This window comes from Eumetopias jubatus, unplaced genomic scaffold, assembly GCF_037043125.1.
Source record: "Eumetopias jubatus isolate StellerSeaLion01/CBP00866 unplaced genomic scaffold, mEumJub1_p1.0 scaffold_5, whole genome shotgun sequence".
Taxonomy (NCBI): domain Eukaryota; kingdom Metazoa; phylum Chordata; class Mammalia; order Carnivora; family Otariidae; genus Eumetopias; species Eumetopias jubatus.
The window spans coordinates 108,584,007-108,872,364 of NW_028274811.1; the positions used below are offsets into that span (position 1 = coordinate 108,584,007).

The 288,358-nt window shown below is 46.4% G+C and overlaps 2 protein-coding genes across 5 annotated transcripts in view; both read right to left on the reverse strand.

The window, feature by feature from the left end:
* The window catches only part of SAP30L (SAP30 like), a 13,889-nt gene extending 10,742 nt beyond the window's left edge, over positions 1-3,147 (reverse strand). Inside the window, exon 1 of the mRNA XM_028106588.2 lies at positions 2,389-3,147. Coding sequence (XP_027962389.1) covers positions 2,389-2,586 — 198 coding nt within the window. The 5' untranslated portion in view covers positions 2,587-3,147. The remainder of the gene's footprint in view (positions 1-2,388) is intronic.
* Positions 3,148-16,999: 13,852 nt separating this feature from the next.
* GALNT10 (polypeptide N-acetylgalactosaminyltransferase 10) lies at positions 17,000-240,616 on the reverse strand. Of its 4 annotated transcripts, none has more exons than XM_028106585.2 (12): positions 240,350-240,615; positions 141,232-141,334; positions 138,036-138,174; positions 106,725-106,891; positions 59,675-59,860; positions 55,599-55,782; positions 50,026-50,143; positions 35,406-35,513; positions 30,431-30,652; positions 27,178-27,294; positions 21,473-21,622; positions 17,000-21,000 (listed from the first exon to the last, which is right to left on the reverse strand). In XM_028106585.2, exons 1-12 carry the CDS (start codon positions 240,506-240,508, stop codon positions 20,842-20,844), a joined length of 1,812 nt encoding a protein of 603 aa, XP_027962386.1. In that variant the 5' UTR covers positions 240,509-240,615; the 3' UTR covers positions 17,000-20,841. The 4 variants fall into 4 exon arrangements, with proteins under 4 accessions (XP_027962386.1, XP_087879616.1, XP_027962388.1 ...); XM_088023490.1 differs by lacking the exon at positions 240,350-240,615 and adding an exon at positions 161,196-161,380; XM_028106587.2 differs by lacking the exon at positions 240,350-240,615 and adding an exon at positions 153,035-153,108.
* Between the last annotated feature and the right edge of the window lie 47,742 nt (positions 240,617-288,358).

Consider the following 288,358-nt stretch of genomic DNA (forward strand, 5'->3'; position numbering starts at 1 on the left):
ACTTAGCAATCACCAGTGTAACCCCACTGGCCCCAATCTCATTTTCTACGGAGATAAACAGAAGCCACACAGATGGGGTTATGATCTGGTCAGTCACCCAGGCCTTCTGACCCCTTGTGCATGTCCTTTCCTACCCCAGCATTTTCTTTATACTATTTTCAACTTCCACTTTTCTCCAGAATAAAGCAGAAATATGTCAATTGGAGGAATGTTTGAAAGCATGTTATATATTAATAACTCATAGCACATGGCCAATGTCTACATGAAATGAGTTTAAGCTGCCTGAGCTGGATTTCTGGTGCTATTATTTAAAAAGGTTCTCTGCTAGGCCCTTTTCCAAGATAAATAGTCATTATTTCTTCTTAACCATTTTCAAGTACGTACTGGTTTTCAGAAATTTCAGAGCTCAGTGGCCTTTGGGGGCTACAGGTGGAGGAAGGAGGATGGTAGCAAAGGTTCCAGTGTTTTTCTTTTCTGTTTTAACTTTCTGCAACAGCTAAAAATTCCTGTAACATGGCAGTTACTCAGAATTGAATTCCTGCCCAAGCCTGTGAGAATGAAGTAGAATCCCGTTCAGAAATGATTCTGCGCCACCACCTTGAAACATACTGCGTGATCCCACCTTGAGACACTCCTCCTCCAGAAGCACTATGTTTGGGGAACTCCAGGGCGAGGCTCCTGCTGCCTCTCTTGTAGACAGTGTGTGTGAAACCACCAACACAGCTCAGCACAGGTTCTCCAGTGGGGTCACTGGGTAAATGGTGCCCCAGTGGCAGCGACACAATTGTTCACATGTCATGGCATCCAAGGCTTTAAAAGAACTGGAAATTCCTTCCCTCCTTCCTTTTTTTTTTTTAAGGACAGGAAAATATTATAAGCTGCTCAAGTAAAGGCTCCCAACCACCTACACGAAAGGTAGGCAGTGTTTCCAAGCGGAGGAATTCACTGCTGTTAGAATTAGGCATTTCGCTTCAACACGTGTCCTAATCTGGACGTTAGTGTCTAGCCAGTTGTTTGCTCTCTGATGAAATCTTTTCATTCATTCGTTGATAGAGATTTGTAGTAAGAAAGCCATTAACTCACCCCCAGCCATTTTAAAAAATAGCATCTTTCAAGAGTGGCAAAGGTACTGCAATTGTTAACGTAAAAAAATAAATAAAAAAATTGGGGGTGGGAGGGAAGAGCCTGGAAGAAGAGGTGGGAAGACTTTATTTATTAGGACTTCATCAAAGCTTATGCATGGGGCTTGGAAGTAAGTCAGATAATGGGTTTAAGAAATTAACCAGCCTCTTAGTCACTGTGTGACTTTGGCTCTGTCACTTCTTATCTCTGGGCCTCAGTTTCAACTGTAAGATCCAAAGTAGAAAAGTGCGTGTCCTTTCAGTTTAACAAGCAATCTCTAATTTCCCCCAACAGTGGAATTTTGGTCCTAAAAGAGAATGGATGTTAACCACCTGAGCTTTTAGCAGTTCTACCTGAATATTAAATACCCCCTTAACTCATTTCCAATTCCTAATCACAAGGCAGCCACTTAAGGCTTGCAGCAACAGATGTCAAACTAAAAAGTTCTTAATTGGTTGACAATAGGCACATCTTTAGAATTGTTAACTAGAAGTGGTGAAATATAACAGGAAAAGTTTTACTATAATTAGGCACAAAACACAGGGCTATTCTATTCAAATTTAAAGCCCCCTCCCCCAACGCCTTTCTACAGAAGCTACCCCTAAGAAAATTGATTTTCTTCCTCCCCGTCACCTGGGTTGCAAAGAGCCTCCACCCAAGACCTGGCCTTGGCCTTATTTCTGCCACATCCTTCAAAATCCTATTTCCCCCACAGCTGCATGCGAAGCAGCGAGCTCGGTGACCCTCTGCAGAAGCCCAGAAGCCGAGGCCGCGGCAGGGGTGGTGGGGGGTGGGGGTGGTGGGGGGAGTGGGAAGTAACTGCCACCTTTCCTTTTCTGAAGGAATAACAGGGTTCCGAGAAGGAGAGAAAAGTTGAAGAAGAGCCGGGTCCCTTCATCACCCTCTCCCCAACACTTGCTTCTTCGTGGGCCAACAGAATCAACCCAGGTCTCCGGGCCCCAATATCTAAACCAATACAACAAGCCCTAAACTGTTGTCAAATCTTCCCAGGCAGGAAAGGTCCTCGGAAGCCCCCCTCCTCCCGCCCCCAACCTCCCGGATTTGGTCAGAATCCCAGTCCGAGCCTGTCTGCGCTGAAGCGGCCTTTGAAATCCCGAGTGCAACTCCCCAGTTTGCAGAGAAAGGGCGGCGAGGCCCAGGGCAGGGAGGGCCCCGGGGTCCGGCCCGCAGCCGGGGACAGCGGCCGGAGGGCGGCGGCGCGCGGGGACCCAAAGGGGGCAGGGGAAGGGGCGGGGGCGGACTCACGCTCTTGTCGATGTCCAGCTTGAGTTTCTTCTGCGAGATGCTCTTCTGGACCCTCTTGCTGAAGGAGGCGTTGCCCGCGGGCCGGACGCAGCGCTCGCCGTCCTCGATGAGGCAGCAGCTCTGGCCGTAGCCCGGGGCGGCGGCGGGGGCGGCGGGGGGCCCTTCGCGGCTGTCCTCCTCAGTGCTAAAGCCGTTCATCTCCCCGCCCCGGGCCGGCCCCTCTGCGGGAGGATCCCCTGTAGGCCACTCCGCGGCCGCGCGCCCCGAGGGGCAGGTCGCCGAGGCCCCCGCACCCGAGGGTCCCGGAGTCCGTCCCCAGACCAGGCGCTGCCCTGCCCCGCGCCCGGGAGGCCCGGCTCCGCTCCGCCGCGCTCCGGCTCCTTCGGCCCCCGGCTCCGCGCGTTTGGAAAGCCCTTTCCTCCCCGCTCGAGGCCCCGGGGTTGGCTCCCGCGGCTCGCAGGGCCCCGCCGGGGGTCACCCGGAGGCGCCTTCTGCCGGGGGCCCAGAACCGTTACCCTTCGGCGGGGGCGTCCGGGAGGGCGTCCCAGGAAGCAGCCGCTCCCCGGGGACTCCGGGCCCGGCTTGCCAGGGGGTTTCGAGGGCCCCCGCCGGCTCCCGCCTTCTTTCGGCTGCGGGGCAAACTCGCCGCCGGGCAGCTCTCCCGGGGTGGCGCGGCCTCCCCGCGCGGGGCCCGGCCTCGAACCCGCGGCGCCCGGGCGCGGGGGCGCGTCAGGCTCGCCCCACCCCTGCAGCCGCTCGGCTGCGCCCCGAGTCCCGTGGCAGCCCCTGGGCCGCCCGGCCGCCGCCCGCCCAACGCTCCGCACCACAACAGTTCGCTCCCCCGCCCTCCGCGGGACAGCGGAAGTCCCGCCTCCGCACGGCCATTGGCCGCGTTCGCTCTCTGGGCGGGGTCGCTGCCGCCGCTGGCGTGCCCCATTGGGGGCCTCCGCCGCCAGTCCCCGGCGCCTGGCTACTTCCTGGACTCTGCTGGGATGGGTTCAAAGTAGAGAAAGTGGAAGAGGGAAGAGTTACCAGGGTGCGGGCGGGGAACGGGGCCGCACACTCTTCAGGCTGGGGGAGGGTTGGTGAGCAGGGGCCTGGCTGGACCGAGGGCCAGACTCCGGGAACAGAGGAGCACATTAGGGGGCGTACAGAAGTACAGACGTGGGCGGGGGTGCGGAGGGACAAACGTAGGGAGGGGTATTTGAGGGGGGAACCTTTCGGGGATAGAAGTTCTGTCATGAGAAGGGCAGACAGGATAAAACCGAAGAACCAGGGCCAGAGGACCCGTAGACCGGTGGGAGGTAGGATGGTTGAAATAGGACAGAAAGCCAGACAAGGCGGGAAAGACTGAGGGACAACCCGGTACAGATACGTGGAAAGACGTGCAGAGGAGATGATGAGGGTCTGATGGCGGGTATTGCAAGGTAGTCGGATGCTTGAGGGTGGCGGAGACCTCAGACTGTGGAGGCTGGGACTGGCTTGGTCGGCGCGGAAAGAGAAGGAGAGGGAGGAAGAAGACCCCTGGGGGCTTGGGTGACCCCTCGGCTGGGAAGAATCGGAAGTCAATATAAGGTCTGGCGGGTGGACTCGGTGAACCCCGGGGAAGAGGAGAGGCTGCGGAGGACGCGGAGAAAAGGTTGGGGGTGGAGGATCAAGGGCCAATCTCGGCATGGGGAAGGACTTGCCGTGTCTTGAGCCCTCCCTGGAGCTCTGGAAGCTGTAGCTTCTGTTGCTTTAAGCCTCCCGGTGTATCTCCGAGGTGACGGTGACCTACCAACTCCCTGAGCTTGGGGTTCGGCGCCAGGGCATCACACACACACACCTAGAAAGGCCTTAGGGAAATCTAGTCTAGCACCCCTAGTCAGGCCACCGCTGGGTAGCTTGGTGATAAAGGAGGGCCTTTGGCCCGTAGGGACTAGCCCAGGGTCATTCTGTCGTACAATCATTTACGGATGGGTAGCACTGACGGGGGTAGGGGCTTGGGGGTAGGGTCGGGTGGGGAGGGGGCGCGGAGGGCGAAGGTTAGGTGTGCACGTGTACCTATTAGGTAGTACTAGCTGGCTTGGCATTGGAGAGGCTTTTGGTTTGTGTCCTGATGAAAAAGGGAAAGTAACCGCTTCCCATGTTTAGAAGAAGATGCCCTGTGATCTTAAATTTTCTTCAGTGACCTTAAACGTATTTGTACCCTCTAGCCTAGTAATTTCACATGTGGGACAGCCATTTCAGGAAATTGGCCTACCAGAGAAAATATTAAACAACGATGTTCATTGTAGGATTATTTATAATAGAAAACGAACCTCAAGTTCCACAAGAGAAGTGGTTAAGTAAACATCTTCAGAATGAGATATTTTGTGATGTTTTCCACATTTAAGGTAGTTTCAACAGCAATGTAAATTTTTTCTATATATAATATTCATCATTGACTCTTCAACAAAGAATTGATGATAAGTTGGAGAAGTGCTCTATTCATGTTAAGTTAAAAATGCAGGATATAAAATTGAATATAGGATATGATGTGTGTACATTTAAGTTAAAAAACGAAAAAGCAACTATTTGTGCATAAAATATACACCAAAGTACTAATAGTAATTATTCCTGGGTAGTGGAACTATGGTTGATATTTTTCTCCTTTTGGTCTACTTTGCATTTTCCCCAATAAGCATTTATTGCTTTTATAGTAGGCAAAATAGAATGAAAATTAATGGAAAAAAAAGGCACAGTTTAATAGAATTCCTCACTCAGAGTTCATGCATTCGGGATAAATTATTGAGCATATTATGTACACTCATTTCAGGGCTGGCCACAGGAGAAGGATAAAACATAATCTTTGTCCTAAAAGAGAATATCTTCTAGTAGGGGAGCTCAGATACATAAGCAAAAAACAGTTGGGTATCTGTACAAGTCAGTGTGTGATGTTGGTTCCAAAGTTGACTGGTACGGATGAGAGCTCTACATTTCCCACATATATTTATTGCCCTTAGATATTTTTTTCAAAACACTGCTTGCATCCAGCGCCAGGCTACTACAATACACACAGCTTCCTTAGCTCCAGCTCCCCCTCCCCACGAGAGGAGGATGGGTGCCTTTTCCTCCGGTGCTCTATCTCAGCACCCTGGGTATTGGCTGCTCCTTATCTGCTATTCCTGTATTCTTTAGAGTTCTCTTTACTCCTTTACTATGGTTCCCCTGTTATAATTAATAACTTTATATTAATTTTCCTCCGTTCAAATTGCTGTGTGGTTTGTCTTCTAATTGGACCCAGACTGATAACCCCAGCCTCCGTGTAATTTTTTGAGGAGGGGGGACATATGCTTTTAACTACCCTTTATATACAATCCTATAGTCTTTCTTCTAGGAATATTTGATCGTAAGTTCTCCCCCCATGTTATTATGTAGTTCAGTTCCAAATAGCAATATTTGGAAAAAAAATTCTGATTCCTTTGGGAGTAAATCTGTTAATATTCATTACTTCCAGAAAGGAAATATAAATAAATATTCAGATAATGAAGAAATGAATACCGAGAGGCGCTTCTGTGATCCTTGCCTTGCTTTGTGTAGGATTTGAGATTCTTTGAAACGGCCAGGAGAATCTGCTTTGCTACATTTATAACTTTATAGGTAATTAATTTACAACAGCTGCTTAAGTGCTTAGACAGATCTTGCTTTTTAGATTTGTAAGTCTGCTCTGTTGGGCATTTAAAGTGTTTGAGAAAATCAGGCATGTTAAATTTGTAGTCTGAAATGTCTAAGGAAATTTGGTTAATTAAAGCTGTAAGTCTGTTAAATGTTTAAGGAGGATTGAATGTACTAAACTTAAGAATTAATTCAACAGTAATCAGAGAACAAGTGAAAGTGATTGTTCTTATCTTTACATGAAAAATCACTAGATTTATAATGTAATAACAAGATTTGTAAATTGAACATAAAGCCTTTAATAAAAGCTAGGTTTTATAATGGGCAACTTGAGTCTGTAATTGTAACATTCTTTTCCATGCCCGAATCTACCTCTAGATATTTAAAATTGCGTGTAGATTACCCCCAACTTTACAGTTCTAGCTGAGGTTTCTCCTCTGAGCTGCAGAAAGCAGCATTCAGTTCTTTGCTTGGATGCTCCAGAGGCATCGCAGACCTAGATGTTCAAGTAAGAAACTTCTCTGATACCCGAATCCATCAACTGTGCCGCCTGTACCCCCTTGTTTCTCCCTTCCTTTCACCCCACTCAAAGCCCACCCATCATGGAGGCACTTTCTTCTCCTTCCAATGGATATTTAGATTCGGTCCCCTTTGCCTCATGTCCTATGGCCAGCAGCAGTGCCAGCTCAGGCCCCCATCATCTTGTGCCTGCAGTGCATCACTGGCCTCTGAGCTGGTCCCTAAACACTCTTTCCTGATGTAGCCTCCATACAAACCAGACCGTGCTCCACCCTTCTTAAGGCCCCTCACCAGCTTTCCAGTGCATTCTGACAGTGCCTGCTGCCATCTCTTGGCTGTTCCCCTGCCTCAGCTCTGTTATTCTGCCTTAAGTTCCTCAAATAAGCCACACTCCTCCCTACCCCGAGGTCTTTGCATTCGCAGTTCCCTCCACCTGGAATGCTGTTCTGCCTGCTCCTCCTCACCCACAGCAGGCTCCATCCTTCAAGTCTTAGTTTATCTTTTTTTTTTTTTTTTGAGAGAGAGAGAGAGAGAGAGAGAGAGATGGGGGAGGGACAGAAGGAAAGAGAGAGAGAGAGAGAAAGAGGGAATTTTAAGTAGGCTCAGTCCGGAACCTGATGCGGGGCTCGATCTCATAACCCTGAGATCATGACCAGAGCTAAAATCAAGAGTTGCATGCTTAACCGATGGAGCCACTAAAGTGCTCCCTTTAAGTCTAATTTAAATGTCATCTCTGCAGAGAGTCTTCCCTGATTAAAAGGATTTTTTCCCCCATTGTCCATTGCTATTCTCCATTCAGTGTCTTTTCTTATTAGCACTCATCACAATGTGCAATTGTCCCTGTTTCAATATAAGCTCCATGAAGGCAAGGAGCATGTCTGTCCTGCTTGTTGTAGCTCCAGTGCATCTAACACTAATTCTCCCATTCTGGTGGCTAAGAAGAGTAGGACTCAGTAAGCATTTTTTCAATAAATCACTTTATTTTTTAAAAAAAGATTTTGTTTATTTATTTGACAGAGAGAGCGAGCACAAGCAGGGAGAGGGGCAGAGGGAGAGGGAGAAGCAGACTCCCCACTGAGCTGGGTGCCTGACACAGGGCTCAATCCCAGGACCCTGGGATCATGACGTGAACCGAAGGCAGCCACTTAATGGGCTGAACCACCCAGGGGCCCCAAGGACAGTCATTTAAATGGAATAGATGTAGCTTTATGAAAACCCCACAACATTGTCCTTGTCTTCCTCATCTCGCTGAGGACCTATGAAAGCTTGCCCTGGCTCTGGCTCTGGTCTGCAGCCTGGCACTTGACAGACATTGCTGTTGGCCAATGGTAGCTATTGGTGCAGTGGGTGAGAGCAAAGGCCCTGGCTGGAATTCCAGCTCTGCCCCTTCATTGGCTGTAGGACCGTGGACAACATACATGAACTAGATGAGTCTCCGTTTTCTTCGTCTGTAAAATGGGATGATAAAAGTACTTCTCTGATGGGGCGATTGTGAGGATCACATGTGATATTGTAAAGCACTTGGCACAGTGTCTCGCACACAGTAAAGGTTCATCCATTACATGCTGACACCCCTAAGCTTCCCATTGTACCCAAGTTCAGATTGCTGCCTGTTAGGGAAGGAGACATCGTCTTGCAGGATGGCAAGTCGCTCAGTTTCCGCACAGGCAGTCTCCATATCCATCAGCGTAGCAATGATTGGGAAAGTACTTGATTATTTTATTGCATCTTTTTTAAAAATTTTATTTTATTATGTTATGTTAATCACCATATATTACATCATTAGTTTTAGATGTGGTGTTCCATGATTCATTGTTTGCGTATAACTACGTGCCCTCCTTAATACCCATCACCAGGCTAAACCATCCCCCCACCCCCTCCCCTCTAAGAACCCTCAGTTTGTTTCCTGGAGTCCATAGTCTCTCATGGTTCGTCTCCCCCTCCGACTTCCCCCCTTCATTTTTCCCTTCCTACTATCTTCTTTTTCTTTTTTAACATATAATATATTATTTGTTTCAGAGGTATTTTATTGCATCTTAATCTCATCTTAAAAAATTCTGTGAATGGAAAAATGAAAGTACCAATAGTAGTGATAAGAACTGTGTATCAAGAAAGTGAAGAGACAACTGACAGAATGGGAGAAAATGTTTGCAAAGATAAGGGACTTGTATTCAGAATATATAATGAACTCCTATAATTCAAGAATAAAAAAGACAAATAAATCAATTAAAAAGTGGGTAAAGGGGTTTCGGTTTGTTTGTGTTTAAGCACCAGAGTCCACTAAAGCATTTTATTTGCAAGTATGTATTACATCCCTAAAATTCCAGGATTTTCCTTCCTGTGTGCTTTCGTCTTGCTTCTTCATGGTCCATGATGCCCGCTGAGGTTGTCAGTACAATGAAACCAAACTGGCAGGTCAGGAACAGATTATTCTGCCATTTTTCTAGATCTTTGAGTTATACATCAAATCTGGGGCTGATCACTCCACACTTGTTTAACCTGAGCGGTTCACAGTTCTCCCAGCTCTGTGATCATCAATGATTTTTTTTTTTAAGATTTTATTTGTTTATTTGACAGAGACACAGCGAGAGAGGGAACACAAGCAGGGGGAGTGGGGGAGGAAGAAGCAGTCTTCCCACTGAATAGGAAGCCTGATGCAGGGCTTGATCCCAGGACCCCGAGATCATGACCTGAGCTGAAGGTAGACGCTTAACTACTGAACCACCCAGGTGCCCTGATCATCAATGATTTCTAATTCACCAATGTAACCATGCTTCTTCATCACAGAAACTGGATGGTGACCTTGGTGAATGGCCTAATAAGAACCTGGTATTTGCCCCTTTTTTTGGAATTGTTAATGCTCTTGAGAGCATCTGCCAGGACATTCACGTGTATCATTATGGTAGCACGGAAAGCTGGCGGAAAGGGGTGGAGATTTTGAGAGACATTTCTCCAAAGAAGATATACAGATGGCCAAAAAGCACATGAAAAGATGCTCAACATCACTAATCATTAGGGAAATGTAAAGCAAAATCACAATGAGATATTACTTCACACCTACTAGGATAGCTATAGTACATAAGACAGATAATAGCAAGTATTGCTGAGGATGTGGAGAAGTTGAAACCTGCGTACCACTGGTAGGAATGCAAAAATGGTGCATCCATCTTCGAAAAACAGTTTACCATTCTAACTGGTGTAAGGTGGTATCTCAATGTGGTTTTGATTTGAATTTTCCTGATGGCTAATGATGATGAACATTTTTTCATGTGTCTGTTAGCCATTTGTGTGTCTTCTTTGGAGAAGTGTCTGTTCATGTCTTCTGCCCATTTTTTGACTTATTTGTTTTTTGGGTGTTGAGTTTGAGAAGTTCGTTATAGATCTTGGATATCAGCCCTTTATCTGTAGTGTTATTTGCAAATATCTTCTCCCATTCCATGGGTTGCTTCTTTGTTTTGTTCACTGTTTCCTTTGCTGTGCAGAAGCTTTTTATCTTGATGAAGTCCCAAAAGTTAATTTTCACTTTTGTTTCCCTTGCCTTTGGAGATGTGTCTTGAAAGAAGTTGCTGTGGCTGATGTTGAAGAGGTTACTGCCTATGTTCTCCTCTAGGACTTTGATGGATTCCTGTCTCACCTTTAGGTCTTTCGTCTATTTAGAGTTTATCTTTGTGTATGGTGTAAGCGAATGGTCGTTTCATTCTTCTGTATATAGCTGTCCAATTTTCCCAGCACCATTTATTGAACAAGGCAAGAAACAACAAATGTTGGAGAGGTTGTGGAGAAAGGGGAACCCTTTTACACTGTTGGTGGGAATGCAAGGTGGTACAGCCACTTTGGAAAACAGTGTGGATGTTCCTCAGAAAGTTAAAAATAGAGCTACCCTATGACCCAGCAATTGCACTACTGGGTATTTACCTCAAAGACACAGATGTAGTGAAAAGAAGGGCCACATGTTTCCCAATGTTCATAGCAGCAATGTCCACAAGAGCCAAACTGTGGAAAGAGCTGAGATACCCTTCAACAGATGAATGGATAAAGAAGATGTAGTTCATATATATAATAGAATATTACTCGGCCATCAGAAAGGAAAAATACCCAACTTTTACATCAACATGGATGGAACCGGAGGAGATGATGCTAAGTGAAATAAGTCAAGCAGAGAAAGTCAATGATCATATGGTTTCACTTACTTGTGGAGCATGAGGAATAGCATGGAGGACATTAGGAGAAGGAAGGGAAAAAATGAAGGGGGGGAAATTGGAGGGAGAGATGAACCATGAGAGACTATGGACTCTGGGAAACAAACTGAGGGTTTCAGAGGGGAGGGGGTTGGGGGGATGGGTTAGCCTGGTGATGGGTATTAAGGAGGGCACAAACTGCATGGAGCACTGGGTGTTATATGCAACACTACATGGAACACTACATCAAAAACTAATGAGGTTCTGTATGGTGACTAATAAAAAAAAAAACAGTTTAGCAGTTCCTCAAAGGGTTAAAGGTAGACTTACATATGACCCAGCCATTCTACTTTTAGGTAGCTACCCAAGAGAGATGAAAACATAGGTCCACACAAAAACTTGTACCTGAATGCTTATGCAGCATTTTTCATAATAGCTGAAAGGTGGAAACAACTTTAACCTCTTTCAACTGATGAATGGATAAACAAAACGTAGTATTTCCGGATACATTATTATTCTGCAATAAAAAGGAATGAAGGACTGACACATGCTACAGTACAGATGAATCTTGAAAATATTATGCTAAGTGAAAACCTGACATGAAAGGCCACATAAGCATGATTCCATTCATGGGAAATATCCAGAAAAGACAGATCCATAGAGATCAGCGGTTACCAATGGCTAAGGGATTGGGTAGTTGGGGTGGGAAGTGACTGCTAATGGTTATGGGGTTTCTTTTTTGGGGGAAAAATATTCTGGAATTTGGGGCATTTGGGTGGCTCAGTCGTTTGGGTGACCAACTCTTGGTTTTGGATCAGATCATGATCTCACGGGTTGTGAGATGGGGCTTTGCACTCAGCGGGGAGTCTGCTTGAAGATTCTCTCCCTCTGCCCCTCCCCCCACCTACATGGGGCGCCTGGGTGGCTCAGTTGTTAAACGTCTGCCTTTGGCTCAGGTCATGATCCCGGGATCCTGGGATCGAGCCCCATATGGGGCTCCCTGCTCAGCGGGGAGTCTGCTTCTCCTTCTCCCACTCCCCCTGCTTGTGTTCCCTCTCTCGCTGTCTGTCTCTGTCAAATAAATAAATAAAATCTTAAAAAAATATTTATTTATTTATTTGAGAGAGAGAGCACCATGCACGTGAGCACAGGAGGGCAGAGGGGCAGAAGGAAAGGGAAGGAGAGAATCCCAAGCAGACTCCTCACCTAGCATAGAGCCCAGCGTGGGTCTCCATCTCATAACCCTGAAATCATGACTTGAGCTGAAAGGAAGAGTTAGATGCTCAACCAACTGAGCCACCCAGGCGCCCCAAGCATTTTTTTTTTTTTTTTAAGTAAGCTCTAGGCCTATTGTGGGGCTTGAACTCATGACCCTGAGATCAAGAGTCACATGTTCCACTGGCTGAGCCAGCCAGGCACCCCCTTACGCATATTTTTTGATTAGTGAAGAAAAATAATCAAATTGGGGATATAGTAGGAAAAGCAGGAACTATATCATGAAAGATTGTGTCCAAAAATGCAGGTGTAATTGCAACTGATATACCCTTTTTATTCCCTAGGAACAAATGTGCCCTGTTGACAGTATAAATTTTTTGTTTGACTTTTTACTTTCGACGTTAGTCACATTTTCAGAAACCAATTATGTATGGAAGTGGGGGTGTATGTGCCTTCATGGGACGGCAGAAGATCCCTTTGCCCTCTCTGATTCTCCTTCCTTTAATGCTAGATTACCAAGCAAACTTCTCCTAAGGAATAATTCAGCCGATACTAGGAGGTTGCACATAATTACTTGGGTTCCTGGGTATTTGGGTCACTGGGTCTAATGCCCATAAAAAAATGAACAACAACTTTTGATTCATATATCAGTCTTTTGTGAGTTCAGTCAGGAAAAGTCAGCCCCAGAAAGCTGTTTAGTTTTGGCCTTAACTAAATATGTAGCTAATGGTGACATAAGTAGTAAGGGTTATTAGTCAGTGTCACAAAACGAAAATTTCTCTCCTTTTTTTAAAGATATTTATTTATTTGAGAGAGAGAGCGAGAGCGCCCACAAGCAAGGGGGAGGGGCAGAGGAAGAGGGAGAAGCAGGCTCCTCACTGAGCAGGGAGCCTGACTCAGGGCTGGATTCCAGGCCTCAGTTCATGACCTGAACCGAAGGCAGACCCTTAACCAACTGCGCCACCTAGGCGCCCCAGACCCTGATTTTGTATTTGCAAATGTACCTACTCACCAAAATACATTTGTAATCTCAAAGCCAATACTCAAGGCACCTCTGAGGTCACTTGCAGACATGTGCATGTGTGGAGTGGAGAAGAATTTGAGTCACTCAATATGCACGTTCCCAGCGGAGGTCGATTTAGTGCTCATGCTTTAAACAATTATCCTTTTCGTGGGCTATGTAGTGTCACCTTTTACATATTTTTGTGCTTTTTGTTGGTGATTGTGGTTGAAAATGCCCCCAGGCATAGTGCTGAGGTGCTGTATAGTGTTCCTAAGCACTAAGATGTGCCTACGGAGAACGTTATGTGTGTTAGATAAGTTTCATTGAGACATTAGTTCTAGTGTTGGCCCTGAGTTCGATATTGACAAATTAATGACCTATATTAAATAAGGTGTCTTTAAACAGAAATACACATGTGCATTTCTGTTTATTGTGTGAAAATGTTGTGAGCGGAGGCTCGCAGGAGCTCACCCGTGTACTTGCCCTAGGGGTGTGGTTTAATATTTGCTAATTCAGTGTTCGCGGTGACACGATAGAACATAACTACTATGAACAATGGGAATGGACTGTATATCAGGATAAGTGCCATCAAGGAGGCTACAGAGGTGCTCAGCATGATGGAGAATGATGTGTGTGGGAGGTCTATTCTTGACAGGGTGGGCTGGAAGTTTCTTGGGGGAGAAGACAGCTAAGCTAGGACTCCAAGTCTGGAAAGAGGCTGCCAAGTGGACAGAGAACACTCCAAGTGGAGGGACCAGCAGGGGTCTGGAGGTGAGAAGGACTTGGCCTGTGGGGACCTGAGCCCTGTGGGGGAGGTGATGGAGAAGCAGGCAGGGGCAAGTCTGGAAGGACTGTTAGGACCTGGCTAAGAAGTTTCTGTTTTATCCTAGAGGCCTGAGGTAAAGTTACAAGCAGTGCAGCAGTAATCAGGCGTCACTGGGCCCTAATTTGTTCTCATCACTAGGCTAAAGAGGTCACCGATTTTCCCTTACTCACCTCTGTGTTTCCAGGGCTGAGGACAGAGCTGGGGCCAACTACTGTGGCACAGAGCGTGGACTGCCAGGGGCCCACAGTATATATTTCCATATGCATTTGTCATCTGAATGACCAAGCCCTGGGATTTTGCAGCTGTAGCTGTGAAGAAACTGTCGCAGGGACTTTTCCCAGAATGTGGACATGCCCAGGATTCAGGCCTCAGCTTCCCAGGCTGAGAGGCCAGTGGTGGGGGAGCTTAGCGCTCAGCTCAGCTCTGGTGAAGGCAGATTGGGTCATCCCCTCCCTCCCGTCCCCAGGCAGGAGCCGGTAGGAGATCAGATGCTACTTCAATTCCAAGTGGCTCACAAACAAAAGCTGGGAAGTTGCTAAGAAACCTGCTTTTCTGAGGGTTCACCAGGTTTTCCTTTGTTTCTATGGCCTGGTGTGTGTGAGTGTGCGTGAGCACACGGAGGGCCATCACCCTGCCAGGCCTGCAGCAAGCCGGACCGGCAGGTGAGAGCTGCAGGCTGCCCTGGGACACTATCACGGCCCCCCGGGGATCACCAAGCCAGGCAGCCAAGGCGTTGAGGGGGAACAAAAGGGAGCCTGCAGCCAGTGGTGGACAGAGCTGTGAGCAGCTGCTGGAAGGAAGCTTTGGATACCGAATCCCCGACCCGCTTCAGCAATAGCCCCGAAGCCCTCGGGTGGGAGATACCAACAACAGAACCTAGAGGGGATCCCACTCCCATCCCTTCGTTGAGCTTGGAAAATAAATTCTTGACGAGATCAGGGTCACTGCAAAATATAATGTAAGATTTAAGATTTATAGGACTATACCAAGCCTGGCTGACCATTATCTAATTTGCTCCCCATTGTCATATGGGAAATCTGAGGCCTGGGAAGGGGAAGGCACTTTCTCAAGAACACATACTGTAGGGGCGCCTGGTAGGGGCGCACCTGGGTGGCTCAGTTGTTAAGCGCCTGCCTTCGGCTCAGGTCATGATCCCAGGGTCCTGGGATCGAGCACCGCATTGGTCTTCCTGCTTGGTCAGAAGCCTGCTTCTCCTTCTCCCACTCCCCCTGCTTGTGTTCCTTCTCTTGCTGTCTCTCTCTGTCAAATAAATAAATAAAATATTAAAAAAAAAAAAAGAACACATAGTGTATCACAGATGTTAAGAGCACTCTCTCTCTCAGGAGGTCTATGGGCTGTGAGTGGAGGGAAAAAGCCTAAAGTAGGGGCGCCTGGGTGGCTCAGTCACTGGGCATCTGACTTCGGTTCAGGTCATGATCCCAGGATCCTGGGATTGAGCCCCGCATTGGGCTCCCTGTTCGGCGAGAAGCCTGCTTCTCCCTCACCCACTTCCCCTGCTTGTGTTCCCTCTCTCACTGTCTCTCTCTGTCAGATAAATAAAATCTTAAAAAAAAAAAAAAGCCTGAAGTATGAGCTGGAACTCTATTATTCATCCATTTGTCCCTTCTTCAAATACTTATTGAGCACTTACTTGGTGCCAGGAGCCCCAAAGCCCCAATCCCAACTAAACACAGAGAAAAAGAGAATCCAAAACTTTGGGCAAATTGCCAAGTTGCCTGCATCTGTTTCTGAAGGAGCGTGCCACCAGAGCTCGCACTCTGTGTTCAGCTAAGTGCTTTAGATCCTTGCCTTCTACTCTTGCTTGTGGGCTTGGGAGGACAGGGAGCTAAAATGGATGAGAAATGTAATTTCCCCCTGTCCTCCCGCCTGCTCCAGGGAGGAAGGACCTGAACCTTGAGAATCCAGCTGCCTTGGATTTTTCACTCTCTAGGCCCTGTGTGCCTACTATATGCCCAGCACCTTGAGCAAGTCATTACTGGCTATACACATCAGCCATGGAAGGGCACATCTGATGCTCTCACCCTGCCCAGTTAAAAATCCTCTAATGGTTCCCACTGCTTTAAAAATGAAGCTCAGAGACTCCTTCACATGGCTCACAAGGCCCTGCAGGGTCTGGCTTCTGCCCACCCCCTCTTTCTTTTCTTTCTCCCCCACTCTGCTCACTGACCATCATACCTGTCATGCTCCACCCGCCCCCCCCCAGGTCTTTGCACCTGCTGACCCTACATATGGAATATTCTTCCCTCTCTTCCTTTCTTCCTAGTAAAAGAATTTAATCTTTTTAAAAGAAGCCATTGACATTTTAGAAGAAAATTAATTTAATACCGACCTCTGGTTCCAGTGCTCAAAACCCGCCACTGTGGCTGGTGAACTGGTTCTTCCCTCCTGTTCATCAGCCTTCTCCAAGCTGTGGGTCCACAGCGCCCTCTGGTGGGCTCTGGGTGACAGCACCAGCAGGCAGCTTCCGCTCATGGTCACTGGCAGTCCCACGCCAAGTCTCAACCACAGAACCACAGGTGGAGTTGGAAGCATCATCCAAAAACTTCCCATTTTATGGCAGAAAACTGAGGCCTAGATAGGGGGCAGCATTTGCCTGAGACCTTACAGTCCGTTGCAGGGCCAGGCCAGCCAGTGCTCTTTCTAGCACACGGTATTACATACATCTAATATTCAAAGCATCAGTGTTTTGGTAGGTAGGAACTTGTGGCTGATGGGTGAGCATCAGAAATGAACTATTTCATGTTGCTCTACCCTCCCGAAATCTTCAGTTCCTGGCTGTGGTCTGTAGGACCCTTTGTGGGTTACTCCACCTAAACTTGGGAGCTCACCTCCTTCTGTGCCTCCCACATGGGAACTCTTTCCTGCCTCAGGGCCTTTGCACTAGCTGTTCCCTTTGCCCAGAACTCTCCTCCCCAAACTGCCTCTTGGCTCACACCTCTAATGTCTTCTAGCTCTCACAGAGAGGCACTCTCTCACCGGCCAACCTAATGTTGATCCCCACTCCAGTCTCTCAAACATCTTGTTTCGTATCCTTCATCACCCTGTTCACATCTAGAATCATCTTGGTTAGTTGTTGGAGGTCTGCTTTCTTCTCTAGAACGATGGCTGTTGGGAACTTGCTCAGTATCCTGGGTCCTGAGCAGACACTCTCTGAATACGTGGGGAATGATGGGGTGGAAGTTGGCGTGTGACAAGAACAAGGCAGACAGCATGTTACAGAAAGTCTGGCGGTTTATTCAACAAGTCACAATCACAATTGTACACGGTAAGTCAGTTCTTCACAAAGGCTCACTTTTCCAGGCAGGAGAAGAGAGGTTGGTGGTCTTGAGCTTTCTGTATGGAATACCCAGTCTGCCATCTCAATATTCCCTGCCTGTAGTCCCTTTGGGATCCCAGTCTTCAAGCCAAAAATGGGGCAGAAGCCCAACCCTGTTATCTGACATGGCAGAATCGAAGCCATGTGGGGAGCAGGTGTTAAGAGGGCCTTGTCACTGGGGATGTAGGTCCAACTCTGGCAGTGCACCTTGGCTCAAGATCAAGTTTGGACTGAAATATGACTTGGACTTTCACAAAGTAGAAAAGAATTCCAGAATAGGACTGCACTCCTTGCCCCTCTCCCACACTTAAAAGTCTTCAGAAAACACTAAAAATGCACTGCCTCCCAGGAATTATAAAAGATCACCCAACCTGTACAAACTAGGATTGCTGAAGCAAGGAATCCAGGTTTCTCAGTTACTACCGTAAAGTGCTTTGCCACTCTTTTGAGACTCCAGAGACAGGAAAATGAAGACGCACGGAAAGAAACATGGAGTCATTTTAAAGGGTACCATGTCTTTCTTCAGGAGAAAAAGAAATTCAACAGGTAGGTTTGCAAAGTGAAGATAATGTGGACTTTGGGGATCTGCTGCATCAGCAGCGAGAGGTGCTCCTTCTTCCTTAGGCCTGTGGGAGTTCCCCTCTCTGCCTCTGAACTAGTTCTTCCTCAAGGGGAGGATGGCTAGTTCTCGGATGGTTTTCAAAGTTGAAACCACCAGGCAGAGGCACACAGTGGGATGGCTTTTTACACATGTGCCTGCACACTTGGCCACCTCCCGAGGCCTTGTATTTCTAGCAAAGATGCTCTCTGCATTGCAAAATGCTTCTGGAGGCCCCCTGTGGAAAGGCAGCTGGTGGGCCCCATGGTCATGATACTTTCCAGCCACACCGTTTTGTGACCGTCTGCCAGAATAGAGAGAGGAAAAGGGGCCCACACCGTCACCCATTACCCAGAGGAGAGCACCCCCCAGACTCCTGGCTGCTTTACTGAGCAACAGGGGGCAGTGTGAGCAGGAACTGCAACCTTTGAGACAGGTCGTTTTCAAAAATGAGCCCAAAACAATGAGTGGTCAGTATTTGTTATCTGTCCGATGGTCAGCTAAGCCATGAACTTCTCTCTTTCCTTCCCCTATTACACACTCTGGCCAGTCCCAGCACCTCCGGATAAGGGCTCAGCAAGACCTGCTCAGGGGAACTACCCCTCCCTTGCTGAGGGGGTCAAGCCAGACTTGAAAGGAGAACCAAAGGCTGGGAAAGAGGAAGGTTGTGGCCCGCTTGCTGCTCCTGCTGTCCACACGGGTCCTGGTCTTGCCAAGGACATGGCCACCCGCTTGGAGGGGGACCACTTGGGAATCTAGCGAGTGCTCGGCACTCTGTCTGCAGGCTGGGATGGGGGACTACAGGCATGGCCTCCAAACACGGCCCTCTCCCCGGGGGCTGCTGAGGCCCTTCCAGGCCATGGACTAAGCGAGTTGTCCAGCTGCTCTTTTAATTTGGAGTGTTTCTTCCACGAATTGGAACAACTCTCGCCTCTGGCCCTCGAGGGACTTCTCCGTCTCAGATCCTGCTCTAGGCCCCATGTCTCCTGCTTGAAACTAGAAGTTCAGAAACACACACTCATCCAATAGAAACGGCACACACCACCACCAATGTTTCCCCTCCCCCCAACCCTGCCCCTGGAGGTTTGTCTAGCAAGGCACTAGGAAATTGTTCAAGTTTAGGGATTTGCTGTACATTTGCATTTTCTCTTTTTAAAAGGCACAGTTTTTATTTTAATGATGCTGCATTGCTTTCTGAGGATGACCCCTAATTCAGCTCTCCAAACTGCCACACTCCTGTTCTCCTAGATCCTGGAAGGGGCCTCCTCTTCGGACTCCTTCCTACCGAGGACCACTATGAAAGATAGAGCACTCATCTGGAAAAGACACGAGGGATCAACAAGCAAGCTTCCTCGAGCACAGAGGCCATGTCGACAGGTGGCCAGGACGGGGCTCGTGCGGGGGCAGAAGTGGAGGAAGTGATGCTTTGCCAGCTCTATGCTTAATCAGGGTGGTGGTGGTGATTGGGAGTTTATCCCCCCACCCCCAAGATAAATGATGGCCTTGAGATCAGCCAGCATCTCAAAGGCAGATTCGTGGCTCTGTTCTGAGATTTATGTTGCATTTAATCGCTAAATGACACAATCGAGAGATCCAACTCTAATTGGAATACTGATTTCCAGTATTTCCCGGACTAGCTGGTGGAAGCCATCGGCTGTGGCATGCGATTTCCATCTCTAAATCAGTGGGTGGCAGGCTGGTTACAGCAATGATTCCTATTAGTTTGGGAGCCCTCTGGGAGTCTGACACGTAATTAACAAAGCAAAAGGTAAACACGAGGGACTGGCATGGAGCTGGGTGTACAGCTGCTTGTGGGGTGCTTTACTCCACTGCAACTGGGAGGGTGGGGGAAGGTTGCAGGGCTTCGGGACTGCGCTGAGGACCATGTCATGCCAAGGTCTCCGGTGCGAGCTGACAGACACAGGTCCCCGCCCCCCCTCCCCTGACACCATCAACCTCGGATTTCAAAGATTGTCTCAGGCTGGGGGGCTGCCTTGGCTGTACTACACTTGGCTGGCTCTTTTAAATCACAATATTCCGGAAATCCATACTGGGTGCTAGAATACCAGAATCCCAGGTAGCATTCTAGGTTGTGATCCAATGATAGAGTTCTTGAAAAATTCTAGAGTTCTATATGAGAACTAGAGCCATGATGAGGTCAGAGGCTGGGCATCTTGCCCACGGTCCACCCTGGAGGCCTCCAGATGTTTTGAGGTAAGCACCTCACATGTCTGCTCCTCTCTTAGGGCAGGTAATTGCCCAAGACAGAAAGAGGAAAACAGAAGCACGGCTCAGGGGAATTCCGCCAGCATATCTAGTTCGGGGGTCTTCTAACGAGGCCCTTTCCACGGGCACGAGGCCAGGTGAAACACAGCTCTGAGTAGCTGGTGGCTGAGCTGTCCTATGCCTGCAGAGCACTATGTGGACATTTCCAGTGCCCAGAGAGCAAGGAGAGACATCCCATGCGTCGTGGCAGCAAAGGAATGTCTGGGGGTCCCACTTCTGACCCCAGGCCTGGCAGTTGGCCAGCGCTCAGTATTGAACACCACGAGGGTCCAGGTGAGGCCTTCCATCACATCAGCTGGGGCTGTGACAGAGCACGGAAGCTGGGCGGTGACTGCAGTTAGCCCACGACAGGCAGACACTGAACGACTGGCACCAGTGGCCCCGAGACCTTCCCCCCGGCCTTCTGGTGCAGATGAGGGCACTGCTGCTACAAGCTGCCCACACAGGCAAACGTTGCCCTTTTCCTAGAGGACCGTCATGTATGAGCCATCTGAAGGCTAGGCAACCTTGTGGGACCCGTTTTGGGGTGGCCTAGGGCTGCCCTGCCATTCCTCCCACATGACGCTCAAGGGACCGCGGGGACAAAGTTGAAAAAGCCCCCCTGGATTTCCATGATGCCATCGGGGGTTAAAGCAGGCGCTGCTCTCTGTGGGGCCTCTTGTGGGGTCTGTTCTCCACCCCACCTCCAGCCCTGGGCTTCAGGGAGCAGGCGGACACCCTGCTCCTGCTTTAAAAGCCCTGCGTGCCCCGGACCGGCGGGCCAGCACCTCTCACATCACGGCGCCCACAGAAGCCCTGCCTCCCTCGGAGAGGACGTCTGCGGCGGGGCCAGGCCTGCTGAGGACACGTGAGGGCTCAGTTCCGGTTGAATTTTTCCAAGACTGTCGAGTTGGTGTGTTCGAACAGCCACTGCTGGGTGAGAGAAGAGGGGTTACAGGTGTTCATGAAGATCCGGTGGTCACTCTCACTGCAGTCCATGCAACTGCCGCTGACCGGGTGGTACAGGGTCTTGTCCTAGAAAACAGGGAGGCAATCAGCCGGGCGGCGCTGGGGATACGCCCAACAGCAGCACCAGTACCGGCAATGCGGCCCTGAGTGAGCGCGGGGTTGGCCGGCCAGCCACCCCCGCACCGCCAGGCTTCCCTGCTCGGGTGGGATGCGGGCGGAAGTGATGCGCCACTTCCGGCCCGCGCCCTACGCATGCTCGGCTCCCGCCAAATTTCCCTGGTTCTCATGGTGTCTTTTGTTTTGTTTTATAATGGACTCAGTTGCCAACATTTAAGATCCTAGAGGTTTCACACAAAAATCTTGGATTTCTGGCTGCTCGCGAATGACTGAGAAGTCGGGCATGGCGGGTTTGTGGAACAAACGCGTGAGTGAGTGGGCTGGGGGGGTTGTAAGGAGGGAGGCACAGCGGCGTGTTTATCTGCTTGTCTTTTTCTAAATCAAGCCGATTGCCCTGTCTCGCCCACGCAAACTGCCTTACTTGGCGGTACTTCCACAGCTGGTTGCCCTTCATGCTGTGGCAGTCATAGAGGGTGACTGGGCTGGTGTGGGAGATGGCGTCAAAGCAGAACTTCTTGGTGTGCTGGGGGTCTCCGGGCCGGATGTCCTCTCTCCAGGTGAAGGTGAACACCTGTGCATACAGGGACATCGTCACGGGGACAGCCAAACCAGGGGACTTTCTCCTTTTTGGAGTGATAGTTAGAGATTCAGAAAACACTATTGACCACACGTGTTCCAATCACCCAGCTTCAACAGTTCCCAACTCGCGGTGGATCTTGTTCCAGCTTTACCCCCACCACGAACCCCCACCCCCACATTATTCTGAAGCAAATCAGAGACCTCACACCATATCAGGTGTAAAGACTTCACGAAAGTGCCATTATAGCAATAAAAAGTTACCACGAAGTCCTTAGTGTCATCAGGTAGCTCCACAATGTCATCAGGTAGCTAGAGTTCAAGTGCTCTTGCCTTGTAAGTTTCTTTTCATAGGTTGAATCAGGATCGAGACCAGGTTCACATACTGCATTTGGCTGAGAAGCGTTTTTTGTTTGTTTTTTCCAGCAGCTTCATTTAAGACTAACTGGCGTACAATAGACTGCACACATCGGAAGTGCACAATTTGATATATCTGACTTGTTTACAGCTGTGAAACCACCACCATCGTCAAGGTCATGAATATATCTGTCACCCCCAAAGTATCCTCACAACCCCTATGGTCTCTTCCTCCTGTCCCTCCTCATTCCCCATGCCTCTGGGCAACCACTCCTCTGTTTTCCATCACTAGAGATTAGTTTGCAAGTTCTAGAATTTTAAATAAAAGGAATCCTACAGTATGTATTTTTTTTGTCTGATTTTTTTCCACTCAACATCATTTTGTTAGGACAGCATTTATCAATAGTCCGTTCCTTGCCATTGCTAAGTAGTATTTCACTGCAACGTACTCCTTTTACCTGTTCTTAGACATTTGGATGGCTCTCAGTTTTTGGTTATTACAAATACAGCAGCTAAGAACATTTGTGTACAAGTCATTATATAGACATATACCTTCTTTTCCTTAGACAAATAGCTCAGAGTGGTATGGCTGGATCATACGATAGATGAATGTTTAAGAAATTGCCAAACTTTTCCAAAGTGCTTGTACCATTTACATTCTGATCAGCAGTGTATTCTTCCAGTTCCCCTACATTCTTGCCAACCTTTGGTATGGTCAGTCTTCTGAATTTTAATTTCCATTTTTCCAAGAGTTAAGCATTTTTAATGTGTTTATTTGCCACTAATATACCTTCTTTGCTAAAGTGTCTGTACAAATCTTTTGCCCATTTTTTTTAAAAAGAATTTATTTATTTGACAGAGAGAGATACAGTGAGAGCAGGAACACAAGCAGGGGGAGTGGGAGAGGGAGAAGCAGGCCTCCCGCTGAGCAGGGCTGGCTTGATCCCAAGACCCTGGGTTCAGGACCTGAGCCAAAGGCAGACACTTAACGACTGAGCCACCCAGGCGCCCTGCCCATTTTTAAATTGGATTGTTTTCTTATTATTGAGTTTGAGAGTTTTATATATTTTGGATCCAAGTCCTTTATCAGATACAGTTTTTGTAGACATTTCCTCCCAGTCTGTGGCTTGCCTATTTTCTCAACAGTGTCTTTTAGAGAACAGAAGTTTTTTTTTTTTTTTTAAAGAAGTCCAATTTATCGTGTTTTTCTTTTATGGATTGTGCTTTTGGTGTTTTATCTAAGAAATCATTGCTTTATCCAAGGTCACAAACAGTTTTGCCTACGTTTTCTTCTGAAAGGTTTTAGGTTTTAAGTCAATACACCATTTTGAGTTAATTTTTTGCATATAATATAAGGTATGTATTGAACAGTTTTGGGGGGCATATGGATATCCAATTGTTCCAGCACCATTGCTTGGAAAAGACTATCTTTTCTCCACCAAACTGCCTTTCAACACTGGCAAAAACTGATTGTCCATATACATGTGGGTCTATTTTTGGTCTCTTGATTCTGTTCCATTGATCTTTCTTTATGTCAGTACCACACTGTCTTGAATGCTGAGTTTATAATGTATCTTGAAACCAGGCAGTGTGCGTCCTTTAACTCTGGCCTTCTTTTTGCAAGTTCTTTTGGCTATTCTAGGTCCTGTCCATTTCTGTGTGAATTTTACAATCAGCTTTTCACTTTCTGTAAGAAAAGCCTGCTAAGATGTTAGGGTTGTGATGAATTTACACAGTGGTCTGGAAAGAACTGACACCAATGCTGAGTCTTCCAATCTCTGGACATGGTCTTAGGACTCTACTTACTTAGGACTTCTCTCATGTCTACCAAAAATGGTTTGTAGTTTTCAGTGTATAGGTCTTTTGTCAGTGACAGACCTGAGGATTATATTTTTCGGGGGTTATAATATAAGTGCTTGTTTTTAATTTTAATTTCTGATTCTTCATTATTCATATATAGAAATACAGTTGATTTTTGTATCTTAGAACTTTGATAAGTTCATTTATTAGTTCTGGTAGTTTCTCTGTAGACTCAGTTGAATTTTCCACAAAGATGATCATAGAGTCTTCAAATAAAGATTGTTTTCCTTCTTTGTCCACCTGCAGGACTTTTCTTTTTCTTGCCACAGGTTAGAACCTTTAGTACAGTGTCAAATAGAAATGGTAAAGTCGGAATCCCTGTCTTGTTCCTGATCTCAGGGGTAAAGCATTCAGACTTTCACCATTAAGTATGATGTTAGCTGCAGGCTTTTTATAGATGACCTTGATCAAGTGGAGGAAGTTTCCTTTTATTCTTGGTTTGCTGAGAGTTTTTATCAGGAATGAATGTTGGATTTTGTCAAATGCTTTTTTTCTGGGTAAAGGTGATTATATGGGGGGGGGGCAGTGCCTGGGTCGCTCAGTCAGTTAAGCGTCTGCCTTCGGCTCAGGTCATGATCCCAGGGTCCTGGGATCGAGTCCCGCATTGGGCTCCTTGCTCAGCGGGGAGTCTACTTCTCCCAGTTGTGCTCTCCCCCTGCTAGTGCTTGCTCTCACACACTCTCTCTCTCAAATAAATAAATAAAATCTTTTAAAAAAGGTGATTATATGGTCTTTCTTTTTCAATTTGTTAACATGGTGAACCTATTGATTAATTTTCTAATATTAAACTCACCATCCAGGGGGCGCCTGGGTGGCTCAGTCGGTTGGGCGACTGCTTTCGGCTCAGGTCATGATCCCGGGGTCCTGGGATCGAGCCCCGCATCGGGCTCCTTGCTCTGCAGGGAGCCTGCTTCTCCCTCCTCCCCACTTGTGCTGTCTCTCACTATCTCTGTCTCTCTCTCTCTCTCTCAAATAAATAAATAAAATCTAAAAAGAAAAAAAAATTTAAACTCACCATCCATTCCTGGGATAAATTAAACTTAGTCATAATGGATTATCCTTTTTACATATTGCTGGATAGGATTTTCTAAAATTCTGTTCAGAATTTTTGCATCTATGTGCACGAGGGATACTGGTCTACAATTTTCTTGTAATATCTTAGTCTGGTTTTGCTACTAAAGTAATGCTGGCCTCAGAATAAGTTGGGAAGTATTCCTTCCTTTTCTGGAAAAGTTTCTGTGGACTTGGTAACATTTCTTCTTTAAGTGTTTGGTAGAATTCACCAATGAATCCATGTGGGCCTGGATTTTTCTTTGAGGGAAGGTTTTCAACTGCAATGTCAGTCTCTTGAATAGAATTTTGTTCTTTTCCAGTCAGGCTGGTGAGAGTGGGTACCATCCCTGGCCCTGTGTGAGCACTGGGTACAGCTCCCTCTCATCCTCTCAGGATTTTTCCAGCCCAGGAAACTCCCTCACACCCATGCATGGATCAGCACTCTACCAAATGTACCAGGGGGACTCAGTAAATCCCACAAGTTCTCTCTGTGTCTGGCGCTCTCCTCACTTGTATTCTATTTTGTGAATTCTAGCCACATTGGTCTCCAACACTGTCAGCTCTGTCTCTCCAGCTTGGGAGTCTGCTTGGCTTCCCTGGGTCCTCCTCCTTGACCTGTGGCCTGGAGACTCTCTCAAGGAAGGACTGGGACAGCATAGGGCTTACCTTGTTTGCTTGCTATCCCTCAAGGATTACTGTCCTCCACTGGTTGATTCTGCTCTCTTGAAGACAGTTTTCTACATATTTTGTTGGTTTTTCAGTTGTTTCTGGCAGGAGGGTAAGTCTAGTCCTCATTACTCCACTCCGTCTTGGCCAGAAGCAGACATGATGGTGACCAAGGTACTGGCAGCTCCTGTCTCCTGATGGTTTGTTCCCCAGGCCTCTGTAACTTAGGGGCTGCATTTTAGATTCACATTTCTCCCTTTACAGGCTCACTACAGCTCTCTGCTCAGGGTGGTTGAGAGCCCTGGGGGATCTAGATTCCATTGGGGCAACTGGGCTGCCATGCTTCCCATTTCAGATGGGGGAGGCTGGCACAGCCAAGCACCCAGGCGCCATTTTGTTGCTTGTTTGAGGGAATCCTCAGGCATTTAATGTGGACTCTCTGCCACACAGTGAGGCTCTTCTAGGCTGAGCAACTTGGGCACATTCTATCCAGGCCCTGTGCTGTTCCTGGTCTCTCTCAGGGTCCTAGGGTGGGGTGGGTGTGGGGAGCAGTCACATGCTGCCTTGGAGAACTCAGGAGAATCAGTGACGGAGAGCCACTTCTAATAAGAATTGTTATCAAGAAAGGAGGGGGGAGAGCAACAAGGATTTCTGAGGGAGGAGCAGACACTGCCAGGCTAGGCACTGTGCCCATCGGAGAGGCGGTGCTCTTCCTTCTCAGCACGCATGCCACAGACCCCTCCTGAGTTCTGTTTTTGCGGAGGACCCACAATGTAGGCTTCTATCTGTGTGCACTTCCAAAATGCCAAAAACCTATAGTAAGGAGACTATAAAAATGTACCCTTGAACCAAGATTCAGTGGATGTGGTGTGGTTTGGGGGTTATTGCTTAGAGGAGGGTACCACGGAAAGCTAAATGCAGTTTCTTCAGAGTGGTGCCTTTCCTGCACTGCTGGCTTGCACTCTTCATTCTTCAGATAACACCCCTAGGGCATGATCTCCTGGGGAAGCCACCCTCTCCACTCTTCTCCCCATCCTTCGGTGAGGCTGAGCACACCCCGGGCTCCAGGAGTGGGCATGTGACCTGGGCCTAATCAATAAGAGGACTCTATCACATCCCTATTGCAACAGGCTCAGGAAAGTCAATACGTGAGTGCCCCAGGGCTTTTCTAGAACCCTGGAAAGGGACCTGCCTTTTCATGGAGGGATTGGAAGCCTTTGTTGCTGGCGGTCCCATTTGCCACCACATGGGAAGAGCCTGGTGAAGGACGAAGCCCACAGAGAGGAGGCAGAGTTGAGACCCTGGAGGGATCCCATTGAACATCATTTAAGCTTTTCAGCAACATGAGCCAGTATGTTCTCCTTTTTGTTGAAGGCCATTTAGGCTGAGTGTCTGTCATGTGCAACTAACAGACCAGATTGGTGATTTCATTGCAATGTGAAGGATTCCTCTTTCTAAGGTGTTCAGGAAGCTCTTATAACTCATCCCCTGGGCTAACTTTTGTCAGTCATCATTGACCTGTGGCCTCTCTCTCCCAGCCCTGACCATGTGAGCATTCCAGGCTGCATACGACACAGGGGAGCTGGCTGCTGGTCCCCGAGGAGTGGCCCTTACCTGCATGTTGTTCCAGGCAGCCTCCCCGCGGCCCCGGACACAGCTCTCCAGCCTCAGCGGGGAGCCCAGGGCCCCATGTTTCGTGTCGGCACACAGCCCTGTGCCCACATTGTGGATCTGAAAGAGACAGAAGGGAAGAAGTGACCAGTGAGCACCTTGAGATATCCCCCTGGGACCATGCTGGGGTGGGAGGAGGGAACCCAACAGAGACATCAGATGGGGAAAGCTCTGCATGGTCTTAAAAAAGCTTGGCCTGGGCTGAGGGAAGTGCTCTGTGCCTCTCAATAAAGGAATACTCAGTCCACAGAGAAGAACTCTTCCAGAGCCTACTTTGTCTTAGAGCATGCAGAGTCACAGGGTGCTGGGGGTGGTGGGAGGCCTAAAGCTGTGGGGGGCTGGTATTCAAAGGACCCCCTGGCTCCCCTCCCAGAGAATTTGATCCACTAGGTCCAGGAATTGAATTTTATTTCCATTCCAAGTGATCCAGGGACCATACCTTGAAAACCACTCTAGAAAAGGACATGACATCTTTGCTGTAGGGTCTTGGACTCTCTCTGCCTTCTAGAGCAGGTGAATGGCAAAAGGTTCTCAATCCCAAGAACAAGAGGAGTTGCAGTGAGACAGGTGTGGTGTGGTGGGAGGAGCACCAGGCTGGGAGCCGAAGGCCTAGCTGCTCCCCGTTAGCCATCATCACTAGCTGATGGCCGCCGTGAAGGTGCCATATCCTGGTGTTCCTGCCCCATCGTGGAGTTCCTGCCTCATAGAAGCACTTGATTTTGACAGAGGGTTTGGAGGTGTGGTGGTCGTGAGTTATCCTGTGGTGGCCACCCAGTTATCCTGTTGCAGGGAGTCTGACTGCCCAGCGGCTGTGTTCTGAACCCACTGTGTCTGAGTGGAGGCCATGCTCCCCGTGCGCTGCTTCCAGCCAGCATCTGAAGGTGGCAGGGCCACTGCAGCAGGCCCGTTCCTGGGAGATGCCAGACTCCTCTCATCTGGCTTAGTTACTTGGCTCAAGCTTCCTCAGAGCATCTTTGCAGTGTGGGACTCCTCCTACCCCAGCTCTTCTCCCTCCCCTCTCCCCCTTCCAGAGGGCAGACCAGCCCCACAGGGAATCTCCCAGCCTCTCCTGGCTCCCTTCTTATTTCTTCTCTCAGGTGTTCCCCCAACAAGTCTTTTGGTGTCTGTTTCTCAGAGAACTGGACCTAATACAGGGGAGAAAGCCCATAAAATGGCAAAGAAATGAAGAGCTTCATGAGGGAGGTCAACATGACACGTCCTCGTGCAGGTGTTGGGTAGGGCTGGCCAGACAGCTTAGTTAGTTAAGGTCCCTCTGACTTGCTGTGTGAAGTTGAACAAGTCATACCTGCTGTTTCTGCTGGCCCAAATGCATCTGTCCTTCCTCTGGTAACAACACCCTGATTTTCTTCCCTTTTTTCTTTTTTTTAAAAGATTTTATTTATTTGACAGAGAGAGAGACAGCGAGAGAGGGAACACAAGCAGGGGGAGTGGGAGAGGGAGAAGCAGGCTTCCCGCCGAGCAGGGAGCCCGACGCGGGGCTCGATCCCAGGACCCAAGCTGAAGGCAGACACTTAACAACTGAGCCACCGAGGCGCCCAACACCCCGATCTTCTATGGGGCTACCACTCCTTGTCCACCCTGTGGCCTGTCGGAGTATCCGTCCTACCCCTCCTTGTCCTGTGGATTGCTGCAGACCCGAGAATAAGACCTTTGCTGGCTTTACTGGGAAGGAGGCATATACTTTCTGCTGACTGGCCAAGCTGACGGTTTGTCAACCATCTTGCTACCCTCAGCATGAGGCTAACACAAAAGGAAGCAGAGGTAAACAGAAGGAAAAGAAACTGACATCATCTGAGTCCCTGGATCCAGGTGTGTCCGAAGCAACAGCTACCCAAAATTTCTATGAGAATTAATACATTTCTCTTTTCACTTTAAATTGGACTTCTGCCGCCTACAAGTAAAGGAGATCCAACTCTTATGCTCGTTGTCCCCAAGCCTCAATATATCCATCTATAAGGGAGTGGGTCCTCTCAGCTCAGAGACCCAGGAGCCAGAATCTGGTGACGGAGTGCTTCTCCCCCTGGAAGACGGCCTGTGTCCCCCAGCAGGACTGGCTTCATGAGTGTATGACATGGGCAGTGGCCCAGAGCCCCTCAGCCAGAAGGGCCTGCCATTGGCATAAAGTTCTGCTATCACTGCCTTAAATTTTTTTTTAAAGATTTATTTATTTGTTTCAGAGAGGGGGTGCAGAGCGAGAGCGAGAATCTCAAGCACACTCCCCGCTGAGCACAGAGCCCAACTCGGGGCTCTATCCCACAACCCCGAGATCACGACCTGAGCCAAAGCCCAGAGTCAGACACTCAACCGACTGAGCCACCCAGGCGTCCCATCATTGTTTGATTTTTAGTAATCTGATTTTTGAATTTGTAAGTGAAATCTGATAGGACAACGGAGCATGAGTGTAAGCAGAGCTGATGACACACTACACGTGCACCCGCTGTACCTTTCTTCTGTGTTTGCATACAGCATCTGTGATGCCCCACAAGCACAGCTTCCCGGGGGTCCCACATGCACGGGAGTTGGGCAAGACTCAAGTTACGGCTATGACTAAGTGGGGTGCTGGCAGGTCTGAAGGCCACCCTTTCCTTTCCAACCAGGACTAGACTGCACAAAGGAGGGCCATGGCATTCTGGGCCGATGAGCTCTAGCGTATCCTCTTACTTGTGTTACTGCCCTGGACCAGCCACAGCTCCCCTCACCAGCAGCAGATAACCGCACAGAAGGAAGAATACGACAGCCCACAGTTTGCTTGCCTTCCACCCTTCCTCACTCATCAGCAAGCTGCAGGGAGAGCGTCTTGGTAAAAAGTAGGCATTATCAACAAGTGAAATAAGATCAGCTGAGTCAGTTCTGTGCAGGGTTTGCACTGTTCTGGTAAGAAATACATATGCATGCACAAGGGTTGAAATACAGATTGTGAAATTTCACCCATCTGGTATATGAGTTTAATGCACTTCTGTTTGCATTTAAAACTGGCACTGCAGAATATGAAGATGAATGGTAAGATTTCTGCTAATAATTGAAGGTTTTAATTTTTCCCTACTTAGAACATTAAATAACAACAACAACAACAAAAAAAACAAACCCACCACCACAAGGCTAGAATCAGGAGAGCTGCAACTGCATTTTGCACTGGGCCCTACTTTTGTAGCCGCCCAGGGCCCTGCGCACTCACCTCCCCCCAAGCTGCGGCGGGGGGCTCCACGGGCGGGTAGAATTTGGGCAGGTCCCAGGCAATCTTGGTCATAAACCACTTGAAACTCTTGCAGTTAAGGGAGCTGCGCAGCTTCTTCTGGGCGGCGACGTCCCCAGCAGAGAGGTGGCGGTACTCGGGCCGGCGCTGGTAAATGTGCTCGGCATACTCGTCCATCCACACTTCCGCCACTCTCTTCAGGTTCTGGAGGGCGACAGGCAGGTGGAAGGGTCAGGCCCTCTGAGGGGCCGAGGCCAGGGAGTGTGTGTGGGGGGGAGCGAGGGTTCTGGAAGTTGAAGTTAATCCTTCTTTATTTATGTTGCATCAAAGACCCTAGCCCCACCGTGTTTTTAAAGCCTTCTATACTTATGCATGGTTTTAGGACTCTACGACTACTGGCTGAATAAAAGATGGCTGGTGTTTTACCCGCTCATCTTCCACCCCCTTTTTCGGTCTCCTCTGCCTCACTGTCCTCTCTCAGGTGGCTTCGGGAAAAGGTACATGAACCCCCTGACGAACGGGAACAGGCACGGGCATAGGGATTGGCCAGCAGCGAGCACGTGACCCAAGCCGAGCCAATCAGAATCAAGAGGTGTCAGCCTTGGCAATTTTACTGGAGCTATAGGGAAGAATTGCTCTGTTTCTTCTCGGATTGCTGGGTAAGACCTGATGCGTGAGATGGAGGCCGGAGCTGCTGGGCCATAGGGAAACCCTGACCAACGGTGAATGAATGAAGCAGGGCTGAGGCCTAGACGAGGAACACACTCCTCCTTTTAGTACCTGAACCCGGCCGTGCCTGAAGTGAGCACTATCCCGTGACCTTCCGTTCACTGAAGTTGGTAAATTCCCTTTCTGCTTATGCCAATGTGAGTTGGGTTTCTGTCATTTTCTACTGAGTGCTGACCAAGTTGCCTGGTGAAAACAAATGATAATCTGCAACCAAAAGGTGGCAGCAGCTGGAATTTTAAATAATCCTTTGAGGTGCAAAAGTTGCTGCTACTTTTGTTATGAAACACAAGGATAATCAATAAAAAAAGGACAACCACATTATTGGCAAGTAGGGGCAGCAGGCAGGAAAACCACCTGTTTGTGGGTAGTTTTGGAGATACAGGAAAAGTGAATTCTTCCATGTAACCAGGAGGAAGATTCCTCCCTCCATCTGTAGGTGTACATACCACCTGCTGAGGACCACAGACGCCTGGTCTGGAAGAGCACAGCTTCAGGGTTCAGGCGAAATTCTCTGTTCCAAAACATCTTCCTACAATCCCTGGCTGTTGTCAGAAATCTGCCCTTCAACTCAACATTCAACTCTCCCAGCTTTATCTCTATCGTAAAGGTCGCTCCCCCCCCCCCCCCCCCCCCCCGCGCCCCGGCCACTCCCACTGCAATCCAAATTTTCTTCTGAAGGGTAAAAGGGAGTTAGCATTTTAAGCTGTATCAGTCATTCACACCTCAGTGTAAATGACTGCTCCAGAAGCAGAAGGTAAGGCAGGGGTCGACAAGCATTTTTTGTAAAGGGTGAGATTGTAAATATTTGAGGCTTTGTGGACCATTTGGTCTCAACTCTGAGGTAGCTATAAAGGAGCTCGACACATTATGTAAATGAATGGGTGTGGTGGTATTCCAATAAAACTTTATGGACATTGAAATTTGATTTTCACGTATCACAAAATATTCTTCTTTCATCTTTTCACCCTATTTGAAAATGTAAAAGTCATCCTTAAGCTCATGGGCCACACAAAGCAATTTGCTGATTCCTGAGCAAAGAGGAAGGAAGCCAGCAGGAGGGGGAGCTCCATGCCAAAGGCAAAATTCACCAACTCCTCCATTGTGCTGACTCTTGAGTTTGGGACAAGGAAACCATGAAATTTCCTTGCCAATGACTCATTCTTTCTGAGCGCTGAAGAGGTTGACAGTGGGTTAGAAGTAATTAAGGAACAGTGTCATACCTGCCAGGCTCCGACATGGCAAAGGCTGGGCTTAATTTAAAATTGTGCCCCAAGGAAGCTGAAAGCCTAAAAAAGCCTGCACACCTGAAGACTCTCCTTTTTCCAGTCTGCCCACCCAGGTCCTTTGGCACACTAATTTGCTCATGCCACAGGGATGCGGAGGAACTGCTACAGTTTTCTCTCCAACGACAGGCTAAAGTGGCCAATCTGACCAAATTCACCAGTGCAATGATAAAAGGATCAAATCACACAATATTTTAATTGATCCTTAAATGACTATTTTAATGAATATTGCACTTTTTAGACATGCCTCTCCCAGATTTTGAACTTTTGTACAGTTGACTGTTTTGACCAAAGTAAAGGACTTTACATTTACTTCTATTACATCTCCCCTTGCTAGAGTCACACAAAGGACTCTGGGATTTTAGGAGGCTGCGTGCTCCTCTCATCCCTCCCCCAACACCTCCCTAGTTCCAGGTCCCAGTCCTGTTGGAAGCTGCTCTGCTCTCCTTGTGCTTGCATTACAGAGATTTGCCCAGATCCTCGGAATAAGAGGCCATTTTTTATTTATTTTTTTTTGGCGAGTTTGAATGGGTTTCTGTTACTTCTTTCTCTAAGATCCCTTTCCCAGGGGCAGAGACAAGAAGGATTTTTAATAAATTTAGTAAACAAACTAAGACTGGCCTTGTTCTTGAGGTAGGCGAACTGCTGGTTAGCTCATCTCTCTTGAATTGCCACTTCACTGCTCTCTAGCTGTTTGTCCTGGAATCTGACAACTTTAGTAAGACTGAGGTTTTTCTCTTTATGTGGCTCTCTTAGGACTTTTAGACAACCTCTCCTCAAATCTATTAAAATGATCTTCTAGGAGATTATGTTCTAGAAGAATTTGGCTGTTAAAACAAGAAGCAAACATTTACAATGTGATCTGCAACTCAATGAGGGTAGTTAGATACTATGATAAAAATTCAGGGGAGCTTGATTCAGGCCTTGTGGTCCTGTAAACCTACGTGGGGTGCCCCTCTGATTGTTAACTGGTTTAAAGTCACCAGGAGACTGATAAGATATAGACAGTTGAAAAAGAAGTTAAAATGTTTAAACACAGAATTAAGAGAAGACATTGAAATAAACTTCCCAGTCTTGTTAATAGATGGTGACATTAACGCTAACAACAGCAACCACTGTTTAAGGGACAATTGCTCTGTGCCAGGCACTGGTCAGGCCTAAGTGGGTTTGAATTCTAGTTAGTTAATGTCTCCACATTTCCCTTTCCTCATCTCTCAGACGGGGATTAAAAGCATATGAGAATTAAGTTCGATAAATATGTAAGATGCTTTGCATGAAGTCTAGCTCACAGGAAGTTTTTATGTGTTACTACAGTGAGCTATTATCCATTGAATTCATCTGTGGTTCAATAAACAGGAGGTCGTGGTGCCTTTTAACCAGGTGGGTCTTATAAATGACCAGAGAAGAAAAGGCTGCTTTGGAAATGATCCTGCTGAGGGGTCAGAGGTGTCCCCACGGTCCCACCACTCCCAGTAGCTGAGAGTCGCGTGCGCGCTCTTGGGCTTACTGAGCGACTTTGCGCTGTTGTCCTGTCTGGCGTCTTTCTCGGGGCTTGCCAACAGGATCTCAGAAGAAACCTGATTCCTACCTCTCTTGCTGAGTCTAGAACCGGCCGCGCCCCCGCGTCGGACGGGCTGTCCGAAGCGCCGAGGGCCCGTGCCTGGTTGTCGTTGGAATCCTCTACCACTAGAGGGCGCTGCTGGCTCTCTTTTTCTTCAACGCGGGCCCCAGAGCAGCTCCTGCCGCCTCCCGAGTTCAGCTCCCACCCATGGATGGAGCACGGGCTTCCGCTGCCTGGTGGAGCCGCCCAGTCTTCGTGTAACTTGCAGGACCGGGGCTCTTCCTGACCCCGGGCCTACAGTTCTGCATGGCATCCACTGTCAGGTGATACGGGACGGGGAGGCGGCGGCCGGGCCGAAGGAGGTGTCTGGACGGATGCCAAACAGGCTCCCACGGGGGTCTCTGTCGGGAGGGGTCTCCACCAGGCACAGCTGTGCCGGTTACCTGGTTACCTTTCCAGCTTCCCACAAACCTCTCTGCGGCCCTCTTTACCTTCTGGGGCCCTCCCCCGCCCCATTTTTCTCTTGTGGTCACCTTGATTTTTTTTTTTTTCCTCAAGACACTTAATATTTTAAAATTTAAGGTTTAGGGGAAGATCATTAATACAAATAACAAAACCAACCCCCAAACAAGCCTCTGGCTAACAGAGTTCTGTGTGTAGCCAGTGGCCAATTTAATTCAAGTAATGATTAATACAAACCATCTTAAGGTAATGTAATAGTTTGACCCAGAGAATTTTTGGCTGTGTAAGTGGGGGAGGGGGCGGGGGGGGGAAGAGAAAGACACTGACATTTATTAGCCACCCTCCTGCCAGGAACTTTTAAGTGCCTTGCCTCAGGCTTTCCCCAACACATCGCTCCACCTGTATTAATATTTATCTAACAGCTTTCTTTAAATCACTCCTGGTCTAACTTTGCACCTACTTCAGCTTTATCCTAAGTAATCAGATCTAGAAAATCACAAGTTAGCTACACTAATACATATTAATTTCTAATGCACATTAATTTAAACCCATGTAAATAAAAATGTTCCTATGTCTGGCACCTAAAATCATCTTGTCTGTCACACTTGGGGAAACTGTGCCATCTCCTTAATTCTCTGGCAATGCTAAGAGTTGTGAAAAATTAGCTTCCTTTGAACAAAAGAGGAAACACAGGCTCAGAGGAGTTAAGCAACCCTCTTAAGGTCACAGGGAATGAGTGGTTAAGCAGGGCTTTAAGTAAGTTATTTTAAATTGGATTTCACCTAGAGAGTTGGGGGGGTGGCATGCACACTGTCACACCTGAGTCACTTGGCGTGGAGTCCCAGGTATCTCAGGAGGTCTCTGCTGTGCTGATGGGCCCAGCCCCCTCCCGCCTCCCCGTCCAGGAGAGCCATCACCTTACCCGGGCCAGGCTGACTCCGGCGGGAACCTTGTAGGGTACGTACTTCCTGTAGATATGGCCCACCCTGGAGCAGGGGATGTCCTCCATGCGGCCCCCACACATCCAGACCTGCAGGGCGGGAAGGGAGAGAGAAGATGATATTTCTGCCTCTCATTCACCATTGCCCCCAAAGGTCACCGTCGCCTCCTTCCATGCATTCACTGAAAGCATCAGCTTGGACTGTCTGCTAAAGCCCCCATTCACAGAGCGAGGAGGAAAACACAGTAGTAACAACAGTGCTTTTAAATAGCTGACAGCGTTGAGTGCTTACTCATTGCCAAACGCTATGGTACAAGCTCCCCACGCACAACTGCATCTAAGCCTCATCAGAAACCCTATAAAGCGGGTAGTAATGGAGCTCCACTTTACAGAAGAAACCGAGGCTCAGAGAAGCTAAGAGGCTTGTCTAAGGTCGCAGGGTTAGTGACTGGCAGAGCCAGAATTTAAACCCCGCTTCAGCTGACTCCAGCTGAGCAAGTGCAAGTGTGCAGACAGCTGTGTTGCAAACTCTAAGGCGGCAATGGGGGCTCTGTGGGAAAGACCGCAGGGATTGCTTAGTGATGTCTGCCACAGGTATGAGAGGGGAAGAGATGGCACACAGGCTCTGTATATTTACTGACTGTGGCCTCAGGTTCTGGAGTTTCCTCCGAGATCTCTAAGCCTCCTGCTGGGTCACCCTGAGCAGAGACAGCAGCCTCCCTGCCCCGACTTCTCTGCAGTCTGGCTCCCTAAGCCCTGCAGCTGCTATCACTGCGGAGGGGAATCCCAAGTTTCTCCTTGTGTTTCCCTACAGAGCTGGCATCACAAAGAGCTCCTGAGCTTGATGCATGTTGGTCTGATGGCAATTTGGGAATTCTTCCTAAGTATGCTGACTCACACCCACTGCGGGGCCAAGGCTAAACGGACCCTCCTCAGCAGTCCTGGCTTCAAATCCTAGCTCAGCCACTTACCAGGTTTGTGACTTTGATCAAGGTACTTAACTTCTCTGAGACTCAGTTTCCTCATCTGTGGAGGATTACATGAAGCGGGCCTTGGGGATGAGATATCGCATGTGAGGCGCTTACTTAGCACAAGGCTTGGCACACAGTCACAGCAGTGACACACGCCACAATGATTCATTCAGACATTTGACTAATATGTATGGAGTATCCGCTACATGCTAACCATTGTCCTGGGCACATAGAGTGGTGAGTCTGCCAAGGCCCTTGCCCTCATGGACGGTGAGTATGGTGCCCAGCTCCAGGATGGCCCCCAGTGAGCCTGGCCTTCTGGTATTTGCACCTTTAGGCAGTTCCCTCCCAAATGTGTCCTGTGAGGATGGACCCGTGTAACCAACAGAAAAGTGCAGAAATGAAGGTTATAAAAGACACCGTGGCTTCTGCCTTCCTTCCTGAGACCACTTGCTTTGGGGTCCCCAGCTGCCGTGCCTTGAGGACACTCAGGCAGCTCTGTGGAGAGGTCGGGTGGTGAGGAGCTGAGGCCTCCTGCTTATCGTGTAAATGGGCCAGCCACGTGAGCGAGCCTCTGAGAAAGGGATCCTCCAGTGCCGGTCTAGCCCTCAGATGCCGGTGGTCCTGGCTGACACCTTGACTGCAGCCTCATGACAGACCCGAGCAGAACTGTCCGGTTAAATCACTACTAACTCCCTGAGCCACACAAATCTTGCGATACTTTTACTGCGGCTTTAGGAGGGTATATTGGAGGTATGGGGTATTCTTTTCCTGTGGCAGTAGATAACTAACACAAAGGCAGTTTCAGATAGTGATATGTGCTATAAGGGAGCCAAAGCAAGGCCAGACTCACTGTATGCATCTATGGATCTATGAGAGGTTCCTTTACGTCGGTGAGGGAAATCCTCACTTCAAAGGGAATATTAGATACGAGACTTAAATAATGAGAAGGTAAAAGTAACATAAAGATCCGAGGGGTGAGAGAACAGGTGGAGAGAGGAGCAAGTGAAAAGGCCCTGAGGTAGGGCGAGGCTTGTCTTAATCACTGAACAGAGAAAGCCAGAGGCCTGGAGCAGGAGCAGAGATCGGAGGGGAGGTCAGAGAGGTGAGCAGGGACAATCATGAGAGTCTCACAGCGCAAAGCAAAGAGTCTTCAGCAAAAGTGTTTAGTGAGGGTGACAATATAATCCAATTTCTATTTTACCAAGATGACTCTGCCTGTAGGGTGGAGAATGGGCTAGGGCGCAGCGAGGGCCTGGGAGGCTCTTGCAGATAGAGGCAGTCATGCTTTGGTTTTGTGGACGCTGTGGTGATGTAGGACTCAACTGTACTTGGGCCGTTACATATATATATATTTTTAAAATAGGCTCCATGCCCAGTGCGGAGCCCAATGCAGGGCTTGAACTCATGACCCTGAGATCAAGAGTCGGTTGCTCAACCGACTGGGCCCCCCAGGCGCCTCTCGGGCATTATTATTAATGTTATTCCCGTTTCCTCGTTTATGAATGAGGAGCAGGAGTGGGAATATCTGCAACCCTGATTCTGTGCAAAAGAGTATTTTCCAGCTTGAATGGCTCAATGGGATAGTGGGTATCTGGCTTCATGTCTTAATTATTTCACAGGCTCTAGAAGGGAGGCTTTTCCACCTCATGCACCTGGGTGTCCTCAGTCCCTCATTACCCTCCGCCAGCCACTGTCTCCAACCACCCCGGATGTACTGCATCCCAGGCTTCCTGCAAGGGGATATGTATGCATGGGGTGGCAATTAGTAGAAGTGCTGCCTGGAGAAATGCAATTATAGTCTGATCTTGGGGGAGAAAAAAAAATTGAGCAAGTCAATAGAACAGAACATTGGTCTTGAGATAATAGGCTCCTGATGGTAGATTAATGTCAAGGCCAAGCCAAGAAGTTTATTTTCAAAGCAGGAGATATTGATCAGGCGCCAGCATCCCATAACAATAACTCTTCCTTTATACAAAATGACTGATGTGGAAGTGATGCTTTTGTCTGGCGGATATCACCCAGCTCGGCGCTGGGCTGCCCCTGCCTTACGGAAGGCAGAGTGGCGCTGAGCAGGTGGGGGATACCTTACCCCGCTCTATTTTTGACTGTCTCCTGGGCAGTTGACTAGGCCGGCGTCCAGCTCCCCGGACTCCATATTAAGCTCACATTAGCTAACGAGGATGAGTCTCCAGCTCTGCCTGGCAGGGAATCTTCCTTTATGTAGACGACAATCAATCTCCAAATCTTTCTCTTCACTGTGACCTCTGGTTTCTTTGGCCCTGACCACACTGGCCATCAGCCTGAAGGTTCCTGAGGGGCCAGGATGCCCTTGATCTGCTGAGAGGTTTGAGGCATCCAAAACATCCTCAGATTTCCAGGACGTCCGGAGCCCAGAAGGAGTCCTGGTTTGGGATGACGGGTTTACTCCTCAGCTTCCCTGCCCTGAACATGATCCACTGACAGCCGACTCAGAATGGGAACTGCCTTCAGACACCCAGATACCTGTTCAGCTGAAGCTGCTGCCAACTCCCAAGTCCTCTGGGAGCACCTGAACAGCCTGGAAAGGGCCCAATGCAGGGCACACCCAACTCTTCACAAACCCTCTAGCGTCTTCCACAGCGGTCAGCACCTCTGTGGTGCTCACTGGTTATCTGGGAGGATCCCAAGACTGGAAGGGACTCTCCCTCCAGGAACAGGACAGAAGCTGGAGGCACAGAACGGGGTCCTGACTTGCCCCCGGCTGGGGTGTGGCCAGAGGGGGTCTTGATCCCAGGTCCCATGGTTCTGCTCACGGCCCTGGTCCCCTGTCTGTGTACTGTTAGGGCCCTCTCCCGCCTTCCTTCACAGCCGAGGCAGCTGCCCTCGAGACCCAGGACAGCCACGGCACGGGGGCTCTGAGCACACCCCCCCATTCCCAATGCCACCTCGTGTGGCCCTGTGGCTACGATGCCCTCACCCCGGGAGCCTCAGTCTCCTGTGACCTGGGCATGACGGCTCACCACTACCTCGCAAGGCCGCTCACGTGGCATGAGACAGTCGTGAAAAGCATGTAGCTTGATGCCTGGCCATAGCAGACTTGACCACGTTCGTCATTTCTGTTTGCAGAAGAACGGGAAACACCACCAGCTTGAAATGATACAGCATCTGCCCCATCATGGTTTTTATCCTATGGCCTGATTTCTGAAACGGAGAAACTGAGGCTCAGAGACATGAAGTGGTTTTTCTGACTTGGTGGCAGACCTGCAGCTGACAGGAATGACAGGGCCAGGTGGGGCTGGCACAGGCATGGGGCACCACTGGGGGCCCAGCTGCCTGCCCCAGGTGCTCGTCTCTCCCCTAGGTAACATACTGGCAGGACACTCCAGCTGGTGGCAAAGAGAAGGGGGGGGCGCAGCCAGCAACAGCCACCCCACGTGTGGCTGGGACCCCCTCCTAGTTGGATGTGGACACACACAGACCACCGAAATGAGGTATTTGCAACCCCTCTCTGCCGTCGGCTTCCTTCCCTCCCTCCCTGTGCAGCCCCTTGCCAATCTCCACAACCATGGGGCATGTGGCTGCCTGCTCTACATGAGGAGTGTGCAACCCCCTCCACCGCCCCATCAGCTTGTTTCTTGGTGCCTTTCTCCCCTGCAGAACAGCCTTCTCACTTCTCGTGGAAGCACCATGCCACTAGACAAGTACAAATCTAATTGCAAAAGCTTGCTCCCCATTCATTTTCATTGCTGCTTTGATTTATTTTATTAGCAAACTTCTTTTGTGTGATGACAGGCTTCATTACAGTGTCTATAAAAGACAATTACTTGCTCTTATCTCCTAAACTGAGGGGAGAAGAAACAAGTGATGATGTGCATCAGGAAGACACACGGGGGCCCAGAGAGCACGTGGCAGAAGGGCCCGTCCTGTTGAGGGAGCCTCCCTCTGTCAAGGACACGACTGCCTGGGTGCCACCGAGCCTGGGCGGCCATCCAACTGCCAATGGCCGGGAGAAGGTGACAGCCAGCCACAGCTTCTGCTCTTGGAACCTCGGCTGAGGACCCCTGTGGAGTTCAAACCCTATTTAGTTGCACTTGGGGGAAATAATAATAATTACCACCAGTTCTTCTGCATTGTCTGTGTGCTCAGGAGGTACCCGGGGTTGCTGTTAGGAGCTTGGTTCTGGAGTAAGGACTGAGGTCTAATCCAGGCTCTTAAGCAAGCTTTGGGAGTCTCAAAGCCTCAGTCTTCCCCGTCTGCACAATGGGATGAATTCTTGTGTTTGCCTCCTGGGGTTGTGATGAGGCTGAAAAGAGGTAATCCCAAAGCAGAGAGGGCTGGGAGCAATGTGTACGGTGCTATGTGGGTGCACGGCAGCTGAGGGTACTTCCCCTCAGAAAAGAAGAAATGGTGTGACATCCTTGTTTTCCGAGGCTCATGTTGTTTTGAATATATTAGTTTGCTTTAAACAACAAGATGCTCTTTCATGGAGTCTTACCAGCATGAAAGGACCTCACTCATGCTAGTTTTAGATGTTGATAATGGTTACCGGATGCAGCTGGTAAAGAGTAGGAAAAAAAGTTTTACTTGATTTTTAAAAACCATTTGAATTTACTTCTAAGTTAATATTTTTTTATTCTAATTTTATTTATTTTCCCCCCGATTTAAGCATTTTTAAATTTTTATTGTTATGTTAATCACCATACATTACATCATTAGTTTTTGATGTAGCGTTCCATGATTCATTGTTTGCGTATAACACCCAGTGCTCTATGCAGAACGTGTCTAATTTTATGTAATATAGTTTTAAGCATATGTGAGTCTAAATTAAGAAATTATTTGACTAATTCAACCATTTCCTTAGGTGTTTATAGACAAGTTGGCCAAAAAAAAAAAATGGGGGATGGTTGCCTTACATTAGGGTTTTGTTTCTTAAACTAATAAATAAATTCAGTCAAGAGGCAGGGTCCCTGAGGTTTGACTCATACTTTGAATAGAGCACTCTCATAACCACCCAGTGAGGGAGGTGCTATCATACCTTCTATATGTGAGGAACCCAAGGCCTGGTGAGGCCAAGAGACCAAGTGCCTTCTCCAAGGTCCCTCTGCTCATAAATGGCAGAGCCCAGGGTGGAATCTGGGGTTGGGTCCCCCAGAACCAGGCAGCTCTGAGACCTCCAGGGAGACCACACCTTCCTGGTTTAATCTTTCTAAAGTCTGGTCCTGACCCTATTATGGTCTTCTGCCACACCCCTATCAGCACCTGTCTTGTCTGCAGAACGAACAGGCACCCCTGGCTTGTACACAAGGCTCTCCACCACCCGTTCCTCCACTCTTGGTCACTTCCGGCCCTCTCCACAACCCTGCACTCAGGTTGTGGATGCTGCTGGGAACCCGCAGCCGTCCGTTCACTTTTCTGCTCTGTGGGGCACCTTGCTTTTCTTTCCATCAATAACACAGCCCATACAAACTTTCTTAGTTTCATTCATTCATTCATTCATTCACACATTGCCTAGTCACTGGACAGCCTTGCTCTAAAACCCTGTCGAAAGAAATGGAATAGAAACTCGCTGCCAAGGGTGGACCCAATGACCCAAGGATATAGCTGGGTGAAGGTGCTGGGACGTACTGGCCAACCTGCCAAGCGGCCTCCCCGTTTGCTCTGTCCTTCTACCCCCAAGCCTGAGCACTCTCTCTGTACAAGACCCCACGTATTCAACACAGCCACAGTTTTCACCCTTGGGAACCTCAGAATGGCCTGGAAAACTGGTTAAAATACAGACTGCCGGGCCCCACCCTTAGGGTGTCTAACTCAGCAGGTCTGGGGTGGAGCCTGAGAATTTGCATTTCTAACAAGTTCTCAGACGCTTTGGATACTGCTGGTCTGGGGCCCACACTCTAAGTACCAGTACATACTGGAACAGTGACAGCCTCCCTCAGGATAATGGTACTAGTGAGTTCACACAGACAGCCCTGTGAGTTTGGGGTTATTAGTGCCCTCGTAGGTGAGAAGATACAGCTTCAGCAGAAAGGGCAAGGGAGGGGCGCCTGGGTGGCTCAGTTGGTTGGGTGACTGCCTTCGGCTTGGGTCGGGATCCTGGAGTCCCAGGATCGAGCCCCGCATCGGGGTCCCTGCTCGGCAGGGAGTCTGCTTCTCCCTCTGACCCTCCCCCCTCTCATGCTCTCTCTCTCTCAAATAAATAAATAAATAAATAATCTTAAAAAACAGAAAAAAAAGAAAGGGCAAGGGAGCCATCCAAGGTCTCACTGAGAGTTCGCCCCAAAGCTGGGCCTGGACCCAAGGTCCTCAGCCTGTGTCTCGTCAGCCCCAAAGCTCTTTCCGCTCCCGTCTTCCTGTGGCTGCAGCCCGATTCATATCGGCGGCAACAGTGCCAACACTGACAGCCACTGTTTATTGAGCACTTATTATATGCCAAGCCCCGAGCTAAGGTTTTAACATGGTTCGACTGACATTATGTTCACATCCACACTATGAAGTAAGGATTATTCTATCCCCATCTGATAGCTGTGAAGTTACGTCCAGAGAGGTTAGGTCACTTCCCCAAGGCCACACAGTGACTAGCTGATCACGCCTGCACCAGAACCCAGGGGGTTTGACTCTGTGGGCCATGTACTTAATCCCGTGATGTTGTACACGAGGCTTCTGATCAGAACAGCTACCACTTATTGACTGCCTCCTTTTTGCCTGGCTCGAGGCCAGATAAATGTTTCAGGCCATTCAGTTCTTACAGAAAAACTCTGAAGAAGTTACTCTCGCCATTTTTTAGTGATGAAAAGACTGAGGCACGGAGAGACGGGTGTGTGCTGGCCGAGAAGCCATGTATGACAGACGGCCCTTGGACCTCTGAGCCACCTTCCTGGAGGAATGTGGGAGACACAGGCTCCCGCAGACAGAGATGTTCATGGAATTTCAAAGGGCTTGCTCAGAGCGTCACAAGCAGAATGCCTTCCCTGCTCCTAGCAGGCGGCTCTTGGAAAGGCTGGGCACCTGTAGCCGGTGGGGGGGAGGTGGGGGAGGATGTTGCACGCAGCAGAGCAAGTTCCTGGAGTCCTTCCCAGCGAGGGAAGGCGCTAGCACGAGGGGACCGGCAGCGACACCGCAGCTAGTCTGAGTCAGAGGGGCTGGAAGCGGGAGGGGAGAGAGATGGGGAAAAGTGTTGGCATGCAGGTGCTTGGATGGCGGTCCCGGATAGCCTTCTGCCTCTTGGGCCGGTCTCCGGAAATCATTTCTCCCTCCCGTGCGGCACCCTAACTCCCCTCGGGGCTGGTTTGGACTTCCAGGCCCTGCCTCTAACAGTGGTCTCTCTCTAGGCGGGGCCGCCCTTTCCTCCACCTCTCCTACGGTGAGGAATGAGATGAGCATGGGGCTGTTTAGCATCAGGACATCTGGGATCTAGCCAAGGGACCCTGGCCCAGTCACCAGACCCACTAAAGGTGTCACATCGTCTGTAACCGGTGTCTGGGGGCGCTCCTACCTTCTTTCTACACTCTTCCATTTAATCCTCATGATGCTGCTGTGAGTTTTACAGGAGGAAAACCTGAGCATTTTCTTTTTTAAAATCGGCCCCAAATCTGCAGCCTGGGACAGGCTTGCGCTTTGGCAGCTGTATCAAACAAAGCGAACCCAGGCCCCCTGACACCTCCAGCCTCTACTCATATGTGCTGGGTTTCCCTCTCCAACAAGGCTGTCGCCCATCTCCTCAGGTGGCCTCCCGTTACTCCCCTGCTTACAGGAGCCTGCCCCAGGGGAGCCTCAGGCTGGCACTGTGTCTCCCTCCGAGGGCAGGGGCTGTTGCACTCAGTCCTTCCCTGGGGTCTCCTCACTGCCACTGCCTTTTCTGGAGGACTGCCTTGCGGGGGGAGTCCCTCATCCCTGAACTTGCAAATGGCCCAAACACAGCATTGGGATGTTTATGGTGAGGGCGCACTGGGAGGGCTGAAAAACCAACATTTTTTCCTTCTTAGTTAAAAAAAAAAAATCTTAATTTTTTCCCGACTATAGAAGTGATATGTACTTACGATGAACATATTCACTGTTACAGAAACACATTAGTGGAAGGGGACGGCTGCATCTGGGGCCCTCCCACCCCCGCTGCCTCGAGGGACAGGAAGCTTTCCTGGTGCTGTGGGTCAGAGCCAGGCTCAGTCTGAGTCCGACACGCAGGGCTGACATCCCCGTTGCAGCTGTGTGATTCGTGGAAGTGACTTAACCCGAGCCTCAGTATCCTCATCTACAAAAGGAGAAAATCGAGCACCTCCTTGGGTGCATCATGAAGGCTAAATGACAGTGAGTGAACAGTGCCGTGCACAGAGCCCCACACGTTTCTAGGGTGTGGGCCCAGGAAACATTAGCTGGCCTGAGGAGAGTCTCGGGGTTTTTGGTTGCTGGTTTGCCTTCATCATATTTTTAAACATTAAACACGAGATCATATTACATATATACTATTTTTCACTTCTGTTTAAACTTGATTTTGGAGGCATCTAACTTTTTCTTAATATAATATTCCATTGTTTAGATGTGTTCTAACTTATTTTTCCCCACAGGATGTACATTTGGGTCATTCTCAATCTTTCCCTGTTGTAAGTAAGGCCTCAATAAATAGCTTCTACCTAAATCTTCGCTCATCCTTGCAGCTGTCTCTCTTGGATAAACTCCTGGGTGTGGAATTTTAGGTCAAAGAAGGGCTTGCTTTGGCATGGAACAGATTTTGCCAAATTGCTATTAACAAGAGCTATCCACCTATACTGTTGCAAAGCCCACCTTTCTCATGCAAGCTCATCCACATTGTCCTGTGGAAACTTTCTCTCTCCTGGATCTCAGAGTTGGAAGATACCCTAACCTTGGCCTCCCGGGGACACTGTGCAGTCCTCCTTCTGGCTCGTCCTATTGCTACCACCTCTAATCCAAACCACCCTTGCATTAAGTCAAAGGGCTTTCCCCACAGCACCTTATTTGATTCTATCCTGTGGGATAGGAAGGAAAGTTGTAACAGCACTGTTTGGGATGTGAGGGCCAGAGAGGTCAAGCAGTTGGTCTAGGGCCCTCAGACGGATGGATGGAGAGCTGAGATGAGAAGCCAGTACCCTGCCTTCTTGCTGAGTACCCTTCCCACCACACCCAAAGATGGTGATGTTAAGTCTGGGAAGGGCAGGGCGAAGGAAGTTTTATCAGATAGGAACTGATGCCACTAAGTTATTTAAAACACCTACTATGGGCCAGACACTGGGTCTAGAGATAGCTTCTAGGGAGTTCACAGTCCAGTGGGGAAGACAGGCCACCCCTTGGGTCATGTTAACATGAGGAATCCAGAGCCAAAGCCAGGAGTGGCGTTGGGGTGGACCCTACCTAGCACAGGGAGCTCAGGTAAGGCTGAATGTGGGCTGGCCAGACTAAGGAAAGGCATTTTAAGAGAAGTGAACAGTGTGTGCTTCCAAAGATGACATGGCACATGAGCCTAGGGCTTGTGAACAGTTCCATATGGCTGCGCACACACGTCTGCGTGGACATCTGTGGTTTGCTCTGCCCCACATCCATTCTCCTTCTAGATACAGTGCCTGGAATTTCCTTTGGGGAACCAGCCCAACCCCACTTTCCTGTCTCCAGGATGGGCAAGGAAGCAGCAGGTCAGTGAGACTCAACTTGGGGACTTCTACAGGACTGATGGGGAAAGACAAACACTCTTTCCAGTTGGATGCTGAGTATTTCCACAAGAGAAAGCCTGCCCTGAGCAGGGAGCCAACCTGGGTGAAAGCAGAGTCAAGGGACTGAGAGAGATGAAGACCAGAGATGGGTTAGTCCCGGATCCAGCCAGGCCTAAAAGGTCTGCCCTGGAATTTCAACTGTGTGAGCCAACTGATTCTGATTTTTCACTTAAATCAGATTGACTAGGATTTGGGTCATCTGTAACCAAGAGGGCAGACTAATGCAATGGGGTGAGAGGACGGCGGGGTGAGGGGCGGTGGAGAGACAAGCAGGGGTCAGCTCACGGAGGCAGGTACAGGCAGGCCACGGAGTTCAAGATTTAACCAGCCACTAGAACTGGGAAGATTCTAACTGCCAACCCGGAGAACTTTGATAGTGTGACTGTGGAAACAAAATCTCTCCTGAGACAGAGAGAAAGAGAGAGGGAAAAAAAAACCCAATGACTCTTCCAGAAATTTCAGAACCTTCAGAATACCTCTTCTAGGGTTTTCCCATCAGGATAGATGGCCTACTCTGGAATTGGAGCCAAAGTATTAATTCATCAGTCCTGATGGCACATATCAATTTATCTTAATTACTGAAAATACACTCGAGCCTTTCAGACCAGTCTCTTTTCTCTGTCACCAAGAAGAAAAGGGGTCTCAGCAGAGAGGGAACATGGCCCTTTCAAAATGCTCCCCTCTGGCTGAAATGAAACACTGAAATGAAACCTTGAAGGGAGGCATCTCTAGCAGATGGATGGGCTTTCCTGTCCCCTCAGCACCGTGAGCAGGCCTTCCACGGGGGCTGGGGAGACAACGCACTGGCAGATAAGCTGTCACGGGTTCTGGGAACTCATGCTTTCCAAACCAGGAGAGAGAAAACTGAGGGAGGAAAGTCTCCCTTCCAGACCTGGGAGCCTCCTCATTACACAGACCCCTTTCCCCTTGAGAGTGAAGGACAGTAATTGGATCAAATGAAACAGGGGCCAGCCTCCTTCCCCCTCCCGGGTGAGAGACTTCCAATATGGCTTCATTACCAAGTCTTTTGTAAACAAACTGTGTGGAGAAAAATGCCATTTGTTCTGCTGTAATTGCCTGATGCACATCATTAGATGGGTCTTTGAAACACACAGAATGAAATCATTTTGGGTTTAGGAATTCCTTTGTGCAAAGCCTTCTCCATTCACTATTCTCTAGAGAGGGTGTCTCTGAAAGGGGAATTCTTGACTATGGAGGCTGGTTTCTGGCCAGTGACACACCAACCCATATTTATTCGGTGCCTCCTCCATGTCAGGCAATCCTTTAGGTACCTGGAATACAGCGGTGAGTGAAACACACAGACATTCCTGCCCTCCTGAAGTTTCCATTCTGGTGAGCACTCAGAACACAGGTGTGCCCATTTCTGGGTACACACTTGGTAGAAAACTCTGTAAATCAAGTTTGTTTGACTGCTGGATTGACGAAGTGTGAGGTTACAACTCTTTTGATCCCGTGCGTGTGATTTCACTGTACCCATAAGGATGTGACATTTGGAAAACGAGATTGCATGGGCTAGGGATATGAAATAAATGACATGTGTGCCATCACTTGCCACACCTGCACCCATGGTAGACATCACTAATCAATCACCACTTTTTCTCATTAGCTTGGATGCAGCTTCAGAATGCATAGCAACACAGCGCCGGGTAGCCCCTATCCCTGAGCAGATCAGAGTTGGCTGCGAGAGGAAACCTATTTGCTATTTCTCACTTAGACTGTCATTAATTCACTTCACTGAGAGGCTGTACAATATCCCAGTAAATTAAGAATAACCCCAGGAAGGTGCAAAAACCGAAGAAAGGGGGAAAGACTGCAGCCAACTTCTCAGGCTCATTTTCCTCTCACGTGTCTTCTTTCCCTCTCCTGTCCCTATAGAAGCCTAGGAAACGTTGGCAGGTCAGAGTGCGGGCTCTGCAGTCAGGCACACCTGGGGCCAGGTCCTGGTTCCATTACTCCACCTGTGTGGGGCCTTGGTCTGAGCCCCACTGGCCTCCCTGTGAAATGGGTATAATGATGACATCACTCTGCTAGGGATGCTGGGAGGATTAAACAAGCCAACATGTGTGAAGGGCTTGGCACAGTGTCCCATCAGCTCCGAGCAGGGCTGAAATCCAGCTGCTGCACCTCAGAGGGGACACAGACTTGTCTGCAGCTGGTGTCTGCTCTGACTGGTTGGTGCCTGGGCCCTCATCGCCCTTAAATACTTCGAATATCACTCCTGGACATGAGGGTTAGTTCAGGGGCCAGTCCCTTTATGGGAGACAGCTTCAGAACTCTGGAGGTAAAACAGACACAGATGGCCCTTCAAACCAAAATAGTGTTGTGGCAGAATGCCAGGTTGTTGTTTTCTTGCTGATCAAGTATTTATGTTCCCTGGTTCTGAATGGCTCAACCAGTGGTGCACACGGGGACAACAATGATGTTGAGAATGAAAACAAACTTTGGGATGTTGTTAAGGAGCACCCAACCAGCATGGTCGCATTTAATCCTCTGCATGACCCGTGAGGATTCAAGTATCATTAAGCCCATTTCGTGGAAGCAGAAACCGAGGCTCGGTGAGGTGAGCCTTCCTTATCCAAGATCACGTAGCTGGTCAGAAGTGGCAGCAGCACCAAAGTCTCAATCACTGTGTGAGACAATGGTCTCTTGCATAAAAAGTTGGTGCTCAGTTTGGGGGGCGGCGCATCAGGGTTGTGTATTCCCAGCAATGTGCCACTGGCCATCCCTCGTGGGCGGGGTTATGCCCTACCACGGGCCCTGGGGATGTCAGAAGCAGGCCCTGGCCCACCTCCCCTCAGAGGAACCAAGCCTCTCTTCTTCACCTGACTCAAAATGGAATCCCACAACTGAAGGGGAGAAAGTGGCCCCAGAAGTTTGGGTGGCTAACTAGTAACCAACATTTCCCTACTACCATTGTCGAAGCTTCTATAGCACATGGGTTAGTGTAAATATTTATTCACTGGATCTTTTTTTTTTAAAGATTTTTTTGTTTATTTATTTTAGAGCGAGTGCATGTGCCTGCCCCATGCAAGGGAGCAGGGGGAGGAGCAGAAGGGGAGGGGGTGAGGGGAGGGAGGGGGAAAGAATCTCAAGCCGACTCCCTGCTGAGCACAGAGCCAGATGCGGGGCTCGATCGCTGGACACTGAGGTCATGACCTGAGCTGAAACCAACGGCCGGATGCTTAACCAACTGAGCCACCCAGGCGCCCCTTCACTGGATCTTTAATAAATTTTACCAATTATTAATTGCTGATTGTGTGCCCAGGTTGCATGTTAAGCACTTCTATTACCTCATTCAAACTTCACAAGAGCTTGTAAGGTAGGTAGTATCATTGCTATCTTATCTCAGACAAGGAAAGAAAGCCAATCAAACTTGCCCCAAATCACCAAGCTCCTGAAAAGCGGAGTTGGGATTTGAACCCACACTTTTCTGAGTCCACAACTTGAGTTCCTGACCACTGGTCTCTATGGCAAACTCCAGCAGTGGTAGATACAAAAAGGAAAACTGGAGAGGGGTGGCCAGGAAGCACTCAGGCTACCTCGGAATCTGGGAGGCCGGGGGCCAGCCCCGGAGCATAGCATTCCCCTAGGCCTGTGTACCCTCCTCGTCCTGGTTTCTCTTCCCTGCTGCTGGTCTGCTGCACGTCTCATTGGGAGACACGGCACCATCTTGACTGGAAGTGAGACCTGTCTTATTCTAACTCGGCCATCCTAAGAAGCGGATGATGTAAGAGCTGTGGTTAAGGCTTTCGCAGCCTGAGGAGACACCCCACGTCCACTATCATGCACCACGAGGAGTGGCCCACGGCCCCTGACTTCTCTACCTGAGCAACAGGAGCTGCAGAACCCTCAGGACAGGTGCCAAGGGGGTGTGGCAAGGAGAAGGGGGCTTCCAAAAAGCTGGCTCACCTTGAATGAGATTTCATACTGCTCCCCTCCCCAGATCTCCAGGCCTGGGTCGTACCCGCCCAGCTCCCAGAACCATTTCCGATCCACAGCGAACAGTCCACCAGCCATCACGGGAGACCTGTCAGGGGAGAAGAGTGCAGTGTGAAGACCAAACGCCCCGGCTGCGTGCTCTGGGTGTCAGCCGACATTGTTGTTCCCCCGGGGATGGTGCTGCACGATGCCCCGTGAGCACAGCCCACATGTCTAGCGGGGACTCCGAGGCCCTTCCAAGGGAGGGGGCTGTCTTCTATCTTGGCCATAACCTTCCTTCTTAAATGCTACATTTTAACCAAACCGATCCAAAGCTCCTTTCAACCGTTACTTGTGAGAGGAAATCACAGGAACGTGTGTGCCTTGCAGCTGCGTTGGCCAGGCCTCTCTGGTCCTCCCACGGGTTACATGCTCTGAATCAGGTCCCTTCGAGCCTGTCTGGGCTGTGGAATCTCTTAGAGAGAAGACAAAACACAGCTTGCTGGGCCCTACCCCAGATCTATGAAGCAGTCCCTGGGGGATGGAGCCTAGGAATGTGTGTTTTCAAACAGGTTCCTTGGATGATTCTCAGTCAGCCCAGCATTGGACATCTGTTCTGCTGAGAGTTTGCAGAAGAAGACACAGCCTCTGTTCTTTCTGTTAAACTGGGATACGATTCACTGCACACATTCACTGTCTCATTGCTCTAGTCACTGAGTACCAGCTGAGCCGTAGATGCTGGGAGACTGTGGAGGTAAATCAGAGTTGGCCTGGGATTTCAGGGGAAGCTAGTGTGCGAGGGCAGCCACCTCAGGACAGAAGGGTCCAGAAGACAGGCAACAAGGGCCTCTGGCAGGTGCAGGCAGCGCTATAGGAACACGAAAGGAGGGAGTATCTGCCTCCAGGTTTTGGAGGCGAGGAGGGAGGCTGGGGCAAGAGTCCAGGAAGGGTGCTCGGGGGGTGGCCTTCGAGGTAGGTTTGGACAAGTGGGAAATGAGGGGAGAGGAAGGAACCCCGCAGAGGAAAACCCCAGGAGCAAGAGCACAGAGATGGTGAAGCGGGGGCACCATGGGCAACAAGACGTCAGCATGGCGTTGTGCCAAGCCCAAGGGGATGCCATGCAGCAGCCTGCCTGCATCCCCACGGTGCCTCACACAGGCCTGGCACCCAGAGGGGCCACCAGTATTTGCTGAGGGAAGATCTCTCAGAGTGGCCGTGTCCTTATCCGGCTCCACTGGAAAACTCCAAACCCTCAGACCAAATAACATTCCAGCAGCAAACTTCATGCCACCTCCCGGCCTTGGGAACTGCAAGCTCATGGAAACTGGGCTGATTTAAAAAGAACGTAGCTAACCCACATGCCTCCTAAGCTTCCTGGAGCAGATGAGCCTTGAAAGCATAGGAGGGACTCCTTTAAAAGAAGATCCCCTTGAATATTCACTGAGGGCTCAAATGTGGCAGGTGCTTGCCTGAACTAATTTTTTAATAAGATGACTACTCCTTGCGTTGACCTCATGAGATGGGCCTCATCCTTATCACCCCACTGATGCATGTAGAAACCAGAGCACAGAGAGGTAACTTGCTCAAGGCTTCACAGCTACTTAAAGCAGGTTTTGAATCTCTAATCTTTGCCAGAGCTCACACCCCTCAGGGCCACAGAACAATTCCTCCTGTCAGGAAGGAGCAATCAAGAGGCAGGTGATGCGTGAACAGGACAGGGGATCAGGGATGGGGAAGCCATCCCTCCAGCTTCCTCTCTCCTTTACCTTTGGTGTGATCCAAGACAAAGTGTTTAACCATTTAACCCTGTGTCACCCGGTACCGCAGCCATGGGCCACATGCGGCTACTGAACACCTGGAATGTGACTACTCTGAATTGAGATGTGTCGGAAGTGTAAGATACACCCTGGAACCCCAAGACTTAGTGTGGAAAAAAAGAATGGAAAAGGCCTCATTAATAATTTCAGGGGCACCTGTCTGGCTCAGTCGGTGGGTCATGCAACTCTTGACCTTGGGGTTGAGAGTTTGAGCCCTATGTTGGTGTGAGATGACTTAAAAAGAAAATCTTAAAAAAAATAATTTCAAAGTGTTGGTTACATGTTAAAATGAGACTATTTTAGGTATGCTGGGTTACACAGAGTATTTTACAAAAATGAATCTTAGCTGCTTCTCTTTACCTTTTTTTATGTGGCCGCTAGGAAATTTAAAAGCACTTATGTAGCTTGTATTATATTTCTACTGGACAGTCTGATTTAACACCTCTGAGCTGGTCTCCCCATCTACAGGATGAACGTATAGCTGTGTTTCCTAGCTCACACTGCTGTTATATTTCTGAGAGTACCCAGTAGTATGAAAAATAAGGTGTCTCGTATCAACTTTCCTTTGTCTCCTGAAGGTTGTGGGGTTTGGGTTTTTTGGCTGGAGCCGCAAATACCCTGCTTGGAGAGGCCAGGGAGTGTTTCTGCACCCATGCTTCATGGGAAATCAAACCCAAGACTCTGCACACGGACATCAGCCTGGGTGGAAGCCAGAGGCAAGGGCTGCGGAGCTGCTGTGGAACTGGGAGGATATTAGCCTTAAGCATTTTGGATGCTCGAGGCTTGCCTCCAGAGGGAAGCCTCTCCTCCGGCCCAGTCTATTTTCTGCTGTGTTCCGCAATAATAACAACAACTATTCGGAGTGTCTAGCGTCTACCACTCACTTCACTGACATCATCTTCAGCTCTTACAAAGCTCCATTCCTAGCCCCCTTTTCGGATGGAGAAATCTGAAATCCAGAAATGCTACACACCCTGCTCAAGGACATACACTGAGTAAGTGGATGATCTGCAGTTCCAGTGGGGGGGGGGGTTGCCACCAAAGCCCGTGCCCTTCAAACATCATTCTGCTGCCCTGTGCCTGCAGACTGCCCGCTTGCTGGCACCGTGAAGTGCGCAGAAAATAACCAGGATTTTTCTAGTGGCCTCTCCCCTGGGTTTTGTCCAAGTACAGTGCAGAAAAGATACTTCTGGAAAGAAGATCAGAGGATACAACAGATGGAGAGTCCCTCAGGAAGCATCTAGGCCAGTGGCTCTCAACCATGGCCACACATCGGCATCTCCTGGGAGCTTTAAAGAACACGAATACCTGGATCCCAGCCCCAGTTACACTCTGGTGTAACTGGTCTCCCGGGTGGCCTGGTGGGTTTGTTTGTTTGTTTTGACAGACTCCCCAGGTGATGCCAGTGTGCAGGGTTGAGAACCACTGCTCTAGGGCAGGCCCGACCCCTTCCAGGTGAGACAAGGGAGAGAGACCCCAGAGGAAACCAGCGGGGCCTCTGCCACTAAGCAGCTGCGACCCCTGGACTTACCCTTTCCTCATCCTGCAATGAGAAGATGATGTACGAGACCCATCCTTTTGCACATTTCAAATGTAGGGCCCACAAGTCTGCTTACAGTACTGGTTCAAACCAAAAGGGGTACTGGTTACCCTGAAAAGTCTGCTCTCTGGAGTAATCCATTCTGACCTCAGCTGCTGCTACATGTCTTCTTAGGCAAGTCTCACGTCCTCTCTGAGCCTCAGGGTCTGCATCAGGCAGAGGTGGAGAACTGTACCCACCCCTGGGGCGCCCTGGTGAGGACCGTGTGTGGCCAAGTAATGTCCCCTGTGACTGCTCTACCAGCTCAGGTCAGATGTTAGGGACTCGTCTTAGTAGTAGTACTCTCGAGAACTCAGGGTGACTGTGGATTGCCTCGGGTGTGTGAGGGCTGCCGACTGCATGATGTGGGCTTGCGTTCCAACAGTAGTGCTTGACTGTGCTTAGGACACTGGAGGACAGGAGAAGAACCCAAACGTCTGACCTGCTCAAGAGGCACGGGGCTCCTCCCATGCTCTCAGCTCACACTGCTCCATTGCCCAGCCACCTTTTACTTCCCCAAACAAGCTTGTCTCTTCCTCCCTCTGAGCCTTTCCTTGGGCCCACAGCAATAGTGCCTCCCCTCAGGAACTCTGGTGTTCCCTGTGCCCATGAAGATGGCCGAGCTGCTGACAGACCCCTTTCTCAGATGGGGAGCATGAGGTGCAGGGAAGCTGGGGTTCACTGGGGTTAAACTGCTTAGGCAGGTGTGGTGGACAGGGTAATGGCCCCCCAAAGAAGCCAATGCCTAATTCCTGGAACCTGGGAATAGGCCATCTTACATAGCAAAGGGACTCTGTACATAAAATTAAGTGAAGGATCTGAGATGGGGAGATTGTCCAGGTGGTCCCATGCAATCACAGGGGTCCTTGTACGTGAAAGGAGGAGGCAGGAGGGTCAGAGTGAGAGAAGGGGGTATGATGATGAAAGACAGATAGGGGAGGGAGAAGGAGGGGGCAGGGGGAAAGGGAGCGAGCGGGAGGGAAGGGGGGAAGGCAAGGGGGAAAGAGAGGGAGACTTGGAGATGTTATGCTGCTGGCTTTGAAGGTGGAGGAAGGAGCCATGACCCAAAGAATGTGGGCAGCCTCTAGAAACTAGAGAGTGCAAGCAAACAGATTCCTCCCTCGAGCCTCCAAAGGGGACACAGCCCTGCCGATATGGTGACTTTAGCTCAGTAAGACTCCTTTTCAGACATCTGACTTCCAGAACTTTAAGAGAATAAATATGTGTTGTTTTAATAAGCTAGTAAATTTGTGCAAACTTATAATTAGGAGACTAATACAGCAGGAAGCTGGGTGTCGGCTTTGTACCCAAGGGTCTTTCCAGACCTCCAGCAGGGGAGCCAAAGTGGCCCACAGGACAGCACAGGATGGGCGCCAGATGGGCCCTGGCTCTAATCCTGGCCTGGACACTAACTCACTGTATAAGTCAGCCACCTCCCTGCTCCTTCCCCTGCCAAGTCCTGGGGCCTCAGTCTCCCCATCTGCAAGGGGTTGGAGTCCATTACCTGTAGGTCCCCCTGGCTTTCACATTCTAGGATGTTATGGGTCCAGTCCACACCTCCCCAAACTTCTACCATGGGACAAGCTGCTACTTCCCTAATATCTCCCTAATCTTTCCGAGAGGGTGTTAACTGAATGATGGGAAAACTGGCTCCAGAGGCAGACAGACCTGCGTGTGCATCTGGCCTTCACCCCTTCCGAGTTGTGTGACCTAGAAAAGCTGCCTCACCCCACGGGACTTGGTGTCCCCACTTGGAAAATATGGATAATTCTGACTACATATGGCTGTGGGGGGTTAAAGAGGATCTGCGTGCGATGTGCCCAGCACTGTGCCTGGCATTTAGCAAGGGTGCGGCATGTGGTGGCGGGGCTGGTGCTGCTGGTGGTGACCGCGACTGTGCACCAGGCTTGAGGGACAGAGCCACTGTGCTCACGGCCCTGTGGGCAGTCCGGCCAACCAAAGACATGGACAAAGAAGAGATGGCCAGCCGGGAGGTCCCTGAGCCGAGGCTCTGTGACAAGCTGGGAGGGGCTGTACTTCTGGTTGGGGATGTCGGCCCTGGTCCCCTTGCATTGCACTCCTGGGGGCGGGGGTGATCCTGAGTTGGGTATGTTGGGGAGGGGTCCCCGGGTCAGCCACTGGGATCAGCCTGGGTCGCTTGTACTTACTCAAATGGGTCGCTGGGGTCAGCTTTCTGCAGTTCTGGAGGAATCGGGATCCGCTTATAGTACATCTCCCAGTCAAAGGCGCCCCGCATGGCATCCCCCGCCTGTGTTTCATACCGAAAGTCATCGTGGTCAATCACGTCAATCATCGGGCACACGATGGTCTTGCGGTTCCGAGCAATGCGGTCTGAAGAAGCCAAGAGATGCCCATTAGGGAGGCAGGATGGGGGAGCAGCTAAGTGCACCACCCTGCTCTGCAGCTTACTCACATTTTTAACGTGTGCCCTGAGTGAATTCTCTGAACACTCGAGTTTTACAATCCCAAGAAGAAGGGAGAGCGTGGGCTTTAAGAAAGATGGGCCAGGGCTCCCATCCCAGCCCTGCTACCTGTGAACTACATAAACCATGTCTCTGAGCCCCAGTGTTCTCCTTCGTGAAAGGGGAGAAGAGGCTCTGTGTCCCAGGTTATGAGTACCGGATACCGTGAGGTTGGAGGTGCTGAGCACAGTTGCCTGTAATGGTCAGCACTATTGTGGAAAGAGGCTCATTGCCTCCTGGGAGGGCTCCTGTCCTGGCCTGTCAGGCTCCACATTCCAGGTCCGAACCTTGACTTGTGGCCCAAAGTAGCCAGGCATCCCGGCACTTGCTGCTGACAGCTCCTCAAAACTTCCTAGCTGTAGTCAGTGGCCGGATAGCCCTCCCTGCTGCGAGTTCAGCTCACTTCTCCCAGCAGCAGTAACTACTGAAGAGGGGTAGACTGTCCCATGAGTCCCTCACGACGGGACGTGTGCAAGCGAGCAGGGCCTGGCAGACCTCTACCGTGCAGGAATGCTATAGGCTAGGTGATTCAAGATGGCAAATGGGGTCCCTAACCAGATGGCTTTTTATGGTCCCCTTTAAGCCAGGGAGGAGCTGATTCTATAAAATTCACTCTGCCCAACCTACCAGCCAGAATTTTAAGCTTTGGTTGGCTCTGTTCTTCAATGTTCCTTCCACGAAGAAGCTGTGACTGTAGCTTGGGGGGTGTCAGTGATTGGGGAAGATGATCTACCATAAGGGGCAAGTGGGCTGTGCCTGTCTGCTTGGGCCAGCAGTCAAGTTCAAGGCTTGGAAAGTGGAACATGGTAGGGCCAGTGGAGGCTGGCAGCTGCCTAGGGCTCAGACTTCAACAAACAGAGTTTTCTTCCGGGAGAGAAAGCAGCAATTTTGCCTTTTTCTAAGCTGCAGGACATGATCCATAGGTGGGTCATGAAATTGATTGAGTGTGTGTTTGTGTGTGTGTGTGTGTTTGTATAATGAACCAAAAAAGAATGCTGAACGTCAGGGTGCATTCCAAGTGATAAGAAAAAGTACTTCTTCAGGAAATGTGTTTCAGTCCTACTGCATGGGTGTGTGTGTTTGTGTACTGGATTGAGATGTCCAATGTATTTCTGTGGCACATGGTCAAAACAGTTTGAGAAATGCTGCTTTCGGCAGTGTGTCCTCTGGCCGCCAGTGCCAATGCACCCACAGTGTCTTTACAAACCCACCAGGGCTGCCCCTGGCCCAGCTGCACGGAATCAGAATCTCTGGGGGTGGAGCTTGGATCTGCCTGGTGACCGGGCTCCCTCGGGATGCTTAATAAAGTCGAAGAAACTTCTCCAAGGGAAGATCTAGAGAAGCGCTTCCCTTCCCAATTATTCAGGGCCATGCAGGGTATTTCACTTCTACGGAGGCTCTGGGCCCAGGACACAGAGCTCTGCTGGAGGCTGGCTGATTGTGGGAGGTTGGAAGTTAAGGGGTAGCATCAGACGGACAGCATTCTGGGGTGCTGTACTCACTGGGGGACAGAATGCCCAGGTCCAGACCCTGGTGTTGTCACCTACGAGCAGTGGAACCTTGACAAAGGTTATCTGATGCCTCTGGACTTTGGTTTCTGTGCCGACAAAATGGAGGAAGACAACACCAGTCTCATGGGGTCCCTGTGAAGACCGAGTGGGACAGCGGGGCCAAGATGCTCAGCCCAGCCTCTCGCACATCCGCACATCCCATCAGCAAATGCCGACATGGTCTGTGACCAGGCTCGCTGAAAGAAGCTCAGAAGCTGAGCATCTTCCTCGTTTTCTTGGTGCTTTAGTTTTCTCATTTGTTGTATGTGGATAATAATGCCTGGCCTGTCTGCTTTACCCCATAACCATCAAATTCCAATGTGGCTGTGTCGTAAAAAGCTAAGGGACTAGCAGAGCCATGATGATGATGATGATGATGATGATGATGATGATGATGGGAGAAATGAGGATCAACATTTGCTTTCCTTTGCGGGGGGATGCATCCTTCTCGGGGTCAGGAATGCCTCATCGCCACAGAAGGTGGAGTGAGCTGTGCAAGGAGGCATTACTGGTTTCGAGACAAAAGCCCTGATGTGCGCTGTCAGCTGCTCGTATGAACAGGGACAGACTTTTACATCTACACCACCCGTTCACATTTCTATCCGAAAAATAAAAAATACAAAGAGGGAACATGTTTCTTCCATGTATCCTGCAGATTATGAAAATTACCCTCATATATTTCCATAGAAACAGAGTTAAGGGCTATTTAGGCTCCCAGCTCAGCTTCATGCCCCACCACTTCGTTCTCTTTATGAGTCACTGGATGACCCCAAAAATGGGTTGTTCCTTCAGCACCATAAATTAGGTGATTTATGGTGAGGCTTTTTTCTTTCTCTTTTCCTTTTTCTCTTTCAGTAATGAGAGGCAGATGCAGAGACCTCTTGGCTTAATTAAATAAACAGTTTACCAGAAAATCTGTATTATATCCTTTTCCTAACCCAGTGGGATCCTGGACCCTTGGGGTCAGAAGCATATAATCTAATACTGAGGTTCCATGCCGATATGTGTCAGAAAACAGATTTGCTGGATTATCCCATTAAACTGTGTGGGTTTTGCTTTCTGTTCTCACCTCTGTTTGGTGGCCTAACCAGTGCTCCTCAAAGTGTGGTTCCTGGACCAACAGCACTGGCACCACCTGGGAGATGGTTAGAAATGCAGCTTCTCAGGCCCTACCCCTAGATCTCCTCAATCAGAAACTCTGGGGTGGGGTCCAGCACTCTGTGTTTTAATGAGTCTTCCAGGTGATTCTGATGCAGGCCCAAGTTGGCCCTAAACTTCAGTCCCCTTTGCTCCCCAGCTTTCTGTTTATGGAGAGCATACCCACCCATGTGTGAGGAGTTCATTTTCTCTCTAGATTGACAACTCTTCTCCGATCTGCTTCTGTCCCTGTCCCTCACCTGATTCCTGGTCTCAATGGGCCATTTCCTCGATGTTCACCTGTTAGCACCAGCTCCGTGCATTCAATGAATCTGAGCTCAGCAGAACTCAGACCTCCTTCCTTAGCCAGCTATGAGGCACCTCACTGCCCAGAATTGAATCCTCATGCCTCCCTTCTGTCTGCAAGGCTATGGTGGATGGCTGCTGGATCGTGTTGCCCTGTCCACAGCCCTTTCCTGATAGCTGTCAGAAACTCTCCAGAGAGGAAAGGAGTTTCGGGAAGGCAGTGTGGTGTTGTGAGAGTGACAGAATTTGGGGCCAGATAGATGGTGACTTTGACACTTACGACCCAAGGGAACAATATTGAGTCACTCAGTGAAACTCAATTTCTTCTACCAGAAGATGGGGACACTTTTGACCTGGCATGGTTTTATGAGGGCTGGAGATAACCCTTACAAGTTTCCTGGCTCAGGAGCAGTGCAGCGAATGTTAACTATTCTAAGTTGCTAGGATAATGTCCCTCCACAGGTTGGCTCCTACCAGTAGACAGCCTTGGCTTGCTTTCCAATAAAACTTGAAGTAATCTGGGGGAAGCAATCATGTAAGTAGATATTAGTGTGCTGTAGGACTTTGGGTAAGTCACTTCCCCTCTTGGCTTCCTTCTCTGTAAAATGAGGGGATAGGGCTTGAGTGGATTTTTAAGGTTTCTTTGAGCATTCCTGAGTCCCCCGTGGCACGTGGTACTGGCTGGCTGCATCTTAAGCAGTCAAGGAACCCGTGTGGATGATCCCTGCAGAAGACTGGGGCCTACCTAGCCTTGGGAAGGTCCCTTACCGAGCAAGGGGGGGAGCCAGTTGACATTGGCTTCACAGTGCGAGTCTAAGAATGTGATGACATCCCCAGTTGCTGCTGAGGCCCCCAGCATCCGGGTCCTTATCAGCCCCTCCCGTTTCTTGGTTCGAAGAATCCTCACACTGGGGAAAAGGGCCATGTAGTCTTCGAGTGGCTTCTTCAGGTGCTCTGTGAGAGAGACAGAAGAGGACAGATGGACAGATGGGTAAGAACATCTGCTTACTAACCATTCTTGTCACCCCTCCCTTGCGTGTGCACTGTACTTTATAGTTGAGACACAGCTTTCCTGTAGGATGCCTCATTGGACCTTTCAGGTGGGATCACCACCTGCATGCCCTAAATGGGAAAACTGAAGCTCAAAGTCGTGCAGGAATCGTGCCAGGCCTGGAACACACGAGAGCGTCTGTATGAGAGTGTGGGCAGCTGTGGTTAAGGCTTGGCTGAGACCTATTCCCTCTTTTCCTGGAAACAATACTCTGATTTTGCTTTGTGGAACCGGCCCTCCCCCTTCTTAGGTGGGGCTCACCGCGTCCCCCGGAACCGAGGGACAGGGGCCCATGGCATGGGCCCAACCAATCCGGGCATGCTTCCGTTTCCTTGCCTACAGTGATTGGTTCAGGAATGGCCATGTGACTCCAGTAGCTTCAAATAATGAATCCTGAGGTTTTTTTTTTTTTTTAGAACTATTGAAAAACGAGACAAAATGAGACCCTTTTGTTTTACCAGACTTGGTAAGTCGGTTGGCCATAAATCTGGAGGTGCTGGTGACATCTTTGGCCAATGAGGTGATGAGAGGTGGGAAGGGGGGTTTCTGCTGGACCTGAAGTAACGTGTAAAAAGAGTCGAGATGGAAATGATCCTGATGGCATTTTGATTCTCCAGATCCCCTTGTGCCTGAGGCAGACAGACTCCCAGATGTTCTTACTACACATGAAACAAATGCCTCTTTTTGCTTATTCTAATGTGGGCTGGGTCTTTTGCCCTGTGCCTGGTAAAGTTGTTCTGAATAGATTTCGAAGATAATCTCTTTTTACTAAAAGTCCCAACCTTAACACTGGTGTCTCTTGGTTTTAATCAGGGTTACGGCCCTTTATGAAAACTCTAGTATGGAAAACAAAAAACAAAAAACCTCTCTAGTATGGCTACAAAAACCCCCTAAAGTTTGTATCACGCTTAATGATGAAATACTAAATGCTCTTATCCCATGATCAGGATAAAGACTGTACACTCTCTCACCACTTCCATTCAACACTGTACTAGAATTCCTAGCCAATGCAACTAGCAAGACAAAGAAATAAAAGGCATAAAGATTGGGAAGAAAAAGGAAACACTATCTTTAATTGTAGATGAAAGGATTGTTTACATAGAAAAGTCCTAGGAAATCTACAAAGAAATTAGAACTAATAGGTCCACTTAGCAAAATATCAGGATACAGGTCAACTCTTAAAAATTAATTGTGTTTCTATGTACTGGCAGATAAAAAAGCAAATGGAAAATGCAATTAAAAATGGTAAAAACACCATTTGCAATTTAACAAAAAGAAGTAAAAAGTGTATGCTTTGGAAACTGCAAAACACTGTTGGAAGATATTAAAGACTAAAATAAATGGAGATAGTCCATGGTCATGGATTGGATGACTTAACATTGTTAAGATGGCAATACCTCCTATATTGATCTAAAGATTCAGTGAACTCAAAATCACAGTTGAACTCTTTGCAAAAACGGACAATTGACAAGCTGATCCTAAAATTTATGGAAGAGATCAAGGGATCCAGGATGGCCAAAGCAATCTTTTGATTACTTATACATGAATGTTCAAAGCAACACTATTCACAACAGCCAACTGGTGGAAAGAACCCAAGCTTCCATCACCTCATGAATGGATAAACAACTATGAAATATATCCATATAGTGGAATATTACTCAACCGTAAAAAGGAATGAAGTACTGATACAGGGTACAACGCAGACGGACCTCAAAGCATAACACCAAGTAACGGATGCCAGACACAAAAGGTCACATATTATATCATTCCAGTTGTATGAAATTCCAGAATAGATAAATCCACAGAGACACCAAGCAGATTAGTGATTACCAGAGACTGCGGTAGAGGGACAAATGGGGAGTGACTACCTAATGGGTATGGGGTTTCCTTTTGATCAAACATATTGGAACTAGGTGATGGTTGCACAACACAGTGAATGTACTAAATGCTAATACTTTTCATCCTTTAACATGGTTAATTTTATGTTATGTGAATTTTACCTCAATTAAAAAGAATGGGTAAAAGATTTGAATAGTCACTTCTCCAAAGATGATATACAAACAGCCAAAAATCACATGAAAGGAAGTTCAATGTCCTTAGTCATCAGGAAAATGAAATTCAAAACTACAACGAGATCCTACTTCACATCCATTAGGATAGCGCTAGTGAAAATGTCAGATGCTGCTGACAAGGATGCTGAGAACAAGAATCCTCATACACTGCTGCTGGGGACGTAAAATGGGGCAGCCACTTTGGAAAACAGTCTAGTCTGGCAGCTCCTCAAGCAGTTAAGCACAGTAACCATTTTACCCAGCAATTCTACTCCAAGAGAAATGAAAACACATGCCCACCCAAAACTTGTACACTGATGTTCACAGAAGCTATATTCAAAACAGCCCCAAAGTGAAAACTAGCCAAACATCTATCAATTGATGAATGGACAAACAAACGTAGGATATCCATACAATGGAATACTATTCAGCAATAGAAAAGGAAAGAGCTATTGCAACAATACAGATGAACCTTAAAAAAATAGTATGCTGGGTTAAAGCAGTCAGACACATAAGCCTAGGTATTATATGATTCTATTTATATGAAATTTCTAGAAAGGCAAAATTATAGGGACAGAAAGAAAGTCATCAGTTGTCTGGGGCTGGGTTGGGAGTGGGGACTGATTGCAAACAGACACAAGGGAGCTTTTTGGAGTGATGGAAATATTTAAAACTGGATTATGGTGATAGTTTCACAACCGTGTAAGTTCACCTAAGAATACGCTGAATTGCAGACTTAAAATGGGTGATTTTTACATAATGTAAATTATATCTGAATAAGGCTGTTAAATAAAAAAAAAATTGTATTTCTATGTACTGGCAAAGAACAATTGGAAAGTACAATAAAAATACCCTTCATAAAACAGCTTCATATAGTTAAATACCCAAATAAATGGAGAGATAAATCATATGTGTAGATTGGAAGACTCCATAATGTTAAGAGTTGATTCTCTTCAAATTTGTCTATAGATTCAATGCAATCCCAATAAAATCACAGCAGGTTTTGAAATTGACAACTTGCAAAGAACCTAGAATAGTGAAAGCAATCTTGAAAAAGAACAAAGCTGAAGGACTCACACTGATTTCAAAACTTAATATAAAGTCAAAATAATCAAAACAGTGTAGTACTGGCAAGGAATAAACAAAAGCATCAATAGAAGAGAATAGAGAGGCCAGAAGTGTACCTCCTACATATATGTCGTTGACTGATTTTTGACAAGGCCACCAAGGCAAATTCAATGAGAATATAAAAGAATTTTCAAAAACGTGAAACAAAACAGATGAGCAAAGGAAAAAAGAAAGAGAAAGACAAACCAAGAAACAGACTTAACTGTAGAGAACAAACTGCTGGTTACCAGAGGGAAGGTGGGCAGGGGGACGGGTGAAATAGGTGATGGGGATGAAGAGTCCACTTATGATGAGCGCTGAGTCATGTACAGAGTTGTTAATCACTATATTGTACACCTGGAACTCATATAACACTGTATGTTAACTATACTGGAGGGGAATAAAAAACTTAAAAAAAAAAAAAAACATGTGCTAGCATAACTGGATAAACACATGAAAAAAGACAAACCTCAACCCCTACCCTCATACCATGCACAAAATTTAATTTGAGATGGATTGCAGATTTAAATATAAAGGCTAAAGCTATAATGCTTCTTGAAGAAAACATAGGAGAATATCATTGTGAACTTGGGGTAGGGAAAGATTTCTTAGGACATAAAAAGCACTAACCCATAAAAGAAAAAACTAAGAAATTGGGCTTGATTAAGAACTTGATCTTCAAAAGACATCAGCAACAAAATGACAAGGCAGGCAACAGACTGGGAGAAAATATTCACAATACACCTATCTGACAAAGGACTTGTATCCAGAATACGTAATGAATTCTGACAAAGTCAATCACAAAAAGATGACAAATGTGAAACTGGGTGAAAAACTCTGAAACATTTTCACTAAAATACATTTCACAAAAGAACTGATAAACAAATGGCCAATAAGCGTATGAAAAGGCATGACCCAAATTAAAAGCTTGAGATGCCATTCACTATACATTCCCCAGCATGACAAAGAGGAAACACAGAAACAATATCAGGTACTGGAGAAGAGGTGAGCACCTGGAACTCACTCCTTGCTGGAAGAAATGTAAAATGTACAACTACTTTGAAGAGCTGTTTGATTGCTTCTTATAAAGGTAAATGGACAAGTGTCCTATATCCGGCAATTCTACTCATAGTTATTTACCCCAGAGAAACAAAAACATACACCAATGAAAGAATGAGAGTGTTTCACAATAGTTCTATTCATAGTAGTACCAACTAGAAACAACCTAAATGTCACCAACAGGGGAAGGGATAAACAAATCGAGGTAGGGTCATACAATAGATTCTCTACTCAGCAATAAAGGGAGCAAACTTTTGATATATCCAACCACATGGATGAATTTCAGAATTATTATGTTGAACCAAAGAAGCCAGACACAAAAAGTTAACTTCGTGTATGATTCATTTGAAGTTCACCAATAGCCAAAATAATCTTCAAGGATGGAATTAAGAACAGTATTTGCCCTTGGGGTGTGGGGACTGGCTAGAAGGAGCATGGGGGAACTCTCTGGGGTGAGACAATTTCTGTATCTTGACTGGGGTGTTGGCTTCCCAGGTGTATACACCTGTGAAACCTCATGGAATTGTATACTTAACATAGCTGTGCATTTTTTCACTGTTTGCAATTTTTATCTCAATTAAAAAAAATACTGGTCTATCAAACTCAACACCCAGAAAAACAAATAATCCAGTTAAGCAAGGGGCTGAAGCCATGAATAGACATATTTCCAAAGAAGACATAGAGATGGCCAACAGACACATGAAAAGGTGCTCAACATCAGTCATCATCAGGGAAATACAAATCAAAACCACAATAAGCTACCACATCACACCTGTCAGAATGGCTAGAATTAGCAACACAAGAAACAAGAGGTGTTGCTGAGGATGTGGAGAAAGGGAAACCCTCTTGCACTGCTGGTGGGAATGCAAATTGGTACAGCCACTCTGGAAAACAGTATGGAGGTTCCTCATAAAGTTAAAAATAGAACTACCCTATAATCCAGTAATTGTACTCTAGGTATTTATCCAAAGGATACACAAATACAGATTCGAAGGGGTACATGCACCCCAATGTTTATAGCAGCATTATCAACAGCCAAACTATGGAGAGAGCTCAACTGTCCATCGACAGATGAATGGATAAAGAAGATGTGGTATATATATGTACAATGGAATATTACTCAGCCATCAAAATGAATGAAATATTGCCATTTGCTGTGATATGGATGGAGCTAGACGGTATTATGCTAAGCAAATTAAGTCAGTCAGGGAAAGACGAATACCCTATGATTTCACTCATATGTGGAACTTAAGAAACAAAACAGATGAACATATGGGAGGGGGAAAAGAAGAGAGAGGGAAACAAACCACAAGACTCTTAAAGATAGAGAACAAACTGAGGGTTGACGGAGGGAGGTGGGTGGGAGATGAGCTAGATGGGTGATGGGTAGGAAGGAGGGCACTTGTTATGATGAGCACTGGGTGTTGTATGTAAGTGATGACTCATTAAATTCTACTCCTGAAACCAATATTGCACTGTGCGTTGACTAATTAGAATTTAAATAAAAATCTGAAGAAAAACAATACTGGTCAAAACACACATTCATTGTCTCTCTGTCTCAGCTGGGAAGGTTGGAGCTGACTGGAATCAGGAGCACTGGGCTGCGCTCCCAGGTCTGGCACAGTGGGCCCAATCCTTGATTTCCTCTGGGCCTGAATCAGGGTTTGCACCAGAAGGTCTTCCCGGGCCCTGGACCCAGACCTCACAGAAGCCCAGTTAGCACTGACCAGAGCTATTGGGTGATCACCTTCCTTAACCCAGGCCCAAATCCTGCTCTGAATTCACTCCATCCCGGGTTAGAGCTGGAAGGGCCCTTGTAAGTCAGGGGGTGCATCTGAATCACATGGTGGGCTGGCTGTAAGTAAATACAGCTGTATTGAGCATCATCCCAGAGGGCTGTGACTTGCTAAGCCTGGGGCAGCAACCAGCATCTTTTGTTTCACTTGACCTGTAAGTGATTCTGATACACAGCCAGGCCTGGAAACCACTAGAGTAGTTTGGTCTCTCTCTCTTTTTAAGATTTTATTTATTTGAGAGAGAGAGAGAGCACGGGCAGGGGCAGAGGGAGAAGCAGAGTCCAGAGTCCCCTGGCTGCCAGAACCCAATGACCCTTTTATTCTTCTAACCCCATATAGAAATGAATCACTTCCACTGTTATGTAAGGCAGATTATAATCTGCAAAGGAGCTTCACACATTTGATCCCCCCTTGCTTCATAAAATCATACTCTGCATCGTGCTTCTCTCCCCTTGACAGGGTGAGAAAACGGATGCTCAGAAAAGCTAAGAAACTCGCCTGAGGTTGTACAGCCAGTAAATCGCTGGTTTTTCTATAGAAACATGGTGCTTTCCCCCTTCTTGTGTTTCCCCAAGCTCTCACAATCACATATTACGATTTTTGCCAGTTCCGCTACCCTACTACAATTTACTTAGTTTTAAAATCAACTCACCTTTTTATTTTTTAATTTTTAAAAAGATTTTATTTATTTATTTGAGAGTGAGACTGAGAGAGAGCGATTGAGAGAATGAGTGGGGGGAGGGGCAGAAGGAGAAGCAGACTCCCTGCAGAGCAGGGAGCCCGACATGGGACTTGATCCCAGGACCCTGGGGTCATGACCTGAGCTGAAGGCAGACACTTAACCGACGGAGCCACTCAGGCGCCCTCAACTCACCTTTTTAAATTAAAGATTTTTATCGAGTTACATTTATTTTAAAGGGAAACAAACACCATGAAAGGAAAATTGGTACCATTTGTGATAAAGAGCTAATAAATAAAAAACCCAAATAAAAATAAAACCATATGACTCGATTTTAGCCAAAGCTTCCTGCCTCCTCACAACTAGGAGCTTAAATTACGGTCTGTGCTCTCTCTCTGTCAAGAAGGGAGATACGGGCAACCAACCGAGACTCTCCATCTGAGGTAATCAGAAGAAATGGATGAGCGCTGGAAAGAGAAAACGTTCTCTCCACATGATTCAACATGGCCTAATGCAAAGTCTCTGAGCCAACTGAGATCATCTCAGGCGCCACTTAAAACCACTCTGGCCCTGAACACTCAGGACACTGCTCTGGTCCCTTGATATAAGTCTCCTAAACTTGCATGACCAGAAGTGTGTTTTGTGTTGTATTGCCTGGTGTCTTGCAGGTTGGAGCAATTAAAAGATATACAGAGAAAAGATTATCTACACATATACAAGCGTGCTGGAAGGCTGAGAAATATTCCAGGTCGCCTTCTTGCTTGCTTGCCAAGATGAATATGGCGCCTCCTGCCCTTTACCACTTCACTTTGGAACAGTGACTCTGTAAGAAAGCAGAAATCAATTTGCCCTAATTGAGGGACTAAATCTTTCCAAAAGAGAATTTCTTGGGCAGTGAAACAAGACAGCAAGAGGCATGATCACGCTCCAGATACGTATGTTGCTGTTCGGGCAGGAACACTATCTTCAAAAAAAAAAAAAAAGAAAAAGAAAAAATCCATAGTCATTGTCTGTGACCAGCGCTGCTTCTTGGCTAGGTTCAACTGGTACGTCGTTAAAGCGAGGATGAGATAATCTCCTTCACCCACACACCACTACTCCCATCAGAGGGTGAAATATCACCCTGTCCGGCTCTAATGATCGAGGCCCCGGCTTGGGCAGAGCCCCGTTGCTAAATCACCCCGAACGCAGATGGCCACAGTCATTACAGATCGACCAATTAGGGCCTTTTGACAGCTTGTGGTGAAATCGGAGCAATTATTTAGGGGCAATTATGCTCCTCCTGTCCTTATCAGAAAATGCATTTACACAAAATCAGGACTGTTGCCTTATTTTATCGCACTGTCTTCTTGGATGAGCACATTCCCTAAAGTCACAGAATTTTTGAGCTAGAAGGGACTTTGGATGAAGACGATGATGGTTATGATGATGACAATTATAGGGAACAATTCCTGAGCCCTTGCTCACACATGGCACCACAGTTCCTTTTAGAGAAGATATCACAGGGCTCAGAGTGGGAGATGTAACTTGCCCAAAGAACACAGCTGATAAATGATGAAGCAAAGGTCTAAAACCCAGCCCCACCTGACCATGAAAGGGCTGGCTCTTCCTCCTGCACCAAACGTCACCTCTGCCTCATGGCATTCAGGCCCTTCGTTCCACCCAGGGGGGAATGGGGAGGGCCTGAGAAGTTAACTGTCTTCTTGCCCAGAATCCTACAGCGACGCGGTGTTTTCCATCCTGGGATTTCTCCCAGCTTCATAAGCACTAAGACAGGAATGGAAAACACACTTCACTGAAGTGCCTAAGCTAATGGTTGTAATGGATACCTAAAGCTGTGTTAAGAAAGGCTCTGAGGCTATATCCTGGGTCAGCATAAAACAGGGCTGAGGGGAGATGTCTGCCCTGAGGCAGCAGCCCTGGTGGCACATCCTCATCATTCCTCTTCCAGGGGCTGCTCGGATTGAAAAGCAATACAGAATTGCTTTTGCTCTCATTACCCTTATTTAATGATGAGTCAGGGCTGTCCATCAAGGAGTGAGGTTGATTCTGAAGGTGAGCCCCATCATGGTAAGGCTTTAGGCAGATGTCAGAAGAGCAGTTAAGAGTGCTCCCAGGTGGAGTCTGTGTGTCTACACCTCCTTGGCATCTGTTTTCCTCCCGGCTACCGGCCTGCTAGCACCTGCCTTGGCCGGGGGCTCTCTGCGCCCCTGAGGGTGGACCTCAGTCAAAGGCTGTGGTGTGGGCAGGTAGCCGCCCTGGCTCCCTTGGCCCTGCGGTGGGATAACCCCAACCACGTGCTCCGTGCCGACCCCCAGGGCTACCGTGGGGATTGTGCGCAGTGGTGCCCTCACAGGCCTTCCGTTCCATTCTCACCTCCTTACTCTCTTGATGGTGTTTCTCGAAATCTCCTCCCAAATAAACTACTTGCGCTCAAATCCTGTGTCAGTTTGCAGGAAACCCCAACTAAGACAAAACCAAGTAGCAGGTATGACTTAGAGCAACTGCAAGGTTGGCCATATGGTTCTGTGAGGCTGCCAGGGATGACTTCCCCTCCATCACACCTTGTTCCGTGGCACCCGGTTTCTGTCGATCGCAGTTATTGTGTGTTCTGTACTCAGCCGCACCAGGCACATTCACTCATCGAATCTTGACACACACTCCCTGAGGCAGCTCGTGATTAGTATCCCTGTTTTACCGATGAGGAAACTGGGACCCAGAGAGGTTAAGTCACTTCCCCCAGGTCCACACAGTTAGTAAGTGGGAGGTTTTGGATTTCAATCCAGGCAGTCTGGCTCCAGAGGCTGTTGTCTTTGTGACACTTTTGAAAAAAAAAAAATTAAGTATCATTTCAAACATATTAAAGTGGAACAGAATAAAGGCCCCTCTGCTTTCAACCTATCACTCAGCTTCAGGAATTATCGTATGGATACTCCTGCCCCCGCCACTGGATGATACTGGAGCTACCGGAGTCTGTGCTCATAACCATTCATGCCGTTAGAGGAGAAAAGTCTGGGGAATTAACGTGGGAGGATATGGAAGCTCCCATGGGAAGAGGCCAGCCCTTTCTGAAGGACTCTCCCCATGAGTTACCTCAAGGTCAGGCACATGGTATCTTCTCAGGAAATACTTGCTGATTACCCTGTGGACTCCCCCCAAAAGCCACTACAAGGGGCGGGGGGGACAGGTATCAATTCTGGCATAACTAGGAAGGAAACAGGCCTAGAGAAGAAAAGGTCTGGTCCCAAGTCTTTCAGCCGGTGGGGTCTGAGTGAGGACCAGACCTTAGGGCCTGGGCTTCCCAGGGCCCTCCCTGTATACCTGTCTGTGTCACGCTGTGTGTGTGCGCGCGCGCGGGCTTCTCTGGGGCCTGGGGCCTGTCCTTCCTACCTGGTCTCTAGGGCAGCAGGACTGTGAGGGTGGTTCTGCCTGGTGGGCTGTGGCACAGGGAGGAACTGCAGTCAGGGGAGCGGCTCTGAGATGAACTGTGTCCCCCCCCACCCCCCACCCCCCGCAAAGATATGTTGAAGTCCTAGCCCCTAGGACCTGTGAATGTGACCTTCCTTGGAAATTGGGTCTTTGCGGATGTCATCAAGTTACGAAGGGGTCATACTGGTTTAGGGTGGGCCCGAATGCAATGACTGGTACCCTTTATAAGAAGAGGGAAATCTGGACACACAAGGAGAGGGCCAAGTGACCACGGGGGCAGAAATAAGCCAAGACACACCAAGGACGGCCAGCAACACCCGAAGCCTGGAAGAGGCAAGGAAGGATCCTTCTGTAGAGCCTTCTGAGGGAGCATGGCCCAGCTGACAACTTGATTTCAGACTTCCAGCTTCCAGAACCATCAGAGAACAAAGTTCTGTTGCTTTAAGCCCCCCGGTGTGTGTACCTTGTTAAGGCAGCCCTAGGACACTAAGACAGAAGGGTGAGTCTTTCACCTGGGCATCATAACACTTGGTGACACAGGAGGAATATGGTCTCAGTCCAGCCACTGCTATCCCTTGTCTGAGGCACTGCAATCTCTGGGCAAGTGCAGTGACCGTGACGGCTGTCCCTGCTCCTCTCTGTCCCTCTTTGATCTAGTCTGCATGCAGCAGTTCAGATGGTCTCTAAAAAGAGAAGTAAATTGCATCTTGTCACTCTTCCACTGCGTTGCATAAACCCTTCAATGGCTTCCCATGGCTCTTGGAAGAAGGTCCAAAATCCTTATCAGGGATGACAAGGCTGTGTGTGCATGGTTGGTCCCCTCCCTTCTTGCTGCCCCCCACCATGCCTTCTTCCTTCAGGCATCCCAACGCCCCATGATGACCCCTTCTGCCTCCAGTTGTCTGTCCATGCTGGTCCTTTGGCCTGGGTTGCCAAGTTCCTAGGCACCCCCCCCCCACCGCCCACTCTCCCCAGTGAACTCCTGCTCAGCCTTCAGCTTTGACTCAAGACTTCAACTCCTCGCTAACGCCTTCCTGATGACCTCCTGGACCACAGCAGGTCCCTGGGGCAGATCGTCACCGAGCCCTGGAAATGTCCTTTATGTCCCTCAGCTTGGGTCATCTATTGTTCTGCATTCAGGGAATTACCGTGTCTCCCTTCCACTTTGAGCTCCCAGAGGGTGAGCCCTGCAAACACTCTGCTTGCCGTGTGCCTCACGCAGAGCCGGAGACCCACACACCTTCCTCCTCCATCCTTTCATTTGGTTTGATTTGATTTGATCTGATTTCCCTGTGAAGGAAGAAGGTCATGGTTCATCATCCTCATTTCGTGACGAGGGAAGTCAAGTTCAGGAGATGTTGTTTCTGTTCCAAGGTTACACAGCCAGCAAGGTAAGTGGTGAAGACAGGACTCAAATCCAGTTCAGGATGTTCAGGAATATTTACTCCAGGGCTGTGTGCAATCAAATCAATTCCCAGGTGGAATACCAGAGCTTCAATCTCTGGTGCCATCGAACCTTGCAGAGACACCTGCTGAGAGCACCCAAAATTAAGGAGATCTGTGTGTCCCACACTCTGGCAGAGCACAGAGCATGTGGGAGAGGGGCCCAGGGATGGGCCCTTGAAGGAAGAGGAGAAGAAGGGAAGTAGGGATCAAGTCACAGACCAGACAAATCAGCATCGTCTCTGTGTCACTTCTCCGGGCCTCCAGGGGGTGTTGTTAATAATGCAGACGCTGCGGTGGGAGAGGCTACCTTCCACACATGCGGGCTGGCTTCTGGGAGCTGTAGGTGTTCTGGGTCTTGTCACATCTCAGCTCCGCTGGGCTTCTGGCTATGATAGTGTCATAGCTCATCTGTTCCTAGGACTGACTTATTCACTTGTAAGTCTTAGTGTATTCCAAGGCACTGCCAATCCATTTGGAAGAGGGAGGGCTCACAGCAGTCAAAAGTGTGCTGTTAATGACACTTAGGTGTTTCAAGCCAAAGGAAAATTGTTAAGATGAGGTGAACCCTCATCTTTATTATCATTGTCATTGTCATGATTTCTGTCGTGTGCTCACCGTGTGCCTGGGCCCACTGTCTCATTTCATTCCCGCAACAACTCTACTAGGCAGGCACTGTTAACTACCTTAGATGGGGAAACTGAGACTTAGAAAAATTTTATGCTGATGAGGAAGGTGACAGCCAGAGAGTCATGCCAGGTGTTTCTGATCCCAAAGCTGGCGTAATTAACGAAACTACATTACCCCGAGGCCCCGGTCTCTCCATTCTGCCTGGTGGGTACGTTTCCGATCCCACACCTCTATCCTATCTCCCACTCCCTGGGATGTCCAGGGCTTTCACTTGCTTAAAAAACTTACAGACAGCTGACTACGGACAGCAGGAAAATTAAAAAGACAGGTCGGGAAGGAAAGCTATGATGGCTCCAGGATGGGTTTTGGCAGGTGAAATGCACAGGCGTTTAAGCATCATTTACTGTTTAGAAAAGGTAAACAGACCAGTCCTTCAGGAGAGACATACTGTTCTGGCCCTGAATTCCGGGAGAATTTCAGAGTGGCAGAGCTGAAAGGGGCCTTGGAGTTCAGCTCGAAGCTCTTTCTCCTTTTCCTTTGATGTGGGTCCTCTCCTAAGACGGTCTAAAGTGTAATAGACATTCTTGATGGCTGGTTCTGAAAACCCAGCCATTTCTTTCCCCCCTTCCTCCCCCGTGCCCTCCTCTTCTTGATAACAGCTTTACTGAGATATAATTCACATCCCATACAATTCACCCATTTCAAGCCTACAGTTCAATGTCCACTGGCCAGTTCTGTACTACTGAAAGTAGCAAACCAGCTGGACCTTAGCAAAGGCATTTCTGCAGAGAGAACTTGCGTCCGTTTCATCAGGAAAGCATGTACTGCACTCCTGCTGGGTGCCAGGATCTATGCTGGGCATGTTCCTTTCTGTTGATCTAACACGGCGATTTTCAAAGTGCAGACCCCAGACCAGGTGCACCAGCATCATCTAGGAACTTATGAGAAATGCCAATTCTGAGGCCTTTCCCCAAACCCACTGAATCAGAGGAGTGGGGCCCACTGACCTGGATTTTAACAAGTTCTCCAAGTGATGCTTGCGCATGTTAGTGTTTGAGAAAAAAACCGATCTGACAATGCAGAAGGTGAGATCAGAGAAATGAATCAGGCCAACATGATCATATCAGGATTTCTAAATGATTAGAAACAGAACCTCAGTTTTCCTGCTAGAATAATAGAAAAACTGAAGTTCTCCAAGGAACACAAGACTATTTGCTGGCCTCCAGCCAAACTGAAGGGCATGGGTCCTGGCTCGGGTACCCTCCACCCTCGTCCTCAGACACATGGTGGTCCCCACCTGGCCTGGCCTCTCCTTCACCTCCGCGACCCTGCTCTTGCCTTCAAGCAAGAGAAGATCTGACAAACCAATGTTCCTCCTGATAGGCTCGCAGCAAGGGTTCTCAAACCTTAGCCCTAAGAATCCCTGGGGGAGCCGGTTTTCACAGACATTCTCTATGTCGGGGAACAGTGACTTTCAAACCTTTTGACTGTGACCATAAAAAAATACACTTTACATCACGACCTGGTACCCAGACACATAACTGAGATACAAGGTATGATGCACTTCTATTCTAGCTTCTTGTGTTTCATTTTTGTTGAAAACCTGGCCATGATCCTTGCAACTGGTGTCATGACCTTCCAATGAATCTGCTGCTACAATCCAAAAAACCCTGCCCTGGCGCACAGCCTGGAACTCAGTGTTAAAAAAGACCCGTAGGTCCCTGGTCATGGCCACTGACCATAGGCCATGCTTCCTACCCAAAGCCCATTGTTGTCACCGTTATTATTGCCAGGATTCCAAGAAATTGTACCCAAGGTCCAGTTCGGTACCCACGACTGCCCCTGCACTGCTGACCACTAATTGAGGCCGTTACTAGAACACCTGTGTGTTGATTTGAGATCTCTGGAGTACCACATGGGTGCAGAAACTTATTATGCCCAAGTGGTCAATTTTCTTCTGCCAGAGACTCTAAAGAGCGTATTTTAGGTGTCCTTCCTCTTACCGCGAGAGCTGCCAGGAAAATGTGTTTATCGGGGCTTTTGCATCTATGGGTCCTATTGTCTCTGCAGCTGGAAAATATAAAGGACATAGTAGATCTGAGGGAAGTGGGCCTAAGCTCTTTGTCAGAAGCCAACACAGCTTCAACATCTGGCTGGCTCACCTTCTGATTCAGGGGTTTCCACCCTATCTTACTCAATGTCCCTTTATGTTATAGTTATCTTGTATGGTCCCCTTTAATATCCTAAAGTAAAATTCATAAATAACACAACCTGTTTAATACCCAATTTGAAACAACTCTATTATCATGCCTCAGCTGTGATACAAAGGAGACGTAATAAAATAACACGTATTTCAATATGTAAATGCTTGGGACGACGACCAGAAGACAGAGAAGTAGCCAAATGCTTGTACTTACAGCGTCCTATACTGGGTTACATTTTAGTTCAGCTAACAGATCAGTGCGGGTGTGTGGGTTGGCAACTCAAGTCCCAAGAGCAGCACTGCTGTCGATGATGTCATTTCCTAAAACAGGGAACAACTTCTAGAACAAGTACAATCTTCCCTTGATATCCATGTATTCCTGGAAAAGTGAGCACATGCCTGGCGTCGGGGGGAAGCTCACCTGGGGGGGGTACTGCCCGTGTCTGTAAGCTGCTCTGAGTGGTAGCTGGCAATAGGGGAGGAGCGAGAGGAAGAGCAGGTTGGGTGAAATGCTCATGGGCATGTCCCAGTGACAAAATACATTTCTGGGGGGAAACTGAGGGAGGAGGAGAGGGGGCCAGCAAGGCTGGGCACTGGGTGGCCCGGGGACCCTGGGAGAATAGGAAGGAATGTCTAGTGAAAGCTGGAAGTGGGTTGCTATGGAGTATGTGATGTGAAACCCCTCCTCTGCCTCTTCCCATCAAGTGTTCAAGAGTTGGAAGTCCTCCCTGATACCCGTGCACACACGGATTCTTTCGGGAGGGGGGGGGGGTCTCTGTCCAGGGTGGAAACAGAGTGAGTCCCTGGACCAGAAGCCAGAAGCCAAGGGCAGCCAACTTGGGCATACACCTGCTGGGCACCAGGCACTGGGCTGGCGCCAGTCCGCACACATCCTTCACTGCCACCCTCTGAGGGTTACCCCTACTTTACAGACGTGGAAACAGACCCACAAAGGGTCTGTCACTGCCCGTGGTTACACAGCTGGTAGTGATTTCCCTGGAGCTCAAGCCCAAGTCTGTCTGTCTCCACCATCCCTCTCAGTCCGTGGCCCGCTGGTTGGAGGGCTTAGACGCACGTGTGAAGTTTACTGCTCTAGTGCGTTTCTGAGAACGAACGGGAAGTGGACCTCCAAGTTAAAGACAAATTGTACATCTTCCCCAAACATTTGCTTTGAAACCGCAAGCCCCTCTGTTCTTTGGCATCCCATTACAAATCACCCCACTCCTCGGGGCACAGGTATGACGCTTGAACATGCCTTTGGTGATTTTAAGAATGAATTATGCTCCTTCCTCAAGCAATCACATCCACCAGCTAGCTCCCAGAAATAGAAAGCACTTCATCACACAAATTAACTCCTCTCCCCGATTTCACAGAAGATGAGTAATCTATGAAAAAAGAGATGCTATTATCTAAACAGGCAGCCTTATCTGCACTTTTAATTTCAACTAAATGCCTTGGTTCCTTTTCATAGGGTGGGCAGGGCCATAAATCTGTTTAATAATCAGATGACGAATAAAAACACTCCAGAAAACACCCCTATCAAGTTAATTACAGCCTCCCCTGTTTTCTGAAAGCGACTCCCCACCGATCAGCTATAAATGAGAAGAGAAGGTAGGGTCCCTTGGACTTGGCCCATCCCGCTTTTTCACCCAGTTGGAGCCCGTCCAGGGGAGCAGATTCATGGGCAGTTGGAGCTGTGGGCCCTTGGTACCTGCTCTTAAATTATGGCAGGCTGTCAGGTGTTGGAGAGCAACACGTGTTTCATTTAGGATGCCGGCTTCCATGCCTATCCTTTAAGGTGTTATTAAAAAAGGAAAAAAAAATTCTCCACTTCAGCAGCAGTGTCAACCTGTCAGTTTCATATTTGTTAAAGGGCAAAAGTATTCTCCCGGGGGAGATTTTCCTGCTCAGTGCACAGGAAGAGAGAGTTGAACATATGTCAGAGCATTTCCTTACCACCCCTCTAACTACTGCCACCCCCTCTCCCCCAGATTCCCCAACCCAACCGTAGCTTTTTGGAAACCTCTGCTCTGCAGACTCCTGCAGACTTCTCATCCGGCCCCTCCCCTCCCTGCTTCCTCGCGGCTCCATGCCAGGGCAGGCACCGTGGGATCTTCTGCTATCTATACAAACTCCTGTGGCAGAAATTAATCTGGGTACACAGGTCTCTGGCCCTTGATCCTTCGTCTTTCATCCCATCCACACTCCTGCTATAGCACAGGCCTACTGACGTTCTCTGGTGATATCCCAGGCCTCTCGGTGATGTCCAAAGCCCACCTTCCCAGGCCAACCTCCCAACCTCAAGCCGGCACTTGAGCCTCTCTGCAGACACCACTTGACTACTTTCTTGCCTTCGTTCCTTTACTCTTGCAAATCCTTCAGCTCAGAGCACCCTTCTTGGCTTCTCTGTGCCGGGGAATCCTATTCTTCCCTCTGGGCTCAGCTCACAGTGCTCCTGGATTACTGTCTGCATTCTCCTCTGATGCCCCCTGACTCTAGCGAATGCTCTGAGCACAGCTCTGCATTCCATGCGTGTTTCTGGTCAGGACTTGTGTCGATCTGTCTGACAGCAAGCTTCCTGGGGGCAGGACCAAGGCGGATTTATTCCCTGTCCCTCATAGCACCTGTAATTCTGTAGGTGCTAACAGGTATCTGGGGAATGATCCCAACTGGGTTAGTTTTCCTTGTCATTTGCTGCTTTTATTTTTTAAAATCTGTACACACAACATGCTTCCAGAGGACTCAACCTGTCACCCAGGGGAAGATGTCAAGCATGTTTGGGGGTTCCTGACATCCAGATATTTACTTGTGGGTTTTTAAAAATAGGAGGTAGCCAAGGGAAGTAAAAGTCATCTTCACAGCAGGATGTTTATTGAAGAACTGGCCACTCACGAAGTTCACACTCAAACATCACTCCCCACTTACCAAAAGGGTATCTCTGCCTAAAACAACCATATCTGTTTGTGAGATGGCTGTGTTGTGGATGTGACCACCGGCAAAGCAACACAAACTGATTATAAGCTGCTGCAGAGAGTGCAGCAAATGCAAAGGCCCTGAGGCGGGGCTGGGGTGGGGCAGGACCTAAAGGAGTCACTGATTTTTCTGGTTCATGTTTAAGGCCATTTCTTGTAGGCAGACACTTGCACTGAGTCCTGTTAGGGCGTGCCTCAAAGATTCAGACAGCCTGCAGGGAAAGAAACACAACTGACAGAGAGGGACTCCATTCTTGGATATGAGGTGTTCTGGATATTTCACCTTTTTCTTTCAAAAATGGAAAAATCTTTACTATTTTTTGTGATTCTAAACGTGATCCATTTGCTGTAAAAAAAAAAAAAAAAACAACAACCCTTTTTTGACCATCAGGAAGCAAAGTCACATCTGAACAACAACCCAGTCTAGTCTCATCCACCAGCGACGGCCACTCAATAGTTTGGCGTACTTCTCAGCCAGTTTCCCGAGGTTTTTGTGCTTATTTATTTTTCCTGAAACCTGCTGTTTTTCTTTTCAATTTTACTATGTTATGTTAGTCACCATACATCATTAGTTTTTGATGTGGTGATCCACGATCCATTGTTTTCATATAACACGCAGTGCTCCACGCAGAACGTGCCCTCTTTAATACCCATCACCGGGCTAACCCATCCCCCCACCCCCCTCCCCTCTAGAACCCTCAGTTTGTTTCTCAGAGTCCATCGTCTCTCATGGTTCGTCTCCCCCTCCGATCTCCCCCCTTCATCTTTCCCTTCCTTCTCCTAATGTCCTCCATGCCATTCCTTATGTTCCACAGATAAGTGAAACCATATGATAATTGACTTTCTCTGCTTGACTTATTTCACTTAGCATCATCTCCACCAGTCCCATCCGTGTTGATGTAAAAGTTGGGTATTCATCCTTTCTGATGGCTGAGTAATATTCCGTTGTATATATGGGCCACATCTTCTTTATCCATTCATCTGTTGAAGGGCACCTCGGCTCCTTCCACAGTTTGGCTATTGCGGACATTGCTGCTATGAACATTGGGGTACATGTGGCCCTTCTTTTCACGACATCTGTGTCTTTGGGGTAAATACCCAGTAGTGCAATTGCTGGGTCATAGGGTAGCTCTATTTTTAATTTTTGAGGAACCTGCACACTGTTTTCCAAAGTGGCTGTACCGCCTTGCATTCCCACCAACAGTGTAAGAGGGTTCCCCTTTCTCCACAACCTCTCCAACATTTGTTGCTTCTTGCGTTGTCAATTTTTGCCATTCTAACTGGTGTAAGGTGGTATCTCAGTGTGGTTTTGATTTGAATTTCCCTGATGGCTAATGGTGATGAACATTTTTTCATGTGTCTGTAACCTGCTTTTTTTCATTTAACAGTGCATCACAGTCATCTTTCTATATCAGTACATGCAGATCTCACCCATCTTTTCCCCCACTATCTCACTCAGTCCTCCAGTTAACCCAAGTGAGGGAAGTAGCCCCATTCTCCCTGACACAGCGACTAAGGTGGGAGAGGTGGAGTATTTTGCCCAAAGTCAACAACCCATAGATTAGCCGCAGATGGGGCTGTCTCACTCTATAGCTCACGCCCTGTCTCTGACACCAGGCTGTGTGCCTTCAGAAGAAAGGACCAGGACCAGGAGACAAAATCTGCAGAGTTACAGTTCAGCTCGACACAAAGAAAAAACATTTTAACAGTGAGAGCTGCCCAGTAAGGGGTATCTCATCAGACAGTGAGTTGTCCACCACGGGAAGAATTCGATCAGAGGCTCAACTCATTATACACACAACAGAAAAGACTCAAACGTGGGGGAAGGACGATGTGGCCTTGAAGGCCCCCTGCAAGCACTGGGATCGGGTGATTCTCTGGTTACAAGATGAGATGCCTGTCCATATACCACGAACTCTAAAATGGTGAAAATCCAGCTCTGAGGACCTAATCCTTTAACTTGATGACTCCTTCTGAGACGCACTTAGTAATTTGCATGGAGAACATGGTTTTCTTTTCATAAAGTCTAGCCTATTTTATCTACCCCTGTAATTTCCTCCCTGCCCCAGCTGTGAGCAAATTTTACTTTCAAGGTTGTATTTGTTTTATTTGTCAAGGGCCAGAAAGCACACGGAATGCTGCCTCCAACGGAACTCCATGGGGTGGGTCTGTGTCAGGCAACGTGGGCTGGGAGTTCCATGCATTCTGAACACAGAGCAGTGCCACACAGAAGAGTTTTCCAGTCCTCTGGTTGTGCATGAGTCACTTGATGCCCATGTGGTCTGATTTGTTAACTCGTGCTCAAATGCACATAGCCCTCTAATGCCTATCGCCAAGGTGCCCTGGAGAGGCATCTCGTTCCCATGCAGGGGCCCAGGTGGCTGGCTGAGTTGCAGGGCCATAGGGGATTGGCATCACCCAGAAAACAAGCAGAAAGACCTTGGCATGCCAGCAATGCCCCCTGGCTCCTCAGTACCTTTTCTACTTGGGTCTGTCACAGTGCCTGACTTTTCCCCATTTGTGACCCCGTTCCTGTAGGTTACCACATCTTCCCTCTTGGGAGTGGGGCATTTAAAAATTGAAGTAATATGTGCTCATTTTGAAAATCAGATATGCAAAAATCCATGAAATATCACCAATTAACGCACTGTCGGGTGGCCTCTTTTAATACTTTGTGGTCTATTGGGGCTTTTATGTCCCCTTAGTAGAAAATCCCCCTGATCCAGAAGGTCATCCTTTCATACTTCTTATTGTACACTAAACTGAGCCTCCTATCTGACAGGAACAGGGCAAGCTGTTCACAAACCAGGATGACCAAGCCCAGGCCCCAGGTGTACCGAGGAAGGTATTTCTGCTGCCAGAATGCCAGGAACAGCTGTCCCACAGTGAGAGTGACCCGCGCCAGGCATGGTGTTCCACCTCCTTGCAAGTATTATCTCATTTCATGTCCCCCTGATCCTATGAGGTGGGACTGTCGTCTCCATTTTAGGGATGAGAAAACTGAGGCCTGGAGAGCTGGAGCGTTTTCTCTACCTCCAGTAAGTAGCAAAGCAGGGACTTACTTGATCGGGGCGGGGCAGGAGGGGGTTGTTGGCTTCTGAGCCAGTGCTCCTTTCCCAGTGGAGGCACGTGTGAAGATCAGCAGAAGCGAGCTAGGAACAGATTAACTTTGGGGAGGGGATGAAGGGGAGCAGAGTTCTCCCAAGCAGAGTTTCAGTGGAATCCTCAGTGGGGTCAGGTGGGGAAGGATGTTTTAGGCAGAGCAACCCTGGAAAGAAAACACAGCCCTGAGGCAGTCAAGTTTCCAGGGAACTGGACAGAGTCCAGTGACCTCACCACGATAAATCTTAATAAACAAGGAAGAAATCATTCATGATTTCTTCTAATTAAAAGGGGGTATTTCCTAAGATTGTATGAGTATCAAACAGAAACAAAAATTTAGGCTATAGAGGATCAAGACACAAACCCTCCCCAACCCCTCCAGAAAGGGAACATGCTAAATCTCTAAAACCTTGAAGGAAATTAATTAAATAAATAAACCATCTCCTTCTCTTCAAGGCAGTATTATTTTTTAATTAAGTGAGAAATAATACAAATATTCTCCTTGTAAAACAAAAACAAACCAAAAAACAAAAATCCTACAAGTACAAGAGAGGGTCAAATGTCTTTTCGCCTGGACAGACCTTGGGTCCTGACTTCCTGAGGGCTTACTCCTAAGTCACCGCTGCTATAGCAGTGTGGAGCATGCGTGCCCACGCACTTTCCTATATGCCTGTACACACATACGCATGCGTGTCGAAAACATATAGAACGGCTTCTGTTTTTGCGTGTGCGTTTACATAAACAGTTCTATAGCTTGCTTTGTTGTTGTTGTTGTTTCTTACTTTATAATACATCTTAGTGCTCTGTTCAGGTCATTTAGATCCAGTCCCTTGTTTTCAATGGCTGCATCATATGCCATATTAGGGATTCGTCATAGTTTATGCCCCATCCCCTGTGGATGGGCACTCAGGTCATCTCTAATTTGGTATGATTATGAACAGTGTTGCAGTGAGCAACCTTATTTATGCCTCACAGCACACATGCTGCATAGTTCTCTGGGATAGACCCTGAGAAATGTTATTCCTGGATTTTAGGATATGCACATTAACATTTTTTGATACTGCCAACTTGCCTTCCAAAGTGGAATTCCCAATTTTTAGTCCCCCCAGTAGTTTCTGTTTAGAATGGTGAGAAGCTTGGGAAGGAAGGTGCGGTGGAATGAGGGGAGAGATATTTAAAATGGCATATTTGATATCAGAATAAAATAATTATTTAGAAAAATAGCTACTGTGTTCATATTATACACTAGATAAAGTAGTGCGGGACAAAATCTTGGCATGGGGTGATACACAAAAGAAAGGCTCTCAAAGAGGGGGCCAGGCCCTGTCCTCCCGAGAATCTCGGGTGAGATGGGCATGTTTCTCAAAGGGAAGTAAATGGTGGAAAACCCTCCCCCCAGAGCCCTGTTAGGATTTGGGTGAGGGCCACTGGCTAGGGACTGGGAAGAGGATGGGGTAGGCAGACTACGCTCTCCTTCCCCAGGCCTGCTCCTGGCCTCTGGGGCCACCTGTTTTAGGTGGCAAATCTGGTCACCATCAAAACCACAGCACGGGGCATAAATTCCCTGGGGCCGAAGGCAGGACTGCTTCTCTGACCTCACAAATCGCTCCTAGCGTCAAAATACTCCCGCCCAGCCGGTCTGAGTGAAGAAGGTCTGTCTAACCTGGATGGCTCAGAATTTCAGGGAAAAATGCAGCTCCTTGGTAACTTAGTAAAGCTGCCTCTGTGGACAATGGTGGTTAGAAAGGCACATTTACTGTGGCTTTTAACGCGTTAATGGTATACGAAGGAGACAACCCTTCAGAACACAGCCCCGCTCTGCTCCCAAGTGTGCACCAATTAAGATGATTACTGGTTTCCTTACAACACAAATACTAATGGCCTGTCACGCTCTGGCATATTTTTCTTGGTAACCTTCAACTTGGAATGATTAATATGGCTCCGGTGGCAAGGCTCATACACACAAAGGCAGAAAACAGGGGTTGGAGGGGGGCAGCCAGCTCTGATGACGGCACACCCAGGGAGGCAGATGTCTGTGAAAACAAGTTCTGAAGGGCTGTGACTGTAGGCAGGGTCACGATCAGCTAGGGAGAATGTCCTGGGAATGCTCTGAGGAGTCAGAATCAGGGTGAGCTGTGTGATCCTGTTGGGGTCCCTGTCCCTCTCTGGGCCTCAGTTCCCCACTTTTAAATGGGGATCATGATCCCTTTCCTGCTTGCCAGGCAGGGTGTTTGTGTGGGAGGGGGCACTTCCTTATTATGGGTACTAGTTAAAACGAAAGCGCTGGGGAGGCACACAGATGGGAAAGGGGTGCACGGCACAGAACAGCGACAGCTAAGACTTACGGCGGCACCTCGCCTTTCTACATTCCGTCTCTGTAAGTCTCAGTTTGCTCATCTGAAAAATGGCGATAATATAGAACAGCCCCTCCTTAGGGTGCTGGGATGGAATGAGATGATGCGTGCCGAGTGCTCGGCAAGGCCGGTGTCTGAGACAGACTGAGCATCAATATTGTGACCATAGTTACTACTCCTGTTGTTGTTACACCAAGCTAGGGAAACCGGCATCAGCCTTGAAGCTCCCAAGGAAACCCCACCTCCCCAACTTACATTGTCTAGAAACCGTTCCCCCCATAAAGAACGCTTCAAATTCTCCTTCTATGTCATCGAGGCCAGGGAAGGCACCCAACTGCCCTAGACAGAACTCCTTCCCAGTGTTCCATGCATTTCATTCAGGGAGAAAAATGCTAAAGACTGTCTCCATCTGGTCTTTTCAGAAATATGAACTGCTAGGTAGAGGTACCAACACCTCACTGAGGCTTTTGGTCTAATATTCAGTAATTAATGAGGCTCCCCTAACCATTCCTCCCCCGGTCTATTCATCTTATGTAAAGCAGAGTGCAAACAGAGTCTCAAAGCCTTCTCTCTCAACTCAGTCATCACCCCTAAATCCTACATTTTGGAGCACCCTGGACATCATGTCAGTCTCTATCTCAGCTCATAGGGGAGCAGACGTTATGGGATGCTTAAAGGGCCCTAGGATGGAGAGCAGAGGGGGCCTCACATGCTTCCAGGGCCCGGCAGCTGAGAGAAGTATACGAAATGGGCCAGATGGAAACCCACAGACCCAACTGGGGTCACATGGGGCTGTGGGTCCAGAGATGGTATCAGGAGAACCAGAGGGCCAGATTTTTATGGGAATACCTCCCAACTTCCAACTACTGACAATTCAATCAGATTTTAAAATTACTTTGAAGGCCTAGTAAGCAGGTCTATGGGGATGTATCCAGCACCTTGAAAGGAACATAAACTCTTCAAAGCCAGAAATTTATGACCTAGAGCAAAGGAGGAGTAATTTACCAAATGGAGTTCTCTAAACCAAAGGAGTTTAACGGATCAGAAAAGACAATAAAAACCACCTGTATTTCCAAACCACTCCTAGCATTTTATGCTTCCAAGCATTTAAAAATATATGCATGTTTGCAGATGTTTTGCCTGGTTTTTATATTTCATAGGAAGGGCCCACATGTGGAAGCATACCAATGTGTCCTCTTTCTTTTCCTGCTCTCACCTCTACATTGCAATCATCTTTGCATGCTGCCCTCTTCAGGCAGCTCCATACAGCAAACCCTCTTCTTGTCAAATGTGCTTACTGGGTCCTTTCTCAGGAATGCACCGAGCCAAAGTTTCTCAAATCAAAGTCATGGACGGTACCCCTTAAAAGAAGCAAACTACTGTGGGCTCCTCCATTAACACACCCAGGGATTTACCTGAGAAATATTAGCCAAAGAAGCCAAGGTTTCTGACTTCCAAGTGTGAATTTTCACTGCAAAGAGAAGCATCTTCATAGTTGCTAAAATAATTTTTTTAAAGATTAAAACTCAAAATGAAAAGGCAAATTAAAAAACTCCTGGCTAACTCTTGGATCCACTGAACCCCAGTGGAGAAACACTGGTGTAAGGCACAGGGACCCAAGGACCTTGTGAGCTGAGCCTCTGAAGCTTCTCTTTGTCTGGGAGCCTCCCCCCTGCCTCCCACCCCATGGGGCCTTCTTCCCTGCAAGTCCCAGGGCTTAGAAACCACAGAGGCCACTGGTTTTCACCCATGCACTCTGCGGCCCTGGAGTGGAACTTCGATTCTCCTCCCACCTTTGGAGGGCTGGGGCGGGTGGTGGGGGGCGGGGGGGCGAATACTTTAAATTATTTTCTACATTGGGCTCTTGGGCAAGATTTCTTTTAAAAAAACTTTTCACTATTGAAAAAAGGAAAAAAAAGTTGGCAAAGCACAGATGTAGGCCATTCTCATTTCACAGATGGGGAGATGATAATCCGGACAGGGGCAGGGCTCTCAACAGATGGGCCTGAGGACGCAGGTTTTTTAATGGCCTGGTGCTCCCTCCCTTAGCCCCGCCACCGGCCTGCCTCAGATTCCTCCCCCAGATTCCTCCTGCCTTTTTCCTCCCAAACCCTTCAGCTTTCCCCCCCGTGCACCGTGTCCTCCCTGAAAGAAGCACCAGCTCCTTCAGTTTTCAAGGCTTCCCTACGTGTTTCCTCTGATGTGTACATGGGAAGACACCAAGGGCCAGGGGTGATCTGTGCAACATGGGGGAACCTCCCATTGAACCTGGCATCATGTCAGATGTGTGCAGCCGATGGTCTCTAGCATATTCGAGGGAGGGGGTTGGCCCAGTTTGCAGCTCTGTAAACACAGACATAATCTTCTTAGGTGGAGACACCTTTATGATTCTACAGAAAGAAGAAATGAATTCAACCTCAGAATCCGTTCCCGTTCTAAACGTTAGAACAGAGGCTTTCAGGAAATGGAGGCTCCGAGTCTTGCAGTCAAACATCTATCTGATGGTGGCACTAAAGTGCTAGGCCTGTGACCCAGAGGAAGAAGGGGCTGTGGGGTGGGGGTGGTCCTTGGTGTGGACCTGGGTTCTAGACCTGAGTGAGGCTGGCCTCACTGTGTGACCTTAACTCATTTATCCTTTCTGGGCCTCAAGTTCCTCATCCCTGAAATGTGGCCACTACCACATAGCTAACTTCGCTGGGTTCCAGTAAGAATGGAAACACGGGATGGTCTGGAGTCAGTATGGCAGGTTTGTCACTTAACCCCTGCATTTCAGTCACCTCATCCTGCAAAATGGGGGCAAACCCACTGACTCATGCTGGGAGGCATACAGAGCTATCAGAGAGTCTCACTAAAAAAGAAAGTTAGGATGCCAAAACATCAATTCTTTGACACACAGGGGCAGTGGTTGCCTCAAACACAGCATTTTTAGCAAGTGCTCACATAGCCAGCAAGCTTTCAAGGCAGGCCCACTCCCTGTGCCTTTGCCCTTCAACTGCTCACTCTCCAGCTGGAGAGGCGAGTGCCAGGCCTGGAAGCACACAGACCAAACAGTGAGGGTCCACCCTGCAGGCTCAGCACCCAAGATTCAGGGCCCCCCCCAGGAAAGGGAGACCAGCATGGGCTGGAGCATCAAAGAAGCCTTCTCAGAGGACCTGATCAACTTGGGCCTTGGAGGGTGATGAGGTGTGTGAGGGGGAAAGTGGGAGGTACTGGGGGCTGAGGTGGGCCAAGCAGGCTGGACTCTGTGCCCCGTGAGGGCAGACACCTGACTCGGACCCTTCATCTGCCCCATCTCGGCCCTACAGAGCACTGGAGAGGTCCTATGTGGCCAGTACATCTTAAGGAGCATCCTACATCTATCCACTAACAGTACCACAACTTGACAATCTGGCTGGGGAGACGAGAATGAAGCAAGCAAAAACAATGCCTAACAATGCCAAGCGGGGACTTGGCAACACACTACTGGCAATGCTCACGAAGTGACAGGGTCACGTGGACATACTGGGGTCCTGTGGCACCCTGTGCCCGGAGCTCCAAGAGCCACAGTGCCATTGCGTGTTTCTCCCATTCAGGGCACAGCAAATGTGTGTCATCATGATAAGGACAGACTAGACACAAAGCTGCGGTTGTTCTCAGAGGTGGAGGCAGAGGGCATCCCATCCACATCCAGTCATGTGGACACTTAGAAAACACCATAAATCACGGCAGGGGATGGAATCTGGCTTTCTGAGTGGCCACCAAGGGGCTGGGAAGGAGTTTGAGCTTTGCCCAACAGGAAATCGATGAGAGAATGCCAGGTAGAAAAATGTCCCCTTCTCTCTCCCGTCCATGTGCAGGGACTACCCCAGATGCTGTTCCTTCTTGCACCTATGGAGGGAGCCCCCCACCCCCACTGAGAGCACCTGCCTGCCAACACTGGAGCTTACTGTGCAGTGGGAGCCTCTGCTGGAATTGCCTCTGGTTTCTTGCTCCTCCCATTTTACCCCTACTCTCACTGTTCTGGGCTCCTCCCAAGCAGTGTCAAAGCCTTAATCATTGCTTAGGGCCTGTTTTTGAGAGGTCATAGGTTAAGTAAGACAAAGAAGAACCATACATTTGCTCTCATTTGTAAAATAAAAGTAAGTCATTCATAAGCACTGGTGCTTCAAGAGTTGTCAGGAACCAAATGACTTGCCTGGGGCGCCTGGGTGGCTCAGTTGGTTAAGCGGGGACTCGTGATTTCTGCTCCAGTCTTAACCTTAGGGTCCTGGGATCCGCACTCAGTGGGGAGTCTGTTTGAGGATTCTCTCTCTTCCTCCCCTGCCCCCCCACCCTCACTTGCATGCACGTGTGCGCACACACACACTCATTCTAAAATAAATAAATCTTTAAAAAAAATGACTTGCATGCAGCACACCTTATAACACATCCCCACCCACAGTGTCCTGCCACTATAGAAGAGAATGAGAGACGAGAAGGCAGCCTCAGGTGGGCTTTGATGCAAGTACCCCAAGGTGCTCTTGTATCTGTTCATTAATTCAACAGACATTTAATGATGCCGCTATGCGCCTGGCATTGTGTGGGGTGCCAGGGATGCTGAGGTAACTAAGACATAGTCCACATGCTCAGGGAACATGGAAATGCCGGGGTGGGCACTACACGGGAGCTGGGTATTTCAGGAGGAGGGAAGGATCCTCGCTGTCCTCATTGAGGACGAGAGTGGGGGGAAGAGATGGCTTCACTGAGCTTGGTCCAGAAAGGTGGACCAGAGTTTGCCAAGGGACAAGGGCTTTGTTCCACTCCTCTGGGTGAGGTGGAGAGGGCTTCCCCTGTAAGCACCTTTGCCAGGGACCCGGTGAAGGATTAACTCAAACGTGGGGGATAATACTGAAATAAACCCTGGGGAGTGGCAGTGGGGGTTATCACTGTTGTTTTTGCTCGCAACTGCCGCTTCACTCCCTTTACTGTCCACCCCCCAAAACCCAAACAAAACCACCATACCCCTGGAGACAGAAGCCATAACCAACATCAGAAAACAGAAACAAAAGTTGCTGGCAAAGCCAAGGTGCTGGCAGAAACAATACCTTTGGAAGCACACGTCCTGCGTAAGCGTCCAGCCCTCACCATGACTCAGAGCCAGGCAGAGCTGGGCTCTGGGAGTGCATAGTAATCAGAGAGCAGGGGGGGGGGTCAGAGTGGGTGAGGTGCCTGGATCCAAGTGTCACTTTCAGATGACAGAGTTTGAGACAGGAAATCCCGTTTTTAAAAAAAGTTTACAGTTTTGCCCGCCTGAGTGAAATTTCTTCCTTGCGATACTTATACCCTGATGTAAGACTTCGGAGAGAGCAAAGCTTTCTAAAACCCGAAAATGTGAAGAAAATGTCCTGAGCAGCTGCTCTAGGCGTTTGGCCCCTTGAGATATGAAGAAAATAGTCAATGGGAATGCAGCTATCACTTGGTGGCTGTGTTCAGGCACTTGGCAGGGCTCAGAGCTCCTCATCACCTTACCGAAGTTGGTCAACCCGCATTCACATGCCTGCCAGTGTCTCTGCCACTCAACTCGGGCTTTACCCAATTAACACTATTTACAAGGCTTCATAGCATTAAGTGCCACCAAACAGGCTTCTGCACGAACAGATATGTAACTGGCATAATCTGAAAAATGGCAGGTGACAGTGTCAGGTCCAAGGCCAATTCCCTTCTGCTGCCTGACTGATGGGTAAGGTCTCTGGGGGCAGGGACCAGAGAAATGGTAGAAAGGAGTGGGGTGGACTTGGGGCCCACTCATCTCAGGGAGGCTCCAGGCCCTACCACTAACTAGCTGTGTGACCTTTGCCAAGTCACTTCACTCTCCAGCCTCAGGGTCTGCAAATGCAAGATGGGGATCACACTACCCCCATGTCACAGGGTGGCTATGAAGAAGTACTGAGACATGAGTACAAACCACTTAGTACTGAGCCTGGTAAACAGTAAGCACTCAATCAAAGGCCAGGAGACCCCAATTAACAGGTGAACTTTATGTCCACCTGGGGAAGGGTGGTCCACACTCACAGAGTTACTGCCATCAGAGTGGGCTGCATTGAATTTGCAGGCATCTGTGCCACGGATTGAGCCACATGGATGTGGTTAAAGTGCAATGATGCTGTGAGAACCTGACTCATTTCTACGACTGAAAACAGCTGAGACCTTTCGTGCTGCATGCATGCTTGAGGAACTCAGACGATAAAGTAATATTCCTACAAACGTGTTCTCAGGTTCTGGTGTCTTGTCTCCTCCCCCCGAAGGATGTTATCTATAAAGCTGGCAGAAACTCTTTCAACAGAAGTCTGGAAGCCAGCAGTGGAGTTACTTAGTAGCCCAGATTGCATTAAGCAGATGCTACTTTGCCCAGCTGGAGCACAGAGAACAGATGAATGAACATCGCAGGAGAGCCTACAGCTAGCTCCTTCTGAGGAGCTCAGCGAACTTGTTAGCAGTAGCTCTGATGTTCTTGAAGCAACTAAAGTATTTGGTATTCAATTACAGTGTGAGCATAGCTGCTAATTATCATCCTCTGCCTAGTTAGGTAAAGAAAAATGTGTTTGTCAGGGAAGTGAAAATAAAAGAAGTCCATCAATCTTAAAAAATAAAGGGAGAGGGGCCTGGGTGGCTTAGTCGGTTAAGTATCCAACTCTTGATTTCAGCTCAGGTCATGAACTCAGGGCCGAGAGATGGAGTCCCACGTTGGGCTCTGTGCTGGGCGTGGAGCCTGCTTAAAATGATTCACTCTCTCTCTCCCTCCCTCTCCCTCTGCCCTGCCCACAAGCTCACTTTCTCTAAAATAAACAAACAAACAAACAAACAAACAAACAAATAAATAAAATAAAGGGAGGGGGTAGTTAATACCACAGAAATCAGCAAATGTTTCAAATCAGGGCTCCCCACCTTCACTCCACCTGTTGTTACTTTTTAACAGCACATCATTGGCTATTTCCATTGGTTTTGGCTGTTATAGATAACACTACAGTAAACATCCATGTCCAGACATCTATTCGCTCATCTTTGATTGTTTCCTCTAGAGGTGGAATTGCTAGATCAAAGGCTATTTTTAGGGAGTTCTGATACACATGCCGTCACCTTATACTCCTGCTAGCAGGGCAGGCTGAGTTTATTTCCCTGTATTGGTTAGGGCAGATATTTGAGCTGTGGACTGTAGAACCATGATCCTGCACCTGGCCCCTGCCATGCTGAAGATAACAGAGCAAGTCCGGACATTATACACCAAGCACCACCTCCTGCTCTCCTCTCCCTTATCTCCTGCTCTGTGGGGGCCGCACGTCACTGCTGTTTCCCACTTGGCCTTCTGGAGTAGCACTAAGAGAATTTTCTGTGATGCTCTGGCTCTGTCCTGACCTACGTGGTAGCCACTCGTCATGTGAGGCTACTTAACACATGGAATGTGTCTTGTGTGACGGGGAACCTGAATTTTTAACTTTATTGGTTTTAACTTAAATTTCAATAGCCACATGTAGCTGGTGGCTACTATATCAGAAAACACAGCTCTAGGGGTTTGGGAAGGACTGTGTCTTATGGTTCTTCTGTAACTGATAATCATGGTGATGAGAGATCCTGCATTATTTACACCAGCTCTAGTTCAAATATTTTGTTCCCACTGACTCATAAACATTGACATTCTGGAATTTCTTAAATGTCTGGAAATTCTGATATTTCAGAATTTAAATTACACTCTCTCAGACTACATTTCCCACCTAGAAACTTCTGTCAGATTATGTCCCCTTAGGGACTGGGAAATATTGGGTTCCCAGCTCAGAAGAGAAGCAGAGGTCTGTCACTCAAGGGGGATAGTCTCTCAACAATCACTATTGCTATCGCAATATGCCATCTATTGCTGATACACCATCCTGCCTCTGTGCTTTTGCTTATGCTGCTCTCTTTAGGCCAGGGAACCCCCTTCACTAGGCAGTGACATCTCCTCTGGGAAGCCCTCCCTGATCATTCCCTTTCAGAATTAAAGGCTGAACCCTCTTTGTGACCACTAAACATGGCTCATGGCTCAGGTGAGAGCCTTGAGTCACCACTTGGGACCTATTTAGCTCCTATTTTATTTATTTATTCAACATTTTTATTTTTTTTATTTATCTATTTATTTATTTATTTTACAGAGAGAGAGAGAGAGAGAAAGAGAGCACATGCAAGGGAGGGGTTGAGGGAGAAGGAGAGAGAGAATCTTAAGCAGGCTCCATGCCTGGCATGGAGCCCGACGCGGGGCTCAATCCCACAACCCTGAGATCATGACCGGAGCCGAAATCAAGAAGCTTAACCAACTGAGCCACCCAGGCGCCCCGAACCCCTATTTCAGATAAAATCTGAGTAACTTTAATTCTGGATTTCTTACTCCAAAGCTTATTTGAAAGCAAATTAGGAGGGAAAAAGGCTCACAGGGACAGAGCCACTGGAGGTGACAAGAAGTAAAAATCATCTAAGAGTCATGCAGTAAGGGAGAAGAGTTAGACAAATGTATAAATACCAAACCTGGGTTTCTGAAAACTGAGACATTGGGTCATCTTGTTCAAGGGCAAATACTTTTCCAGACTTCAGTAGTTCTTGAGGGTAGGGCTATAATGGATAACTGATACTCATTAAGAAAACTATGAGGCATCAAATGCTAACTCTAAACACTGGTGAGGAAAGTCATCCTAAAGTTCTAGGATTTAAAGCTTGACGGGACTTTAGAAGTCATTCATACTCTATAGATGCAGACACTGAAAACCAAAGAGAAGATGTAATTTGTTCAAGGTCACAAAGCTATTTACTGGCAGGGCTGGAACCAAAGCTGGTCTACTTGTTCTCATACCAATACCTGGAAAAGTCACTTGATGAACTGTTTTACTCCATGATGCCACTGGATTGATGAGGAACTAATAGAGGAAAACATAATGTATCTTCTTGACCCCGTTACACAAAGATATTTTCTCTCGTCACTAATGATAAATACTGGAAAAGGAGATCTCTTCGTATGGAGACAGGTGTCAAAAGGAAGAATGAAACAGGAACTGGCATTTGATCTTTATGATGAACATGGTGTGAATAGCATGACTTGGGGTTGATATAATATTTGAAAGAGCATTCTCTAATTGGGGTGATTAATATCCAAACTGGCATTACACATGGGCAATACATTCAGTCTGTAATGAAAATGAGATCCCCCAAACACACGACTGTCCATCACGATGCAAATGGCAGAAGAGAAGTAAGTGGCTGATGATACACAAATGATTTCAATGCTCTGTGCATCACCAGCCATTTATTTGGGGGCTTTGGCCGTGGAGAAAGAATAACAGGATTGATCTAAGGCAGTTATAAACCACCATTGATAGATAAATATCCATCTTCTCGCTCTATGCAGGAGCAGGTATTCAGAACAAGGTGGTTCATGCAGAGAGCTCTTTAAATGATACCTTGCAATTACACTGCAGCCTTCCAGCAGATAATAAACCTTCAATGTCTTGAATAATTTAAAATTTTCCAGCAGCATGAAGGTTGAAGGGAAAGAAAATCACACTCTGCTTTGGAGGGAGAAAAAAAAAATCCTCAGCAGATCAACTGTGGGAATTCTGGCAGAAAAATGCCCAGTTTTTCATTCGTTTTCCTGATAGGCGGATATACTCGTCCCAGCCCAACCTGGTCCCTGATTTTCAAAGTCAAAGAGAAGAATGAATGGATCTATCAGAAACAAAATCGGAAAATATAAGGTATTAAATCTTTACATGTTATCACTACCATCACAAAGATGCTACTACGTAAAAGTGTATTATTCTGGATCCAAATAAACTTGAGCTTGGATCCCAACTCCACCACTCATTTGTGGTGTAAACTTGATCTTTCTGATTCTGTTTCATCACCTGTAATATTCAGGACAATAATGCCAATCATAGGATTCAGTGAGATTATGAATTAACAGTTCCTGGCATATATTAAATATTAATAAACAATGGCATTAATTATTAGTTTTATAAATTATTACTAATAATGATATTTTAAGTTTTGGGGGTCTTCAAGGTATAGCTAAAACATGTGGATGAAGGAAAAAATAGGGACAGATGAATAGAATTTCATATCAAGGAACATTATGGTGTCTACGTTAATGCTCATGGTGTGGTTAAGCCATGGTTACTCTGGGCCAGCCACTGCTCTGATCCCTCTACAAGCAACATCTCAATTCAACTCTCTTTATGGAAGTAGCCTAATTTTACTCATTGAGGCACACAGAGATTAAATGCTAGTTCAATGTCACCTATTGCCTGATTCTAGAGCAAGGGTCCTTAGAACCCAAGAATTCAAAGCCCAAACTACTTAAGGTTTAAGTTTTGCATTTCATTTTTTAAAAATAATTTGCACAAGCACAATTTTATGCCATTATTAAAACAACAGTATCTCTAGGGGAGTTGATGGTCACAAAAGTTGATCCCTGGTACTGTCAAGGTGGGCTTTTGTAGTTACTGTCATGAGAGCAAATGCCTTCGCGAGAAGACTAAGAATGCTGTTCAGTCCTGTTGCAAGTCTGTACTGTATGTGCTGTGTTAGCAGCTAGCTCAAATGTTAAAATGGGGTGGATACTCGACAGGTTGGGAAATGTATTCAAGGATGAGCTTTGGTGCGTATCTGGCTCACACGGTAAGTCAGTGAAGGGGAAAATGAAAGGACATGACCAGGGTGTCTATACCTGCTGCTGTAGCCTTGCCCTTTCAGCATTGAAACGGGAGCAGGACTTGGTCACAAACCTGCCCTACGACTGAAGTGCCCAGGGGGCCTGCACTTCTCATCTCGGAAATGTGCAGGCTGGCTAGAGATTCCTGAAAGTAGAGCAGAAATTCCCTAAACTCTCAAGTCGTGCTGCCTGCAAACACTAGGCTCCTTACCATCGGCGGAAAGCCTTGATTTATTCCAGATTTAAAAATAGATTTTGCATGTGGGTAACTTGCAAATGCCTGAACTTGAGGTTTTGCATGTGGAGAGCTCGCTAAGAGATAGGATCCGTGGGAGTGTGGAAGAAATATTTAAAAATAAAGGTTGAAATGTGAATAGAACCAGAGTGTCTGTTCTTGAATGTACTCTACCACCATATTTTTAAGAAATTTATCTTGCAGTGGAAGGAACTTGGGGGTGGAGATACAAACAGGGTCTTCTGAAACCTGGAGGGAACCGTGGGAAGATCAAGGCAGAAATAAACCCAGCTGACGGATGTTGCAGGGTGGCATGATTTTAATTCAAGATGAGGACATGCTTTCCCAAGAGCCGCCCGGGTCATCGTGATGCAGGACAGACATGGTGCAGGCACGCAGAGGTGGCCATCAGCATCGCTGACCTAGCCTCGAGAGGCAAGACACCTGCAGCAAACCTTGGCAGATGAGTATGCAGAGCTGAAAGAACTGAAACCCGGGGTACCCTGGCTTGAGCTTTTCTATTTCCAAAGTCATGAACGTGGTTAGAAGTGGGCTCATGTGGAGGAAGCCCACTGGGGGCAAAGATGTTCACGGATGAGTCTTAAATGTCTCAGGAAAGGGACAGAAATGCATGTGCCAGAAAAGAGGACTTTGAAGTCAGGGGCCCCCAGATTAGAGGAGATGTCGGTCTATCCCAGAAAAGACAAGACCAGTAACAGAAAAGGCAGGGAGCTTTTGACGGAGGACCAGGCAGGGACCCAAGCACATTCTCACATCAAGAGAAATTTTTTTTTACTGGATGTTTCGGAAGGAATTTCTTCCACGCCTGCTGAACTTGGAGTTATGAGCTTGGTTGGGGCCCAAACAGGTGATTATGGTAATTTAGAGAGAAAGTACCAAGCCGCTTCTGTCACAAGGCCATTCCAGCTTGAAAATAACAGTGCCTCCTTGTATTTATAGAGTGCTGAATACTTTCCAAAGCCCTTTCTCATCTATTATCTCATTTGATCCTTACAACAGGGCCAGAGACGTGGGTTGTGGCTCTGCTGCAGGGCTGGGAATGAGAGCTTTCTCATCTCGGGACTTCAGTCTCCCCACGGGGGTCCTGGGACCACCTGCGTCAGAATTCCTAGAAAGAGGGGCAGAGTGCAGATTCCTGGGCTCCCCCCAGACTAAGAACCTGGGTGTCTGCTGGGGTGGGGCCTGGGAATCTGCATGTTAAACATACCTCCCAGCTGATTCTTACACACACCACAATTTGAGAACCCCTGCTCTAGGATTTCATACCTCCTCAGCAGTGAGGTCTTCTCATATGAAACACACACACTCGGCAACAAAAAAACCCTGAAAAAGTACAAAATTCCGATGAGTGGGGAGAAAACAGTCTGGTGTTGGCTGAGTGTATGTGATCATCCAGATAATAACAGCCTCTCGAGGATATAATTAGTGCCCTCGGAATTGGAATATGACTGTTTTAATAATTTAAGTGAGATCATCAGGATTAATGAATAGCAGTTGAAATTAAATGTGGGACCATAAATCCACACGGCCTGTTCCAGGCCAGCACTTATTTATGACAAGGCATCCTGGACAACAGGGGTCTGGCTGAAGCTGAACTTGTCTCTTCCTGCAATGGCCGTGTGTGTTTGCACCTCAGGCAGCCCAGACTACACACACGTTCAAAGAGATTACCATCCCACTATATCACGTAGCATCTGTCTGTGATCTATGTTCTGCCATTCCTGGAATCCAGCGTTTCCCAAGTCTAAACATTGTTTCAACACTATCAAACTAGGATGAGATGCTGGTGAAGAATGCGGATCACCACTGATTCAGAATCTCTGTGGGTGGGCCTTGCTAGTCCGCATTTGAACAAGCTCCTCAGTTGACGCTGACACAGAAGAGTCACGGATCACAGCTTGAACCCCGATGGGAACTGGAGGCCACGGGGGACATACTCCAGGTGCGGGCTGTCTGCCTTTGAGGTCACTTTCTCCTTGTCCAGCAGGCTGGTGATTCCTTGGGATTCTTTCCTTCCATGGAAATCGGCATCCTCTTCAATGTCCTTATTGAGTTTTTAGCTCATGAGGCTCTTACACGTTTCTGATTTCATCTAAGCCCTAGAACAGACCTTTGAGGCAGATGGGGTAGCTCAGCACCCATCACCCCACATTCCAGTTAACAGTAATAACCACCGCCACCACCATCATAGCGTCATTAACAAGGACAGTTTACTGAATGCCGACATGTGCTGGGCCCTGCCGAATGCGTCGGCTCATGAGATGGGAAAGGACGGGGGTCGGACTGGTTGGGCTCAGGCGGCACCCCAGGCCAACCCCCCTGGATGAATCACCATGGCCACGGGGAAGGGACATCACTGGTCAGACGGGGCAGAGCCATCCCCACGGCTGGGTGCTATTACCGTCCGGCTGTCCCTGCAGGAGCAGAGGAACAAACTGGGGGCAAGGAGTAGTTCACCAAGGGACTCTGTCCTTCATTGTCCCTCAGCCGGAAGGCAGGAAGAAAACAGGGTTTTGTGTCTCCTACGAAGAATATGTAGAGTCGACTCTGCTCAGGAGCAAGGTCTATTTATAGGTCATTTTTCTTCACTCATGAGTTCAAGCAATGCTTCTTCTGTCTTACGGCAGCAGGGACATGTTTTCGGGGAAAGGTCAGGCCTAGTCTTCCCTCCCACCCGGTTGAAACAAATCTGCTGTCTGTCGTGGCGGGTTCTGGGAAGGTAATGGTTAGTTTGAATTTTACATTAATAGAGATTGGAATGCAGTTATTATTTAGAATATTCTAGACCAGATATTCTGACAGCACACAGAAAATAAAAACAACCCCTAACAGTTTCTAACAAGACTGGGTACAAAGCATAGCTTTATAATTCGTCCTATATTTACCCTCACTGCAGATTATTAGCAATGCCCAATAAATCCCATGCATTAATAAGCACAGGAGTGGAAGACACACAGTTGATGGTGGGAGTTATTGGTTATTTTGAGATTCTTGGATGCTCATAAATAATGTGGGCATCTTTGAAGAGGTCTGCATTTATGAAGCAAACAAATAAAATTAATTTTTTTTTATTATTCTGGGAAGAATGAGCGCTTTGGTCTTTCAAGAGAACGAAGTGAGTATACACAAGGATCTAGAAAGGTTGGAAAAGGCAGTCTGAATCTGTTAATACTTTACAGGAACCGACATCACTAAGCCACACGAGAAGAAGGGATGTTACGATGGCCTTCATACATGCCTATTTCTTTGTTCTAGAGAATGATGCAAAAATGGCATTTTCAGGAGATTTTTCTATTTGAGATAGTAAATCTAAAGATTGAAGAGAGAGAGAAGAGAAATTAAACTTTCAATGCCCATGAACACTAGATTGACTGGCAGGACTGCAATGCTCTCCTTTCAATTTTTAGAATAAATAAATAACATGTAAGTGTGTGGATTGGGCCTTCTTGATCTTCAGAGCTGTCAAGTATTGCCTATTTTGGCCATGAAAATTGGTTACATTTTAAGTTGCTGATGTTTACAGCTCTGAAGGTGCCTCTGGATTCAACTTAAACCAAAATTGGCTCTGGAGTTGGGGGTTGTCCGATAAAGACGTGATGGAGCCTTTCGGGAGCTGGATGTTCTGCAGGGAAATTGGGAAGAATCCCTGAAGTATCTTTTTGCAGTAGGTTCTTTACGCTGCTTGTGTGTCAGGCGTCCAGCGGTAGGTTAGAGCTAATGCTTACTTTTTGGCCAATGTGCTTTGTGAACAGGCTAGAACCTGTATTATTTAGAGAATTGGGCTGATATTTATAGTGAATGAAAACAGCAGGACCTATAGATTAGACATAAGCATTTCTTACCTAAAAGCTTTTTGTTGTTTTTACCTAAAAGTTGTTTTCCTTAGGAGGTGGGGTAGGGAGAGGAAGAGAATTTCTTGAACTTTGGTTTGTACTTTCTCCTAAACGTGAATTTTCCCTTCAGGTAAATGTTGGCGACTAAGAGGCTTGCTATGAAATCAGATATGACATGTTTGAATCACTTACAAGAGTGCCTGGTTCAGTGTAAGTGTTACACAGGTACCATACCACATTGTTGTTACTGCTGGTAGTGCCTGATCCTTGCTGGGATGTAGACAAAATCAGCCCTTTCGGCTCCCCACCTAACAAGCTAAGCGCAAGAGATGTAAAAAGACTTGGTTGGTTTGAGCCAAATCAAGTTAGGTACTAAGGAACCTCTTCCTTTCATTTCAGCCTCAAATTTCCTCTCCCTCAAGATCCTGAGTAAATAACAAATGTCAACCCTAAGCCGAGGGCTTTCTGTGGTCCTGCTTCTGGGGGCCTTATTCCAAGGACCTCCAATAATAACCTGCTCTCTTGGGTTTTGCTTCCCCCCATTATGTTTTCAAGGAAACACTAAAACAGTGGAAAGGGTTAGATTTTAATCCTCACGAGAAAATCAGCAGAATATCAGCAATTTAGCACAGCTGTGCTGTACCAAGTTTTTAAAATGTAGAGGGCTCACCCACCTCAATAGAAGCGTCACCTTTCTGAAAATATAATGCAGCTCTTTTCCACTACAGAAATGATTCTTTCCCAAACATCAGAGTTTTTGATGCTTCAGATGCAATATTAGCGATTTATTTGATTTTTTTTGCTATCTCAGTAAATCATTTATACAGTGCTTGATTCACAAAATCCTGTTTTTTTTTAAGATGCACAAAATATCCCATAAAAATAATCACTCCTGCATCCATTGTTCCTGACAGATATCCACCAAAAGGTTTATAGATTTCCCTCATTATAAACTAACTGATATTCCATAACAGCTCTAATCTTCTTAGTAGTCCTCTCCTTCGGAGTCCAAGAGAGAAGCATTCGGATGTCAAAGATATTATAGGAGAAGAGAAACAAGAAGTCTGTGGGTTTTCTTAGTGGTAAGACACCCTAGAGACTGCTACTTAAGACACGGGATTCTTAAGATTATGGAGCCCATCGTGGGGAAGATCAATCCCTCCTGGCAAGTGGGATTACCGACCAGCAGGAGACTAGCTCAGGCCCCTCTTAACCATAGTTTTGCTTTCTCTGGTTTCACCTACCCGTGGTCATCGGTGGTTCCAGAGGCAGGTGACCCTCCTGACATATGGTCAGAAGGTCAACAGTAGCCTAATGCCACGTCACAGTACCTACATCATTCACCTCACTTCATCTCATCATGGAGGCATTTTATCATCTCACATCCTAAGAAGAGTGAGTATGGCACAAGAACATATTTTGATTTGAATTTCCCTGATGGCTAATGATGATGAACATTTTTTCATACGTCTGTTAGCCATTTGTATGTCTTCTTTTGAGAACTGTCTGTTCATGTCTTCTGCCCATTTTTAGACTTGATTATTTGTTTTTTGGGTGTTGAGTTTGAGAAGTTCTTTATAGATCTTGGTTATCAGCCCTTTGTCTGTAGTGTCATTTGCAAATATCTTCTCCCATTCTGTGAGTTGCCTCTTTGTTTTGTTGACTGTTTCCTTTGCTGTGCAGAAGCTTTTTATCTTGATGAAGTCCCAAAAGTTCATTTTCGCTTTTGTTTCCTTTGCCTTTGGATACCACCTTACACCAGTTAGAATGGCAAAAATTGACAAGGCAAGAAACAACAAATGTTGGAGAGGTTGTGGAGAAAGGGGAACCCTCTTACACTGTTGGTGGGAATGCAAGTTGGTACAGCTACTTTGGAAAACAGTGTGGAAGTTCCTCAAAAAATTAAAAAGAGGGCTACCCTATGACCCAGCTATTGCACTACTGGGTATTTACCCCAAAGACACAAATGCAGTGAAAAGAAGGGCCATATGCACCCCAATGTTCATAGCACCAATGTCCACAATAGCTAAACTGTGAAAGGAGCCAAGATGACCTTCAACAGACGAATGGATAAAGAAGATGGGGCCCATATATACAATGGAATATTACTCAGCCATCAGAAAGGGTGAATACCCAACTTTTACATCAACATGGATGGGACTGGAGGAGATGATGCTAAGTGAAATAAGTCAAGCAGAGAAAGTCAATGATCATATGGTTTCACTTATCTGTGGAACATGAGGAATAGCGTGGAGGACATCAGGAGAAGGAAGGGAAAGATGAAGGGGGGGAGTTGGAGGGGGAGACGAACCATGAGAGACTATGGACTCTGAGAAACAAACTGAGGGCTCTAGAGGGGAGGGGGTGGGGGGATGGGTTAGCCCGGTGATGGGTATTAAGAAGGGCACTACTGCATGGAGCACTGGGTGTTATATGCAAACAATGAATCATGGAACACTACATCAAAAACTAATGATGTACCGTATGGTGACTAACATAAGAAAAAAAAAACATTTTGAGAGAGAGACCGCATTCACACATAGCTTTTATTACAGTTTATTGTTATAATTGTTCTATTTTATTATTAGTTGTTAATCTCTTATTGTGCATAATTTATAAATTAAACTTTATCAGAGGTATGTATGTATAGGAAAAACTATGGTAAATAGGGAGCTTGGTACTATCTGTGGTTTCAGGCATCCACTGGGGTCCTTGGGACATATCCCCACCCATAAGGGGGGACTCCTAGACTGTAAGGGCAGGTAAGCAGTTTAGGCCACTTACTGCCAATCTCTTTGAGCCTTGGTTTTGTCGTCTGTAAGACGGAACTGCTTCCCCTGCCCTCATACTATAGAGGGAACAGTATTTCACTTTTGGGGTGGTCAGGGGAGGTGATGCTGGGCAGGCCAAAATACAAACAGTCATTCCGCCTGCACGGCCTGCTTCATCCTTTCCTGCCTGTGGTGCGCTCACTGGCATGGGCTCTGCCCTGCCAGGGAGGCTTACAGTTCCTCAGCCACTCAGCTTGTCCAGGGGTCAGTGAGTTCAGGAGGAGAGCGGGAGGAACAGATCAATGTTGTGTTCTCTGGATCAGCCTCTCCAACAACACTGCTCATATTCTGGGGTCATCTGACTCCTGTCTCTATTTCACAGTTGCCTCAGAGGAGGAGAGATGTGACAGTCAGTTTATAATGACAAAGGGAACGGATTGTAGAAAGTTAAGAAAGAGAAGCCCGGATATAAAGTTAAATACGACCGGATGACCATGACACAAAGTGCAACGTAAAGGCACTAAATGTTGGCTCACAGTATGGAACATGATTTAGCTATTAAAAAACAGATGAGTTAGCTCTCTATCTTTTTGACTTAATGGATGTCTGTGATATATTAACAGGAATAAAAAGGGTAATGTGTACAGAATGACCCCATTAAAAGGAAAAAAAAAACATGTAAAGATTAGGGGTAAAGGCTTTAGCATCAGCATACATGGTTTTAAATCAAAGCTCTGTTTCTTTGGGCTAAGTACATGCTGGCTATTTCCTTAACCTCTCTGTATCTCAGTTTTCTCATCTGTAAAATGGGGATAAAAATAGGACCATTTTCAAGTAGAAAAAAGTGGTTTGAGATCATTGAGTCCAGTGCTTTTCATACCGGGAATGACAGAACCCTCAAGAGTGGCAGGGGGGGCGCCTGGGCGGCTCAGTTGGTTAAGCGACTGCCTTCGGCTCAGGTCATGATCCTGGAGTCCTGGGATCGAGTCCCGCATCGGGCTCCCTGCTCAGCGGGGAGTCTGCTTCTCCCTCTGACCCTCCCCCCTCTCGTGCTCTCTCTTTCTCTCTCTCTCTCATTCTCTCTCTCAAATAAATAAAATCTTTAAAAAAAAAAGAGTGGCAGGGGAATGAATGGGTGAATTCATTTAGCACAAAGTAAGCGCTCAGTGAGTACTAGTTCTTGTTACTACATGCTGTTACATGTTAGTATTACTACGCAGGATAATGCACATCAGACTATTAACATTAGTTACCTCAGCTGGAGTGGAGCTAGAGGGGGATTGGGAGGGTATGAAAAAGGAAATGGACATGAAAAGACACTGGACACCAAACGAGACATACAAATGGCAGATAAGCATGTGAAAATATGCTCAACAGCAAAGGTCATAGGGAAATGCAAATTAGAACAACGAGACACTCCTACACACCTATTAGAAGGGCAAAAATCCAGAACACTGACAAGTCCAAATGCTGACTAGGGTGTGGATCAACAGCAACTCTCATTCATAGCTGGGAATGCAGAATGGTAGAGACACTTCGTAAGAAGAGTCTGGCAGTCTCTTACACAACTAAACATATTCTGACTATGTAATCCAGCAATTGTGCTCCTTGGTATTTATACCTACGTTAGCTGAAAACATGTCCACACAAAAACCTGTGCATGGATGTTTATAATCGGTTTATTCATAACTGCCCACACTTGGAAGGAACCAAGATGTCCTTCAGCGGAAGAGCAGATAAATAAACTGTGATACGTCCAGATAATGGCGTATTAGTCTGCACCAAAAGGAAATGAGCTACAAGCCATAAAAAGACAAGGAGAAACCTAAATGCATATTACTAAGTGAAAGAAGCCAATCTGAAAAGGCTACATAGAGAATGATTCCAGTTATATTAGACATTCTGGAAAAGGCAAAACTGTGGAGCCAGCAAGCAGGTCAGTGGCTGCCAGGGGCTAGGGGGAGGGAAGGATGGACAGGCAGAGCACAGGAGAGTTTTAAGGCAGTGAAATGATTCAGTATGATCCCATAATGGTGGATATATGTCCTCATACATTTGTCCAAACCCACAGAATATACAACACCAAGAGTGAACCCCAATATAAAACTATATATTTGGAGTGATAATGATGTGTCAAACATAGGTCCATCAATTGTTACCAATGGACCACTCTGATGCAGGTGCAGAGCACTGACAGGGCCTGGGGGCTAGCTACGTGTGGAGTGAGGGTGGAGGGGTGTATGGGAACTGTCTGCACTTTCCCCTTAACTTTGCAGCGAACCTAAAATTGATCTACAAAATAAAGTCTATTAAAAAAAAACAAACCCTGAGGGGGGAAAAAGCCTAAATGCTTATAGTCATTGCCTGCAGATGATAAGGTTATCAACAGCTCTTTTTGCACCTTCAACGTTTTCTCCTTCCCTCCTAGCCTGGGCTCACGCCATTCTCTCGGCCTCCAACACTCTTTTCCTCCCATGTCCTGGGGAGTAGTATCTACTTGTCCCTTAGGATTGAGTTTAGCTGGCATTTTCTCTGGGATGTCTTCCCTGACCTTCTCTGTGCTCCTCAGAGCCTGGATCTCCACCAACGGGCACACATTCCATGGTCTTACAATTGTCTCTTACCCCATCGGTCTGCCCTTCTAGATGTGAGTGGTTGGGGGGAAGTCTGTCTTAGTCCTGTTGCATTCCCTGCACCTAGTACAGCAGGCAGTACAATCAATTCATGCAATTTGTTGAATATACGAATATGAATTAAATCAGAACAAGTGTAGAGAAAAACAAAATACGCAGTACAAATCTCAGGGTTAAAGAACTGAAACAGTACAGTGCAAGTGGGGAATGGGCACCCCAATAGTTGTGGGGGTCCTGGAAGCAGACGGAGGCCGGGAGAGGAACAGACCCATATGCTCAGGGGCAGTGTCAAGAGTGGTATGTTGAAATGCAAATCAGGACAGGGCAAAATGGATGTCCTTGATGGGTCCCCACGACTGGCATGGTATGAGAGTGCAGGTCAGAATTAATAAGCCCATCATGGAAAGAGGACCTGACTCCGGCTTCATTGGTGAGGGCCTCTCCTGTGTGAGCCCGTGGGTCCAGCAACGTCCATAACCCTCCCAGCACCAATCACTGCCAACGATCCATCAACAGCTCTGCAAACACTCGAAACACTTGCTTTAGATTTCCTCCTAGGGAACCATTCCCTGTGCATGTGTCTGTTTGTTCCCTGATGGGGAGCTGAGCTGCGGAGAGTACTGTCAATGAGATTATATCATAGCCCTTCCTTTCTGTACCTCATCAGTCCAGGGAGCCCATCATCGTTCAGCTAAGGACAATAACCCTTTCCATTACTACATATCCTGTTTTTCTGCAACACCAACACTATTTGAAAGTGGGGAGGAGAAGGAGAAAAGGAATAGAAAAAAAAAAACAAATGAACAAAGGCCTCTATTGTTTCTTCTAACAAACAATCTCCCATCCAGGCAGTGTAATCTGGAGGCAGGTCTGCTCCCCTATACCCTCATCTCTCTCTCCCACTAGAGCAAAAACACCTCTATGTCCTCCTAATCCTCAAGCAAAGCTCACACATTTGAAGAGCTTTTGGACACCCCTGGAAAACTCTGCAGTGCTCTATTTGCAGGCAAGGCCAGGATTATTCTGGGGTCAGCATCAGCATCCAGTCTAGTCCCCAGTGCTGCCTGCACAAAGCTGGGGATCTTATTTCAAGCATTCATCTGCTCCAATTTTGTCTCCTACCCAAGGTCTCAACTCTTAGCTGAATTACAATTAGTTGCCCTGAGGAGCCTGGAGGAGACTCATTTTGGAGGAAAATGCCTTCTGCTGAGCAATGCCAATCTAGCCTGTAGTTAGCATCTGTGAATTTCAACTCTGAGAACTGCCTCTGCTCACATGGCCCAGAGAAATCTGTCTTTTATGATGGCCCACATTTGCTGTACTTCGGACAGGACTCTCCATAGTTCTGAAATTGTTTCTTCCAAATCTCATTTTTAAAACAATCACTGCTGAGTAAGTTTTCTTCCAAAGCTGCCTTAAGAATTCCTTCTTGAAACTAGAATAATGATTGCTTTTCTGAAAGATGCAGGTTGTGAAATCTGACAGCTACTGTGCGGGACTGAGGGGCATGACGTAGGAGTTGGTCTCTGGGTTGCACGCCTGATTCGTTGAGCAAAAGGGGCAACAATTAGGGGCCTGAGGTGTCATTCTCATCCAGGAAATGGGATACTATCTGTTCTCTTCCCTATCTGATTAGGGTCTGGCAATGGCACCACATTGGATCAATATTTTTGCTCTCTGGAGAAACAGATACGCTAGGAAAATGTCATTCTTATGAAATCTGCCTCTTCTTTCTCAAGACTGCCACATTCTTTTATTATTGGGGGGTGGGTGCATCATGTTATTTTGATCACTGAGGAAACTGGGATATTAGAGGTACACACCATTATAGTCCAGGATTGGACGTGTTTGATAATGAGCTCCTTATAGCAGGAACTCTGCTCTTTAATACAATGGAAAAGTAATTTATTGAGAAGTGTCCTTGGGGATAGAAAAGAGTATTGCACTTTGGCCGATGTTTCTCATAACCAGCTGAGGTGAGGAGGGACAGGCTGCCCCAGGAGCCCGGAGACGGGCTTCTTGTCCCTCCTCTGCAACCAGCCAGCTGTGTGCTCTAGTTAAGCCTGTCCACTGCTCCAGGCCTCGGGTTTCCCACCTGTAAAAGGAGCAGGCTAAGTGATATCTGTGATTATCACGCATTTTTAAGCAGTGCAGCTCCTCTTAGTGAACACCTTTTCAGAAACCAAATATAGACCATGCCAGGAGAGGGAGCTGAACAGCCCCCCCCCACCCCCCCCGCACCGGCGAGGTTTACCCTCCTGCTCACAGTGAGGCATCCCTGGGTCCTTACTGCTCTGAGATACACACTGAAAGCCAGCAGCCTAGATGGTCTTAAAATTCTTTTCTAATTGAGCAGGGAGAAACACTCGTTTCTAATCCAGCAGATGTGTGGTTTATTCTACCTCTGGAGGACTCATGCCCCATGACTCTCAGACAGGGACCCTACCAAGTGGTGTAGGGTCAACCCCCAGGACAGCTGATGCTTCAGAACACAGGTGACAGGGACCTGAGGCTGAGCACAAAACACAGGCTAGCACCAGCCATGGAAGGAACGTCTGTGTCTTCCCCAGCCACGGCTGTCTCAGTGGCTGAAGATGACCCTGCTGCTCGGGTGGCCGTGTGGCCGTGTGTGTGTGTGTGTGTGTGTGTGTGTGTGTGTGTGTGTGGCTGCCACGTATTTCCTTCCTTCCTCCCTCCTTGTTCATGCATTCACTAAGTCACACACAGTTATGGATCCCCTGCTCTAGACCACGAACGATCTAGTAAGGAGAACTGACAACAAACAGGCCAACCAACAGCCACACAACTACACAACTACACATGAAGAAGAGTGAGCAGTGCTGGTGGCGCACCTAACTGAAGACAGTGTGGGGGGCCAGACAGGGGAAGAAGCAAGAGGATGTGCGGGCAGAGGGAGCAGCGGGGGATGATCCCGAGGCAGGACGGAACCTGGCCTGCTCAAGGAGAGAGGGCCCTGCTGTGGTTGGTACCTTGATGGCAAGAGTGGATGAGTATAGCCCTGCCTACTGCGGCCGTCAGGTTCAACCACGGCAGCGAGCCTGCTCAGAGTAGGCAAGCGGTAGCTCAGTCTTCTCGGCAGTAGAATGGTGTCGCAGACACTGGAGAAGGGCTCACTCAACACCTTCTCTAATGCACGTCTCCCTTTCCTACCTCTCCTCAAGGGGCCCCAAATCAAAACACTTTCATTTCTAGCCATCCTGGCAGATAGGGATGCCTGGATGTCAGAGCTCTGGCCAAAAGTCTTTCCTGAATAAGAAGGCAAAATCTTGAAAAAGGGAGGCTTTGTTCTCTTTACCCTTCTTCCTTCTCCCTGTCTGAAAGGCAGACTTCCCAGAGGTACAGCAGCCATTTTGTGACCATGAGGATGAGGAAGCAGGAACAGAGAAGCCTGGTGCTTTGATGATAGCCTGAGGCAGCTGTACCAATCCTGGATCCTATTAGAAATGAATGAATGAATGAGCCCCCTTACTTGTTTGAGCTATTGTTTATGAGTTTTCTGTTATTTGCAGTTTAGTGCACTTCTACATCGATACAAACAGGATAAAAACAGAATCTATTTCATGGGATGGTGCGAGAACTAAATGAGATACTGTGTATAGGGCCAGGGTCATGGCCAGGCACACAGCAAGCATCAGTAAACAGTGGCCCACCTGTTGGTGCTGCTGAAGAAAACCTGTCACCCTTCTGGCCGGTCACTGAATGGAGTGTGGGGGGCAGGAAGCTGGGTGGGGTGGGCCCTACCTCGATCGCTGAAGTCGTCAACCAGCACAATCTCGGCGATCAGCTCCGGGGGTGAGCGGTTCAGCACGCTGTGGACGGTGCGCAGGAGGGAGGACCAGCCCTCGTTGTGGAAGGGGATGATGATGCTGGTGTTGGGGAGTGTCTCCAGGTAGCGTTTGCCATTGCAGCTAGAGGGAGACACGGGACAGGAGACGATAGGTTCAGCTCCCATCTTGCCAAGAGGACTCCACAAGCACACGGTTTGGCTAACTGCAAATGCCACTCCTTTCTAGACTTCTGGGACCACGAGTGAAAGCCAGGGACACTTCAGTCACTTTAGAACCTCCTTCCACTTAGCACCCCGAAGTCCTGTCTCCAATTCCTGCACACACGGTGGACAGGGATAGGTCTACAGGAAGCCCCTGACTCTGTACAAGAGCAGTTACAAACCCACGACAGCAGCCCTGGGGTTGGGTGCCCTCCCTCGCTACAGGAACATGGTTCCACGTGGAAGACAGCCCTTCAGTAACGCTCTGGCCTCTCTCCTCACCCCACGCACACTCCTCACCCGTGGAGGAGAAACCATTTATCCCCGAGTTTGGAAGCATCAACTGGGCTTCACTGGCTCAGCCCCCTCCGCTCTCCCTCCCTGGGCTCTACTGGCAGAGGGCACATTTTCACCTCTGCTCTCTACCAATGCCATGGTAAGCCTGGGGGTGGGAGGCCCTGCCCCGGTGGGCCTTTAATATCATTTTAACACCCAAGAGAATTAACATAGTTCCTTAATATCATCAGATATCTAGTTGGTGTTCAAGTTTCCCTGATCTTCTACCTTTCTGCAGTTATTTAAATCAGGATCAAGACAAGGCCCACATGCTGCCTTTCGCTGATGCACCTTCTAAGTCTCTTTTATCCCTACAATTTGTTTGTTGAAGAAACTGGGTCATTTGCACTGTCGGATCTCCTACAGGCTGCATTTTGCTGCTTGCATTGCTGTGGTGTCTCTGAATACGTTCCTCTGTCCACCCCTCTTTGGCTCCTGTAAATTGGCAACTAGGTCTAGAGGCTTGGCCTAATTCGGTGAGATATTCTGGCAACCTCTTTATAGTGGTGTGAGCCTCCTACAGGAAACACATACTCTTCAGTTGTCTTTCCTTTTGTGATGTTGGTGGCCACTGATGATCAATGCCTAAATCCTTCAGTTCATCAGGGGTTTGCAAAATGGTGATACTCTTATTCTGTCATTCTTTATTTACTAGCTGGGATACTATAATGAAGAAAAATCACCACATCAACTATTTGGTTGAGGTACAGGAAAGTATAGGAAAAGTACAGGAAAGACATGACACTTATTTTTTTTTAAAGATTTTATTTATTTATTTGACAAAGAGAGACACAGTGAAAGAGGGAACACAAGCAGGGGGAGTGGGAGAGGGAGAAGCAGGTTTCCTGCAGAGCAGGCGGCCCGATGAGGGGCTCGATCCCAGAACCCTGGGATCATGACCCGAGCCGAAGGCAGACACCTAACGGCTGAGCCACCCAGGCGCCCCAAGACATGACACATTCTTGATTGTCAGTTTTCAGAATGACTTGGTTCCCTACTATGTTCCAAAGATGGCCAATTATTTGTTTTCATTATGAACTCATAAATTTTTACATAATTAATATGTTTCAGTTGAGTGTAAATATTATTATTCTTATTGGTTCCCAAATAATACCATCTCGAGTCCAAGAGAGTCTTCTCAAGTTGGCTCCTAGTCCTTTGGATATGACCACAGAGTACTGATAAAAGATTACAAAAGATTCTCCATGCTTAACTTGTACATTTTCTGCCCCAACCTGGATCAGCCATTCTGCCAAGGAAGCCCAGGTCCAGATTATCATTGTGATCACCATTTGGATACTGCAATACGGGTGCTAAGGGCATTCATTACTACTGGGTTGGTTATGGTTTCTATGCCTTTACAGTGGTCAGAGCTAGAAATGCTTTATTTTATTTTATTTATTTATTTATTTTATTTTATTATTTTTTTATATTCTTTTTTATTGTTATGTTAATCACCATATATTACATCATTAGTTTTTCAGGTAGTGTTCCATGATTCATTGTTTGTGCATAACACCCAGTGCTCCACGCAGAATGTGCCCTCTTTAATACCCATCACCAGGCTAACCCATCCCCCCAACCCCCTCCCCTCTAGAACCCTCAGTTTGTTTTTCAGAGTCCATCATCTCTCATGGTTCGTCTCCCCCTCTGACTTACTCCCCTTCATTCTTCCTCTCCTGCTATCTTCTTCTTTTTCTTTTTTCTTAAAATATGTTGCGTTACTTGTTTCAGAAGTACAGATCTGTGATTCAACAGTCTTGCACAATTCACAGCGCTCACCGTAGCACATACCCTCCCCAATGTCTATCACCCAGCCACCCCATCCCTCCCACCCCCAACCACTCCAGTAACACTCAGTTTGTTTCCTGAGATTAAGAATTCCTCATATCAGTGAGGTCATATGATACATGTCTTTCTCTGATTGACTTATTTCACTAAGCATAACACCCTCCAGTTCCATCCACATCATTGCAAATGGCAAGATCTCATTCCTTTTGATGGCTGCATAATATTCCATTGTGTATATATACCACATCTTCTTTATCCATTCATCTGTCGATGGACATCTTGGCTCTTTCCACAGTTTGGCTATTGTGGATATTGCTGCTATAAACATTGGGGTGCACGTACCCCTTCGGGTCCCTACATTTGTATCTTTGTGGTTATTTTATTTATTTTTAAAAGATTTTATTTATTTGAGAGAAAGAGAGCGAGCACAAGAGGGGGGAGGGGCCAGGAGCTAAGCAAACTCCCCGCCGAGCAGGGAGCCTGATGTGGGGCTCAATCCCAGGACCCTGAGATCATGACCTGAGCTGAAAGCAGACCCTTAACTGACTGAGCCACCCAGGTATCCCAGAGCTAGAAATATATTTCAATGCATGCATCATGAGTTCATGCTGAAGTAATATTTAATAGATAGGACTACAGAGTTTTACTGAACCTTAATTTTATATTGCATGCCCTTTTAATTGGGATATAATTTACATACCATAAAATTCAATATAAGATGCACCCTGTTAAAGTGTATAATTCAGTAGTTTTTAATATACTCACAAAGTTGTACAACCAACACCACTATCTAATTCCAGAACATTTTCATTGCCCCTAAAATAAACTTCATATCCATTAGTAGTCACTACCCTTTATCCCTCCCCTCAGTCCTTAGTAACTACTAATTTGCTTTCTGTTTACATTGGTTTTCCTATCCTGGACATTTTATGTAAATGGAATCATATAATATGTAGCCTTTTCTGTCTGGCTTCTTTCAATGAACATCTTTTAAGGTTCATCCATGTTGTAGCACATATCAGGACTTCATTCTTTTTATGGCTGAATAATATTCCAATGTATGGATATACCATATTTTATCTATGTATTCATCAATTGATTGACATTTGAGTTGTTTCTACATTTTGGCTATTATGAATAATGCTAGTACAAACATTCATGTATAAGTTTTTGTGTAGACATGTTTTCAGTTCTCTTGGGTATATATACCAAGGAGTAGAACTGCTGGGCCATATGATAACTCCATGTTTAACTCTTCAAAGAACAGCCAAACTGTTTTCCAAAGTGGCAAGAACATTTTACACTCCCACTAGCAACCTATGAGGGTTCCAAATTCCCCACATGTTGACCAACAATTGTTATCATCCATCCTTTTGATTATAGCCATCCTAGTGGGTGTGAGGTGGTATCTCATTTGGTTTGATTTGCATTTTCCTAATGACTAATAATGTTGAGTATATTTGTCAAATACTTATTGGCCATTTGTATATCTTCTCTGGAGAAATGTCTAGTAAATATGCATTTTCTTTTTAGATTGTTCTTACTAATGTATAGAAATATGATTGATTTTTGTATATTGAACCTGTATCCTGCAACTTGCTGAACTCGCTTATTAGTTCTAATTTTGTGTATGTATGTATTCCTCAGGATTTTCTATGTATAAGACCATGTCATGAGCAAATAGAGAGTTTCACTTTTTCCAAGCTAGATGCCTTTTATTTCTTTTTCTTGTCTAATTGCTTTGGCTAGAAACTCCAGTACAATGTTGAACAGAAGTGGCAAGAGCAGATACCCTTATTTTGTTCCTGGTCTTAGAAGGAAAAGCTTGCAATCTTTCACCAATAAATATAATGTTAATGTTGGTTTTTCATAGATGTTCTTTATCAACTTGCTGAAGTTCCCTTATATTCCTAGTTTGTTGAATGTTTTTATAATGGAATAGTGTTGGATTCTGTCAAATGCTTTTTCTGCATCTACTGAAATGATCATATGGGTTTTGTTCCTCTATTCTATTAATAAAGCGTATTACATTGATTGATTTCCATATGTTGAACCAACCTTGCCTTCCTAGGATAAACCCTACTTGGTCATGGTGTATAATCCTTCTTATATATTGCTGAATTTGGTTTGCTAGTATTTTGAGGATTTCTGCATCTACATTCAAAATGGATATTGGTCTATAGTTTTCTTGTGATGTCTTTGTCTGGTTTTATCTATTTTATCTCTTTTGCTAAAAATCTAGGTTCTTAACATTGTTACTTATTTGCTTTTTCCTGTAATATATAATTGCTTCAGAAAAGCAATTCCAATATCACTGCTAACAATCTGATTTTATAAAATTTGAGATTCCTTTTGTCCTTCACTTCTTTTTGTCTGTGGGGTATATTTCATTAGAGATATTAAGGATTTTCCCAGGGCCCAGAAGATGGGACCTGAGGACCAGGCAGGCCCAGGGGGAATGTCAAAACTGTCTACTTTGTCTCCAGTCAGAAGCCAGGTATGGTAGGCAGAGTAGCAGCCCAAAGATATCTAAGCCTTAATCCCCAGAAGCTATGAATATGTTATCTTGCATGGCAAAGGGACTTTGCAGATGTCGTTAAGGTTAAGAACCTTGAGATGAGTTTGAGAAGCCTGGATTACCCAAGTAGGTCCAATGTAACCACAAGTGTCCTTAAAGGTAGAGAACCTTTCTGGCTGGCTCAGAGAGATGAGAAGGAAGGAGTAGAGAAGTGAAGTGTGAGAGGGACTCAACTCACTATTGCTGGCTTTGAAGATGGAGGAAGGGGGTCATAAGCCAAGGAAAGTGGACAGCTTTAGAATCTGAGAATGATCCTCAGTTGATGGTCAACAGGAAAACAGAGTTTCACTTTTCATAACTAGTCTGCCAATAACCCAGATAAGCAAGATTCCCCAGGGCCCTCAGAAGGGAATGAAGCCAGGCCAACACCTTGATTTTAGCCCATGTTGGACTTCTGACTTGCGGAACTGTTAAGAATAACTTTGTGTTGTTTAAACTGCTAAATTTATGGTAATCTGACAAGGCAGCTGCAGAAAACTCATACACGAAAGTCATCTTTGATACCTTTTGCCCAGTCTGTAAACATTATTTGCAAACACTTCAAAAGTAGAAGATTTCACAAAAAATTCTCATGAGTCTCACATGGCAGCAGTGGGTTGGAGTTGACAGTGGACACCCCTCTCCATGGAACAGGCGCTCTCTGGGTCCCCTCAGCCTTACACCAGAGCTGTTTCACTCCCTTACATTGCCTCCCAGGTCCCTGGAGACCTTTGAAACTGACAGCCTACAAGTAAAAGGCATTGTGGGAGGGAGCTAGCTCCACAAGACTGGTAAGAAGATTTTTGGAGAAAATGTGGAACAACAAATGTAACAACAAAATGTCTCCTTTTGTATGCCACTGCAATCCACTGTTCAACTGCCAAAATGCATTAGGGGCTCTCTGCAACCTCCTTTGAAACATCTCAAAAAATAAAATAGATTGGCAGATGGAGAGAGGGATGGACAGATATGTGATAAAACGGGGAGAGAAATGCTAACTGCAGAATCTAGGTGGTGGGAACATGAGCGCTCAATGTGCAATTCTTTAAAAACGTCTCTGTATGTTTGATAATTTTCAGAAAGAAACATTAGGGAGAAATGGGTCAAGGTCCCCAGTCTCCTTAGTTTCAAATTCTACCTCTGCTAGAGGCACCAAGGGAAGCTGGGGGTGGGGGGCGGGGACAGGAATGAACCCTTGGTGTCTGGCAGTGAGCTCAGTTCCAACTGTGTGGACAGGAACCCCCCTCGCCCCCGGCCAAATTCCGCCAGTCCAGTTCTGCTGGACAAGTCAGTCTCTTTCCTCTTGGGACCTTGGGACTTCTTTCACGTCCCGTCTTGCTCCTCTGTCTGGCTGGATGGTTTCTAGCCAGGCCTCACACAGCAGCCCTCTTCTGGCCCTTCCCCCGCTTCTAATCCCTTTGGTCACGTCAGCCAGCTTTCTCTGGGAGCCATCTCAAACTTCATTATGTGGGTTTTTGCAAATAAACGAAAGCACCTCTCTCTTAAAAATCCCTTTCCCTTACTCAGCTGGGTCCTCTGTGGCCAAGAAAGACAGCAATATCTAGTTTGCTACAGAAGTTCCTGCCTTCCATCCAATTTCACAGGAGGCTTGTTCGACTGAAGCAGGGTTGGGGGGGGCGGTTAGCAGTAATAAGCTGCCTGGAGTCCACGGGGCGAAATATAATAGAGCTATTACCCCGCAGAGAGGCCTGGCTCTCTAAAACCCCAGGCTGGGCCCCACAGTGTGCCAGCAGACACACAAACACCATCACGTATTAAGGGAAATAGGCAATGCCACAATAGACTAAATTCACTTCTAATTTGATTCAATCATGGAATTGCAGATTATTCATAACTCATATGAAAGGCTCAGCTTGGATCACAGCCTTGAACATGCACCATTTTTAGGGGGCCTGGGGACTAGGCTTTTTCTCCCTCCTCTATCCATCCACTCATTTACTTACTAAATAAACACACAATACTTTGACTTTTGCCAAGGGCACTAGTCATTAGTTGGGTTCCAGCTTAGTAGAGGCTCTTTGTTTAAATAAAAAATTGTCTGACATGCTGAAATCAATCCCTCCAGAATCCAGCGGGAAGTGTGATGCCACAGACCTGCCCACAAGCCACCTTCCTGTAGGGGAACTCATGCAAAAAGCCCCATCTTTCCTCTTCTTATGAGGCCTCAGATACGAGCAGGAAGAGGAGGCCTGGGGATGGCAGGGAAGAACCAGAAGGCCCCTGCCCCCACTGACACCCCCATCTTAGCAGTTCTCTTTAAGACCCGTCTGCATGTTGTGTCTTGAGATTTCACCACTGGATGGTGGAGTTATGCCCAGTTCTTAGGTGTGTGATAAACACAAGGCATCCCTGTTTCCGATGCCTTTAGAAAGTGGTCACAGAGAATGTGGTCTCCAGGAAGGGAAATTAGGGCACAATATTCCCAATGTAAGGAGGCTGGGTTCGGCCATGACCAGACAATAACAACTCTGTCTTCCCATGGTTCATTGTGCCTGATGGTTTCCAGAGCACCTGTCCTTCTCTCTGCTTTAATCTGTCCCAACCCTAGGGAGGGAGGAGAACCAGAGAGTACTAATCCCATTTCCCACAGAAGGAAAACAGGGACCAGACAGGTAAGGGACTTAGATCCAAGACTCAAATCTAAATAGTATTTGTTTAAAATAACGCTTATTTTAGCCATTCTGACAGGTGTAAAATGGTATCTCATTGTGGTTTTAATTTGCATTTCCCCGATGATTACTGATGTTGAGCATCACTTTACTCCTGTTGGAATGGCTGAAATAGAAAACACAAAGGAATAAGAAGTATTGGCAAGGATGTGGAGAAAAAGGAACCCTCTTGTACTGCTGGTGGGAACGCAAACTGGTGCAACCACTCTGGAAAACAGTATGGAGATTCCCCCCAAAATTAAAAATAGAATTACAGTATGATTCAGGAATTCCACCACTGAGTATTTACCCAAAGAAAACAAAAACATTAACTCGAAAAGATATATGCCCTATGTTTACTGCAGCATTATTTACAATAGCTAAGACATGGAAGCAACCCAAGTGTCCATCGATAAACAACATTATATCATTCAGCCATAACAAAGAATGAGATCTTGCCATTTGCAACAACAGGGATGGTCCTAGAGAGGATAATACTGAGTGAAACAAGTCAGAGAAAGACATACCATATATTTTCATCCATATGTGGGATTTAAGAAACAAAACAAGCCAACAAGAATAAAAAGAGACAAACAAAGAACAGACTCTTAACTATAGAGAACAAACCAATGGTTACCAGGGGGGAGGTGGGTGGAGGTGGGTGAAATTAGGTGATGGGGATGAAGAGTACGCTTATCGTGATGAGCAATGAGTCATGTAGAGAATTGTTAAATCATTATATTGTGTACCTGCAATTAATAACTGTATGCTAATTATACTTGAATAAAAAAAATACCACAATGTTTTTCTTGATGACAGAAGTGGTAACTGCTCGGGATAAAAGTCTAAAAAGCACAGGAAGGCAAATGAACAACTGGTAACAACAGCAACATCCTGACACTTGGGGCTGATCTCTGCTAAACATTTAGGGAATGTCTTCCTCTGCACCCTTCTCTGAACATGTATATGTTTCTATGACATGGCACATGGCAAACCCACTCAATGGCGATGCCCTCTTGCCTCAATATTTCTGGCCCCCGACGGCACCATAAAAGAGGCGCCTGTGGAGTTTCGGCCCTTACAGCTAGACCAGAGTAACGAGCAGGCGGCCCCTTGCACAGGCATGTCCGTCATCACCTGGTTTGCGGTCTGAGGAGGTCCCGCCTCAACAGTCACACATGCACAGTGTGAGGACAAAGGGCATGACCAGCGGTGTTCCCTGACCCACTGGGAAACAGTGAAAAGAGGAGAAACAAAGTGAACGTCCATCAATAGGGAAAGCTTAAATACAAACTAGGGAATACTGATAAGCAGTGAAAAATAAGGTGGAAGATGACAACGATGACAACCGAAAATATCTGTTAAGGATCTCCATTATGTCTGGCATTGTTCTAAGCGCTTTATATGCACAGAGTCATTTTATTTCATTAACAGTGCTCTTTTCGAGGTAGAGACTATCATTACTCCCATTATAAAGAGGAGGAAAACAAGCACAGAAAACCTAAGTAACTTGCCTGAGGTCAAACAGCTGGTGAGGGTGAGAGCCTGGATTGAAAACCCATCTGCCCTTTATACATATTAATACTTTTATATGGATAATGTAGCAATGATATTAATCGTACAGGCAAAAAGAAGAATGAAGAGATAAAAGACAAAAATTGAGGGAACTAAGTAGGAGCCTGACATCCTGGCTTCTAGTTTCTGCTCTGCCATGCAATAATCTAAGCCCCCTCTTCTTGCTGGATCTCAGAGAGAGACGCAATAAGCAAGTCTCAGGCACTTGCTTTGTATTCTTTTTCCTTCTTTGGTAATAGCATCCCGATTTTTCTTGAGGAATCTTCCACCCCTCAATTCTATAGGGCTCAGGGGGAGGTCCTTGCCTTGCCTTGAGGATGGGCAAGGGAGCCTGGCTCAGCCAATCAGAACACTCCATCTCTCCAACCACAGTGACAGTTCGCGGATGGGCACCTGTAAATCAGAGGACATCTTGGCTAAGAGAGAGATCCGCTCTCTTCTGCTGAAACTGAACATGGGAGGATATAAGTCTGGTCTGTCTGGGGCCACCGTGTGTGCTCCCTGTCTTAAAATGAATTTAACAGAGTAGAAAATAGAGGCAAGAGTTGGAAAGACGTTCCTACTGGCATCATTTAGGGACTCGGATCCAGCTATAGCTGAAGCCAAGCTCTGCTCCTGGACTTTTCAGTTATGTGAGTCAATACATTTTCTTAAGCCAGTCCGAGTTAGGTCTCTGTCACTCATCACTAAAATAATCCTTGCTGTTATAACTGCGTCATCTCTAAGCCCTCTCACTCAAATGAATCTGTTTTGGAACTAAGGATGGCTTCTGAAGGACAGAGGCAGAAATGGTCCCCCAGGAGTCACCTCTGATGTGCAGGGGGCAGCCTCTGTCCCCCACTGCAGAATTCTGCTCATCACTGACTGGGAGAAAGGGGCTGGGCTGAGAGGGCTGTTGTGAGGATGGGAGGCAGTGGGACGCTCGGGAGGTAACTGAGTCCATCTGTGGCTGAGCGGTCCCCAATTTAATATTCACCGAAAGATTCTGAGCTCTTGGGACACAAAGACAAATCTAATATACTGGCCCTTAAGATGCCCCCTCAGGGCTTAATGCTGGAGCACTAGAATATGAAAGAAAGGAAGTCAAAATCAAAGGGACGCATTTCAAAAATCTTCTCTCTGAGTCAACTTTGAATAGAACAATCCAATCATTTTGAAGGGAATTACAAAAGACATTCAATTCCCTAGCACAGGACACCATCCACAGACCCAGCTGAAATGCAAGTCAATTGAACAAACCTGATGTTGTATGTGTCTAAGGGAGCAAAAGTGCTCTCACCCTGGATTCAAATCCTGACTCTGCCACTCTGCAGCCATGAAACCCAGGGGTAGGTTTCCACACTTGCTGAACCTCAGGCTCTTATCTGTGAAATGGGGATGGTAATACCATGAGAATGCCATGATAACTTGGTGAGACTGTACATTTAAAACAGCCACATGGAGGGAGTGGCTAGCTCTGTCCTTGGAGATGGGTAAATGTGGAGAAGAACTCATAGCAAAAGAATGCTCCTAATTTCAATTCTCTTGGAATCACGGATGGACATTCCAGAGAAAGGCACAGGGCTTTGGTAAGGCCTAAGTAAGAGTTGTGCTCCTGTAGACATGCATCCCATTCTTGGCACCCCAGGCTTTAGCCAGCTCATGGCTCAAAAATTCTCAATTGCTCACTCCCTCAATCATATGTATTCAAGAAATGTTTACCGAGCACCCACTATGTGACAGATACTATGCTAAGCCCTGGGATTATACTGGTGAGGAACGAGTCATGGTCCCTAAGGGATACAGAGTTGAATGGGAGGGGGGGGCAGACAAATAAGCAGTAATAAATTATGATAATTTTTCCTGCCTCCCTGCATGAGGCTGTGAGGGGAGAGCAGAATGAAAATGGTCTAGAAAGACAAAGTGTGAAGGCCTTATGAGTAATGTATCCTCACGCCTAGCCCTGTGCCTTGCCAACAGGGAGTGGGTGATTAATGGTTGCTGGGTTGAACTGGAGTTGGAAGGCCTAGTCCAACACTTTTGTTTTCCAAGTATGGAGGTGAGGCTTACTGAGGTTGCATGGAGATCCTAGCCTACATGGCCAGCAGCTACTGGACTGGGACTGGGGGCTGGCTCTTCAGTTTAGTCACACGACAAAGAGGAAAGCTGGATGTAAAGAATAAATCCAAATCATAAAGGTTTCAAGGAGCTGGTGTCTGCTGTCATGTTCCAAGTGCTGGGGACCTGGGGACTTTGGCAGGTCTGTGGGTGGCTGGACCATGCAGCCTAGAGAAGTGGGTCTCTGGGAGTTTCAGTGAACTTCAGCATAAAAACTACCACTAGCAGGAATGTGGATGCTTTCAATATGCTAGCCGATGTCCATTCATTCAATGTTTGTTCACATTTATCAGAAGTAGTTTGTATGGATGTGGAACTGAAAAGACCAACTACTAGTTGCATAACCCCAGGCAAGTTATCAAACCTCTGCAAGCCTCAGTTTCTTCCTCTTTAAAATGGGCCTCAGCCAGCATTACCTTGATCCCAAAACCAGACAAAGACCCCATCAAAAAGGAGAACTACAGACCAATATCCCTGATGAACAAGGATGCAAAAATTCTCACCAAAATACTAGCCAATAGGATCCAACAGTACATTAAAAGGATTATTCACCACGACCAAATGAGATTTATTCCTGGGCTCCAAGGTTGGTTCAACATCTGCAAATCAATGTGATACAATACATTAATAAAAAAAAAAGAACAAGAACTATATGATCCTCTCAATAGATGCAGAAAAAGCATTTGACAAAGTACACCATCCTTTCTTGATCAAAACTCCTCAGAGTATAGGGATAGAGGGTACATACCTCAATATCGTAAAAGCCATCTATGAAAAACCCACAGCGAATATCATTCTCAATGGGGAAAAACTGAGAGCTTTCCCCCTCAGGTCAGGAACATGGCAGGGATGTCTACTCTCACCACTGCTATTCGACACAGTATAGAAGTCCTAGCCACAGCAATCAGACAACAAAAAGAAATCAAAGGCATCCAAATCGGCAAAGAAGAAGCCAAACTCTCACTCTTTGCAGATGGTATGATACTCTATGTGGAAAACCTGAAACACTCCACCCCAAAACTTCTAGAACTCATACAGGAATTCAGTAAAGTGGCAGAATATAAAATCAATGCACAGAAATCAGTTACATTTCTATACACCAACAAGAAGACAGAAGAAAGAGAAATTAAGGAGTCGATCCCATTTACAACTGCACCCAAAACCATAAGGTACCTAGGAATAAATCTAACCAAAGAGGCAAAGAATCTGTACTCAGAAAACTATAGAATAGTCATGAAAGAAACTGAAGAAGACACAAAGAAATGGAAAAACGTTCCATGCTCATGGATTGGAAGAACAAATATTGTGAAAACGTCTATGCTACCTAGAGCAATCTGCACATTTAATGAAATCCCTATCAAAACACCATCAACTTTTTTCAAAGAAATGGAACAAATAATCCTAAAATTTGTATGGAACTAGAAAAGACCCCAAATAGCCAGAGGAATGTTGAAAAAGAAAAGCAAAGCTGGTGGCATCACAATTCTGGACTTTAGCTCTATTACAAATTTGTAATCATCAAGACAGTATGGTGCTGGCACAAAAACAGACAAATAGATCAATGGAACAGAATAGAGAGCCCAGAAATGGACCCTCAACTCTATGGTCAACTAATCTTCGACAAAGCAGGAAAGAATATCCAGTGGAAAAAAGACAGTCTCTTCAACAAATGGTGTTGGAAAAATTGGACAGCCACACGCAGAAGAATGAAACTGGACCATTTCCTTACACCACACACAAAAACAGACTCAAAATGGATGAAAGACCTAAATGTGAGACAGGAGTCCATCAAAATCCTAGAGGAGAACACAGGCAGCAATCTCTTCGACCTCAGCTGCAGCAATTTCTTCCTGGAAACATCGCCAAAGGCAAGGGGAGCAAGGGCAAAAATGAACTATTGGGACTTCATCAAGATAAAAAGCTTTTGCACAGCAAAGGAAACAGTCAACAAAACCAAAAGACAACCGACAGAATGGGAGAAGATATTTGCAAATGACATATCAGATAAAGTATCCAAAATCTATAAAGAACTTATCAAACTCAACACCCAAAGAACAACTAATCCAATCAAGAAACGGGCAGAAGACATGAATAGACATTTCTGCAAAGAAGACATCCAAATGGCCAACAGACACATGAAAAAGTGTCAATATCACTCGGCATCAGGGAAATCCAAATCAAAACCTCAGTGAGATACCACCTCACACCAGTCAGAATGGCTAAAATTAACAAGTCAGGAAACGACAGATGTTGGCGAGGATGCGGAGAAAGGGGAAGCCTCCTACACTGTTGGTGGGAATGCAAGCTGGTGTAGCCACTTTGGAAAACAGTATGGAGGTTCCTCAAAAAGTTGAAAATAGAGCTACCCTACAACCCAGCAACTGCACTACTGGGTATTTACCCCAAAGATACAAATGTAGTGATCCTAAGGGGCACATGCACCCCAGTGTTTATAGCAGCAATGTCCACAATAGCCCAATTATGGAAAGAGCCTAGATGTCCATCAACAGATGAATGGATAAAGAAGATGTGGTATATATATACAATGGAATATTATGCAGCCATAAAAAATGAAATCTTGCCATTTGCAACGATGTGGATGGACCCAGAGGGTATTATGCTAAGTGAAATAAGTCAATCAGAGAAAGATAAGTATTATATGATCTCACTGATATGAGGATTTTGAGAAATAAGACAGAGGATCATAGATAGGGGAAGGGAGGGAAAAATGAAACAAGATGTAACCAGAGAGGGAGACAAATCAAAACAGACTCTTAATCTCAGGAAACAAAATGACGGTTGCTGGAGTGGGGGTGGGGTGGGAGGGATGGGGTGACTGGGTGATGGACATTGGGGAGTTATACTATGGTGAGTGCTGTGAATTGTGTAAGACTGATGAATCACAGACCTGTACCCCTGAACAAATAATACATTATATGTTAATAAAAAAATTAAAAAAAAATAAAATGAGCCTCAGTTTCCTCCTTTTTAAAATGGACTTGCAGGGGTGCCTGGGTGGCTCAGTTGGTTAAGTACCTGCCTTCAGCTCAGGTCATGATCTCGGGGTCCTGGGACTGAGTCCCACGTTGGGCTTCCTGCTCAGCGGGGAGCCTGCTTCTCCCTCTGCCCCTCGCTCCCGCTCATGCTCGCTCAAGCTCTCTCTCAAATAAATAAAATCTTTAAAAGAAAATGCACTTGCAGGCATGAGCTGAGAAGTGAATAGGACAGAAACATCTTGATGCTCTGCAAACATAAGGGTGCATCAAGTGTCACCTTGGTCCAAAAAGAGACATCTGTGCTGATCAGGTCAATCCTAGTTGGCCATGCCTTCTATGCCTGAGGAAGGCTGAGAGGAAGGAGTCCTGAGTGGGCCTTGATGACCTACCTTCCCTGGCCATGATGGTGCTGCGGGGCAGGGGCAGAGCCCTGACCCAAGGGCAGCCAATGCATCAACTTGCCAGTGGTCAATAGCCTAGCAAGAAATGTGCCTAAATGGGGTGCACCAGGCCAATCAAATTATCTTTCTCTTTCTTGGAGATGCACCTGATGTATGGAAAGGGAGTCCCAGAGTTAAGAGGGAAGCAGACACAGAGCTATACAGAGAAGAGCCAAGGCCTCTTGATTGATGGGATCCAGAAATTTCTGCTGTTGAGGGGGTCATAAGAGACTCTGGTAGCCAGACTTGGAAAGATCTGCCCATTTCAGGCACTGGGAGGCCTGGCTATGCCTTGGTTCCACATCCTCCTCCTAGAGAGCCTTGCTGGTTTTTCCCACATTCCAACTAGCTACATTCCCTTTTCCCTTTATTGTCCCTGCCTCCTTGCAGGGGACTGCCCCATCAAAATAACCTTGAGGCCAAGGAGTCCATCCTATTCCCAAGTCCATTCTCAGAAAAGAAAAACAAAAACAAGCAGCCAAAAGTTGTACTTGAGCTGGATGAAGTGTCCTTATTTTTTCTTTATTATTTTGAAAGGAATGGACCCTGAGAGAATTAAGATTTGTAAACTCCAAAAATAATGCTAACATGAAAAACGGGACTTCCAGGTCACAGACACTTGAGGCTGCTGGGGCACACTGTATTGTTCCACACGATTAGCGATGCCCTTCCAGTCTGTGCCAACTGGGCCACCATGGCATCATGAGCAATTACCCGCAGCTTGTGGGGTTTTACCACCAGTGTGGTCTGTACTCTATATAGCGAATTGTTCAGTGAATATAAGAGCGAGTTGTGTGTGTTTTTATAAAGGAATGATCATTTGAAAAAATCCTTGTGGAGTGACTCTGTTGTTTAAAACTCCCAGTGTGGGACGCCTGGGTGGCTCAGTCATTAGGTGTCTGTCTGCCTTTGGCTCAGGTCATGATCCCGGGGTCCTGGGATCGAGCCCCACATCGGGCTCCCTGCTCTGCGGGAAGCCTGTGTCTCCCTCTCCCACTCCCCCTGCTTGTGTTCCCTCTCTCGCTGTGTCTCTCTCTGTCAAATAAATAAAATCTTAAAAAATAAAAAAATAAAACTCCCAGTGTTTGTACTCTTAGGTAAACAATCTTCTTCTAGAAATAGGTGCACCATTTTAGCACCTTCTCATGGGAGTGAAATCAACATACCTTCCTCTGGCAAACAGATGATAGTTTTGGGTTTTCCACTGACCAGATGGGCTTTTGGGAGTTGGTTTGTGTGTCTTGGGGGTGGCAGAAGTCAGGATCTCTTTGGGTTGAGGAAAAAGGCCAACTACTGCATAGCTTCAACATGAAAAACCAATGAGAATCACTGGATAGGAAGGCTGGAAGGGCCTGAAGTTCACCTTGTTTGCACTCCTTATTTTATAGATGAGGAAACTGAGGCCCAGCATGGGGAAGGACTTTCCCAGAGTCACAGAGTGAGATGACATACGGATTATCTCAAATAGTAGCCTGAGAGAAAGGGTACTTCCTAAAGTGGTAACAGCAGGTATGGTGAGGGAAGTGGCATGGGCTCAAGAGACCCTTAGATCTGGGTCCAAATCCCACATCCGTCATTTAGCAGGGGGGTCACCTTAGGAACGTCACAGTGTCCCTAAGCCTCAGTTTCCACTTGGCTAAAATAGGGATATAATTCCTTCCTATTGAGGTTTTCACAAGGAATGAAAGAGATACTACAGGTGAATACACCTGGTACAGCATCTTGCTCATAAATGTGAGTTTCCACCTTCTAGAGACCCCACAGTGTAGGTCATTTTCCAGTAAATGATTTAAATTCAGTATTCTAGTGTTTTTCCCTCTCTATTTTACATAAAGGATAGTCCCTTATAATAAAACATTCTCAGTAAGACTATGTCCAATGGGCTCTGGAGCCACCAAGAAGCTAAGAGGAAGTTATAAATAGCTCCAGGCTCTGGAACAAAAGGAAGAAACTGGGTCTTAGCGGGCAGAGTGTGAAAAGCTCCTGCCCCCCTCTCCTCCCTCCAGATGCAGATCTGGGCCCTCTCCTGACACATCCTGACAGCAAGCCTTCCCTCCTCAGCTGGGGCTTGGCTCCCAGCCCTTCTCTACACCTCTCTGGGGGATGGGATAGGTGCTGGCTTTCTTTTTAACAGTCTGGCTGGAATCAGAGGAGCCGGAAGATTAGTGTGACAACATGCACCAAGGCTGACGTCTTTATGAAGGGCCTTTTCCATTCAGGGAGGCTTTGCCAGAAGCTAGCTGCACCCACCTGCTCTTTCCTCTCCTCAACAGACAGCTCAGAGAATTGCAAAGGTTTATTATTACTTATGCACCCTGCACTGTCCGTTTATCACCGGTGTGGCACCCCCTAACCTGCACCAGACTTCAGATACAAGCAGTATTTAAGGGATCCTGGTTTGTGCTATCTTTTTCTTCCCTTTTGAACTCACATTTTGGAAAGCCCTTCGTTCTGACCGTAGTTTTAAGACAGTTATGAAAACAACAACAAAAAAATTTTAAAGGTACACAGCAAAATCCAACGGTTTCTTTACACAGCTGTCCCACATGATAAAGTTGGTCCTTCCACAGATGTAACACGCAATGTAGTCCACGTGCTCCAACTTTCAACACAGGCTGACAGTGGGAAGAACTCTGGTTAATCGATACGGAATGTGAGGTCAAGGTACCCGGAACTAGCAGCAGGAAATAACCATCAGAAGGACCACACTTCAGATCCCGCGTGAATGCCAACTGCTGCGTAAACATCATTAGGAGGAAATGGGCTTCAATAACAAGATTCTTGATAATTCATGAAAGAGGAAGAAAGAAAAAGCAAAAATGTAAAGATATGTTCAAGGATATTGTTGCCACTCTGTGTCTAGAGACAGAGAACTGGAAGAAACAATCTGTACGCCCATCAGCAGAGAGTAATGGTTGCGTAGGTTAGATTCTTGTGGAATATTACACGGCTGTTAGAAATGTCTTGGAAACATGACCATAATATATTAAGTAAAAAAAGCTACTTGTAAAATAAAATATGTGTAGTACAACCACATTTTTGTAAAAAAAGACCCCAAAACCCCCAAACAAAAAACGAACCCCTTCATCTGTCTATATATGTTGCATAAACAAAGGAAAACAAAACTACAGAGGGCTAAACTGTTAGCATTCACTACCTGGGCAGGTTTAGGATTGGAGGTGGGTGGTGGTGGTAGGGAATCCTACTGATTTCTTCCCCTCAGAAAGGTGGGAACAGGAAGTTTACAATCAGAAGTGAAATGATGTCTTATTCTAGTTATTTATTTTTAAAGATTTATTTATTTATTTGACAGAAAGAGAGTGAGAGAGAGCGAGCGAGAGAGAGAGAGAGAGCACAAGTGGGGAAGAGAGGGAGAAGCAGGCTCCCTGCTGAGCAGGAAGCCTGACTCGGGGCTCGATCCCAGAACCCTGGGATCATGACCTGAGCTGAAGGCAGATGCTTAACGACTGAGCCACCCAGGCGCCCCTGTCCTAGTCTATTTAACAGTGCTGCTCTGCTGAGCTCTTCTGCTGGTCTTACCACCATGCTGCCCTGGATGCCATCTTAATGAAGGGAGAGAAATGACTGTTGCCTTAACTCATAGTTATCATTCTCTTTCTCCTTAAACCCTTTCAAGGCCAGCACCACTTAGAAATCAAACCCATCTCTGTAACCAATTTTACTGAGTGTTATCTGTCTGCTCCTAGACAAGGTATATTACCTTCAGCATGGTGAGTGAAATGCAACCTGAGTCACCTGTTGGTTGTCTATTTATATTTATCTCACCAATCCTGCTTGCCATGCCTGGTCCAAGAACCTTCAGGCACAAAGGATTAGAATTTAAAAACGTCTCTCTCCTCTGCAAGGAAGGGGTCTTGGTCTGCGTGTGAGGCAGCAGAAAGAGCATATGCTTGGATCCAGGTTTGAGTCCTCTCTGCTCTCTGCTGGCTGAGCTTATCTGAGGTCCAGTTTGTGCATCTGTAAAATGGAGCTAGTGATCCCCATGAGATACAAACAATTTCAGAGAGGCTGGAATCACAAAGAGTTGTAGTGTTTTTGTAAACGAGGAGACAGTGTTGAAACATAAAGGAAAAAAATATCACACAAAACCTCAAAGTTGGAAGAAGTAAAATGAGGTTGGTGAAGTGCTCAACTCCACCTTTGGCACATAAGCACTGGATAAATGAGAAACATTGTTATTATTCATGGAGAACACAGCATCCATTTCTAGAAGATTCAGAAAATGCACTGGTCTGCAGAAATGATAAAAGAACAGAAACCACACATCAGCTCATGTGGATGTCAAGTGGTTTTGGCCTAACATAAATTGCAGGGGATGTATGCCCATTTAATTTTTTAGTTGACAGGCAGCCATTTTTGCTTACAAGCTATCTATCTCTGTAATTTCAAACCACGGGCTGAATTCACTGAAATCTGTTTTTAAAATTACAGAAAAGAAGTCAATTTGAGAGATTTTATTGGCTGCCATTTTATTTTAAGGCTTATGAGCAACTTTAAATCTCGATATTTGGTCTGATGGATCAATAACTATTGTCTTGAAAGAAACACCACTGTTCAGAAGGGAGTCATGTAATTTCAGAGGAGAACTGATTTAAGCCTCCTGAAAAATCAGTGATGCGCCAAAGAAATCTGGACTTTTTCCTTTCTCAGCTCACAAATCACTCAGGCTACAGCCCTTCTTTCCATACTCCTGCCCCTACCTACACACCTGTCTAGCTACCAGTCTGCCAAACTAGGGGTTCCTCATCCCTCCCAGACTGCGCATCTTGGGGCTGCTAATCTTAGACCGAAGTTCTCCATTACGAACTGTCAAGCAAGCTTACTCCGGCACACGAATCATGAAAAAAAGCGTAAAAACTGTAAAAGTACATACTAAATATGTCTTCGAAGCCTGTCGCTGTACCACGGAGGGTCTGACAAACCTCTCAGCACCGAGGCGGGTGGGATGGGGGGGATGCAGACTCTGGCCCTTCAGTCCCATTGCAGAGGGTGGGAGGAGGTATGCACGGCCCCTGCCATGACCTGTACACGGCACACAAGTTCCATTGTCCCGCACACCACGCCACAGCCCACAGCTGATCTTGGATCACTTTTAGATTTACTATCCATTATGCCTCAGGCATGTCTTGCTATTCAAGGAAAGCAAGTTAATTAAAACCACAATAAAAACAGAGCAACTCAGGGGCGCCTGGGTGGCTTAGTCAGTTAAGCGGCTGCCTTTGGCTCAGGTCATGATTCCGGGGTCCTGGGATCGAGCCCCACATCCAGCTCCCTGCTCAGTGGAGAGCCTGCTTCTCCCTCTCCCTCTGCCTGCTGCTCTGCCTACTTGTGCTCTCTCTCTGTCAAATAAATAAATAAAATCTTAAAAGACAAAACAAAACAAAAAAACAAAACCAGAGCAACTCAGAAAAGGATCCTGTCACCATTTCCAATTTTCACAAGATAAATGGCATCATTTACTAAACAGCCGACTTGACCTCGTCATTTGGATGTTTAATGACGTCTTGAACTTGACAGAAATAAAAATCTTCGTTTTCCCCAAATCTGCTCTTCTCAAAGCCTTTGTTTCTGTAAATGGCAACTCCATCTTCCCAGCTGCTCTGGCCAAAAACCTTGGCATTATCTCCGTCTCTTCTCTTCTTTTCATATCCATATTGTCTATAAGTAAACCTGTCATCTCCACCTTCAAAGTCTATCTAGAATGTGGTCACTGCTTCTCTGCTATTTCTCTGCCACCACGGTCTGAGTCACTGCCGCTCTTCTCTGCCTGGCTGTGATCAACTCCCAACTGCTTTCCCCACTTCCACCGTAGGCCGCCTACAGTCTGTTCTTAACATAGCAACGGAAGTGATCCTCTGAAAAGGAAAAGCAGATTATGTTGCTCCCTGCTCAAAACTCTCCGGCGCTTCCCATCTCACTCCCTTTGGTAAAAGCCAAAGCCCCATGCAGCCCTGACATCTCTCCAGCCTTGCTTCCCATCACTTTCTTCCTGGCTCATTGGGCTCCACAGGCCAAGCATCATGGCCCCAGGGCCTTTGCACTTACTTGTTTCCTCTGCCTACAGAGTTCTTCCCCCAGTTAACTGCCCTGCGGGACCCCTCATTTCTTCGTATCTCTGTTCATATGTCATCTTATTAGAGAGGCCTCCCCCATCACTGAAATAAAATCCATCCCATTCCCATCACTTTCTCTACCCCTTACTCTGACTCTTTATGTTTCTTATATCTATTTATTACCATCTGAAAAAATAATACATTTATTTGTTTATGACCTCCTCCGCCCAGTAGAATGTAAACTCCAGGAAAGAAGGAAATTTTGCCTATTTTCTTCATTGCTGTTTCCCCAGGGACTAGCCCACACACTAAGCATACATGGTAGGCACATGATAAATATTTGTTGAATGAATGAATGAATGAATGACTTGCAGAGACAGTATGAGGTGACTAATAGGCTTGAGATCTCCTTAAGGCAGGAACTGACACTTGATCATTTTGGTATGAGTAGGGGCTAGCTATATTTTAGGTGGGCTACAGACTGGGGGTGGAGGAGTGGGAAAGAAGCCCCTAATACAAACACAGTTACTTTAGATTAAGTTCCTGATTTAATTAGCTCTGGGTATATCCACAGGCCATGCAGGGCAGGAGCCCAAGAACATAGGCGGCAGCTCACCAACAGCTTCCCTGGCCCCCAGGGTCCCCAACATAAATGCATAGCTGGCAACGTCTTCTGGGTCAGGAAAGCTCAATTCTTGTTACATCCCTGGCCTTTCTTGCTCAGGTGTACATCACCATTTGAGAAGGTTCTGCTCCTGTTTCTGGGGATATTTATAAACATCAGGCTTTCCTGGTTCTCAAGCCCTCAGCATCATTAAGGCCACACTATCATGGGGGGAAGGGGGTCATCCCTGAATAGGAAGGACCTCAGCGCCACCAGCTCTCCTGGGCCCACAGAGCCATTTCCCTTCAGGGGTCTCCCTCCTTCCAATTCCTTACCCTTTTATCTGGGTGTTTTGGATACTGCAATGGTTGGCAAACCGCTACAACAAATCCATTTCCAACTGGATTCCAGCTGTAACTCTGCCCAGGGTGTACCTGTGTGACTTTGACCACAGGTCACTCTCCCTCCCCCATTTTGATTCTTCTATTTGCTGATCTGAAAAAAGTGAGTAATGACGACAATACAGTAACAGTACCTGTCCAACCTGCTCATGAAGGATGTCGGTCTGAAATATAATTTTCCTGCAATACCTTTGTCTTGCTTTGGTATCAGGGTAATGCTGAGTTCACAATGAGTTGGAAAGCACTCCACTCTTTTTAAATTTTATTATGTTATGTTAATCAGCATACAGTACATCATTAGTTTTTGATGTAGTGTTCCATGATTCATTGTTTGCGGGTAACACCCAGTGCTCCACTCTTTAAATTTTTGGAAGAGTTTAGGTAGATTTTGCTTTATTTCTTAAATTTTTTTTTTTTTTTTTTAAGAATTCACCAGTGAACCCATCTTTGCTTAGAGTTTTCTTTGTGGGGAGGTTCTTAACTATATTATCAATCTGGACTATTCTGGTTAATCATTTCTTTTTGAGTGAGCTTTGGTAGTTTGTGCCCTTCAAGGAATTTATGATTTCATCTAAGTTGCTGAATTTACAGACATAAAGTTGTTCAGAATACTCCTTTATTATTCTCTTAATAGTTACAGCATCTATTGTTCTATCACCTCTCTCATTCCTGATATTGGTAATATGTGTCTTCTTTTTCTCTGTAGCAGTCTGGTTAGAAGTTAATCCATTTAATTGACCGTCACAGAGTCAGCTTTTGGTTTCATTGATTTTTTTCCTATTGTTTTTCTATTTTCTACTTTATTGATCTCTGTTTTGATCTTTTTTATTTCCTTTCTTCTGCTTATTTTGGATTAACTTGCTCTTATTTTTCTAGTATCTTAAAGTAGAAGCTGATGTCATCAATTTGAGACCATTTTTCTTTTCTAATATAAGCACTGAATGCTACAAATTTACCCATAAGTATTGCTTTAGTGACACCCCACAAATTCTGATATGCTGTTTGCATTACCATTCAGTTCAAAACATTTCTAATTTTCCTTTTGATTTCTCCTTTGACCCATCTAGTATTCATACACGAATTACATAGTTTCCAAACATTTGGAAATTTTAAGAGACTGTTCTGTTATTGGTTTCTAAATTAATTTCACTGCAGTCACAAAACATTCTTTGTATCACTTGAATCCTTTTAAATTTATGGAGACTTGTTTTCTAACCCAGAATATGATCTATCTTGAAAAATGTTCTCTGTATGCACTTCAAAAGAATATACATTCTGCTGTTATTGGGTAGAGCGTTCTATAAATGTCAGTTGGGTCATGCTGGTGGATAACGCTGTTCAAGTCTACTACATCCTTGCTGATTTTCTGTCTAATTGTTCTATCAATTTTTGAGAGAAGAGTGTCGAAATCTCATAATTGTGGCTATGTCTATTTCCCTTTGCACTTCCATGAGTTTTTGCTTCGTGTATTTTGAAGCTCTCTTATGAGGTACATAAACATTTAGGGTTGCTATGTTCTCTTGATGAAAGACCCTTGTATTAAATGATGAAACCACCTTCTTTATCCCTGATATTCTTTGTTCTGAATTCTACTTTAACTGATATTCATATAGCCACCAAAGCTTTCTTTTGATTGGTGTTAGCATGACAGATCTTTCCTATCCTTTTGCTTTTATTTGTATCTTTATATTTAAAGTGCATTTCTTGCAACCAGCATGTAGTTGAATATTGCTTTCTTATCTAATTGGACATTGTCTGCCTGTTTCAGTTCCAATTAGTGCATTTAGTTTTAATGTGATTATTGACATGGTTAGGATAAAGTCCATCATCTTGGTATTTGTTATTTTTCTTTTTTTTTTAAGATTTTATTTATTTATTTGACACAGAAAGAAAGAGTGAGAGAGAGAGCACAAGCAGAGGGAGAGGCAGGCCGAGGGAGAGGGAGAAGCAGGCTCCCCACTGAGCAGGGAGCCCGAAGTGGGGCTTGATCCCAGGACCCTGAGATCATGACTTGAGCCCAAGGCAGATGCTTAACTGACTGAGCCACCCAGGCACCCCTCTATTTCTCTTTTCTGATCTTAGTTCCCTTTTCTCTCTTTTTCTGCTTTCTTTTGGATTAACCCAATATTTTTCATTATTCCATTTTGTCTCCCTTGTTGGATTAGCTATAACTCTTTGTTTTGCTATTTTAGTGCTTGTTTTACGATTTATAGGATACATTTTAAAGTTATAACAGTACACCTTTAAATGATATTATATCACTTCACAAGTAGTATGAGAATCTAATAGTAGTACATTATCATTTCTCCTCTCTGACCTTTATGTTGGCACACATTTTACTTTTACATAGGTTTAAACCCAACAATATGTTGTTATTATTTCTGGTTACACAGATACCCTTTAAAAAGATTTAAACAGTAAGAAAGAAATAGTGTAGGGGGTGGGGTGCAATGGAGTTGCGGGGGAAGAAAGAGTTTATTTACCCACATAGTTACTATTTCCAGTGATCTTCATGCTTTGTAAATGAAATCCCTATTTCCATCTGTAATCATATTTTTTCCCTAAAGGACTTCCTTTAACATTTCTTATAGTACATAGCTGCTGTGATAAATTCTTGCAGCTTTTTTTGGTGTCTGACAAGTCTCTATTTTGCCTTTATTTTTGAAAGATATTTTCACCGGGTGTAGAATTCTAGGTTGACAGTTTTTCCTTTTAGTACCTTCAAGATGTTGTTATACCATGCTCTTGCCGCTATCGTTCCCAGTGAGAATTCTGTCATCCTTGTCTTTGGTCCTCTGTTTATAACAGATTTTACTTCTCTGCTTACCCTAAAACTTTGTCTTCATTGCTGGTTTGTAGTCATTTGATTACGGTGTACAGCGGTGTCATTTTATTTTTTATTTATTTTTTTAAAAGATTTTATTTATTTATTTGACAGAGAGAGAGATAGCGAGAGCAGGAACACAAGCAGGGGGAGTGAAGAGGGAGAAGCAGGCTCCCCGCTGAGCAGGGAGCCCGATGTGGGGCTCGATCCCAGGACCCTGGGATCATGACCTGAGCTGAAGGCAGTCGCTTAACGACGGAGCCACCCAGGCGCCCCCAGCGGTGTCATTTTATTCATGTGTCTTGGATTGGGTTTCATTGAGCTGCTTGGATCTGTGGTCTTATAGTTGTCACTCCGCATGGAAAACTTGTGGCCACTGTCTTCCTCCTCCCTTTCATAGACTCCAATTACCTGCATATTTGACTGCTTAACGTTGTCCCGTAGTTCATTAATGCTCTTTTAATTTTGGAAAATTCCTTTTCTGTATTTTATTTTGGAGTAGTTTCATTTCCTACTCTTCAGTTTCACTTTTTTTTCCCCCTGCAATATCTAAGCTGCCATTCATCCCATACACTATTTTTCACTGCAGATACTGTTAGCTTCATTTCTAGAAGTTCAGTTTGGGTCATTTTATATCATCCATGTGTCTACTTAATTTTTAAAACATATGGGATACAGGTATAACTGTTTTAGTGTCCTCTAATTCTAAAATCTTTGTCAACTCTGGGTTTATTTTGATTAGTATTTTCCTCATTATAGGCCATATTTCTTGGCTTCTTTGTATGCCTGATAGTCTTTGACTGGGTTTTACCTTGGTCCACGCTGAATATCTTTGTCTTTTTATAATCTCAAGCTTTGGTTCTAGAATGCAGTTAAATTACTTACTTTGACCTTCCTGGGTCCTAATTTATGATTTTTTAGACTAGTCCAGAGCACTGTTCAGTCTGGGACTAATTATTAGTCTTCATGAGGTAAAACTCTTTTAAGTGCTCTTACTCAATTCTCCAAAAGTTATGAGTTATGAGGTTTCCCAGTCTGAGTGGTAGAGAGTCTCAGCCCTGTGTGAGAGCTAAGCACTGTTCCCTCCAACCCTTTTGGGTGATCCCTTTCCCAGTCTCAGGAAGCTTCTATACAGGCAAGTACCCCTCTCTGCAGATCTCCAGAGCTCAATCTCCATGTGGCTCTCTCCTCTCTATGACCTGGCCCTGTGAACTCTGGCCTCTTTGGTCTCCCTGGACTCTCACACTCCCTCTCTTCACCTCAGGAAGTGCCCTGGGCTCTACCTGGGTTCCCCTCCGTACACCACAGCCTGGAAACTCTCTCAAGACAAAAGTTGGGGAAGTTGTAGGGCTCACCTCATTTGTTTCTCATCTCTTAAGGATTCCTGCCTATCACTGACTGATGTCCAATGTCTTATAAAGCATTGCTTTACAGCTTGTCCTTTGTTGTTGTTATTTCAGGCAGGAAAATGTCCCTGTTACTCCGTCTTGGCCCCCAAATAGCATTTTTGTATGTCTGTGTGTACATTCATATTGGGGGCACTATTATTATCATTACAACTAGTCCCGTAAGTGTGGTTGATTTATACTTGTGCTGACAAGCTTTCTTTCCAGAGTATATATTTAATAAATGCTTGTCAAAACGAATAGGCTATAATTGCCTCCTTTATGTTTTTGTAACTTGTTGGAGATGTAAAGGTGATCAATAGAATACTGGCCTATTATAATAATATGAACTTCTAAGTTCTTTTGAGGAAATTCAGCATATACCCTAAATCAAGAGAGTTAATTTAGCAAAAAGCAACAAGCAAAAAGAAGCATGGAACCAAGAATCTGGTAGATTTGCAACAAAGATTCCATTCAGGTTCATTCATTTGCTGAAAGCTAAACCAATGGACTGGAGAAAGCAGGTCAGAATTGTAGACAGTTCTCATTCCTACACGAATGTTGACTGCTTTCAGTCCCACCGTGGACACTCTTTACATGGGAGAAAATGACCATTTTCTCAGAGGAGAAGTTTGCACAGGGACCTTCAGACCCCAGGCACTTTAGCAGTTGGGGCTGTTGCCATCAGCTCTGTGCCCTGGAGGGGCCCCCATGCACGGCTGCCAAGCAACCCCCGCCTCCCCCGGGGAGGGTAGCAGGGAAAGCAGGCCAGCGCACCAGCTAGCCTCTGTTCGGGCTCCCTCAGCGGGGGTGGGGGGTGCAGAGGTCAGGTCCCCTCAGAGCCAGCTGGCCGCCTCCCACATGCAAGCCCAGCAAGTCAGGCCCAACTGCCCAGTTTCCGTTCTCTGTGGCTCCATGGTCCCTGGTGCAACTTCTGGTGGAAACAAATGCAGCCGGCACAAACAGCCCCTCAATCCTCTTCTTGGCATGCTAGTGCCAAAATTCAGTTGAAGAAGTAAAAGGCAAACATTACCTCAGCTCCTGCTAGAGAAGTTGTTTGAGCTCAAAGAAACCGGAGGGAGAGAGTGTCTCCACTGCTCTGATTTCCTCACACATTTCTGCCGTCTGCAGGAAAGATCCACCAAACCCCCCCGCCCAGCCCGGGGAAAAAAATAAGAGCTCTTCAAGACATCTGCCAACTCATTTCTGGAAAGTGAAATTCCACACTGGGAATTCTAAAAAGCGTGTGTTGGGCGGGGGGTGGGGGATGTCCGGAGCACTGGGTTTAGCAACATCCTTCATGGTGACTTGGAGGCTGGCTGGGTAGGCTGGCAACAGGGGCCTGAGGCGTCCTTAGGCTCAATTCATAGCCACCTAGAAGAACAGTGGTTCCTCACCTTACTGATGCCCCGGACCCCTCTGCCAGGCTGCTGAAGCCTATGGCCACTTCTCAGAGCAGCCTTTACAATGCACAAAATAAATCAGATTATAAAGGAAACCAATTGGACTGAGATACAGTTATCAAAATAATAAACAATTTGAAATATAGTAATAGAAGAATTTCCTTATGGACACATTAAACAACACAATCTAGTGGCAGTTCTAAAAACTACCTTCATTTCAAAGCAGGGATGAATATTCATGACATTTCTAGACATCTGTAAAGTAATGTAAAAGTAAATGATTTCTTTTGGCGACAACAACCCAGGTGCTTTGTTGCCTACGGTCATAACGGCAAGGAACATCGCATTTCAGTGAGAGGCTAATGAAAGAAAAATGCAACGTTTTACCCCATTCAGGTTTACAGACCTGTCTGTGGGCCCCAGGACTCCTAGATTAAGACCTTTCTTTTCCTGAGCTGTTGGGAGAGAGCAGTGCACTGGAGACCAGGGGGCCAGGCCCCAACCTGGGGGCCTCTAATCAGCTGGGAGCCTCAAACTTTTAACCAGTAAGCTGGAGATCGAGCATCTCTTGCCTACTTCTCCACCTTCAGTGTCTTCCCGCAAAGGCTGGTGCTGGGTGGGGGTGTCCTTTGGAGTTCCAAGTACTCTGTGTCTACTCTTTTTACTGTTTTTCTCATCTGTGGTGTAATGACCTGCTTGGCCCATCTGTCCCCACCTCTTGCACAAGGCAGCAATAATGGCTCATTTATCATTGTGTTCTTGGTGTCAAGCACAAGGCTTGGCACACAGAAGACCATTCCTATATATTTACTGACTGAACAGATGAATGGATGGATGAAGGCTGTGACCACACCTAGTTTCTCTCTCTCGTTATAAAAATATTCCTTATTTCACACCAGCAGTTTCTCAACCCTAGTTATATAAGTGAGCATTGCTTTTCGAGGTTTTAGAAACTACTGAGACCCCAGATGCACCCCAGAGACTAAGATGCCAGTGGTCTGGGGCAGCGCCCTGGCCTCTGCCTGTTTTTAAAACCACCCCAGGTACAGCCAGAGTTGAGACCCCCACAGTAGCACAGAACAGTAGCTGAAGTCAGAGTGCAGTGCTCCGGATGAACTTCTTTTCTAGAGCCAGCAAGATGAAATTAGTGCAGAATTCTGAACTCTGCGGGGGGCTAAACACATAAATTGAGTTTCTCACCCTCAGAGTCAGGTCACAGTTCTGAATCCAGCAACATCAGTAATATCTGAACTACATTCTCAGACTTAGATGAAAAATCTGGGGCTTGACAGTGAAGACCATGAAACAAATTATTGCAAACGCCACGGACAAGCACTCTGAGGCCCCACGCTCCCTCCCCTTGTGGCAAGAAGTCCTTATGAATAGGGCCCATCCTGGTTAAGCAGCACAGCTTCTGGGGGACAGATTCCTGGCTGGGTGGTTTCCTAATCTACAAAGTCGGGAGGATAATAATGATAATGAGGCCAACCTCAAGGTATTGTTGCAGGAACTGAAAGATGGTAGGGGTCAGAAGGCATTTTGCAAGTACCTCATACATGCTATCAAGATTAATTCTTTACTATCGGTATTAGCATTTAGTTAGGGTCCGTTCACTTTACTGTGTTTTTCAGATACTATGCTTTTTATGAAGTGAAGGTTGGTGTCAACCCTGTGTTGGGCAAGTCTGTTGGTGCCGTTTTTCTAACAGTATTTGCTCGCTTCGTGTGTGTGTGTGACATACTGGTAATTCTCACTAACTTTCTCATGATTATTATTATTATATTTGAATTGCGGCAATCTCATGATAAAACTTTAATGGATTAGAAGACGCTTCTCGTGAGTGAGCAAAAAAAGTGGCTTCTTGAGATGGAAACTCCTGGTGAAGATGCTGGGAAGACTGTTGAAATGACAACAAAGCATTTAGAATATTACATAGACTGAGTTGATAAAGCAGTGGCAGGGTTTGAGAGGATTGATTTCGATTTTGAAAGAAGTTCTCCGTGGGTAAATGCTATCAAACAGCATCACATGCTATAGAGAAATCTTTCTCGAAAGGAAGAGTTGATTGATGCAGCAAACTTCATTGTTGTTTTATCTTAGGAAATTGGCACAGTCACCCCAGCCTTCGGTAACCACCACCCTGATCAGTCAGCAGCCACCATGTCGAGGCAGGACCCTCCACCAGCAAAAAGAATATGACCCACTGAAAGCTTAGATGATGATTAGCATTTTTTAGCAATAATGTGTTTTTTAATTAAGGTATAAATGTTTTTTAGACAAAATGTAACTGCACACTTAATCGACAACAGTAGAGTGTAAACGTAACTTTTATATGCACAGGGAAACCAAAAACTCATCTGACTTGCCTTACTGCGGTGTTCTGGAACAGAACCTGCGCTATGTCTGAGATGTGCCTGTACTGCATTCTACCAGTTGAGTTCTTCCAGGTGGAAAGACCTTGTGGATTACGGATACCAGGTCAGACTCCCCGCATTCAAGGTCTGGCTCCACTTACCCACTGAGCCATCTTATGCAAATCCCCTAACCTTATTATGCCTTATCTGTAATAAAGGTATGTTGGGTTTTTGGAAGGTTTGGCTGAGTGAGGTAAAGCACTTAAAGCACCTAGAACATCTTCTAAAACTTAAGCTTTGCATCAGAATCCCTGGAGGGCTTGTTAAAACACTGATTGCTGGGTGCCTCTCAAGAGTTTTTGATGCAGTAGATCTAGGCTGGGAATGGAGAATGTGCACATCTAATACGCTCCTAGGTACCCATGGCATTGCTGGCCTGGGAACCACATTTTGAGAACCACTGGCTGAGAACCAAGCCTGGCATACAGTAAGCACCAACTCAGTGTTAGCTGCTATTATCTTTTCCTGGGCTCTACTTTCTTAACCGCTGAGCAAAACGCTCGTGTGCTCCAATGCCACTCGGTACTGCCTTCCTGTGGAAGCCAGTTCGAATTCTACCTGTGGAGGTTCCCAAAGTGTGGACCCAGGATAAGCTGCACCAGCACCACATGGGAGCTTACTTAAAATGCAAGGTCTTGGGCCCCAACCCAGATCTAGTGAATTGGGATTTACGGGGGTGAGGCACAATATCCTGGGCTCTAACATCCTTCCGGGTGACTCTACTACATACCGACTTTAAGAACTCCTGCTCTAGTAGAAAATCACCATGACCACTGCAACGAGCCTCCTGAAAATGGCCAGGGAGGCAGGACAGCTTAAGGTCCAGAGTATAGGTTTTGGTTGAGTTGGAGACCTGGCTCGGCTTCTTTGCCACCTTGGGGCCATGAGTTATGACACTCATTTAAGCCTCAGTTTCCCTGGCTGTAAAATGGGTACCATTAAAGGACCTACCTCACAGGAACCTCAGATGCTGCAAACAATGCATGATAACTGTTCAGGGACTGTTAATTGCCACTCTTACCCTCTTTATCATTGCTATGATGTGTCCTATCTCAAAGTGATTTGAGACAGCTTATTAAAAAAAGACAAACATATAGGTGCACAGGATAGCTAAAATAAAGGCGTTTTTTAAGAAAAGGAAGTAAAAATGTATCACACAGAAAGTGGGGAGCATGAGGGTTGAAACTGTCACTGCAATTGTCTGAATGTGAGGTTTGAACGTCCCCGAAGGTCAGAGCAGAGGGGAAATGCAGAGGTCCTACAGTCTACGGTTTCCACTGCCTTAAAAGGGGAAGGAGGCCGGCTCTTTTTCATCCCTCTGCCACCCCACCTCTAAATCTAGGAGAATCTGATCCCATAAACCTCTGCACCAAGGCCCTGTGTACCAAGAAGGGAATTTCCTCTAGCTCGCTTGCTGTACCTGTTTCTTTAATCAATTCTCATCAAGAGCCACAGGTAAAATCCTTAGATCCCAGAACATGAGAGATGTCACACTCACTTTGGGTGCCGAATATCAGGGACAGAGCGATTCAGGGAGATTTTATCACTGACGTAAATGTTAAATCCATTTTCTCGGTATGCCTGATCCACTCTCTCAGCGTCGGTCATGGGGTAAGGTCTCCCTTGTTCTCCATTTCCTAGGAGCAAAGAGCAAAGTCAATGTTGCCAATTGAATGGAATGGGGGAAGGGGGATGAAAGATCTGATTAAAGCACAGAGATCAAACTTTATACGTGGATATAGAATGGACCTCCAGATTTTGCAGGGGGAGTCTAAAGAGGGGAGAGGAACGAGCATTTTTTCGGCCATGCCCATGTCACGGACTTTACAGACTGGCTCTCACGTCATTCCCACAGCAAGCTATCAGGGTGGACATGCGAGCCTTCATTCTATGGGTGGATAAACTGGGACTCAAGAAGGTTATAAGAGCAGGTTTGTGGGCTCTAAAGTCCATGCTTCCCCTACTCTGCTAAGGGCCCGAGACATCCCTGACCATGGCATCCCATCAGCTGGACAGGGGGCCAGATCTACTTCATATGAGCTGATCAACCTTGGGCCGGTCACACCAACTCCCCGAAAGGCAGCTATGCTCCATCCGGTACCCACACCCCACTGAGAAAGTCAAATGCGAAGTTGCACACATGGCAGAATTTGTAAACAATATTATGACTACTCTCTAGGTGAGGCAAACTTCATATGCAACTAAAAAATGTGACAGATGATAAAAGATGCTTTGATCTTTTAAGTCAACAAACAATTAAGATCCACCTAGCCTAGGTCTCGACTGCCTGAAAAGTGTTGCTTTGAGTCATGGATTTGGGCAGATGAAGTGCTAGCTCTGCACAGTCCATGTGGGGAAAGGGGCCCTGATGTCCCAGGAAATTATTCTCTGGGTTCCCAGGGTGCAGATGGTGAGTAGGAATGTCCACACCCACCCCTGCAATAACAGCCCAGGAATCTGCAACTGGAGAGAGTCTTGAAGAAATGGCCATAAAATCAGCTCGTTAAAAATCACCTCATCTTCCTGAGCTTGTGGTCTGAGCAACATCCTATTTACTTTGCAAAGTGCATGTTGACAACATCAGCTTGATGGGGAGTTGCAAGCTGACAGGTGGGGCCAAGGGCTGTGCCTACTTCCACCCAGCCAGATGAGAGAGGACGCTGCCATCTGTAACTCAGAAGGCTCCACGATAAGCCGCTGCTGGCTCATGCCCAGGACAGACTCCACAAGGGACACAAATGCAGCCAGCAGAAACAGGAGAGCCAGAAGCATCTGCATGGGGAGGGAAGTTTCAGGAAGGCAGCACAGGGGAGTGACTCAGAGTTCAGGCCCTAGAGTGTGGCAGAGTGCAGCCCCAACCTGCTACTCGCTGCTTTGTTAAGTTATCCTGGACATGCCGTTAGCCTTTCTCTGACTGGGCTTTGCCCTACGTATTAACGGGGAAAAGAAGGTTCAATGTAATGATTAAGGAGATAATGCAGGGCAAAATACCTGGCACAGAGTTAGCACTCCACACAAGCTGATTATTATTATTCTTTTTTTAAATTATTTTGTTCTCCATTTCAAGATCAATTTTATTTTATTTTATTTATTTGAGAGAATGAGAGAGAGCACATGAAAGGGGGGAGCGTCAGAGGGAGAAGCAGACCCCCCGCTGAGCAGGGAGCCCGACGCGGGACTCGATCCTGGGACTCCAAGATCATGACCTGAGCCGAAGGCAGTCGCCCAACCAACTGAGCCACCCAGGCGCCCAGATTATTATTATTCTTAATAATGTCTCCACTGCTTACTCTTTTTCTTGCTAGTTAGCTCCATGTTCTAATAATTCTGGTAATGATAACTGCCTGGAAAATCAGCTTTTTTCAAATGTTCCCTTTCTCAGTTTAAGCAGCGCCCACCCCTACTTCATTTTCCATCACTGCTGTACAGAAAAATGCATGTCATGTTTTTAGATTTCCCTGACCATTGGTTATTATATCAGCTCTATTAGAGCCCTGTTGTAGTCTGGTTTTTTCATAATGTAATCTAAAAAAAAATCAATAGCGGTGGGTGCTTTTAACTGAGATAAAAATGAACGAAACACCGGGGCGCCTGGGTGGCTCAGATGGTTGAGCGTCTGCCTTCGGCTCAGGTCATGATCCCGGGGTCCTCGGATCGAGTCCCGCATTGGGCTCCCTGTTCCTTGGGAGCCTGCTTCTCCCTCTGCTTCTCTCTCTCTCTCTCTCTCCCTCTGTCTCTCCCTCTGTCTCTCATGAATAAATAAAAAAATCTTTATAAAAAAAATGAATGAAATAACAATCCTTATATTTCTACGGTGCTTTCCAGTATTGTAAAGTTGCTTCATACCCATCACTTTATTTGTGTCACCTTCACAACAACACCCTGAGGATGTCGGAGCAGGAAGCATGAGGCCCACAGATACATGGGGAAACCGAGGCTCCAGGAGCATGGGATCTCTCTGATGGTCACGTGGTTGGTCAGCAGTGCCAGAGCTGTCATCCTGACTCCTAGTCCAGGCTCTCTAGAGATGATTTTCCACATAATTTCTATAAACCCCAACCCTCCCCACCCCTTCCCAACTCCCCAGTATAACAGGAACTGCTCCAAAGACTAATTAGCCAAAGAAAACTTTAGCTGAAGCCTGCTAAGTCCATTCGACCTTGTGGCTACAGAGCTGGGTAGGGGTCGACTCTGTCCTCCAGACCTGGGTTCGAGTCACAAGCCTGCATCTTTCTCACTGTGTGACTGCAGGCAGATCACCCCACATCTCTGAGCTCCGGGTTCCTTCTCATCAAATGGGCCACAAAGGGTGACTCGGGGTTTCCCTGAGAAAATGTGCAAAGTGTGGAGCATGGGCCTTGCTTACCGCAGGTGTTTAATAAATGTTGGCTCTTACCATGACTGCTCCTCATTTTAGTGGTAAAATAGCTCATCAGGGGGGAGACATTGTTTATCACCCAATAAAGGTGGTGGGGACAACTCCTGAAGGCAGTGGATCTGGTGATGTGAGTGGAGAAAGGGATCAGCTAGCAGGTGAAAAGGGTGACCCCCAAGAAGCAGGGGAAGGGATAACGCCAAATGGAGAGGGAGTGAAAAGGAGATCCAGACACGCCTGCTAAACATGCACACGCGAGTGCACGCATGCGTACGTGCCCTTCACAGGACCCTCCAGTGCTCAATACTGTTCTCCATACCTACGCGCTGGGCGTCCCTCCTGATGGCTTCTTTGTCATGCCAATCCCTCAGCTTTTGCCCATCTTCCACGAAAAATATCTTCTTCTGCTGATTGTGGGAGCCCTTAAAAAAAAAAAGATAAAAACAGTGAAAAGGAAGGAAAGGGAAAATAAGTTGAATAACAGAGACCCGTAAATTGCACTATCTACGGGAGCTTTTGGTCTGTCATCATCTGCTCATTTATGAATTCCCTCAATCTACCTTTGTTAGAGCTGCCATGTGCCAGTCAGGTGGGCAAAGGTCAGATGACAGGTACACACTGTCCACCCTCCTGGTACTCAGAAACTAGCAGGAGAGAAAACAGATGGACAGACAGTCCTTTCCCCCAAGGGAGAAAGCAGTAAGTGTAGCTCCATCCAGTAGAAATATGGGAGCCACAAATGTGAGCCACATGTGTAACTTTAAATTTTCTAGTATTCACACTAAAAAAAATAAAAATAAAAAACAGATGAATCAGTTTTGATAATATATTTTACTTAACCCAGTATATTCTATCTAAAATATTATCGTTTCAACACAGTGTAAAAAATCACTGAAATGTTTTACATACTTTTTTTTGTACTAAGCCTTTGAAATTCTTTTCTTTTTTAAAGATTTTATTAATTTATTTGTCAGAGGGAGAGAGAGGGGGAGTGAGCACAAGCAGGGGGAGCGGCAGGGAGAGGGAGAGGGAGAGGCAGGCTCCCTGCTAAGCAGGGAGCCTGATGCGGGGCTTGATCCCAGGACCCTGGGATCATGAACCTGAGCCACCCAGGCATCCCCTAAGCCTTTTGAAATCCAGTATGTGTTTTACACTTGTATTCATCTCAATTCAGACCCTTCCAGGTGGCTCATGGCTATATACTGGGCAGGGCAGGTAAGTGAACCTCAAATCAGAGGCCTGGAGAAAGGGCTATAGGAGTTGACTTTCACTTGGGAGAACGGGGGAAAATTTCACAGACTTGAGAGCATTTGGGCTAAGCTTTGGGTAAGCAGAAATGAGAGGCAGGGCAAGACTCCCAGGTGCAGTGGAGAGTGGCAGAGCTGGGCTGGGCCTGAGGAGCTCTGAGCTCAGGAGCAGAAGTTGGGTTTTGGTCACTTCTATAGTTCCAATGGCCCAGTCCCAAAGAGGGTGAACATTCGGCCATTGTGTGTGGAATGTATGAACAAGCAATTGGATGGCTGAAAGAATAGGGGAATATACAGCAGTCACAAGAGAGCAGTCCCCAGGGGCTGGGCTCTGAAGGGATTTATTGTGTCTGGGAGATAAGTCCATCCTGGTGGGCCTATTAGGAAGCAGTTTCCCTAATTAAAGGAATTTCATTCCAGTATCTGGGGTCATCAGAAGGTGCCAGATGCTTCCCCATGCCAAGAGTCAAGTCTAAAGACTTGGCCCCGGGGGCTCAGTTAGAGTCTTCCCCAGGTAACACTGCACCACATGGCTGTTTAAATATCTTCCTGTGTTCACGTAAATGAGAATGGCTTTCCACATCACCTTGCCCATTAAAAATCCTGCAGACTTATTCTTGCCACTGTGGCACGCAAGATCCAATAGTCCTATTTCCTATGTAATTAGCTACGAAGGCCCTGAGCATGTGGCATGCTGCAACATTAGCACTAACAAGAAGCCACCAGAATAAAATCATCCCCAAGCCTGTTTATTAAGTCTCTGGCTGATCCTTGTGTTAGCAGATTTTCCACAACGGCTCAATATCCTTATATCAGCTCTAATGATAATAACAATCCTTTGCGTTCCCTCTCCTACAGACCTCTCTGAGCTGTGAGGAGAAAATTCTGAAAGTTAGCATGCCAGATGTGTTGGTCAGAGAGGGAAAGAAAACTGTGAAAACAAAGCCCACGTGCCTACGAATGGTTCGCGGGGGTTCTCAGAAATCACAGAAGCTGAGCTGGAAGTTCCTCCAGCAAGTTTCAACTGTGTTCAGCTACATTTCTACAGGAGACACTCAGCACATCCCCACTGGGGACGCAGGCATGACAACACAGATCCTGTATAAGTGTTCATGGGGTTTACAGCCAGATCCGTATCTCTCAAAGGGTGGTTTTTGGGAGCCCTGGCCCCACCTTGAACCTATTAAATCAAAGTACCTGGGGGGGGGGGTGGAAGGCCAAGATGTGTTTTAAACACAGTCCCCAAGTGATTCTGATTCACAGTGAACCTGGAAAAACCACTTGTCTAAATCCAGCTGCCTCGATTTACAGATATGAAATCTGAAGTTAAGAGAATAGAACAGATTTGCCCTAAATCCCATAGCTTGCCAGCCCCAAAGATCAAACCAGATCTGGCTGTTCTCTCTCTGGGACAGACTGTGAGCTTCTGGAAGGCAGGGGCATGCCCTTGTTTTGGGCATTTGGCCTATTCCTAGGCTAATATCTGGCCCATCTTAGGCCCTCAATAAATATCAGCTGAATGAGTGAATGGCTGCTCATCAATGGGGCAGGCAGTCTAGTTTAATGACTCAGAGCACTCTGGTTTCAGAGTTGAAAAAAACCTAGGTTTCACTTGCACGGCAGGTGCACCCCAATTTCCTTGACTGATGAACAGGGAAAACTAACAGAATAACTATAACCTGTGGGTTGTTGGGAGAACGAACTGAGCTAATCAACACAAAGCATCTAGCTCAGTGTCTGGCACAAAGTTAGGCCTTCTCAGTAAAGGCGGTCTATTAATACATTATTTTTAGAGAAAGCTTATGATCCAGTGCTTATGATGGGCACGTCAGGGGGAAAAGAAGAGGGATGGGGAATCAAATAATAAAACTGTAAGCCTTTCAGAGGCAACCTAATACCTGAGCTGATTCAACTGGCCATTGCTGATAACAGGATTTAGAGAGTCTCCTCATTCACAGAAGGGCATGTGCCCATGTAGAAATTCTTCAGACAAAAACAAAGTTCCTAGTTAATAGTGGCATTCTGCGACAGAAAAAACGTCACAAGACTTTCAGCAACAACAAAGGCACAGACGACACTTCTCAAAAGACAGCAATTCCTATGCAATGGCAATCATTTAATAATGTGCAAGAAAGCATGTCTGGATTTTCAATCCAGAGGTAGCTGTAAGTTTCTTTAATTCTGTAGACTGAAATCTTCGTCTATAAAAGCTGTGACTGTTTCGCCTCAGCATCCATCTTTTGCCCTTGGTTTCCAGGGGTCCTGCTGCTACAGGAAGCAAAGGGTTGGGAGAGCAGGGCAAGAGAGGCCAGGGAGAGTCTGTGAAGGAGGCTGGCAGAATTAACATTTCTGGGAGAAAAGAACATTTCTTGGGAGAGCAGGGCAAGAGAGGCCAGGGAGAGTCTGTGAAGGAGGCTGGCAGAATTAACATGGAAATCCCATTAAACAATAAACTGGAAATGGATTTTGAATGGCTGGTCTAAACTGTTTCTGGTATCTGTGTGCTTTTACCTAACATTCCACGGGAAGAATCGATTAGTGTTCAAACAGCCACATACTCACACACACAATGGAATTTTAATCTTTTGTTTAATCACTATTTAGCGTGCCTGAAACCCTTTGGAAGGAAGAAAGGAAGGTGGTGAAGTAAGCCAACTGTACTCTGGCCAAGGAGAAAGATCTGTTGAAGTGCATGCTCGATTCCCAACATGGCAGCCACGGCAACTCCTGCTCAGAGGAACCAGGCACCTCTGGCTGAGCTGGCCAGTGTCTTCAAAATATGGAAAAAGGGCTATCCACTCTAAAACTGCAATGCTGGAAGTTAAACCAAGCAGGTCATCTGCTTCATCTAGGGTCTGAGGATATATTACAGACCAGATTCTGCTGCAAGTTTTAGCATGGCTTCTTCCCCCAACACCCCTCACAACTAACCCTACAAAGGTGCTAGAATGATTTTCCTTTGAGGTTTAGATGACTTTATATAATTCTAAACATTTGTCTATCTGCTAAGGAGATTATTCTAATAATCTTCACATGCGTACACACACACGCATATAGCAAAGCATTCTCTTCAAGGTTGCTTGCAAGGTTGTATTTCAAAGATGGCCAAGTACAGCTTAATTTAGCTGAAAGCATAAAGTTACTTTAAGCAAGGGAGTTTGGGCAATTGGATAAATGTACTTCCTTTATGAGTTCTGAGGACATAAGCTGGATTGTTTTTATGTATTCATTCATCTAACAAATAAGGATGACTTTGTTGATAAACTGAGGACCTACTATGTACAAAGAAATGTGGGGGAGACAGAGATAAATAAGACAGTCCTTGGATTCAACAAATAGTATGGATATGAGACAAGTATTTAAGAAAGGAAAAAAAAAAAAACCCACGACACTAACATTAGGGCCCTGAAAGTTGTATGGATAAATTCCTGATATTTACAAGAGCACAAGATTAAATTCTACCTGGGACCATCAGGGAGGGATTCCTACAGAAGCAGAGTCTTTGAGAGCTGCCCGAAAGAATGGGTAGGATTTTGATGGGCAGCAATGGGGCGTCAGAATCTAGCTGGAGGAAAAGCATATGCAAAGAAATGGATGTTATGAAATAATGGACAGATTTACTTAATGGCAAGGAGCCTGATTTGGCTGGAGTGAGTGGGATGCAAAAAAGAGTCATGAAGGGTGCCTAGGTGGATCAGCTGGTGAAGTGTCCAACTCTTGATTTCAGCTCAGGTTAGGATCTCAGGGTCACGAGATCGAGCCCTGCATTGGGCTCCCCACTCGGCGAGGAGTCTGCTTGGAATTCTTTCTTCTCCCTCGGCCCCTCCCCCCACTCATGCATGCTTTTTCTCTCTCTCTCTCTAAAATAAATACATCTTTAAAAAAAAGGTGAGGGGGCGCCTGGGTGGCTCAGTCCTTAAGCGTCTGCATTCGGCTCAGGTCATGATCTCAGGGTCCTGGGATGGAGCCCCACATTGGGCTCCCTGCTCTGCGGAAAGCCTGCTTTTCCCTCTCCCACTCGCCCTGCTTGTGTTCTCTCTCTCTCGCTGTGTCTCTCTGTCAAATAAATAAATAAATAAATAAATAAATAAATAAATAAATAAAATCTAAAAAAAAAAAAAAGGTGAGAGTCATGAACCATGAGGCCAGGAAGTCTAGGCCAGAATCTGAGGGCCTTACACTGGAGCTGTTTAGCAGGTGGGAGCCACAGAAGATCTCTGAGCAAGGACTATCTATCCACTTGCAGTCAATCTCAGAATCCTCCTCTCCCTGGGAGAGATGGCAGAAGAAAGATCTTGTTTTCATTCAGAGGAAATGTTCCCTCTTTGTGGGCTGAGGACCACTCTCATTCTGGCTTCCCACAGGTCAGACTTAAATGGGGCTGACTGAACCCTAATCCCAGTAGATAGGGTGGCCGTTCTGAGACCTACCTTTCACCATAACCGGTACCAAGCTGTACGAGAAAACAATCAAACCTAAAGGGCACTGTTTATGGGGGGACGGAGATGCTACAACCCAGCAACCACAAGACTGCCTAAGTCTGCTAAGCCCAGGTCCCTCAAGTCGGCTCTTCTACTCAGCAAGTGGGTGTGTCCATTTTCCTCGCTCGGATAACTCCGTGGTCTCCACACCAGGTTGCTGGAATCTGAAATCTAGAAGGGGCTCCATTTCCTAAGAGGGCAAGGTCATTCACAGACAGGAACCACTGTTTAAAAAGGCTGATCCTGTACTTCCAAGGGCAGAGCCATACCACCTGTCCAATTCACCCTCTGTTTTGAATAGATGGCTCTAGAAAAGGGCATTTGCTACTTAAGGTGTGAAAGCTCATTAAGAGACTTTTTCAACAGCAGAGAGAAAAATAGCCAAGATATTTTGTAACGTCTATTATCTAAAGGGCAAATGGAATCTTTAGTAACTTTTCCATTCTAAAAGAATGATATCAACTTGTACAATTTTCTTCAGAGGAAGTTCCCATGTTTTATCACTGGGGGTGTGTGTGGGGGGGAACAATACTCTGGTCAATAGTTTGATAAGATTCACTTGAGTCTCTCACCCGTCCATCCACCCATCCGTCCACCTGTCTGTCTACCCATCCATCTATCCACTTAAAAGTTTAATGAGTACAACCACATGCTAGGCTCTGTGCTAGGTGTCCAGGATATTGGCAAGTAAGACAGCCAAGGTCCCTGCTCTCATACAGCTTACAGTATCATCTGTGGCGGGGGGAATATACACTTGATTCCGGAACCACAAATAAATTAAAACAGCTACAATGACATGTGCATAAAAAAAAAAAGTACACGGTGCAAAGAGAGTCCCTTTCTTTCAGATCAGATCAGGAGGGTCTGATCTACTCAGCAAAGTCAGGAGAGGCTTCCTTGAAGAAAGAGAGGGAGTATGATTAGGAGTTAATTCAACAGAGAAAGGAGAAGAGCATTCCAGATGGAGGGAAAAAAGCAAGGCTGTGCAAAGGCCCTGTGGCTAGGCAAATATGAAACAGAGGCGGGACTGAAAGAAGAGCAGTGTGTATGGCACACAGAAGAGGAGGGGAAGCCTACTGGGGATGAGAGGTGGGCAGGAATAAGGACTTTGTTTGTCCAAGTATTTTATATAATAATGAGGTGGCAGGATCAGGCTGCATTTGGAAAGTTCTCTTGCAGCCAAGTGGAGAAGGGATTAGGAGACCAAGAAGGGTGGAACTAAGGGAAGAGGCTATCATAGTGTATGTGTTGTGTATAGGCAGAGATGATGCCGGCATGGACTAGGAAGACAGAAGTGGGGATGGACACAGACAGATTTTTTTTTTTTAATAGAATCACGAGGGTTCTGCAGGTCTGCAGTCAAGAAATGCAGCCTGAGAACATGGACACTTGGGTGATAAGTTTATCTTTAAGGTCCGTAAGCCCAAAGTCCCGTGGATGCAGGTGGGGCTGACCTGGGGCCTGAGCCCAGACCTCCCCTCACCTAGCCTGCTGTTTGTTTCATGACATGTTACTTCCAAGTCTGAGCCCTGTTCATAGACAACCAGTCAGGGAATCAGCCCTAATAAGAATTGTATCGTATGTCTATTAAGCTTCAGGAATTAAATGACATGAAGTCAAAAAGAAAGAGAAGCAAACAGTAACTCGGGAGGCTGGAAATCCTCCCATCCCCATGCTTGGTGCACCTGTGCCACGGAAGGTGTCCCTAGAGGCGTCATAATCCCCAGCCTCAGGGATGCGAGCACTTTGGTGTTGAGTGAGCTTTCTCTCAGAAGGTAAGTATTTTCACTACCTCAGAAGACACTGTGAGGACTTCAACCAAGGAAATTGTCATCGGTTTTAATGCCAGAGAAAAAACTGCCTAAACTGAACTTTTGAGAGCTGGTGTGTCATTATATTCCATGGGCAATTGTCAATGGTGACTCTGATTTTATGTTATTTCCCCCTAAAGTGGTGAGTTTATTATAACCTAACCCTTTCATAAGATAAGACTTTACTATGTTATTATTGTCATTATAGCCACTTTGAAGATGACAAAACTGAGGCTTGGAGTGAAAATCAATATGAAAGTGTTTTACAAACTGCCAACCACCCCATGAGTATAATCATCACAACTAATGGTTCTTTCTACACACATCTGCCCACTCCTTCCCACGTCTCGGAACATAGTCAGTTCTCAGGAAAGAAAAACCCGCTGGAGTGAATCATACTTCTGCATCTTGTTCACAAGGGGTCTTGAAAATCTCAGTCTCGCTGATAAGTGATCAACCACAGGGAAGTCTCTAAAACGTGTTCTCAGAGGCTTGGTGGATCGAGCACAACAGAGGGTCATTACACTGCTCTGCAGAGCAGATGTGGATGTGTAAAGAGGAAGGCAGGCAAAACTGGCAAGCTGAAGAGAAGGCAAGTTCCAAGCTCTTGGGGGTTGAAAAATGACAGCAAACACATCCTACTCGTCTCCTACTTGGGGAATTAGAACTGAAACGCCAAGCAATATAGTAGTTGCTCTATTAGTAGTAATAATTACAATCAGGATCCCCTACATTCTGAAGACAGCAAAACAAAGTGCGTAAGAGCACCTGCTTTGGAGTCAGAAAGACCTAGGCTTGTGTCACAGTTCTGCTTTGCTTGCTAGCTGTGCCACCTGAGGCAAGTTACATTGTTTTCCCAAGCCTTGGTTCCTCAAGTATATAATGGGGGATATTAATAGTATCTGGCATAAAGGTTATTGTGAGGATTAAATGAGATATAGCCACAAAGGTCTTAGCGGCGTTTGGTATTTAGGAAGCACTAAAAGTCATAGCTATCATGATTAGTTATTATTTGGATAGTACTTTGCAGTCTACAAAGCATTTTAATATATACTATCCTCTTTCTTCACTACAATCACACCAGAATAAAGGCAGGCATCACCAACCTATCCTAATGCTCTTCCTTGGGGACCCCAGACTCTGAGAATCCTTTCAATACTGTGCTCCAAGCAGCCCTTCACAGTGAGCCAGTGATGGCCAAAGGATAGGACCTATCTGCCATGCCTGCCTCGAGCTGGAAGAGTGAACTCCCAAGTACACCTGGTAGGCGGTGATCCGATGGTTGATTGCTACAATCTTAGATCTTCATTCAGGCTGGATGACTATTCACCTTTGTAAAGATCCCCCAGGGCAGTGGGGAGGGGAAATTGGGGAAAGCAGAAGGTGACTGAGGCTGTCCCCTCCTCTGGTGCTGCCCTCCCCTCACCCACAACTGCCAGGGCCTTCCCATGTGCCATGCCCCGGAGTCACAGAACCTAGATGCTGAATGGGAGCGGAGATGCTGTCTCCTGTGATGGTTCACTGGACCCAGTAACTCTTTCTTTGCTGCAGCACATGTCTGGTCCCTGAGATTGGCTTGGGCACTTAGGAGAGTGCCTCTATACAGATGGCTACAGTTATTAGAAAATTCCTTCTGGTACTTACTCCTTGGGCTCCTTCCTGGCTCACAAGGAGTCTTGGACTGGACTATGATCCTGGCCCCTCCATCTGCCATCTTGGGACCTCTGAACTCTTTTCCATTTCTCTTGGGGTGGGAGCTACAAAATGCTCTGAACCTCCTTGAGAAGCATCCCTACCACCTCCCTGTCCCCTCCCTTACTCTCACTCTGTCATTCTTGTTCTTACATACTGATCTCTTAGACATACAGTGGCCCAGGCGGGATACATGAGGTATAGCCACAACAGCACACAGGATGGTGTTCTCAGAACACACGACTTTGCTATGAAAGTAGACAGTCCCTATCGGAACAAATCCCAGCTCTCAGGCAGGCCTTCCCTGACCTCCCTGACTAGATCATAATCTCTAAGTGTGCCCTGATAGCATCCTTACCACTCCTTTGTGATTTCACATTCATTTGGGTGATTATTTCATTACTGTCTGCCTCTCCCCAAACTGTGAACTCCATCATGGTAGGAGATAGCAATTTTTGTTGAATGAATGAATGAGCGGAGACATCTTTTGTTTTATCTTTTCTAGAGGGAGGAAGGTCATCCATGATTAGACATGTCTAATATAGACACAAGGATTTAATACCATAAAGGGGTTCTGGGGATTAACTTTATCCTTTGACTAAAAGGTTTTAGGGCAACTTAATGGGCTACAAGACTAAAGAGAGCTGGCTTACCTAGATCGTGAAATGATTTCTGAAAGATGCAACATACTGAACTCTTCTACCTTCTTCCTTCATTTTCCAGCTGTTTCCTCTCTGGATCCCTAACATTAAGGTTTGTGCACAAATTGCTGTACATTCCCCAGGAGCTGTTCTCTTTTTCTGCCACAGTAATGAGAATTTTAGCTGGGAATAGGACTTCTCAGAATAAAGGTGATATTTCCCAGACATACATCCTGGCAGCCAGCTGTGGCCTGACTAGGTCCTCTCTGATGAGATGTGAGTGCAGGTGTTGTGCGGCAGTCCATGGAACCCACCTGAAGAAACCTTGATTCCTTCTACCTTGCTGCCTAGAATGCAAGCGCTACCAGGCTGGGTCCCGAGACAGAGGTCCACACCCTAGAAAAATGATGAGGATTCTGGTGGGAAGGAACCTGAGATTCCCGAGGACTTTAGGGAGCAGAGCTGTCACCTCAGTCCTGGACTGCACACTCCCAGACCTTCTTCTCTTGAGGCTTGAAAGCCTGAGAAATAACATTGTGTGATGCAGAAGACCCTGAAGGAGGATTCAGAAGTCCTGGGCTTTAGACTTCTGGCTCTACATTTATGAAGAGTGGCACAGTAGGCAGGTCCCTTGTCTTTCTGAGCTCCATTCTTTTACTGTAGAAGGGAGTTCAAAATAGTATCTGTCTACAACATGATTCTGTAAAAAATGCTAAGGAATCTACAAAAAGGTAGTAGAACTAGTGAGTTTAGCAAAGTTACAGGATACGAGGTGGACAAATGAAAGTCAACTGTATTGCTAAATACCAGTAATGAATCATTGGAAATTGAAATAAAACACAGCATTTACAATGGCAGCAAAAATATTAAATACTTGAGGGATTAATTTAACAAAAACATGCAAGACCTACATACTGAAAACTACAGAACATTAATGGAAGAAATCAAAGCTCTAAATAAATGGGGAAATAAATGCAGAGATACGTCATATTTATAAATCAGAAGACTTGATATTGTTAAGATGTCAATCCTCTAGCTGTAGAATCAGTGCAATTTTTGTAGAAATTGGCATGCAAGGGACATAGAAAACTAGTCAAAACGATTTAGAAAAAGAGGAACAAAGTTGGGGCGCTTAATATCTACTAATTTTAAGGCTTCCTCTAGGTCTACAGTGACTAAGAGAGTATGGTACTTGAGTAAGGAAAGACATGTGATAGATGGGAGCCAAATGGAGAGTCGAGATATAATCGTCAGTTGACGCTGATCAGAGGTGCAAAGGAAATTCAATGGAAAAGGATAATCTTTTCAACAAATGGTGTTAGAATCACCAGATATCCACATGCCTAAATATAAACCTCAATCCTTACCTTATGCCATACACAAAAATTAACTTGAAATGGACCACTTACTTAAATGTAATAGCCAAAGCTATAAAATTTGTACAAGGAAATATGTGAGCAAACTTTAGTAATCTAGGTTTAGGCAATGGTTTCTTAAATAAGACACAAACAGCGTAATATATGGATAAATTGGAATTCATTACAATTTAAAAGCCTTCACTCTTCAAAGGGTAAGACACAGACTAAGAGGATCTATTTACAAAACACATATCTGACGAAGGACTTATATTCAGAATGCATACAGCATATGTTACAGCTCAACATCATTAGTCATTAGGGAAATGTAAATCAAAACTACCATGAGATACCACCTTACACCTACTAGGATAGTGATAATTTAAAAAAAAATGGAAGATAAAAAATGTTGGCAAGGATGTGGAGAAACTGGAACCCTTGTACGTTGCTAGAGAGAATGTAAAATAGTGCAGCCACTGTGGAAAGCAGTTTGGTGGTTTCTCAAAAGGTTAAACACAGAAGTATCCAGATGACCCAGCAATAACACCCCTAGGTACATATCCAAAAGAACTAAAAGCGGGGACTCACGTAGGTATTTTTATGCCAATGTCCATTGCAGCATCATTCACATACTCAAAAGGTGGAAACGACTCAGGTGTCCTTCAACAGATAAAGGGATAAACAAAACACGGCACATACACACAACGGAATATTTTTCAGCCATAAAAATTTTAGGAATGAAATTTTGATATGTTCCACAATGTGGATGGACCTTGAAAATATTACGCTTACTGAAATAAGCCAGATACAAAAGGATGCACATTACATGATTCCACTTACATGAGGCACTTAGAATAGGCAAATTCACAGAGACAGAAAGTAGACTAGAGCTTACCCGGGGGAAGACGGCAGTTAGTGCTTAGACGGAGTCATTATTGTTGGGGATGATGATAAAGTTTTGAGTAGAGTGTTAATGGTGATACAACACTGTGATGTCTTTAATGCCACCGAACTGCACCTTACAAATGGTTAAAATGATGAATATTATGTGTCTTTCTCCACATTAAAAAGAAATACCTCCCTCATTCTCCCCCACCCCCCCAAAAAGCAAATTCTTCCCATTTTCAACCCTTACATATTCCAATAACTCTCTTGGAAATTCACAATGGATGTTATCGTATTTAGGCTCTGTAAAGTCTCAGAGGAAAGAAAGCTACCTAACTTTGTTTAATTTAGCATTTCACCAGTTTGATAGGAAGTTCCCCCCACCCACCCACCCACCCCACCTGCTTGCAAATGATTAACACCCTGAGGAACTCAGGGACCCTGTTTTGAAACACTATGCTAATGACAGGGTTTATGAGGAAGAACACAACATGATTCCTCCCCTCTGCAATGTGCAGTCAGTTTTTTGGCTTTTACTTGGAAGCATGTAGACATGGAACAATGACACAAAGATTTCAGACTGACATACGGACTTGGAAGGAGGGAAATCAAGTTTATGATCATCTTAAGATTTTCGGAAAGAAAGCTTTAGTCACCTGCTGAAGCCTCTGATATCTGTGTCTACTCACCCATCCATTCATCCATCTGATAAACATTCATTGTGTAACTACTATTCGTTGGCCCTGGGTTAGGTGCTTTGGGGAATATCATAAAAGACACAGTTTCTGTCTATGGTGTAGCCAGATTTGATATCATTTCATTCTAGATTTTTTTTTTTTTTTTTAATTTGAGAGAAAGGGCACAAGCAGGGGAGGGGCAGAGGGAGAGAGAAAGGGAGAAAGAGACTCTGCTGAGCAGGGAGTCCTTGTGCAGGATTCCATCCCAGGACCCTGGGATCATGACCTGAGCCGAAGGCAGACGCTTAACCGACTAAGCCACCCAGGCACCCCGAGATCATTTCATTCTAAAAATTGCTACTGGGACCTGGAAGGAGAACCATGAATTATTCTAGCATAACTGTTCTGGAAACAGTTCTGCAGAGGGCACTGGGGATGAGCACTGAAGGATGAGCACAATGTGGGCTGGTGAAGGCACCACCAAAGCAAAGGTGATAAGTTTGCCCAGGAATGTCCCTCACACAGAGGAGTACAGATCATTTTAAAAGCCTGGCTTCTTAGAACTCTGGTTGATGGATCACTTTATGTTTTCTGAATCATTTCTCATATGTAAATTTCTCCAAAAACCCTTGGTTGGCTCAAGAAACAATGTATTTGAAGTTGGAACTGAGGCTCTCGTTTTTTCCTCTAGAGAATTCAGGAAGATTTCTCAGGATGACTGCGGTAAACTGATCGAAAAAGTGGCCCGATCCTCCACCCCTCCCTGTGTCCACATCCTCTGCAGTGGGGCCCTGAGGCTCCTCTCATTAACAGGTGGAATTAACTGCCCCAATGAGGCAGAAGGGACAGTGTGTCCATCGTGAGCCTAAGCCTCAAAAGAGACTTACACTCTTTCCAGCCTGGGTTTTGTTCTTCTGCCTCCTTGAAGGGAACAAGCCCAGGCTAGTATGCTATAGTATGCTAGAGGAATGTGAGGGGCGAGTGGAAGATGAGACACATGGAGAAGAACTGAGGTCAACTTAGACAGAGAGCCAACCCCCAAAGATACAAAAGCCTGGCCAATGCCAGCAGAGCCACCCAGCCTGCCCACAGCTAACCAGAGACACATGAGACAGCGCAGCCAAGAACACAGACACCACCTAACTGATCTGTGGACCCGTAAGGGATAATATATGGTTGCTGTTCGAAGTCACTGCCTGAGGTTGGGATAGGTTTTTGTTTTGTTTTGTTTTTGGTGGTAACAGAAAAGCGATAAATAACCTTTGAGAGGATTCAGTTCAGTTCTGTTTACATCCAAAGGTGCCAAAATAGAAACAAAAAGGAATCCTGTTCTCCTGTCTCGTTTTTTTAAAAGATCCAAATCATACCTGTATTCTCAAGCTCAATTCAAATGCCAGATCCTCAAATACTGTATCCTCATCTATTCCCTTCCACTTAAATAATAATCTCCCTCCCACTAACCTCTCACTGCACTCTCTCTACCCCTCTCTTTTTGGAAGTTAGCCCTGCAGGTCTCCAATTACAACCATTTGTACACAATGTCACTCCTTTCCACCAGATTCTAAACCAGTGCTTTCAAACTATCTGTGATGAAGAACCACTTTGTTTTAATTTCCAATTCATTGTGAACCAAACCATCTGTGGTAGGCAGAATTCTAAGAATGACATCCAATGACCCTCATCCTGTTATATTCCTCTCCCTCTGAGTATAGGTGGAACCTGTGAATACAAAGAGATGTTCCTTCTCTGATTACACCGCGGTACAGGCCAAAGATTATCCAGGTCAACATCATCTAATCACACAAAAAAGCACAGCGTTTCTTCCATCTGGAAGGAGGAGAAGTCAAAAGGATTCAAAGAGTGAGAAGAATCTGACGGGGCATCAGGCAGAAGTGTGAAGAACTCTTATAGTCTAGTCTCAGGAGTCACACTGCATCTCTTCTGCCAGACTCTGTTGGTTGAGGTATTAGCAAAGGTCTACCGAACTTCAAAGGGAGGAGACATAGATTCCACCTTTTAATGGGCTTGTGGAAAAAGGTTTTAGAAGTATTTGTAGAAGTATTAGAAGTATTTAGAAGTATGTAAGATTTTGTTACAGCTACCTTTGGAAAATATAATCTGCCACACTATACAGGGGTGCATTAGTTTTGTTTTGCAACAATTACCACACACTTAGTGGCTTAAAACAATACACATTTATTAGCTCATAGTTTTATAGGTCATGAGTCCAAGCCGACTTAATGGTTCTCTGTTTAGGGTCTCACAAGGTCACAACCAATGTGTCAGCCAGTCCAGGCTCTTTTCTGGAGGCTGTGAGGAAGAATCCACATCCAAGCTTATTCAGGTTGTTGGCAGGTAGATTGTAGGATTGCGGTCCCTGTTTCCTCACTGGCTGTCAGCCAGGGGTTGCTCTCTGCTCCTAGAGGCCACCCGCACGTGGCCCTCCAGTATTCAATTTCTGTATTTCTCTCATGGTGAACTGCCGCCATTCTGCAGACTACACTTTGAGAGGCATCGCCGTTAAACATCTCTGGGCCAAGCCCATTCTTACTCACCTCTGCATCCTCCCAAACGCCTGTTAGAATTCCTGGAAATAGGAAGAACTCAGTAAATGTTTACGGACTGAGTAGAAGACCCAAAGGAAGCCATGGCTGAAAGCTCAACTCTCTCACGTTATGGATGGCAATGTGGCAGTCCAGAGAAATGAAGGGATAAGCTAGTGGTAGAGCTACGAAGCCTAATCTAGGCTTTGCCAACCCAACTACCTATGTGTAAAGAGGGGTTGTCCAGGTATGAGACAATATGGAAGGAAGGAGGCTGGCGAAAAGGCAAGTGTATGCATGCCCACGTAAGGGAGGGGGGCAGCTGCCAGCTGAGTGCCACCAAGTAAGGCCAAGTGAAGACAGATGTTCAGTTTTTAAAAAGAAGCTGGAGAATTCAAGTTTCTCGACACTATTTCTTAATTTTTGATATGCTATCTAGATAAAGAAATATGTTTGCATGCTAGATTTTGTCCAACAGGCCAACAATTTGCAATTCCTGAGCATCTCTCATTTACAGGTAATGAAACTAAGGTCCTGAGAGGTTATAGATTTAACCAAGAACATACCAGAAGAGGTGGTGAGGTTATTTCTGACTTGCCCAGGAATTCGGGGATGATGATAATGATTGGTATTACCAATATTCACTGAACACCTACTATGGGCAAGGCACTATGCCAAGCACTTGGGCTTACAATCTCATTTAATCCTTTCAATAGTCTTAGAAAGTAGGTACCAGGATTTCTTTTTATAGATCCAATGAGAGACTCAGAAAAGTTAACTTGCCCAAAGTATAGTGTAAGTAAGCAGTGGGTCTGTGTTCAAATCAAATGTTTACAAGGGAAACAGGTCTTCTACCATCCCACGTCATTTCACTGTCCCTTCAGCATCCTATCAAAGCTCCCAGGTTGCTTTACCAGGAATGGCTACAAAACCCACCCATTAACATCTGTCTATGATTTCAAGCCAGTAGTAGCAATCTGAGGGTGACCTGTTTCCTGTCCCCCAGAGTCTGAGTGACACTGAGCCTGGGCACTGCTCATCCTTCCCAACTGCTGACTCCCCAGCAGGGCAGGGTGTGTGTGTGTGTGTGTGTGCGTGTGTGTGTGTGCGCGTGCGTGTGTGTGTGTGCGCGTGCGTGTGCGCGTGTGTGTGCGTGTGCCCGTGTGCGTGTGTGCGTGTGTGTGTGTGTGCGTGTGCGTGTGTGTGTGTGTGTGTGTGTGTAGCTAGAGCACTGAGAGCAGGAGCTCGTACCATAGGGCTAGGATGCCCCAGCATCCTTTGCTAAATAGAAGGGAAGCACAGGGCTGAGAGGTGGGAGGTGCCTGCAGAAAATCGGTCAGACCTGTCATTTTCAAACTATGTTCAATGTATCCCTTGGAGATGCTGTAGCTGGGAGCTGGGCCAGGGATGTCCTGACAAGAGGGGCTCCGATTTCTTCTCCGTCATACATTCATTAGGCTTTCAAGTAAGATTCTACGACAAGTGTTCCACTGCTAAAAAAACAAATTTGAAAACCAATGCTCTAAGCCAACCCCTTCACTGCATTTTTTTTTTACAGACAGACCCTATAATTTGATTGGCAATTATAACAATAATAAAGGCACATAGTGAAAGATTTAAAAAGTCAAAAGGGTATACAATGAAAAATATAAATCTCTCCCCACTCCCAACCCCTAGTCCTACTCCTTAGAGATAACCACTATTAACATTTTCTGAGGATTCCTTCCAGAATTTTTAATAAGGAAACTGGACCCCTGAGGTTGGTTTATTTGAGATTATTCAGCCAAGGCTATGTACTAGATATTATGCTCCTGGCATTTCTCTCCCTCTTTCTAACTTGCAAATCTCAAATGTTTCCATAGATTGCAAACTCTCCCTCCCCAGTCCCATCTGTAGCTTCAGAAACCATACATTACGCATCTTCTGGTCTCACTCACTGAACAGGAATATTTTGTGTCTTTTTCATGGGACCCTATTTCCCCATGGTCTTTGTTTCACATGGTGGAAAAACAACCAGAATCACATTCTCAACTGGCCAGTGTTCAAGCCAGGAGCAGTGGCTGCAAAGTGCATGCTCAGCGAGAGGTCTGAGCCACTGGGTGGAAACTCAAGCTTGACCCCAAATCCTAGAAGTTGGAGAAGGGGGAACATCTCTGTACCGTTGGCTCCTCTCTGGGGGCACTGTCAACCTCCTCACTGGTCTCCTGGCCCTTGGGCTGCAGCCCCCAGTTCCCAACCTTCCTGCCTGCATCATGTGCCTCATTCACCTGCAGCCCCTTTTCCTATGTGCTTTCTCTTCTGGGCCCATCTCCAGACTGAATCCATTTTCTTCCTGGGAGTAAAGAGAATATAAATGCACTCGGAGCTCTTTCTCTCCTAGAGAAGACCCAGAGGGCTGATATTTATTGGGCTTTCCATGTGCCAGGTTGCACGAGGCAATTTACAGGGGTTAGCCTCACAATAAGCCTAGAAGGTGGCACTGACTCTTATTGTCCTATTTTACAGATAAGGAAGGTGACTATGAAGCTGGCACAGGAATGCAGAGCTGGTTAACCAAGGCTCAGGGGGGGACTTGTTCAAGTTCCTAAAGCCAGAGAGTTGCCTTGGGCCCTGAGGCTTCTGATGTCAAGCCTGCCCAGTACACTGCCCACATCATGTTTTGGAAGGAGACAAAACACCACGGTACCCCTGGCAGACGCTGGGTAATTCCCCTCCCCCCTCCCCCCGTTATCCAACAGCCCAGCCTTTTCTCAAGGCCCTTGAAGTGGACTCTGAGCAGAAGAGAAGGCCTTAGATCTGTGAAAAAAAATAATCCCATGTTACTTGTCAGCAGAGCGGGCTCCCTGCTGTTGCCTAGGTTACGTGCCTGGAGTTTAAGCCACTGCCGATCACTCCCCTATTTACCTTAATTAATCAGACCCGCGTGGCTCCCTCTGGAGGGGGGTTCGGCCCTCCCCACAGTGCCCAGGTAACCAAGGAAGTTGGGGAGCCCTTCTCGGTGAAATGACTGAAGTCATTTCAGCCCTGGAGGCCCGTGTGGGTGGGAAGAGCACCCCAGAGAGGCCACCTGGAACCAAGGTGGGAAAAGAGAGGTTCCCTGTCAATGGCGTTCACCTGCCCAGAAATTTCGGCTAGCACTCAGAAGGCAAAAAAATACATTGCCAGGCAGGGCATAATTATAAGTTGTATCATTCAGGCTAGCCAAAAGGAAGGCATGAGACCTGAGCAAACAGCTGTCTCATATGTGATAGGCCCCATTTCATTTGTCATGCTTTTAAAAATTACACAAGAAAGAGGCGGAGGAGGGGGGAAGCCACTCAGTCTTCATACTGTGGGGGACTTATTTTCTAAGAAACACACTCAGTAGGGTAACCTGAATCGGCACGTGGCCTCTACCTGCATTTCTGGCTTTCAACTCTTTCCTCTCTTGGTGTGCATTTTAGTTTTTCCTAAAGGAGTCACGGACCACTGGACACGTGGCACTTACTGGAACACTGTCTGAAATATGTCAGGGCTCAAAGAAACAAAATTTATAGACATATTAACTTCAGCCTCCTTGCCAGATAGAAATGGACACATGAGACAGACAGATACACCCACACAAGCTCTTGGACTTGGAAAGCTTGAATGCAGCCAGATCATCTAAAGAAGCCCACGACTCTGTGGTTAAGCCCCACACTGATCCCTATTTGCTCTATATGTAACCTCATTTACAGGATTTAAATATCTGTCCAGGCTAGCATTTCCTCAGTCATGGCGCCAGTCCGAGTTCTGGCTCTCTCTCTCTCTAAGGCACAGAAGTGAGCAACACAAGCTGCTCCCAGCAGGTGAATCCCGATTGGCCTCGTGATGTCCCAGGAGCTGTGACTTCACGTGAGACCCCGAGCAGAGTACCTATTGGCCAGGCCTCGGTTTCTTCATCCAAAGAAGGGAGAGGATAACACCTGCCCCAGAGTCTTCATCAGCTGTATGGAGGCTCAAGGGGGATCCCCCCCCCCCCACATATATGAAAGCATTCTGTGGTTATGAAGGGACAGACATGTGGAAGTGGCCACATCACCTTCTGAAGCTATGGAACCAGTGGTCTCTCACATTGTTTAGCTGAGGATGTGGAAATCACTCTCCCCATCTGCTTCTTGTCTGTAAAAAGTCTGCTGAGTCTGTGGGTCCAGGCCATCTTCAGTCTGGCCCTGCTCTTGTTCTTAGGGAAAATGATGCTAAGTTCGGTTAACTCTGTCACTGGTTCTCCAGTCACACAACTAGACTGGAGCCAGATCAAAGCCTGGCATGAGGAAGGCACGCTATCCTGTTCCAACTTCGGGATTCACCACAGGAAATTATGGATGAGTGAGTGAAGGCGGAAAGATGGGGAACACAGCTTTTGTTAGACAGGAGAGCTCCCGGCGTCGAGCCAGATAGCTGACAAGAGCAGCGCAAGTCAAATGCAGTCACACAGGGAGGAAACAAATATGTTCTGAGAGTTGGGATCCCTTGACCCCCACCAGAGACGTCAGCCAAGTCACCCAGCTTTGGGGATGAGTGTGGCCTCTGACAGGAGAAAGAGGAGGGTCACTGGACCCCAGAGTTGGGGAGTCAGCATCCTCATGTGGGTCAGACACTTGGCCTTCCTACAGGAGCTTCAGTGCCCGAACTCTCTCCTTCCTTCAGACAAGGGCCACCTTCACCTGGGCGTCCCATTTAGTTCCCTGGCCCGAGCCCCTCCTTCTGCCCCCTGCCAGTCTGGCCCTAAGTTCCCTGCCCACAGATATCCCAATGTCCTGTCTCCTGGCCCGTGCCTGCTCCCACTTTTTCTCCTATCGCCCTGCATCCCCTCACTGTCAGAGGCCTGCAGGTGGCCTGGCTTCGGCTGTGGAAGCCTATCTGGCTCAGCAAACTTGACAAAGTCCCTGCCACATCCAGTTTGGCTCTGCTCCACTTCCCATGGCCTCACCTTTCTGTCCTGGGTCCGGGTTGCTTTTTGAGTCCTTCTGATCCCACACAGAGGAGGAAGCACATCACAATGGACAAAGTGGCTCTGGCACATTACAGATCCTTCCTTCAGACCACCAAATGAATCTCCAGGGTTGTTGTTTTTAAAATTATGTATTCATGGAATCCAATAAGAGAGCTAATATTGTTGGGATGTAACACAAAAGTTCCTGGAAAGGAACAATAACAGCTAACATTTATTGAGCTTAATCATTTTTAAGCCCCTGCTTAAAAACCTGCAATGATTTCCCATCATTCTTAAGATTAAACCAAACTCCTTAACGTTCTCACAAGATCCTGCGTGGCCTGGTCTCCGCCTACCGTGCCAGCCCATCCTACACCATGCTCCCCTTGGTCTCAGAGCTCTGGCCACTCTCCTGAGTTCCTCAAAGACACCCCACTTTTTCCTGCCATGAGGCCTCTGCACATGCTATTTCCTCAAGAACACTTGTCACACCCTGGTCCCACTCAAGCACGTTAACTCAGATGCCATTCCTCTGAGAAGCTCTCCCTGACTTCTCAGTCAAGGCTTCTGGCAGACCCAGCGATCCTATTCTTCAGAGCATGAAGTTAGCAAGCAGACCTTTATTCGGAGTGGTTCTTTAATTAATGCATATATCTGTGCCGGCACGATAAGCTCCAGAAGGGCAGGGGTAGCATTGTTCTGGCTCACCTAGCAGTGTAGCAGACACAAAGGTGCTCAAACACTGTCCACTAAATAAACTGAATGGATGAATGGGTGCATATTATGTGCTAGTCCCTGGAACAAGGCCCTCTCGATGTATGATCTCATTTATCCTGAAAACAACCCTCTGAGGTGGGTACAGTTATTATCCCCAAGTTGCAGACAGTAGCTAAAATTTTACAAGGGTTTGGTAACTTGCCCAGGGCCACAAATATAGCAAGTGGTAAAGCCAGGACTTGAACTCAGGTCTGTCTGACTCCAATGCTTGTGCTCTTTACTCTGCAAAACTTGATCCCAGCCAGGCAGTAGAAAACATCTCAAATATGTTCCCTTTGTTTCAGAGTATAAGCTTTGCCAGTGGGTGAGCACAGGGAAGGGAGAATGTTCTCTCCACAAACATGGATCTGAGCCACAAAAAGATAAGACATCTCAGATTCTTCATATTTTCCCAAATGAATTTTAACTAAGTTCCATGGGAACCTCTCAATAATTCCATCTTCCACCTCTCGTTTCTGGAGTACTCTGGAGATCTAGGCCAGAGTGTAATTTGTGAGTGAGAAATAAATCTCTGTGGGTTACAACCCTGACATTTCAGGGTTGACCTGTTATACCACCTAACATTACCAATAAGAATGCAAATCCAAAATCACACACCTACATGATTCCTTAAGGAGATTTTCCTGGATAGAACTTAATATTCTTTTGTCACCTTTACGAACTTAAGGATGTCCTAAATTGCTACTGAAATGTGCAAGCTGTTTGCCCAAATCTGTCTGCTCTATTGTCTCTTCCCTTTGGATTCTGGCATCTGGTTCTATCCAAATGTGCTGTCTTGTCTGAAGGGGAAGCCACCCCTCTCGTGCTTGGACATTGTTTGGTGAACTTCCTCAGCCCCTCTGGGGGTGTAACCTTACAAGTGGGCTTGTAGGAGTCTGAAGCTCCACGGGTGGGGTGGCCTTGCGATACAGCGGTGTTTGGCAGACTGCGGTATCGGTGGACTATGCTGTTCCCGACATCTGAAATGATCTCATGGATGAACACCTGTTCCCCTGCAAGATGTTTGGCCAAGTTGGCTTTGGTGGTGGCGTCTGATGATTGCATTACTGCATAAAGCACCTGACCTTGCTAATAACTGCTCCAGCTACAAACTTGCTGAAAGTCACGTTTTAAGCAATTATCTGGCTCTGAGCAAAAATGTTAATTTCATGCTTTGCAAACACACCTTTTGTAAAAGACCAACTTGCCTATAAAAATTGCTTTTGACATCCCCAAGATAATCTTTAGGGAAAAGACAAAGTTAAAAAAAAAGGGGGGGTAGGAGGGTCTCCATTTAATCAGTTTCTACGACCTTTCACTTGAGTTTTTTTTTTAATGACAAAAAAGAGGTGTTGACAGGAAGGGTCATGAGGAGGCAGAGGAAGACCCAAATCAATGAAGACTAACTTCTAAGGATGCTAAAGCCCTTGCAGGCTCACTGTGCATTGTGCTTTCTTAGATGCAGGGGGTTTGAGAAGCCTGGGAAGTCACACGCTTCACGCTGACTGACCTAAGCATCTCGACCCATAGGGATGCTCGGGGCTGAACAGTTCATTCTGCTGGCAAGAAAAAGGAGGCCTAGAGACGGGACGTTCAGCCAGGCTACCATAAAGGTCAATGCTGGGGTCAAGAATCCAACCCAGGGCCCCTGACCTCCCAGTAGCGTACGTTCCAGCAAGACGTGGCACTAGGACAAAGAGAAAATCTAAATCTTTTCTTCAGAAGTTAAGGAGAGTGACTCCAGTCATGCTCCTTCTCCATGATTTCCTACAGTGCTGGGTGTTCCCTGATATCCACCAGACGGCGTGATTCAATTCAAGAAGCATTTCTTTAATGTGCATTAGCAATGCTTCTCTGTGACTTTGTTTTTATCTTATTCATCGTATCTCAAATCTTACTTTCCTCTCCATAATGTGGATGTCTTAATTTAACTTTATTATAGAAGTAATGTGTTTCTTTCCTTTCTTCTCCAAATAGTTTTGAGTAAACTTACTGATGCTTCTGGAAGGTATGCCTTGTTATTCCAACAAGAAATCTACCGCATGAAAGTCCATTCATAGGCAAAGATCTGATTAACTACCATATTAGCAGGTGCTAAGCAGGTGGACCAAAAAGCCAGGCAATGGGCTATGGGGTCCAGGAAAAAGGAAGATAGATCAGTTACAATCTGGAGTTAGGTTCTCCAAAAGGATGGATAAATTTGTTGTTTTTAATGAGTCCCTAATTGTGTTTTCCCTGACTGTAGATTTTTTTTTTTTTGAAAAGAGAAAAGCACAGAGAAGAAAATTTAAATACAGGAAACTGGGAAAAAGGGTGCACAGGACTTAGTAATGTTTTTACAACTACATGTGAAATGTATAATTATCTCAAAATAAAAAATGTAATTTAAAAAATCCTCCATAATCCCACCACCCAATAATAACCACTGTTAATAATTCTGTGGTTACCCTTTTTATCTTGTTTCAGTGCATGTGTCTGAAATCTGAAATCTGAAGACCTAATTGGAAGTCTGGAAACAGCTTTCTTTACCCGTCATTGTGTCAAGAGAAATTTCCTATTATTAAAAGTTCTTTGAAAGTATTTTCAAAGGGTGCATTATATTCTATTACATGGGTGAATCATATCCCCTACTGCTGGACATTTAATTGCTTCCAATTTTCCACTATTATGTTTTTTCATGTTATATATATTTTACTACAATAAAATTTTTTGGGGTAAGTTTCAATAAACATCCTATCCATGTCACATTTCTGATTACCATCTCAGGATGAACTCCTGGACAGCAAATTCCCGGCTCTTTTTCTAAGACTCTCATCATGTTAATAACAAAGTTCTTTCCTGATGGGAATAGAGGGAGGTGGGCAAAGTTGTTGTTGTTGTTGTTTTTAATGAAGCTGAGAAATGTCTTAGTAGAAAAACTCCAGGTGACTGCAAAGTGCCTAATTGGTGATTTTCAAATGCAGGGCCATCTGGGAGCCGGGCAGGAGGATCCAGGAAACCCACAAACCCACATGCCTACAAACTGGGGTGGGTGCCTCATCCAGCTGTCATGCTCTCCTTGCATCTCAATACAAAATGATCTTTGGAGAGAGACACACTAAACCAGGACATATGGGACTGTCTTTTGTAAAAGGAGGTTGTTCACTCTTCTCCTAGGAGGGTAATAGCTTGGGAAATATGCACAAACCATTGCTGCTAGGATATAAACAGCATGAAATTATCCAAACTTGGAGCCATTAAAGATGCACATTGTGAATTTAGAATCAAAACACTCTATAAATTTATAGCAAATCTGCACATTGAAAAATCAGTCTGCAGACTATAAAAGCAGTTGTTGGTTTAAAGCTTTTGCAGTATATGTTCCTGAATATACTTCCAGGGTGGGCACAAGGTGTGAGAGCAGTGATTTCTCTCATGGAAGGCTTCATTGACATCAGGAAATAAAGCGGCTCCAACACACCTTCCAAGGAGGTCCCTTTCTTTCAAGGTCTGATGTTCTCCACTGTTGGTTCTAGCCATTTGTTCTGGAAGTGATGTGGTCAAGTTCTCCTTCATGAGCCTAAAGACTACCTGAGACCTTTGCTGGTTCTTTCATATGTTGGGGAGTGGGATAAGAAATAAGGGACTGGACAAGTTACCAGAAGGCTCCACATATCTCTTGCCAAAATATAAATACTGCCAACAAGGGAAGACATGCAAGGTTTGGAAAACTCATTGAGGACTCTTTGTCTTCAGAAATTATACTTGCTGACTGTTTTTCAGTGTTTCCCTTAGAGAAGAGAGATAAAAGTCTGCTCACCAGGACTCCTCCCCACCCCTGGAATAAGGTCGGGGAAGGAGCTGTGAGTGGAGGTTCTCTTGGCTGTCACTTCTGCCCACTGGAGGTCAGAAGAAAGTCTCCTCTTTGGCAGATGACATGTGGGCCTGCAGTGTTTGGCTGTGGTTTCAGGCACTCCCTACGAGCTGAGAGGGGGCCTATACTGCTCAGAAATGGAATTAATTTCCTCCAGGGAAGGCTGAAACAAGTGTTTGTTTAGCCTTGTCCTGGAGAGACTAAAGGGTCAAGGGGGACAGCCAAAAAGCCTTTTTACTTGTCTCTGTCCCTTGGTATTGTAACATTTCCACCTCACTTTAAAAAATGTTACTTGCCAACCTATTATTTTGAGCAATTTCAATAGGAAAGTTGTACAAATAATAAAAAGAACACCAGTATACCCTTCACTTAGGTTTACCAATTTTAGTATTTTATCACACTTGCTCACCAACCTCTCTATATGTTTTTTGCTGAATCATGTGAAAATAAACTGCAGACATCATGATGCTTGACCACTGAGTACTTCAGCATCCATTTCTCAAGCAAAAGAACTTTCCCTTACATAATCACAATTCCATTATCACACTGATATAAACTATTATCCAATACTCACTCTGTATTCAAAATTTCCCCCAAATTATTATTTTTTTAAGATGTATTTATTTGAGAGTCAGAGAGGGTAGAAGGGCAGAAGGCGAGGGAGAGAAATCCTCAAGCAGACTCCCTGGTGAGCACAGAGCCCGATGTGGGGCTCCATCCCAGGGCCCTGAGATCATGACCTGAGCCGAAATCAAGAGTTAGATGCCCAACCAACTGAGCGACCCAGGTGCCCCCCAACCAAGTTATTTTTATTAATTTCTTAACTGGTATATAATTCACACAACATAAAATCCACCCTTTTAAATGGTAAAATGCAATGGGTTTTTAATATTCTCACAAAATTGTGCCATCTTCACCACTAATTCTAGATCATTCTCATCACCTCAAAAGGAAACTCTGTACCATTATCAATCACTTCCCATTTCTTTCCTCTCCCCAGCCCTTGGAAACCACTAATCTATGTTCTGTCTCTATGGATTTGCCTCTTCTGGACATTTCACATAAATGGAATCATATAATAGGTGGCCTTTTGTGGCTGGTTTCTTTCACTTAGCATCATGTTTCCAAGGTTCATCCATGTTGAAGCATGGGTCAGTATTTCATTCCTTTCTACAGCTGAATAATATTCCCACAGTATGGATAAAGCAAATTTTGTATGTCCATTAATCAGTTGATAGACATTTGAGTTGTTTCCACCCTGTGTCTGCTACGAACATCCACGTACTAGTTTTTGTGTGGAAGTATGTTTTCATTTCTTTTGGTAGACAGCTAGGAGTGGAATTGCTAGGTCACATGGGTAACTCTGTGTTTAACCTTTTGAGGAACTAGGGACTGTTTTCCAAAGCAGCTGTATCATTTTATAGTCTCACCAGGAATGCATGAGGGTTCGAATTTCTCTACTTCCTCACCAACACTTGTTAACCGTCTCCAAAGTGCTTTTACCCTTATCTTTTCCCTGAACCACGATCCAATCAGGGATTCTGCATTGTATTTACTCTTGTTTTCTTTAATCTGGACCTGTTCCCCAACCTTCTTTTGCCTTTCCTGATGTTGACATTAAAATTAGAATAAGAACAGAGTCTAGTCCAGAGAAGGTATTCATCCCTGATCCTGGTGGGTCCTAAAGCACCTTTCTCTTGCTCACTGCATCAAAAACTTGGGAGCAGTTTCTGGGTTGATGAGCTCACTAGCCTTGTACGGGTTTTTGGTCAGAGCCGAGCAAAATGATCTTGTGACTCTTAAGTGGGAAATGCTTCTCGACACCTTAAGGCTTCTGTTTGGCATCAGCAGGCATTTCAGGGAAAGCAGCAGGTTAGTCTGAGATGGAGGAGAGCATGTCTGGGGGCACTGAGGAATCTGGGCTCCTGCCTTGAAGCTCCGGCCGGGCTGTTGTGAGTGCTGGAGTTAATTGGGGGCACTGAACTACCACAGGGGATGGCACTATGGAGTCATACCCACCAGCTCCACCACAGTAATGAGCTCTGACATGTATCACATCTCAGACTGTAGCTAATTAAATTCGCCACAGCTTCTCCAACAGCAATGAAGACTTGAAGCACTGAGCTATGGGGGGACAGGATCAGGGACCCTGGGACCTACTCCTGGCTTAGCCACAGATTCCTTGCATGACATGAGGCAGGTAGATCAACCTCTCTGGGCCCTCCCTAATCTATAATGTGGGGGGAGAGGAACACGTGAGGTTTCTTTAATCGCTGGGAGTCTCTCATCCTAGGCACGACACTGTCAGTTCACGTTACTGGCCAATAACTCAGATGTGCTCTTGTCAAAGGGTGATCGTAGCAAGAAGAGCTAATGTAACACGGCTGTGGCCTCGCAACAATGCTACTGACTCTTCACTTTGGTGCGGCGCCTTTTACAGCTCTTCCACAAGTGTCAGCTCACTTGTCCCCTCATGGCGTAGACGGGGAACAAGGGATCACGCCCATTTTGCAGGTGAAGGTTTACAGATCTGAGGTGAATTCACTCATTCTTGAATCATCACGAAGCACCCACCGTGCGCCAGGGGCCGTGCGCTAGGCCCTGGGTGCACAACAGTGAGCTAGGTAAGAAGGATTTTTCCCTCTTGAGCTTTTAGTTGGGTGGGGAGGACGAGTAAATGAGCTACAACAACAAAATGTGAGCAGGAAGTCCACGCAGGGGCCTCGAATCCGGGCTCGTGGCTCGTGGCTGGCCTCAGGTGGCCTTCACGGACCACGTGACTCCTAGTCCTCACGCAGGGCTCTTCGAGGTCTTCTAGGGTGGAGCAGATATGCTTCATGTAGCAGGAATAAAGCTCTCACCTGGGGCCTACTTTGCTGGTGGAGGAAGGGCAACAGAACGCTTTTCCCCTCAGTGCTTAACACAGAGCTGCCCAGTGAATGAATACCAGTGCCCACGGGCCTCATCTCCTAAAGAGACAAGAAATCAGGGCAAGGCTGCTGAGGGACGTTAGGTTTTGAGTAAACTCCCCGAGGTCCTTGGCTTCAGCAGCTGCATGTAGCACTCTTGGACAGTGCTAAAAGTCCAGTCCCCCTCTTGCTGGGGCTCAGTTTCTCTGTCTCCCCACCTGCAAGGTGAACAGCTTGAACTAATGCTTGCTCTTTTGCTCAAATCTACTCAATGAGCTCTCAAAACTTTCTCTATTCATTTCTCCATCAAAAGACAAAGACAAAGCATGAATTGATGCATTTCGGTGGTGTCTCATAAAATGAAATTAACAGTGTCAGGAATTTTTATTGACTCTGAAGTCAAACTCTTCAAGGCTGATTGGCTGGACACAGCTGTTTAATAATGAGCACCCCCCTCCACCCCACCTCATACTCCTTGGCAGTTAATAGGGCCATCCCATAACTCTTCCCATGAGAAGGAGAGGAGAGAGAATGGCCGGTGTCTACACTTTCTGCAGAGGCTGGTTCATAAAGCAATATTTATACATTCCCTTTAACCTGACATTGCATAAGATCTATTACCAGTTAATTAAATTGTAACCGTTTTATACATTGACTTCTGGTTGTGATCAGCATCTAAATTTACAGATCCACAAGTCCACATTGACTTGCACGAAGAAGCTAAATAATATTCACTTAAAAGAGCATTAAATTGTGCAGAACCATCATGAACAGTCAATAAAGGCTTCATGTTAAACAGAATTTAAAGAGATGGTATTTGCTACCATACTCCCTTGAGAAACATATGCCTTTAAAAGTTATTTCCTACCCCTGAATTCCCTGTGACTCCAGTGGTTTTGACAATTTTCTGATTTGTTTAAAATGAACGATTATAAAACCTCATTAGAGGCATTTGCATTCATCTAAATGGGGGTGCGTCCTGGTTCCTGCCACTGTCATAAAGGGAAAAGAGACAGGAGACTAATTAAGTAACAAAGCCTCAGCCAGAAACCTCCTTTCCAGAGGCATAATCTCCTTTGCCAGGCGTGGGGCAGATGACTGGCTGCACGCTCCCTCCTCGGCCTAATCCTCCCTCCTCAGCAAGAAGCGTTCAGACAGTGTCTGGAATAATAATGTAATTACGGACAGCTCAAACACCTCATCCATGAAGGACAAGAATTTGGAGTCTTTCAAATATGGGAAGGAGACTCAAAGGCACCAATGGGTGGCTCCTTTTTGGGGGGCTAAGGGGGTTAGAATGGTCTTTCTCTTTTTTTTTCCCCCACTAAAGTAAACATGCTTCTCAGAAGGAAAGTAATTGCTTTTAACCAAGACATGATGGCCACTCAGGTCAAAGTGGCTTCTTTACTCACTCAAAACACAACCCCCAAACCTCAAGTATCTTTCCCCAAAAAAGCCAAATATTTTTCGTTTGTTTTCTTCCATCATGGTTCTTCCTTCAGTCTAGATTATAAAGTTCTCACTGTTCTGAAAGACAAGATACAAGATTAATGGGCAGGGATTGTGTTCTATGAATTTTATATTCCCTGGATTTAGTGCAGTAATTGCCACACAGAAGATGCTAAATAAATGTTTGCTGATTGGCATCAGTTACACTTAATGCTGTTTAAGTTAAATCTGATTTTGCTAATTTCAGTTTGAAAGAATACCATCCTGTGGAATACTCTGAGTACAGGGGCTCCCACTGCACATGTAAGTATCATAAAAGCCAAAAGCCAAAAACCACAGTCCAGAGCCATGATTTTCAAACAGCATTCCACAGAGGCCTATCATTCAACAGAGGTGACCAGGGGTTATGTTAGGGAGGGAAGGAGGTAGAGACTGCTGGGCTGCCAACCCCATCCTACATCCATCCATTTCAATGGAAACAACTCACTTCTACCTGTTTTCTGTGCTAGGCTTTCTCTTCTCTTCTTTCTTCCTTCCTTCTTCCTTCCTTTCTTCCTTCCTTCCTTCTTTCTTTCTTTTTCTTTTTTTCAAGATTTTATTTATTTATTTGAGAGAGAGCACAAGCTGGGGGGAGGGGCAGAGGGAGAGGGAGAAGCAGACTCCCCCTGAGCAGGGAGCCCGACGCAGGGCTCGATCCCAGGACCCTGAGATCATGACCTGAGCTGAAGGCAGCTGCTTAGCTGACTGAGCCACCCAGGCACCCCAGTGCCAGGCTTTAACATAAAAACATCCTTTCAAGAAAAATGTCCTACAACTGGACATTCATATTAGTCTCAAAGTATCTCTCTACCAGATAATACTAACTGCACAGGGAAAAATAGTACCTTTACATTGGAGAGACCTGACATACATCATCTTAACACGGTGGGTAATAACTCACCATGTACCTCTGATATAATGCACTGAGAAGGCACCTGTCATTTCTATGGTGTTCTTACCCACGTGCGTGAGAAACATCAGACAAACCCAAATTGGGGGACATTCTACAAAATAATTGGTTATTCTTTTCAAAGTGTCAAGGTCATGAAAACACAAAGAAGAGACTGAAGAAATGTCACAAATTGGAGGACACTAAGGAGATATGACAACTAAATGTAATATAGGATCCTGGGACAGAAAAAAGAATACTAGTGGGAAAAAATGGCAAGGCTCAAATAAGGTCTGTAGATTGGTTAATAACATCATTTCATGGGGCACCTGGGTGGCTCAGTTGGTTGAGTGTCTGACTCTTGATTTCGGCTCAGGTTGTGATCTCAGGGTTGTGAGACTGACCCCTGGATCTGGCTCCAAGCTGAGTGTGGAGTCTGCTTAAGATTCCTTCTCTCCCCCGCCATCTGCCCCATCCCCCTCTCTAAAAAAAATAATATTGTTTCATGGTCTAGATAATTGTACTATGATTGTATAAGATGTCAACATTGGGGAAGCTGGGTGAAGGGTACAAAGGAATATTTTTGCAATATTTTTTGTAAATCTAAAATTATTCAAAATAAAAAGTAAAAAAAGAAGTTTCCAAACTAAATCTAATTTTTAAAAAATCACCATCTGAGAGAAATATAATTGGAATTTTGGATTGATCTTCAAATATGAAAAATATATATAGAAAAATAACAGAATCCCTGTTATGCCAAGTCTGATTTAGGTCTATGTGTGAATTCTAATGTTATTCATTTTAAAAAGCTTGACTGTCTGGCTTTTCCTGGCAATGCTCCATTATTCCTAGAATAAAGTAAAGACCAAGTGGTGATGGACAAGAGCTCAAGACAATACACACTGAAGAAGAAAGCACTGCAGCTTGGACACACTGGTGAAGAGGCAAAAGGGGGAGGGGAGGGAAAGACGGAAACTGGCTGGGGATTGAATCAACTCTGGTTTCACCCATAAAATTCATGAGAATTTTGCATTCTCTTCCTTAATGTACTCATGATTATTTTCATATAAATGTTACAGTCATTTATACAGTCGCCCACCCCCAAATCATGTCCAGAAAAGAAGAGTCATGTTAATTCTGTGGGTTCTCATACCTACTGGTGTACACCCTAACTTCTAGAAGCACAGTGTATAAATAGCTTAGGAAATGTTTATATTCAATGTATCAGTGTATGCTGTTAGTACAAAGAAGTGCTTTAAAATTTTTTTTTTTTTTTACAGATTTAAAGCTTAAAAACACAAATACATCTGCAGAATCTCACTCATCCAGAAAACCTTGCTGCCTAATGATGTCAGATAAAGGAAGCACTGCTCTAGCAGGAAGTTGTGTTAAGACCTCAGGAAACTGGCATGTACATATATTAGTTATGCATGGGAAAATAAAGCCTGCCCTTTCTTTTTCTATTTTGAAAACTGTGGGTTTGGCAAATGTCCCCATGGTTCTTTTATTTCTTAAGGAGAATATCTGAACTGCTGATAACAGATAACCTGTTTTTGAAGCAGTGTTAAAATTCTGCATTTGGCCCTTCTTTCTTGGAAAGCAGGGATCCCTGTTAGGAGTGTTTTTTTTTTTTTTTTTTTTTTTGGTCCTCAAGAAACTCAATAAACATTAAAATATCTGTTGTTTTAAATATAAAGGCAGGCAATTGTCTTCTTGGTCTTCATTCCTTTGTTTTTCTAGAACCTACACTCTCACCTTGAGGAGCCAGCCCTCTCCCAGCATCCGTTCACAGGGTTTAGGGAGGCTGGCTTCTTTCTCAGTTCCACAAGTGGAGGCCTGACCCATACAAAGTGTATGGTATCTTCCTGACAACCATAGAAGGCTTAAAGACAAGTGCATGGCCCAGAGTCGACACAGAGACTGGCTCAGTGACTTTGATTAAAAAGATCAAAAAAGAGCCTTTCTCTTTCTGCTGCTACCAAGCTGAAGGAAGGAAGCCTGGAGCTCTGGGAGGCCTCCTGCCACCATGTAGGGGAGAGCCAGCCCGAGGAGAAGCAACCCAGCTCCGAGCAGAGATCGCAGGAGACCTCTCAGCCCCAGGATTCAGCCACACCTGAAGGCAGTACATCTCCAGTCTTTCTACTTACATATTCCAATAAAGTCCCTTTTTTGCTTAAGCCCATTTGAGAAGAATTTCTGTCACTTGCAACCAAAAGAGTCCTAATACAAACATCTTTTTAAAAAAAAAATAGAGACTATTAGGAAGGCAGAGATGAAGTGGGGCTTTCTAACCTCTAAAATTCAACTTTAGATCCAGGGTCAGACAATTCTACTCAGATAAAAGGATAGTCGGGGGCGCCTGGGTGGCTCAGGGTTAAGCGTCTGACTCTTGGTTTCAGCCCAGGTCATGATCTCAGGGTCATGGGATTGAACCCCGTGTCAGACTCCGCACTCAGCACAGAGTCTGCTTGGAGATTATCTCCCTCTCCCTCTGCCCCTCCCTCTGCTTGTGTGCATGTGCTCTCTCTCTCTCTCTCAAATAAATAAAATCTTAAAAAACAAAGTACAGTCATAAGGGCAAGAAAGCATAAAGAAGTCAAAAGAAATTGGTTTTGAAGTTCAGCAAATGGGATTTGAAACTGACTCTGCAACTAACCAGATAAACAGCCTTGGGCAACTGCTAACCTTCTCTGAGCTTCTATTTCTACATGTCTAAAATGGGAGTGATAACTGCACAGGGTTGTATAAAAACCAGAGAGATACTGGATGGCACAGCGAAGTACTGCCCTAACAGGGTTCTTTCTTTCCTTTGCTAGGGCACAGATAAGGGAGTGGGGGAGGATGGCAGCATCTGGGTTCAGGAGTCGGCGGTTGAAGCCCATGCAGAAGTGCTAACATCGAAAACATCTGTGGTGAAAGATGAAACAAGGGGGAAGTCAAGCCATCCTGTCCAAACAGTGCGACTGTGCTTGAAGATAAATATGTGAACCAGATATCTGATGATCAAGTGCATCACCAATCCACTCTCTTCCACAGCACTGTTTAGTCTTCCCATTGAAAAACACAATTATATTCCACTAATGGAGCTTCTGGGGGCTGATCTGGCCCTCAGTTTCCAACAGCTGGCCCCTACTGCGCACTGAGAAAACCTCCCCTACTTGGTAATATGAAATAATAATAACTACAAGGAAGAAATGAATGCAAAATAAATGGGAATACATGAAATAAAATGAGATAAATCAAATCAATGAAAAGAAGTCTCAAACTGGAGGTCGAAAGTCACCTCCAGTCCACAAGGGACAACACACAACCCTGTTTAAAACAATACAAACATATCTTGCCAACTACTAAAAATCCAGAAAGTTCTTTTAAAGATCCAGATGTCCAGCTTCTTTTGAATAACCACAAGGCCTGGCAACCTAGCCCTGTGTTCTTACATGGCAGCAGTTGGCAGACGCTGAGTTGCCAGTGGATGCCCCTCAAGATGGGGAGGGGGGACACGCTCTCCAACCGTCTGCTCTCTTCCCAACCTGCCCCACTCTCGTACTTGGCAGGGATCGCTCATGCAACTGGCCCCCAGAGCCCCTCTAGGAATCTGCATTTGCTGCCCCCAAGAAGGAAGTAGATCTAGGACCTCAGGAAGCCATCACCAGCCTCTTCCTCTGTCAGCCTCTCCACTCCAGAAGCAAAATTAGAAGGGGTACTAAGAAAGGAAGACTTTTACATCTGCCTTCAGCTCAGGTCATGATCCCAGGGTCCTGGGATCGAGCCCTGTGTGGAGATCCCTGCTTCGAAGGGAGCCTGCTTCTCCCTCTCCCTCTGCCTGCAGCTCCCCCGCTTGTGCTCGCTCTCTCTGTCAAATAAATAAATAAAATCTTTAAAAAAGAGAAAAAAAAGAAAGGAAGACTTTTAGTGGTGGTGGATGTACAACTCTGTGAACACACTAAAAACCACTGAACTGAACTTAAAAAGGGTGACCTTTATGGTATGTAAATTATGTCTCAATAAAGCTGTTAAAGGAGAAGAAGCAGAGGAGGCTGGAAGAGGGGGGTGAGGGTAAAACGGGGGGGGGGGGGGAGGAAGAGGAAGAAAGGCTCCCTAGAGGATAAGGTCTTGACCAGACTATGATACTGACAAGGTTTAGCCTTGGTAACCTCCCAGCTTCCTTTTTAGTGTCCCTCTCCTGGAAAAGAAATCTGGTTTTCAGCCAGACTACCAGAGCTGTAAAGTATGGGAAAGTAGAAGGCATACAAGATCCACAGTCAGGAAACCCTGCTTTGCCATCCTTAGCTGTGTGATCTTGTGTGATTCCAACTGCCTCTCTGGGTCTCCATGTCACTACTATAAAATAAAGATGAGAGTTTCTGAACTGCCTACATCAAGGATAGTTTTGAGTAACAGTAGAGACAAGAGATACGAAAGCATTTTTTTTTTCTTTTAACCAAAGGGTTGTACCAGGTGCAACGAATACAGGACAAAACATTGTATCTCTGCCCTATGTCTGTGAGAGATATAATTAATGAATCACAACACTCCTTATTGTAGCAAGCATTAGAACTGCTTACCTAAGAGCTCTTTTCCCCATTTGCCATGTTGCCAGGGCCCAAATTTTGATAAAGCTACCATATTTCCTTCACATAATTAACCAGTATATGTTGGTGAGTCTGTGCCAATCTCGGTGGTCTGATTTTCCTTACGAGGCACTGGTCCAAGGATAGAACCACTGTGCAGGTATTAATTAGTTGGGGTTAGAGGCATGAGTTGGGGAAGGATTTCTTCACTGATTAAAAGACGACAGAGAGAGTAAGACTGATGAATCACATACCTGTACCCCTGGAACAAATAATACATTATATGTTAATAATAAATAAATAAATAAAAGATGGCAGAGAGAAAGAGCTCACTGCCTAACTAAGAATATCAATCTGGAATGACCAACCCTAAGACATAATCCAGCAAATGTACTGGGAAAGAAGGGAGAAAGGGAGGGAGGGAGGGAGGGAGGGAGGGAGGGAGGGAGGGAGGAAGGAAAGAAAGAAAGAAAGAAAGAAAGAAAGAAAGAAAGAAAGAAAGAAAGAAAGAAAGAAAGAAAGAAAGAAAGGAAGGAAGGAAGAAAGAAAGAAAGAAAGAAAGAAAGAAAGAAGAGAGGGAGGAAGAGAAGGAGGGAGGGAGGGAGGGAGGAAAGAAGTATCCTTTTGGGTATCTGAACAATAAAAGGGCAAGGTACTTACAAGGGGAGGAAAATTAGATCACCACCAGACTTTTTAACAGTAACACCAGGGGGCGCCTGGGTGGCTCAGTTGGTTAAGCGACTGCCTTCAGCTCAGGTCATGATCCTGGAGTCCCAGGATCGAGTCCCACATCGGGCTCCCTGCTCAGCAGGGAGTCTGCTTCTCCCTCTGACCCTCTCCCCTCTCATGCTCTCTGTCTCATTCTCTCTCTCAAATAAATAAATAAAATCTTTAAAAAAAAACAGTAACACCATATGCCAGAAGAAATGGGAGTAAGTAACATATTCAAGATACTCAAGGAAAAAACATATGAACCAAGAATTTTATATCCAGCAAAACTGACTTTCCAGTATAAAGGACACAGCTGTTATCAACATTGAAGAACTCAAGAAATATTGCTCCCATGAGGTCTTTCTAGAGAATGTTCCAGGTGTAGAGGAAAGATGGCAGAGGAGTAGGGGACCCTATTTCAACTGGTCCCCGGAAATGAGCTGGTTATCTACCAGACCACTCTGAGCACCCACAAAACCAGTCTGAGATGTAAGAAGATCTGGATCTCTACAAACAGAATATCGCAGGTGGTTGGTTTCGAGGTACGAAGCGGGGAGCCGTGGTTCTGCGGGCAGATATCGGAGGATAAACGGCAGCGGGAGGGAGCCTGGCCGTGGGGATCCTACACCACCAGTGAGCAACAGCCTCGCGCGCTGGGGACAGGGCACAGACTCGCAGACCGGTAGCGGTGGGGAAAGGACTTTAGGGCAGCCCCTGGGGTGGAAACCCAGAGCGGTGGGGCCGGGGGTGCGATCTGGGGGCGGCTGGCGGTTTTAGAAGCACAAAGGGCAGAGACGTGCTCCGACCTGGAGGCAGGACTGGGGGCACTGCAGAGGGGCGCACAACCCAGGCCGCTGCAGTTTATAGCAGCACCGACGGAAACGGAGACAGTGTGGCCTGAGAGCTCACTGAAAAACAGACTGCGGTCTCTCTGCTCTGAGGCAGAGGGTTGGAAATGGTCTCTTCTGCTCTGACTCGGGGAAGAGACGTGGAAAGCCACCAGGGAAAGCTGCCAGAGAACAAAAGCCCCAAAAACTGATTCCCGTGGAGCCCATCCCCCACCACAGGGGGGCAGGGCAGCTCTGCCCAAACAGGGTTGCCTGAGTAACAGCGCGGCAGGCCCCTCCCCCAGAAGACAGGCTGGGAAAACAAGGGGCCAGCAACCCTAAGGTCCCAAAAAAACAGGTGCATCTTGCTTGGGTTCTGGTCAATAATTTGGACTTTATACATTCCCTCAAACACCCATCAACAGAATGACTAGGAGGAGGAGCCCCCAAAATAGAAAAGACTCAGAGATTATGACTTATGCTGCAGATTTACAAATGGATGCAGATATAACCAAGGTGTCGCAGGTGGAATTCAGGCTAGCATTTGTGAAGACAATGGCTAGAATGGAGAAATCAATTAATGGCAACATAGAGTCTCTAAGGGCAGAAATGAAAGCTGAATTGGCAGAACTTAAAAATGCTATCAATGAGATCCAATCCAATCTAGATAATCTAACAGCTAGGGTAACTGAGGCAGAAGAACGAATAAGCGACCTGGAAGACAATATAATAGATAAAAAGGGAAAAGAGGAGGCCAGGGAAAAACAACTCAGAATCCATGAAAATAGAATCAGAGAAATAAGTGACACCATGAAGTGTTCCAATGTCAGAATAATTGGAATCCTGGAGGGAATGGAGAGAGAGAGGGGACTAGAAGATGTACTTGAGCAAATCATAGCTGAGAACTTTCCTAATCTGGGGAATGAAACAAACATTTGCATCCTAGAGGCAGAGGGGACCCCTCCCAAGATCAAGGAAAACAGGCCAACGGCCCGGCATGTAATAGTAAAACTTGCAAATCTTAGAACCAAGGAAACCATTTTAAGGGCAGCTAGGGGGAAGAGATTCCTTATGTACAGAGGGAGGAACATCAGAATAACGTCAGACCTATCCACAGAGACCTGGCAAGCCAGAAAGGCCTGGCAAGACATATTCAGGGTACTAAACGAGAAGAACATGCAGCCAAGAATACTTTATCCGGCAAGGCTTTCATTTAGAATGGATGGAGAGATGCAGAGCTTCCACGACCGGCAGAAACTGAAAGAATACGTGACCACTAAGCCGGCCCTGCAAGAAATATTAAGGGAGGTTCTATAAAAGGAGAAAGACCCCAAGAGTGATATACAACAGAAATTTACAGGGACAATCTACAAAAACAACGTCTTCACAGGCAACAAGATGACAATTATTTCATATCTTTCAATAATCACTCTCAATGTGAATGGCCTAAATGCTCCCATAAAACGGCACAGGGTTGCAGATTGGATAAAAAGACAGGACCCATCCATATGCTGCCTACAAGAGACTCATTTTGAACCTAAAGATACATCCAGACTGAAAGTGAAAGGATGGAGATCCATCTTCCATGCCAGCGGACCTCAAAAGAAAGCTGGGGCAGCGATTCTTATATCAGACAAATTAGATTTTAAACTAAAGTCTGTAATTAGAGACACAGAAGGACACTATATCATTCTTAAAGGGTCTATCCAACAAGAAGATCTAACAATTGTAAAATCTATACCCCCAACAGGGGAGCAGCCATCTACATAAGCCAACTGTTAACCAAAATAAAGAGTCATATTGATAACAATACGTTAATTGTAGGAGACCTCAATACTTCACTCTCAGCAATGGACAGATCATCTAAGCAGAAATTCAACAAGGAAACAAGAGCTTTGAATGATACACTGGACCAGATGGACCTCATAGATATTTACCGAACATTCCACCCTAAAACAACAGAATACTCATTCTTCTCAAGCGCACATGGAACTTTCTCCAGAATAGACCACATACTGGGTCACAAATTAGGTCTCAATCAACACCAAAAGACAGATTATTCCCTGCATATTCTCAGACCACAGTGCTTTAAAACTGGAACTCAATCGTAAGAAAAAATTTGGCAGAAATTCAAACACTTGGAAGCTAAAGACCACTCCGCTCAAGAATGTTTGGGTAAACCAGGAAATCAAACGACTTAAACAATTCATGGAAATCAATGAGAATGAAAACACATCGGTCCAAAACCTATGGGATACTGCAAAGGCGGTCCTAAGGGGGAAAAACATAGCCATACAAGCCTCACTCAAAAAAATAAAAAAATCCTGAATTTACCAACTAACGCTACACCTTAAAGAACTAGAGAAAAAGCAACAAACGATGCCTAAGCCACACATTAGAAGAGAAATAATTAAAATTAGAGCCGAGATCAATGAATTAGAAACCAGAAACACAGTAGATCAGATCAACAAAACTAAAAGTTGGTTCTTTGAAAGAATTAATAAGATTGATAAACCACTGGCCAGACTTATCCAAAAGAAAAGAGAAAGGACCCAAATTAATAAAATTATGAAAGAAAGGGGAGAGATCACGACTAACACCAAGGAAATAGAAACAATTATTAGAAATTATTATCAACAACTATATGCCAATAAACTGAGCAATCTGGATGAAATGGAGGCCTTCCTGGAAACCTATAAGCTGCCAACACTGAAACAGGAAGAAATTGACAACCTGAATAGGCCAATAACCAGTAACGAGATTGAAGCAGTGATCAAAAACCTCCGAAAAAACAAGAGTCCAGGGCCTGATGGATTCCCTGGGGAATTCTACCAAACATTCAAAGAAGAAATAATACTTATTCTACTGAAGCTGTTTCAAAAAATAGAAACAGAAGGAAAACTTCCAAACTCATTCTATGAGGCCAGCATTACCTTAATCCCCAAACCAGGCAAAGACCCCATCAAAAAGGAGAATTTCAGACCGATATCCCTGATGAATATGGATTCCAAAATCCTCAACAAAATCCTAGCTAATAGGATCCAACAATACATTAAAAGGATCATCTACCACGACCAAGTGGGATTTATCCCCAGGATGCAAGGGTGGTTCAACATTCGCAAATCAATCAATGTGATAGAACACATTAATAAGAGGAGGGAGAAGAACCATATGGTCCTCTCAATTGATGCAGAAAAGCATTTGACAAAATACAACATCCTTTCCTGATTAAAACTCTTCAGAGTATAGGGATAGAGGGAACATTCCTCAAGTTCATAAAATCCATCTATGAAAAACCCACAGCGAATATCACCCTCAATGGGGAAAAGCTGAGAGCCTTTCCCTTAAAATCAGGAACACATCAAGGATGCCCACTCTCACCACTATTGTTCAACATAGTACTAGAAGTCCTAGCAACAGCAATCAGACAAAAAGAAATAAAAGGTATTCAAATTGGCAAAGAAGAAGTCAAACTCTCTCTTTTCGCAGATGACATGATACTTTATGTGGAAACCCAAAAGACTCCACCCCCAAATTACTAGAACTCATACAGCAATTCAGTAATGTGGCAGGATACAAAAATCAATGCACAGAAATCAGTTGCTTTCTTATACACTAAAAACGCAACTGTAGAAAGAGAAATTAGAGAAACTATTCCATTTACAATAGCACCAAAAACCATAAGATACCTCGGAATAAACCTAACCAAAGAGGTAAAGGATCTATACTCTAAGAACAACAGAACACTCATGAAAGAAATTGAAGAAGACACAAAAAGATGGAAAAATATTCCATGCTCATGAATTGGAAGAATAAACATTGTTAAAATGTCTATGCTACCCAGAGCAATCTATACCTTCAATGCCATCCCGATCAAAATTCCAATGACGTTTTTCAAAGTGCTGGAACAAACAATCCTAAAATTTGTATGGAATCAGAAAAGACCCCAAATTGCCCAGGAAATGTTGAAAAAGAAAAACAAAGCTGGGGGCATCACGTTGCCCAATTTCAAGCTATATTACAAAGCTGTGATCACCAAGACAGCATGGTACTGGCACAAAAACAGACATATAGACCAATGGAACAGAATAGAGAACCCAGATATGGACCCTCAACTCTATGGTCAAATAATCTTTGACAAAGCAGGAAAAAAAATGCAATGGAAAAAAGTCTCTTTATTCAATGGTGCTGGGAAAATTGGACAGCCATATGCAGAAGAATGAAACTCGACCATTCTCTAACACCATTCACAAAGATAAACTCAAAGTGGAAGAAAGACCTCAATGTGAGACAGGAATCCATCAAAATCCTAGAGAAGAACATAGGCGGTAACCTCTTTGACATCACCCACAGCAACTTCTTTCAAGATACATCTCCAAAAGCTACTGAAACAAAAGCAAAAATGAACTTTGGGGACTTCATCAAGATAAAACCTTCTGCACAGCAAAGGAAACAGTCGACAAAACAAAGAGGCAACCCACAGAATGGGAGAAGATATTTGCAAATGACACTACAGATAAAGGGCTGGTATCCAAGATCTATAAAGAACTTCTCAAACTCAACACCCAAAAAACAAATAATCAAGTCAAAAAGTGGGCAGAAGACATGAAAAGACACTTCTCTGAAGAAGACATACAAATGGCTAACAGACACATGAAAAAATGTTCATCGTCATTAGCCATCAGGGAAATTCAAATCAAAACCACATTAAGATACCACCTTATGGACCAGTTAGAATGGCAAAAATGGACAGGGGAAGAACAAATGTTGGAGAGGTTGTGGAGAAAGGGGAACTGTCTTACACTTTTGGTGGGCATGCAAGTTGGTACAGCCACTCTGGCAAACAGTGTGGAGGTTCCTCAAAAATTTAAAAATAGAGCTACCGTATGACCCAGCAATTGCACTCCTGGGTATTTACCCCAAAGACACAGATGTCGTGAAAAGAAGGGCCATATGCACCCCAACGTTCATAGCAGCAATGTCCACAATAGCCAAACTGTGAAAAGAGCCGAGATGCCCTTCAACAGATGAATGGATAAAGAAGTGGTCCATATATACAATGGAATATTACTCAGCCATCAGAAAGGGTGAATACCCAACTTTTACATCAACATGGATGGGACTGGAGGAGATGTTGCTAAGTGAAATAAGTCAAGCAGAGAAAGTCAATTATCATATGGTTTCACTTATCTGTGGAACATGAGGAATAGCATGGAGGACATTAGGAGAAGGAAGGGAAAAATGAAGGGGGGAGATCGGAGGGGGAGACGAACCATGAGAGACTACGGACTCTGAGAAACAAACTGAGGGTTCTAGAGGGGAGGGGGGCGGGGGGATGGGTTAGCCCGGTGATGGGTATTAAGGAGAGCACGTACTGCATGGAGCACTGGGTGTTATGCACAAACAATAGATCGTGGATCACCACATCAAAAACTAATGATGTATGGTGACTAACATAACAAAATTAAAAAATTAAAAAAAAAAAGAATGTCCCACAGAACAAGCTTCAGACAACCAAACTGACTGTATAAATACCAGCCTTTGGACTGATGGTGAACATTGAATAGTTACCTGTAGAACTAAGACTGAATGGGAGTCGGGAGGGAAAGAGTAGTATGCGTAATAAAAGACAACTATAAGACAAGTTGGGGGGAGGGGATGGGAAAGTACATGCAAAAAAGATGCTGTAGTGCTCCCAGCAAACGTACTGATAGCAGTATTAGTCCTGCGACACCAGCACCTGCCATGTGTATACTATGGAATAAGACAAGAGTTTAATTCCATTATGTCCTGTGTTCTTGAAAGCCAGGGTTCTTGATATGAAGAAAGGAGATACACAGATGTACTGAAGAAAAAAACTCCAGCCCTGAATTTACATTAAACACATATTTATGAATTCATGAGCTACTTGCTCTTTTAATGTAACTCAAATATAAACATAAACATACTCATATGTTTATACTCTGTCCAGTGAAAAGTCCAGGAGTGAGTCCACTAGCAAAGAGCATCTCTAGTTCCCCCATTATGGTCTTCAAATACCATTTCCCACTAGAAGAAAGGGAGTTCTGAGAGAAGTAACCAACTCCAGGTTGAGGGCAAGATAGGTACTGGATGCATCTGAAATACCTGAATGTATCAGAGAGCAAGGAAATGATCAAGATTACTGGGGTCATGCCGCAGAACTCAGGATGCAACTTGATGAGACTCCCACCAAATAAGTAAAGAAGAAATGATAGAGTTAGGATGCCAAGAGACGTCAGGTGCCTCCTGATGAAGAAGCACAGCGTCCCCTGGATTCTTGCCAGAGGGATCTACACCAGTCTGAGCAAGTCTCTGGATCCAGCTGCCAATCTGCAGGAAATAAAGAAAACGGAGGAACGTGTTAATCTGCACCGTGAGTGTACGATCAGCAAAATCCAGACTTGACAGGCCTGGATTCTTCAAAAGACAAATTATAAGGAAAAGAAAGAACTGGAGGGGGCACCCTAAGGCTTAAACAACACATTTTAAAATGGGTAAGACTCAACGACTAGGGATGCACATTTGGGGGATAAATCTATTTTTTAAATGGAAGGGCGTGATTGCTGTGGTCATATTCGGGGAGAGAGGGGCGGTGGTTGGATAGGGCACAAGAAGGGGTTTCTAGAGGGACTGCCAACAGTTTATTTTTTCGTTGGTGCTGGTGGCAAGGGGATTCACCTTAAAATAATTCTTTAACTCTGAAGTTGCTTTGTATGGTTTTCTGTATCCTGTATCTTATTTTACAATAAAAAGGTTGTTTTTAAAAGATAGGAACAGGAGGGAGAGAAGAAAGGCTCTATTTCTATCCCTGTCCTTGACACGTCTTGCGTTGAGACAGGGATCACAGAGAGGCTGTATTCCAGATACAGGGCACAGCCGAAGCAAAGCAAGTGGGAGAGATGAGAGGTGTGGCACATTCCGGGAATGCAAGGGTCCCGTTTGGCTACCCAAGGTCTCTGTGCAGAGAACAGTAGGAAATAAAACTAGAAAAGTAGCTGAGGGCATCCTGTGGAAGTCTCATTATACCTGTGTAAGATGTTAATGTCTTAGGGGGAAGAGAAAGAATGAATATTTCTGAACAAGGATTGATACCTGCATTGAGCCACCCCAGTGGTCATTTCTCACCCCCAGCCTTTCCTCCATCCTAACAGAACTCTGATTTTATTTTATTTTTTTTAAAGATTTTATTTATTTATTTGACAGAGAGAGACACAGCGAGAGAGGGAACACAAGCAGGGAGAGTGGGAGAGGGAGAAGCAGGCCTCCCACCGAGCATGGAGCCCCATGCAGGGCTCGATCTTAGGAGCCTGGGATCATGACCTGAGCTGAAGGCAGACGCTGAACGACTGAGCCACCCAGGTGCCCCCAGAACTCTGATTTTATCCAGTTAACCAACCTGCAGGTTTCTGTGTCCACATGAAATGTCTGGAGCTACAGCAGTTGCCTAGGGATAATGAGGAACTTTAACCTGGGAGAACGTGCTAAGTATGACAGAGCAGAAAAACAGCAGGAATATGAATCTCAGATCATGTTGCTGAGCCACTGAATTAATTAATCCCACAGTTGCCCTCCTGCTAGGGTTCTTGTTAGGTGAGATGGTAAATCTCTGTATCATTTAAATGGTTGGGTCTTCCATTACTTGCAGCCCAAAGTAGCCAAAATTATAAATAGGTCTTAAGGGAAAATAATTTAAAAAAGCTCACCGAGACCCTTATAAGTAAGACTCCAAAAAGTGCCTTTAAAGAGGCTCCATGCCCTCAGTGGTCCAGAGGACTTATGATCTAACTGGTTGCCCTGAACAATCTCCCAGTTCTGTAGAAACACACAAAAGGTTCCAGCAGCCAGCTTAAGTTTACCATTTAATCACACAACTCTAGCTGGTGTCAAGTTCGTAAAGGAGCTGATCCCAGGGAACAGGGGGAAAAATGAAAAGGAAATAAAATTGAACAGTTGCTTGCAGAGAACACCAGCTGCGTGTGATTGATTTCCATGTAATCTCCATTTGTCTCCCTGAAATTCTTTCATCAGATCTCTGGCACAGGGTCACAGAGAGGCACAAAGCTGCTCATGCCTGGAGTGTGGTCAGGAAAAAAAAAAACCAAAACATTCCCTTATGTGCCCCTGAAGGCTAAGGAAGCCAAGACAGGTGATCTGGGGGGAAGCAAGAGAGAGAAGCTTTTCCTCTCCTCACTCCATGGCAATAGTCAGGCCATGGGCCACTGCAACTAAGGTGGAAGGTGGGTCTGCTGGCTGCTCTTTGAGAAATTCACCCCCCAAGCTGGGGAGGCCTAAGATCTGCGGAGCCTGTGTCTGTGCTGGGTGTCTTCAACTCATCAACTGCTCAGGGCAGGTGTCTTGGCCCTAACAACAGCTGGTATGTGTGGTTCCTCCACTGACCCATCCATCCTAAAAACCACACAGGGAAACAAACTATTCTGGGGAGAGGGCTGGATTGAGGTCACTGGTAGTGGGGAAAGGATGGAAAGGAATAGAATAGAAAAGGATGGGAGGGCGCGGTGGACTGCAGCCTTTTCTCATCTCAAAGTGCCACACCTGTCACTTGTTTAGTGCTCTCGGCCTTGGACGGAATGTTCTCTGGTACTGATACTGGAATGCACATTTATTTGCCTGGTGTGTCAAAGAGATACCACCTCACACCAGTCCGAATGGCTAAAATTAACCAGTCAGGAAACGACAGATGCTGGCGAGGATGCGGAGAAAGGGGAACCCTCCTACACTGTTGGTGGGAATGCAAGCTGGTGCAGCCACTCTGGAAAACAGTATGGAGGTTCCTCAAACAGTTGAAAATAGAGCTACCGTACGACCCAGCAATTGCACTACTGGGTATTTACCCCAAAGATACAAATGTGGGGATCCGAAGGGGTAGGTGCACCCCGATGTTTATAGCAGCAATGTCCACAATAGCCAAACTGTGGAAAGAGCCAAGATGTCCATCGACAGATGAATGGATAAAGAAGATGTGGTATATATATACAATGGAATATTATGCAGCCATCAAAAGGAATGAGATCTTGCCATTTGCAACAACATGCATGGAACTGGAGGGTATTATGCTGAGCGAAATAAGTCAATCAGAGAAAGACATGTATCATATGACCTCAGTGATATGAGGAATTTGAGAAACAAGACAGACGATCATAGAGGAAGGGAGGAAAAAATGAAACAAGATGAAACCAGAGAGGGAGACAAACCATAGCAGACTCTTAATCTCAGGAAACAAACTAAGGGTTGCTGGAGTGGTGGGGGGTGGGAGGAATGGGGGGTGGCTGGGTGATGACATTGGGGATGGTATGTACTATGGTGAGCGCTGTGAATTGTGTAAGACTGTTGAATCACAGACCTGTACCTCTGAAACAAATAATACATTATATGTTAAAAAAAAAAAGAAGCAAAAAGGGAAAAATGAAGTGGGGGGATCAGAGGGGGAGACGAACCATGAGAGACGATGGACTCTGAGAAACAAACTGAGGGTTTTAGAGGGGATGGGGTAGGGGATGGGTTAGCCCAGTGATGGGTATTAAGGAGGGCACGTACTGCATGGAGCACTGGGTATTATATGCAAACAATGAATCATGGAACACTACATCAAAAACTAATGATGTAATGTATGGTGACAAACATAACATAATTAGAAAAAAAAAAAGAGTCATTATTTGCCTGGTGTGTTCCTGCCCATGGGAATAGGGCTCTTGGTCCAGCAGCATCAGCATCTTAAAATGGAAATTCTCAGGCCCCACTCTAGACCAACTGGATCGCTACTCTGGGGATGGGTCCCAGAAATCTGTTTTAACAAGCCCTCCAGGTGACTTCCATGCACACGAAGACAAAACTAAGGCCCTCATTATGCAGTGAGGGAAGGGCCTAAAGTGACGGACTTCAGATCACAGGGCTGGAAACTAGCAGAGGCTAAACTAGAAGCTGGGTCTGACCCCCAGGCCGGTGCCTCTCCCCTTGCATTAGAAAAGGAAGCAACCTGCAAAGCCACAAACCTACGGTCAGCTATTTCAAAACCATCCTTAACCACTTTTAGTATTTCTGCATACATCCTAACAACTTATCTGCCCCCTGAGCCCAAAACACTTCCAGTCCTCATATGGGATGATCAGAGCAGGGCACCCTCTCCCCTTCTGACTCCTCTATAGGGCCAGCATTAGAGGCAAGCATCCACATGCACCTAATGATCAAAGCCAGAAACCCCAGCAATGGTGGGGCAGGGCCATTCAAAGCAGGAGCTTAGGGAAGCACATTGCCTGGGTTCAAACCCCAGCTATGTGACTCGTTCTCTGTGTTACTGTGGGCGAGCTGTAACCTTTCTGAGCCAATTTTCCTCAGCTGTGACTTGTACAGGGACAGCGCCTGTCAGGGAGGATGAAATGAGATCAGCCTGTTGGGCACTTAGCACTGCGTCCGATACACAGCTCCGTGTCATTGCTAGCCTCCACCACCTTGCCCCGTCCCTCCCCATGTCCAGCAAGTGACCGAGTCATGCTGACTGTACCTCTTTGACAGTTCCCACATCTGGCCTCTTTTCTTCATCTTTGTATGCCCATCCCCACTGCCACAGTGGTGGCTCTGGTCCTCAGCGCACACTGCTGCCCCACCACGCAAGTCTTCCAACAGGTCTTCTGGCCTCTGGTACGCTCTCCAGGATGACAGCTCAGCGAGCTTTTAAAATTGCAAAGCTCAGCCACTCATTCTGCTGTGTGAGCTTCCTGAATCCCTGCAGTGGCTCCCCGTGCTCCTCGGGGTCGAGTTCCAGCTCCTGGGCAGAATGCACCAGTCCCCTGGTAATTGGCACCCCAACCTTGCCCTTATTTCTGGGCCCCTTCCAGACTCTACACCTAATTACTTTGGGGACCACAAGAACTGTGGCCTTTTCACAGTAGGAATGCCTGGTCCCCCTCTGCCTGGCACAGCCACATTCATCTTTCCAGATGTAGCCCAGAGCTGGTGCCGGCTCGAAGTCTTGTTCTCAGGTAGCCATGACGACCCCTGCATGCGCCCTCTCTGGCTGCTGCACCTGCTTACCTCTCAGCATCAATTCTACCTTCCTGAGCTTATATGTTTTCACATCTGCCACCCTTGTTGACTGCCAGATGATGACCCACCCCGGCACAGGGGAGGTATTCTAAACTTACTTAATAAATGGATAAACACTGAACTCCCCCAATTTTGCCAGTCCCAGCACTACCCTCTGGGCTCACAGAACAAACCTGCTCTGGTGTTTCTCAGGAAAGCCTTTCCGGGGTTGGAGTGCCATCTCATTTTCACAGCAGGTTGGAATGATTCTCTGTACAAATGTGGCTGTGATTATGCAATGAGTAAAGCAGGCTGTGTGAATGATATCTCACAATGTAATCCATCCATCACCGGGCAGTCATTCAGTTCCCAGCATGGGCAAAGCCCTGGGTTTAGGAGAAAACGAGCCTTCCCATCCCCAACTGGTATGGAATGTGGCATTGAAAACTAAGAGCTTGCTTGCAGTCATGGTCTGAACACTGGGCTGGAGGCTTGGCTTCTAGTTCCTGGCACCACCACTCGCAGGGTGACCTTGGCAAGCCCTTCTGTGCTCGGGCCTCTGACCCTCGTCTGTGAAACCAGGGTGATGAACCAGAAGCTTTCTAAACACACTTTAGAGCTCAGAGCTTGAACATCTCATAAATTTAAGTGCCATTCCTGAGGAGAGAACTGGGATGACTCTCTTGCTTTCTACCCCCACTCCCTTCTGAGCACTTTGCAGTTCACATGGGAGACAGATGAGAAATACTGTGTTCTCTTGGGGGTGACTCTGCCTGTCTCCACCCAGGTGCTCTCTAACTTAGGACTGAGTGCCAGAACCTTGGTGTTCCTGGAGGCTTCTGCACCTTCCTCCACAGACAACTTCCCCTCTCTTTGAGATTCATCCAAAGGAGGCAATACTGCATAACAGTTAATAATGCACAGCCAGAATCAGTCTGCCTGGCTTTGACTCCCGGCTCTTTCATTTAGCAGCTGTGTGACCTTGAGCAAACTGTGTAACCGCTCTGGGTCTCATTTCCTCATCTGTAAAATAGGGACAGTAGTAGTTCTACCTTATGGGGTCATCGTGAGGATTAAAATAGTTAATACGGTTAATTCCCTAAACAGTGACTGCCACAGAGTAAGCACTCGACAAAAAGTTATTATGTTTTCGCAAAGATCCTTTGGGAAAAGAGTACTGCTGTCTAATGACATTTTAAGAAAGGCACTAACTCATTCAAGAGAGTACAAACCTCATGACCTAATTACATCCCAAAGGCCCCACCTCCGAATACCATCACACCGGCTCTCTTTCTATTTGAGGGAATGATGAGAAATCGAAATCGGCAGTCTGCAATGTGGGAGAGGCCTTGACCAGAACCTGACCATGCCAGCACCCTGGTCTTGGACTTCCAGCCTCCAGAACTCTGAGCAATACTTTCTGCTGTTTCTAAGTCACACAGTCTGTGGTGTTTTGTTGTAGCAGACCAAACCAAGACACATAACAACAACGACAACAAAATGTGAGTGATAGATACTAAAATGTGACCGTGGTGTTTATCTCTGGAAGGTCATAATCACTGGGGATTATCTTTTTGTGTTTGTGCTTATCTGTATTTTGTAGCATTCTACAATATCCTCTATCTTCCGCCAAATGTCTCTTCCCACATTCCAGGGACTCCGGGTTGACGGATCCTGCAGCTTCGTTCCCCAGCTGGGGCCCCTGCATTCCAAGGAATTGCCAAACTCCAAACCCATACTCCTCAGGAATGGGCTGGGATGGGGCCTCCAGAGGGGCCTCATCTAACTGGCAACAACACATTCTTTCCATGGGCATTTCCTGAAAGAACCTCAGTCAAAAGCAAGAATGACAGGTATCTGAAACAGACCATCCATCAGGCAGAAGGCTGTGCAGCTCAGAATCTTGGCAAGGAGCCCCTTGAAGTAACACTTCCAGCCATTTACTGAGCATTTAAGCTCTGCCCTGCACCACAGAGCTGTGCTAAATGCATTCCAAGCATTATCTTATTTGATCTCCACAGCCTTGCAAGGCAAGTATTTTTCTCCCAAATTATGGATGAGAACACTTGAGGCTCTGCCATATCCTGCCCCAGGTCACACAGCTAGGAAGGAGCTGAGAGGGAGTCAGCCTCAGGTCTAACCCTGCTACATACCACACTGACACAGCATCTTCTCCTGGGTTTTGTAGACCTTGGTGTACCTGGCCTTGAATTTCCCTTTCCTCATCCAAGGAGCTGGGCTCTTGGTAACACTCAAGATTGCTAAATAAGGTACTCACAGCTACCCCCATGTGACTTTTCCCAACTTCCCAGACTGCTCACTAGCCACAAACACAGAACTGTTGTTTTCATTTAATCAGGGAGCATTTATTAGGTGTTGAGTATATACCTTCCATGTGCTCAACCCAGGACACACATACAAAAACTATGGGAAATGGCCTATGTCCTTAAGCATCTAAACATCTCTTTGTAGATCTATAAAGATCCACAGACTGAGAGGTCCCCAAAATTGTGTCAAACTGACCCTTCTTGAGTACTCTGACCTGTGATTAGGGTCTCACTAACACTTCTGTGGTAAGGGCTACCATTTAGTGGACCCACCACATACCAAGTACTTTACGTACTTCCTCTCTTCTAAGCCTTGTCACAACCCTTCGAGATATTCCTCACTGTTTTATAGGGGAGGAAACATGCTGAGAGAATCTAAGAGGCATGCCCAAGGTCACGCAGAACCACCAAGTGCCCTGTAGCATCTATCACACTCGGGCACATTTGAGGGTTACTTTTGTGTCTGTCACCCCATCAGACAAGGATGGCATCCTATTCAGGACTATGTCCCTCACACTGACCTAATCCTGTACCCAATATATGGTAAGCGTAAGCTTACACACACACACACACACACACACACACACACACACACACCCACACACACACACACACACACACACGACATACTACAAGGGAAGCAGTCCAGAAAGGGGCCTCTGGATTCAGACAGATCTGGGTTTGGGTAGCAGCTCTGCCTCATCCTAAGTGTCTCTCCTTTAAGCAATTCAGTCTTCTCTGACCTTCAGTTTCCTCACCTATTAAAAGGGGACTCCAACTTACCTCCTAGGGAGGGTATGAGGAATGAACAGGAGTCAGGGATATCAATCTCTGAGCGGAGATCAGGCATGTAGTAACTGCTTACTAAAACACAGACATCTATTACCCCAAGGCCAGAAACAGAAGTGCCCAATTAATGGGACACGTGGAATGCCAGGTGTTCTGTCTCCCCACTGGAATGTGACCTCCTTGAGGGCAGGGCTGGGACACTTACATCCGTGACCCGAGCACTGGCCAATCAACGGTCTTCAACAAATGGCTGCAGCTGATGGAGACCTTTCCTGCCCAGGGCGGTGATTGTGAGCTGTGCACAGATGGGCAGGGAGGTGGAAGGGAGGAGAGAGAACCTCTTCTCTCTTTGTAGATCTGTAGGCTCCTGAGCCAGCCTTGCCTCTAACATGGGGATAAATAAATACATAAATAAAATGGGGAGGAAAACAGTGCCGACCCTGCAGCGTTCTAACAAGGCAGAAACGAAGTACCATTGGCAAGCCTTCTGCCCACCTGAGACGGAGGAGAAGGGGCATGGCGTGATGGCATGGGGAAGAGCGGGCAGCGAGGCCGGGAAGGCCTTGAATGTGGACAGGCATTAAGAAGGAAGGTTCAAGGTTCAAATCCCAGCTCCGACATTTACCAGCCTTGAGATTTCACCTCACTGAGCCTCTGTCACCTCATCTCTGCAAGGAGGAAAAGAACAGAACCTGCCCCAGGAGGCTGTTGTGAATCAAATATAAGGTGTGCTGAGCCACCGGTACATAGTAAGACCTCAATAAATGGTAGTTTTATTATGGAGGATACACTGTTTCTCTGAAGGTAAAAGCCAACCTCCTCAGACAATAACAGAGCCAAGAAGGAATCTGGCTTACAGCAACTAAAATAAAAACAGGAGAGCCGAAACCGTTTCCCGAGGATGACTATTTATGAGGCCAATTTCAGTTTCCGAGTGCTAATGAATCCCCCACGGCAGGCTGTGTGCAGCTCCCAGTGCAGAGCGCAGGGGTGTGCCCTCCCCGGAGTTCCTCGAAGCGCTGCGCACACTTGCGGCGCTCCACCAGAGTTTACTAATCACGGCAATAATCCTAATAATGATCGGGGTAAAGTGCGGGGGCGGGGGGGGGGGGAGACCAGAGGGTGCAGGTGGGGAGGAAGAACACTTACGCTACTTTGTTTCTTCAAGACAAACTTCTGCCTGAAATAGATTAATTCAATCTGCATATTAATGTGGATTACTAATTAATGACTAAAACTGCTTGCAACATGGAAAGTGCTATGCAAATGGTTAAGACAATAATAACATCCAGGAGTCACAGGGTAAGTATGGAAAGGAAATAAGCTAGGCTCTTTTTTGTTAACATTTAAAATTTTATGGTTGAAGGAAATGGAGGGCGTTAGGAAAATTCACTTAAAGCACAAAAAACATAAAAGAGGAAAGCCTGGTGTGAGGGAGGGGCCTTCCTTTGTGCTCCTGTGGCGCTGGACTAACCACAGGTCTTGTGGCTGCAAGCCTCCTCTCTGGCCTTGCCTTCTGGACCCCAAATTCCCTGAGGGCGGTGGCCACATCTGACATGCCTCTGCATCCCTGGTCGCCAGCCCTGTGCCAGGCACGTAGGCAGTAGTGAATAACGTAGGCAGTAGTGAATAACATGTAATGAAACAAATGACCCCCAGAAAGGAGGGTGAGGGGGTGCCTGGGGACTTCCCTCTAGAGAGTACAGTGTCAAAAGGAGTAACTTCACAGTGGAAACATTGCAAATACTAGCTCAGCCAGGTGATCAAGGTCAATGTCAAAGTGCTAAGTCATGTTCACAGTACGCGCCCTTGATACGATGCCATGAGAATGGTACTTGATCCGTGGTCTTCTTCCTCCAAGCCTATAACTCCTGTCTATAAACAGCAGAAAAACATCAGACAAATCCCAGTGAATTCCACAAAATCCCCAACCAGGGCTCCTCAAAACTGTCAAGGTCATCAGAAACATCCAGAAATTTTAAGAAGCCGTTCTAGCCAAGCGGCACAAATTAGTGTAATGTGGCATCCTGGAGGGCTATCACAGAGGGTGAAGTAGGTCTAGGAGGAGAAGGGACCCATCTAAATTCTCACAGCCTCTCCTGATAGATAGGCTCTCATAACATGCATTACGGAATGACGGAGGCAATGTTCCTTTTCATACATAGTGAATGCCTTGATTTTTTTAAAATTGCAACTAAGATGCAGTTTCCTCCCTCCTCTGAAAACCCTCAAACCTCTATGGACCAAAAATCCTGTATAATTTGGTAGCCAAGCATCTCATGGGAACCCAGAGATTCGAGGGACTGGAAGAATGATCCTCAGAGCTCACCAAGACCAAATCCTCCCATTTCGCAGAGGAAAAACTGAGGCCCAGAGTAGGGGACGGTGTCTTGCCTATTGCCAGTTTAGTATGTTGGTGCCATACTTCACTCACGCTTCTTCACTTGCAATATCCAAAAGTCACCCTGCTACCTGGGACACAAAGAACCAGTTTAGGGCCACGGTGGAATTCCTGCCAAATTCTAGCTCTATCTTTGCCAACCTCATGGCTATAAAGAGCATCCATGTGGAAAACAGTGTGGTATTTAGCTACACGTCTTTTTGCCCCAGGCCCCTGGCCATTGCCAAACAGAAAGCCCAGGCCTGGCAGGCTGAGGCCGAGACACAAACACGGTTTCCAAGCAGGGTGTAGGGAAAGGGCACAGCTCAGCCTGGCTGGCAGGCCACACTTCCCTGTGAGGCCCCATCCATCAGCCACCCTAGGGGATCTCATTTTCCAGCTCGGTGTAGGGTACATTTTCTAAATGTGACCCTGTTTCTGTTATGAGAATCAAAGTGCTTCAACCGCAAGATCATAAATACTCACAAGTGACGGCTAATGGCAGTGGCAGTTTGCAAAATGCCAAATGGCAGCGAGAAGTGGACGCCATAAATTACAGCCCGACTCCTCCATTCTCACTGAGGTGTTTTGTGGGTTTTTAGTGATGAGATCCGCTTTCAAGTGGATTTACAGGGGCTCCCTGTGAATTCAGACAGAGCTTTTAAAAATACTTCTAACAGATGCTGAAAAGAAAACCGGAAGAGCCTACCATTTCAAGCCTAAAACGAGTTTATTAAAAATGCATTTAATGCATAATGGCCAAAATATGGAAAGTGGCTCATTTGAAGATGGATCTGCTTAGGGTGAAAATGCTAACGATTATAATAATAGTAATGATGACAGTGAAGGCAGACTGGGTCAGGCATGGGGCTGAGCATTTTATGTGGATTATCTCACGGAATTCTCTCAAACGTTCCATGTGGTCAGTGCGACCACTGTCCTTATTTCACACGTGATAATGCAGGTTCCAAGAGGTCATTTGTCCCAGGTCCCGTAGCTGGCTGGTGAGTGGCAGATTGGAGCTTTCGAGCTCAGGGTCTGGATGACCCTCTGGGTCTCCCTCCCCATGGAGCACACCAGGAGCTCCCTGGCCTCAGCAGGACAGCACTGCGTGCTCAGGGAGGTCTGTGGACGACGCAAATGCCAGGCTTCGGGAACCCGTCACCAGCACACCGAACAAAGGGACAAACTTTTAGAAAGTACAAAGGTCCCTATTGTGACAGAATTGTCAACTTCCAGGCCTGACTTTCGAGTCTCAGTTCCTGCATCAAGGAAACGAAGGTGATGCCATACCTTCTGTCCATTCAGACAATTTGGTGAGATCACGCATGTGCAAAGCGCCTTGAGAAGCCTGAGGCACTGTACAAGTTGTGATATTAGTGAAGATGCTAGATCAGCTTCAGCAGGAAGGGTGCTAACGGGCATTCCCTCGCGTCCCCTTCACAGAGGCAGAGACTGAGGTGGAGCAGAGATTAAGTACTTGCTCAGGGTCCCAGAACTGAGAGTCAATGACACAGCCACAACAGAGGTTCTGGAGGGCTATGTGCTCCTGGTCCCGATTCCAGTCTCAGTCCCCAACACACACCCACCCCAGGGCTGTAGAAAACACGGGCTGAGAACTCCTGGGGAGAACTCCCAAAGGTCCCCCTAGCACTGAAGTTTTGAGCAGGTGGCAGGGAAAGGCTGCAGAGAGGGTGGCCGCAGAGGACACGTGACCTCAGGGTCTCAGAGGGACCCCCATCTGTGCTGCCCTAAGCACACCGTTTACAGCCGCAGCTGTGGCCAGGGACCTGCAGACGGGACTTGCAGGCTCACGGAGCCCTGCTCCCCTCTGCTCATTTGACTTCTCCACAGCTGGTGGGGACATGTCTGATTCGAGTGAGGAAGAGCAGCAGGCCTGTGCTAGCCTATGAAGCTACCACTGCCGGTGCCAAAGGAAACGTCTCCAGGTTCTGTGTCCTGCCCTCGAGCTCTTTCCTTTGGGACCTGTCCCACCGTTTCACAAAATGCTCTGCATCAGACCATTTCCTTCAGGCCCTGTTTCCTCTACTGTGTGACTTCTGTAAAGCCGTTGAAGGGGAAATTACAGAATCACAGACTGTCTGGGCTCAGAGGATCTCAAAGACTAAAGGTTGTCTACTCCACTCTCCGACCCCCCACCCCTTCCTCCCTGCTACCACTTAGGTCCCTTCAAAAGTAGTCCTGCCAAAGGGTCGGCCAGGCTCTGCTTGAATACCTCTAAGGATGGGGAACTCACTACCACATGAGGTAGCCTGTTACATATTCTATTGTCAGAATAAGGTAGTGAGAGGTTAAGAGCATGGGTCCCTGACCAGAACTGATGATGTATCTTTGTAAGGCCCAGTGCAGAACGAAAATGCAGAGATCCTTGTTAAAAAATTATAAAGGATTTTAAAATGGCAACAGCAGAGCCATCAACCTAATGCGAGGCCCTTCTAAGCATGAGACCCTGAGCAACTGCACTGGTCACAGCCCATGTGGTCTGGTTCCGATGGTGAATTCCGTGGTTTGGATCCCACTTACTAACCAGTACCAGCCTCATGTGTAAAACAGTGGTAGTAATCTCTAATTCATAAACTTGTTTCTGAGGATTAAATGAGTCACTACATGAAATGCTTAGAACAATACCTGGCATAGAGTAAACAAATTATTTTTCTGTCCACGTTGCACAGAGAGAAAAAGAAGTGGGGCACCTGGGTGGCTCAGATGGTTGGGCGTCTGCCTTCGGCTCAGGTCATGATCCCAGGGTCCTGGGATCGAGTCCCGCATCGGGCTCCCTGCTCCTTGGGAGCCTGCTTCTCCCTCTGCTTCTCTCTCTCTCTCTCTGTCTCTCATGAATAAATAAATAAAATCTTTAAAAAAAAAAAAAAATGAAGTATACGTAGCAATCTCCATGCCAGCCCTTTTGATATCTGCAGCCGGCTCTTACAGCCTCACACACCTTCCGTCCTGCCACCACTGCCAGCCACTAAGGCCACAGATAGGAAAAATCACAGCCACCACAAAGGGTAGATTCAGTTCTGTAGGGCCTGCAGTTTATGTTTTGGGGGTGAGGGTAAGAAGAGGATCTTTAAGAAAAAGAAGATGAAATTAAGGCATGCACACCATGTATTTTTAATATGCTGCCAGATGTAGTCCTAGCTCAACTTTCCCACCGGAGGACCCTAAACCTGCCTGTGGTCACCCCAACATCACCCGACAAGAGGAAGTTGAGAGAGACAGAGGTCTTAACTGAATGTGGTTAAGCCACCTCGCTTTTGCAAATCTTAAGAGAACATACCCTTGGACGTGTCTACTTCTCTCCAGCATCCCTGCATGGGCTCCACAACCTCCCAGATGGCTGTGCTCCTGGCATCCCTGTCCCCTCCTGACCTGTCTTGACAGAGCAGCTGCAGTGACCCTGGAGGAATGCAAACCTGACCATGTAAACCCTCCAACAGCTTCCTGCTGCCACTGGGATAAAAAGCTCCTTAACGTGGGACACTTCTTCCTTCCAAGACCAGCCCCTCTCCGTCCCCAGCCTCACTGTGCAGCCCTCAAGGCCAAGCTTCTGTCAGACAAGCCGCACCTCTGCAGGACGCCCTGCCTGGAATCCTTTCCTCTTCCCCTACTCCAACCTGGCTAATTCATCCTTTGATATTTGCTTCAGTGATGTTTCTCCCGAGCAGCTTTCCCTGGACCCTGCAGAATGAAAACAAGTCTGGGTTCGGTACCTGCTATGTGCTCCCACTGCACCCTCTACTCGGCCCACGAAAGCACTTCTATCACCTTCTTGCCATTACAGTGCTTGACAGTCTGTCTCCCAGCTAGGCTGTGACGCCATGCAGGAGGGCCCTGGGTACCCCGGATCCCCAGGGCTAGCACGCTATCGGAAGCACAGTAGGTGCTCAACACCCCCGAGCACTGGGGTGGCCCTCTCAGGAGCCCCAATCTCGCCAGTGTTGCCACTAAGCTGCCGGGTAACCCAGGACGAGGCTTCCACCCCTGGGGGCCAGAGACCACAGCCTGTGCTCTGCCAGCGTGGCCAGCAGCGCGGCCCCCCTCCCCCACCGACACAGCGTGGAGAGGCCACTCCCTTTTGCTGAGTTTCCTACGCACAGAAATCTGGCAGAAGCAGCCAGACTTTGGAGCCCTTCATTTATTATTCATGTATTTCCTTGTAATACCATTGCTGCTGCAGTTGAAGGACAAGGCCCTGGCACAGGCTTCTCCCCCCCGCAAGCGAGCACTGATTCGACCAAGCCACGGCAAACCTTGTCTGAAGGTCTCCAACCACGGACAGCCAAACTAGCCCAGGATGCAAAGGGGCAATCTGGAGTCAAGACACCCTCTTGCCCATTAACCACGCTCTCTAAACGTACCAAGCATGTTCACATTTATCACTGCCTTTAAAAAAAAAATCTTATTTTCATAACAATCCTCTGAGGGATGGAGCTCGCGGTTTATTATTCATTTTCCAGATAAGGAGACTGAGGCTCAAAAAGGCAGAGGACCTTGTCCCAGGTCGGAGAGCTCCTAAGGGACAGAGCTGATGAGAACCCAGGGGACAACTGGTTCCACAGCCCCCACTCTGTTATACTGTATCCTCCCTTCTAAATTCTAAAGGCATTTTTAAGAATGATTTTAAAATCTTGAACATATCTGTAAATTAATTTTTATCCCCCAAGACAAACGAGTTTGAAAAACAGGAAGAAAAGCATGAAACAAAGGGAAAGCTACTCCAAGACTTCTGAAGGCAACATTAAGTCTGTTACAATTCCCAGCACTTGGGCCACAGCGCAATCCCGTCTAGTCTTCAAGCACGCCAGCTCTCGGTGGCCTCAGAGCTCCTGTACTTGCCGTTCCTTCTGCCTGGACGCTCCTGTCCTGGCTCCTTCCTGGCCTTCAGGTCACAGGATGACCATCGTCTCTTCACAGAGACTTCCTGAACTCCCTCCCCTGACTCTCTGACACCAGCCTCTTCACTTCCTGACAGCGCCCGTCATCCCTGTCTTATTCACATCTTTTCTTGTCTGTTTCTTTCACTAGAAGGTAAGCTTCCTGAAGGCAGGGCCTGGTTTTCTCACCAGCGTGCCCCATTCCACAGAACTATGCCTAGCACATACAAGGCACTTAGTAATAAGTATGCTGAATTAATAAATAAAGCTTATTTGCATTTGACCATTGTCAAAACCCACAGCAACTCATTTATAATAATGAAATTATATACATTAGCCAATTAACCTTACAATAATCAAATAAAGTAGGACAGATGACAGCCTTCTATTTTTACTAAGGATGAAAACAAGGGGCCCAGAGAAATTAAGGGGCTTGCCTGAAGCCACACAGCAATCAGAGATGGGGCTGGGCCTTGAATTCACCCATGATTTGGCTTTCTAATACTGTCAAATTTTATAAAAATTTGCTTAAAATAGTTTTCCTTCAGTTTCTTCCCATTGCCTTAAAGATTCTCATAGGTCACTGTGTTGTTTGCTGAGCCCTCTGGCTCTCCCTCCCCAAGAGGGCAGAGAGGTGCCCATGTCTGCAGCATTTCTTTGAGCTGACATACTGCAAGGGAATGTGAATTAACAGGATCTCTGGGGTAAAGCTAATCCACAACCCGATGTACCCAGGATCCTGTGCAGAAAAGCTGATGGGCACAAAAACCAGGTTTTCTAGGATTCAGCAAAGGCAAGCACACAAGTGTCAAAGGACTCATCTGTACCCCAGAGAGCCAAAAGGGGTACAGAAGGAGACAGGATGCCAGCAATAAGGCTCCTACCAAACCCATGACCTAGAAAATATGCGCATGACCTTGACACAATGGACCAAGATGCTGCCCACAATGACCTATTCCTCCCAAGGAGAGGGCTTCACTCTCATTTTAATATGCTCATAGTAAAATAATAAAACCAAAAACAAAATGAATTGAAACCCAAACTTTACAGCTAATAAGAAAGGGAAGTCATCTCTCCCCTCCCCATTCCACACACTGGAAAAGCTAAAGCTGTTCAATTTCAAAGTCATCTAACCTGGCAGTTTTCTGACTTCTAAATTCAATGAACTTGAAGAGATTCCCCCTCGACCTCTTCAAAAGAGGTTGGGAAAGACAGTGTTGTCAGCTTTGTGTTCTCTTTAGTAACTATATTCAAAACAACAAAGAAGACAACATACGGTCTGCTATCATTTCATAAAATAAAGACTATATAAGGGCATATTTCATAAAATAAAGGACACATGATACCGAGTTGGAAAGACGTCCACTCAGGATCAGTATCCCACTGAGCTTTTTGACAAAACTCATTGCTCTCCCCTCATTTTCTCTTTTCATTTTACCTTGGATGGGTGAACAATTTAACAACTGGAACAAGTCTGTGGACCAGTGAGTGGGAATCACGGATCCAGCCCATCCCATTCATCTACAAATAAGGAAAAGACAACGCGGAGCTCCACAAGGCTGGTTAGTGGCAAGCCCTCAAGAGCTGCAGTACCTGCCCTGCCTTGGTGTGAGCCTTGCCTTATCTGTGACGACACGTGCATCAGAAAGATGTCAAATGAGCCTGAATTCCCTTTATTTATCAAACCTTGCATCTATTCTTCCTAGGCTACACCAAACCCCAGGGACAGGGTGGGTTGCAGAAAGAGTGAGAACCGCGATTTGGATTAACTTCAGTCACTTAACTTTGGTTTAGCCCAGAAGCAGCTACAAAGCAGTGCCGAGGAGGCACTCAGGAGGATGAGATGCAGGGGGCACACACAGCTCCCCAGTGCCTTGTGTCTTCTTAGAGGGATCCAGGCAGCCCCATGTAAGAGATGTCTGCAAGTCTGAGAAGCACAGAACTGTGGGCTTGTTACCTATTATGTGTCTAGCCTCTTCAATCCTAGGAAGCAACTTCTAAGACCATACACCTGTTATCTCAGCAAGCTAGACACAGAGGCCTAAGCTGTGTGCCAGGGTCCCCTTATCTGTGCCCTACACTGCAGGGCCTAGGGATTTTCTATTTATGTCCACTCAGGGCTTCTGTGGGCAGGTCCAGTCCTGACCCCCACATTCCCAAACAAACTCCTTGAGGAAAGGAACCAATGTCTTATTTTAAACTCATAATTCCCCGAGCTATCTGACACAGTCTTGGGCATACAGAAGCACACAATACTTAACTGGACGAAAAAGAGGGCTGAGACAGGTGTTTCACCATCTCAGCAGGACGTGCCCATCTGGGCTGTGCCAGGGACACACAGGTTTGTGTACACAGGATTACAGTATTTAAGCCCTGGGTAATTCACCAACGGCGAGGTTACACCCAACAGAGGCTAGTCAGCAGGTGAGGAACCTATCCTGTGAATGGGGAAATGCTAACAATGTAAACACAGCCTTTTCTCCACTGGACTGTGGGTTCCTTGAGGGTGAGACCCCTGTTCCGCCCATCTTTTCATGCTCCAAATACATCTGGCATGAAGAATGACAGAGTAGGGGCTCCATCGACGGCTGCTGAGCTAAAACTGAGTTATTGCAAAGTTCTGCTTCCTCAGTGTATTCTGACAAACCTGTCATACATTCATTCATTTCGTTTACTGAATGTTCTTTGCGTGCCAGGCACTGTGCTAGAAAAACAGGGATACAAGGGGGAGTTAGGCTGTCCCGGTCCCTAATCTGAAAGAACTTATGTTTTTAGCAGGGGGGATAGATTTTAATCCAACATTAATACAAGTAATCATATAGCTTTAATTTAACAAATAATCTAAAGGAGAGATAGAGATTAGTGTGAACGATAATAAGGGATAGCCTCTAGATGCTGTGGAGTGCAGGCATTTTAACCATACTATAACAAAACCTCAACTCTGTTGGCATAGATGATTTAGTAAAAGGAAAAGATATAAAGCCCAGGGGCTCATTAAGTGGTTGTAACACCACAGTGTACAGATCAGCAATACAGGAAAAGTAAACACCTTCTTCCCCTGGTTCTCTAGTGTTTACCAAAGGAAATAAAAACTAACACTAATGCAATCAATACCACATAAGAAACAATTTTTAACAAGCACAACATAAAAAGTTTGAGGCCCAACTTCCATCTCCAGCGGTATGGTGGACTGGATATCCCAAGAGAACCACTAGCTGAAAGTGACTACAAAGGGAGAATAAAAAGCAACAACAAAAACAAAATCACGTATTTTAAATCAATCGATAAACTTGCAAGAAAGCAAAAAAAAAAAAAAAAAAAAATCAGAAACCAAAACCAAAATGAAAATAGAAACCCAGAGGTAAGTGGACACCTGAGACTAGTTTTTTTTTTTTTTTTGTCTGAGGGTATTTACAAAACTAGGTTAATGCAGGTGTTGATTCTCACATCATCTTAGAATACAGGACATAGAGGAAAAAGCAAAAGTCCACATGGGGTGGGGAGCTTGATCAGGGTCCACCCTACACCAGCACTCATAGATAGCTGGGACTCCCTACACCGTTTATATAAGAATAAGCTAGAAATAAACCCAGCTCACCAGAAAATTGGCTTAACTTTTGAAATTGAGTAAACTAAGTGGGAGGGAATCTCTCTTGAGAATTTGCTACCACAAGCCAGCTCTCATAGAGGTTTGTATAATAACCAGAATACCCGGGGGTATTCTGAAAAACGTCAAGCTGAGAATTTAGTATAAAGGGACCCCACTAGGTATGTAGCAGAACCAAATGCCAATCTTTTCTGGAAGAACACACCTTCACCCAGGCCTCAAAGAACCCCTACAGAAAAAAGTGCCAAGAAATATGAGCAAAACCAAATAAACATACAAAATATATAAAGAAAAAAGGAACCAGAAAAGCAGTGAGGAAAAAAACCCCAGCAAAACTGGACCCACAAAAAAACCTTAAATTAGCAGACACAGAATGTGTTTAATTATGCTTTCATAAACAAAAAGTTTTTAAAATATGAAAAATAATGAGCTATTAAAAAGAATGAGATTTTAAAAAGATCCAAATATACAACACAACTTTTACAACTATAATAACAGAAAAAAAAAAAAAAACCCCAAACTCTGTGGAAAGGTATAACAGTGCCTAACTAGATCTCAAATAAAACTGATGAACTGACAAAGAATTCTAAGGTAATTATTCAGAAAGCAACACTGGCAGAAAGAATAAGGGAGGTATGAAAGAAGTTAAGAGACATGGAAAATAGAGGGTAAAGCTCTAAAAAAATGTATAAAGTAGGAAAGGAAGGGGAAATTGGGGTAATGAAAATACTGAAGAGATAATAGATGAGAAATTTCCTGAACTGATAAAAGATAATAATCTAAGGTTTCACAAAATTAATCCAAGCAGGATTTTAAAAAATGTATTAATACCCAAACCAAAGACATTAAAAGAAAACTATACACAAATTCCCTCTTCAACACAGATATAAAAATTCTAAATAAAATTTTGGCAAATCAAATCCAACAACATATAAAAAGGATAATAAATCATGACCAGTGGAGTTTATCCCAGGAATGCAAAGTTGGTTTAGCCTTCAAAAATCTATCACTGTAATCCACTATATTAACAAATCAAAAAAGAAATACCAAATAATCATCTCAATACACACAGAAAAAGGTTTTGACAAAATTTAACATCTATTCCTAATAAAGACTTTCAAGAAACTAGAGATAGAAGGGAACTTCCTCAATCTGATAAAGCCCATTTACAAAAACTTACAGCTAGCATCATATATAACAACACCATTAAGACTGAACAATTTCACCCTAGGATCAGAAACAACACAAAGATGTCCACTCTTGCCACTTCTATTCAACACTGTACTGGAGGTACTAGCCAGTGCTATAAGGCAAGAAAAAAGAAAAAAGCCATCTAGATTGGAAAGAAATAAGTAAAGCTGTCTTTATTTGCAAAGGACATGATTGCCTGTGTAGAAAATCTTGACGGAACCTACAAAAAAAGCTACTAGAACTAATAAATGAGTTTGGCAAGATTACAGGAGACAAGATCAATATATTAAAAACTAACTAGATTTCAATATATTAGGAATTAACAACCCCAAACTGAATTTTTTTTTGAGAGAGAGCATGCATGCATATGTGGGGAGGGGGGGTGCAGAGGGAGAGAGAGAATCTTAAGCAGGCTCCATGTCCAGTGCAGAGCCTGACAAGGAGCTGGATCTCACGACCCTGAGATGATCACAACCTGAGCTGAAACCAAGAGTCAGACGCTTAACTGACTGAGCCACCCAGGGCCCCTCAAACTGAAATTTTTAAAATACCATTTATGAGAGCATCAAAAATTATCAAATCCTATGGTTAAATCTGACAAAGATGTAAAGACTGAAAACTATAAAACATTGCTAAGGTAAACAAAAAACCAAATCAATGAACTATACAATGTACCTGTGTCAAAAGACAATTGATAAGATGTCTATTCTTCCAAAACTGACCTATGGATTCAATGTAATCCCAGTAAAAATCCCAGCAGGCTCTTTTATAGAAATTATAAAAGGATTTAAAAACTCATCTGGAAATGCAAAGCACCTAGAATTGCCAAAACAACTTTGAAAAAGAACAAAGTTGGATAACACCTGATTTCAAGACACAGTACAAAGTGAGAGTAATCGAGATGGTGTGGTAGCAGCATAAAGAGAAACAACGGATCTGTGAGACAGAATAGAGGGTACAGATACAGAGACACATATATGTGAGCAACTTGTTTTTGACAAAAGTGCAAAGGCAATTAAGTGGAGAAATGACAGTCTACTCAACTAATGATAATGAAACAACGGGATATCAATATGCAAAAAAGAGAAGAGGAGGAGGAAAAGGGGGAGGGGGACAAGGATCCACATTTTACACTACCCACAAAAATTAACTCAATATGGATCACAGATTTAAGTGTAAAACCTAAAATAATAAAAATTATAGAAGGAAACAAAACAACAAAAATGCTGTGACTCTGGGTTAGGCAGATTTCTTAGATATGACACTGAAAGCATGAACAATGAACGAACAAACTGATAAATAAAACTGCAACAAAACTGAAAACTTCTGCTCTTCGAAAGACACTGTTAAGAGAATAAAAAGATGGGCTGTGGAGTGGAATAAACAGTGTAAAGCATATATCTCACAAAGGACTTCCATCCAAAATACAAAGAAGTCTCAAAATTCAATAATGAGAAGCCAAACAACCCAATTTTTAAAGAATGGACAAAAGGTATGAACAGACACATCACAAAGAAGATATACAAAGGGCAGATAAGTACATTAAAAGATGCTCAACATCACTGGTCACCAGAGAAACACAAATTAAAACCACAATGGGATACAAGTACACACCAATTAGAATGGCTAAAATTGGAAAGACTGATCATACTAAGTGTTGATGGAACTGAAGAAGGAACTGAAACTCTCATACACTGATGTTGGGAACTAGAATGGTACCACCACAATTTTTAAAAAGTTAAATATACACCTAACATACAATCCAGCCATTCCGTTCCTATGTATTTGCCCAAGAGAAATTAAAGCATATGCCCACACAAGAACTTGCATGTTAAAACTCACAAAAACTTTGTACTAGCCCCAAACTGGAAACAACCCAAAAATCTACCAAAAGGTAAACAGATAGACAGTGGTATATCCATACAAAAGAATACTATTGGCTAAAGGAATAAACTATTGATAATGCTACAACAAGAATGAATCTCAAGATAATCATGCTCCATGAAAGAAGCCAGATTTTAAAACGAGTAGACACTATATGACTCCATTTGTGTAAAATTCTAGAAAATACAAACTAGTCTGTAGTGACAGAAAACAGATCAGTGGTTGCCTGGGGAATGGAGGAGGGACAGAGAGAGGGGTTATAAATACAATGGGACAGAAGAAAATGTTGGCAGAAGATGGGCATGTACATTATCTTGATGTGATGGTTTCACGGGTATAGACATATGTCAAATTACATATACACTTTAAACACGTGCAATTTACTAGATGCCAATTATACTTCAATAAAGCTGTTTTTAAAAATCTACATTATTGTGGAACTGCAGAACAGAACATCAAAAACAGAGATAAAATCTTTTTTGGGGGGGGGTAAAATCTTAAAAGTAGCCAGAGAAAAGTCAGATTTAATATAAAGGAATAATCATTACATTACCCCTGACTTCTCAACAGTTATATTAAATCCGGAAGACAGTAAAATAATGTGCTGAATATATGAAGGTAAAAAACTGTCAAACTGGAATTGTATACCCAGCAAGAACAGGAGCAAAATAAATATATTCTCAAACAAAACCTAGAGTTTGCTATTAAGAGACCCTCAAAGGAATTTAAGAGGATATGCTTCGGGCAGAAGGAAAGTGATTCCATTTGGAAGGCCGACATAAAACAGAGTACAGTCTTATGGAATTAAAAATGATAACTAAACACAGGGAATACAGTCACTGATAACTATAATAGTGATGTAAGGGGATGGATGGGAGCTACACTTTTGGTGAACACAGCATGATGTATAACTTGTCAAATCACTAAGTCGTACACCTGAAACTAACATAACATTGCGTCTCAACTATACACAATAATAGTAACTAAAATACATGACAAAAGTAGCATGTAAATTAGGAGATGGGGTGATCAAAGGTGAGGTGTTCACTAAGTTCCCTGCATTGGCTAGGAGTAGGGTAAGCATACTGACTAATTTTAGACTCAAGAATACATGTTAAAATTTCTTAGTTAACTATTCAAAGTATAGAAACAGAATACTGAGCTTTCATAGTGTAATACAAGAGAAGAGCAAAATGAAAAAAAAAAAGAAGTCAAGGAAGGAGGGGGAAAAAACATAAAGAGATGAGGTAAAAAGAATGCTTGAAGACGGCAGAAATAAGCCTCCACTAAAATGTGAACTTGTTGTAGACAGAGGTTGTGTGATGCCATCCACTGCATCTTCAGAGCCTGCCACAGCGTCTGGCACATATTACCACCTTTGATAAACATCAAGTGACTGAGTTTGCTAAGTGAATAAGTAAATGTTCAGATGATGGATGGTAGAATAAAAAATATTTGGTCTTTGCCCCAGATTCCCGGCACAAATGTGCTAAAACCCTTGGAATTTCCAAAGCAGTAGGAGTGCCTTTGGTCCCCTTTTGAGCACACTTGAGTTTATGCTAATGAGGTGATTTAGGGTGGGGCCTCCAGATAGCCTGAGGATGGGGCTGGTCACCAGAAAGGCCGCCCACCTGCCTCAGGAAGGGGGAGGGGTGAGGAGGTGCTGCAGATTAATTTTTATAAAAACTCTTGAATAAAAAGATCTGATGAGCCTCTGGGTTGGTAAACGTGAAGGGAGAGTAGAGCACCCCCGTTCCACCAGGACAGAAGCTCCTGTGCTCAGGACCCTTCTGGACCCCACTCTATGTACCTCTTCATCTGGCTGTTCTCCTGTATCCTTTATAATACCCTGTATGGTCAACTGGTAGACATAAGTAAATATTCTTCTGAGTTCTATGAGGTGCTCTAGCAAATTAATCACACCTGAAGAGGGAGTGGTGGGAACCTCTGATTTATAGCCTGTAGTCTGAAGCAAAGGCGACATGCTGGACGTGTGATCGGCATCTGAAATGGAGGCAGTCTTATGGGAATGAGCCCTGAGCCTGTGGGATCTGATGCTAACTCCAAGTCGAAGGTGTCAGAATTGAGTTAAATTTGTAGGACACCCAGTCAGTGTCCACTGAGAACTGGAGACCTTCTTGACGGTACTGGGAAAAAACCCATTGGAATGGCAAATGAATGAATCTGGTTCGTTGAATGAATAAATGTATGACTGATATAAAACTTCATTTTGGCCAAAAGTTTCAGCCTTCTCCAGGCACCACTTCATTTATCAGAATTAGCGAACAAATTACAAGCAGGACAAATTGAGTTTCTCTCTTCTCCCTGGCCACTGTCTGGGAGCAATGAAGTATGAGAAATGCAGATGGACAGGAAAAGAAGCAGCAGAAAGGGACTGAGTCAAATTAGTCCCAGCTTACAGAAAAGGTGGTAGAATAAAAAATCATGGACAGGAGGTAGCTTTTAGTTTTGAATTACATTATTTATTCCCTCCTGTCCATTTCCATAGCTAATACCCTCGTCGAGGCCCTTGGTACCTACAGTAGGGGCCATAAGGTCCTCCACTGCCCTCGGCCCCTCTTCTATTTCCTTGTCCACCCAGACTTTATCTCATCATGATACAGAGCCATCATGGTATCACTTCCTCCCCACCCTCTGGGCTCAGATGTTTCAGGGGGTCACAACTGTCTCCTGGAATCAAGTTCAAACTTCTTAGCCTGATTTTCAAGGCCCTTTGAGAGTTGATTTTCATTACCTTTTCTCATATCTTTACCTCTGAATAATACTAGGCTTTAGTCAATAGGTCCCATGACCCTTCACACCTCTGCGTCCTTGCATATGTTGTTCCCTTCAAGCGTCATTGCCCTTCCACCATCTTTGTTACTGAGGTTGTGAACATCCTCAAGGCCCAGCTCAGATGTTGACTCCTCCATGGTGCTTTCTGGGTGCAGAGCCAAAAACAAATTTTTTCACTTCTTGTTCCATAACACTCTGTTTATAATTCTCTTATGATTCTCCACACACATGCTATCTTATGCTCTATATGGGAGGCAATTTAGCCTAAAGGTTAAGGACATGGACTTTAAAGTCAGACAGAAGTAGGACTGAATCCAGATCTACCATTTCCTAGCTGTATGAAGCTTCTCTAAGCCTCAGTTTCCTCATCTGCAAAATGGGGACAATCTATATTAGAGATTCATCCTGAACATTAAGTGAGATCATGCCAATCAAGCACATAGCATACACAATAATTACTATTATCAGAATACATGCCTTATGCCCACTCTTCCATGGATGTAAGCCCCCTGCGAAGAGTATCCACATCGGATGATGTTTCTACCTTTCCTTCTATCTCTTCTACTACCCAGTGTGGTGCCCCACACGGTCATTTTCTCAAATTATGTAAAATCATTTCTAAGCCAAGAGGTGATACGTTATTAAATACGCTCTCATTCATGTTGGTACCATGTTTGGGTTCCATAGGATTCTTAAGGTATATTGCACGTGTTCAATATCCAATGTTTTCTGGAAACCCCCTATGTTCCAGATTTTACTAGACAATAATGACACCTTATTAGGAAAACAAAAAGGCATAGCCATGGACTGGGAGAATACATTCGCAAAACATATATCAGACAAGAGACCTGTATGACAGAATATATTTTAAAAACTCTTAAAATTCAATAAGGAGACAAACAACCCAATTAAAGGTTGGCAAAAGATTTTAACAGATACTTCACAAAAGATGCAAAGTAGCCAATAATCCCATGAAGAAATGCTCTTCATGACAGCATGTAAATGTTATGTTCAGAGGTGTAAATATTTCACAACCAGCAGAATGGCTCAGATTAAAGACTGATCATTCCAAGTGTTGTCAAGGATGCTGAGCAACTGTAACTCTCATATACTGATGGTGGGAATTCAAAATGATACAACCCCTTTGGAAAACAATTTGGCAATTTCTTTAAAAAGTAAACATATGCCTACTGTACCATCTAGCCAATACATTGTTTTCGTAGGTATCTATCCAAAAAAACCAAAAAACCCACATCCACACACAGACCTGTACACAAAATGTTCATAGCAGCCTTACCTGTAATAGCCAAAAGCTAGAAACAACTCCAGTGTCCACCAACATGTGAACGGATAAACAAATGGCAGTACAGTAATGTAATGGGAAACTGCTCAGCAATAAAAAGAAACAAGCTATTGATACACACGAGGACATGGATGAATCTCAATTATCATCTCGCTCAGTGAAAAAAGCAAAGTCATATACAATTTCTAGAAAACACAAGCTCATCTTGGGAGACAAAGCAGGTCAGTGGTTGCATCGAGACAGGCAAGGACGGGTTACAAAAGGGCATAAAGAACCTTCCAGTATGATAAAAATGTTTATTATGATTGTGATGGCCAGCTCACAGGTTCATACATATGTTAAAATTGATCAAATTACACTTTTTCAAAAGTGTGCAATTAATTGTACTTCAAATATACCTCAATAAAGTTGTATGGAAAAAAATGTACTTAAAAACTTTTTTTTCCTTAAAAAAACAAACAACAAAATGAAGCAAGCAGGATGTTCACTGGCAAAGTAAGCAAAAGCCAAAGTTGGTCTGAAGGCTGCTCTTCAAAGCCTCGTCTCAGCACAAAGAGCCACGGGAAGGCCAAGAGGCAGGAAGCTTGGCAGACAGGCTTCAAATCGCAGTGGGGAGCACCACAAATGTGGCTTGGATATGATTGGCTTTTTGAGGTTGCTTTCGTGGCAAACCTAATTTATTCAGTGCCCAAGTCTCCGGCAGTCCAATACTTCGAGCCTGAGACAGTTGTCAGGTTGCATTCCTGTGGCCTTTTTTCTTTTCCTGTGTGCATTTTGAAAGAGATTCCTGGGTGCCGGTGAAGGCTTCACCCAAAAGGAGAATTATAATGGGAGATTTCAGGCATGGCTGGAGGTCTAAAGATACAGAACCCTGGGGGAAAGGAGAGGCAGAGCTTTTGCCTGGCTCCAGGTATGGATGTGTAGACTGAGCGGGCACAACCCCAGGGGGCGCCATTCACAGTGGTGCAAGGGCTGCTCCAGGAACAGTGCAGGGAGGGGAAGGGAAAGTGCCCCTGGAAGGCCGACTTCCCGGTTCCAGCCCTCCCCCGACAAAGTAATACTGAGCCCTCCCAGTGCTCCCCTCATCAAACATTTTAAGAGAAAAGCTTAAAAGTGAAATGTCAGCGGAATAAGGAGAGAGGAAGCGCACTCTTTCCCTTGTGTAGCCTTTGTCTGCCATTACCTTGCACTTCCAGGCGTCCTGGTTTCCCCATCTGTTGGGTGGAGAGATAATCCCTGCCCTGCCCACCTCACTCATTTCACCCGCCTGAAGGCCTGAGGCGCACAACAACCCTGAGAATCCTGGAACAGAGGGGTCAAACTGGCAGGCCATGGCCAAGACCCAGTGGGCACAGATGGTTTTATTTAGCTCACACAGTATTTAAAACTCAGGAGAGTCCATATAAAAAAAAAAATCAAGAAATCTAATTTTTCTTGAAAAACCCAAACACCTGGCCTGACTGGACCCATGTTCCCAAGCAATAGTTGGAGCTGAGGAAGTAACCCCTTCTCGCTTGCCCACAGAGCCGCTGCCCTGCCCCCCCACAGAACCCTTCACTCAGGTCACTGGCTTGGGCCTGTGGGCTTTGAGTCTGTTCTCAGATCAGTGAGAAGGGCACTTGGACTTCACCTGGTCCAGACTCCTCACCCGGGACACTGCGCGACAGGCCTGTAAGATGGCCCCCCGCCTTAAACACGTCTCTTGATGAGAAGCTCATCCGTCACCTTGGAGGACGCTCACGGGCAGGATTCCACTTGCTTACACCTTCAAGTGGCAGGTCTCTCCCACCCTCACATCAGGGTTCTGCTTTCCTTTCAGGCTCTCTCCCCACCCTTCCCGCATGCTTCAGACATTCACAGCCACTGCTTCTTCTGTGAAAACCTAGACGCCCGGTGTCTATAGCCGCTCCCTTTAGACACATTTCCTCGTCCCTGGGCATTCCAGCACTTTCCTCTGAGCATGCTCCACTTTCTCTCTGCCACACGTGGGGCTGGTGGAGTCTTCCTCCCTGTTTTGTCCTTGTGAGCAGGTCAACTTAACACATGTTGCTACCTGGCTTCTCTCTGGCAAGCTTTAAGGAGAGGCAGCATCACTGAGTACTGTAAGTAACAGTAAATATGTTCTGTCGCGTTTAGTCTCAACATCCTCATATGGATAAAAATAGACCTCATGGCATCAGGCAGGATAATTCCTACCCTCTACAAATAATTTCTGAACCAGAAAAAGGAAACATCAGGGATTTCCCACATTTTGAAAAATGACTTAAGTCTTGGAGTGAGAGTAATTGTTTCAAATTTTAAAATAAGTACCCCATATTCTGAGGTTACATACCTTTCATGGAACAGAAATTAAAAAAAAAAAAAGTCGGGAGCCTGGGTGGCTCAGTTGGTTAAGCGACTGCTTTCGGCCCAGGTCATGATCCTGGAGTCCCGGGATCGAGTCCCACCCACATCAGGCTCCCTGCTCGGCGGGGAGTCTGCTTCTCCCTCTGACCCTCTTCCCTCTCGTGCTCTCTATCTCTCACTCTCTCTCTCTCAAATAAATAAATAAAATCTTTAAAAAAAAAAAAAGTCAAAATTCCCTAATTTAGACCCGAGGGTAGAACAAGGACAAAAACAAAAATTCTCTCTCCTGTGCTTCCGTGGGTTTCTTGAAGATCAGCACTGTGGGAGTAGAAAAAGTGTTGGGCCTTTATTTCATCTAACAGAAGTGTGTGTATGTGTTTGAGAGAGAGAGACTGAGATCTTGCAGAGATCACTTACTATCTGTCTCTCCATCTTTTTTCCTGTTTTGTAAAATGAACGGCTTGAATGAGATCACTGAGAGGTCCTCAGATCTGCATTAGAACCACCTGAGTGTGCCCATGCGGATTTCCCCACACACCCACAGAAATTCTGCATCTTGGAAGGTGGGATGGGGCCAGAAAGCTGGTGTCTGACAAGTGCCCAGGTGACTCTGACCTCCCCAGACTTGTCATCTAGTGGTGACATCCTAAGTCGTTCCTCCATTCCATGACTTGGCACGCACTCTGTGGCAGGAGGTATGACAGGGCCATGGGGCTATGACAGGAAACAAGTCACACAGGCATGGTTCTCAAGGAGCTCATGCAGGAATGCAGGTGGTTGGCAAGGAGAGGCTTCCAAGGAAATGGATGTTGACTCTGGGATGTGGTCAGGGCCATAACACCCATAAGCACAGGGCGCCACAGGAACCCCCCCAGACTGAGGAAGGCAGGGTGGTCAGGGAAGGTTTACTGGGGAAGGTGATGTCTCGGCAGAGCCCTGTAGCACACGGAGGACCTGGCCAGAGAAAACCCAAACTGGTAGTGTGCTCAGGGCTTGAGAACCAGGTAGAGAACATGTGTCTGGGAAGTGGATGGGCTCTGGCTAGACCCAAGAGGACCGGAAGGAGAACAGGAGATGGACATGGGAGAAGGTGGCAGGGGCCAGGTCATGAGAGCCCAGGCAGCTGCACCAAGAATTCTGTATTTTATCTTAAAGGCTATAGGCAGCCATGGAAGGGTTCTGAGCAGGGTAGGAACACGACCAGACGTGTATTTTAGAAAGATCACCTGGGCTGCTGTGTGCAGAATACATTGCAAGAAGAAGGAAGCAGGAAGCGGGAAGAAGAGGCTGGAATAAACACGGCTTCTTTCTTGGCTGTACAGGCTCAGTGCTAGAGGTAGCCAGTGTAGTGAATGTCAGAACGGCTGGGGGCCCTGACGCTCAGGGAAAAGTCCAGGCTTGTGGCTTCTCATCCCAGGTCCCACTAGTATGATCACTTTTCCTCCCTGGGGGGGGAACCTGCACCCCACCCACATACCCACCCGCCTAATTCTGTCTGGGCCGCTTGCTTCTCTCAGGCTCAGAACGGGGGATGAGAATTGCTAGTTGGTCTTAAGGTATCAAGGAACTAAAGCAAGAAATGGCTCCGAGGAAAAACCTCCCTCGTGCCTGCCCCTTGCGGGTATACACACGCACTCGGTCCTATCTTACTGATGGCCAACACGCTACAGTTCACAACACTTGCGATTGCCATACCTTCTTGGAGGCTCCCAGGACTCCTGGGATCGGCACTCCCATTTCAGGGGGCAGCAAACGGAGGCCCAGAGGGCTTGAGCACCTAGGGCAAGCTCACAGAGAGAGCAGAAACAGAGCCAGGGCTGGAAATTCATTCCACGTCTCTTTCCTGCTATTGATTCCTGAGCCCATGGGGACTGTAATTAATTAAAATGTCTGTCCTCAGCACTGGAGACAGCAACCTGGAGAATTCAATGAAAATGATCTACCCAGTGTGGAAGTGTTTCATCTTGAAGTCCTGGGAGGGCTTCTGAAATGAGAGGGACTACCAGGTGGAAAAGGGAAGATGTTGCCAGCCTGTTAGCAAATGTCACCTGGGCTGAAAAACGCCCACTCCGAGGAGGCTGAAGCTGCACAGCTCTTGGGAGGAGGGAATAATCCTGCGCCTGATGGAACAGGAGAGGCCTGGCTGGGATGGGGAAGGGAGCCAGGAGGAGGAGATGGGACAAATCACATAGAATGCTTCCCTTTCTTCTACTCGCAACCCCACTATTGCTCTCTGGGGCCAGGCGGGTCAATCAAATGGTACAGTTTACTTGTAAAAGGGAAAACACGCTCTAAACACCACTACTGCTGAAAAATTCATAGCTATTGTGAAGCCCTAACAAAGTGCCAGGCACAAGCCCTGTCTACAGTCTCACGATGAATCGTTAGCAGCATAAGTCTATGCAGTTGATGACTCTTATCCCCATTTCCCGCATGGGAAAACTAAGGCCCAGAAAGGTTAAGCATCTTCCTTAAGGTTCACACAACTATGACAAACGACACAGCCAAGATTCAAACCTAGGCCTTTTTTTTTTGAAAGTTGGGGGGAGAGTGTGCAAGCGAGCTGGGGGGCGGGGGGCTGGTAAAGGGAGGAGAGACAGAATATTAAGCAGTTTCCACGCCTAGCACAGAGCCTGATGCAGGGCTCCATCTCTCCCTGAGAGCATGATCTGAGGTGAAACCAAGAGTCGGATGCTTAACCAACTGAGCCACTGAGTCACCCAGGCGCCCCCAAATCTAGGCCTTTGACAGCTGAGCCCCTGTTCTGCTTGAGGAGGGGGTTGCGTCCGAGGGAGAGGCCCCCTCCCCAGGTTTATTTTGAGACAGGGAAAGGAGGGATACACTCATTCTGTGTGTGGGGGAACCTTCACTGGATTTTACTTCATTTAGAAGGCAAGCCGGAACTCCCTCCATCTCCTTTACTACCTGTCATCTTGGGATGAGAGAGAAGGGAACATACTTCCCAGCAGACAGGGCTGGGGCAGTGCACAGACACCAACTCCACAGGAGGAGGCAGCAGAACCTCGGGTTCCCATGGCAACAGGCACCCCACTATCAGCACTGCTCCCCTGCCTTCACGATACACCCTGTGAGCATGGAGGGTGAGGTGATATCTTCATTTTCCATAAGGTGGGGGGGGGGGGCCTGACCTGCCAGAGGTCAAAGAACATACAAATCTTGTGACGCATTAGCATCACTGGGATGGAAAACAGGGCTTTAGACTGAAGCCCCTGTAGTTCACAAAAATTGGGAAGAATGGGAGTGGGGTCAGAGAGGTCTGCCGGAGAGACTGAGAGGGTAGAAAAGAGGTCCAGTGAGACAACAGGAAGGAAATGGGGGCTGCTTGACCTCAAGAAGGCTTAGGGGTGATCTACTGGATCATTCTAGGTATTCCACAGTGGCTGGAGAAATTGCCTAATAGTCCTCTAAGCACATGAGAAAAAAATGGGACAGGAGGTAAAATGTTATGGGCTTATAATAAAAGCATGACTATCTGGGATGGGGCAGAAGGAAGAATTTCTCACTCATGAGCACAGGAGAGGGGAATTTCTTCCATGTGTCAAGAAAATCTAGAAATGAAAAATCTGCCAGGGTCCACTCACAAGTAAAAAGCAGGTGCTTGGACATAAATATGAAAATAAAAATGTAGTTGCCAGTAGGAAGGCCTTCTAATGCAAATATCATGTTGTTATCCAAACTACCTGGGGCATAATTTAATAGGTAAGCAATGATGGGCCAGAAGAGGGTTTCAGCCACTCTGAAGGAGGCCAGGTCTATGTCCTATGAAAGGGTGGGAGGTTTTCAGCGAGTAAAGTCTTTGATTACTAAGTTGCATTTTACTATGATAAATTTTCACTTTTCGAATCAATAACATGTCCTTGGTATAAAGTCAACCAATGAGGACAATGCGGTTATTTAGATCAACATAATTTGACCTCAGGAGGGAGACACTACATCTTAGAGCTCACCTCTGCCTCAAAGTACAGGGTTTCTTTATTTCGCTTTAGTTACTCAGTGTTGAGAAAACCTTTTTTTTTAAAGATTTTATTTATTTGAGAGAGAGAGAATGAGAGACAGAGAGCACGAGAGGGAAGAGGGTCAGAGGGAGAAGCAGACTCCCTGCTGAGCAGGGAGCCCGATGTGGGACTCGATCCCGGGACTTCGGGATCATGACCTGAGCCGAAGGCAGTCGCTTAACCAACTGAGCCACCCAGGCGCCCGAGAAAACCTTTTGATGTAATGACTAGTAGATATATTTGATGAATAAGTAGATGCATTTTTTTTTTTTTAACACAGCCTGCCCTATAACCTCAGGATGCTCTCCAATGAAACAGATGCTGGAAGAGTAAGTTGGTGACCTCCAACAGGTAAGAACGTAGTACGTAACACACATAAGTGATTAAAAACCTTTTATTACAGTTTAAAAAGTCTACACAATGTGAAATGAGGTTTCCAGAATCCCCGAAGCACCCGCATGGACCTCCACAGGCGATCTGTAAAGTGTTCGCTGGTATGGTGTCTGAGGTTGTCCTGGCCCCAGTCCTTGCCTCCTCACCCTCACTGTTCCATCTTGAACAGGAAGGAATGAGCAACCCAGGGGCAGGAGCAGGCCTGAAGGAAATGGGCTTTCCACCAAGGGCTTCCCCCCAGTCCCCCTTTCAGAGGGAAGAGTGGGGAGGGGAAGGAGAGAGGTAACAAGTGCTTCCAGACTCTACCTTCTGAGAGAAATCCCTATCTACCCACAGCTAAAAAGACCCCACCGGCTGAAAAAGAGAAAGGTATTCACATGCACAGAGCTAAGAGGGCCCTGCCAGGTCATCTTCCTGCTCTGGGGCGTAGGCAGGCTTAGTCCTGATAACTCAGTGGCTTCTGATACAGAGAATACCAGATCCCCCAAACAAGCAATTCAAATACTTTGGAGACAGCTAACATACCTCCAGCAGCAATGCGTATAGACGGCAGATCTGCGTAATGCATGCCATGGCATGCTTATCCGTTTTTAACCGTGACATTATTCTTTTGCTGTCTATCTTCAGGAAAAAGAAAATTACTGATATGTCCTATATCTTGAAGAACTAAAGGGCTGGGATGATTAGGAGAAAGAAGATGGAGAGGTGGTGACCTCCCCATCCCTGGAGCTATTCAAGCCAAAGGCTGCTGCAGAGAGGATTCCTCCCCTCGGTGAGACAGCATAGTGAAGGATTCCTAACGGTCCCTTCCAACTCAAACTGTTTCTAAAAATATGAGCAACTCTTTTAAAACTTTTTTTTTTTAATCATACAAGTTATACATGTTCACAATCATCTCTCAGTACCAGTAACAGTATAATGGCACTTACAAAAGCATTTTTCCGGCACGTATTTTCTCAGATCATCATCGCCACAGCCCCGCAACACAGGGATTACTGTCATTATCCCCATTTTAAAGGTGGGACAGGGCTCTGGGTTTAAGTAATTGTTCTGAGGTCAGACAGCTAGAGAGCAGGAATCACTGAAGGCGCCAGCCTCCTCTCTGACACTCCTCCTCCCGTCCTCCGTGAAGTACAGTTTAACAATGGGAAAATGGAGGAGAGACACCAAGAACGAGCCTCCTATACAGACAACTGACTGAACCCCCTCCCATCACTTTGTGCCACCGGATGATCCAGGGAGGGCTTACTCATAACCTCCACGGGTAACGAAGATACAGAGATGTGCTATGATTTTGTAAAAAAAAAAAAAGGTTCATGCATATCCGAATTTTAAAAAGAAAAAATTAGTCCCTTTTTTAAGTTTAAAAAAGGAAGTCTTCCAGTCTAAAGTGAGGAAATGAAAGGAGGAAGATTTTTTTTCTTTTTCAAAGTGGGTTCTGTCATTCCCACGGGTGGTGAGTGAGTGCACACTGCTTCTGAGATCACAGTGAATGAAACATTCGGATGAATTCCATAATGAACTGGCGCAGAAGACAAATGCCAATTCATTAAAAGAAGAAAAAAAGATTAATTTTAAAAGATAAGTCCCCCAAGTTACTTGTTGGGTTTGAATTTTCTAAAAGAGGACCACCTGGTTCTTGATTTTGTTGAGAGGCTGTTTTGATCCTCAGAATTCAGAATGAAACTGATTTTTCTCAAAAATGTTTTAGCAAAGAGGGTGTGAGTTGCAATGGGTAGGAGGAGTGACTCCCATCACATGGCCTTTCTGTATTCCAACTGCTTAAGGAACCACAATTTCTCAACTGGTTACCAAGAAATGAAGAGGTCCAAAGCCTTGCAGCAGAGATGCACGGTTTTCAAAACACACTTTCTCTGTCTTTTTTCTGGTGGCGAACCCTGGAGGGGAGGCCCTTGGAGCCCAGGAAGGTTTAGTAGTTGGCTCAAGGACAATAGCACAGACTTACATCCTGACTGATATTCACTCCGGTGCTCCTTGCTTCCCAACAGGGAAGCATTTCCAAAGAAAGTTGCCAACTCCAGTTTGGCTTCCTAAAATCCAGTCTGGCCACCATGGGCCCATGCAGAGGAGGGAATGGGCACATGTCCCCTGAAGCATTCACACCCTCATGGAATAAAGTAGAAACTAAAAACGGCAGCATCAGTCACTGAAGACCCACTGGCAATGTTTGGCCTGGTCAAGTTCTTTTTCCTTGCAAATTTGTAATCCGTACACACGAAGAGGGGGCGGTTGTAGTTACCACTTGCTTCTCTCCTCTTCTAACAAACCAATGCAAAGAACTGAGGACAGCACAGTTGCGTGTTTGACTCTGCGCTGATAACAAGAGCAGCAGTAGCTAATGCTTACCACCGGCCAGGCACTGCACTGGGAACATGAAACAGCTCCATATGCATATTACAGAGGAGGGAACCAACACAGTGAGGTTCCAGGCACTTGCTCAAGGCTCTAACGCTCGGAAGTACAGGCGCTGGAATTTAGACCTATGGGGCCTGTGGTTTATGCCCTCTGCCATTTACTAGCTGTGTGATCTTGCATAAGTTTTCCATTGTCTCTAAACTTTACTTTTGTAATCTGTAAAATGGGGATAATAACAGCAATTCTATAAGGCAGTTCAAAGCAAGAAATGAGATAACATAAATGAAGCACTTGGCATCAGGACTGCCTGACTCCATTAATTCCAAGGAATGCTCTTCACAAACGGAGATGCGCTACGAGGCCATCCTCCTTGGCACGGCACCCATCCCAGTGAAGATGCTTCAGGGCTACCATCAGTATTCATTACCACTAGTATGACAGTGCCAATGATCAGGGTCAAGAGCCAGAGGAAGAGCTGCTCGTCTGTGAAGGCCCAGCTCAGGTGTTCCAAAGAGCTCTCTTGTGCTATCCATTCTGACCTAGCTTGCCATGGAGTATCTTGGTTCTTGGGACCAATTTCAGAGCGTGTCTTACTTCCGTAAGCAGATGTAAACTTCTAGAGGGCAGACCTTGATCCATGCCTTGGATCCCCCGAACCACCTCTAGTGCCAAGCGCACAGTAGGCCCTCAGGAACTGTGGTGGTTTTAAAGTGTCCACAAGTTCTTTCACACTCTCCTCTCCTTGCAGGTAGGCTAAATGTAGTGGCTCACTTCTAATTAACAGAACAAAGTGTCCACAACAATGTGCGACTTCTGAGACCAGGTCACAGAAAGAACTGTGACTTCCTGCTTGCTCTCTCAGATCACTCACTCTGAAGTGAGCTAGCTGCCATGCAATAACGTCACTCAAGCCTAGGGAGAGATCCTGGCGTTGAGGAACTGAGGCTTCCTACAACAGCCATGTGAGTGAGGACTCTTGGAAGCAGATCCCCCAGCCCCGGTCAAGACTTTGGATGACTACGGTGCTGGCCAACAACTTGACCGCAATCTCATGAGAGACCCACCAAAAGCTAGAGCCACCCAGCTACGCCTGGATTCCTAACCCATAGAAACCGTGAGATAGTAAATGTTGCTGTGTTAAGCTACCACATTTCAGTATAATCTGTTACACAGCAAAACGTAACCCAAACAGGAGCCATGTGGTGAGTTTAACAACAAACAGACAACAGGAAAGTTGTAGTTTTTGGGTAGAAGGAGTAATCCTCATCCTTGGATGAGAGCTACCCTATTATTAAGTATTAAGCTACAAGAGAAATCAGACGGAAGACCCAAGATGGGCTGGCTTCACCCATTCAGGCTTTGACTCAGTAACCACCACAGGGAAGTAGAGGAGGATTGTAGATGACTCCAGCTAAGGCTGGAGGAACAGCTCAGTGCTCCACCCCCTCAAAACCCGGGCAGGCCAGCAGCCCAGCTGAGGGAGCCAGCGCCGGCCTACCCTTCCCCAGCCCCAGGGAGAGGATCCCACCTGCCAGCTACACAGCCCCCTCAAAGTCCCCTGGAGGGACCAAGCCCTTTCCTGCCCGCTTGCCTTTCACTTGCGAGGGTCCTCCTTCTAGCATCCCTTTCCCCTTTTGTTCATTTATTTCCATTCACTGAATTCTTAAAAATGCTGTGTTGTGGGGGTGCCTGGGTGGCTCAGTCAGTTGAGCGTCTGGTTCTTGATTTGGGCTCAGGTCATGATCTCGGGGTCATGAGACTGAGCCCCGTGTCAGGCTCTGGGCTCAGCAGGGAGTCTGCTTGAGATTCTCTCTCCCTCTCCCTCTGCCCCTCCACACACGTGTGCTCGCTCTCTCTCTCTCTAAAATGAATAAATAAATCTTTAAGGAAAAAAAGTCATGTTGTGGAGTAACTTTGAACTCACAGAAAAGGTGCAAGAACAGCATAATGAACTCCAATAAATCTTTCATCCATGTTTGCTGTTACCATCTTCCACATGTTTTATAATTCTCTCTCCCTCCCCCCATCTATCTGACCTATAATTTTTTTCCTGAAACATTTGAGAGAAAGCTGGAGACATGATAACCTCTTATTCCTAAACTCTTTAGTATGTATTTCCTAGAAATAAGGACACCAAAGTCAGGAAATTTACCACTGATACAATACTACCCTCTCATCGACAGTTCATAACCAAATTCTCCCAGTTGTTTGCATAATGCCCTTTATAGCTAATTCTTTTTTCCTGATTCAGGATCCAATCCAAGCCTGTCCTTTCATTTTCTCATTGATCAAATATGCCATGTGCCAGGCACTGTGTGAAGCCCTGGGGATAAAATAATGAGGGGGAATAACAGACAGAGCCACTATCCTCAAGACACTTGTAGTTTCGTAGGGTGACGTATTAATCAAGTAATCACACTAAGTTTGTGTAATCACAAACTAAGACATGTGCTTTAAAGAAAAAAGGCCTCAACTGGAATGAGGCCTGGGGGATGGGGGCAAAGAAGGCGCGAAGGCTCTCCTGAGGTTGACACCTGAGCCGAGATCTGAAGGGTGAGGCAGGGTTAGCCAAGCCAACTGCGCGTGTGTGTGCGTGCGTGTATTTGGAGGGGCAGGGCAACTGAAGAACGCTCCATGCAGCAAGATGGTTTGTTCAAGGTCAGCATGAATGGAAGGCAGAGGGGGCAGGACAGTAGTGTAGGGGGGGGCCTGGAGTGGAGTTTAGTCTTTATCCTTTATTCTCGATTTCAGAATCTAAAAGCTTTTTTTTTTTTTTTTTAAGATTTATTTATGGTGGGGGGGAGCGTGCAAGCAGGGGGAGGGGCAGAGGGCAGAGAAAATGAGACAAGCAGACTCCCTGCCAAGCAGGGAGCCCAACACGGGGCCCAACCCCAGGACCCTGAGATCATGATGTGAGCTGAAACCAAGAGTCAGATATTCAACCAACTAAGCTACCCAGGTCCCCCCAAAAGCTTTTTTTATAACTTTTTTTATAACTCAGTGACAAAACCTGACCTGAATGCACACGAAGCTACTTATACTCTTTACTTATCCACTTAGTGTAAATATTCTTATATTTTTGCCACAGGAAAAAATGTGTTACGATTATGGGGAGCTACCATAGGTCCTACTGGGACTATTAAATAATGCAGTATATGTGCTGAAACAACTTTCCTAAATCAGAAAGACCCTTGTGCACTCATCAATTCACTGCCTCTCAACCACAAATCCCCCTTCACTGACTGCTGCGCAAAAATGGATCTGGGCCCTTTATACATTTTTCCCTCACCAGATAACATGATGTTAATAGTAATCACAGTGACCAGTAGAAGATGCTGGAGAGACACTGCAGTAGAAGATGCTGGAGAGACACCGCAGGAGAAGGGGTTTTCCTGTCTCTCTGTTTTTCATCCTGGTTCCGGTGTATTTGCCAGGCAGGCAGCATGGATGACTCTGTCACCAGCTGGACCCCAGGACCTGACCTTTACCGCTCACATGCTTGTCCCCACCAGCCCTTGTCCTACATTTTTCCTTAAGTTCTTTTTTCCAGCTTATCTCCTAATTCAGGCAAAAGACCCAAGGGGTATAGCATCCCATGATGGAAACTGAAACACCCCGCAAGCAATAATGACTGTCCAGACAGAGCTCTGGTGGCCCACAGCACCCAGACCCATTTCAAATCCACCTCCGACATAAGCCTGTGCAGATGGACCATGGAGTGACCCATGGAGTGACTGACCACTACCTTCACCTCATTACACTAAAATCCCCACCCAAGGAGGAGCACAAGCCTCACTTACATAACATACAATGTATGTATAGGCATGTTTCCTTAAGGTGCATCTACGACCATGTCCACCTCCCTACACGATGGATATTCACCCTAACCCTAAATGAAAGGAACCCATTCGCCAATGCTCGGGGAGTCACAGCTTTGGAAATTATTCCTCAGGATCTCCTTATTTGCTGCAAACACAGTTTCCTTTGTGTAACAACTCTGCCTGGTATGGTTTCCCAGCTGTGACTCACCAAGGAGTGAACTCACGTTGGTTCGGTTACACCTTCTCCAGCACAGTGCTAGAGCAGCAAGTGCAGCTTTCCCATTGTCCCGCTGCAGGGACCAACAGCACCAAGCAGCTTCCCCTAATACTCGCTCCTGTGGGCAATGCAGCAGCTGAACGCCTTCCATGAGACACCTCGCCGTGATCCACTTTCCCCAGCACATCTCACTGATGTGGGACCGGAGCTGCTTCTCTGCCATTCAGTCAGCACACCTGTGCCTTTCCCAACAAAACTAAGATCTCAGCCTGGGGGCCTCTTCTGGGAGTGCTCTATCTCAGCCCCAAGAAGGGGGTCTCCTTAGAAACTCTATCTCAACAGGAGTGTGGGGGGGGTGCTCCTTGGTGCTGCTCCTCCATCTGCTATTCTCACATTCTTTAGAATACATTTAGAGCGCTCTTCATGATAGCCAACACTTCATTCCTACAATTTCTTGTCATAGGTGATAATTCTTTATATTAAATTTTCCGTGTTTAGATTGCTGGGTGGTTTCTCTCTCCTGACTGAACCCTGACTAACATAATTCTGAAACCTAAAATGTGCCTCATATAGAGGGTTTGGGCTCAGGGATTCTGGACCTAAAATAATAATAGCATCTGCGGACCACTTCTAATACGTAAGGCACTATTCCACGTGCTTTGTGTATGTGAACTAATTTAATCCTGATAACTATCTGCTGAGGTAGGGACTATTATCGTGCTCATTTTAAAACAGAGGACACAAAGAGATTCAGTAAGTTCCGAAGTCACACAACCAGTGAAGGGCAGAACTGGGATTCAAATCCAGGCAAACTTGTGGTCTTTTAAGCCTGGGAGCGAGGTGGGTCGGGAGCAAGGAGAGAGGTGGCAGCCGGGAGATCAGCTTGAAGTTTACTGTGCATTCTCCGCCATGCTCTCGGGGCCCCATGCCTACTTCACCTACTGCTTGCATCCCACTGCCCAGGAACTATCTGCCTAGTGGTCCAGCAGGTCCTCAAGGGTAGAGCCCCATCCTTTCCTCCTGGACTGTAAGTGCTTAGCAGAAAGCCAGCCTGGGCACGTTCAGTATTCACGCAAAATCTGCTGGATAAATGACATGTTGAATGAAGCAGAACTACAGACGCGAACAGCAGCTAAACAACGGGCTGAGCCTTCCGAGTCATATCCCAGGCTTGGAGTGCGCTGGCCTCATGATTCCTGTCCTGGGAGCTCCTCTTATGTCATCTGGCCTCACATGCGGACATCTGACAGTGATTGACAAAATGACTTCCAACTCTTGGACCCATTAGAAAGCAAATCTGGTCACAGGACTTCTCTGCCCCACACCCTTCAAATCTCTGGGAACCACAAGGCAAAGTCCAGTCCATGGTCCTGGCCCTACTACATTCCAGCCTCTTGCAGGCCCACTCTTGGCTTTACTTCCCAGGGGCCAGCAACACTGAACTTGGAAGACCCTGCGTATGCTGTGCTGTTTTCCCCAATCTGGGCTTTTGACTGTGCTGTCCTCTCTGCTGAAATGCCTGCACTCGCCACACCACATCTAGCCCTTTCCCTGCCTGGTTAAATCATCCCACTCACTTTCAAAGACTTAGGTGAGGATTCCCTCCTTCAGGAAGCCTTTCCTTGCTCTACCCACCCAGCCACCTGGGTTTATCTGCTCGCCTGCATGCTCATGTAGAACTGCACCTGCAGTCACCAGGAGATCCTACTGTATTCCGAATGACCTGCTGCATGTATGGAGTCAAGGTTAGTGGTGAAGGCTCAGGACCCTGCAGGCTAATCCCACTTCCATTAGTGACCAACCCGTGACCTTGGGTGCAACATTGCCTCTCGGTGGTGCTTAGTGCCCTCATATAAAATGGGGCTATTATAGCGTGTATCTTTGGGTTGCTCTGAAGATTAAGAACAGTTAGGAACAGTAATTTATATAAAGTGCTTCACACTGCGCCTGGCAAAGTAGCCTGCATGGTAGTTCGTATTATGAGTGTCTGATCCTCCGAGGCTGCAGGTAACACTCCTTGATGGCCTCACCACCTGGTACAGTGTCTAGGCCACCGCAGGGTGTAGCGCACAAATGGACGGACTCATTCTCCCTTCCCTCCCAGAGCCTCCAAACTGGCCCGCAGCCTCGAGTGCCTCCCACACTGCCTTATCCACCTTTCTGATCTGGTCCCTCTGCTCAGATCATCTTTTGTGCAAAAACTGTCCATGGCTTCCCTACTTCCGGAAGTCCGGCCTTGCCAGCCTCACCAGCCTCCCAGCAGAGCTCTGGCCCACCTCCCTGCAGTTACTTAACAGACATCCAAAGTTCAGTGACTTTGGCTTACTCCCTGTTCTTAAATTACTCCCCGCTTCCTGCTACTCGAGAGGCCCCAATCCTTCCCCAGGGCCACCCTGAAGTCACCACCTCCCTGATGTCCTTCCTGACCTCAATCCATGTGATTTGTGCCTCTTGGTATCCCACCACACTGGGCTGACCCCTCCCGCAGTACTAAGTACGCTCTGCCTTGTGCATACATCACCGTGAACTTGTCTAGGTCCCTTGTAGACGACAAGCCCTATGAAGGTAGGGGCTGTCTTCTGTACTTACTACAGAAACACACATAGTAACATAGTAAAACACGTAGTAAGCCCCCAAACCAATTAAGCTGGGACCCAGAACAAAAAGAAATGGTTGAAATCATTATAGTGGAAACTGAGAAAAAGAAAGATAATATGGTTAAATAAAAGGCAGTATGGGCACCCTGTGTTTACTCATTGGTATTCCAGGCTAAGGGCTAAGCTAAAAGAAAAAAAAAAAAAAGAGGCTGATCTGTTAATAAGGAGAGTGGCTTTAAAGAATACATACATGCAGGGTAATATACTAATCCTCCATAGGAAGAGAGGATTTTTCCACGAATTAAAAAGGAATTGAAGTAGCTGGAAGAGATTATCACAATTATGTCTGCCTTACAGAGTGTTTTATCCACCTCTACCCAAACACAACACACAAACACACTCATGCACACCCATAAAACAATCTGATGAGAAAATGGAAAATGGTCCATGTATTCATGTCTTAGGGCTGCCATAAAAAAGCACCACCAACTAGGTGGCTTAAACTAACAGAAATTTATTGTTCCACTATTCTGGAGGGTACAAGTTCAAAATCAAGGTGCTGGCAGAGCCAGGCTCCCTCCAAAGTCTCTGGAGGATGCATCCATGCCTCTTCTAGCTGCTGGTGGTCCCAGGCGTTCCTGGGTTTATGGCAGCATCACTCTGGTCTCTGCCTCAGTCTCCCCACAGTCCTGTCCTTCTCTGGTCTCCCCTCTTGTAAGGACCCCAGTCAGTCATATGGGATTAAGGGCCCACCCTACTCCAGCATGACCTCATCTGAACTAATTATATCTGCAATGACCCTATTTCCACATAAGGTCACATTCTGAGGTATAGGGGTTAGGACAGCAACATATCTTTTTAGGGAATATGATTCAACCCATAATATTCCATTTATCCATTTAATGGTAGATGTGGTCCTGAGAGAAGGACCTCACCAATCCCGAGGTCACATAACAACTAAAGGCATTTTCTCCAGCGGGAAGAGACTGGAACATGGGTCAGCAAACCCCGACATGCCAAATCCAGTCTGGGGCCTGTTGTTGCAAATAAAGTTTTATTGGAACACAGCACAGTCGTTCATTAATGTATCATCTCTGGCTGCTTTCACAGTAGAATGATAGAGTTGAGAAGTTGCCGCAGAGACCATATGGCCCACAAAGCCTAACATATTCTCCAGACTAAAACAATACATAACATACACTGGCCAAGTTTGGAGATGGACCTTCTAGAAACAGGAGGAAGCCCAGGCCCACACGGCAGTTCTCTGGGATCCCTTCTCTCCAGCTGGAACCTCACCCAATGGGCTATCCTACTGGGAAAACTCCTTCAACATTACTTTCCTCTGCCTACAGAAATGGCAAAACATAGCGCTATAACATTCGTGCCGCTAAAGCTAGACAATAAATTCTATAAGCATTTCCAAGAGACAGACATTAATTCTAACTGGAAAGGTCAGAGAAGACTTTCTGGGAAAGGAAAGATTTGAGAGGAGTCTGAAAAGAAGGATAGTGGGCACTCAAGAAATCCTCTAAGCCTCCCTGAGCCACAGCAGACTACCTAGGACTCTGCTGAAGCTAAGAGAGTGAGTTCCCTCTTGCTGAAGGTGTTCAAGCCAAAGATGGCTGACCTCTTGGCAGGGATGAGGTTGGGGAGATGGGGCAAGATGAAAGATAGCCCCTTGGAACTGTGGATTCTTCAGTCTCATGTCTCACCACTTGCTGAGTTAGACACACACAGCACAGAGACAGCAGGCGATGGAGGGCAGGAGGGAGAGACAGACTCACACAGAAAGTGGAGAGGGTTGAGGACAGAGGCATACTCACACCCAAAGTCAGAGAGCCCACAACAACCACACAGAGAGGAAAGCCATCCCAGCTTCTTTCCCCCTTAACTGCTGCAGAGAAAGAAAGAGCAAAAGCCTGACAACTAGGGTTAAAACTAATCAAATGTCCCTTCAATACCTCTGGCTTGGCACCTGACAGCCTTCTTAATGTGCCCCTTTGTTCCCTGGCCAGGCCTCCCACTGTCAGGGGAGGGAAGGGCAGCAGCCCAGCCAGGATCTGAGCTGGGGAGAGAGGCACACTCCACACATGCTGGGCGGACTCCTCAGGGAAAGCCTGGCACTCCAGAACAGAGCTACCCCAGCAGGAAAGAGAGCAGAGCAGACAGCAATGTGTGACAACTGCCCAGAGCGAGGGACACAGGCAAGTCCGGAAGCTGACGGAGTCCCTCTCATCTGTCCTCTGCTGGCACGCCAGGAATACATTATCCCCACTTCACAAAGGAGGAAATGGAGGCCGAGAGAGTTTCCACGACTTGCCCCGGTGTCAGTAAAGCATGGTAGTTAAGAGCACAGGGCGGAGAGTCAGAAGTCTGAGTCAGAGTCCCACCACTTGTCTCCCCTGCAGGCCTGGGAAGCTGCTTAAGCCTCCTGAGCTTGAGCCTTCCCGTCTGCGCAATGACCACAGCAAGAGCACATACTATGCTGAAGACGCGAGAAGGGCCTGGTGCACGGCATGCGCCAAGAGCTCAATAAATTAATGATCGTTATTGTCACCGAGGCTCAAAGAGAGCAAACTCTCAGCCCAGGACCGGCTGCCACACCCCATGCCCTACTGCCACACCAGCAGCCACCTGGAACCTCTAAAGGAAGGTTCCTGAAGCAGGTAGGGGGGAGGGGAGATGCAGCTACTCCTGCCCCCGGCAAAGGGTCCTGTACTCACAGACACGGGTGGCTGTGTTCAGCTGAACCGCCTCACCCAGTTAGCTCAGAGCCCTCACACAGGCCCTCTCTTTTCCAGAAATGCCCCCAGATGCCTTTGGGGCCCCCTCAGACAAGGGAATGTGGCATGTGCCATTCCCACTGGAAAGCTGTCTTTCCTCTCCTTTTAGATTCCCAACACTCTGGCAGTAACAAGAACGCACGTTCTGGGGTTTTCTGACATGCCAGGAAGCCCAGGGCAGAAAACAAAGTGGACTCTGTGCTCACATCATTTCTAATAAACCTACAGCAGCCCCTGACACAGCTGGAGCAAACTTTATTAGACAGGGTAGACCTCAAATTCAGAATACCTAAAAACACAGAGAAACAAGGTAAATGGTTCTTGGGCTTAGATAGAGCTGGAATATAAATCATCTGGATATAAACTTAACTGACTTTGTTCAAGAGCCTAAGGTTTTTTGTGTTTTGTTTTGTTTTTTAAGATTTTATTTATTTATTTGACAGAGAGACACAGCGAGAGAGGGAACACAAGCAGAGGGAGTGGGAGAGGGAGAAGCAGGCTTCCCGCAGAGCAGGGAGCCCGATGCAGGGCTCGATCCCAGGACCCTGGGATCATGACCTGAGCCGAAGGCAGACACTTAACGACTGAGCCACCCAGGTGCCCCCAAGAGCCTAAGGTTTATATGTTTATATTTCCAGGTAACAATCTCCCCCCCGTCCCCGAAAAAGTGCATTAGGCAAGAGTCAAAAAGGACCAGTCTCAACTTACTTGGCTCTGTGACTAGTCACGTCACTTAGGCCCTTTGAATCTCGGGTTTCTATTCTGTAAAGTGGGGGTCATAAGCCCTGTTGTGCCTCCACCATGACAGAAAGAGAACAAATTAGGCGCCTGGGTGGCTCCGTTGCTTGGATGACTGCCTTCCGCTCGGGTCATGATCCTGGAGTCCCGGGATCGAGTCCTGCATTGGGCTCCTTGCTCAGCGGGAGTCTGCTTCTCCCTCTGACCCTCTTCCCTCTCGTGCTGTCTCTCATTCTCTCTCTCTCAAATAAATAAATAAAATCTTTAAAAAAAAAAAAAAGAACAAATTAGACAAAGGTTATAAAGGAGGGCTCCCAAACTCACAAGTCTCCGGAGGCCAGGCTGGTTATGTGAAAGGGTAAAGAACCGAGGTTTGAGCGGAGGCCTGTCTAGAGCAGGCAACGGCTACCTTGATCCAGACACTTTCTGTGATACTGGAACCTGCGCCCAGCAGCAAGACTTTTACATTTTTTCTCATAAGCCAGAAGTGAGAATTTTTTTTAAATATGAAATATCCCAATGTTCAAGTACTGACAACTTTCTAACTAACACTTAAAAATAAAGACACCCTCGGGGCACCTGGTTGGCTCTATCGGTTAGGTGTCTGACTCTTGGTTTCCACTCAGCTCACGATATTGCGCCCCATGTTGGGCTCTGTGCTCAGTGTGGAGTCGGCTTGAGATTCTTTCCCCTCTTTCTCCCTCCGCCTCTGCTCCTCCCCCTGCTCTCCCACACTCTCTCTCTCAAATAAATAAATAAAATCTTTAAAAAAAATTTTTAAATGAAGATGTCCATCCATCTATGGGCCAACACTGGGTGAGCCACATGAGCTACATGGGCTACTTCTGGCCACAGGCCACCAGTCTGAAATCTCCATTAAAGCATACATGTAAGGTTCAAAAAAAAACAAAAAACAAAACAGTACAAAGGTCGAATGAAGTTCTCTGAGGGAGAGTCATTAGTCTATTGTCAATAGAATGATCAGGAATCCTACTCCAGATCCTGACACCCCCAAAACACGATCACCAACTTTTCCCTAGTTAGGTGCCAGATTTGGAAACTTATTATTTCACAAATAGATATGCATATACATTTTTTAACTGTCAGCACCTGACTCTGATCAATACTCAGGAGGAACCATGCAAAAATAAGTGTTCAGTTGAGCACATACAATGTGCTTCAGCAGCAGGAAGTAATTCTCACACACATTCCCCTGCCAGATGTTTCCAACCTGTTCCCTTTAAGAAAAATTAAGAAACCGCCCTCCTCCAGAAGCCACCTCTGGCACCCTCTGCTTCCCAGCCGGCCTCAGGGAGGAAGCTGACATCTGGAATCACGGGGGAGATTCGTACACACACACAACCCCAGTTAACTGGGCTCTTGGGAGGCTGCCCGAGGGAGCACGTGTGGTCTCCTCATGTCCTGGGGAAAAGGTAAAGGGAGATTCCCCCAAGGTCATAGGGCCAGTAGGTGGCAAGGCAGCAGAAAGAAGCCTCGGGCCGGGTGCTCTGCTGGAGTGAGACACCTGGGCTGGAATCCTGTTTCCATCACTTCCTAGCTGTGTGGCCCTGGATATGTCACCGAACCCCTCTGCACCTCAGCTTTCTCATCTTTACTGTAATCCTCATGACACTGTGAAGCAGTGACCACTGAGCTCATTTTAGGATAAGGCTGGAGCTGAAGTCCGGAGTGGGACACAGAGCAAGTGAGCAAGTGCCAGTGCTGGGCCTGGAATCACAGGAGTTTGTCCCCACTCCCACACTGCTTCCACCTCAAGGGAGAGGTGTGTAGGCCTTCCTAATGTCACACCTTCCCAGGGAGGCCCTGGTTGAGTACTCCCCCCACCCCCCACTTACAGCCACCTCCTCCTTGCCCCCATGGCAGGAGGGCAGAGCACCCATCCCAGAAGGGCAACAGACCACAGGCATCAGGGGAAAACACAACTTGAGACACCCCAGACAGTCTTCGTGGCCCCTGGCAGAGGAATTTTCAAAGTGTGCCACCCACCCCGGATCCTGGATCCCGGATCCCGGATCCTGCTTTCGCACCACTGGCACCCGATAAGAGTGCCACGAGTAACAGGCACCACAGAGCCCTCTGGGAGCACTGCTTGCCAACCTGGCAAATAAACACACTCCTCAGGAATACAAGTTCAAAGGCAGTCCCAGAGTGCTCCTGGGGAATATGGAGTGGGCCCCTGGGGAAGGTGAGGTCGGCCTCCCAGGGATGCTGACAAGCTGAGGATGTGGGTAGAGGCGAGAGTTCCTGGATGGACTCTCAGTAGAGTTTGTTAAACACACGGATCCTTGGCCCACCCCACCTAGGAAGTGATGGAAACACACAGACCCTTGGCCCACCCACCACCTCCTTGAGCCCGGGAGTCCTTGAAGAACCATTCTTCAAGGCTAAGCTTCCTGCGCTCAACCAGCAGTTACTGAGTACCAACCCTATCAACCACTCACTCGCTTCCTCAGTCATTCAGCAAACACTTTGGGCAAACAAGAGTGGGCGACTGAGACAGAGGTTAGTCCCTGCCTTCAGGAGCCGTCACTCTGGACAGATCAAATTAAAACAATTACACTGCATGACACATTTAATAAGGGGCTTTGGGTCCCTGTAGGAGAGAACATAACCACAGGCTGCCCGTAAACGGGTGAGTGAGGCTTAGGGGACAGGTGGCAGGGAAGGAGGTGTGAGAGGCAAGGGAGCAGCGCGGGTGTAGGCTGAGAGACGTGCAACAGCCTGACAGGTGCAAGGAGTGAGCAGCAGGAAGAAGCACAAGGCCATGCCTTCCTGGAAGGTCCTCTGATCTAAGCGGGCAGATGATAAGTCAGGGCTCAGGGGAACTAAGACCAGTGAGCAACTCCTGGGGGCTGGAGTGACCAAAAAAGACTTCTTGGGGGTGGCGGTGCCTGGGTGGCTCAGTTGTTAAGCGTCTGCCTTCGGATCAGGTCATGATCCCAGGGTCCTGGGATCGAGCCCCTCATCGGGCTCCCTGCTCGGCTGGAAGCCCACTTCTCCCTCTCCCACTCCCCCTGCTTGTGTTCTGTTTCTCGCTGTGTCTCTCTCTGTCAAATAAATAAATAAAATCTTAAAAAAAAACTTATTGGGGACACCTGCATGGCTTAGTCGGTTAAGCATCTGCCTTTTTTTTTTGTCATTTTTTTTTATTAACATATAATGTATTATTTGTTTCAGAGGTACAGGTCTGTGATTCTCAGTCTTACACAATTCACAGTGCTCACCATAGTACATACCCTCCCCAGTGTCACCCACCCCCCTCACCCTCCCACCCCCTCCACTCCAGCAACCCTCAGTTTGTTTTCTGAGATTAAGAGTCTCTTATGGTTTGTCTCCCTCTCTGGTTTCGTCTTGTTTCATTTTTCCCTCCCTTCCCCTATGATCCTCTGTCTTGTTTCTCAAAATCCTCATATCAGTGAGATTGTATGATACTTGTCTTTCTCTGATTGACTTATTTCGCTTGGCATAATACCCTCTAGTTCTATCCATTTCGTTGCAAATGGAAGATTTCATTTTTTGATGGCTGCATAATATTCCAGTGTGTGTGTGTGTGTGTGTACCACATCTTCTTTATCCATTCATCTGTTGATGGACATCTAGGCTCTTTCCATAATTGGGCTATTGTGGACATTGCTGCTATAAACATTGGGGTGCATGTGCCCCTTCGGATCACCACATTTGTATCTTTGGGGTAAATACCCAGTAGTGCAATTGCTGGGTCATACAGTAGCTCTATTTTCAACTTTTTGAGGAACCTCCATACTGTTTTCCAGAGTGGCTGCACCAGCTTGCATTCCCACCAGCAGCGTAGGAGGGTTCCCCTTTCTCTGCATCCTCGCCAACATCTGTCGTTTCTTGACTTGTTAATTTTAGCTATTCTGACTGGTGTGAGGTGGTATCTCATTGAGGTTTTGATTTGTATTTCCCTGATGCTGAGTGACGTTGAGCACTTTTTCATGTGTCTGTTGGCCATTTGGATGTCTTCTTGGCAGAAATGTCTGCTCATGTCTTCTGCCCATTTCTTGATTAGATTAGTTGTTCTCTGGGTGTTGAGTTTGATAAGTTCTTTATAGATTTTGGATACTAGCCCTTTATCTAATATGGCATTTGCAAATATCTTCTGCCATTCTGTCGGTTGTCTTTTGGTTTTGTTGACTGTTTTCTTTGCTGTACAAAAGCTTTTCATCTTGATGAAGTCCCAATAGTTCATTTTTGCCCTTGCTTCCCTTGCCTTCAATGATGTTTCTAGGAAGAAGTTGCTGTGGCTGAGGTCGAAGCATCTGACTCTTGATTTCAGCTTGGGTCATGATCATAGGGTCATGGGATCCAGCCCCACACTGGGTGTGGAACCTGCTTAGGATTCTCTCGCTCCCTCTCCCCCTGACCCCTCTCGTATGCATGCTTTCTCTAAAAACAAAAAAACAAAAAACTTCCTGGAGGCGGCAAAGAATACTTCCTAGAAAGATGCAGAGGAGCTGGATTCTTTCCTAGGGTACATTGGGAAGTGGGAAGATTCCCTCAATAACTGCTTCAGATTCCAAAGAGTCAGGGAGTGGGGTACAAAGAGTGCAGACATACCTTCCTTCCCACCCCCAATCATCAGCGAGGCTGGCCCTGTTCCACTTCTGAATGCTGTGCCACGAGGCCAACCACCTATCCTCAGACTGCTCAGCTTCCAACAACAATTCATTCAACCACCGAAAGAAACCCCCAATATACAGAACACTGTTTCCATCTTCCAGACCAAGAAATCCAGGCACAGAGGTCAAGTGACTTGCCCAAGGCTAGGGATCTGAATCAAGCAGTGTAGCTCCAAAACTAGAGCCCTACACATTGCCCCACAGCATCTCAATCTAGGAGGATGGGAGAGTCCCTTTGCTAATGGGGCTTCAGTGGGGGTTGGGCGAAGGTTCCTCTTCAAGGTCACACCACCACCAACTGACCTCGTGGGTTCCTCCTTGGCCACGGAAGAGGTTCAGTCTTAGAACAATGGTCCCATCTGCTCAGACGTCAGGGCTCCCCTAGCAGCCTCATAGGAATGGATGGAAGGGCAGGGTGGGAAACAGGTCCTTTATCCTTCTTAGGCACCGGGTCAGAGACCCACAGGTTCAAATACCAGCTCTACAACCACAGGCTGCGTATCCTCAGCCAGTACCCACACCTCTGTGAGCCCTGGTTCCATTCATTCCTGGTGTTTATAATTGGAAGTTTTAACAAGATGTACAGGTAAAGGGCTTCTTAGTCCAATGCCTAGCAGAGTAAGTGCCAAATACATGGTAGCTGCTATGATGATGATGATTAACCTTGTCATTCTCCCCGTCATCTATATCATCATCATCCTTATTAGTGTCATTTAATGCTGTGGCTTTTATCACCTGAGCAAACAGAAGAAAATCTAGCATCTGAAGCTCAGAATTCTCTCAAAACCAAAGGGAAGGAAAACATGGGCCTGCTTTTTTCCCTTCCTTCTCCTATCTATACTCAGCAGAGGGCAGCAAACAGGAACCATCCAAAGATAAGAGAGAGAAAGAGAGACACATGGAGAGAAAGCTACACACTCATAAATACACACCCACCCACCACAGCAAGCTGAATTGTTTAGCTTCCTCTAGCTTCCAAAGTATGAACACTCCGCCTCCTCCAGCTAAGAGGGCCAGGCAGAAAAAAAGTCGAAGCTGAAGAGACAGAAGTTCTTTTTCAGCTTGAGAGAAATTTTCAATGAACTGACTTTCAGTGTGTGTGCGTGCGTGCAGGCAGGGCACGCAGCGACTCTCAGGACGTCTGGGAGGGGGAGGAAGGCAGCAGCAGAACTCATAGGCAAGATTAAATAAAGACAGGTTCCCACCTGCGCTTCATCCCAGCCCCTCTACTCCACGCCGGGAAGCGTCCACAGCTTTCCTCGGGAGGACAGCGAGGCTCCCAGAGTGAAACATCCCAGCCAAGGGAGGGCAGAGCTGCGATGAGAACACAGACCTCCAGACTGAAGGTTCAGTGACCGACACTGAGTCCAGGATGGCCGAGAGGTTTTACCTCGGGGGCCAAGCCTGACTCCCCTCAGCAGTGACTGCTTGGGACACTGTATCAGAGAGGTTCTGGAATGGACACTTGTTGTCTTCATCGCTAGATCGCTTTTCCCCTCCTCTCCACGAAAGCACTCGGATTTTTCTCTGGGAACTGTTCTTCCTACAACTCTGATGGCCTGAGCCTAACCCTAGCTCCAGGGTGGGTTAAGTCAATCAGCATAGCTCATGCTTTTGACAAGTGTCATTGGTTCAGAGAGCATATTAGATCTAAATTGGGCTGATAATACCTAAAGAGACTTGCGAGCACTTAGAGGAAAAAAAGTTTCCTCTCCCTTCTAGAGAAGCCACCAGAGGAGACAGACTCTCTCCTCCGGGATCTGGGTATGGACATGAGGTCAGAAAGAGCTACAACCACTTTTTGCTACCACAAGGGCTCAGTCTAGGGCATGAACCTCCGGATCAGACCATACGTGAGGCCACTGCAATTACAGGAGCTAATATATCCCCTTACTCATTTCAGCCCATTCTGTTACTTACAAGTGATAGAGAATCTGAAGTGGCTCTTCAGCTCGCACTAGCTCCATCTGCCACAGATAGCAGTAATAATGCCACATGTGATACATCCATTTAATTTCTCAATTTCTCAGCCGGATCCCTTTGCCACCTTAAAATCTAATTCATTTTACTTGCTTTAACACTATAAAAACTTGACAAGAAATGTATAAAAATGGATCTGCAAAAAAACCAGGTAAGTTCCAGCGATTAAGTACCAGCCTCCAAAACTGGGGGTGATGATTTTGACTCATGTAGAGAAGGATCAATTATCAGGATGTGGAGGGAAAAAGTATTCGTGGTGATAAAGAGCAAGAATGTGGAGAAGAACTGGGTTCTGATCTGCACTCCCCACTCTGAGAATGGATTCCCCCCTCTCCTGGGCCTCAATTTCCACACCTACACAACAAGGCAGGCAGACTAGATGACTTCTGAAGCTCCGGTACATCTTGATCCTTCAGCAAACACGTTCTGACCATCTTCCAAGGGCCAAGCCTTAGGCTATGTGCTGGAAGAGGATGCAGTTCCTCCTTCAAGACATTTCTGGAAGGGGAGGCCACGATGCACTCATTGGCCACAGGAACTCAGGAAGGTATAGGGTACCTCCTTTCCCCACTGCACTGGGCAGGAGGACAGTGGTTCTCTGAGAAGCAAGACTCTTACCTCAGTCTTCCTGGGAGCTTGGATACACAGATGGGATGCAGAGGGTCAGATACATACAAAATACAGAACCCACTGCAAACACCATCATGAGCGATTAGCTGCCACAGGACACACTGTGGGCCGCCAGTTTACCTCAGGATGTTTTTCAGTGATGGGATCCCGATGCTATCTCTGTGTAAGAGTCGACTGTGGACAAGGTACAATTAGCAAGCTAGACGGTTATCTTTGAAATGGGTCTTTGCATTTTCATTCCTGATTCCATTATTTGTTATCATGTCACTGGTGCCAACAGATTAAAGACTGAACATCCTCAGAGTATAAACACATCCCTAAGTAGTAGTGGCTTCATCACAACCTAGGTACGGGGAGGCCTGTTTTAACATACTTCTACTGTTTGGACTTTTGCAATACATGCTTCCAAACAAACTCATAGAACCCCAGGAAGTTAAAGTTGGAAACATCCTAACAAAGGATCTATTCCTTATGTCACAAATAAATTTTAATGCCATTAACTCCACTTGAGTAGCAACCAAGTCTGGACTTAGTGGGAAAGAGACCGATGAGCAATGTCTGCCTGGCCAGGGGAGGGGAACACCATTAGGATACACATTTACCTTTCCTCTCCTGAATATAAACCTTCACTTCACAGTTGAAAGATCCAAGGCCCAAAGAGGTTAAACCCCTTTCCTAAGGTCCCACAGGGAGTTTAGGGGCAGGAGAGAGAACTAGAATCCCAGCCTCTGTTCCCAGGCCTTCCTCATCTGGGCTCCTGAGGAGACTACAAACCTAGGATGACAGGGTGAATGCCGAGAGCCAGATTTGCTCAGGTAAACCAACAACCCTGCGCCGGTGGCATCAGATTTCAGCTGGGCCTGCAGACAGACAAGAGATTAGCAGGATAAAGGGTCCCAGGCCCTCTGTGGAAAATTAAAGAAATCATTCCAAGGCTACATTTCTATGGTACTTAACTTTCTGATGGGTAAGGCTCTGCCACCAGGAAGACTAAAAAAGGGTGGAGTAGGGGGGACGTATTGATGTCTGGATGTTCTAAGAATAAAGTTCAGCTCTGACACAATGAGAAAAACTCTTGATACTTGAAAATTAAAGTCACTGGTATTCTATTATCCTACAATTTCTATGCTACAGTCGCTATTATCCAATGAAGTCATTTCTCACAAGAGATTATGGCTCTGAAATGGGGAGGGACTGCATCACGTTTCCTAACATGGGTTTTGATAGCTAGTCCCCTGGTCTGGAATAGGAAACAGACTGCAGGATTAAATCAAGATATTAAACAGACTGGGGCTAGGAATGAGAGGGATCCCTAAATTAAAATGAAGGTGGCTCTAATTGAATTTAAATTTAAATTTAAATAAATAAATAAATAAATAAAATGAGGATGGCTTCAGGACTGGCTTTTCTTGCTCAGTCTCACAACTGTTGGAGAAGCCAGCTGTATGACCAGATGAATATTGAAACCCTAAAAGCATTATGTGTCATTTATAAATCAGCTGCCCTACCCAGCTCCAGAGGTATACCTAGGATGAGCTAGCATGACAGTTCTATAGACTTACTTTCTAGCAGATGATAAATGCTCTTAACTTGAAACTCTATTCTTCAAACCAGTGGAGAAGTTAAGGAGTTAAAGGACTGCTCTAACAGTGGGTATGTTAACCCTGGAACCCACGAGGAATATATTTTGCATTTGGATAAAGTCCTGTCAGACTTCCCTCCAGAGCCTCTGCAGTTATTTCTACCAGAAAGATCAACGAGGTGCCTTGGGATAATTCTCAACAATTACAAGAGTGACAAGCTGAGCTCCAAACTGGTCAGCCCTGTCGAAAGAAGCCCTGTGTGCTCAAGAGGCCAGATTTCCCAGATAGCAGGCGGACTGACAGGTTCCGTGAATGTTCCAGCACCCTGGGATGAGGAACAGAACACCATGGCTCTGAGAAGTCAGCCTCCTCCCTCAAGGCCAGCTGACATTCAGACAAGGGACTGGGGGCCAAGCCCAGTGCTGTGCATCTGCAGGAGAGTGACACAAAAAGTGGCTGTGTGGAAATTTGGCAGAGTATTCCTGAAAGGCAGCAGATGAATGCTGAATCCTACAGCATCTCGCAGAGCTTATCATTGGGGAAACAGCTCCCTTCTGCTACTCCCAGAAAGCAAAGGGAGTTTCTTTAAAGCAAGGATAATCTATCAGTACCCGCCCCCCATACCCACCACCACACCCCTAATGTCTTCCTCCTCCTCCTCATGATATTCCAGAGCAAAAGTAATGAACAAGAACTAGACCTTCCCAAATGAGCCTGTCTGTCCTTTTCCAGTTAAGGGCTCTGAGCAGTGCCCAGTTGTTGCTCCCCTCTCTCTTTGCCCAAAAGGCTGCCTTACTCCATCAATTCCCTCTTGCACAAGTGAGCAATTTACTTTGAAAGCTCAGGCCAAACTGGCAGTTAACCTTGACCTTCTCTCTACACATCTGGGTCTATAGAAAATGAAAATCAGGACGTCTCTGGCATCCACGGCAAATGAAATACGAGGGCTTTCTTCAGGCGAGGCAGAATGTCAGGAGCTATTTTAGAACTGGCTACAGCTATTCTAAAGGAGAGTTAGTGCTCAGGCAGGACACTCCCCACCTTGACATGGGGCTGTGTCCAGTATGGAGGCCCCACAGCTAGGGATGCTACAAGGGTCCCCACCCTCAGGAAAGAAAGAAGAAGTGGCCATTGTACTTCTCAATGATTGACTGGGTATCATAATGCTGGACCTGCACCAATAACCACATTTTACGGATGGAGAAAGGGAGGCTCAGAGAGGGAGATAAGAGGTGATCAAGGATACACACAGCAAGTTAACAGTAGAGCTGAGGACAGAACCCTGGCCTCCTGCCCCTGATGCTGACATAGGGTGAGAACAGAAGAAAGATTTCATGAAGGAAAAACTCATACGGATACAGAATTTAAGGGAAAGAGGTCTAATATGGCTGTCAGGGTTTGAACCAGGGGTTTAGTGAAGGCGTTGAGGGAGCTTAATTTCCAAACAATAAGATCTACCAAAAAGATCACCGAGGCCCTCCAGAACGGTTTGCAACAATTACCAGTGACAGGCTGTACTCATATTGGGTCATCCCTTTGGCAAGCAGCTGTCCGTGCTCAAGATGCCAGACTGCCCAGGCAGCAGCCTGATACCAGGAAGAGAGAGAAAAACATCAGCCTCAAAAGTCAGCTTCTTCCCTCATCCTGCCAACAATCAGTTAAATTTGACCCCAATAGACAAATTATCCACTTCCCATGGGGCCAGGGAAATCCTATAAGAAAACCTGAAATGTCCCACTGTGTGAAACAGTTCAAGCATATATACACACTCACTCGCACCTACTGAGCCAGGAGCTGGGAAAGCAGGAGTGCTCTGACAGAGCTTCTGCTATCAATCTGTAGGTACGTGTGACACAACAGACACACACACACACACACACACACACACACACACACGTGGGTGAGTTCAGAAGAAGCAGGAACAATTAAGATCCTAGTCTTGGCTGCAAGAAACAATGCACCTAATCAAACTGGACAAGTTCAAAAGGGATCATGGGTACTCTACGAAGGGACAGGGAAGGCACCTGAAGTCCCATCCTCAGGGCACACTGCACACAAATAGCCTTTGGGAAATTTTGGGGGTCCCTCCACCAGAACTCACACTTCTGGACTCCCAGAAGGTCAAAGGCAGGAGGTCCCTCAAGAACCAGGAGCTTCCTCCCTCCCCCAGGACCTGAAGCTCCAAGGGGAGCATGATTTTTGCATCCTCCAAGGAACCCACAGATCTGGGAAAGAGGAAGGGTGAGGAGGGGAGAGGGTAAGCAAATGGGGAGAGGAGGGAGGCCTGGTGTCCCATTAGGCAGATGGGAAAACAGGAAAGGGGCTGACCTGAGTAGGGAACACTGGGATCAGCAGGTGGGGGTGAAAGCAGAACAAAAATAGAAGGACCGCCAGCTCCTGAAGAAGGAGTCACCCTGGGATATAGGAATGCAGACTGGACCCTCCAAAAGCAAGATGCTGGGAGGTGAGGGGTTACCAGACATGGATAGAAAGGAGGATGGTAACCTAAGGTAACAAACACATCTTCCAGACTGAGCAACAGGAGTCTGTTTCTAGTTCTGATTCGGCCTCTGGCTGACGTGGGGGCCCTGGACAAGTTCCTGTCCTTCTCTGAGCCTCAATGTTCCCAATCCCCAAAATGGGAAGAACCGAAGGGTCTCCGGCTCTGACACTGAGGATGCAGAAACGGAAAGGTGGAGGGAGGAACCGAAGGCTCCAAGTGAATACGGGGAGAGAGTGTTCCCACCCCCACAGCAACTGGGGGACTCACCAGTCCGGCCGCCGGGACCACCGCCGCCCCCGATCCCCCGGGGGTGCCGTCGGGCTGCCGCTCGCGGTACAGCGCCCAGAGCCCCACGTTGGGCAGAAGGACCAGGGCCGCCAGCACCAGCGCCACCGCCTGCAGAAGCCGCTTCTCCTTCCGCCTCATCGGGGCCGGTCAGCCCCGCCGCGCCCCGCCGGCCCCGCCGCGCGGCCCCCCGCTCCGCGCGTCCGCCCGTCCGCCCGGCGGCGGCAGCAGCTCAGCGACGAGAAACTGCCGCGGCGCCGGCCCCGCTCCAACTCCGCGGCACTTCCGCCGCTCGCCGGCCGGGGAGCCGGCCTCTGCCACCGCGCCGCAGCCACGGGGGAGGCTGCCGTCGCCGCCGCCGCCTCTGAGCCGGCCGAGCCGCGGTGCCCCGCGCCGCTCTCCTCCGGCTCGGTGGCCGAACTCTGTGCGCCAGGGGCCCCGGCTTTCTCGCGGCTCTTGCCGGTCAGCCCCGGCGCGGCGGGGGCCCCGGAGCGGAGCGCTTCCCCCTCTCGGGCCGCGATGGTGCGGCCCGCTCCTCGGCGGCTGCCCCGCCCGCGGCAGCTTTGAGAAAGTCCCGGAGTTGGCGAGTTGGGCGCTAACTGCTGCCGGCTGAGCGGAGGTGCTTGTCCGCGGGCTGAAACGCGCGGGGAGCCCCCGCAAAGCTCTGCCCGCAAGCTCTGCTCCGGACTACCCCGAGCGTTTGCGAGCTCCCCGGGGGTGTGCAAATAGTGCTGGAGCTCCGCGGGACGCTCGGGGCTGTGGCTTGCCCGCCCCCCTCGGCTCCGCTTTGAGGACCAACTTTTGTCCCGGGGACTCGATAGTCCCCGGCGGGAAATGGAGCCGCAGCTGTGTTCCACGCTCACCGGGCTGCGGCAGGGCCCTAGTTTCCTTCCTCTCAGAGTTCCTGGCGTTGGTTGTGAACGCCCTCTAAACTGTGGAGTGGTGCGCCCGCCTGCCACCCGTCTGTTGTCTCTGCAAAGCGGCGGGAGGGGACCGGAGCTTCCCTGCAGGAGCTTTTCTCACGCAAGCCCAGTCTCCTTGGAGTTGGAATGCCCTCCGGTCCAATGAATACTTCTAGGTGCTTAGCTCACGGAGCCCTTTCTCTAAAACTCTTTTGTCGGTTTCTATCTCCTGTTCAGCTACTCAGCAAGCCACTAGTGAATGTCTTCTGTGTGCCAGACACTGTGCCAGGCACCGGGATGAAATGAAAACAAACTCGAGCCGTGTGGTCTGGGAGCTGAAACATTAAATGCATAATAGCATTAGGCGAGGGAGTGTGTCTATACCCGTGATGAGGGCTCTGAGGAAGTCGAGCTGCCTGGGCCCTCTGAAGGGCTGCAGAGCTGACTCCGACGGCGACGGCTGTGGCTCCTCAGGGCTCTCCACTTAATTGCTTCTCCTCTCTCATGGCGAGGGATGACGCGCCCTCTCGGTTGCCTTCCTCTTTACCACCCCCACCTGCGTGCTCCGGATTCTCTGCGTCTCCTGCCCAACCACTGACCCCCATGCCTAGCCTCCCAGCCTCGGACCACCATCCTGACGCTCCAGGATGAGCGATGGGGATTCAGTTTTGCTGAAATTATAGCTTGGATCTGGACATCTCCAAAACCTTAAAAACTCCCATCACCTAAGCTCCAGAGTTCACACTCCTTGCTTTATCTCCTCTGCCTTGCCCTGCCCTGTGGCTGGTTGTTTTCCTTTCTCTGCAGTTGTCCAGGAAGTTCCTTCCACCCTGAAAGCCCTCTCCTCTTCCACATCTATGTTGATGGAAATCTTTGTTCATCCTTCCACATCTAGTTGAACTGCTGCCTCCTCCACAAACTCCTCCAAAACTCCTCAGAGGGCTGCTGTCTTTCGTAGTAACGCTGACCTTTTATTGAAGGCTTACTCTGTGCCAGGCACCATGTTAAACCCTTGACACACATTACCTCTTTTAATGCTCACAGTTAGCTACCCTGTGAAGTAAGTGTTTTTCTTATATTGGTTTGCAAAGGAGACTCATTAAAGAAAGCCACTACCAGGGTTTTAACAAAGGGTAGACAGCATCACCCCTCTGCTCAGATCCCTCCAGTGGTTTCCCATCTCCTGGATTTCTATAAGGAACTACAAGATCCTGCAAGGCCATATACGAATAGCCCTCACCTTTTCTTTCTTCATTGTGCCCCAGCTCATTTGCCTTCTTGCTGTCATCAGAGGTTCTTTCCTGCCTCTGCCTAGAAGGCTCACTCTTCTATCCCTAGATCTTAGCTCTATACCTTAAAAAATGTTTTTTTTAATTATTTCAGTGGTAAAATATACATAATATAAAACCTACCATTTAAACCATTCAGTGGCATTAGTATATTTCCGTTGTTGTGCATCATCATCACTATCCATCTCCAGAACTTTTTCATCATCTTTAACTGAAACTGTACCCGTTAAACACTAACACCTCATTTCCTTTCCTCTCAACCCCTGGTAACAAGCACCATTCTATTTTCTGTCTTTATGAATTTAACTACGTACTTCATATAAGTGGAATTGTACATTTGTCCTTTTGTGTTTGGCTTATTTCACTCAGCATAATGTTTTCAAGGTCCATCCATGTTGTGGCATGTATCAGAATTTCATCCCTTTTGAAGATTTAGTAATATTCCATTGTACGTAGATATCACATTTTGTCTATCCATTCATCCATGCGTGGACATTTGGATTATTTCCACCTTTTGGCTATCGTTATTAATGCTGCTAAAAAGAGCCCTATGCTTTTTATACTGCAGTTGATAACACGGTATTTATGTAATTGAATGTCCATCTGTCTCTGACAAAAGTGGAAGTTTCTAGAGGTGAAGATAGTGTTGCAAAATTCTTTTATGTGCCTTCACAGCAGAAGCACAATGCTAGAAACAGAGTAGCTAGAGCCATCCTTTTATAAACATGAGGCTCCCTCTGCTCCTGGGAACTTGCCTGGGACTACCCTGTGTGTTAGAACAATCTATGAGAATGCTCACATAGCTCATGAGGCCCTACATGATCTGACCCAATTTCTAGACTCTGTTCTCTCTCCTTCCCTTCTGTTACACTGGTCTTCTTGCTGTATGCTTCAAATGCGCCAAGTTGATGGCCTCAGAGCCTTTGCACATTTGCTGTGCCATCATTGTCTAGCAATCTTGTCCTCTAAACCTCTCCCTCCCATCTCTTGGGAAGCAGACCAAATTTTCTGCCTTGGAGAAAGCCTCCCTGACCAGCTGATCTAAAATATCAAAGAGTACCCCATTTCCATTTGCTTTATTTTTCTTTAGAACAGGTATCCTTTATAGTATGTTCTGCCGCTGCTAGCACATACTTCTCTTTTTTTGGAAATCAGAAAACTGATGTTCCTTCCAAGCAGAGGAATCTGCAAAAACCACCCCCCTTTCCTGAGCCAAAGCAACAGGAGCTGAGCCAGGGCAGATGGATTTCAGCTCATACTGCTGCTCAGACCACACAAAGCTAAGTTAATGCCCCTCCCAGGCCTGGAACACAATAGGTGCTCAATAATTACAGGAGGAGTAACGTGTAGCAGCTGAAGTCATGTACTGGAAAATCTTCAGTGTCTCTCTCCTCCCCACCCCTTCTTCCAGCTCCCTAGAGGAGTCTGTACAAAATTGGATTTGAGCTTTTTCTTGTGTCTTACTGAGTGACTTGTTGATCAAAGCTGTACACACCAGCTCGGTAAGCCTCCAGTGGAAACTCTAACCCATGAACCCAGCTTTAATCCCAGGGCTCTTTGATCACCTTCTACAGTGTGGGGATGCTGGGGGGAGCTCCTAGGGTTTTATCCCACTCACTGAGACCATACCATTTGAGACATGTAGACAGCCTATTAGTTCTGGCTGTTTTTCTGGGAAAACTGATCTGGACACTGACTGAAACTGAACAAGATATATTACTTTCAGACTGACCTGTCCTAAGCCTATTGTGGGCATTAAATGAGATGATGGGCATAAAGGGCTTACTGCAGACACCCATGAGATGGAACTAGTAACTTTGGCTGAAATAAAAGTCCAGCACCACTAGGAACACTGAGGAGGAATGAACAGGATTTCAGCTGCATGGCAGGAATCTTCACTAGTGGCCTGGGCCTCTCCAATCTCATCTCCTATCACCCTCTTGTCACTCCAAACCAGCCGCCCCCAACTTCTTCTGGGATTCTGACCCCACTCTGCCCAGATCCAGCCCCAGGGCCTTTGAACTGGCCCTCGTCTCTGCCAGGAACGCTGGTTCCCTGTTCTTCCTCCACTATTCCTCCCTCTCATCCTTCAGATCTTAGCTTAAATGTCACCTCCTCACAGGGACCCTCCCTGACCGCCCACCAGAAATGTTGCTGCCTACTTTACATCTTGCTCTGTTTTCTTCCTAGTGCACATCCCTCTTGGCCGTGATCTTATTTATTTGCTTATTTACTTGTTTGTTATTGAGCTCCTCCAGATCACACGTCAGGGGCATGGAGCAGAGGCTTTGGCTTCTCCTTTCCTGCTATATCCCCAAATTCTGCCCCATACGTGCCTGACACCAAGGTTTGATGAATGGTGAGTATCTCCTCTCTTCCCCCATCTTCCCATCTTTGGTTCCTTTTCTTCTTTCTTTCTTTCTTCTTTTTTTCCAATGAGCTGCTTATTCTCTTGCTTACTTTTCAGTCTTCCATCCTGTCATCAGTAACAGGCAGATCTTTTGGGATCCCCTGAGATCTACTTCAGCAAGAAGGGTCAACCAGAAAAGAAGTGATAGAGGCAGGCCCTTGTCCTTCCTGATGAAGATATGAAAATCTTTTTAACTAGATGTCTTCACCTTGGCTTTCTCAGGGCCCTTTGTTGCTGACCCCGTTTGTCCAGGGCTGTCCCCTCAGGCTGGTCTGGCCGAGGCTTGAGCTGAGGGGGTGTGAAAATGGAACAGAGCAGCAAGCCAGAGGCAAGCCAGACTGCAACTCAGCCTACCTCAGACACTCCTGACCGTTGACCAAGTCTCTTAGCTGTTCTGAGCCTCAGTTTCCTCATCTGTGAAATGGGGATAATCATGACCCTTTAATGATGTAATTTCCAAGCTGGTAAGACAGAAGTCTGCTTGACCCTAAACAAAAACTAAGAAGCTCTGGGTGTTGGACTTCTATGCTTGCTGCAAACCTAAAGCCTTCTTGCTCTTCCTCTCCTTGGAGATCATCAAGATCAGCGTTACGTTCTCGAGGAAGCCCGTCTAGCTTTCTCAACCTCTTAGCAATGCCTTTCCGTAACAGCCACAAGGTTTATGGTTCCTGGAAGATTGTTTGATATCTGCCTCCTTCACTGGAGTGTAAGCCCAACGAGGACAGAGATCATGTTGTTTTGTTTGTTTTGCTCCCCAGGGTACTCTCACTGTTAGTACAGTACCTGGCCCCAAACAGGTTCTCAGCAAACACTTGGGAAATGAATGAATGGATCAATTAATCAATCAAGCACTCACCTCTTTAAAACCTGCACTCAGGAAACTCATTAACACTGGTGTCAATGACCCAAATTGCTATCTCTACCAGGTTGGTCATTTAACAAGGCTCCAACTTCTAATATAGAGAAGAGAACAAAAGTCCTGGAGCTGAAATTTCTCCAGCTGGCTCTCAGCCTGGATCAGTCCAGACTTTGCTCTTAACTTCCTGTGTGGCTCAGACAGGCTGCTCAAATTCTCTGAGCATCAGGTTTATTATGTATGGGCCCATGAGTATATGTGATAGCAGGAATTAGAGAGGTCTAGATAAATATAGACTATGGTTGCATTTAAAAAGGCATCAAACCAGATGCTCTTTGAGGTCTTTTTAAATTCTAAAATTCGGGGACTCAGTCTTGCAAAGTAGGGGGAAAAGGGGAGCCGGATATGGAACACCACTCAGGTGGTTCAGTCCAGAGTGTGCATTTAGTGGCATTTCAGCTCTAGTTTGAATAAAAGAAAGTGTTTGCAGGATGCCTATTTGAAATGACCTCTAGACAGAAAATTGTCTGTCTCTCTCTTGGAGTCTACTTTGTCATTTCCACAATGAGATTGCCAATTAAATGAGTCCCACGAACTATAAAGAAATGCCGCTGAATCAAGGCAGCAGATGTGAAGGTGCTTCAAGTAGGATACGTTTTGAAAGAGCAAACAGAGAATGCCATAAATCTCAAAAAGTAAATAGACTACGTCATTAGTTGGGTACATCTCAAACAGAGTATTAGTCGGGAGTGTCAGATGCAAATATCAGGTGTACAGGGAGCCATCCTCCTCCCAGCACTGCCACTAAACTAAATATCAGGGCTTGGGAAATGAGAGTTCTTCCTGCTTAATTATTTTTCATTTTTGCGTGAAGGGAAAAAGTTGTACAAAAACAAATGGAGAGGTAGTGTGATGCAGGAGAAAGGGGCTGCTTAGGAGTCTGAAACTCTTGAAGAAGTGGCTCCCGTCTGTGGACCTCTGTAAGATAAAGGGTTGGATGCTCTATAACCCAATGGTCTCAACCTTAGGCAGTGCATAGAATCACCAGGGGATGCCCGCCCTGGACGCCACACAAATGAAGTCAGAACCTCTGGGGGTAGGACTCGGCCATCCCCAGGTGATTGCAATCTGCAGTCCAGTAGTTTGAGAGAACCGTTGCTCAATGGCTTTCAGGCCTCTAAAACCTCCTAAGGGTTCTTTTTGTCTAAGTGGCAGGTCATCTGATGTTCCACTAGGTGGCACCTTCCAGCAAACTTCAGTGGGTCCAGAGAGGTCTTGTCTAGGTCTAATTGCAAGGAGAGAATTCAGAAAACAATCCTTGGTGGTCTTTACTGGCTACAGAGGGTCTGCACTGCTGGTGGGAGGGCTTAATCTGTTGGTTAACAACTCTCTGGTGAGTGTTGGAACCACAGAATATTAAGACGCATCCCTGCTAGGAAACTGAGGCCCGGGAAGGGGGCAGCTCCATCCCCGAGGGCTGGGCTCACCCATTCACCCATTGTGTCTTACCCCCAATCTGTCCAGCAGGAACAAAAAAAAAATCTGCTCAAAAGTCCTCAACGAGCCCTGTTAGGGGCTGTAGCGGACCTCTGTTCTTTTTACATGGTTAGCTAAACAGCACCCTGATTTTCCTCGGGGATTTACCTTCCTCCGTCTCAGCTGGGAAGCTTAGATCAGCGCTGACCCCAGCCTTGGCTTCTGGCTTAGCCAATCAGAGCATGCTATCCCTTTCCCCTATAATGACTGGTCCAAGGACGGATCCCTGCTTTACCTAAGGCAAATTAGAACAGTCACATTTCAGTTCTGTGGTTTTGATGTAGAGGCTATCAGGAAGTTGTGTCCACTTCCAGCTTGGATTGCTCAGAGGATTGGCTCTGGGCCCCACCAAGAGGAGGGAAGGTAGTGAACATCTTACCTTTGCTCCTCCCAGGTCTCCGCCCCAGAGTGTAGAAGGATACATCAGTGGGCTTCCTTGCTCACTGTTTTCCTGTTGGGGTTAGATCTTGGCCAGGATTTCAGAGGGAGAGAGAAGAACCAAGGCAGGGGGGGGTTCTTCGCCCAGCTTCCTTCCTGGGACATGAGGGCTGGATGTGTCCGTGGTAAAGGCCACTCAGCTGCGGTCAGGCGGGTCTCCCTCTCTGCATTCCAGTAACCAGCTCCCCTCACCATCCCCAGCTGGACAGCACAGCGCAGTTTCCTGCCCCAGGGGTGCTGCGTTCTCCCTTGCGGTTCTCTGGTCCCATTGTCTTCTTACTAAACACTCACGCTTCCCAGGGTGAGAGAGCCAGAGCCCCTGACTGAATCAAGTGGAGAAGTTGCCTGAGAAGCTGAGAATAGCACCAACATAGAGAAGAGCAGAGCCGAGAGATCACCCAGTGACCCAAGCCAGCCCCTGACGTCATCCTTGACTCCACTCCAGCTCACCTCCCACATTCAAACAATTACCTAATAATGCTGATTTTATTGCCTAGTAAATTTTAAATGTATCCCTTCCCCTCTGGGCCTCCTATATGAGACATATTTCAGAGGCCTGCAAGAAGAATCCCTGATCAGAACCTTGCTACCTCAAATGGCCGAATTCCCTGCCTTGTGAACCAGCCCCCGGCCTCATCTCTGGGCTGGCCCTTGGCCGAGGATTAGCCTGACCTGGATGGAAAGCATGAGCGGAGCCCCTCAGATTCTGCCTCAGAAATTGGAATCAAGGGGTGCCTGGGTGGCTCAGTTCGTTAAGCGTCTGCCTTCCGCTCAGGTCATGATCTCGGGGTCCTGGGATTGAGCCCCGCATCAGGCTTCCTGCTCAGTGAGGAGTCTGTTTCTCCCTCTGTCTCTGCCCCTCTCCCCTGCTCGTCTTCTCTCTCTCTCTTTCTCTGTGTGTGTGTCTCTGTCTCAAATGAATAATTAAAAAAAAAAAAGAAATTAGAATCAAGTGCCACAGAGGGAAGAAGGCAGCTGCTGGCCCTCCCTGAAGGTGCAAGTTCAGGTAATATCAGGGTGGAGATGACTCGTGGGCCGAACACAAGGAGGAGGTTCAGGAAAGCAGAAAGCCGGTGGTAACACAGGGAGTGCATCAGGCAGAAGAAGACAATGGAGCAGAAGTGAGAGGAACAGAGGTGCCGAGAGAGATAACTATGCAAGAGAACCACCTTGGTTCCTGGTTTTCTAGCTCCAGTGCTGGTTTCTGGGATCCTGCCTGGATCCCTGCCTTGGGACTTTTTCTTTTCAGGCAGGCTTTCCTGCTGTAATCCCTTTCCCTGAAGTTGTGAGTGATCTTCTGTCCCTTCTGATCAAAGGAGCCCTGGCCTTGGCACCCTCATCTCGAAGTCCAGGTTAAAGCCTTTATCATCTCCCATGTTCATTGTTGCAAGAGTCTCCTAAACTCCGCTGTCACTGCGGTCCTGCATCCCTTAAACATCACCCTCCCCACTGCCGTGATTATTCCCATATGCAAACTTGCCATGTGGCTTCCTGCAGGTGGTCTCCTCATTGTCTTCTTCATAGAGCTCAGGGTGCTGGTCTTGTGCTTTGTGCGGGACTCCCAGTAGTTCCTTAACCTTACTTAACCGTGTTGCCTCTGAGCACTGTGCCCTTGCTCACGCTGATCCCCCTTCCAGGTCTACGCTGTACAGCCTTTTGTGGATGAGTTCTTACTTAGCTTAGATGTCAGCTTCTCCTGCCTCACTTACTCACTGACTCCTTCCTCCTCCCACCCAGGGGAGCTAAGAGCCCCTTCCTCTTCCTCCCACCCTACTTGTGTAATTTCTGCTTTAGTATTTACATATGCATAAAGATGATGATGATGATGTTAGCTAACATTTATGGAGATCTTATTACATACCAGACTCTAAGCTAGCACTTTACAAACATGATTTCTTTTTTTTGGTTAAGATTTATTTATTTGTTTTAGAGAGAGACAGTGAGCAAGTTGGGGGAGGGGCAGAGGGAAAGGGAGAGTCCCAAAGCAGACTTCTGGCTGAGTGCAGAGCCCGATGCAGGGCCCGATCCCGGGACCCCGAGATCATGACCTGAGCTGAAATCAAGAGTTGGCCGCTTATCCAACTGAGCTACCCAGGTGCCCCCAGACATTGTATCTTTTAATCCATACCAAAACCCTATGAGGTAAGTTCTATTATTATTCTATTTTCCGGAAGAGGAAACCGAAGCAGAGAGGTAACGTGACTTGCCCAAAGTCACACAGGTAGGAAGCAGTAGACTCAGACCTATTGTTCATTTCTTCCTTTTTTTTTTTTAAGAGCATCTTTATTGAGCTATAATTCACATGTCCTACAATTCACTCACCCACTTAAAGTGTACAGTTCAATGGTTTGTAGTATATTCACAGAGTGTATGCAACCACTGCCACAATTTTAGAACATGTTCATCACCCCTGAAAGAAACTCATGGTCATTAATTGCTCATTTCTTGATGCTGCACTTAGCAGTTGGCATGGTACCCAGCACGTAGTATCTCTCAGCCAGCACCCGTTGAAGAATGGATGTCTACCCTAAGTTAGAGGACAGTGGAAAGCAGAAGACAGCCCCTTTGTGCAACGCTCTTGGCTCTTTGCATCAAACAAGGGTTTGCCTGATTCTTCTGCTTATTTATTTTATGCTGTTTCTCTAATCATAGCCACCACTTAATATCTCTTATGTGCCAAGCCATACACTGAGTGACTGGTATATGTTATCTTATCAATGCTCACAACGACACCTAGAAGTTGGTATTATTGGAGCCTCAGGGATTTCATTCATTTGTCTAAAGTCACACACCTTGTAATCACCTTCATCTTCACATTAAGTGAACTGCTACTCCCCGTAATAGAACACTTAACCACATCTACATATTATGCTAAGTTCTTTATGTACATCACCCATTTATTCCTTTTAGTCATTCATTCCACAGATATTAAGAACCTACCACATACCAGGCGCTATGGCAAGTGCGAGAGATTCCGTGATGGGCAAACAGATAAATCCACAGTCTTGCAGTGCTCAGGGTCTAGTGGCAGAAAAGGCATTATAAGCATGAACACACAAATAACAATTGTATTAGGTGGGAGGAAGGAGAAAGTCCTCATGGCTGTTAGATGCAGATCTGGTATTAGAACCTAATACTATTGAAATCCAAGTTGGAGGAAGTCCAAGACTCTTTCTGCCAAGTTACACCAGAGTGACTCCCTTAGGCTGATCTAATGAGACATTGGGTTTCCCAGTGGCCCTCTGGGCAGTCCCTGTCCCTGTAGGAAGTCTGCCACTTACTGTGGGCGACCTAAATGCACTACACAACAAAGACTCAAACACACACACACACATACACACACACACACACACACACACACACACACACAGCTGACCCATACCTCCAGCTGCAGAGAGAGCTGGGAAGGAAGCAGTGCAGTGGATTTTTGCAAATGCCTTCTTTCAGTTGAGGGACTCAAGTTTGAAGAGCATTTTTCTATTCAGTGTTGCTCTTTGCTTTTATCATGTAAATGATTCTGGAGATCACTCCATTTAAATACATAGACATTGTCCCATTCTGTTTTCCACTTGCAAAGTACTGTGTGGTGTGAATAAAGCAGGGTTCAAACAGTCCCCTGTGAGGGGGACATTTGGAGTTGTTTGCTTTGGAGGCTACTAAAGTAGTACCTTAATGAATAACCTGGTGTAGGTCTCATTTGTTAACATGGAGGTGAATCTTGAGGGGAAATTCTTAGAGGTAAGATTGGCTGGATCAAAGGTAACCACACCTTTACTTCAAAAATATTGTCTGGTTCCCTCCCACAAAGGTTGAATCCTTTTGCACTCCTACCAACAATGTATGAGAGTGCCTGACTCTTCACATCCCGCGCCCACAGGGTATTTTTTTTTAAAACATGCATTTTATATAAAAAATATCTATACTCCGAGTTGCTCTTAAAAATCACAAAATCTGGCAAACACTGGGCCTGTTTTCCCGCATAGCCATAACAAGCTGGGGCTGAGGGGTCACTGAGGCCAAGTTGTCACTATGGCCCTTGTGGGTCTTGAAAGTTTCAACTCCTGATCTGGTCCAGCCCCTTCATTATGAAGATGAGGAGACCCCACAGATTCATAGAGGAAAGTGAGTGGGGACTAGAACCCAGGTCTCCTACTGATATGGGAAATAAAGGCAAAAGAAAAATTAAATTTCCTTACTACCTACAGCCCACTGACAAGTCCTTGAAACAGGCAGAGTGACATTCCTCTAGGGACTCAGCTGCCTTGATGTTGATACTTTGCTAAGGGCAAAACCCCCAGGATCCTGTAAGTCTACTTTAACATATCAAAATTGCTTTGGAAACTTCCTTTACGTCCAACCCCCAAGATATATGTTAGCAATCATCCCCGAAGCATAAGACCCACCAATATACATCTGAAGGGTCTCATGACTAAGGTTTTGTTAGACAGTAATAAATGACCAGCTGGCCCCCTCAAAGTCCTGGAAACCTTGCTTCTAAAATTTGTTAGAGACTTGTGCTATCCCTACCCCCCTCCCAACTTGAAAGTATAGAATGGGCCACTCCTCATGACCCTGTGCGGCTCTTCTTGCCCACGGGTCCTGTTCCCAGTGCTTAACCTTTTGGCACCAGAGATGTCTCAAGAATTCTTTCTTGACCATTGGCTCTGGACCCCAACATCTTTCCTACATCACTATCTCTCAGTCCAGTGCACCATCTGGCCTCCAGAATAAGCTCAAGAATTGAGGCAGTGTAAGTGTATAAAAGCACTGACAATTTAGCATTAAAACTGGAATTGTTTTTTAGCACTTGCTTTGCTCACTAAATAGATCACATTACCCTGTAGTCGATTAAACCGTGACTAATCCTCATAGAGTAGAGTGACAAATTGGTTTCTATTTCTTCTGAGCAACCAAAAAAAAAAAAAAGGGACAGCAGAAAGGGTCAGTTATTCATTCATTCCCTTATTCATCGAACACAAATTGTGGGCCAGCCCCTGATCCAGGCACTGGGGGTTCAAAGATGACTAGCAAGCATTTAAACACTGAACAAACAAGTAGGCAAAACCTTGATAGAACACTAGAAGTGTTTTTTTGGAGGAACATACAGGTTGCCATGAGAGCCCAGAGGAGGGATTGTAATTCTGCTGAGGGGTATATAGGAGTGGTCACAGAGGAGGTGGTATTTGGGTGGATCCCGAAGGACAGGTTTGCTAAGAAAATGGAGGGACATGGGAAAGAATTTCAGAATGGGACTGTATTTAGAGATAGGGTCTTTAAGGAGGTAATTAAGTTAGAATGAGGCCCTTGGGGTGAGCCCTAATCCAATCTGGTGCCCTTATACTAAGAAGAAATTTGGACACCGAGAGACATCAGGAATACACTCACAGAGGACAGACCACATGAGGACACAGCAAGAAGGTGGCCATCTGCAGGCCAAGGAGAGAGGCCTCAGAAGAAGCCAAACCTACAGGCACCTGATCTTGGACTTCTAGCTTCCAGAACTGTGAGAAAATCATTTTCTATGTTCAAGCTACTGAATCCATGGTATTTGGTTATGGCAGCCCTAACAAACTAATACAGACACCAAGCCCTACTGAGAACACGGAAGAGTGGGTAACAGTCAAGACAAACAAAAAGAAAGGGAAGAGGAGGGGTCAGGGGAGACTGGGGATGGAAATGGGGCAGGAAAGAGGAGGAGTTGGAATGTGGCAGAAACAGACACATTCAAGCCAAAAAAGTTCAGTTAGGCTCCAGTTTTCTATTGTCATTACCCAGTTTGTAGATATATTTTAAAATTTTATTTTTAGCAATGAGATGTGTGCATATGGCTACAAAATTAAATAATTCAGAGAACTTATAATAAAAAGTAGCTGCCCCTCCCCCACCGTGTCCTGTTCCCCCAGACCAACATTTTTTCATTGTTTATGTTGTTAGCTTTGGCTAATACAGAGGCTAGTCATGTGCCAAGCCCTGTGCTAAACCTTCTCTGTACATTGTTTCCATGAATGCTCACCACAACCCCATGAGGCAGCTACCATTATTATGCCCATTGTACAGATGGGGAAACTAAGGCCTAGAGAAAATAAGCGATCTGTCCAAGGTCCCACACAGCTGTTAAGCAATAGAAATGGGATTTCGACTCAGGTCTGGACTCCAGACACCTAAATACTCTTAATCACCATACTCTGGTGGTTCCTGTCAAAGACTGATTACTTGTGCTCCTTGATTTATCAACTCTGGACATTATCCATTGACTTCTTAGTATGATTGATGAGGATTTAGCTCACTTAATCCTCCTGCCTTCTGCTTTCCAATTTTAGATAGATACATTGCAATATTTAGTTCTGTTGTGGGTACCTTTGGGGGCTTTAAGTAAAATAAGCCTCAATTCCTTACTTGTACTCTACAAACATTTGTTAGTTGGCTGTGAGGGATCACCCGTGAGTGGGTAATGGAAAGGCCATCCCAAGTGTTCTTCTTATCCAGTGTCATCCTCCATAACACCCAGCTCTGTGATGGGCACCCAGCAGGGGCTTGATAAATATCTGGGTACCAGAATCAACGCAGAGAAACTTAACAGCACCAAAGGTGGGAGATGACCAAGAAATCTCAGCCAGGCGAAGGGCATGGTAATTACAGCCCGCAATGTCAGACTGACTTCTTTGGAAACACAGCCTCCCGCTGAGGAGGGAACAAGGAGCTATAAAGTGGAAATTGAAGGAGAATCGCTTCAGAGTCGCTGTCAGGAAGCACTTCCCCCAGCGGAGACAGCAGATGACCTGGCTGCAAGGTTGTCTGGGCTCACACACCTGGGCCTGTCCTGCCAACCAGAGGGAGGCCACCGGGGAACTCCACACAGGCCCCTGGCCATCTCCCCATCGTGGGAGACAGGGTGGGAAGGGGGGTCTTCTGCCAGCAGCAATTCCACAGGGGGCTTTCTGAAAGGGGTGTCAGGGGCACCTCCCTGGGGAGGTTTCTCGCACAGACTGGAGAAGCTGGGCCTGCATACCTGTGAAGATAGAGGTCATCTGCGTACATAGGGTCTTTGTTCATGCTATGCTGCTGCCTAGCAAATTCTTACTTATTCTTGTACTTTTGGTCAGAGGACAGAGCGGTCTTCGAAAGGAATTCCAGACCTCGCAGCCTGGGCCACATCCCCTCTTCTATGTCCTCTAAGTATTTTCCCTTGGTAACACTTCGCACAGTGGTACGTTTACATTTATTAGTCATTGCTTGTACAAACTCTCACCCACAAGATTGGGAACATCTCTGCTTTTGCTCACCACCAAATCCCTGCAGCTAGCCCAGCACCCAGCACATACAAGGTGCTCCATGAACATTTCCTGAATGAACGAAGAAATGAATGAATGAGTCTGAATTCAATCCCTTTAATCAAATGGGTCATTTATGTGAGCTTTTGCCTACTCAAAACCCAGTATCTTTGCACCTAAAGAGAAGAGGATGAAGCTTTCAGACCCTGACTGCCCCAGTCCAGACTCATGATTCACCTTCTGAAACGCAGTGACTGGCATCTCGGATGACTCACACAGACTCCTGGGGGACCCCCCCCCACACACACATTCCTTCCTTCCCTTCGCTCTTGTCCTCCGCCATCAATCTGTCAGTAGGCTGGGTCTCTTTACCTCTTACTCAGTGGTTCTCAGCCCTGGCTTCAGATGACTGACCAGGACAGCTTTTTAAACATACAGATGCTTGACTTTCTGATTCAGGGGCTCAGATGGGGGCCTGGGCACATGTATATTTAAAGATTCTCCCCAGTGACTCTGATGTGTGGCCCACTCTCTAAATTGATCTCAAAGCTGTCCCCTTCCCTTTAGCCACCTGCCCTACTCCAGCTCTGTCCACCCCCTCTTCTCCCCTGGGACAGCAGTCTCCTCAGTGGTCTCTTGGGGCTCCAGGCTTGGGTTCCCCAATCCACGCCCTGTGAGGCAGCCTGCCAGAGAGATCTTTCTAGAATGAAAGCCTCTAGAATGTCACTCTTCTGCTTAAAATATCCCCCTACATCTCACTGCCTACAGGACAGACCCCAAACTCCTGGAGAGCCTCACAGACCCTCTTTACTTCTCCAGCCAACTCACTCACACTCTGCCCTAACATGTGAGCCATGCTAAGGGCCTGAATGAGCCGGTCCATTTTCTCTCCTTCTTCTAAGCCTGTGCACAACACTTCCCCTCATCCAGTGTTAAAGAAAAATCTACCCAGACACTTGTTAAAACCAGCCCGGAGGACTATTCAGGACCGTTCTAATAGGAGTTTTGCAGTAGAGGAGAGAGATAGGGCTCACCTCCCAGTACAACAAAGGCAGCTAGGGATTTATGGGCGATGCGCACAGGAAGGGGGTCAATGGATGGAAAATTACTAAGAGGAAGTGCCCAGCGTAGGGGGAGTTTGTTACACTGACCTAACAGGGTTCTTGCTATAGCCCAGGGGTTGGACATCAAGGGTAAGGGACAAGGAATTTGTTCAGGTATCAAGGGTGATCAGATCTCCTGGGTGAGGGGATGCCCTGGCAGGCTTCTTTGCTAAGACTGCACTGGGCAGACCAAAGCCAGGATGGGCGCCAAGATCAAGACCCAGTTGAGAAGAGGGCTCAGAGGAGCCCCAGTAAATTTTGGTCAAGGAGAGAGTGCGTCAGCAGGAGCACTTGACTTGCTCTGCTCTGCATCCGACAATGCCTACTTTTCCAGTTTCTGGAGGAGGCGGAACAGCCTCTGGGAGGCCTTACCTGATACCCCTCCCCGGCACAGTGCCCCAAGCCTGTCCCATGTTAGCATTTGTCACATCCTCGTGTTGTGATCTGTTTACTTGCCGGCTCCTGAGTTTGGCCATGAGCAATTTGAGGGCAGAACTTGATCTTGAACCTCCAGTGCCTAACACAGTGTTTGGTTCTCAATAAGAATTTGTTAAATGAATACACACTGATGAACATGGCTCTCACAGAATCGCTACTCTGCTCGGAAACCATCAACGACTCTGCATCATCTGCGTCAGTGGTTCTTGGACTTGGGTGAGCATCTGAGTCATCAGGAGGGCTTGTTAAACACTGAGTGCTTGGCCCCCTTCCAGAGTTTCTGGTTCAGTAGGTTGGACAGGGGCCTAAGAATCTGCATGTGTAACAACAGGTGAAACTGGTCCAGCTGGTCCAGATGACACTCTGATCCTCACTGACACGCAGGATTGCAGCTGATATCATCCCCCAGTAAGATGCATCATACTATTTTAAAAATCCAAAGATAATAAGATTTAATAGGCAAATTTCAGGTGAGGTGTGAAGCAGATACGATCTCATGATCTTGGTGACCTCCTTCCCTGCCTAAAGTCTAAGATTCTCTTTCTCTCTCTCCCTGTCTCCCTCATTTGCAGCCTGGAGCATTGAGCAAGACTTCATTGCCTGGCCCCATGCTTCATCTGTTGTGGGAGGGGCTGCCTCCCAGGCACCACTGCCAGGCCCGGGGCCAGGCTGAGAGCAGGGACTGCGGGCCCTGGCGTGGCTAAGTGGCCTACTAATGCACACGGCCCAAGGAACTGCCGTGCCCCGGGCCCTCGGCCACCTCCGTCCCCATGATTAGCTGCTGCTGCAAGCAAAGGGGCGGGCAGAGACAGCGGGCCAGGGGCCATGTCTGCAGCAGGCAGGACAAGACAGAGCTCCACCAGAGGAATCTGCCTGGCACAGCTGTTTGCCGGGTACGTGGACGGAGCTGGGATGTGAAAGCTGTGCTGTTCACATGTGATGTGAGGCTTTCGGGGTGTGAGGCAGAGTTGGGAGTGGAAAGGCGGGTCTCACCCGGAGCTGGGGCTGGGGGGAGCAGCTTTCTCCATGTTGCCATGTTCCAAGGAGGCAAGGAGCTCCTTCAAATTTCAAATTTGAACTTGGCCTGCTGGGCCAAAATGAAAGAATACTTGTCAAGATAGTAAGACAGAACATTTTTTTTTTTTTTTTTAGTTACTCAATTTGTAACTTCTAACTATTCAGACGTGTGAGATACTCTTGCTCAGGCCCTGCAAGTGTTTGGCATGCGGCTGCCTGCAGGAGTGACCCTGTAAGCAAGACCGCTCCCTGAGGGGCTGTGCTCTTGCCCGGGGCCAGAATCATCACCCAGAAGCCACTGGTAGCCCTGCCTTTCTGGGGACTGGCCGGGGCAACCCCCCAAAGGGCTGGCAGGGCTCTCTCTCTTCCTGGGTGGTCAGGGTGAAAACTGGCCCACAGTTAAATGACAGCAAGTTTGTCTGCTCACTGAGATAAAAGAAGAGGCCGGGGCCTCCGGAGGCTTAGATCTGGGGTTCCCATCAGGCTCTTGGTTGGTGGTCACTGGTTTGGAGTCAAACCTCAAGCTGCCACTTCCCAGATGTATTTCCTGGGGCGAGTCACCCCCCTGAGCCTCAGTTTCCCTGTATGTTAAGTGGGGATCAGTGTAATGGCTGCACATGGAGGGGTGATGCCAAAGCCTCTGGACTGGGCCTGCGCAGGTGGGTACCTCTAAGTGCTAGTTGTCATTTGTGATTTCCTGGTTAGTTCATCCCTGTCTGGTGGGGCTTCCTCCCCAAGCAGCCCCACCCTTGGCAGAGTTTGACAAGTTGGGGGAGGCTGTCCTCCAGGTTCCCTGCTTTCCCTTTGGACATTCTTTGCTTGTGGGCACCCTTCCAATTCATTTCAAGGACCTACAGCTCTCATGTTACAGATCAGGCACCTTTACCAATGCAGATTCCAAGGCCTCCGACTCAGATATTTTGAGTTGCCAGGTTGTTGGGCCTGGGTATCTGCATTTTAATGAGCACCCCCGAGGATTTTCCTAGAAGAGGCGTTCTTGGAGAAACCCTGTGGTTGAGAAAGTGGACTGAAAGTCTGAACCAAGACCCACAGCTAGGGGCAGATTCCTGTTCCATCTGAAGCACTTTTCTAAGAGTCAAAGCTGCTTAAGAATGGAATAAGCTGCTTTAAGAAGTAGTAAGCCCCCTGTCAATGGAAGTATGCAAGCAAATGCCAGATAAATACCCGGCAGAGACAGGACAGAACTGCAACCTTAGCTCAGGAGTTGCAGTTCATGGCCAGGACAATCTCTGTGGTTCCATCTTCTTATCCTCTGTCCTTCATCTCGGGAAATGCTGTCGGCCTTCTAACACCATCACCATACTCCCTTTCTCAGGGACGTCTTGGTTTGAGTCTCATGCTTGAGAAAGGAACGAATGCTCTCCTGTCCTAGGACAGAAGTCTGGTGATGAAGAAGATCATTCTAGGCTGCCCCATTCCATTGGCCACCAGAGGAAACTCCCATCTCGGCCCTTGGGGCAAAGAAACCCTTCCTTGGGCCTTCTGTGCCCCGCACTTCTCCTTCTCCATCCCCACACAAAATTTATAAAAGTAGTTGGAAGCAAAGGAGACTGTAGAGTCAATTTGAGACTGTGCTCGAGAGAGGACTTGAAGCTGCCTTGTAGTAACTGTGCCTAACGCCGCATGTAATCACCGCCATGTGTCTCTGTCAAGAACTCTAGTACGCTTCAGTGCAGTCCTTGGAAACTCCCCTGTCAGGACCCTCCGAGCAGAAGACAAATGGACAGGTTAGGCCTTGATAAATCTTGCTGCCCTTCTGTTGTCAGCTGCCCCCTGCAGCAAATCAGCTCAGCGGGGGGTAAAGAGAAGGGCACACCTGGCAGCAAAGCTCTGGGGGAGTGGGGTGTGTGGTTGCTCCCCAAGTATGTTCTCTCAAAGTGGGACCTGGCCAATAGTTTGTTTTGAGGGGATGAGCTGACCTGCCATCTGCTAAGGAGTCAGGGAGGACAGTAGGTTTTTTATCTGCTCATTTTGCCACTAATCTACAACAAAAGCCCCATATCCCAGCCTTGTCTGGCCCTAGACTTTCTCCCCCAGATGGCTGAACCTGGCTAGATGTCCCCCCACCTGTGTTCTAAAAGCCAGCAGAAAGCCCCCAGCTCACCCAGAGCTCCACAGCTATCCTTGGAAACCCAACTCCTCTGAGCCAAAGCTGAGCGTTTCCTCTTTGGCCTGGACAGCCCCCCACCCACCCCACCCTTAACTGCCCCCTGCCCCCTGCAAGGGCACTGTATCTGTCTCCAGGCCCCTGTCATCTTTATACCTTGAATAACAGGTATGTTATTCATATGTTATTCATACACCATATGAAATGGTGGCCACCTATTGAGCACCTAGTATGCACTGGGGGTGTCGCATGCATAACTGCAAATGTTCATAAACACAAAATTATTAGCTCCATTTTGCAGATGGCAAAAGTGAGGCACAGGATAGTTAAGTGACTTGCCCAGGTCTGGGTGACTTAAAAATCCATAATTATTTGGGTTGACAGGTACAATAACCATGAATAATAATAACAGTGGATCGGAACCCCTGGATGTGAAGCAAAGCTCTGGCTCTTCCTTGTTATCAGGAGGGTCACTTTAACCTCTCTAAGCCTTAGTTTTTCCCTGTGTAAAATGGAGATAATCATAATTATCATCATACCTACTTCTTTGTATTTGTGGTAGGCTGAGTAATGGTCCCCCAAAGATGCTGACACGGGAAGATTATCCTCTATTATCTAGGTGGGCTCAATATAATTACAAGGGTTTTCATAGGCGGGAGGCAGGAGGGTTAAGAGGGTTAAGTGTGAGCACACTCTCTAGAGAGAGAGATAGAGACAGAGATTTAATGATGTTAAGATACTAGTTTTGAACATGGAGGAAGGGACCACGAGCCAAGGAATGCAGGCAGTCTCTAGAAGCCAGGAAAGGCAAGGAAACAGATTCTCTTCTAAAGCGTCCAAAAGGAATACAGCCCGGCTGACACCTTGAGTTTAGTTCAGTGAAGCCTGTTTCCATCATCCAGAACTGTACTGTGTGTTTTATTTTTTTTTAATTTTTAAATTTTTTTAACTATTTTTATTTATTTATTTGAGAGAGAGAGAGCACATGAGCACATGGGGAGAGGAGCAGAGGGAGAGAATCTTCAAGGAGACTCCCCATTGAGCATGGAGCCCAAGGCAGGGTTCGATCTCACAACCCGTGAGATCATGACCTGAGCCAAAACCAAGAGTCAGACGCTTAACCTACTGAGCCACCCAGGCGCCCCATATTGTATGTTTTAAACCACTAAATTTGCGGTAGTTTGTTACTGCAGCAATAGGAACCTAATACAGGGTTGTGATTTAAAAAAAATCAGTCAAACTGCAGGCACACTGAGCTGGTCATATAAAAGTTCACTACAAATGCTGCCTTCTGGGTTTCCTGCAAGGGGCTTAATACCTTAGATATCTCTGTTTTCCAAACATGATTTCTTATAACACTTGGCACATAGTAGGTGCTTTTTAAAAAAGATTTTATTTATTTGACAGAGAGAGACACAGCGAGAGAGGGAACACAAGCAGGGGGAGTGGGAGAGGGAGAAGCAGGCTTCCCGCTGAGCAGGGAGCCAGATGCAGGGCTCGAATCCAGGACCCTGGGATCGTGACCTGAGCCGAAGGCAGATGCTGAACGACTGAGCCACCCAGGTGCCCCGGTACTTTTAATATATAGTGGAAGAATGATAATTTCTTCACTAAAAAATGGGGAGGAGGCAACCCGGCATTTTGGTGGTTAAGACTAGAGGTGCACATATGGAATATAAGAGGTGATTAAATTTCCCTCGAGTGAAGGCATTGATGGCTCTGGTTAAGACCCTAATGATTTGTCCTCTGTATAGAGTGACATATTAAATAATTAACAGTCTTTACCAAGGACTTTACTAGGTATACCTTGATACAGAGAAGAATGCAGCTCAAGGCTCACCTTCTATAGGAAGTCTTCTGTCCCCAGTCCAGCGTATTGTGATCAGTGTTTGTTGGAATTCTTGGTCACAGGTGGTAGCAATCCAAGTTGAATGTATCTTAGAAATACATACATACATACATGCAATAGCCAAAAATTTAAAAAATCACCTGAATTTATGGGCTAGTATAACTGACCAACTGTAGCTATAGGTCTAACTTCAGGTACTGGTGGATCCAGGCATTCAAATGATGTCATCAGGATTTGTTCTCACCACCTCTTAGATTTGCTTTCCTCTGTGTTGACGTCATTTTAAGGCAGGCTCTGCCCACATGGTAGACCCCAGACAATCCAGGCTTGCATGTTACCAGCTCAGCAATCTCCAGGAAAAGAGAATCCCTTTCTCAACAAATGTAGCAAAAGTCTTGGACTGGATTCTGATTGCTGCACCTTGAATCAGATGCCCATTCCTGAACCAATCACTGTTGCCGGGGAACTGGAATACCTACCTCATTGTTAGACTTGGGTCATGGGCCGAACGTGGGAGACGAGACAATCTCAGCAGAGCCACAGGGACTGAGAGTAGGGGAGGAGTGGTCCCTAACAATGGAAATAGAGGAAGTGTTACCAGAGAAAGGGAGTTGGTGCTGGGCAGGCATAAACTATAGAATTTTCTTTCCCCAGATCACTTAGAGAGTAGGATGCAGAAATAGTACTAGAATCCAGCCTCTTGAATCACCCAAAATTCTGGTTCTTTAGTCAAATTGGCTGGAGTGTGGGGGCTGGATCTGCAAGTAAATCTCTCAAGCCTCATGGGATTTCCTGGAAAAATAATGAGGCGTATGAGGGTGGAGGGCTGGCAGAAATAGACGCTTCCTGTTCATACGAGAAACTCAGACTCTCTGAATTGGAAGGCCACCAAGTCTGACTTCTCCATTCCCTTTACAATGTCCTCTCCTGGTGGCTGGCCACCTCTGAGTGGATATGCTGCCAGGGACAGGAAGCGCACTCCTTTTCTGAGACAGTCATTTTTTGATACCTCTGACCATTAAAAAGAAATATCCCTATTTTGAGTCCAAATCTGTCTTCCTGTAGCTTCCACATCCTTGTCCTGGGAATCACAGAGAATAAGCTAAATTCCTTTGGAATGGCCCAGAACAGAGGTGCACAGAGACTGAGAGTCTGCAGGATGTGGTTCTGTTGTAGGTCCTCTGCTAGGAGAGCAAGGAAAATGAGATGAAATGCAAACATGAATGTGAAAGTGCTTTGTATGTCATGGATCATCATCACCATCACCTTCATCATCATCATCAGTCAGGCACTTAAATATCAGACACTGCTCGAAGTTATTACCTAAGTTTTTTCTTTCTTTCTTTCTTTCTTTCTTTCTTTCTTTCTTTCTTTCTTTCTTTCTTTCTTTCTTTCTTTCTTTCTGTCTGTCTTTCTTTCCTTCCTTCCTTCCTTCCTTCCTTCCTTCCTTCCTTCCTTCCTTCTTTCTTTCTTTCTTTCTTTTTCTTTCGTTCTTAGAGAGAGAGAGTGTGAGCGTAGGCACAAGTGGGGATGGAGAGGGTCAGGGAGAGAGGGAGAGAGAGAATCTTAAGCAGGCTCCATGCTCAGGTCAGAGCTCGGCGTGGGACTCGATCTCACGACCCTGAGATCATGACCTGAGCTGAAATCACCAGTCGGATGCTTAACCAACTGAGCCACCCAGGTGTCCCCCTAAATTTATTCTTATAATAAGCATTTGAGATAAAGTCTATCATTATTCCCATTACACAGATGAGAAAACTGATGGCACTGGAGCTTAAGTCACATGGTTAATTTAAGTGGCAGAGTTGAGACTGGAACTCACCTGGCTTGATTCCCACATGTGTGTCCTTATCCAACACAGCATCTATAAAAAAGATACAACAGTGGGCATTGCTTTAATTGATTATTTCAGCCTAATGACCCTTGAGTTGGTGGGGACATTTGGTTCTTCAGTCTTTTCTAAGGTTGCTGAGTGATTCTTGGCTTCCATGATCTCTTTGTAGGACAGGGAGAGCAACTGAAGGTGCCAGAATCAGCCAAGAGCTGGCCCTCCAGCCAAGGGCAAGTTTCCTGTGGATGATGTTTTTTCCCAAACAAGTCCTTCCCTCTTCCCGGGTCCAGAGATTAAATAACCCACAGGCAGCTCTCCAGACAGAGAGAAAAATGAAAGAGAAGGCAGTGTGTATTACAAGAACATAAAAAGGACCAGGCTCTGTTTACTCAGATTGGGAAACAGATTCCAGGAACAATGTGTCTGCTCCAGTGTAATTATCTTGAAAGTGGTCGGCATTTTACTCAGTTCCAAAACTCATAAAGAGGCTTCAAAGAGACGGGGGCTCTGGGGACTGTTTTATCAAAAGGGACTTAAGAGGTAAGGTTTCTAGATCAAACTCAGCTCTTAATTGAATCAGCAAAACTGAAAAAAAAATTAAAAGGGGAGTTTTATGAAACAGCAGGAAAACATTTTGGATATGCAGATTGAAAAGAAAGGGTAGCAACTGACCCAGATACCGAGCAGAATATCTCTGCACTGCCGGCTGGTGTTAGTGACAGTGGAAAGAAAGGAAGTTCTTGCGATCATAAACCCCTAGTTTGGAAGAAACGTGGAGCTTCCATCTGTTCTATCTTTTTCACTTAATTCACTTACATTTAATTCAACTTATCCATTCATTCATTTTTCAGTAAATAACAATTAAGCGCCTACTGTGCACCAGGAAGTGTTAAGGGCTGGAGATGCAAAGGAGAACACACAGGGTCCTTCCTTCAAGGAGCTGATCATTCCCAAATACATCCAGGGCAGGAGCCTCAAGCCCCTGCATGCCCTTCTGAGAGGGAAGTGTCATTACCCAGCATCCCCTCCACTCCCACACTCCTCTGTGTTCTTCGGAAATCTCATGGGGCTTGATAGTGTGGGTAACAGTCCACCTTCACATTCCAGTGTATTTAACTTTAGAACTGGACTAGTTTAGGATTCAGGAGGCTTGATTCTAGTTCTGTCTCTGTGTCCTGTTCTGTATGTGATTTTTGGAAAGAAAATTCTATTCATACGAGAAGAAAACTAAGCCTCTAGGAAGGCTTTTCCCCCCCTTGCTCCCCCAGTCCCTAGGTTCTGTTTAAATCTTGGCCCTCTCAGGGCGCCTGGGTGGCTCAGTTGGTTAAGCGACTGCCTTCGGCTCAAGTCACGATCCTGGAGTCCCGGGATCGAGTCCCGCGTCGCGCTCCCTGCTCGGCGGGGAGTCTGCCTCTCCCTCTGACCCTCTTCCCTCTCGTGCTCTCTATCTCTCATTCTCTCTCTCTCAAATAAATAAATAAAATCTTTAAAAATAAATAAATAAATCTTGGCCCTCTCGCTCACAAACTCTGTGCCTGTGAGCAAGTTGTCTCATCACTCTGTTCCTTAGCTATATTGTATGTAAAGTAGGATTGTGGAAGTTTGTGTTAAGAAAAATGTATGTGAAATGCTTGTAATCATTCCCCTTATTTAATAAACACTCAATAGACCTTAACTATTATTATTATTATTATTATTATTATCAGAGCACTGTGGACCATTTCTTCATAGTATTGATCACCATTTGTTATTATATATTTGAGTGGCTGTTAGATTTATATCTGCCTCCCCCATTAGACTGTAAACTCCGTAAGGGCTGTTTTATTTACTGCTGTATTTCCAGTGTCCATCTCAGTGCCTGGCATACAATAGGAACTCAGTACATATTTGTTTAATGGGTTAATGAATGAATGAATTTCTTCCCAAATCCATCTCAGCTTGCAGAGTAGGGAAGAATCTGAGCTACCGCCAGAGCATCTGTTCCCAGAGGTTTTCTCAAAGACACTCCGACAGCTGTTTGTGCTAGAAGCCACCATGAAAACCATTTTTAAAAGGGAGAGGGAGAGAAGAGTGGGAAAGGGGAGATCTACGGGCCAGCTGGGATCCTGGACCTGTGCCTGGAGCGAGACTCAGGGGCGGGAAGGGGAGAAGGGTGGGAAGGAAGGTGCGGGGGCTGAAGGAAGACAGAGGCGTAATTTTGAATCAGAGACAGAGAGATACTCAGAGAGAAAGACACTCACCGAGGCAGAGACAGTCCTCGAGAAAGGTGCTCCATGGTTGACAGAGACAAAGACGGAGTGGGAGAAGGAAAGGAGGGAAGGCATGTGTTTGAACTGGCAGCTAATTCCCCAAATCCTTGAGGGTTTTTGAGAGCTAGAGAGTAATGCAGGCTTCAGCCTTGCCTGGTTGATTTACGCCCAGTGAGAGTTGGGCCACACTGGAGCTAAGCACATTAGGCAGCTCTGTGGCTTGGAGCTTCTCAAAGCCAGCCTGGGACTTCCCCAGAGAGCAGGCTGGTGAGCAGACCAAAGGGTAGAGGGGTTGTGTGCTCTGATGGGATGTGAACTCCCAGTCAAGGAAATCACGGCATGGAGGACTTAGAAGGCTTTTGTCATTACTCTCACTTCTAACTGGGAGCCACACAAGAACTTTTGAGTGACCCTTCCTCCCTCCCGCCCATCCTCCTTCTTTCTTTTTCACCTTCCCTGCCTTCTCTCCCTCCCTCCCTCTCCACCTTCCCACCTTCCCTCCCTCCCTTCTCCCTCCCTTCCTTCCTGATTTGTTGAGCATTCAGAACACACCAGGCCACCAGGATTAAATAAGACATGATTCTCAACTTCTAAAGAGCTCTCAGTGGTACAGCATAAAGCAAAGAAAAGCGGGGCATGGAATGATCGGTACAGTATGGTACCATTTATACAAATTCAATTTTTACTTTTTATCTTTTCATGATACATGTACTTAACACATACTTATAGGTATAAATACAAAATGGATTAGGCAGAAATAATCTAAATTTATGACCGAGGGTGCTGGGGAATGAGGTGGGAAGGAAATGAAATCTAGAATGGCCAAACAAGAGGGTTTCATCTCTAGATGAGCAACATGTTGCTTATTTTATTTTTAAGAAACTGAAAATTTTTGACAAATGGTTTTTGAATGGTCATTTTTCGATGGTGGATATTTGGCTATTTGGTAGATGCTGTTCTAAAATTTCCCAGAATTAAGAGAAAAGCTCAAGAAATGGAAAAACTGATCATAATTTCAGTGAGACAGTCCCTTTGATGCTTCTTTTTTTCCACATTAGCCCCCGGAGATGGAAGCAGCAGGGATGCTCAGAGGCATCCTGTCTCCCCCCTGTCCGTCTATCCTGCAGTCCATATTTTCAGGAACGAATTCCCCAGGATTAAATCAAATAAGCTACTGCATGCTAAGTACAATAAAATAATCCCCTTTCCACGAAATACGTGCACCTTCCAGAGTGTTCCAGGAGTCTGGAACATGGTAGTTGAGGCAGAAAGAGAGTGACAGTTGGGAGCCAGAGTGAGCAGAATCCTTTGGGTATCTGTGGGAAAGAGGCACTGGCCATTGATGGTCTCTCTCTTTGAAGAAATCCTAATTTGTGGGCAGGTGCTGGTGAAAAGAGCCCCAGGCTTTGGGGCCAGACAGACCCAGGTTAGGGGGCCCTTACAAGCTGTGTGACCTTGGGGAAATTGTTAAATCTCTGAGTTTGAGTTCTCTCACGTGCAACATGGGGACGATAATGCTGCCCAAGGCAGTTGTGATATTTAAATGACCTCGTAGAAGTGAGGTGTCCAGCCAAGCTCAGCACGGTACCTGGAAAATAATAGATTCTTTGCACATATTAATTTTTTCTTTCTGAGAGGAAGGATTTCTTCAGTGTGATACCTGGAATACGGCTCCAAGAGCCAACTTCATAAATGGCCTCAGTTGCCAGGACTTCCTCTGTCTTAAAATCTTCCCTCATGGAGAAAACAGCATTGTAAGTGGAAAAGATGATGGAGACACTGAGCCTAAAGAAGTCCTGGGCCCAGGAGGAGAGCAACAGAGCTGGAAGGGACATTGCCAGTCCCCACATTAACTAACACACACAGAGCCAGGCCGACCTGAGTGCTGCTCCCAACTCTGTCACTTCCCAGTTCTGTGACCTTGAAGATACTCTTCAACTTCTCTGAGGCGGAAGATCTTCCCCTGTCAAATGGGGTTGCTATGACTTGCAAAGAGGCCATGAACTTGAAAGCTGAACTTTATTTTTTTTTATTTTATTTATTTTTTAAAGATCTTATTTATTTGACAGAGAGAGACACAGTGAGAGAGGGAACACAAGCAGGGGGAGTGCGAGAGGGAGAAGCAGGCTTCCCGCGGAGCAGGGAGCCCGATGCGGGGCTCGATCCCAGGATCCTGGGATCATGACCTGAGCCGAAGGCAGATGCTTAACGACTGAGCCACCCAGGTGCCCTGAAAGCTGAACTTTAAAGTGCTCTGCAGGTGTAAGAGGAATATATCTGAGATGTGTATGAATGAACCTGCATATGTTATGTGTGATTCAGCTTGTGCGTGTGTGTGTGTGTGTGTGTGTGTAGATATGAATGTGTGTGTGTGTAGGAGGTGGACTTGTAGGGTGTGTATGTTTATATACATATGTGTTATGTCTGATTGTGTGTTAGTTAATGTTTGAGAGGGAGGGAGGAAGGAGGGAGGACGGAGGGGGGAGGGAGGGAGGGAGGAAGGAAAGTTGGATAAAGAACTAGTAAGAAAGGAAAGGCTGGAGAAAGGAAAGAGGGAAAGAGGGAAATGAGACAGCACAAGACCAGATCTTGCTGTTCTTTCCAGAAGCCCCTGCCAGCTCCAGGAATGCAGACTGGAATTGGTTCAGAAACCTCAAGGACTCTCTCTGGAGCCAGTCCATCTGCTGGCTTCTCTGTCCCAGAATCACCTCTCCGCACTTGGGGACATTTTCCAGGAGGCTGGGACTGAGGAGAGGTGTGCTCACCGTGGCCAGGTGCGTTTCATCGGCCCTCCAATGGGTAAGAGACGGATTGGTCTCTGGGTGCTTTGCCTCCTCTGCGCCTGACCAGCTGAGCCACCCCCAGAGCCAGGCCCTCCTCCGCTTGCTCGCCCACAATTTCCACAGCAGCAGCCTCTTGCCACCTCTCTTCCTCCGGTCCCTTCCACTCCTCCAGGCCACCCTGCGCACTGCCACCAGGCCTGTGTTCATAAGATGTAGGGTGCCCATGGCCTCTGAATGGAAGGTTGTACGTGGCTCCAGGCATGGCTGGCCCTTCTGATTATTCAAGCTGGGCTCAGATATTCCCTCCTCAGAGAAGTCTCCTCTGACCCTCCAATCTACAGCAACATTGTTCTCCTCCCCATGTTGTTCCATTAAAATTTTTACTTCACTTTTAATTGTGAGAAATAATACACACACAGCAAAGCACAAAGAACACAGGTGTGCAGCATGGTAGGGGATGATAAACCAAACACCCACGTAGCCACCCCTCCACATTAAGAAAGAAAATATTGCCTGCACCCTAGAAAGAGGCTCTCCTCAGTCCCTAAATAGTTCCCCCCAGGTGCGCGCTTCCCTTCCTCCTCAAGGCAACCACTACCTTGCCCTCCAGTAATCATGTCTCTAGGCGACGGTCTCCCTGCCTCTGGCCTACCCTGTTAACCTCTGCCAAGGCTGGGACCCTGCAAGCCCCTTCTGTCTTCTAGAGCTAGCTTCTTCCTGGATGCTGCCCACAGGGGGCACTGGGGGGAGACAGCAGAGCCCGGAGGAGGAAGAAAGGACTTGCTTTGTCCTGTTGGCTTTCCGGACCTGTCAGCCTCACCACAGCAAGGCACTGTGTTTCAGTAGCAGGAGTAGATTCTGACTCCGTTTTCCCAGCACTCACAGAAACAGTCTCATGGTGGCCCTTGAGAGACATTGGCAACTGCCAGCCAGCCAGCGTCCCTCCTTAGATGAGCCGGTCCACCTCCAAGATGCAAAGTTTCCATCAGTCCAACCTCTTTTCTCTGTTTGCCCAGAAGCTGCTTCCCACAGTTACCACCTCTGTGAACTGCTTTTGCCCTTTCAGTTCTTGAATATGGATGATTCTTGACATTCTCTCTGTTAGAATACCTTGTGTGGTGATGTCTTTCTCATGAGTGGACCCTGACTGACATGATTCCTTTGCATTAAACACACACACACACACACACACACACACACACACACACACACACACACACACACAAACTTTTCCTACCTAACAATGCATCCCTGAACACTAAAATGCGGTTTTGTCTAATATTAACGGAATCATTCTGTGCGCCCTCATTGGTGGCCCACTTCTTCATTCAACACAGGGTTTGTTGCAGCTTGTCGGCTTCCATGGCTGTGTAATATTCCATTGTATGAACATACCACAGCTTGTTTATCCACTCTTCTCTTGATAGACGTTTGGATTGTTTCCACATTTTTGGCTCTTATAAATGATAAATACTACAACAAACATGCTTATTTAGATTTATTGGTGCAACAGCATACAAATTTCTATTGCACATATATTTGGGACAGAAACTGCCAGAACGTGCATTTTCTGGGGAATGATGAAGTTGGGAAGCTTTTCTTATGTTTCTTGGTCATTCAGATCACCTTTTTTGTGAGATTCCTATTCAAGGCTCAGGTCTTCTTTTCTACTGAGTTGTCTTTTTTTTTTTTTTTATTTGAGAGAGAGAGAATGAGAGAGAGAGAGCACGAGAGGGAAGAGGGTCAGAGGGAGAAGCAGACTCCCCGCCGAGCAAGGAGCCCGATGTGGGACTCGATCCCGGGACTCCAGGATCATGACCTGAGCCGCAGGCAGTTGCTCAACCAACTGAGCCACCCAGGCGCCCTCTACTGAGTTGTCTTTTATTTACTGATTTGTAGCAGTTCTTTATATATTCAGACTATGACCCGTTGGTCAGTTACGGTTTTTGAAGATATCTTATCCTCTTGCGCAGAGCTTGGCTTTTCACTTCCTTAATGATATGATTATAATAAACAGAGTTTCTAAATTTTAGTGTAGGCACATTTGTACCTTCCCCCCCTTTATGATTAGTGCTTTTTGAATACTATTTTAAAAAATTTCTCTTTCCCAGGAAAATGTATCTTTTATCTTTTAAAGCTCTGTTGTTTTGTCTTTCAGATTCATGTCTGTGACCATCTGATACTGATTTTTATGTATGGGTAATTTATCAATAGACTCTCATGAATTCTTTCTCTGTATAATCAGATCAAGTACAAATTATGATACTTTTATTTTTTGCCATCCAGTCCTTATGCCTTAAATTTTTTTGTTACTTTACCACACTGGCTAAAATGTTCAGTATAATGTTGAATAGAAGTAGGGATAGCAGGCAGCCTTGACACATTCCACCTCTCCAAGAAAAGCTCTTAGCTTTTTTCACCATTATGTAGGATGTTTGCAATAAGATGTTTTTCAAGATACTTTTTATGCAACTAAATAAATTCCTTTTTTATTACTGGTTTTCTAAAAGTTTTGTATCATGACTAGATATTGAATTTTATTATATGCATTTTATGAAACTATTGAGATTATCATTTGATTTTTCTCCTTTATTCAATTAACATAGTGAATTATATTGACTAATTTTTAAATATTATACCAACCTTGCATGTAGGAATAAACCTAATTTGGTTAGCAAGTGTATCCTAATTATAGGTGGCTAGAATCATTTTCCTAATATTTTAATGAGGAGTTTTGCATTTATGTTCATGAATGAGATTGGTCTGTAATTCTCCTTTCTTGTATTATCCTTGTCAAGGTTTGATATCAAAATTACATATCATAAAATGAATTGAAAAGCATTTTGCTTCAAAAAATGAGTTGAGAAGTGTTTCCTCTTTTTCCCTTTCCTAGAAGAGTTGGTATAGTACATATAATAACATTTGCCTGTGCAGCCATCTATGCCTAAAATTTTCTTTGAGAGAAAATTTTAAATACGAATTTGAATAGCCCTGTTAAGATTTTCTATTTCTTCTTGTGTCTGTTTTGATAAGTTGTGCTTTGCCAGAAATGTGTTCATTTTACCTAATTTATTTCAAATGTATTGGTATAAAATAGTTTATACTACTACTTTATTATATTTTTAACTCAGTAGAATATGTAGTGAAAGCCCTCTTTTCATTGGTTGTTTCTACTTTCTTTTAGTTTGATCAGACTTTCAAGCTCTTTATCAATGTTATCAGTCTCTTCACAGGACAAACTTCTGGCTTTATTGATCCTGCCTATTATATGGTTTTCTTATTTTATTAATTTCTGTTCTTATTTTAATTTTTTAAAATTTATTTGGGATTTAGTCTGTTGTTTTTTTCTATTGTTTTGAGATGAATATTTAATTTATTTTCAGCCTTTCCTCTTTTCTAACATGTATATTTGAAGCTAGATATTTCTAAGTACATTTTAACTGTATCTCAGTATCTCAATGTTCTAAACATGTCATTTTAATTAAAATTCAGGACGAAATATATCCTAATTTACATTGTGATTACTTCTTGTTTCTATAGAATATTTAACAATGTATTTGTTGTTTTCAAAATATACAGAGATTCCTAGTTATGCTTTTGTTATTGATTGATAGCTTAATTGCGACTATGATCAGAGAATATGCTCTATATAATTTCTTACCTTTGAGCCTAGTTGAGACTTGTCTTATAGCCTAAATATGGCCAATTTTTGTAATTGTTCTGTGTGTGCTTGAAAAGGTATTTGTCCTGTAGTTTTGAATTTTATTTCTGTCCTCTAGGTAGATATTGCTAATTGTCTTAAGTCTTCTATATTCATGCTTTTTTTGGTCTGCTTTTTAAAAAAATCACTTACTGATAAAATCTTCCACTATAATTATGGCTTGTCTAGTAAAAAAAATAAAAAATATATATACATGTTAAATATATATATTTAAGGCCATGGAATTAGGTACATATGAATTTAAATTTGTTACCCTTTTCTCTGATGGAGTGTTTTATCATTAAGAAAAGTGCCTCTTTATCTCTATAGGGCTTTTTTTTTAAAAAAAAAAAGATCTTATTTTTAAACAATCTTCACATCCAATGTGGGGCTCGAACCCACAACCCTGAGTTGCACGCTCCACGGACTGAGCCAGCCAGGCGCTTTTTTGACTTTGGAGTCTACTTGCTATTAACATAGCTATGTCAACTTTCTTTTGATTAGTATTTGCATGGCATACCTTTACTAGTATTTTTCTATCCCTTTACTCTCAACCTTCATGTATTCTTAAGCTTTGGATGGGTCTCCTCTAAACCATATGCCTTTGTTGTTGGTTTTTAAACCCAGGCTGAAAATCTTTGTTTTAACTGGAGCATGTAGACTATTTCTATCTAATGTCTCTATCGATATCTATATCTAAATTTATGTATATTTATTCCTGACACTGCAAGAAGCTCAGGACGCTTTAACTCTTTCCAGCTTACATGTTATTACTCTCCTGTATTATAATTTTATGTGTATTTTAAACATCATAGGAATATCTCCCTTCTTAAATAGCTTTACTAAGATATAATTCACAAACCATGCAATTTGCCTGTTAAAGTATACAATTCAATGGTTGTTAGTACATTCACAGATATGTGCAACTATCACCACAGTCAATTTTAGAACATTTCCATCATTTTAAAAAGACCCCTATACCCTTTAGTTTTTCCCTGCCTCTGCCCCTCATCTCCACCCCTAGCCCTAAGAATCCATTAATCTACTTTCTGTCTATATATTTCTTTGTCGTGGACTTCCATATGAATGGAAGCCTCATTACCGTTGTCAAGTAATTAACCATTTAGATTAATTCACACATTTACCATTTTCATCCCTTCTGACTTCTCTTACCTTCCATGTGGAGTATCTTCCTTCTGCTCAAGAAAACACAAGTTACTATTTCCTTTAGCATAAGTCTGCCAGTGATAAAATCTTTCAGACAAAATATAGTTTGTATGAAATGCCTTTATTTTATATTTATGTCTGAAGGATATTCTTGCTACATTTAGAATTTTACTTGAGGTATTTTCTTTTGTCAGTTTAAAGATACTATCTCATTGTTTTTTGTCTTCCATTGTTTCTCTTGAGAAGCCAGCTGTTGGTCTAATTTCCGCTCCTTTGAAAGTAATGTGTCATTTAGGCTGCTGTTAGCCAGAGGGCTGGCTTGCTTCTGGCTTACCTGTATTTATGTACTATGGCTATTTTGAGTTTCTGTTCAGGCACAATGGGTCGTAGACATCAATTTTTGTCCTCTCAGCCCAGAGAGACTGTCAAAGGAGTGCTTTTCAGACTCTCAGATGACACATTTGGATGAACAGAGCCCTCTAGGACAAAATTCTGAACGCACATCTCCAGTTCCTCCCAACTCTTGGTTCAGTGATTCTTCACTACCCTCATTAGCATTATGATACACTCAAGTAGATTTTTAAAAAAATTGTCCATCTTTTCTTATTGGTGAGTTGGTCTGAATTACTTAGTTCAACATTACTGACTCTATCATATCACCTCATTTTACTTTTTCATAGCTCGCACTGCCATTTGGAAAGCTCCTGTTTAATCATTTGTCTGTGTTTTAATTGTCCTGCTAGGCTGTAAGCCCCATAAGAGCATGGTCCATGTCTTACTTACTGTACCTTCTACCCCTGACCAAGTGGAGATCAAACTTCTCTCTTCACTGTCATCTGATGCCACATTCTTCTCTCCCTCTTTGCTTTTTGCCCTCAAGGTCTTTTTCTAGCCCTTGTACTTCCCTCATACCTTCTCACCACAGGGCCTTTGCACATGCTATTACCTCTACTCAGAAGGTCCTTGCCTTCCTATTTGACTTAGTTAACTCTTCAGCTCAAACACAACTTCTCAAGGAATCCATCCTTAGCTGCCTTTTCTTGGTCAGTTTTCACTATTATATACTTTTATACTACTATATGCATACCATTCATGGCACTTTTTATAAACATTACACATATGTGTGTAATAATTTCATTTGTAAGCTCCATGAAAGAAGATACTTGTCTGTTTTTCCCACTATGGAGTCTCTAGCACTTAGAAGAGTGCCTAGTTCTCTATAAATATTTTCTGTATGATAAATGAATGTACCAATCCTTATACCTTGTATTATCCTTATGCTATAGATGAGGACATTGGAGAATTCGGGAGTTTTAAGTTAGATATCTGTCAGCCATACAGAGACGCAGAAGTGTCCTTTCTCTGTATTTGTGTGACATGAAGCAAAGCTTTAACCTAGTCCAATTTCCTTGACTGTAAAACAAGAATGAGCTGTTCTCTTGACTGCCATGAGTATTGAGTGAGATCATGTGCACAAGGAGCCTAGCACATTGTGCATGGCATGTGATCATGTAACTCCTGTTCTGGTCCTGTTGCTGTGAGTAGGTCCTGCCCCCCAGAAGAACTCCCTCTGCAGGCCCAGCTGTCACAAGGAAGGAGCAAGTCACTTGGATCCACAGCCTCGGAGCATTGATCAGTGAGTGGGTAGGGGCAATGACCGGCCTGAGCCATAAGCAGAGACAGATGAGGAACCTGAGAATCAGGAAGAGAGACCAAGAAGCAGAGTGAGAGTGAGAAGAAAGTCCCAGAAGCTCTCTCTGCCCTGGGCTCCACCACACACTGTCTACTCAGTATCTGCCACAAACGTTCTCTAAGAAAGTCCCTCTGCCCTTTCCCTGGGGCCTTCCAACATGCTTTCAGCAGGCTCCTTTGAGTCCTTCAGCTAACTCTCAAGACCTAGTCACATTCAGCATACTGGAACTTTATCAGAGTGCCAGCCAGTAGTGTTCTTGGTAAGCAGAGGCCAGTGAGGTCTTGCCTTTTGATCCTGTCTCACTCTCTATTGGTGACTCCAGGTGAACTTGGAACATCTGATAACCTCGTAAAGCCAGTCCTGAGCCTGCAGAGTCCTGTCAAAGCCCTGTGGAGACTGGTCAGGCAGCATGAGCAACTTCTGTTGCCGTTCACACCACAAAAAAGCAGCAGTAAATGCCCAGGCAGGACTGCAACTTATGGCAGTCTGCTTTGGTTGACTGACCTAAGCAGACCTAAAAGCCAAGACTGTGTGGGAGAGTCCCGGTGTGGGCTGTGACTGAAGGACACTGTCATCCAAAGGCTAACCCACGGTGGTCAATGGCATCCTCTGTGTCTTTGGAATGATTATCGATCAGTAAACCCATGATTACTCCCTCACCTGGATCACTGCACTGCATTTATTGGGTAGAGGAAATTGTCCATCAATAATGACAACAATTTATACTCAGCAAACAGTTATTTAACCACATGTTGATTTCATTAGGCTAAATCACATTTATCCTCATAATAACAGTGTGTGCTTCCCATTTTTCCTCCCAAGGGTGAAAGGTTTGAGAGTACCACCCTTGTTTGATGGGCTGAGACTGACATTGAAGTTTGAGCAATTAGCTTGTCCCTAGGAGAAAGAAAATGAAAATGTTGGGCAAGTGTTGGATTCAAAGGACTTAATGTCATTATACTGATTAATTAATTAAATCATTTATTTGCCAAATGCTTTTGAGCACCTATGTTGTGTCATGCACTGTAGTAGATGCCAAGAATATAGTAGTTGAATGAATTAGGCTCAGTTATTTGTTATCTGTTGCCATGTAACATTATTACCAGAAATTTAGCAGCTTAAAATAACACATTTGTGATTTCAGAGGTTCTGTGGATCAGAATTCCAGGCATAGCTTAGCTGGGTCCTCTACAAGCTTGCAGTCAAAGTGTCAGCCAGGGCTGGATTCTCATCTGAAGGTTTGGTTGGGGAAAGACCCACTTCCAAGCTCATGTAGTTGTTAGCAGGGCTCAGATGCTTGCTCAGAGCCTTAGTTCCCAGCTAATTGTTGGCTGGAGGTCACCCTCAGTTCCTTGCTATATGGCCCTCCCCAAAATAGCCTCCTGCTTCATCAAAGCCAGCAAGAAAGGGAGTCCCCTAGCACTACAGGCATTGCAATTTTATGTAACTTAATCAGAATTGACATCCCATCACCTTTGCCATATAGCCTGGATTAGAAGCAAGTCATGGGTCCTTCCCACACTCAAGGTGGCAGGAGTGGGGGGTTGGGGGAACCACACATGGGTGTGGATATAGGAGATGAGGGTAACTGGGATGATCTTAGTGTCTGTGCACTATTTTTAGTTTCTGCTGTGAGTCGGTTTACAGGGAAGATAGCCAGAAAATATAATTACTATGTCGTGTGATTCAGGCTATAGAAGGGAAGAACTCAGGTAATGCCTCCCTCCCTTAGTCTAGTGAAGGGATATTTAAGCTAGGACTTGAAGTATGAGGAGGAATTGCTCAGATCAATTGTGGGGTAGGTGTGTGGGATGGGGGAGGGCATGGGTGTGTGTGATGGACAGAGAGTTCCAGGCAGAGAAATTCTAAACTCATGAAGTGTTAGAGCAAGAGACTTAGTGATTATCTAGTCTACTGGTTCTTACTCCTGGATGGATGCACACTGGTATCACCTGAAGAGTTTTATAAAACAAATGTACAGGGCTCACTCTAGAGCCTCTAATGAATGGTCTCAGGTAAGCCTAGATACTGGGATTTTTAAAAGCTCCCCAGATGTTTTAAGTATGTGGTCAAGGTTGAGACCCCTGCTCTGGTCCAGCCCCTTCAATGATATAGGATCAGGAATTTGAAGCTCAGAGAGAAAGTGGATTTGGTCAAGGTTACACAGCTACCAGTTGGCAAAGCCAGGATAATGAGTGGAAAGGGCACTGAGTTGGGAGGTAGGAGCCTTGGATTCCCTGCTACTGACAGGTCTATTTCCATTCCTCTCTCTAGGACTCAGTTTCCCTTCTGTAAGTTGACATGGACCAGATGATCTCCAGAGTCCCTTCAAATGCTGATGATGCTGATTCTATCTGGCTAAGCATCAACCCATATCAGCAGCAGGTCTGAGACCAGCATCCAGCTGTCTCCACTCTGAGCTATATCTTTGGAAGCCTGGAGTCAGTGATGTTGGGGACCATGGCCAAGGCCCTTCTCTGAGTGAGGATGCTTGGTGGACTGGATGTTCCCAAACAAGCCCTTTTACTGGAGACAATTTTGTTTAGTGAAGCATGTGAGACGTTCACCCAGCAGGAAGCTGCTCTGGCTGGGTTTAATCTATGGTGTGTTTATTAGGATTGGGGTTTTAATTAAATTTGGCATTTCAAAGACTACTTGTTGAGGGAGCACTGCTTTAATGAAAAGCACATCACGGTGGCATAGGTGACCCTCCCACGAGGTCACACAAGTGTCTCTGGAATTCAAGTAGAAGCAGCCAGTTCTCTCCTCCTCTGCTACCTTAGCTCACTATCTGCTGGTGTTGGTGGACCCACCCATGTTGAGTCATTGGTGATGGGGGGAAACACAGTGCTGATCTGGCCCTCTGGGGACCAGAACTCCCCCTCCAGCTCTGGATGAGCATGTTAACCCTTTGGGGCTCAGTTTCCTCACGTGTAAAACAGGCTGCTTGCTTATCCACCTTTTCAGAAAACATTTGCCAAACACTCATCCTGAGTTAGCACGGCTGATGTTTCTCCTTCAGGAATTCACAAGGTGAGGGGAGCAGAGGCAAGAAAATCAATGTAGGATAAGGCCCTTAGCTTGGTGCCTGGCTCATAGGAAGGTCTTGCAATAGTTCTTGTGTCCAGGTGCTGTGGGAGCTCAGAGACCGGTTCTCGAAATCACATGGCAGGGAGAATAAGCCATGCTTCCAAGAAATATGATCATTAATTGATTCTCCGAATATTTATTGAGCATCGATAATATACCAGCCAGTGTCCTAGGTGATGAGGAAAGAATGGTGAACAAGGCAGAGAGTGACCTTGTTCTCACAGGGCTTACCTTCTCATGGAGGTTATAATGACAATAGTAACAGCAATGACTTCTATTTGAAGAGCACTTCCCATCTGCTTGGTACTATATTTACATGTCTTACTTAATTTAATCCTCACCAACAACCTTATCATGGAGGTACTCTTATTGTCCCCTTTGCCTCAGACGAAGAACCTGAAACTCCTAGTGGGTTGAGAATCTTGTCCAAGGTTGCCCGAGCAGAACTGGGATTCCTACCCTGGGCCAGATCACTTAGTGCCTGAACACTTCCCCACTATCTTACTCTGCTTTAGGATCGAGGTCACGCACAACCAGTGGAGGGGTTAACCAATCATAAGGATGAATGTGTGTGTGTATATATGAGGAGGGGGGGAAACGGGGAGGGAGAGGGAAAAGGTACACCGAGTGATGGCGGGGCCATTCTTGGCCATTCTTGACGCCGTCCCCCTCCCTGCAGCCCCAGGAAACACTCTCTTCTCACTTCACATGCACTTGTTGGTGACGTGAAGGAAGCAGTCTCCTGAAACTTTTGAAGGGAAAGCCATTGTCTTCTATTATTTGAGGGACCCCCAAAGTTAATGATAGTTTATTAAAGCGAAATCCAAAAACAGAGAGGGATTAAGAGGGTTCCCTTTGAAGTCCTCTCTCTCAAAATATTTCTTCTTCTGGGCCCAGTGGTCTCTGGTGTGATGCATGTGTTATTGGCCGAGCCACCATCCCCACTTACCCTTGAGGAGGAAATGGGAAGAATCAGCCTTCAGGGGTTTCCTCCAGAGGCACCCTCCCAGCCCTGGGGCAGGAGATGATGTTCCATCACTGGACTGGATGAAAAATCCAGGCCCGGGTCCCCAACACTGGTACCTAGAGTCAAGAGACTCAGCACAGGTGGGATTAGCAGCTGGACAGCTCGAGGCAGGACTCATCTGAGAGGCTGAGGTAGGACCCAGTCTTCAGGGATGAGTCCAGTTATGCCAGCTTTGGGAACCAGTCCTCCAGTAAGTCTGGGAGAAGGTGTTATTACCCATACAGTAGGCATGAAGAACAGAGATGTTAAGTTCCTGCAGTCCCACAGCTAAAGAATTCTGGAACTAGGATTCAAATCCAGGAACTAGCATGCCCAGATAAATGAATAAAAACTCTCTCTAAGGTCAGAGAGGTTAAAGTTGTCCCAGGTCACCCAGCTTATAAGTGGTGGCATAGCTCCAGAGACGATACACTTTCTATGGTGCAAGACCCATGGAAAGTTCTGGAGGTTCTGTGGGACTGCTGATTGAGAAGGAAGGAGAGGGCATGGAGCTCATCAAGAAGGACCAGGGGACTGGTGGCCTTCCTTAGCCCTTGGTAACCTTGTCTAGGAAAAGGCAAAGCTGGGTTGAATGTGGCCTGGAGGAAGCCAAAGGGGGTGGGCATCCCCAGAATCACAGTCCTTGAGTGACAGAACTGGAACCAAGGCCACTTGTTCCCCTAATCCAGAGTTAGGGGTCTTTCCCATGGTTCCAGGCTGTCATGTTCCCACAGGGGGTGAGCATTTATCGGGAATATCAGGGGTCACCCAGTGAGACATCAGGGCTGATGATCATTGAGTTTTCCCCCTAAACTTAATACATTAATTCACTGAGTGTTTATTATTCATTAGACACCCTGCCAAGCATTTTTTTCCCGACATTACTCATTCAGTTTACAAACAAGCACCAGATGCAGGGTGTACAGCAGAAAACCAGACAGAAAAGGCCCTCACCACACAACCATCCCCACAGGTGGTTATGATTCTTCCCATTTTATAGGTGAGGAAACTGAGGCCCAGAGGGGTTAAGGGACTCACCAGAGTCACAGAACTAGTAGGCATGAGACCTGACATGGTGAAGCCAAGTCCGTCTTCACAACGTCAGCCAATGCCTGGCCTCTCCATGCAGCCTCCTGAATTTGTTCAGAGAGTGGTTTGGTTGCCTCTTTATTCCCCAAGCCACCAAGCCAGACTCCCCGGTGGGCTCTGCCCGTGTTCCCATTACCAGCCAAATGTCACCTCCCTGCCGCCGCTGCAGCCTAAAGGCAAATTTTCCAGATCCTCTTTTCCTCTTGCCAGAATATCTCTGCATTTCTCTCCAGCCGCTGTGAAAAAATGTGCCTTTTCACTGTTCCTGTTGGCACCTGTTTCTCCTGCCGAAGTCCCCTTCCCTTCCCTTTCCTCCACTCGGAACGTCTGGTCATCCTTCAAGGCCCGGGCAGCTGTCCCTCCTCAGCCAGGCCTCCTGCCCTGACACCCTGAGGCAGACACCGTCCTCTGGGCTCCCCAATACCCACCCCCTTTGGAGCATTTTCACGGGCCTCTTGGCAGATTTGTGCACACGTCTGTCTCTCCCGCCGGCCTGCGCATTCTCTGGGGTCAGGACTATCCGTCTGGTTCCAGGAACCATTACTAACCATTCCTAAGTGCTCAGTAAATGTTTGTGAAATGAATGCCTGAGGACAGCATGGCCTCTGTCTCCTCCGGTCGGCGTCCCGGCTACAGACTCCCTTCAGCCCAGCTCTGTCCTCATTCTTTAGCCCAGCTGCTGACTGTGGGCTTAGGCCTTAGATGCTTCATTAACTAATAATAATGAGTCACTGTACTAGCCTCAGGAGCATTGTAAATGATACAGTGTCAGGAGAAGGCAGTGGGATGTGGAATTTCAATGAGGCTGGCATGGTTCTTGAAACAGAGAAAAGGCCACGTGCAATCTTTCCCTCCCTTACAGCTCCCATATGCCAGGCCTCACACACTAACTTAGAATTATTCCATTATTCCCCTCCAGTTCTAATTCCAGGCTGACGGTCAGGACTGCAAATTAGTGCCAGGTGGGAGGGGTGGCAGGCGGGATAATGGGCCCCCCAAAGATAGCATGTCCTAATCCCCACAACCAGCGACTGTGCTCCCTTACATGGATAAGGGACTTGGCAGGTGCCAGGAAGCTGCAGACCCGGAGATGGAGGGATGATCCTGGATTATCTGGGTGGTGGGACTTAGTGTAATCACAGGGGTCTTTATAACAGGCAGAGGGAGGGTTAACTACGAGGAGAAGGTGATTTGATGATGGAGACAGAGATTGGCGTGGTGTGCTTTGAAGACGGAGGAAGGGGCTGCCAGCCAAGGAAAACACAGGCGGGCCACCAGAAGCTGAAAAAGGCGGAGGAAGAGAGTCTCTCCTCAAAGCCTCCAGCAGGAACCAGCCCTTCTACTTCCTTGAGGTGAGCCCAGGGAAACTGATTTCAGACTTCTGACTTCCACAACTGTGAGAGAATACATTTGTGTTGTTTTAAGCCACGAAGGGTAGGCAATTTGTAACAACAGCAATAGGAGGCTAATACCTGAGGCTACTCCTGTTTCTGGGGAATCTGATAGAATGCTGTCATCTTCTCTGGAGGTAGCCTCAGAGTCCTTCTTAACACAAGATATGTTGACCACCACTAACGACTGATCAGAGTTGGAAAGGGGAGATGGAACCCATCTGTTATTTGTTATTTTATATCTGAAATGGTCCAAATCCCTCCTTCCAAGGTGAGGGAAAGGGAAGTCCAGAGAGATCAAGTCTTTTCCAGGGACATGCTAAGCCATTAGCCACAGAACAATCTTTGGCATGCCAAGATTCTCCGCCCTGTTCCCGTTAGCACCTGTTTCTCCTGCCGAAGTCCCCTTCCCTTCCCTTTCCTCAACTCAGAACGTCTGGTCATCCTTCAAGGCCGGAACAGCTGTCCCTCCTCAGCCAGGCCTCCTGCCCTGACACCCTGAGGCAGACACCGTCCTCCAGACTCCCCCAATACAACATTCTGGCTTGGAGTACGAGTTCCTGCAGGAACCGCAAGTTTCCCCCCGCAGCTGGGGCTGGGTAAAGAGACGGTCCTCGTGGGGCCTTTCCTGGCTCCACTCACAGTCCCCTCCTGGAAGGCCAGGCTCTGTGGCACAAACTGGGAGAGATCCGGGGAACCTCATGACAGGTTTTGCCAAGGACTGGTCTCTCAGGGCAGATTTATTTATCAAAACCCTCCATAGAGATTCCAGCCACCCCACTAATGACTTGCCTGGGGGAATCTGTGCTTTGCTCAAATCTGTCCTCAGGAAATCGGAGCCTGTGAAATGAGAGTCCTTAGGGGAGATAACTGTCACCTGAGAGGTAGAGCTACTGGGACATTAGCCTCCCCAGCAGGTGGTTAAGGTTACAACCTCATAAGCGATCATCACTTCTCTACCCGGGTTTATTAGGCAATTGCTCCCTAAGGGCTCAGCCATGGTCAAGCAGGCTCTCTCTCCTGCTCAAAGACCCTTTGAGGCTCCCCGCGCCTTTCAAAACAGTTTCCCTCACCCTGACATTCCCAGCTCTCCTTGATTGGGCTGCACCCTTTCTTTCCAGCCTTATTTCCCACTATTCCTCTTCTAATGCTGCAGTCAGATTCACTGTTCTCTATGGAGAGCAGTGGGGAAATGGCTTGCCTATTAGTGGCAGGGCTGAGGCCAGAGCGGGAACACCCAAGTCCTCCCCCAGCTTTTTATCCTCGTTCCCAAACACAACGGGACAGGAGATATAACATTAACGACATACAAAACCCTCAACTCAAGGTGTAGTCTTGATTTTTAGCACTGTAAAATCCCATCCAAAACAAGTCTCATTATTTGGCTTGGTATGTACCATGGGCTAAATGCAGAGAAAAGATTTTGCATGTTGAGTTGAGAATCCTGGGTTTTGTTCCAGTCCCTGCCCTAAACAGACTGACCCTAAACAGTCTTCCTGACCTGTACCCCAGTTCACCTCAGTTCTGTACAATCCAAGGGCTGGACTACATGATCTTTTAGTCCCTTTGGGAGACATTTCTTTTCCCCCACCAACAGCCTGGAAAAACTGTGTGAGTTAGCAGGGAAGACTCTTCCCAAGGTTGGGAAGGTTGGTAGAAACTGGCCTGGCCTGTTTCTACCAGGAGGAAGGGCCAAATCCAGGAGCTCGGCTCAACAGGAGGAAGGTATTGCTAACAGGGTTGTGGACTGGACTGGAAAGAGAAAGCAGAACTGTAGGACCTGATAGAATATTAGTCAGCTAAGAGGGCAGGCCATTCTCTCAAGTGTCACTGAGCCCTACTCTGGGCCAGACACTGAGTGAGGTGTGGGGGAAATGGAAAATGTTCTTGGTCTTTTTTTTTTTTAGAGAGACAGAGAGACAGGGAGGAGGAAGGGCAGAGGGCGAGGGAGAATCTTAAGCAGGCTCCATGCCCAATATGGAGGCTAACGTGAGGCTCAATCTCATGACACTGAGGTCATGACTGGAGCCAAAATCAAGAGTCGGATGCCCAACCAACTGAGCCACCAGGTGCCCCCAAATGTTCTTGGTCTTAAATAAGATCTTTGAGTCAGTGTGGGGGAGGAGGGGAGGCAGGCGGTTAAACGGGCAATGAGAACACAGAGTGATGGTGGGGGTGGACATATAGAGCCACAGGAACAGAAGGAAGGCCCCTGTCATGGTGCAGGAAGGTTCAGAGAAGGATACCTGGAGGATGCCACCCCTCACCTGAGATATCTAGTCATTTGCAAGCCAAGAAGACAGGAAGTGTGTTCCAAGCAAAGGTTCGGTCTAGGCAGAAAATGTGTAAGTCTTAGAAGTCAGTGACTAGCTAGAGTGATGGATAGAGGAGGAGACTGCAGTGAGGATTGGAGCAGAGGCAGCTGCTTTGTAGCCGGTGAGAGGGATGGAGCAGGGGAAATGGGCGTCCATGTCTGGCCCTTACGCTTCTCTGTCTGGATGTGAATACATGTTGCACACTGCAGACTGAGAGGGCCTGAGGCCAGGATGCTCAAGGGATGAGACTCAGGCTGCAGTTGCTGAGGAGCTGAGGGCTGAGTGAAGGAGACAGAGCCAGCAACAGAGGAGAGGGAGAAGGGACCGTGTGCCAGGGGAGGGAAGGGAATAAACTCTCATTGAAAACTTGCTGTGAAGCTTGGGGCTTAGCCTCAGTGTTTCTACCCGGGGCGGGGGGGGGGGGGGATGGGGCTAGCAGGACTATGGTAAGGATTAAATAACAAGTGCATGTAAGTGTTTAGCATATAGCCTGCCACACAGGCTGGTTAGTAAATCATAGCCAACATTATTACTACTACCTGATTGTTCATTCAACAACTGTTTACTGAGTGCTTACTACATGCCAGACACTGTTTTGGGGGCTGGGATACATCCGTGAACAAAACAGACAGAAACCATGGTTCTCATGGGGTCACATCTGAGTGCTCACTCCTTTCGTGTTCACAACCTGCGAGGAGGGTCTGATTACCCTTATTGTACAGAGGAGGACTGGACACCGAGAGGCTCAGCAACTTGTCGAAGGCCATGAAGCTAACAAGTGGCAGAGGCAGGATTTGAACCCAAGTCTGTGTGATGGCAAGCCCAAGGCTCCTTCCACTGCCCCACCTTACCTCTGTATAAAAAGCAACACAGAATTAACTATTGCTTGTATGGTGTCAATTGTCTTTTCAAAGTGGATTTTTCTCTGATGGTCCAGATTCTAAGCCCTCTGTCTCATCATTCCTATAAATCATGAGTACCCACCAGACCATGTCTGGGGTTTGGGCTTGTGAAGATGTGATTGCTTTACTCATTGAAGCTCTAAGAGCTGCAGGGAGAAGAGAGGGCATTGTAGCCAGAGTAGTGGGGAAGGTTTCCCGGAGGAGGCTCTACCCGGAGCCGCAAGGAAGGAAAAGGACCGGCGAGGGGGTAGAAACTGGTCAACCAATAATCCAGAGGGAGGGAATGCACAGTGTGTTTCTGTGTGGAGGAAACATATATGTGTGTGCACGGATTGACTGCTTCAACAAATATTTATCGAACACCTAACATGTCAGGTACTTCTCTAGGCACTGGGAATCACAGCGAAAAAGGTGTGCTAGATTCCTGCTCTCATTAGAGCGTACAGTGTGTGTATGTGCCTGCACGCGTGTGTGCGTGTGCGGGTGCGGGTGTGGGAGCGTGCAGGTGTGTATGTGTGTGTGCATTGGGGAGGGTAAGGTAAAGGATGGGGTGGGAGGCACAGGGAGAAGGTACATGCAGTTAAGAGCATTCACCCCGATGGAGACTCCTTCCCCTGAATTTTGCTCCCCTAGCTTTGCTTCTTGATTTGTCCCCTCAACTCCCACCCCACCCATACTTTTGCCAACGAGAGGGAAAAGCACAGACTCCTGGAAGCTGCTCAGGAGACCCCGGATGCCAGAGCGGAGGCTGCGCTGAGAGTGAGGTGCGGCGGCTCATCCTCACAGGCTGATGTTCCCTTTTGGTGTGGTTCTTTTATCTACCAGCTCAGTGCAGACAATCGATGCTAATCCAATCTTCCGGGACCAAATGAAACAGCCAGCATTTAAAGGGCTCGAGCTCTCTTTCTGATTACCAAGCGACCTACATAATCTCTCTCGCCCCAGCCTGCCTGGGAGGGCACTGCCATCGACAGGGCCCAAGCAAGCATTCTCTCTGCTGGGAGCTGGCTATGATTTCTTCTGAGCTTGCCAAGCACAGAGGAGGCTGGGGCAGCAGGAGCCTGGCCAAGGGTCCCAGAGGCCTGGTTCCTGCCCCAGATCTGTAATTAACTCCCTATGTGGCTCTAGGAATGTCTACTCCCACCGCCACCACTTCCTGGGCCTCAATTTCCCCATTTGTAACATGAGGGAGCTAGCTAAACCAGACCATCTCAGAGGTCCCTCCTCACTCCAAGATTCTAGGTCATTCATGATGCCAGGTCACACTTACTACTCCAGTCTCCAGGGCTTCTCTGGGACCCACATGATGGGTATGAAAGTTAATAACATAGGGATTTGTGTGCGTGCAGGTATATATACTGATTTGAACACTTCCAAGTTATATTAAGTGAAAAAAATTAAGTTGCGGGATGGTTTCTATGAGGTAATACCACACACACAATTACATACATGCTTATACAAGCATACACATGCACAGAACATTCGAATATCTCTGGAAGGACACATAAGAGCCCTATAATCTTGAAGGAAGTGCAGTGGATATCGAGGAAGGAGGTTTAAACTTCTCCATACCTCCTTGCACTTCTTGATTTTTTTAACCCTGCTCATTGTCACTTTGAAAATTAATAAACTGGGCTGGCTGTGGGTGGGGTTGGGATGATATAGGAGAGGAGGGGTTTGAGGGATCCAGCCCAGAGGACAGAAGTGGGTTTGGAGCCCTAACAAGCAGGGAGGCCTCACAAGACAATGTGAGGGTCTTGGATGCCTGGTCCAGCCAGGAAATGGGGCACAGGTTGGTGAGGTGGGAAGCCCATCCATCCCATCTTCAGTGCCCAGGGACAGAGCCATCTCAGTGTCAGCTGACCTGGGTCTCTGAGTGGCAGATATCCCCAGGTTCTGCTTGTGGGCTGTTGGGAAAGTCCATTCAAAGTTTCTATCTCATCCCCTGTGATGATGCCAGACTCTTACTATTAGAGTCACTCCACATGAGCAGGGCAGGTGACAATGTCTGGGTGATGCTGTGTCCAAAGGTCTTTCACAAGAATCTAGACTCAGTCTAGGAACAGAGAGAGAGGGTCTTCCTCAGGGGTTTCCAAGTGAGTTGAACTTCAGACTCTCCTGAGATTCCAGTACAGATCCTGGAGTCCCCGTGTGCTGGCCACGCCACCATGCCCAAGCCAATGGTGGGTGCTTCTCAGGCAAATGGGGCTGGGAGCTTTTCCTTTGAACTCCAGCCAGACTCCAATACAGGCCAAAGTCAAACTCCAGGGTCCATGTGTGCAAGAAACAACATAGCCATTTTTTCAGTGACTTAAAGCTTGCTGGGTGCGTGTGCATGTGCCCTTGTGCGTGTGTACGTGTGCATGTGTGTGTCTGTGTGCGTGTGCGTGACATGTGGTATAGGTCTAGTCAGGGGAGAAAGCCAGAGAAGTGAAATTTTACTTCCCAAGAGAAAATGAAATCCAAAGGAAAAAAAAAATCATTGCCCTGGGGGACTCTGTGAATCTCACCTGCATTCAGTGAATCTCAATGAATGATCTCATTCAGTGAAGCTTTTTATGCAAATCCACACAAACAAATTCTGGGCCCTGCTTGGAGTCCTGGGAGGGCTGACTCCATTTCAGGAGCTGTGAAGGGGGACGCAAATTTAGCAGGAGGCCCCTCCTGGAAGCTGAAGATAAGAGGCTGGCCATGGCCCACAGGACTCATTTGACAGTTCCCGGAGATAGCTCTTAGCTGCACACACAATATATATCTATGGCTTTTTGACACAAACTCAAAATATCAAATTTTTTCAAATTATTTTTGAGCAGCAAAATCCTCTTTGGCCCAAAGGAGGTTTTAAATGGAATCCTGACATAAAAAGGAGAAGAAAGCAAGCTGCTCTGGTCCCAGTATGGAAACGGGGATGGGGCACAGTGCCCTACCCGGTCAGGTTATGCCCATCCCCCTCCACGCAGGCCTGGCCTCAGGCAACAAAGGTCTCAGCTCAGATTTAAAATGCTTATGCTCCTTCACCGGCTCCACCTCACAGAAGAAGAATCCTCCCAGTACCCCGCTGCCACGCCTGTCTCCCCCTATACTCAACAAGGGCCACCTCGCCACCACCTGGGGCTCAGTGCAGTCCTGGGCTGGAGGACCAGTTCTTTCTGGAAAAAAGGAAACTTAAAGGGACCATGGCCAGAAGCTTGGGAGATGACCCAGTAGTTCCTGGTTCTGTGTCTTTGCCCACTGATAAGGGAGGGCTCAGGCTCTGAAATCAAAGGTTCAAATCCTTGCTCTGTCCCTGAACGTTGTGTGATCTCAGGCAGGTCTCTGAGCCTCTCTAAGCCTGTTTTCTCTGCCATAAAATGGACATGGCTCCTACACCGTAGGTTTGTGTAAGGAGTAAAGAAGCTATTCACGTCAGGGGTAGCAAAGGCATGTCTACATTGCCCAGGAAAGTAACAGAGGTGAGCAGTCATGTATGGTGGGCTAGCAGGAAGGCACAGGCCCCCAGGGGAAGCTGCTACTCAGTGCCGGCCGATTGTTCTCCTGT

Excerpts from the sequence above, each read along its gene's own strand:
- GALNT10 (XM_028106585.2), bottom strand. The coding sequence starts at position 240,508 with ATGAGGCGGAAGGAGAAGCGGCTTCTGCAGGCGGTGGCGCTGGTGCTG. Across the intron at positions 141,335-240,349 it reads TGGTCCCGGCGGCCGGACTG|GGCTCCCACAATCAGCAGAA; the intron begins GTGAGTCCCCCA and ends TTTTTTTTTAAG. Across the intron at positions 35,514-50,025 it reads AGTATGAAATCTCATTCAAG|GTCTGGATGTGTGGGGGCCG; the intron begins GTGAGCCAGCTT and ends CCCGCCCTGCAG.